Source organism: Vicugna pacos, chromosome 34, assembly GCF_048564905.1.
Source record: "Vicugna pacos chromosome 34, VicPac4, whole genome shotgun sequence".
Lineage (NCBI taxonomy): Eukaryota > Metazoa > Chordata > Mammalia > Artiodactyla > Camelidae > Vicugna > Vicugna pacos.
The window spans coordinates 14,283,168-14,521,672 of NC_133020.1; the positions used below are offsets into that span (position 1 = coordinate 14,283,168).

Sequence of the window (238,505 nt, forward strand, 5' to 3'; positions counted from 1 at the left end):
TGGTCTGTGCATCCGAGTGACAGGTTGTTATTTCTGGAGACTAGGCAAGGGGGAGGAACGTAATGTGTTCTGTAGAATTCAGGGCTCTTGTGGGACTGGATCCAGAAAATGGGTCTGAGTCAAATGCAGAATTTGGAATCCTTACAAGATAAGTGTTGATTAACTATATGAATTTAACTGAGTCACCCATGCAGAGTACAGAGATAAAATGAAGAGGGAATCAAGGGAAAAAAAAAAAAAACCAAAAAGAGTATTCACTGGGCTAGGGAATCTAAAGTGACTGTTGATCTTTAGGAGAGCCTTCGCTTTGGAGTGGGGAGGGCAGAAGCAGATGGGCTGGAGGGAGGCTGGACAATAGTGAGTGAGGAGTAAGGCTGTGAAACCACTGCCCTGAGACCTGGTGAGAGGGCCTTCCCGAGGCCTGTGCTTTACAGCTCTGCTCTGACCCTCCTCCAGCCACACCCCTACAAGGATAAGAAGTCCTTGGGCTTGGAGCCAAAGGAGCATGCCCAGTGGAGCCCACACTCTCCTTCCAGATTATATTCTGATTATCCAGGACCCCACATTCCCTGCCCAAACATCCCCAACCTCATTTCTAGGCCACCTTCCCCTGAGCCTCCTCTCAGGTCCCGTCCACTCAGAGGTCAGACCATGCCACGGGTGGTCTGGGATGGCTGAGGGGCAGCCATTTGCAGGAGGGGGAAGCGGTGAGGGCTGGTCTTGGATGTGTGGGCAGGGGTCTCCACCTGCAGGCACTCAAGGTCCCTCGTGATGACGGATGGGCCCAGAAGTGCACAGTAAGGAAGGCAGGCTGGGAGCCAGGGGCCCAGCACCAAGCCTCCCCTGCAGAACCACGACGCAATCTCCTCTTAATTTTCACAGGCCTTCTTTGAAAGCCTTTCTGAAATTTTTTTCTGTGTCTGAAACTGTGAAGTTTTGCACAGGGATTGTAATAGTTGAGTCCAAAGCAGAGTGGCGTAGCTGCCTGTGAACCGTTGGTACCTCAGGTTTATCACCTTGAATAAGGGGGCCCATTCTTAAGTGGGCGCGGAGGGCTCTGTAGTTTATTTTCCCTAAACTTACAAGTTGGACCCATTTCACCTACGAGTATTTACTTAACCACTTCAATTCAGTTTGACTCTACCTAAGACATTAAGTTCAACATTAAGCTCCTCCTTTTAAAAGAACTCTGACAATTTTCTGTCTTCATAGGACAGCCAACATCACCCTGCAAGTTAACTCCCATGTGTCACTATTTTGCTACTTAAAAGAGCTACGTGTCAGCTGTAAACATAAAGATTTCCACTGTTTAAGCTTCTTTTAAATCACTTCTGAAAATGCTTAATAAGCTAGACCCCCACCAATGATGGTTAATTTTAAGTGTCAGCCTGACTGGGCCACAGTGCCCACATTATCCTGGATGTTTCTGCGAAGGTGTTTTGGATAAGATCAACATTTAAGTCAGTAGAATTTAAGGAAAGCAGGTCACCTGCCATAATGTGGGTGGGCCTCATCTAATCAGTTGAAGGTCTCAATAGAACAAAAGACTGACCTCCGCTAAACAAGGGAAAATTCTGCCAGCAGACAAGTCTTTGGACTTGAACTACAGTATTGGTTTCTTCCCTGACTCTCCAACCAGTCAGCCCTCCCTGCACATTATGGACTTGCCTGCATTCATAATCACATGAGCCAATTCATCAAAATATATTTCTCTCCATAGATAGATAGATAGATAGATAGATAGAGATATAGAGATCCATATATCCATCCTATTGGTTCTGTGTCTCCCCATTCACCATCCAGGGCTTTGAGGTGGAAGATTCCATCTTAGCAGGGCTGGGAGTTCGTTGGAGATTCTAACTAAAGACCCATAGGCAGAGAGGAAGAAGGGGATGCTTTGGAAGTCTAATCCTGACTGGGCATATGATGTGGGGGAGGAGTCGCCTCCTACACTAGTATCCCAGAAGCAATCTAAGGAATCATGTGGGTCCCTGAGAGGCTATCAATAGTCAATGCAATGTGACTAATTTAATTTAAGAATATGCTGAGGTTTTATTTTCAGGCTCCATTGTGTCTTCTTTTGTGCATTGCTCTGTGCAGTTATTTCATCCAAGACCACAGGGGACTGAAAGATTACCCAGTCCACATTAAAACCATTCTTATCATATTGGTGTTGACAGGATGCTGGGGTTCACAGCACCTACCCTGCTTTCCACCCTTGATTCCAGCCTTTACTGAGCCCAGAAAGCATTAAAGCTTTCCTTCTCTCCTAGAGCCCATATGCCCCAGTTTATGCAACAAATGGGCTCCTGCCAATGTATGTGATGTATGCCTCTGTGAATTGCTTTATATGTTGAAGACACATTAGAGGAGTTGATTATTTCAAAGAAAATTTACAAGTATTTCATTTCTTAATGTCACAAGCCATTCTGATTCAAGATCATAGCCTCTCTCTAATGGATCAGCTTATGAAGTTCCATTTTTTGCTGAAGAGGTTTAATTAAAGATAAAACTATACTTAGTAACATTCAGTTGTCTGAAAGAGTTATTGTAGAAATGCCTAATGTATTACCAGAAAGTAGCTTCATGTCTCAGATAAATGCCAAGTTGTCCAAATCAAACTGATTGACAACTCGATTTGGAATAAACACAGTTATTAGCCATATTGTTCTTACATTTTTTTGAAAGAAAACATTCACATGGTGAAGGGAATCAGAATCTGTTTTTATATACCTAGAGTTATAAACATTTGTATCAAAATATTTACAATTATAGTATATGAAATATCGATCTATTAAAGAAGAAGCCAAATACAGTACTAGAACAACCCACCAACGTAATGCAAATTACATGAAACATAAATGTCACAGAAACAAAGTAAAAGACAAGGGAATACATAGTTCACTCCAGCATTGTTTGACTTTTTAACACAAAGCTAGTATCTCTTTTGGATATATCTGATATGTAAGCCCGTTTCTGCACATAAGACAACCTTCTATAATCACGTGATCATTAAATCATAATTTTAAAGTTCACCATCTGACAAGTTTTGCTTGCCAACCGCTTAACCCGAGCCCAAACAATTTGGTGGTCTTCCCTCAACATTCCCTTAACCAGAACGAACATAAAGAAAGATACTTAGTAATAGTCCTTTTACATAAATACCAGCAACCGTGGCAGAAGGAAAAGTATATAAGAAACGGGAGGAGAAGGGAGCTAGGAGAAACAAAGTAGGCAAGATGTCTCAGGTTCTCCCTAGGGTAGATCTTCTCAGACTGAGAAGGGAAATGTCTTCCCCCCCAAAATAAAACCCTCCAGGCAGAATCTGAGATGGCTTAAGATAGCTGCACCAGGCCAGAGCCTTCTTGACCAGGAAAACCACACTACATTCTTCTAAGTCCTGTATAGAAACACTCTTGCGGAAACAGACAAGCTCAATTACCATCCGACTGGGCACCACAAGAGTTAGGGGGTAATTTTTTTTTCTTAAAGAAAATATCTTCCCATCACCTGTGTTTTAATTTCTCTCATGGAAATTGTCTTATTTTCCCGGAAGTACACTCTGTTCTTATCGTGACTGAAATCTAGAATGTTTAATACTTGACAATTATATAGCACCTTTCACCCAACGATCTGTTGTTCGGTTTTGGTTTGCATGTGTTTTAAGAAGCTTCCGGAATTGCCCTGCCTCACCTGTGTTGTGCGCTGGGCAGGACCTCTGGAAGATGACCGCTCCAGCTCATGCCAAAGCGACAGCTGTCTCTGAGCCCAGGAGCCCTGATCCCCAACATGGATAATTGGATAAAACTTCCTCAAAAGTGTAGAATTTAGAGGGAGAGTAACAGATTGTGTTGCCAGGAGCTATGTCTCACGTTAGGTACTTAAAACAAACACTGATTGCACGGAGAGGGGATCCTAAAAACATAACCCTAATATAGCCTTGTTGCGAGAGCGCCCCTTGTCCCTGTAACTTGCGTGGTGCTTCCACCACTGAATTGGTCGTTACTGGCTTTACAGAAACTTCAGGGAGCTGCCTTGGCTTTAAGCAAGAGGCCTAGCAAAGTCCACAGCAAGAGGTCTCCACGAGGGACAGCAGTCTGGGCCCTGATCGTGCCCCAGGCCTTCCACTGGGAAAAGCTGTCTTTCTCGGTTTGGCTAACCCACCAACTTGGCCTTAATCAAGACCTCCCTTCCTTCCATTTTGTCACAAATACCGCTGACTTCCACAGAGCTGACTGTCTGTTGTGTGGAGGGATGACGGCTCGCTGGCCCCGGGCCTCCTGCAGCCCCTTCACACTGCGCTGTGATGTTCTGCTTTGGGTCAGAAGGGCAGGGTGGCTCCCAGGTTTAGTATCCTCCGCTCAAAAACATCTGCTCTTGCCGGACCTTGTACCACTAGGTTAACGCGGGCCAGGAGGTCTGAGGACTGCAGGGCAAGACCCGGAACTCACCGTCGGAAGTGGAGCCCGAGACGTGGCCGCTGTGGGGCCCCAGGCAGTGTGTGTAACAGAACAGCCAGGGAGGCCCTCTGGCCCGCATCATGGGAGCATCCGTCCTAGCCCCCGGCTTTCTCCCAGGTCGGGGGCTGGACAGCACAGGCCCCGCTCAGCAACGTTTGGGTTTCCGCCCCTCCCCTCTTTCTTCCCCTCCCCCACCCGCTTCCCTCTCTTGGTTTTTCCTGCTTAGCGACTTCCACTTCCCTCCCAGATTCAACGGCTCCCTCCTCCCCACCCCCCAGATCCCCATTCATGGCTGAGCCTTATTTCTTTCTCAGGACCAGATAGAGAAAGCCAATGATGAGGCTGAAGCAGAAGCAGATCCAGGACAGGATGAAGGAATAGCCATGGTGACTCTCCTGCACTCCGGTTTTAGAACCGTTGGCATAGTGATTCGTGTAGATGGAGGCGCCCACCAGGATGCACAGCCCTGCAGGAGGGGGAGAAAATGGTTAGCTGTTGGTTTGGTTTTTTAACATTAAGACCAAGGAAAAGATTTTATAATTTTAGAAAGAGCCTATTTCCCTCACAGGCAAGGGGAAAATGAAATCTGGCTGCTCAGCCCCCAACAGTGTGCCCTGAACCAAGCTCGATGGTTGTGTTGCTAAATCAGAGGTACTTGGGTTCTCACATTGGCACTGGTTTTTGTGTCTATAAAGTAAAACCCAGAATCTCAGGTCCACCACCTGGCTTTCCCGACTGAGCCCCAGCGCTCAAGGGCAGACTGCCCCGGGGGTGCAGAACACAGCCTTTCAACAAACTGCGTTCATCGCATGCATCGTGGTAGTGGTTTCATCTAAGGACCCCCACGTTCCCACCCCTTCACGTGTTTGGTATACAAGCTACCGATGGGCAGGGATAGTCGCCCTGGAGCCCCAGCTTTAAACAATGAAGCAGATAAGGGCTGTTATTCCAAGCAACTATCAGGGGTTCTCCAAAAAGAGTACAAAGAACCACAGGAGAAAACTGTGTAAGGCAATTTCGCAGCAGCATGTGCTCAGCTCTTGAAGCTGAACATCCACGCTCAGATCTACGTGGAAGCTTTTTTCAGTGTAAACTGATACTCACAGCACACCAGCATGGTGGCCCCCGAGAGGAAGAAGCGGTTGCCTTTCTCCATGGTGAAGAGCTGGAACACGAAGACCACGAGGGAGATGACGGAGAAGATGATGGACAGGATCATGAAGGCCTGCACTGTCTTGAGGGCGTCTGTAGACACAGGGCGGGAGGGAGGGAGGGTGTTAGGCTAACCAGTCCCCAAGGGGCTGTCTCTCCCTGAGCGCGAACTGCCAGCCCCGAGTACAATATCTTTGTGTATACCTTCACCGCCATATGACAGGTCTCCCTGGCAGCTATTATCGGTAGTACAGTTTTTCCAAAGACCTACTGATACTGTTCCGTTATTTGAAACCATCCAGACCTGAAATCAGAAAGAAACAAAAAGTTGTTTAAAAACAGATCCTCTGCTCTACAAGAAAAAGAAACGACAGATCAGCCTGTGTCAGGACCAATTCTTTTTTTTTAGGGGACAAATTAAATTAATTTGTAGACATAAAATAATCATATTCAAGAATTATTTCAAAACCAAAATCTTCTCCCCAATGTTTATTAAAGCAACATTTAAAAACGTAGTATCTTGCTTAAAAATTAACATAACCTGAATAATTATTCTTGGTACATTTTCACGTACTTTAGTCATGGCTTTGTCAAAATTATCTCTAATACTGTTGCTGGTAGTGTTTTAAATATATATTTTTACCATGGGTTTATTAATTTAAAATTTTTTTTTCAAATACTCTTCAAAAGGACTGAATCTTAAATATGATACCATATGGCTCAGCGGCCCTTCTCTTGGTGGAAATAAGGTCCCACTAAAACTGAAGTCACAAAAGTCCCAAGAGAAAAGTGAGAAAAGAGTGGGTGGAATGGAAAACAAACACCCAGCCTTGTCCACACAGAGTGTCCGTTAAAACACCAGTTATTGGAAAAGCAAGACCCAGGGTGTCAGCTCGCCTGCCTGCTCTTGATTCAGTAAACAGCTGTGTGCCAAGCCCCATATTAGAGGCTGATAATTCAGACATTCAGCCCTTGGTATCCACTAATACAGTTTGAAGTCATTTATCAGAACTGTTACCCTGAGAGACTTGGGGGTTGGCATACAGAATGGCTAAATGAGTCTGGAAGGGGCCACATGGGGGGAAGGTTCTGTCTCATCCTGGTAATGCTTACATTAGCCCTGCTTATAATCACACCCACCCATGTTGGCAAAACTCTTCCACCTGAACTTTAAAACCCGTTTATCCTTCAACTGCAACAGGGACCTAAACAGATTCTGGAGCCATCTTGGTCTGTCTAGTGATGGGCAGCCTTGGTTTTTAGGTCCAAGGAGCTGCCCTGTTTTTTTCCTGAGAGCAGCACAATAAAAGGAAGTTGAACACTGCAAACTACCACTAGAGGTCAGAGTAGCCCAAGGTTCAAAGAGAAGAGACTTGGCACCTTCCTATTTTTTGCTGGCTTTTGTTTGAGTTAATTCAGGGCAACCAGGCTAATCTTGCAAGATTCCACTTTCACATGCTGCTCTCTGCTCAGAACTTGAATCTGCTGGTCAGGCCACCAAAGTCTCTCATCCCCATCTATCCTTTTAATCAAGGTTCCCAGAAGGAAAGGAAGTTCTGCTCCGGCCACACGAATGTCCTCATTATGCCCTGAACATAGTTTGTCCCTGTCACCTGGGCTCCTTGGCTGGCACGCCTGGCTGGGTTGCAGCCCCCTCATCCATTCCCCCCGCATCTTTAGCAGAGAGAAGCCACGCCCGTCTACCCACCCTCCAAGCTCCCCCTCTGCTGAGGAGCCTCACTCCGTTCCCCAGCCTGGCGGGATCACTCCTGTAAACATTTGCTACTTGGTTGTTTGAAGTGCAAGTGTGTGTTTGTTTTTTCCCACGACCAAGCTGTAAGTTCACGAAGGGCAAGGACTGTGGCTTCAACCTCCTTTGTAGCACTTTACATACATATTCAAGTAACTTCTGAATGAACAGATGTGCTAAAGAACACGACTCACGTTGGCAATGGTGGAAACAAATAACATGATGACGGTGGCAATGTGGACCACAAAGATACCAGCCAGTAACACCAACATCTTGGCTTTTTGAGAGCTTGGGAGTGATGAAAGCTCTGAAAAGAAAGCCGAACACAAAAGGGAAAGGAGAGGTTAGTGTCAGACCCAACACGATAATTCCGCTTTCCCACACAGGTGGATGATCTGCTGAAACCAGGAGGAGTTGCCATAAAAAAACCATCATAAACTCCTGAAAACACTTAGGTAGCCCAGTTCCCCGGGTGCCTATTTGTCTATTTACATACATCTAAATGGAAATAATTCTGCCTCTGAGGTATTTATATGCTCATCCCTCTAATGCAGCCTGTTTCAAAACAAGAAAAGTTTATGATAACTGTTATTATTTTAGTTTGTTTGTGTTTTAGGGGCCAAAAGTAGGACTTTGACTTTTAAAAGGCCCTTGAGAGCTATAATTTTCAGGTCTCTGTGCAACAAGGTCACATAAATTTCCATTTTCCACTAGGGAAGTGTCCACGCTGCTGTCAAACTGCTCACCCAGCTATTTCAACAGAAGTGGATGCCTTCCGCAGAATTCCAGCTATTACTCAACACCCATGGACTGAACAGGCTACTAATTTGATCCCGGATGAGATATAAAATGTGAGAGCCACAACATCTATTATAATAATGCTGTTCGGTACTCAATAATGATAACAGCCTAATTCCAATTTAATGGTCTGGTCACCTACTACTGGGGCATTTCACACCTGTATCACTGCACCTGAGCCTGTGGGCTGTGTCGTGTTTGGGACTTTGCTGTTGGTCTGGGGGTAGAGGGTTCTATATCCTACGACTCAGTATGACAGTTCCGGGGGCTTTTTAGAAGGAGGCGGCTTGAGAGACCACCAAACGTGCCTTCTGCTTGTGTGAGACATCGCCCCCAATTCCAGTCCCTCAAGCCTCATTCCCACGGCGGGTGGAAGGATGGGGAACTGATATAGATTAAGAATGTGCATGGACAAACAGAAGCGTTCGGCCATAATCTCAGCAGAGCAGAAGGGAGCCCACTGATCGTAAAGCCTAGAAAATAAAGAGTGAAGGCTGCTGGAGGGGGAGGCGCTTTTGATGTCAGATGCAAGAGGGCTTTGTGATGCCCAAGGCAGGTCAGGTGCAATTGCGGGCTTGCGGGAACTTCAGAAGGAAAGGGCTCCCGCGCTAGGCAGGGCGGATGTGTGGCTGTCCCCGCCCAGGGAGGAGCTGGCTGTGCTCCTCCAGCAACTGTCCCACTTCCCTCTCTCCCTCCACCTAATTTAATTGAAGCTTTGAGTGCACCTGAGTCATTTTCACACTGGACCAGGTTATGTATCGGAGAGCACCGGTACAATCATTCCAACCCTTCCAGAGCTTTTTCTCTCATCTCCCTTTCCTCAGCAGGCACTCAGAATCTAGAATGATCTAGAGTGTGCCTCACTCCTGACAGGCCAGGAAGGAGAGGCAGACCCTGGTCTCCACTGTCCACCCCAGCCCATTCCAACCACCACTACCCTCCTTCCCCATCTGAGCACTTCCCTGCAACCTAGGCTCTTTTTGTAGAAATGTGTCCAATTCAACTGTGGACGACAAAAATGATGAAGTTTATCCTGCCGCTTCAGGGGAGAGCTTGGAGCTCTCACACCTGCCGTGAATAATCTCCCCGCGCATTCAAATTCGTTTTCGCTTCTCTCAGGTAGCTGCACACCTCCAACAATTTTCTGCTTGACTTTCATGCACAGTTAGAAGTTTCTGAATTAGACCAAGGTTGAGTTCAAATCATATAAAGTTGTTCAACCGTTTGGTCTCAGGGTCCTCCGATACGAAGTGGGGGCTGAAATGCTAATTGTGCAGGGAAGTGGGGGGGTCACATTGGATCATGTAGGTGGAGCTTCTAGCGCAGCCCCTGGCACGTGGCAGATACTGCCGAGGTTGCTTTGGTTGTGTTACCAGTACTACGATTATTACCCAACAAAACTGAGTCGCTGTTGCCAACCCAGCCCAGGTGGCGGTCACCAGGCTGCGCCACGCCAAGTACAAGCGGTAGGATGTCTGCTATTCAGTTCACAAGGCTGTGTGTATCAAAACATTTTGGTGCCCTTAGGAATTGTCACTACGCCTAATCCTTGTCCCGTGAGTGGGGGGACCACGGGGAACACACCCTCGGGGGTGAGGAGGAGAAAGCTCACCCTTTTCAGCCCTGTCGTGACCATCCTCTCCACATCTCCAAGATCCATCACTAGGTCCTGACCTCACCCCTCCACGGGGATGGGAACAGGCATGATTTAATTCCCTGAATGCAGGGAATCAATTTATTATATAATGAGTCTTATGTTTAATCCTCCTTGGGCCCTATAAATGACTTTTTTATTCCTTTGCTTCTAATTGACAAACATCCTCTCCCATTCAGGGGTTGAGGGGCCAAGGATGGAATATAAGACACCAAGAGAGGCCTCTTAAATGGCATGGAGGAAAATGTTATGTTTCCTCCCTTACCTGCTGGTAGGGACTCAGCTGCATTTTCTGTCTCCTTGGATTGCTCTGTAACCCTCCAAAGTCCAGCCTAATGCCTCTCGCCCCGGCTCACGCTCTCTCCTTTATGACTTGAACATTATCCCCTTCCATATGCCCTGAACCTCCACCTTGGCGCATGCACCGTGCCCCGAGGGCACGGAGTTCCTGGCCACTGGATCACACTTCTGATCTAAACCACAGCCCCTCTGGTCATCATCCCCCCGGGGAGCACAGGCCGGGGGCGCGGGTTGGGGAATCAAGCGAGGAAGCGACTCCTTTTCAGGGCAGTTAGATTTTTGTAATCATATGCCACATCTTTTCACCAAAGAAAGGAGCAAAACATCTTGGATGAACAAGTTCTTCTGCGTACGGCACACACCGTTCTCTCTGCTTTGGCCTGCTGTGTTGAGCCAGAAGTCGGAGCTGTTTGGCTGCAGCTGTAGTGTAACACATAGAGGAACTGCTCCATCTTTTCATTGCCCCCAGTTTGTCAAGTTTTAATTAGTATCATCCATTATCAGCTTAGAGAGGCTTCCTTTCATTTCAGGGGCCCTCCCCAACACATCTGGAAACAGAATCAACTGTCTTCTTAACTACCTGGCCTAGATCGTCCCAAGGTACCCGGTCCCTCTACTAGAGGACCCCCCCCCACCTCCCGAGCAGAGAAACCCTGATCCAGAGGGAGGTGGGAGGGGGAGAGGCAATCCTTGAGCTCTGTAGGGACCATCCTGAGTGGTACCTAAGAGGTGAGTGGGGACCTATCAAACAGTTTGGGTATAAAGAAGATCCTGTGCTCCTGAGACTTCCATCCGCCCGTTACAAGCAGTGCGGGCTTCAGAGAGCCTCATTCCCTGCCCTGCTGTGTGCCTCACTCCACAGAAAAGCACTGAAAAGAGACCACTTCTGAGCATTTATGTCTTTGGAAGTATCGGCTGCTACAACTTTCCTTCCTGGCAGCATATTTCACTAACACAATAACTGGGTTCTCTCCAAAAGGCTATGGATGGTTCTCTCCAGTGGAAAGCATGCCCCTAGTCCTAGCCAGGCAACTCAAACCGGGGAGTAAAGATCAACAGAACGGCGCTGCAGCTCTGAAGGGCTGGGCGCAGCACCCGCCTCTCAGAGCACCAGCGCACAAGGCAGTCCTCAAGTTTGTCACGTGGTGGTTGGGGACTTCCATAACCACGTTATCTGTGGTGCTTGGAGTTGGCCCCAGGCCACCAGAGCCAGTGAATTCACGGCGTTCTCAAAGGATAGGATGTCCACTGACTGTCCTGCGGTGGGTGCCAAGGACATGTTTCTCCACTTGTCACTCTAAGCAAAGCAGGATTGTTCCCTTTACCCTCAGCTACCCAACAGGTTTGGGACAGGGGTGGTCAGGGCTCCATGGGGCTGGGTGGAAAACTGAGAAACGTATAGGAGGCATGACTGCTGACTCTGGAGAGAAATAATGGTTAAGAGAAACGGAGGTTAGAGACGTAGAGCCACACACGGGCTCTCTGCTACCCTTCTCCTGTTCTCCCTTCTGCCCTAACGACAGTCCTGCCACTTCCCTTCCCACCACCGCCAGCTTCGTTTCTGACCACATTTCTCCTTTTCTTCCCTCATCACCTGGACCACATTAGAGCCGCGGTCTCTCTATGTTCCGGTCCCTGATGCGAGCCTCACAACCACCGACCATTCTAGATCTGGACGAAGTTCTTTGCTCACAGGGTATCTATTATAGGTGGTGAAAATGGCCCTGCCCATTTCAGCTGCTGGTGATTGGAGCTGGAAATGCCTAACTAATGTGGGGGATGGGGAGAACTGTCCTCTCTAGTTGGCTGCATCCACTTGAATCTTTATTAGTTTTGCGCCTCCTTTCACTACCCACTCCCTCCAGAATGAAAGAATCAAAGGAACACAGCCCTGAGACTGCCTTCCATAGCCCCTTTGCCTTTTTCAGGTAGCCTGACACTTTCAGGGCACTCTGACCATGAGAAATCAATCAGGCCTCTGTGGACACCCCCCCTTTTTTTTTTCTGTTGGGTAACTAAGACTACAGAGATTTTGAGAATCATTAACTTCCAAAGGGACAGTAGGGGAGTTGAGATGTTGGTCATTTGGCTCCATGACTGCCAAGCTAGGGGTCAGATAACTTCTTCCTGCCCTGTAGTCTGTGTGTTTACTGAACGGCCACCAGAGTCTGGGGGAAGCAGTGCTGTGGGGTGGTCTAAGGAACAATCATCGGGAGCTAGACAACAAAATAGCGCACCAAAAACCTACTCCTCCAGCAAAGAAGTGATGGAAATCCTGAGCTTGAGTCACTGAAGAACTAGTCTGAGCCTGCGGGTGTCACATAATCAGAAACGGGGAGCTGGGAGCTGTGTGAGTAATGGGGGACTCCCACAGAGCTCAAATGTCCATGATTCACCAGAGTGGGTGGGAGTCCCCCAGACAAAGGCAAAGTGGAGGCATCCTCTACCAGATGGCGCAGGAGAGCTTTCTGAGAAGCCAGAAGACAGCACGGTCATTTCCCTGACAGCTTAAGACAGCCCAGGCTTTTCCAGGGAGACAGGAGCAAGGATGACCCGCTGCCAAAGTACCTACCGCCCCTTCCCCTCACAGCAGTTTTATTGCCAAAAACATGACAGTCAGGTCCTGCATTCTTCCTCAGTATTATCTCCTGTGCGTTCCTTTCTTTCCACTCCCATTGTCATTGTCCAGCTCAGGACCATCAGCCTCTCCCATGATCCTCTCTCTCAACTCCTCGCTCTTTTAGCACAACCTCTGCGCCACTGGGTTATCTGACCTTGTCCCTCCTCCGCTCAGAATCCTCCAGAAACCCCACCATCAATCAGGAAAGAGGATCCAAACATCTCATGCTGGACTGGGAATCCTAGAAATTGTTTCCCCAAAAAAGGTCTGTTTTTGCATCCATCCTCCAGTAACTACCTATCAATTTCTTTTCAAAGAAGCTCAAATTCTGCCTCCTCTAGGAAGCCTTCCCAGATACATAGGACAGAAGTAGTCATTTTCCTCCTGTCATTAAAACCACGAGTGGTAGCCCGCCTAGTAACAGTTATTAATGAAAATGTTTGGCTTCCCCACCCCTAAGATTCTAAGTTCCTGAAAAGAGAATCTTGTCTATGACAGGCACCAAATATCTGTTTAGTGAGCAAATAAATGAATCAAGGAAGACAATATTTTCTTCTCCACAGAAAAATAATCAATGTCAAAGTGACTGAAGTCTTCATAATAAACAGCAGAATTCCAGACAGAAAATGATTCCCCTTCTTTATATATGTGAACTTTAGTCCTGGATTATTTTTAGAAATTATTTATGTGTTACCATAACTATGTATTAAGCATCTTACTGTAACACACTGTGAATATTCCCTAGTATCTCTGACATTTAAATATGCAAGGATATATACTTGTTTGTTGCCTTTTATTCAAGTGGAAACAAGGGAATGCAAAGAAAATATCTTAAACTCCTAAACCCTATTTTGTGTACAGATTTAACTTTCCAATCTACCTCTTTAAATTATAGAGTCTCTGGACTGAAATGGGGCTTTAAAATTCCTTCCCAATACATGAAACTCACCTACAACTCTACACCGAGGAACTACCTAAATCATGCTTAAATTCCTCCAGTCACGGGGAGCTCACTACCTACCAAGACCCCCCACTTCCATTAGAAAAGTCCTGACCATGAGTCAGAGCCTGCTCTTGGCAGCAGCTACCCTGATCTTAGTTCTGCCCTTTGTCTAATGCTTCCTCTTTAGCATTTTTCTGAAATGGCCACTCTACAGCAGACCTTCCAGGTTATCAGGGAATTAGCCAGAGGACGTCACCTGAGATCCCCCCGATCTCCAGCAAGTCATAACACAGTCCTGAGATGCCTCGGCCACCTCCAGACGCGACTCTGTCTTTTCACTGATTGATGTTTTCCCCATAGTGAAATCTGCATCTCTTTCTGGATAACCGTGAACTTTGAAGAAAGTTTTCTCATCCCATCCAACCCAGATGCCTCCTCCCAGGCACCAAGAAAGCTGAAAGGCAAAGCCACGCCTGGTCGTCTGCCCGTTGCGTCCTCCACAGCGTCACACCCAAAACTGGGGCTGTGCTTCTGCGGACACTGTGCAGGGCGTTGGCGCCGACGCCTCTCTGTTGTCTCCCCGTCCGCATCACTTTGCTTTTGCTGGTTTGTTTTGATGTGTCTGTTTCCCACTGAGGACCATTTGGGCTGGCAGAATGGATGTCCATTTACCACAAAAGCAGAAAAGGAAACACTCTCTTTGGGGAGCAGCCGTAGAGGATGTATCCGGAGGCGGAAAAGGCTGGGATTAAAGGCAGGCAGAGTGGATGAGACCTTGGATGACCATTGTTATTGTTGTTTTATGTGAAGTGTACTTTTCCATTCTAAATATTGTTTTTACGGAGGGGGTGGGAGGGGAGGGGCCTTCGCGTCTCCGTGGGAAACATGTGGAGAAAAAGAATCCTAAAGGGCCATTTCCTCCTGCTTCTGGATGTCTGATGTTTGGGTGTGGAAGGAAAGCGCGTCATCTTGTGCCTCGCCGTGTACACACCATGCCAGGGCCTGATGTGTTGGAGCACATGGCAGTTTTTTACCACCAGGAGAAACATCAATCAAGCAGCGAAAGTAACAGGGATCCACAGGCTCCCAAGAAAATGACTATTTTTTCATGGTCCTGGGATCAAGGGGACGGCATCTCCCAAACGTGGGCTCTCATAAGTGGGGGCTGTTATTGAAAGAGTGGTGTTTGTTTATCTGGCCCTGGTACAGACCAGCATGATTCTCACGTTGTTAGCGATGAAGAACGGGGTGGGGTCAGGGGGCAGGTAGGAAGACAAGCATGTTGTTTAAGGGCAAAAAGAGAGAAAGAAAGAAAGAAAGAAAGAAAGCACCTATTAGACAATCAGATTGTCATAAAAATTCTGCCTCGGACTAACTGCTGACTTTGGGGAAGGGACATGACCTCTCTGGCCAGTGGGTCCTCGAGAGACACAGGATTGAGCGGTAAAGAGCATGGATTCCGGGTTCAGCTCCTGCCTGCACCACTTTTTTTTTTTTTAATTTCAGTTTTCGCGAGGTCTAGCTGGCGTGTAGAATTATAGGATGCTGGAGGCATACATCGCGGTGACGCCAGCACGTTCTACCTGTGATCTGCAGACCTCATAGCATTAGTGCGAGGACTGAAGGGCCCGGGCCTGACAAGGAGCAAAGGCTGTTTGGTTGTTGGTTATTCTTTCTGTTCTTTTATGAAGAATGAGGGCCTAGGCCCGGCGGGATGGGCTCAAAGCTTCTCTGGCAGAATCTGAGGGCCAAGAACTCTGCTAAAAGCAAACCAGCAGCATGAATCTTGTTTTTGCAAATGTTCCCAAGGAGAATAACCTCTCTCTCTCTCTCATTTCCCCTTGTCTTCTTTTGTGTCCAGGGCGGGGGTGGATCTGGGCAGCATCTGCAAAGGCTCGGGCCAGACCTGGGCGGGGAGTCTGGGCCCAGCCCACGCCCCCAGGCCGCAGCTGGTCCGACCATCAGGCCATGTCCCCTGGGCGAGGACGGAAGCTCCGTTGTCTTCTGCTTCTGACGAAAGAGGAGTGTTCTGGCGGCCAGAATGTCTCGGAGGGAGAGGCTACCAAGATAATAACTAGGGTTTGGGAAGAAGATCAAGGTGTGGCCGAGCCCCATCGGCGCTTGGGCGGGCCCGACAATAGGTGGCGGCAGCAGGCTTCAACCAGCAGGGCTGGGGAGGCGGCGGGGCTGGGAGGGATGCGGGCGCCTTGGGGGCACCCTCAGTGCGCGGGGTGGGCTGTGGGCTTCGTTTCTCTGGGGGCCATTGGTTGTTTCTAGGCTCAGCCGGGCTGAGGCTATTAAGTCCAATTCCTTGACAAAGGAGGGAAGGCAGGTCCCCAGAGTGAAAGCGGAATCAGGGTGAAGCCCACCACTGTCTCTGAAGTCAGTGCACACACAGGGCTGGTTTCATGAAACTACACTTCTCTCCAAGTCCCCAGCTCCAGCCCCAATTATTTGAAAGAAGTCAAAGTGTCAGAGACCTCATTCTGCACTCAGCCCTGATCTGATCCTTCTGAAAAGGGAAGGAATGTCCAGCGGGGAGGGGGAAGATCACCCCCCCACCACCACCCCCATTGACATAAATACTCGATAGAAACTCAGATGTTGCCAAGCAACAAAGATTCTTCACAGTGTCGGGAGCACAGAATACTTGGCCCTAAGGACAGTCCTGAGATGTTGAGGATGGGGGTCCTCAGACCAGAGGAGAGGGAGTCGGGTGTGCAGCATCCTCACACATCTGCCTTGTTCTTTCTCCTCCTTGGCCGTCTCTTTCCACTTGCTCTTTCTCCCTTTTACGCCTTTCCATCCATCCCCCTCTTTCCCGCAACGCACAGGCCTAAGGAAACACACGCAGCCCCCCTTACTCCCCGCCCTCTGCCTCCTTGTACCTTCTCTTTCCTCCTCTAAGGCTATTCCCTGACCAGCCACTCTCAACCACACCCTTAGGGCCACACCCTCCTTGACAAGAGGGTGGGGCTCCTTTCCCAGGACCAGCTCCAGGCCTTGCTGAGCCTGGTTTGGTTCCTGGCGAATCCCTTGCTGTTGTCAGTGTCTTAACGAGGCTTCGAGAGCCTAGCCCTTCTCCTCTGAGCTGGCGCCCTTTAAATTTCATAAATCAAACCTCTTCCACTTCTTCGGGGAGCTGGGTGAATGCTCACTGCTCCCTGACGGTAAAGCCCTTGGGCCACACGCCTAAGGAATCTGGGCGTGTGTGGAGCAGAGGAGGCCACCTGCGTCCTCCGACCTCCCTAAGGAGCCTGTTCCCATGCAGCGTGCTGCTTCATGTCACTTCTCTACCAATTTTTATGGATTAAACTTGCTGTTAGCCTGAGCCAAGGGATTTCTTTCTCAGAACAAGAATGGTAGGATCTTAGAACAAAAGTCTCAGAGCCACAAGGGGCAGAGACCCCCAGCTCAGTGCCCTCCAGCCAGAAGACCTGCGTCCTGCCCACGACACTTAGCAGAGTCGGGACAAGACCACGGTCCCTCTGTCTTCCTATTCACCCGTCTTGCACCTACCCCAGGATGCTTACCACCAGTTTCAACATGTGCCTCATGAGTTCTCAACATTAATTATTCCCATTTGAAGGGAGAATTCATGAAACAGGCTCGGGAAATATGAAAACTGCCACAGGCCACTGGCACAAAGAACAGAGGAGTCCGTTTTAGTCCCCGAGAAATGCCATTTCCACAGCAGGGAGCAGAATGTGGAGCCAAATGCTTTGCTAAAAAGGAAGAGAGAGAAGCAGCAAGCCTCACAAGGGCCTCTACTTGTATCTTTGGGCTTCCGTATTAGTGGGTCTCCAGCTTAAATTGAGAGAAATGACTTGTAACCGGAGTGTTCCAAACAGTGATCTTAAGACGTGTGTGTTTGGGGCTGGGGTCTTAGGAATTCAAGCAAACTCCTAATTGGAAGCGTATCTGGGCTCCCTTAATTACTGAAGAGAAATCCAGGGTCCTCTGGGCACAACTGGGAAGAGTGTCGGCAAAGGCAACTTGATGGTGAGAAAGTTCCAGTTGCTCACTAGTTAACTGTCATGAGCTCCTTTCAGGGGATGGGCATCCAGACTGCCCGCCAGCAATAGGACCGAGGTTACAGCTTGGCAGTCTGTTCCTGTACTTACGATGACAGGAGGGAACACTGTAGAGGCGTGAGCGCCATGGACTATGGACCAAGCTGAGGGACCAGCCCCACAAGGCCAAGTGAGAAGCTGTTTCTGGTATTGGATTGATTTAACCATGACCTTGTGGGAGTAACTGGGTGTGTCGCTCTGAGCAGGTATATCTGAAAGTCCCACGTGTCTCTGAGCTTCTGTCCAGGGCAGCTCCATATACACACGTGTCAGCTAAAGAGGGAGCCGTATGCACGTGTTGAGAAAATGAAAGACATCAGGATCCAGTCACTTGAGTGTGGACACCTAATGTGCAGAGTTTCAAAGCTTCAAAGCTTTCTGAGTCTTAGGTATTAATAACAACAATAATACAGATTCATCAACTTTTATCCGTTAAATATTAAATGAGGGTCAAGTGCTTAAAAGATAAAGAACATTGAGTGGGTCGAGGACAACAAGAATGGAACAGGTATTTTTAGGATCGCGAAACTAGGAACGAAGTGCAGAAGTTACAGAGAAGTCAATTTTGCTGGAGCTAAGAAACTCTCATAATTAGAGCTGTCCTGCAAAGGGGGTGAGCATGGAGGTGCACTCGGAGGTAGCAAGCCGCTTCTCTGGAAACTTTAGGGAAATGTAAAACGCCCATCTGTCCAAGGTGGAATGAAAGTAAGATTTCTGCATATAGTAGGAGAATGAACGAGCTGACCGCCAAGATTCCTCCCAAGCTCAACGCCCACAATCCAGGATGAAATGTAACTAAATTTGCCGTGTGCCCTTCTCTGGGGCCACTTTTTAGGTATATCCCCTATCAGGCTCTGAGGAGTCTTCATCCCTAAGCCCTCTTGGTCTCTGACTGCTTTCTCTCCTCTGGTCGCAGTGGGTCTGGAGTGAGCCAAAACCCCCAGAGGCACCCACAGCCCGCCAGGAGGGTCTGCATCCCCAGCGTGGCCTCTGTAGGGCTCATTCCCTGGGCCCCCTGGAGTCTGGATGCCCCTGGGAACTGGATGGGCCACACCTGGCCTCGGACGGAAGCAGAAAGAGTTGAGGAAGCCGCAGTCTTTTCCGCGGTCTGGGGAAGGGACGTCTTTCCTCTGCTCAGAGACTGCCCTGTACTCCTGGGAGGCAGCCAGCCTCTGTTCTGGGATGCGATCTGCCCTGGGCTGGTCCTTGATGGCCTTCTGCCAACTCCTGGGACAGTGTCGTATCCTCAAACAATGTAAAATCTGGGGGGGTCCTCGGGCCAGGACGCCAGACCGGACATCCTGCAGCCCTCCAGACAGCCCTCCACCCCCTCCCCGTTCTTCCGAGTCTGGGGTGGAATTCGATCCACCTCTGAGGGTGGGAGGCAGCAGGGAAAAACAACCCTCCCATTTCAGGATCCTCAAAGTTTTAGAGCTGAAATCCAGAAAAACTCCCACAGCCAAGGCACTCTCACTACTCCTGGGAGGAAGGGGGGAAAGCAGGAATCAGAGACGCATTTTCAGAAAATTGCCCTCAAACTCCAGGAAGTAACAGGCAGCACACTTTCTCATTTATATAACAACTGTGTAACGTGAAATGCCACGCAAATAATGAGATCCATGACGGTTTATGCCCCCAGAGCGTCAGTACTTTCTGTTTGCCGACGGGTTAAACCTGGCCTTCTCATTTGAACCTACACAGACTCAGAGATTTGTACTAGCTTCACAGAATATCATTACGATCCCCTTAATAATGGCTTCCCTAATCCACATCCATGTAATCCTGGACAAAATAAACATCTCAAGCAAATGCGGGAGCTCCTTGCACTTGTTTAATCATCCCGTTGAGGGCAGTTTTACCAGGAGCCGTGCCTGTGCCAGGTACACAGGCTGATTACATTTAAATCTTCTCTTTCCAAAGAACTGCACTTCTCAAGGAAATGCCTAATTCCGTCAGACAAGCTGAGTCCTGTCATTCTCCTCGCCTTGTTTACGTGTGTGTGTGGTGGGGGGGGGATACACCAGTAACTATGCTGAAATGGGCCACACCTCAACCAAAATGCTAGCCAAAAAAAAAAAAAAAAGGAAATAGAAATCCCTCTTCTTTCTTTCTCCAGATTCCCCTCGTGATTAGCACGAGTGTTTGCATTTGTACAACCATGTTTTGGAAAGAGCAAGAAGACAAATATTCCAAAACAATCACTACCTTCCATGCAGAAAAATCCCACATCCACCTAAAAAAACAGAAATTATTTTAACATTTCTGATATGCCATCTTTTCACTCAGCACTAAAATTCAGGGGTTTCTGGGGTGAAAGCACAGAACGATTCAACTTTTTTTTTTTTTAACAGGAACAGATAAAGTTCCGCTGCCCCACCCTCTCCTCCAAACCCAGTTTCCACATCTGGCCGAGGGGAGAAAGGACTCTGGAATCCACATCAGGCTCCTGACTCCACCAGAGGAACCCTTCCCGCATTTTATTTGAAACCCCGCTCGGTTCCCTCTCCCTCTCTAACGGTTTTCTTTAAAACAAATCCACCCCCTCCTCCTATCCTGTGGAAAGGAAAAAAACATTGAAATTTAAACAAAAGTGAACCAGCAAGGCAAAGGACCACTGTAAAAGCAACCACACAAATAAACTGAAAAGCAGGTATCTCTCCACCATCACCCGCAGAAGACTAGCGGACAGAGAAACAATTCAAGTCCTGAAGCACTTTGAATCAAAACAGAGGAACTGACAAGTCTGCCAAGTGCAGAACGTCATCTCCCAAATGCACCGTGTTTCCTCCATAAGGAATACCTTGTCCCGGTGAGCTCCAAAGTCCCCCTGCTGTCACACCTTCAGGGCAAGTGCCCAGGTCCCGCAAGACATAATGACAGCCCGGCCCTGCTGATCTCCCTGAACTGCACCCCCCCACCTTCAAACTGTATTTTACTGAACCTTAAGGAAAAAGTTGTCTCTGTGTCCACTTGCAGCCAAAAGCTTGAAGGACACAGTTCAAGGAGTCATAGAAAAAATAGCAAAGGGAAAGAGGAAAAGCAAAGCTTTGATGAGGTCAGAAGGAGGAGAGCCGTGGGGAGGAAAGAAAGTTTGCTGGGCGCCCCCGCAGCGCGGGGAGCCGTCCTACCTGAGGGTCCAGCGGGCGGCGGGAGCTGGTGGCAGGTGTCTGCTCTCCTGGAAGTCTGTGCCTGCAGTGAGGGGAGGGCCGGCCTCCCGAGGTTATAAGTTTCCTGCGCTGCTGTGCAGGGTGTGTGATGGGCGGTTTCTTTTCACTGTGTTTTAAAGGAGTTTCTATGAATCAGTCTGGCTTAAAAAAAAAAAAGTGCTGGTAAGCTACGCCCTGCTAAGTTGGCAGTCAGTCAAGGGAGCTGGGAGTGAGCCATCAATTCAGAGAAGCCCGCTGAGGCGCCCTCTGACTCAGACGCACAGACCACAGTGGAAAAAGGAGTGACACGGCTTCGAATGAGTAACAGGAGTCACACAAATAGATCTGTTTACCGAAGCCCATTCCTCCTCACCAGAAAGGAGACTTGGTTGCCATGGATATAAGGCGGGTTATCGGCCCACACTTTCCTCTGGGGGGCAGGACGGGGAGGGAGGCAGCGCCCTGCCCCTGACATCCCAGCTAATCATCACACGACATTCCCATTCGTCCTCCCCCACTGGACGCATCACGGCTGCTCACGGTCTGGAATGTGGGGATCTACCTCTTAGCTGCTGCCCTGCCTGACCCCGGGCACCATCCTGTGGGTGGCTGGAAGAGCCGGCTCTGGAAGAAGAGGAGCCCTCGTAACCCTGCCCCCAGATGATGGAGGGCTGGTTGGATGGCCACTGGTCTTTAATTACGCTCAGTGGATGCCCATTTGGACTCCTCACATTCACGCTTAGGAGGAAGCCCTCTCGTTAAGAACTTTGCTCTCTGATCTCCAGGTAATAATCATCTGGACCTTGCTCCACAATTGAGCTTCCAGGCATAATCATTGCCACCACCTCCCTGCCCCACTCCTCTCTCACTCAGCGCTGGAGCCAGGAGGGGCCGTAGAAGTCATGTCACCCCACGGCCAGGCATCCCCTGAAGGTGAGACCAGCTGCTCTCCACTTAGCTGTGTGACTGAGGGCAGACCCCAGACCCACCTCGGCATGCCTCTGTTTCCTCGTGCATAAGTGGGGGCAGACGCTACCACCCACAGAGTCATGGAGAGAAATTCCCATAGAAAGCTTATAACAGCGCTTGGCATAGAGTCAGCTCTTGATAAATATGAACCAGTGTGTGTTTGATTGAAGAAGGAACTCAGGCCCAGAGAAGTGAAGTGATTGACCCAAGGAGAACAGCAAATTAGCAAGAGCAGCTTGATTTCAAGGCAGCCACACCCAAGCACCTCTCTTCCTGCTGTTCTCTGCTGCATCAAGACAACGTGTTTCGATTCAAATTATTCTTATGTGGTGATTTATTGATCCATCCAACCAAGACATCTGCACGTAGCCACACCCTGGGCGCTGTTCAGAACACCGAGCCACAGATGTCAGTGACAGCCCTGCCCTCTTGGCATTTATATTCCATAACATAATAGAAAAGGGACTGGCAGCTATACAACCAAATGATGATAAAATTAGGTGGTAAAATCAGGATCACATTTGTAAATGTTCCAAATCTTCTGCCATGAACCTACATTACTTCGGTTTTTAGGAAAAAATACTTTTTAATGGATAGGAGGGAACATTATCTGAAGTAGATTATCTGAAGCACCACACACACACACACACACACACACACACACTCTCCCCATCACTCATTTGATAATAAAAATGCCTGTTTGAGAGAAGCCGCTGCCAGCAGTGGGTTAAGAATCCCATGACCTCTGAGCAGCCTAGGCCCTCCTGGGGGGACGGTGTCTGGTAGAGGGACCTGGAAACCCTCTCAGGCTGTCGGGGCAGAAGGCAGGCACGTCCTCCCCGAGCTGCAAGCTGCCACCCCACTCCACCCCCAGGCCTTCTCCCATCCTTTTTTGGATTGCCTTTCACCTCTGAGGCCTCCTGTCAGTCTCGAACTCTCTCTTCTCCCAGCAGCATGAAGTGGGGCTGGGTCCAGGGGCAGAGTCCAAGGATGCTGAGGAGTATGTGGTCTGGTTGCATTTTTTAAAGAGAGTTCTGGGGCCAGGGAACGGCAGAGGGGAAGCAATCTTCCTTCTACCTCCCTCTCAAGGTAAACCAAGGGAAAAAGCAGACACATCTCTTACGGTGCTGGAGCAGGGGAGTCATTTGGTCCTTCTGGATCCTTGGATTCCCACACTGGGTCTGAAAGGGAGAGGCAGTGGATTGAGAAAGGGGTTCTGAAGGCAAGAGTCAGGAAACAATTCTAGTTTTTCTCTCCCATCACCTGGCAGGGTGGTCAGTGAGTGGTCTGCCCTCCTGCAATTCAACCATAAAGTGAAATGTTATAGGCTTCCAGACAGACTTAATCAATCTCACATTCCTTTGTACTTTTGGAGATGTTTAGGGTTTGGAAAGAAAATATTAAATGCTTTGAGCTTGTAGCACACACACAGTGGAGCCATGTAGATCTAAGTTGTGTAAATACAATGGTCTCTTGATATCCACTGCAGGGAGTGGTCCCAGGACCCCAAGGATATCAAAACCCACAGATGCTCAAGTCCCTTATATAAAATGGCATAGTATTGGAACATAACCTACACACATCTTCCCATATATTTCAAATCGTCTTTAGATTATTTATAATACCTTCTGCAATGAAAATGCTAAGTAAATCATTGTAAATACAAGGAAATGCTATGTAAACAGTTGCCAGTGCTCAGTAAACTCAAGTTTTGCTTTTTAGAACCTTCTAGAATTACTTTCTTTTCCTGAATAGTTTCAATCTGTGGTTGGTTGAAGCCATGGATGCAGAAGCCTTGGATACAGAGGACCTACTGCATTTCTTAAAAGATAAAAGCCAGTCCAGGACTTCAACAGGCTTATAATTAACCCGTGAAATGTCACTGAGCTCTCTTTAAAATAAAGTTACCAAGTCCGGGAAGGAAACTGGATCTGTTCTGGCTGAAGCTTCAGCTTACTCTGCCTCTGGATGTGATTAAAATATTACGCCTGTTTCTCTTCATGGCTGTGAGCCAGATGATTTTGAGACTGCGGATGGTGAAGGGTTCCGGGCACTAAAACCACTGGGGCTGGAGAACGCAGCTCTCTGGCATCCACCTGGTCTTTTCAAACAATTGCGGGAGATCTGCCTTTCTGCTCTCTGCTCTCCTATTTCTCCCACTTGGAAAGTGGATGAGACACATTCGTTTTCCTCATGGGTAGAGAACTAGGCAAAGCTTCATCTGACCTCGGTAAAGCCCTGGGAAGGAATGTCCCCTTTTGCCCAGTGCCACAGTGTTCTACTCACCCACAGGGATACGCCTCCCTCCCTCTGAAGCAAGAAGAATCAACATCTGGCGCGATGCCACTTGGGGCAGATTTTCAAGTCTGAACTGGCGTAAACACTTTAAAATGGATGTGTGAAGCCAGGGCTTTTCACAAGGAGATACAAGGAGAAATCTTCTAAGGTAGGTCTGGCCCCTCTGGCCCCAAGAAAAGAAAATGAGTAACAGCCTGAACTTGGTTTTGCTCAGTTAGCCACCAAGAACCTCCAACACGTTCCCCAAAGCTAGCCTATGTGCATAGGGTGTCAATGTTAGTTTTAGCCAATGCTGCTTGAAAGGTAAACAGATTGAAATGGAAGTTATACAGTATCTTCCAAAGTCAAATAAATGGACGCTTGTTCCTCACCACTGCTGTTTGAAATCCGAGGATTTATCAGAAATGTCATATTCCTCCCTCTTTTCCTTCTTTCTGTTACGCTCCTGTCTTTATTTCTCCCACAAGCTGTTTCCTACTTTTATTGTTTACTTTCTTAATTTCCTCTCAGTGAGATGTCATTTTAATATAATTTCATAAAATGAGAAGTTGCTAACCCCCCCCACCGCACCCCCGCCCCCTGCCTGAGTCTCTCCCTTTCTTGTCTCTGGGAGAGCTTGTCCTGAAACTGAAAATTGATGGAACTCCAAGAGCTTCCAAGACGATGGGCCCTTGGCTGAGTATTTCCCAGCTGAGTGGAAAGTCTCACTGGCAAAGCGGAGCGGGGTGTGCAGTAATAGAAGAGAGAGGGCTGTGTGGACAAGGACACCTGAACTTGGCAGGGGAAGTGAGCCCTTGGACAGTTGCCAGAGGGGTGCAACCGCTGTGATCAGTTCTCAGGCAGCTGGATGTGTAAGGGATGGGGGGAAAGCCTCCAAGTCACACCTGATCCTGCTCCACACAGTTACAGCTTCGTACTCCGAGAAGAATCGCAAGCAAATAAGCAGTTGTGACCCAAACAAAACGCGAAAAGATCCTGCCTTTCTCCAACTAATGCCCATGGCGGTTCGTTCTGGAAAGCAGATGTTAAAGGTGTGTTGCCTTCTCCACCTGGCGCCTTGGTTACTGAACACATTATTCCTGCTGCTTCATGGACCGTTTCAGGTACAGGACTGAATATTCATAAGGAATTAAAGAGTGGCTATCCCTCCCTTTGCCTACAAGTTCTCGTACATAGATGCTGACTGCGTAGCAGGTGTTCAGTTAAAGTCAACCAAGTGTCAATCCCCAAGTAAAATAATCTCATGACCCCCTTCAAGAATTCTCCCTTGAACTCGGATGCTGGTCAGAGCACTCAACTCGCTAAACCCCCACAGCTATGAGAAAAGCAGTTAGCACGTATCTTTAAATTTGCCTGAGGAAAATTATCAGGAAAGGGGACACGAAGCTGGACAGCCCAGCCCGGCAGTCCTAGAATGTATTTCCCACTGGGACTGTGTGGTCAGCAGATCCCACAAGACGTAGTGACACTCTAAGAAGAGTGTGCTTTGGGCGGGGGGGGGGAGGAGGCAAGGCATTTAAGTTTATTTATTGAATTTTTTTTAATGGAGGCACGGGGGATTGAACCCAGGACCTCGTGTGTGCTGAGCATGCACTCTACCACTTGAGCTATGATCTCTGAGACCAAGTTACAACACTTTCAGAGACACACAATGTTTATTGATGGTAACAAGCAAACACTAAGTAGGGTGACTCAATAATTCAACCTCATTGGAAATTCTTTGTGGTTAAATTTTAGGATAAAAATTGGTTGAATATTTTTAAGTCTTGCAGGACTAAATACACCTCTTTCAAACTGTTAAGACTCGCACATGCGCGCGCACACACATACACAATATGATTTGCTATTTCAAACACACAACGCCAGGTCCACCCTACCCAGTGTGGGTGTAATGCAGGGAGGTGTCTCAAGGTTCTGGAACCAGGCAGAGCTTGTAGCCACAGGATTCATGGACGTTCTTCCCTACCAGGACTGGGGTGGATGCTGGTGAACACACAAGACTCCTTCTCCAGACCCTATCAACGATCATCCGCCTTTGGTTTGAAATATGCCTTCAGCCAAAGTACAGTGCTAGCCAGGGCAATGCCTTCAGTTTCATCTTTCTGCTTACAAATTCACTTCAGCCATGCTTGCCTGTGATGAAACCCAGCATCTTAATTACAACTAGGGGGCCCTACATCTCCTCTGCCACCCACTGGCAAGTATTTTTAGAAGGGTCACATCCACAGAGGCTCAAGCCAACCACCTCATTCTTCCTAATTTTTACTCTTAAATGGAAATTCATCTTGATGTTCTGAGAACATCTGAATCTACCACTTGTGGCAGCAGCTTCTATTTGACAATCCAAGGTGTCACGCCCGCTGTAACATCCTTCCTTCTAGATGGCATGCTGGGACGCACTCGCCTGGTTTTGAGGAGAAAGCAACTCTAAACCAGTCGTATGTGGGAAAACTCACTCCCAGCATCTGGCAATCGTCTGAAACTACACATGGGATCCATGACAAAAGAGAGGCTGTCCTGTTACTGTTGGCTTTCTGATGACAAAAAAAAATAAAAGTGACATGCTTTCTGAACAAAATTCCAACAGTATGTGAAAATGCAACAAAGAAAGTTAAAAATCATCCAAAACCTCAACTCTCAGACAATTCTTTCATAGCTGTGTATACACATACATATATAAAACTTCACCCAGGGTGACGTAAGTGTTGCACTGACATCTGCTATTGTCACACAACAGAAGGTCAACAGAAGTGTCCCACTGGCTAAGCCCCACAGCTCCCCGTGTCAATAAATGTAGATCCACATTGTTATTTGTATTGGTGACAAAGTGTTCCATCACGTGCACCTATCATAAAGTATATAAACAAATCCCTATTTTAAGGGGTAATGGATACTTACCTTGCTTTGATTTTTTTGTCACTATAAACACCACCATGGTGAAACTCTTTGTACATAACATCTGAGTATGTAATGGCATATTTGCTGTCTTATTAAATATTCTGTCCCCCATTCACTGGACTGGCACGTGGTACTGATTTCATCACTCAGAGGTGTGTGATCTTAGAGCACGTCCCTAAGCACTCTGGGTTCTTGTCCTCACAATTTTGAGGGTCTTTTCTAGCATTAACATGTTATGGTCAATTTTCCAACTCTAAAAGTTCACGCGAAGGCTGTATGAATGGATGTCAACCAGCTCTCTCTGGCCTCTTCCTTCTCTTTTCGTCTCATAAACAGTGACTGACACTTCATATTGTTGTTCTGATCTCTCATCTAAGAGCATGGTGCCAAATGAGATGCCCAGCCCTGAAGACATAGGGCTGGGTGCTTGCCAGGCGTTTGAGATTTAAAAGATTCTTTGGTTCTGGCCAAATCTCCGTGGACGGCTCCATCAGTGTTCTCAGCTAGAGCACACCCATGTCCTCAGATGCCAGGCTCATGGCATCATGTCACCCATTTTATGCCTTATTGCCATGGCTCAGGATGTGATCCTAGTCTGTCCCCTGGGCTAGAACCCACACAGAACTCAGAGGGGCCCCAGGAGGCGCGCCAGTGACCTGTCTCTGACGGGCTCCCAGCTCCTCGTCTCCTGGTCCTCAGCAAACTGGGGGCAGTGAAACAGACCAGTCTGTGCCGTGGAAGCTTTTGCCAAGGAATTTCCAGTCTTAGCTCAGAAGTAGTAAAAGAGATCCGGGCTAGCTTGTGGCAAGGTGACAGCCGCAGATTCCTCAGCCCAGTGCTGGCCGGCTGATGAGCAAGGCGGGGACGGGTTCACTGGGCACTGGCTGCTGGGCTGTCATTGGGCTGCTGAGGAAAAGCCCTGGTGCAACCAAGAGGACTCAAGTTCAGAACAGGGTGGACTCCAGAAGGGAGGCCTGCTGAAAATGGTAACGACCCCGACAACAAAAACTCACATTCACACTGCACCTTGTGGACACATCCTCCTTGCCTTTAACATCTTTCGTTTTTTTTTTTTAATTTGATTTTTTTTTGAAATGGGAGGTAATTAGGTTTATTTATTTACTTAATGGAGGTACTGGGGATTGAACTCAGGACCTCATGCATGCTAAGCACACACTCTACCACTGAGCTATATACCCTTCCTCCTTGACATTTTTCTTTTTTCACATTATTGGAAAGGTAAACTTGAGGCTCAGAGAGGCCTAATTGCTTGACTAAGGCCACAGAACTGTTAAGGAATAGCATTTAAGTTTCTTGGGGGGGGGTGTGTGTTTTAACTCTTTACTTGCTCTTATTCTTCTCTTTCTTCTATGTTGCTTACTTTCTGTGGCTCATGGAAGCTATAAAGGGTCTGCTATAGATCCAGGATGGTCCAAAAAGGTGGAGGACTTCCAGAGATGAGAGATGGTTTTGAGCTCCTCCAGTTGGGTGCTGTCCATATCAGAGCTTCCTAGACACCACAGAGCAGCCACGACTCCAGGAGATCCCTGAGCCCGTGCTCTCTGAATGGGGAACTCCCTCAGTGCGAATGATCCCTGCAGGTTTATCTTGATGATCCCGGCTTATCTTTTATGCCCTGAGATCTGGTGAGAACCAGGGACGTTGGCTTGAGTATCCCGCTCACAAACTCACCAAACTCACATCGGTGGGTGAACCAGCTCAAGCTTGGGTTCCAGGCACTCTTTGAACTCTCTGGAGACTTTCCCCCTGAAAAGACTCGTAGTTGTAGTTGAAGAATTAAAGATTATAAAGACGTTATGACAGAAGTCCTTATGACAGACTTTAAGATACAGTCAACTTATCGTCTCAAAAGAAAGCATAAACTGTTTTCAGAGCATGTGGAGGAGCTGTCTTCTGTGGGATTTAAAATGAAGTTATGGTCAGAGAAGAGGCAGTAACCACGATATTTAAAACTTAGAGAAAGCGCTTAAGGTTCTTTTGGGGACGGTGGCGCTCCAACTGCCGGCGGGAGGAGCTGCCACGCTGTGGACAACCCACAGGAGGAGAACGGAGAGTCCCAGGTGACGGTGCACACAGGCCCACTTGGGAGAGGGCTGGAGGGGAGATTCTCCTGGCTGGGAGGCGGCCATCCATCCGTGCACATGCCCCGAGAGCAACAGAGAAGTCAACAAGAGCTAAATTATTTAGGCTGCAGGGAAGTCAGACCGCGTGAAAGTAGGAGCCCTTTACTCACCAGTGCATCCCAGGAACCTTGAACAGTTCCTGGAATGTAGTAAGTGCCCCAAATTACTTGCTGAATAAATGAAGCAAAACCTTGCCTGTGTTTGAAAAAGAATGTGGGGGTGCTGTCAGGAAGGAGGTAGAGTGATTAAACAGCACCGAGAACTTCCCCCAAAACAATCCACCATTCAATAATAATAATACCTGAAAGAAACCAGATTTTTCACAACAGCAATGAGTAAACTAGAACAACCACCCCAGATTCATTTTACAAACATTGCAACACCTAAGATGAAGAGCTGGTGGGAAGGGAGCTGGGGAAGGCGTGGACGATGGGGGTCACGCCAGCATCTTTCAGCCATGTACCCACTGATGCTGACCATTTTAACAGAGGCCAAAAGGAAAACATGATGCAAGAAAGGAATGTGTCAGATGACTGAGCAAGTTGTCTGGACTTTTAACTGTCACAAAACTAAAAACAACAGAGGGAGGGTCAGATCACAGAGGAGCTGGACTGAAGATAAGGTTCAGCTCAACACATTCCAAAGTAGATCCTGTGATCTTCTCTCTCATACATGCACTGTCTCCCTTATCAGCAGAGCAGTCCCAACCCCTCACTTCCTAAGACTGGGAGGGGTGCTCCCGTGTGTCCCCAAAGCCCTCTGCACTTACCGTCCAACCAACCTCCTCACCAACCAACCTCCTCACTAAATTCTCAGCTCCTTCTCAGCAAGGTCTTGTGTCCTCCTCTTCTCTGTATCTCAGCTCCTAACACAATATCTTGCATCTAGCAGATATTCAATATATAATTGGCCCCAGGGCAGTGGGAGGGTATAGCTCAAGTGGTAGAGCGTATGCTAAGCATACACAAGGTCCTGGGTTCAGTCCCTAGTACCTCCTCAAAAAATAAATAAGTAAACGTATTTACCTCCTCCCCCCAAAATTTAAAAAAAAAAATATATATATATATATATATAATTTGTCCCCAAATTAAATGAATTAATGGTTCCATCATCCACTCAGTCAACCTGGACTCTCCCTTCCTCTACCCCCCATGACTGAAGTCACCAGGTCCTGTTTAACCCATTTGAAAGTATTTCAGATCTGTCCCCTCTTCTTCACATCCACCACCACGGCCTTTGCTCTGGCCTCCACTTCTGTCTACACCATTACAGTGGCTTCCCGATCCTGGTCCCTTGCTTCTGCGCCCTCTCTGTTCAAGACACCCTCCATACCAGAGGTGGCAAACTGGCCGCCTCAACACACAAAATTTGGCCCTGAAATTGTTCTAAAAGTAATCTGAGTTCATTTCCTACATTTTACAACCAGGAAATGCCTAATAAAATTTCCATTTTCCAAAGTTTCTTTAAAATTCCCAGGGATGGGCAGGAAAGGGACTTCGTACCCCCGTGGCCTAGATGAGCTGGGAAGAGCTGGAGGTGTGGAGCCGGCACCCCCCTTCCCCTCACTGGGCCTGATCCCTTGGTTTTAGGGGGCTGGTCCCCTGGAGGCATGGACGTTTACGTCTCCTGCTCTGGCCTGCCACCAGACTGTCTGTGGGACACACAAATCTGAACAAATCGGATCATGCAACTGCTATCCAAATCACCATGTGCAAGGCCCACCGCGCGCTGGCCCCACCCACCTCCCAAGCCTAGGCGCCCCCGCCTTGCACCCACCCCACACCTTGAGGGTCTCATCTCTGAGAGTTTGCTCAGGCTCTGTCCTCCAGCTTGAGTGCCTGGCCCTGAGCTGCAGTGGTCGAGAGAATGTACTAGGATCGGGCTACTTAGGTGCAAATCCTCCCCAAGCCCTCACTTCCTCATCTGTAAAGTGAGGATAATACTAGATGACACCTCATGGGGTTACTGGGAGGAGCAAGTAAACAATACCTCTCGAGCTCTTAGCACAGGGCCGGGTGCATAGCAAGGGCTTAGCAAGTGATACCCATATTGGTGGTTACCTGCCCTCCTCTCCCTGAAATGCTGTCTTACCTCCATCGCCAGCGCAAATCTCAACTTCTCCACAAAGCCTTCCTCTTCCCTCCATCCCACCCTAAGCAGTATGAGCAATCCCCGCCCAGAGCTTTCTGCACGTACTTTGAGGATGCACGTGCCGTATCATCTCACCTTTAGCTGCTCTGTGTCCACCCTGTCTGTGTACCACTCCCTTCCTAAGGACCAAGATGAACACCCAGTGCCTGGACACTGTAGGTGCTCAGTGTTTCTCGAATGAGTTCGGTTGGATAGGAACAAAGAAACAGCCAGAGGGTCAACATCTTTCCCAGAGTTCTGTACCCCAAAGGTCACCATGTGATGCTACTCGCCACCTAAATGCAGGCAATAAAAGACAATAAAAAGGAAAAGGATAAATTCAGAGCATTAACAGCAAGCTGTGCCACTTAACTGTATGACGTTTGCTTTGCTGAACCTCAATTTTCTCATCTGTAAGATGGAGATAACAATGACTTTCCCACCTCACTGGAACAGATGAGGAGCTAAGAAAGGTAACCTAGATGAAGACATTTTTCAGACTACAGATCCTTTGTTCTAGTGTCTGACACAATGTCTGTACCCTTATTTAATTACAAGAATTGGAAGGTACAAAAATGAATTTTGTAAAGGACCTGGATTATTAACCAACAGTTATAAAGTGTGGATGGAGAAGGAAAGAATTAGCCCCCAAAACAAATACCAAAAATCCACAATGGCTCATACAGCTTAATATCAAAAAAAGAACAGCATGGAGGTTCCCTAAAAAACTAAAAATAGAGTTACTGTATGGGATCAATTGGGAGTTTGGGATTAACATACACACACTACTATATATAAAATAGATAAACAACAAGGATCTACTGTCTAGCACAGAGAACTATATTCAATATCCTATAATGGAAAAGAATCTAAAAAAGAATATACATACATATGTATATGTACAACTGAATCACTTCGCTGTGTGCCTAAAACTAACACAACATTGTAAATCAACTCTACTTCAATCAAAATAAATATATATAAAAATAATTTTTTAAAAATCCATGATGGGACTTCACCAAGAATGCCGGGCTTGCTTTAAAGCCCAGCATTGTCACTCTGAAGGACTCTGAGCAAGTTCTTAATCTTTCTGAGCCTCAACTTCTTCATCTCCACATTGAAGAGAATCAAAACCATCCCAGAAGGTTGAGAGGAGGATGAAGTGACATGACATATGTGGAAAGTCTGAGCAGAACCTGCCACTAAGACTCTCAGTGATGTCTGCAGATTCTACTGGTGATGATCAAAGGACACAACGGACATCAGAGAGAAGAAAGCTAGAAATACCGACTTGAGAGGGGAGAGTATAGCTCAGGTGGCAGAGCGCCTGCTTCGCATGCATGAGGTCCAGGGTTCAATCCCCGGTACCTCCTCTAAAAATAGATAAAATAAATAGACCTAATTACCTACCACACACAAATAATAATAAAAAGAAATGCCAATTTGAATTTAAGTAGGACATTAATAACATTAGGATGAAGGCATAATATGTATTTTCTGATCTGGGACAGAGCGGAATTGAGTGTTGAAAGCCCTCTGCTACAATCAAAGTCCTCTGCCACCCTGGTCCTGATCACTCACCTGGCCTTTGCCATCACTCCTCATCTTCTCTCCCCATGAAAGTGCACTGTTCTGATTCTTCTCTGCCCTTCTCAGGGTGACTCCAACTTCCATGTCTGTCCTCTATGGAAATGCCATTCAATGGTACCCCATTGTTGTTAGCCAGCACACGAGGCCCCTCATGGTCTGATCATACCCGTCTCATAGTCCCACCTCTCACCCCCCATCACCTCACCCCTCAAGTCTCATATCCTGGCCACACAGTTTAGCACACTCCAAGCCTTCACTGCCCGGCCTGGATGAAATGCCCTTTCCTTCTGGGAGACTCAACACGGGCACCAACTTCCCCAGGAAGAGCCCCTCTGCCCCAGTGTGGAACTGGTGCCCCTCCTGGGAGCTTCCACAGCCTCTAAGCACATCTGTCTGAACACCCATCACAAAGAAACACGACATTCATTTCCTGGTCTCTCTTCCCCTTTCCCAGTGGCACGATCCTGGACGGCAAGAGTGGTCTTTGTGTCCGAATCCTCACTAATGATCAACCATGCCTAAGCATAGTTGGTACTCTATTACTTTAATTGAACAAAACATATTTATAAGTGAATGAAAGATGGAAAATGTCCTATAAATTGATTAATCTCCCTGCCCCTTCCAAAAACAAAATCACTCATCTCGTGTCTTTAGGAACTCACTTTTACAGGCATAAAGAAGTCAAAACTTAAAGTGATGGTACCTAGCCAGGGTATAGCATCATAGTGAAAACCTGCAGACACTGGTGCCTGAGGCTGAGCTTGAATTTTGGCCCTGCTACCTACTAACTCTGAGGCCTACACATGTTGTGTAACCTCTCTACAGCTCAGTCTCCTTCTCTGCAAAACCAGTATAATAAGGGTACATGCTTCATAAAGTTTCTATGAGACTAAAACGAGACAGTGCAGGGAAAGCCCAGTGTCTAGCATGTAATAAGTGTTCAATGAATGTTAAAAAGAAATTAAGGATTAACAAGTGCTAATAACTGCCTTGAATCAATCAGTTAGTAAGCACTGAGGGCCTGTCTGATCGACCTATGGGAAGCAAAGAGAAGCCCGGTCACCATCACGATACGGAATCCAGATCTTGCGTGGGAGGAACAGAGTACAAAGCTGCAACAATGCTTGTTCCCGAGGCTAAAAGGGAGATGTGGGTTGGGTGGTAAGCCTGCCCGTTGGCAAAGCGGCTTAAATACTCAGGAAGCTCTATCTGGGGGGTCTTCCTACCACCCAGACTGTTGGCCTCCATCACACCCCACGGGCCTTTAATTTGCTCTGAAACACTCAGCTGTCTCAGGCCGGAGCTTTGTGTTCCAACCTTCCAAGTGCCTTCTGCCCTTCTTGACTCATTATCGAATCCCTTGGGCTCTCTCCAGGCCAGCTCTAAGTGCCAGAAACTTCTCAGAGGGCCCAAGCTGGGTTTCTCAGGTTTTATCATAAAGCTTTCGAATGCTCACATGCGTGAACGGTCCAGGTCAGTAAAAGAGAGGAAGAGACCATGCGTGGGGAGCGCGGAGGTCCCTTGGAAGGCCAGCTCTCCCCAGGTCCAATCCCCAGCGACCCAGCTCTGGAAGGACTGACAGGCCATCATCAACCCTGAGACGCTGGTGAACTAGCAACTTCTGGTGGGAAGGCTTCCAAGAGCTCAGGGCCCCTTGGCTGATGCCCAATTTAGCCCTGCTCCTTGGTCAGCCCGTCTGCCTCCTCCCTGCCTTTTCTGCACTCCCCTTTCCCAGGAGCAGCCCCAAGGCCCTCAAAGTGCTCTCTGCCCTGAAGGCCAGGGTCAGAGCACGCATCCAACCACACCTGCAGCGTCTAGTCTAGTGACAACAGTGCATCACTTAACCTCTCTCTGTCCCCCACTGAGTCACTTACCCCCAGGCTGAGAGCTCTACAGTGAAATACGAGTGTGACTGCTGCTAGCATCCCACAGACTTAGGACAAGAGTCCACAACAACCCTAAGGTGCCTATCACTTCACTTCAGTAGTCACTCGATCTCAGGATAACAATTATGGGTATGACTTTCAGAGTGCTTTTTATCTTACAACAATCCTATTTAAAAAAAAAAATTAGCATTTCCAGTTTAGAGATGAGGAAATTGAGACTCAGAGAAGGAAGTATCACAAGATGACAAGATTAGGAAGTGGCCAAGCAAGACTTGAACCCGTGTCCCTCTGGCTGAGAAAGCCCTTGCTCTTCTGCCCAGGCCACCTCCCCAGGGAACACCGCTGGCATGAACACCCCACCCATGTTCTGCCTCCCGGTCCCAGATGCAGTGATGGGCACCCCTAGACATCCCTGGTAAATGTCTAGATTCTGATGTATCTTCCCATTAGGCAATCATTTTTCTTTAAAGTGTGTAACATAGGAGACAGATAAATCATTTATTGTAGTTCACAGAATTTCAGTATAATGATATCGATTTTGTCCTCTCATTCCTCCTTCTGATTAGATAAAGCTATTCCAGCTTTCAAAGGTGTAGATGTGGCCTCACCCCTGCATGAATTTCCTCCCACTACTTATGGATCTGCCCCTCTACTCAGGTACTCAGCCAGCCAGGATCATGCAATTTCAGTACCTACGTCTTTCCTGTTTTTATTCAAATGTCATCTTCTCAGTAAGAACTTTTCTGGTCACCTATTCTAAAACTGCAGTCCTTCCCCAACACTTCCTAGCCCCTTTTGCTGCTTTATTTTTCTCCAAAGCACTTCCACTATCCAGCATGCTGCATATCCTTAATTCTCTCTCCTCGTTATTTCCTGCTTCCTCAGTAGAGCAGAAACCCCCTGCGGGCAGGCGTTTATTTATGATTTTTTTCACCGCTGCATTCCCCGGGGCAGTGTCTGGTAGGTGCTCAACACTCACTGGTTGAATGCTTGGCATGTTTGGTTTACTTCAGGTGAGTTAGTTCTTTTTCTTTCAATACCTATAAAGTACTCAGACAGCAAATGTCTTAAAAGTCTTCTGAGCGCCCACAACACCTTGGGAGGTGCCAGGCACACAGAAGTTTTTCTAAAACCCACTTGACTGATTGGCAAATTAGGCAAAAGAGAGGGTCATAATATAAGGATCTTTTCATCTTTGTGAATTTACCTCTGTTTAGAGGATTTTAATTCGCATGGCAGCGGGTAGAAGCCAGGTGATTTACGGTAAAAACTGATTTCTCCTTTATTCCTCAAGAGTAACCGCTAGAGACCCTCTCTTCCTTCTCCGACTAAGTTTTCTCTCCACCCAGCCTTGGAAATCCCTTGGGTCCTTTCTGCACCTGTGACTCGGACAGCTCCCTAATGGTAAGAGTTGAATTCAATACGTTGTACAAATTCTCGTGCCTGGCAGGTCCGGGTAGGATGTACTTTCCCCCCTGATCATAGCAGGAGGGACTGGCTCAGACAGCAGGGAGGTTTTGCCCCCGCCTTGCCTTCACAAGCCAGGGGTTCTGCACACGCACGGGCTGTGTCCAGGGGAGTTGGTGGGTTTCCGTGGTCGTCTTGCCCGCAGTGGGTCTGTGTGTGCGCACATGCGCGGCCAGCCGGCTCTGCCTGGTACACTGCCCTCCCGCCCGAGATGGGCTGGCTCCCAGGGGAGCACCCAGGTGTTGAAACCGTGTTAGGCAGGGACCAGCCCTGACCCTAAGAGAATTCTTAAGGTGCTGTGTCGGAGGACAGGCTCCATCTGCCACCACCCAAATCAGGCCCCCAGCTGTCATGGACAGACAATGAAATCACCTTTTCTCCTGGTTTTGGTGGTTACTATTTTTAACTGTGTTGATCGGCCAGGAAGAACCTGAGGGGAATGTAGCCAGAGCAGCAGAGCCCAAGCCCAGGCATAGTTTCCTGTTTGCCAGAGGGGAGCTGTGTTTGTGTGCGAGGGAAGGGCTGCTTTGCCCTCACAGTGTTAAGGTTCTGCAACACTTTAAGGACGGGAATGAAGAAATCCTCAGGTCTGCCCAGACTCAGACCCTCAGACTAATTATTTCTTCTGTTGAGAGCCGGAGGTTAAGAGCAGGAGGGAGCAAAAGAAAGAGGGAGAGAGCAGGATGGGAAAAAAGTAAGCTTTAGTGGAACAGGATGTACTTAAAATTCTCCCCGTCTGTTACCCGTCCAAAAACTGGCCTCTCCATGGGTGTGAGAGGCCACTGCGACTTCATACATATTTATAGTATTTGGCAGATTTGTGGAACACCAGTCTAACAATGTATTTTAAATGAAGCTAAATGGAATGCATTCCAAGTCCATGGGAAAGTTCTTAAATTTTTTTTTTCAGATGTAACATGGTGTGGAGAGATGGCGCGGGCTGAAGTGTCACGGAGGATCACAGTGTGTAAAGCTGACGTGAGTCTGGATGGGAGCCGGGTGACCCAGACCAGAGTGGGGCTCCCTGGAAAAGCTCGGTCACTCAGACTAGCCTGACTGTCCCTATATCTTGGAGCCCCCAGGAGCAGGGTGTGGCTCCAGGATCCTCCATTCTCTGCCTACCACATTTCCCAATGGTTTTTTGATGGCCTGAATCTCTCTATCCAGATTAGCCTCAATGCAAAGGGGTTCTCTGTCCATCAAAGGTCCTGAGGATTGAGGTTTATTTGGGGTCACGTTTTCTGGAGTCAGAATGCAGAAGTCATGAGCCCAAACCCAATATTCTGTTGCCTCTTATCTCCCAATTATTTTTAATTTCTGTGTCTGAACCCCCCCAAATTTTTATGTTATTTCCTAAATAAAATAAGGGCCTTGTTGAACTTCACTGGCCCACTTGAATTCTGTACAGACGGCTTCTTTACTGACCAGACTGGGCCTTGGTTTCCTCGTTTGTAAAATAGAGATATTGAACTAAGGATTCTTCCAGCTCAAAAATTCCAGAATTCAAGCTAAACACATTCAATATCGCTCCTCCAACCCCATAGCTTTTTTTTTTTTTTTTTTCCTGAGTGCTGCTAATTGCTCCTCTGCCTTACTTCCTGGTTTGAGGTCTTTTCCTCTGTTCCAAAGGCATCAACATGAGCTCATCCGTTAAGCATCTCATGGCTAGACTACTAGAGTTGTCTTCTTAGGGATTTCTTTGGTTTCGATTGGTTTTTCACGTTAAGTAGTACCACATGGAGCTGCTCAGAATCCCCAGCTTCAAAGACCATTTCGGATCTGATTCAGGCCCTGCCTGTGGCTCCTGACTCCACCACCCCCACCCACATGCCCTCCTTCAGCCCATCACCACTTGTTTGAGCACAACATGGCCTGATGGGTCCAGTCTTGCTTGTTTCCTTTCTAGCCCTCCATTCACCTCAGAGACTCCTTTCCCTTTGCCTTGACAATAATGTTCCCACATGGCTTCCCCTTCTCTCTGAACCAGCTCTTGTCCATCCTTTCTTCCAGCCTTGGCCTGGCTCCACCACCAGGAGACTAACACCCATTCATTCCCTTTAGTGCTCCTTTTACACTCTTTTCGTCGCCATTTTGATATCATGCTCCACGTCATGCTTTTTCTGGCTTCATGTTTATTTATTGACCTTCTCTCGACAGAAAAGCACAAGGTTGTGCCTGCTTTTTCTTCAGTATGAATTAGATGTTGAAATGTCCCAGCCCCCACTTCCTCTCCTTGGTGCCCAGGGCAGTACGGGGCGTACAGATACTCAGTGTTGCTGTTGGATGGTCGTTACTCACAAAAGAACCCAGCTGACCGCGAATCTGCAGCTAACTCAACAGCAACCGGACCTGCTCCCTCCCACTGACTCCAGGTGCCCCACTGCGGTGAGGGCACTTATCCGGGACTGGGAGTGCAGAAGGGGCTCACGTGCTGAGCCCAGGCTTGGCTGCGCAGGCCAGGGGGAGAAGGCTGAGCTTCTGGCATGTTCTTCTGATGGCTAATTCCTCAACCTGTGACCTCTCTTGGTTTTTATTCTCATCTCTGCAAATTAGGGGTAAGATGACTAAACCAAGAAATCCAATGAAGAAAGGCTCTCTATGCAGTCTCATTTCATTTTGGTAAATATGACAATCTCTGTCGAGTCACCCAGTAAAGCAGTTTATGTGGGACAATAAGGATTCCAAGCTGCTTGCTCATATTTCCTGAGCAAATTGCACATATAACCTAAAGAACCAGAGACTCCAGTCTCTCTCTCCCAATACCATCACTGGGAGAAATGCCCAAGAAGGGGATCCCGGGAGGGAACAGCCCTCTCTCCTTTATTTGCAGTTAATAAAGGATGAAAAGGCACCTTCCTAAAAGTTTGTTTCTAGGGCTCAGAAATCAGACCCTTTCCTCTGCCATCTTTTTGGACGCAACAGTCTCCATGATGCCATGAGAGAGAGGTTCCCTGTGCATCCTTTACAAACAGCCCTGCTCAGGACGAGCCTGCAGAATCAGACGGGGACTTTCAGCTTCGGGACTTCTGTCAGAGGACTGTGTGACCCCCTAGGACTGTCAGCAGAGCTCCAGGAGCCCAGCAAACGTATCCACCATCACCCCGGGAAAGCCTGTCTCTGCTGGCGCCTCCCGCTCTGGTTTGCACCGCCACAAGGACTCCGTGGAAGGAGGCAGGATGAGAAAATGAGAGTGTAAATCTACACTCGACTGACCCTGCTTCTTCTCTAGACCTGCACAGGCTCATCCTCTGGTGGCCGAGAGAGGCTGTTGAAGGTGTCGCGGGGTAGGCACAAGAAAATAACCCTGGGAGGACACGGTTGTATTGTCTTATCGTAGAAACGCTATCTTGTTACAAGTTCTAGAAAGAACACCTGTGCTTTCGATTATCTGATACAATGAGCTTCAAGCCCTGGATCCTGTCTCTCCCCCTCTGATACCTCCAGCTCTCTGTCCCAACGCTGGGGGCCCGCCAGCTCAAGGCTCTGCACCCCAAGAGCAGGGTCATGAACCTGGAAGGAATCTCCTCAGTCAGGTTCAGCGGCAGCGTTAAGTCCATGCACCAAATGAAAGGGCGTGGCGGCCTCACACGCCTGTGGCCAAAGCCACCCTGCAGGGGACGTCTAACTTGTCACCCAAAGCCTTCCTGCCGATGAAGGCGGGGGTGATTTCCAGCCTTTCGTGCTACAACACTCTTCTCCTTCCTTTCACTCTACTACCCGGCCTGTGAGACCACAGACATTATTATTTTTATTAATAAAATGAATTAAAATAAATTAGTCTGGGTATCTGAGAAATTCTTGGAATCACAGAGGGCCTGGTGGGGTAACCTGAACCAGAACTAGAAGTCTTTGGAAAAGAAGCTCTGGTGTCAGACGGACCAGGTTCCATCTGACTTCCAGCTGCAGGGCCTTGGGAAAGGCATTCAGGCTCTCGAGCCTCAGTTTCCTCATCAGTAAAGTGGGGATAACACCATCTAGCTGATTGTTATTTGTCAGTAACAACAAACGTGATAAATGTAAGTCAACTGCTTGGCATACAATCAATGGCAGATTTAACCCGAGGCGTTAATATCAGAGAACCAGGTGCTGGGGCCGAAGGCAAAGAACTCAGAGAGGAGAACAGTTTAGTCCTGAGGCAGTTTCTCTGGCTTAGGTCACTGAGGGATTAGAAGGAACGTGTGCAGGAGGGTAGAGCTCAGCATAACAGACAGGTGAGAAGACAGGAGAACGAGTAAACAAAGAGGAGTATTCCAAACAAAATGACACCCGTGGCACCTGAAGACGAGGGCTGGGCTTTTGCGCCTTAGTCATGCTGGGCGGTGACGAGCTCTCTCCAGCTGGGCCGGGAGTTCTAATCGCAGAAAGGCCATTTCCCTTCTCTCTGGACAGGCCTGCTCCGACCAGGGGAGCAAATGAACCGAAACACCATCTCTGCTGGAGCGGACGTGACTCCGCGCTGGGCGGTGTGGGAAAAGCCTAGAAATAGAAAGCGAAGAACCTTTAGAATCCTGAAGCTTGAGCAGAATGCAATGATTAAAGGCCAACAGTGCAAGCACTTGGGGGCAAGGTAGGCTCTCACATCAGGCTCTATGGAATCGTCTAAAAATAACAATGAATACAACCAACGTACAAGAACAAAATAACCTTTGCCACCAAAAATGCCAAACAGAAATCTAGCCAGTTCAGAAGCATGAAATACATCCAGTTTGGAGCTAAAAGCCAGAATGATGTATAGACATTTTCGGACCCACGCATTGAACTTAGCCTAACTGTTTATTTTCTGAAGCCTGAAGCCAATCCTTAAATGTCAAAATTTAAAGATGGACATTCTAGTGAGCCAGGACAGAATCGATTTTATAAAGCTGATTCAGGTACTAAGTGGAATATCAAAATATGTTTAGACTCAAACATAAAACAAAAAGTAGCTTGAGAATTCAACATCAGTTAGATTAAAACGAAGGAAATCAAGAATTCACAATTCGCCAATAGTGATGATGATGATGGTGGTGGTGACGATTGTGGACTGCCTGGTACTTGACTCCCAGAGCAAGGACATACATCTCTGTACCCAGGATGCACTGATCCTGAGTTCACCCTCTAACTGGACAATCTACCCTCTTACTGGAGTGGGCTTTGAAAAACGTGTTGAGCTGCAGATCACAGGGGAAGATTAGGTCCCACATAGGAAAATCAGAAGATGACTGATTAACTTTTTCAACTGAGTATTCATTGTGTTATTAGCATATTGGCCAGAGATTATGCCTGTGTCTGTGTGTGTGTGTGTTTGTGTGTGTGTGTATGAGAGAGAGATCAGTCTGTAGCCGTTGTTACATGAGCACATGTTTTAATAATTAGCAACTTAAATTTACTCACTTCGTTGGAATATGTTCTTCAGATTCTGAGAATGCTTCAAGGGAAATAGAAATATGGAGCCACCAGTGGGGCCAGCACAGAGTGAATTGGTTTACGTTGCTGAAAAATATTGGAAGAGGGAATTCAAATCACATGTCCAGAGTGACATGGACATGGGGGCTCAGGGACAGTCTTCACCTCGAAGGAGAGGAAGGCTTGGGACGGTGGGGAGGTCGGGAGACGTGCAGCAGGAGCAGTGATGGGGCAGGTCTTCCCAGAGAAGGGGAAGATGCCGGCAGAGGGAAATAAAGGGGTTTTATTCAAGGCACCAGGAATTGGACAACGGCTCCCATTTTCAGAGATGTGACAAACCATGATGACTCAGCCACAAGGCATCCGTTTTCATCTATTCATCTGAGAAACAGGGGAGGTCCGAGCCCTGGTGAAGGAACAAACTGGGCAAGGCCCTGAGAGAGTGAGTTACTGATTCAGAAGCTGAAGGCAGGAAGGATTGTGAAGTTTCTGGCTCCCTCTTCCGCGTTCCGGCCTCAGTTCCCTTCTGCCCTGAGTCAGACTCGAGGATGCCCAGCCTACCCTGCCGCCCTGCCTGGGAAACTCCTCTGTGGGCGGGATCAGATCTGCTTGGAGACCTGCAGGCACGATGCCTTCTGAGTTTTCTCTCCAGCAGCACAGTCCAAGGTGTGGTCTGCACATGGACCACGTGTTTTAAATATCAGCCCACGTGGGGATGAGTGCCTCAAGATCGTCCAGCCCCACACTGAAGAGCTCAGCTTGGACTCCGTTTCCCCGTCTCATGCCTCTTCCCCTGCCCTACTTTCCCCCGTGGCTACGAGCGGTTTTTCCATTTCATTTTGCAGACATGTGAGGCATCTAGTCCCCCACCCCGCTCTTCCACACATCTGGAAGAGCCATGTTCACATCTGGAGGCCATTCTCTTCTGGAAGAGTTCTTTCCACATTCTTTTCTTTGAAACTCAAGCCATGTAACCCTTTTGTTCAAAAGGGCCTCTAAACTACTGGGATTGTTTGCAGAGGCTCAGGAAGAGCCTTTGTTTTCAGCCCTACGTGGTGGAATTTATGACTCAAACCAAACCCAACATTATGCTTCTTATTGCTCCCCCTCCACCCCATAATAATTACTTTCCTGAGGTTTGTGTTGAAAAAGACAAAGTCTAGCCTCGGTCACATACAAAAGGAAGGTGGGAAGGGAGATGGTACATCCAGTTCATTGCTCTTAATCAAGATAGTCGTTTCCTCATCAATAAAACTATGGCTCATTGTTGAAAATGAGACTAATAACACCCGCTTTGTTCTCCCACAGAATTGTGGGAGGAGGAGGAGATCATGTATCCGAACATGGCTCATGGTGTGACCCTGGGCGAGATAAGGACGGATGGAGAAGTGGGGGACTCCTGGCAGGAGAGGGTCTGTACATTTGCACACCCCCTTCTCCAGCAATCCATGGAGGCCCCCAAGGCAACGGCTCTGCGATGCACCAGGGAAAGGCAGAATCCTCTGGAACACGAGCCCCACTGTGAGCCATGTGCTCTCATTCTAATCAAATTGACAGTGAAGTATTTAATCAGTGGCTTTCAACATGCATGAATACAAATGACCTGGCCTTTCTGAAAAAATGAAGATTCTGGTTCAGCAGGTCTGTTTTTCTTTTCAACCTTTTTTTGAGTTTTTTTTTTCCCTCCAATGGAGGTACTGGGGATTGAACCCAGGACCTCATGCACACACTCTACCACTGAGCCATACCCTCCTCTGAGGCTTGCACTCTGACAAGCTCCCTATGCTGCCAGTCCCCAGATCATATTTTGAGTGGCACGGTACTTAGGAAGATGGATCCCTAACCCCCAAATTCAACCTCTGCTAACAAAGGAATGTGTCATTTTGGCAGTCAAGCAGTCCGTGGCGGGAGAGGCCTGGAGGGAAATGAACTCCACATTCCTGAAATACACAAAGACCTGTTCAGCTCCACTTTGATCCTCTCCTGCCGGAAGGCAAGAGCCATGTGGCCTCTTGGGTGTGAAGGGAAAACTACTTCACCCCTTCGAGTATTTCCCCTCCTGAGTCAGGGTCACGCCTAGTGGAGAGAATGGCACAGCTATGGATGGCTGCCTTTGACCTTCAGTAAGCTGCCCAACTGCCGGCCAGGATGCTACAGGGAGGAGAAACACCAGTGTTCTTTTAGCTGGGCATTTCCAGCCAGACTCCCTTGCCCCTGAGCTATGTTGCCCGGCAACCAGAGGGCAGGAGGGGCAGGGATGGAAGTAAGAAAGAAGGCAAGGAGGAGATAATGGTAACAGGAGACACGGAGCTGAGGCCATCCGAGGCCTCCTGGTCACACAGGCACCCACGCCCAGCACATGGAACGTGAATTAGCCTCAGAGGGAGGGCGCCGGAGGGTGTGAACCTAGAAGGCAGGAGGCCAGAAGTTCACACACACTCGATTTTTCCATTTCATTATTTTAAAAATATTAATAATAAAAGGAGGAGGGGAAAAAATCCCAGTTCTTAGATGTGTTGGCAAGGCAGGAGGAAAAAACTGAAAAACTGCTTATAAAAACCAAGGGAACCATTAAAGGGTGTAGAAGGGTTTGGGGACAAGTTGGTAAAAATCCTGTACTAAAACCTAAACCATGTCTTTAAAAGTGGCCAAAAAAATAGTTTATAGGAAGGTCTAAAAAGCTGCAATGAGACGCCACCCGACGTGGGGTGGGGGCTGCAGTCCCATGCAGCCCACCCGCGGCCTCCCACCTAAGCATCCCTGGACGAGGCCACCCGGCTAGCCGGAGGGCGCTGGACGGCGGACCGCAGGCCAGAGGGACAGCTACCACAGAGGGAGGGTTTTGGGTCCCAGTCACAGGTATGGCGCTTCAGTGTCCTTCCAGGTTGAAAGCCTTCGTCCAGACCCACAAGCCATAGATGGTCGTAACCGCCTGTGCTCCACTCCTCTGGCTTCCTGCCCTCCCACCCTGCAGAGCCTGCCTCACACTGCAGTTAGGCTGAGCCTTCTAGAACACAGATGGAATCATGCTGCTCAAAACGTTTCATCGTTCCCGTTGCCAACAAAGGAAATTCCAATCTTAGCATGGCATTCGATGCTTTCCACAGGCTTGCCCTGGTCTGCTTTTCCAGAGTCATCCCAGCTACTGAACCAAGCCCCAGCCACCCCACAGTCACTGAAACCCTACCTTTCTCCACCGAGCCCTGAATGTTTTACTCCTCTGTGCCTTTGCTCATTACTACAATTCCCCATTTGGCTTACATTCAAATAAGCCCTATTTGCCCTTTTAAAAATACACAGAAATAAAATATAAATTTTTCAAAGGACTATGTGTAAGTGATTTAATTTTTTTAAGGTGCAGAAGACACAGAAAAATCTCTCGCCTTCCTCGTCCCCTTGCTCACTCCCTCTCCCTCAACTAAATCATCTTTCACTCTTTTAAAAATTTTCTCTCCTGGCGGGTACCTTCATTTCTCCAGAAACTATTTCTTGATTTCTATAAAGTTAGTTCTTAACTCAGCAACTTTACATAGCCTTTTTATTTCTCACATTCTGACTCTAATAAATTGTATTTAGCACGCATGAAACATACCAAAATTTTTATTTTCCTGGTGGAAACCATTTATCACTTTAAGTTACAAGAAGAAGCAATGCAAGATAAAAAGTAAAAGTTTAGTTTAGGCTCTGAAGTCAGACTAATTGAGTCCAGACCACTAACTTCAGCTGACTTAACCTTTCTGTGCGGGTGATGTCTTCATAAATGGCAGAGGATACAAATCAGTGTTTCCTTCAGCTGGAAAATCTGTACTGATCACTCATTAGACCCACAGCAAAACTGTCATTTGCGTGTCCCCTCACTCCTGTCCGAGGTTGCAGGTATGGCTTCCAGAATCCTACATCTCTTTCTGGCTTGCCTGACTCCCTCATTTTGCAGGAGTGTGTCCTCAAATGACTTCCTGCAAAAGATGTGTGGAGTTGAAGCCTGTTCAACACTTCATCTGTCTGAAAAAAATCTCTCTTCTTCTGCCTTCAAAATTCACAATTAGCTTTGCCTGACTTAGAATTCTAGTTAAAAGCAGTTTTCCTCCGTAATTTGAAGCATTTTTTTTGCAGTCCAGCATCTCGTGTGGCTCTTTCAAGTCTTTGGTGCCCATTTATTTGCAGGTTGTCATTATTTTTTCTTCATTTCTCATTCTCTCTGGAAACATTTAAGGTCTCTTTTTTATTATTAGTGCTCTGAATTTTTAAATGTTGCATTTTCTGTCTTTCATTCATTATAGTGGGGAGTAGGTAAACACTTCTTTCTTAACTTCTGTATCCTTCAACTCTGGGAAATCCTCTTGTGCTATTTCTTTGTAATTCCTTCTTTTAAATTTCCTGGTAGCTGGATGTTGATCCCCTAGGTTATTCTAAATGGTTTTTATTCTTGTTGTTGATTATTTTATACTTTTTCTTTTATTTTTTCTCTATTTTACCTTCCAACTTCTCAATTAGCATTTTCATAGCATCTTCTTGTTTAATTGATGTAGTATTTTCCTATATGTCTCTGAGGATATAAATTAGTTTCTGTCAAGCTCCTTATTTACCCTGAATTATTTATTTTCCTATGGAATTATTTTCCTATTTCACAATGTTTCTTTTTCGTGTGTCATAATAGTCACTGGTGGGGCTATTAAAGCTGTGAACTCAGCATGACATTGTTGGCTACTGGGCTCCATTTCAGGGTGAGCAGAAACGGAATCCAGAAGTGGCATGAGCTCCCACATGCAGAACAGGTTGTCCAGTTTCTTTAGACAGGAACCATCCTATTTTCGAACACAACACCCAGTGTTGTCTGACGCACAGTGAAGCCAAACCAACCAACCAAATTGGTGGAGTTTGGAGCAAAGAAAGGTTTATTCCAAGGGCCAAGCAAGGAGAACGGGCAGCTCGTGCTCAAAAAACCGAGCCTCCACAGTGGTTTTCAGGGGGAGAGTTTCTAAAGGCAAAATCTGGGGTGAAGGCTGAGAGGTGTGCGACTCGCTTCCGACTGGTTGGTTGGGGTGGTGTTCCATGAATCTTGTGCTCAGCTTGAAGTTATCAGCCTCCACCTGGCTGGGGGTCTTAGTTCCTACAGAAGAATTCAAAGATTCGTATCAGATTGGTATGTATACCTTTGAGGAGGAGCTAGCACACTCTGCTTTATTGTCATGCTATTGTTTTCTGAGCGCATTCCACCCCACCTCTTCCCAGATTAGGAACTGCTTAAATCTGCCTGCTCTTTGGAACTCAGGGAAGGTCTAGGAGGCTGAAACCTTTTTCCTACAAACAGGAAACTGGGGACAAGGAATGTCTTTTTTACAGCAGGATCCTACTCAGTTTCACTCCTTCCCCATGACTACAGGGTGGAGAAGTTGGGGGTTTCTCAGCCTATGTCTTCTTTTTACCCACTATCAAATCTAGAACTTTTGAAATTTGACACAACATTGTAAAATGATTATAAATCAATAAAAAATGTTAAAAAAAATCTCCAAAAAAAAAAAATCTAGAACTTTTGAGTCCTGGCCCTTCCAGGATTCTGCAAAAAAAAAAATCAACCCTTTGCCAAGGAGAGTGCTATCTGCACTGTGTATGTTCTTCACGGCATCTCTGTCTACCTCACCCATTAGCCCCCAGCCCTCCTCCTGAAACCAAGTCCCAGTAAAACCAAGTTCCTCTGCAGAGTTTATTACTAACTTCTCCAACCCAAACTTTATTCCCTTTCTTTTTTTCGATTGAAGTATAGTTGATTTACAATGTTGTGTTAGTTTCTGGTGTATAGTAAAGTGACTTAGTTGTATATATCCTTTTTCAGATTCTTTTCCATTATAGGTTATTACAAGATACTGAATATAGTTCCCTGTGCTATAGACAGTAGGTCCTTGTTGTTTATTTTATATATGGTAGTTTGTGTCTGCTAATCCCATCCCAAACTCCTAGTTTATTTTCCTCCCCAGTCTTTCCCCTTTGATAACCGTAAGTCTGTTTTCTATGTCTGTAAGTCTATTTCTGTTTCATAAATAAGTTCATCTGTATCATTTTTTTAGATTCCACATATAAGTGATATTATATGATATTTGTCTTTCTCTGTCTGACTTATTTCACTTTGTTTGATGATCTCTAGGTCCATCCATGTTGCTGCAAATGGCATTATTTCATTCTTTTTGTGGCTGAGTAATATTCCATTGTATATCTATATCTATAGATAGATATCTGTATCTATAGATAGATAGATATCAATATCACATCTTGTTTATCTGATCATCTATCTGTGGACATTTAGGTTGCTTCCAAGTCTTGGCTATTGTAAACAGTGCTGCTGTGAACACTGGGAAGCACGTATCTGTTTGAATTAGAGTTTTCTCTGAATATATGCCCAGTAGTGGGATTGCTGGACCATATGGTAGCTCTATTTTTAGTTTTTTAAGGACTCTTCATACTGTTTTCCATAGTCGCTGCACCAATTTACATTCCCACCACTACTTTATTCCCTTTCTTGTCCCACTCCTGTTCTTCTCCAGACTGAGAAGTATCAAAGAAAAGGAGAGACTGAAATTGAGCAGGACCCCATAGGGCCCTCCTGGGTCCATATCCTGAGTCCCCTGTTTCTTGCTTATAGAAAAAGGCTTTAGTCTCCTAGGCCTTCTCTGAGTTCCAAAGAGCAGATTCAAGCAGCTAACTAGAGAAGCGAGGGGATGCAGAAACAAAGGGAAAGCAGTCAAGCAAGAAAAGTAACAATGGCTTAAACAGCAGTTCAGTGATGAGAGTCCCAGTCCCTCCTTAAGGGATGTACAGAGCAATCTGATGCGTACCTCTGCAGAAATGAAGACCCCTCACCCAGGTGGGGGATAGTGACAGCAGGCTGACCACAAGCATACAGACCCCAGACTGGCTGGAACCAGAAGGCTGATGATTAAGATTCCTGAAACACCATCATTACCTCACCACCAACCAATCAGAAGAAAGTCATGCATCCTGCAACCCTCACCCCAATATTGCCTTTAAAACGCTTCCATGAAAGGCATTTGGGGAGTTCACATGTCTTTTGAGCATGAGCTGCCCATTCTCCTCGCTTGGTGCCCTGTAATAAAAGCTCTTCTCTCCTTCACCACGACCCTGTGTCAGTAGGTTGGCTCTGCTGCACATCAGATGAATGGACCCAAATTCATTCAGTAACATTCCTATGGTCTTTCATCCGCACATCACACAATTGCTTATCCTCTGAAGACCCTCTTCAAATTCTCTTCATTGTTAAAAGTTATGCCAGTTTTTATTCCTTAGCTGTCATGTCATGGGCTCAGAAGGTAAAGAAGATAAATGTGTTTCAGGAAACCAAAAACAAAAATGATGATTCTAAAAGTTTCCAGAGAGAAGGTTTATGCCCTGAAAAAAAAAAAACAAACCCAGGAATTCTTAACATCTACAATAGATGCTGACCAAGAGAATAATTTTTTCAGGGTTAAAAGCCAAGAAACTTCAACATAGCATTTTAACACCAATTAAACTGTTTAAAATTTGGGAAAAAATTAATGATGTATCCGGCACCTGTAAAACTTCTCTTGGAAGAAGTACTCCACTAAGAAGAGAAATAAATACAGTAGAACACTATGAGACTTACGTTAATTAAGAATAAATAAATAGGCACCAGACACATTTTTACTTTTTTTCTAAAAAAGAAACAAAAATATGAAAGTTAAGACATGGAGTAGAAAATTAGAATTGCAAAAGAACTTAGGGAGTGTCATACCACATAGATGAATAAGCTGGGGGATCCACACCTACATATACTAGAGTGAATTCATAAAGTGCCAAATTGGCAAAGAACAGATTTAAATCTTGCACAGATAAATAACTATTATAGAAGTTAAAATGTCAATCATTTTATGAGGCTAATAAATATAACCTTGATTCTAAAACTTGATAAGAACAGCATAAGAAAAATTATAGTATCTACATACATAGATAATTGTATGTCTAATGTATACAAGAAACTCCTGCAAATCAACATGAAAATGACTGGAAACCCAAAAGGAAAATGAGCAAAGCACGTAATACACAATTTAGAGAATGGATACAAGTATGAGATGACATACTTATTTCTTAGAAGACCTAGAAATCAGAGAAACACAAATTTCTAAACCATGATATACTACTTCACACATATATATGATATACAAAGATTAGAGAGCTGGGTAATATCAAGTGATGGAGAAGATTCAGGGAAACAGACTCATTTCTGTATTTCTGAAGCAGCATTAAACTGGCACCACCTTTCTAGAAAGCAACCAAGCAGTACTTAGTGAAAATTAAGTATTCAGATACCTTACACCCAGCAGTCCCCATGCTGGGTGTGTGCCCCGGGAGCCCTTGCAGAAGTCATAAGAGCAAGTGTCCAAGGGTACTTGTCCTTTCATTGGAGACTGTCATGTGTGAGTCAGTGACTGGCAGCTGGGGGGAGTGGGAAATGAGGGAGGGGGTGGAAGAGAAACGGAAGTGAAGATCAAGGACAACAGGGCAAAACAAATAACCAGAGAAGACCAGAACGTGACCTTGCACAGCCTGTTACTGAACTTGGAATGCGTTCCACTCTGCATCTGAGGATCCTATCATGGGTCAGGGCACTCGCGGCAGGAAAGTAAATGAGCAGCTGCTGCCTGACGGCTTCATTTGCTTTGACCAAAGGGGGAAGCTGTGGAGTGACTTGACCTATCCTTTCCGTGACCTTCCAACAGTCTCCCTCCATTCACCTGGCCTCACAGGAAAAGAAAAAAGAGAGAGAGAGAGAGAGAGAGACGGCCTCACCCTCTATAAACAAACCCCTCACTGATCTTTAATAATCTCCAGGCTTAGGGTTTCCCACCCAAATCTCATTTCCTTCCCTAGAACACTTGTGGAGTGGGTTGCTCAACCCCTGAGTCACCCTGCCCACTTCACTGGTAGCCACATCAGAGCAGTGTCCACAATTGTCCCCTGCACTCCCCAGAGCACTGGCGCAGCCATGCCCTGGGGTCTCAGACCCCTTGTGCAGATGAAGCACTAAGGAAACAGTTACAGGCAAGATCCTGCAAGTTCTGGGGAAAATAAACTACTTTTGCAGCAATGATGTCTGCACCTTCCTCGGTAGACAAACTGCGCACCCGGGCAAAGCGGCCCCGCCCCCACAGATAAGGAGCAGAATGGACTTGTTGAAGTCACACAGTAACACCCAGAAGGCCCCACAAAGGTGAACTCTGAGCACTGGAGGAGTTACAAGAGACAGAGATTTTTCATGGGAACATTTCCTGCCCAGATGCCGGCACCAGACTTCTCGCTTTTCAGACCAAATCCTCGGTTCCATTTCCCCCAGATGCCTAGTCCATGGAGCTTGCCTCAGCTGGTGGCCCGCCTCAGACATGCACTGCCCCGTCCTCCCGAGCCCCCCAACTCCTTTCCGGCTTGTGTGTCCTCAGCTACCAAATCGTCAGCTGTGCTCACGCACCTTCTCCGGTGGGCAAAGCCGCGCCCGGAGGCTTTACCGAGGAAAACTATAGAAATAGAGGTTACAGGCGCTGCCCTTAAAGAATGTGAATTAGCGTCTGCAGGTTGCCTGTTAAGTGTGAGCCTTTATCCTCAGCACTTTCATACATTTTCCATCATTTACCTTCACAAGGATCCGAGCAGTTAAAGCCCCATTTGCCCTGTTTTCCAGATGAGCAAACTGAACCTCTCAGAGGTTGAAGAATGTGTCTCAAGTAACAGCTGGTGAGTGACAAGTCCAGGACTTCTGATGCCAAGCCCGGGCATTTTTCACGACACCAGAGTTGCCTTAAAGAGAATCCATCCTGCTTGGAACTACAGAGCGCTGTGACCTGAAATAGACTCAGAATATTTGCAAAAGAGCATGTCAGTGAGAACTGAGGCATGAAAAAATAAACTCTGAGCTGGTGTGTTCTGGTCTCGTCTGTGGAAGGGAGGGGTTCAGCAGTGAAAGATTCTGAAAGGGGGAGTTCAACCTTGGAAATCTAGTTTGAAAGGACAGAGGGCTATAGACTGGCAGGGGCGAGAAAATAAATTTGGAATAAGTACCTTCCCTTAAGGTTACTTAGACAATCCTACTGCCGTGAAATGAATTTTCCAGGCTGTCTCCCAGAGTCAGACGAATCATGCTGAAACGTGGCAGGGTGAATTCAGGTTAAGAGCACAGAAGTATTTCTGGTGATGAGGTGGTTAAATGCCAAGCGACTTCATTAAAGGAAGTGGTGAAATGCAGATTCCATCCCCCCCCCCCCGCCGCCCGCCGTTGGCTGATTTTGGCCGGCTCCTGTTGGGAGACAGCAGCTGGCATACATGAGCTCTGGAAACCTCATCTGAAAATGGTAATTGTGCAGTTATACGATAACTTTATTATGCCCACATAAAAAGGGGCTCAGGGCAAGCCTTATAACAACACACGATTACTCAAGCCCGGACCCTCCCAGAGAGCCGGTGCAGAAGCTCTTTACCTCTCCTCCCTGGTTCCCATACTCCAACAAGCATGAACCAGAAAGGGCCTGAGTCACCGGTCACGTGACTGAAAGTGCACACAGGGCCTCTCCACACTTGGCAGGGCCTCATGAAACCAAAATCGCCTGTGCCCGGCGAGCTAGGGAGCACCAGGTACTCACAGGTCTGTGTCAGGAAACACCCCGGGGCTGCCGTCCAGCCGTAGGAGCTTTAGGGAAAATCTATACTTGGAAAAGCTTCGTTCCAAGGCATGCTGGCCTGGCTGCAAGACCGGGCCAGCAGGCCACGTACATTACGGTCGTTCACACCTGGGGTCTGCTGGACGCTGTGGGCCCAGGGTTGCTGGGGAGAGCTCAGCCTCGCGCCCTGTTTTAGCTCCGTCTCTGCTTCCCACAGAAGAGGACGTCTGAACGACTCCATCTCTGCCCTCTGGCTGCTGTTTGGTTATGAGTCAGTCAGTCAGTCGATTTGTTGGCTAGTTCGTTGGTTTTGGAGGGTGAGTTAGTTGGTTTTGTAAATAGCACAAGGGCACATTCCACCTCCAAGAAGATGATATTGTTTCACAGACTCATTAAGGATTTCACTGCTCCTTCAGGAAACCAGAAAAGGCCTTGAACAGGAAGTCCACCAGAAGGAAATTTTCTCCTCCTGCAATCCAGTTTCCGGTTTCCTAAGAATCAAGGACTCAGAGACAACTTAGGTAATTTAGTTGGATCTTAGGAAAGGAAGCCCAAGGTCAGAGAGATGGAGCAACTCACCGGGTCACATGTCTGGTCAGTGCCCCTCACCAGTCCACGTCCTGACCACCGCCATCGTCACCAAACACACACCAAATTTGCCTGCCCTACCACCTCTGCAAACTCACTAAGCCCTTTATTCTCAGGAGATTTTAAATGCATAGGCACCATGCATTCAGTCCAGCAGAAATGGGAACGGATTCCTGACCACAGAGGGAGGTGCCACCCTCGGCAGGCTCCGGTGGGGTGGCAGGCTTTGTGCCATCAGTTTCGTCACCCGCCTTTTTCTTTTCTCCCCTTCTTGCCTCCCAATTACCAGAACCCACCTCCCCAGCACTCACGTGGGTCAGTCGGGTGTAGACAATGTAGATGGCTGGTTGACAGAGCCAGGGTTCTCAAGTCAAAATGCCTAGATAACTAGTATCAGCCGCATGGCCTCACTCAAGACGTTAATGACTGACATCCTTAAACTGGGGACAGTAATGCCATGGTCCATGACAATGAAATGACATCACATTCTGGGAAAGGCCTCTTGAAACTGTTAGGAGAGGAAACGTAAGGGTTTTCATCACTGCTCCCGAGCTGCCCCAGGCCTGAGCACACGAGTAGAGTTCATAGTCCAAGGGAAGGGTGTCGGCGGCTGGGCTGGGCCAGGGAGCTTAGGAGTGGGGTCTGCCCGATGGGTGTCCACAGGAAAGAGCTGCCTCACACAGTCCTCAGAGGGGGCATGGCTGGGCCACCAGAGAGCTGCTGTGTGTGTGTTCCCTACAGCTTCTGCAGCACTTTAAGGAGGCTGTGTCACCACTGGCCTGGCAGACAGGCTGCTTGCTCGAGGGTGACAACTCATTTTCTTTCCGCAGCCTGAGCTTGTGCAAGTGGAGACTACTGGGGATGTGCACACTGATTCCCTCTTCCTCCACGTCCTTCAAGCACTCGGTTCCCCCCACCCCCGCTCTGTCATCAGCTGTCTTGACAAGAAATGATAATCTCCTATCTGAATAAGATGAATGTCTCACCTTCCTTCTCCATCCCCAGAGCTGTTCCTTCCAGAAAGAGCATCCTTTTTTTTTTTCAATTTGGAAGCAATGATACAGATTTATCCATGACAACCGTGGGGGTAAAGAGCATCCTCTTTTACTCACGTGAACCACACCACCTGTTCCGTCCCTTCTCCCTGACCCCTCCTCCCTCAGCAAGCACGGCAGCCCCACTTTCCATTTCTCCTCTCCGCAGACTTTTTTCCCTCTGCCTCCGAGCACGTTCAGACTTCTAATGACTTCAGAAATGTTCCTCGATGTTTCCTTCACTATTCATCGTCCTATTTTTATTTTCTTTCCATTGCCACTCTTCTTAAATCAGCAATCTATACAAGCAGTCTCTTCCTGAAATTTTGCCCCATCTCATGCTCTTTAGCAACTTTCCTCCCAAAGGTCACCAAGGAATAGTCTGAAGGTCAATGACTAATTTTCGGGCCTCATTCTTCCTCTGCAGTACTGACATTCCACTCAGTGGGATTCACCTCCCTTCCCTACCCCGCCACGCTCCTGTGGCACAGCCATCATCGCTCTGTTTCTCTGCCTGCTCCCATGTCCCCTCTGTCACGAAGACATGACAAACTCCTATTCCTTTTATCGCCTCCTTAACGTGGACATTTGTCAAGAATCCATTCCCAGGGCCTCTGCTATTCTGTTTGTTCTCTTTCCCTTATTAACTTCATTCACTTTCCTGGATGGATGTTTGTTTCATTCTGATGTGTTCAAACCTCCACTGGGGGACCAGGGCAGGGGGCGGGGAGGGTTGGAAGAATAGGAAGATAGCTAAAAGATGCGGGGCTTCCTCCTCCGTAAAGAAAACCTCCTAAAACTGACTGTTGTGATAGTTGCACATGTCTTTGACTATTCTAAAAAACATTAACTTTTACACTTTAAATGGATGAATTGTATGACATGTGAATTACATCTCAGTAAAGCTGCTAAAAAGTCAATAGATGTCTGTAAATACATAATAAACAATTAGAAAACTTAATGGAAAAAAATGTCACTCACAAATCCACAAAATCTAGAAAGCTAATAAATCTTGTGCAAAATCTTTATCTAGAAGATTACGGAGACACAGGGGTAGGTAGGATATAGCTCAAATGGTAGAGCACATGCTTAGCATACACAAGGTCCTGGGTTCAATTCCCACCACCTCCTCTAAAAATAAATAAATAAGTAAACCTAGTCATCTTCCCCCTAAATAAATAAATAGATAAATAAATAAATAAAATAAGTGCAATACATTTAAAACAGAAAGAAAGAAAATTACAATATTGAAGTACATAAGAAAAGAGCTGAATGCAGAAACAAAACTTGTGCACGAATGGAAGATTCACTATTGAAAAGACATTAATTCTCCCTAAATAAATCAATAAAAGAAATATGACTCCATCTGAGTATTTATTTGACCATAAAATTCACATGTAAGGGAAAGGAGTTACAAATATCTAAGACAGTCCTGAACTAGATAAAGTGAGAGGCAAGGTTCACCTACCAGAGATCAAGACTTATTATAAAGTCGAATATGGAGAGTGAACTCGTGGGGGATGGACAAACACGCCAACAGAAGAGAGTAGAGAGCTCAGAAATAGACTCTCGCATAACTTAAAACTTGACATATGAGAGAAATGACCTTAAAAATACCCGTGAAGATTTTTTAAGAGAAGACAGGATATTTAATAAATGATTCTGATACGGCTGATTACCCACAAACTCTCTCTCTCCGACCAACCACAGACATAAATTCCAAGTGGATTAAAACATACATTTGAAAAGAAATCGTCACAACTTTTAGAATAAACTGGGAGAAGGTCTTCACGACCTGAGTAGAGATTTTCTTAAACAAGACAAAAAAGCATTAACTTTATATTAAAAGTGTATTAATTTGATTAAATTGGTTTTCCTAAAACTCTGAACTATTACAAACCTGAAAGCAAAGTGAAAAGGCAAGTCACAGCCTGAGAGACTATGTTTTCAATGTGTGCAGTCAAGGAAAGATTAATGTCCAGAAAATATGAAATGCTTATATAATTCAACATGAAAGAACAAATAACCCAATAGAAAAACGGTCAAAAGATACAAATAGGAAATATACAGAAGGAAAAACCCGACAGCCTAATGTACTTATGAAAAATATGTTCAACTTCACTAGAACCAGGAAAACAGAAGTTTAAAAAAAAAAATTAAAGCTTGTCAAGACCCAAACTTCTAAGGACACAGAGAAATAGGAACTCTCATAAACTGCTAGGGGAAATGTAAATTGTAAATCACCATGGATTAAAATATGGCAATATGTGGTAAAACTGAGGACATGCATTCTCTAAGACCCAGCAATTTTCCTTCCAGGTACATGTGCCTTAGGATAACTGAAGCACAAGCGCACGTGGAAGTATTACCTACAATAGCAAAAAAAAAAAAAAAAAAAACTAAATAGAAGAATGAATAACTATGATTAAATACCTATAGCAGTTAAAGCGTATTAACATGGATAAATCACCCAAAATTACTTTGGAGCAAAAAAGAAAAAGAAAAGCAGAAGCCACCTCCTGGATAACACACGCAGTATGATACCATTTATATACATTTTCAAAACAGGAAAAACAATACTGTGTATAATTTATGGACACATAAATGTGTAGTGAGTACGCAAACATGCACAGGGATGACAGATACACACAGAAGCAGCTCCTGGAGGAGGGGGAGCATCACAGAGCATGGTAACAAGAGGTGTGGTCCACGGGGCTGTCAATTATTTCTGCACCGTTTTGCCAGATACGGCCAATTTCAAGATTTTAAAACTCTTGGCGAGTATAAAGAATTCTTTAAAATACTCTCTGTTCATTTTTATAGGTTTCAACCATTTAATAAAAAGAAGTAGAAAAAAGGTAGAAAAGTCTATGTGTTCACAAATATACTAGGCAAAAGGTTAAAATATTTAATATATAAAATCTCTTGCAAATAAAGTACAAAAACATCCAGCATGGAGAAAAGAAAAAAACAACATGAACAGAGAATTTGCAGCAAATAAAATATAAATCGTTCATAAACGTCTTAAAACCCATTATCAAAGAAATTCAAATAAACAGTACATAGGTAAGATTTTCACATATTAGATTATCAAAATTATTTTTCTTAGTAATACTCAGTATTGGCAAAGCTATGAGTCTATGAACACTCACATGCTACTGGTAAGAGTATACATTATGGCTAATCATCAGAAAAACTATTTGGCAATTTGGATAAAAATATCATTGTTTTACCTTGTAATTACACTTCTAGATATCTATCAGGAGCAAAAACAGGAATGTAATAAAGATTTGTGTTCCAAGATGTTATTTATTGCGGTATTTTAAATTTTTTATTTTGGGGGAGAAGATAATTAGGTTCACTTATTTATTTTATTTTTAGAGGAGGTACTGGGGATTGAGCCCAGGACCTTGTGTATGCTAAGCATGCGCTCTACCACTTGACCTATCCCCTCCCCCTATTGCGTTATTTTTAATAGCAAAAAAAGAAGAAAGAAAGAAAGAGCATAAATATCCAAAATAAGGGAATGAATTAATAAATTATAGATAATGATTTATCTATAGAATAGCCTTTGTAGCCATTCACTTATTATAATGATGTTTATAAAGAATTCTTAAAGATATTGTGGAATAACTGTGATGTAGGGTTAAGTGGAAATACAGGGTATAGACCTGTATTACAGTATTAGCTCTGCTATGTAAATACACACAGGGGTCCCCATTATCCACATAGTCATTATCCAAGTCCCTAGAGCTACATGATTTAATGAAATGAGAGGGAGTTTGGAAAGCTGCACAAATCGCATGCAAAACCACTAGCAAATAAGAACCAGAGAGTTAGACCAATAAAAAAAAAAAAGTTTGCAAGGATAATGACAAGATGGGCCATGCAAAAGACAATAATCTGGCTAGTAAAATGTTCTGAGAGGCCACTGAGGAAACTGATGAACTCTAAACATTTTTGCAAAATGGGTCCTCTCTGTGTGTTACAAAATAACCCAGTGTGGAGCCAGACATGTAGTATTAAACTCTCTTTCATTTTCTTTGGAAAAATTATCCCCCAATCCCCTCCCCCATCATTTTATTTATTGATATTTTCTTCTAAGAACTGGTGTATAATTGAAAGTATAAGCTAAGCTTCATTTTAAGAAGACTTAAAATTATTTGTACGTTTTTAGATTGTCAAGATAAAAAGTGTAAGGATTCTTTTTGAGAACTGTTAAGAGATAAACGGGGTGTATTAAAAATTGTAAGTGTTTGAGCAAAAATTGACTGGGGTCAGGCAGCACCGGACTGGAAGTGGCTGGGAGAGCCCTACAAGGCCAGGAGCCAGGGGAAAGGCTGACAGAACCTACGAACGCAAAGATAGGAAATCATTTGATTGGCTATAACTAATGTAAGCCTAGTTGGCTGTCTGTGATCGCTTTTTCCTTAGCATTTCAATTTGGTAACCTTAGGGCATTTACAGGCTGAGAACATTACTTCCTTATGTAAGTCATCTCCGCATTAGAGCCAGCTCAGTCTAATATTCTCCTTATTTAATTAATTTAACGCTACTTAGGCAATTTTGATCCTCATTTAAATTGATTAGCTTCAGGTGATTCCAGGTTATTAACAAAGACTTCCTGACTGTTACACGTATGGAAAATAAAAAGTAGATGGCACCATCCAATCAAAATAGTGTCACCCACTTGTGTAATTTAGGTGAAATTAATTTAATAATATATTGTGTTTAACACAATTATCCAAAATATAATCATTTCAATACTTGATCAATATAAAAACCATGAAAGGGATTTTTTTAAACTAAATCTTCCAAATCCAGTGTGTATTTGACACAAAGCACATCTTAGTTTGAACCAACCATATTTCAGGTATAATATAGGCTCAGGCCTAGAAACAAATGCACACAAAAAGGGTATGTATAAATGGAGGGATTCAATGTAAGAAAGTACTTTCATAATTAAAATTTTTGTAACTTTGACTTTAAGTATCTACTTTTTTTGCTTTCTTTTTTCATTGACAAAGGGTAACATTTTTCTATATCTCTCATTTATGGCTTAAGTATTTAAATAGTACTTTTTTCCTGTTTCTCTTTATGTTCTTTGAGAGCCGTATTTCGTTTCCTGCTTTGGCTTTTCTGGTTTTCTCAGCAAATTATTTCCACTTTTTTTTTCCATTCTTTTCTCTGGTAGCCTGGCGAACTTCCACTTCTGAGATCATTTTAAAGCAACCCTTGGCCCTGCCAAGTTAATTTCTTTCTACCCTTCCCTGCTTTCTCATGGGTCGAGATAGTTTTTTCATATGTTATTGAAACCATATTGCTTTCTTGTGAAACAAGCCTTTGTCTTTAAAAACAATCTTCCCAGGAGACTTCTTAAGCTACTGGAATTCACTTGGTTGATTTTCATCCTTTTTCTCCTGCAGGTTTCCTCTCTCTGTCCTTTAGAATCATACATTTTAGAATGTACAATTACCAGGTTGCTAAATTTAAAATCTTAAATACTTTTTCCCTGAGACAAGTATCATCAAGAGTTCTGTTTTTAATCCAGTGATTGATTGGATTTCTCCATCTCTTGCCATAAGGGCTGTTTCTCCTTAAATGAGCCTGAGTACATTTTCCATCACTTCCATGCCCTCCCCTTTCATGGAGAGATATGCAGAAATTGTGGGGCTACAAGACTGCATTCTGTATTGACAAACTGAGGGTAAGTTGTTCAAAGAAAAGTGGAGCTTGGTTGAGAGATGGTGTATCATTTTCCTGAGGGCAACTGTTAAATTTCACTTTTCAGATGTCCTTAAAGTCCCTGAGTTGGGTGAGAAAAGAATTGCCGATATATGCATGAGCTAAAAAATGTTAAATTTACCTTGTATATTAAGATAAATATATTTACATAATATATATAATAGATTATATATTAGGAATGATATATTCCTTATTGTATCATTACTGTAAGACACCACACACTCAGAAAATAGAAGAGTCCGTTTTAATAATAGAAATGAACAGAAAGGAGAAAAGTTAACAGAGGTGCTGTGGAAGGTACTCAGGCAGCAGCTTATCGAATACTAACAGCTTACCAAAGCGATTCAGACAGACTTACAGATGCTGAAATCTGATTCCCTGAACATCTGTACAGGAACCCTCACATGCCACCCACAGAAAACAAGAGGATCCTTTTTTCTCCCCTCAGGGGTGGGAGTGGCAGACGATGAATAATAGCTTCTTAATGCAGGAAATGGAAAAATAAAATAGAACAAACACTTGTATTTGGGGTGGAGTGAATTCATGGGGTAATTTACATTTAATATGCATTGTGGGTAAAAGTGATGAAACAGATCAAACGAGATTATCTGGGAGAAGGCCCATTATTTGTTTGTATTCCACCCTTCTCTGTGTAGGGCTTGAGAAGACTGGAAGTCACTCTAAAAACGGTTAACATTCTATGAGAATGAATGTACAGAAGGAGGTAAGAAAGAAAAGCAAGAAGAAAGAGGGAGGAGGCTGGAAGGAAGACAGAAGGAATTTCAGTTAAGTGTATTTCATTTGTAGAATCGGTTTCCTGGAAGGGGGAAAAAAAAAACAAGAAAAATATTGGTTAGCATTTGATTAAATTAAAAACCCATTTATTGAGTGCTGGCTCTGTGCTAACTCGTGCTGGGTGCTGAAAAGCATCACAAGATAACCGCAGTGAGGAGATCTCTGCATAAAGCATAACCATGTCCTTCTCACCATCACATGCCCACAGAGGATGGTCCAGCTTTTACCCCATCACAAGGCAGGAAACCACACCAGGACAGAGCCCAAACCAATGGCAGCTCCCTCCGAGCAAGACCAATCTGGGGGAGCCTCAGAAGGTAGGGATGATTCCAGAATTCACCTGGGGCTTGCAGGGCTGAACTTAATCTTGAGTTATTGTCAGCTCATCTGTAAGTGGTCTCTGACCATTTCCAGGATTTGCTGTGTCTTCTCATGAACTTCTAAACCTGCTATATAGGATGCGGGAATGACCCAAACCAGAACAGAGTGTTTAGGGAGAATGAATGAAGCATTATTAATGCCTAGGTGGGTTACTTGTAGCAGGTCACTCTCTTCCCCAAGAGCAGAAATGCTGTAAGTTAAGGGAACTAGTAGTATCTGGGGCTGAAGAAAAGAAGGATAGGTCTGCGGAAAGCCAGGGAACCCGGGTTTGGGAGCCAGTCACTAGCAGTGCACTACTAAACCAATTACTCAACTTTTCACGTCTCTGTTCTCTCAAAGTTCGAATGATGACAATATTAGCTATGCCCCAGGGTCCCGTTGATGATTAAATGAGATATGAGACCTGAACATTCTGGAGACATCTAACACAGATGTTAATTAATATTTCCAAAATTATGAAAGATATCTAGAGAGGTGAAAGAATCCATTTCTTAACAGCTGAGGGAGCGAGCTTGAGCAACGAGACTTTAAAGAGAGGCTCTGGCTACAGTAGACTCAGGAAGTTGCAAGGAAACATCCAGCCAATGACAGAAACTATCCAAATAATCAGACTTTGCTCTTTAATTTGTGAACCTGGGATTATATTTTTATAATCGTATTGAGCCTAAATTCTCCATGCTGTCTGTGACAGAATCAGAACCAAAGAACACCAGAAGACAGCCTAAAATCCACTGCTGACAAGGGCTTTGAAAGAGGGGAGTGTTGTGTTCCTGAAGTCGTAAACATGGGCGGGAGGGAGCTGGCTGCTGACAGTTATCTGGCTACAATCCCACCACACCCTCATCTCCATCCGGTCTGAAACTGCACTCCCGGGGCCAGCCTGAAGCTGGACCAGATTCCACGTCAGTTAGGATACCAAGTGCCTTTCCCTGGACAATCCAGGGGGACTCGGTGTTTCTTCTTGGGTCTCAGTCCTGAGTTTCTTTCCCCCTTGTCTTTGTTTAATTTTGCTGTTCACCCTGTTGCATCTTTTCAGCCCACACAATAATGTTGTGAGAAAACCAGTGCTGAATCGGCAAGCAGGCTGCAGAGTTGAGCTAAAATGGTCCTTTGGACCTCACTCCTGGTAAATCCTAGAACTACCAAGTTTTCCCTCACATCTGTTTCCTCCGGTCAACTAAATGCCAACAAAGACTCAACATGGTCTCAAACACTTACTTCTATTTTGCAGACAGCTGCAGAATTCCAGGACATGGAATTTTGAACTACAGCAGGAGTCGGTAATAAGCAAACTGCAGTTAGCTTTGGACAATGAATCCAGGTCAAGAATAAAATAATGTTCAATGTTTAAATAGCAGGTTAAAGTTTACAAAATGTTTTACACCCGTTACCCTATTTGATGGAAGCTCCATGGTGAGGCATGTGTCACTGGTAGGTGGCACCCAGGATGGCTCCAAGTGATTCTGGACTGCAGGTCCTCCTGCCTTTTGGTAGCCATTCCCACATGGAACAGGGCTGACCTGTACAGCCACTAGAATATTGCAGAAATGATGGAGTGTGACCTCCACAGGCAGGTCACACTCCATCAAGACATTGCAGCTTTCACCCTACTCTACTCTTGGTTCACTCTCTCTGGGAGAAGCCACCTGCCATCTCGTGAGGACACTCAATAGCTCTGGTGGCTAATTTTATGTTGCTAACTTGATGGGACTAAGGGATGCCCTGATGGCTGTTGTGGGCTTTTGTGCCTAGCTTCCTTCACTTAGCATAATGTTTTCAAGGTTCATCCATGTTGTAGCATGTATCATTACTTCATTCATTTTTATGGATGAATGATATTACATTGTGGTATATCCATACCACACTTGTTCATCCATGTGTCATCAGTTCATGGACATTTGGGTTGTTTTCAACTTTTGTCTACTACAAACAGTGCTGCTACAAATACTCATATACAGCTTTTTGTGTGGGCATATGTTTTCATTTCTATTTGGTATATACCTAGGAGTGGAATTCGTGGGTCATATGGTAGCTTTGTATTTGACCATTTGGAGAACTGCCAGACTGTTTTTCAAAGTGACCAAACCATTTATATCCCCCATAGGAAGGTTCTGATTTCTCCACACACTCATCAACATTTGTTATATCTGACTTTTTGATTCTAGCTACCCTAATGAGTGTGAAGTGACATCTCATTATGGTTTTGATTCGCATTTCCCTGATGACCAATAATGCTGAGCATCATTTCATGACCTAAGTGGCCATTTATATATCGTTGAAGAAATGTTTGTCTGTCTAGTTACTTTGCCCTTTTTTAAACTGGGTTATTTGTCTTTGTACTATTGAGTTGTAAGTCTTTACATATTCTAGACACAAGTCTCTTAACAAACATCATTTGCAAATATTTTCTTTCATTCTGTGGGTTGTCCTTTTACTTTCTTAATCATGTTTCTGGATGCACAGGATATTTTAATTTTGGTGAAGTGCAATTTCTTTCTTTCTTTCTTTTATGGCTTGTGCTTTTGACGTCACATTTAGGAATCCATTGGCAAATTCAAGATCATGAAGATCTACCCCTGTGTTTTCTTCTAAAGGTTTTATAGTTTTAACCCTTACAATTAAGTCTTTGATCTATTTTGAGTTCATTTTTGTATGTAGTAGGAGATAAATCCAATTTCTTTATTTTGCATGTAGATATTTAGTTGTCTCGTTGGAACTGGAAAGACTATTCTTTTCTCCACTGAAGGGTCTTGGCACCCTTGTCAAAAATCAGTTGGCCAGAGACACATGGACTTATTTCTGGACTCTCAATTCTATTCCATTTATGTATGTGTCTATCATTATGCCAGCACCATGTCTTGATTACTATTGCTTTATAATAAGTTTTGAAATTGAGAAGTATGAGTGCTCCAACTTTGTTCTTCTTTCTTCAGGATTGTTTTTCATTCTGAGTTCCTTGTAATTTCACATGAATCTTACTGTCAGCTTGTCTAAGAAGCCAGCTGGTATTGTAATGCGGAAGAACAAATCTGACTCCGTATTAGATCTACTCCTTTAGCTCTAACCCTGTGCTCTGTTTCCTGTGCTTAGTCATTCTGGTTTTGTCTCTTTTGTAAAAGAATGTTGTTATAACCTAAAATATATGAGAGTAGGACAGCCCACCGTCAAGGCTTTGACCTTTAAGGGTATGACACTTCTGCATTCATGTAGAGATAAAAAGCAGCAGGACAGAAAATAACATTTGTCTTGTTGGAGGTTTACAGGAACATCATGACCTGACCCACGTGGACAGCTGTAAGAACAAAGGATTCCTGCACCAAGATGTTTGCAACAACTAACCACACCCCCTCCCCTTTTAGTATAAAGGAAGCCTGAAATCTGACTTGGGTCAGATGGTTCTCTAGAACATTAGACCCAACCTTCTTGGTCTGCCAGCTTTCCAAATAAAGTCGTTATTCCTTGCCCCAACACCTTGTCTCCTGATTTACTGGCCTGCCATGCAGCAAGTAGAACAAGCTTGGACTCAGTAAGTGTTCTAAATAGGGATTACATTTAGTCTGTAGAAAAACTGGAGCAATATTGCTATCTGAACAGTCTTAAGTTTTCTGATCCATGAACATAGAATGATTCCTATTTATTTGGCTCCTACTTAATTTATCTTAATTTACAGTTTTCAGAGTATTGACTTTGCACTTCTTTTGTCAAATGTATTCATAATTATTTTATTTTTTGACACTATTGTAAGTAGAATTGATTTCTTAATTTCATTTTCATTGCAAATGTATCCTGCAATGAGGCTGAACTCATTTATTAGTTTTTTTTTAAACTCTAAGAATTTATTTGAATTACATTGTGTGGGATTTTCCAACTAAGCTTTGCTTTCCTAAAAGAAAACCCACATGAAGAAAAATGGTCATTTGGGTGAAAATAGTTGCAGCTCTCTAGTAGCTGGGGAATCTTTCCTAAATAGTTTTTGTGAATTCTTTGGGGTTATCTATATATAAGATGCTGTCATTTAGAAATGCAGATGGCTTTACTTCTTCCTTTTTAATCTGGGTGATTTTTTTATTTCTTCGTCTGCCTAATTGCCCTGGTTATGGCCTCTAATACAATGTTGAATAGAAGCAGTGAGAGTGACATCCTTATCTTGTTCCTGATTTTCAGGGAAAAGCATCTAGTCTTTCAGCATTAAGTGGATGTTAGCTGTAAGTTTTCCAAAGATTTCTTTTACCAAGTTGAGGAAGTCCCATTCTATTTCTACTTTATTGAGTGTTTTTATCATGACAGGACGTTACACTTGTCAAATGTCTTTTCTGTGTCTATAAAAATGATCATGTGGGTTTTGTTTTTCATTCTGTTGATACAGTGTATTATTTTGATGGATCCACCAAAATCTTGACTGAGACCTCACAAGAGATCCTAGGCAAGAACCAGCTAATCTGCTCCTGAATTCCTGACACACAGAAACCTTGTGAGATAATAAATGTTAATTCTTTCTTAAGCGGCAAAATGGTGGGATAATTTGTCATGGGGCAATAGGTAACTAGTACAGTATTAGTACAACTATTTTATAAATGAAGAAACTGAGGTTCAGAGTGTTTGCTTGCTTCATAATTCTGCCCTAGGTTACAGAGTTGGAAGTAGAAGTGATTTGAACAAAGCCTTCTGCTTCAAATAATAGGTTTTCCTCCACTGTTGTCTCTGATTGGCAAGCCCATGTCATATGGTTGGGCAGGTGGTTCACTGCAAAGGGACAACTGGCTGAGGGGGCAGATGGGGACTGGTACCTGGACTGTGCCTCTTCTGCCAAGATGTGCACACTGGCTCAGGGCTGCATCTGCCCAGAGGAAATGGCTCCTTTTCAAGCGTGTCCAAGAGGCATAGTATGATTGTCTAGCCTCACACCCAGAGGGTTGATACCCTCATATTGATACCTTTTCTGATTTGTGCAGAGGCACTGTATAAGCCTGTTAGGTTGTTCCAATAAAATTACATAACTGGGAAAAGTTTCCTATTTCTCTGTTTACTGGTTTTGCATGCCAATTGGGCAATATTAGTCAATGGGACAAGTCCCAGACAAAATTTTAAATCTGGGACAAGAATTGTACTCACCATTCTCTCTTACCCCTCCTCACCAACACCGCTTCCCTAGGACCTTGCTTTTGGGAAGGAGAAGAGCAGGAAAAATACCTCCTATTATTTGAGTGCCTTCTACGTGCCAACATGTAGCTGGTCCCCTTCCATACTCAATATTACTAAATGTTCTTAATTATGAGAGAAAGATACTATTATCCCCATTTTACAGATAAGAAAACCCACTGAGAGAGGTCAAATAATTTATTCAAGTCCCACAGATGGCAAGTGGTGGAACTGAAGTTAGAACTCAGGCTCATCTGATGCCAGAACTCACGTTCCACCCACCACACCTTGCTGTTAAAGGGAGTATCCTGCCAGGAACACTCATATTCTCATAGAGAACTCCCGCTGAGCCAATAACACTCAAGACACAAATAAATCAATCTAAAATGGTAGACAGTTGTGCCTTGAAATATGGGATGGTTTTGGGTATTAAGAACTTCCAACACTCTTCAAAACATACCACGTAAGTGACCTCCTTGACTTAAAGGTTGCCCTACTGACCTGGTCTCCACAGATACAGACAATCTGCTGGAGTCCATATCCTGGATCTCAGAGACAAGTGTATTTTTAGCTCTGAAACAGAAGAGAAGATCTACTGATACAGGAAAACAGATGTTCATTCATTCCTTCAATCAATATATATTGATTGAATGTATATTGATCGATTTGCAAAAGAATATATAGGAAAGATATATACATACATACATATATATATATATATATATATATATATATAAAATGTGTGTGTGTGTGTGTGTGTATATATATATGTATATATATATCACTATGCTATACACCAGAAACTAACACAACACTACAAATCAACTATACTTCAATAAAATTTAAAAATTTTAAAAATAAACAAATAAATAAAAGATGCAGTATTAACCAAGGCGGAAATGTTCCCTGACCTCGTGGAGCTATGAGCTTAGAAGATTATGAAGCTCCTTAAATGTGCCCTTTCCCCTTCTCACTGAAACACACACACGGCTATCTGAGTAGTAGAGAAACTGCACTTAACTCTCATTAAAGTCCTTGGAGTAGAAAGCTCAATTCACTAAGGCAGACATAGATGGTTTAAAAATAAGCAATAGTTGATAAAACTAAGATAATGGGGCCCAAAAATCTTCCTCTTACTGCTCAAGTGAACAACTAGGGCATCCGCACAGATGCCTCCACGCAGCCCTTCAGGGGCCAGCGGGAGAGGCTCCGACTACACTCCCCATTGACCTTAAGGTAAAAAGGGTTGTATGGTTGAGAGATGGGCCACCAAGGAGAAATGGCCTTTAGGACAACTTGGCCTCAGATTTAGGAATGTCAGTTTCTTCTTGCCATGATCTGACCCGGGGAAGAAGGTGGCGGAGTTTGGGTTCTTCTCAGAACATGTAGAAAGAACTGACTGGCCACCCAAAACCTTATCTGAACCTAAAATGTCTGCAAAATTGGGCAACAAAGGTCAAAGAAACAGCCTTTTCCTTGCAGGCTTTTAGTGCCAAGACTCCCGGTCCAGTTGTAACTCAGTGAATATAGAAGCCAAGAGAATTAAATGGAATGTTGGAACTCGATCCTGGGTGTGCTGCAAGTTGAGGACAGAAATATTTGGGTTGATGAAAGTGGGGTGTAGGCTTGTTTTCTTTAGGGTCCTTCCCATCCTCTACAACCTTGGCCTATGTTACCGAGTCAGGCTGGCTTCCAGGATCCTTGCAAAGTTCATGGTAATCTGCCCCAAACTTCTCTATTTACAATATATGACATGGAGAGTACTAGCTGACAACCGCCTTTTAAGACAGAATAGGTTCAAAAATTCCATATACTGGAAATACTGGTTAGAAAAGATGGAATCTGACACCATGTCATAGGAAGAGATGGACAAGTACTGATAAGGGAGTGCTGCGGGCAGTCTCGGGGGCTGCGGCAGAAGGCAAAGCGACGGCCAGTGTGCAGGTCCTGGTGCGGCTTCTCCCTTCAGCCAGAGCACCCAGCTTCCCTCCTCATAACCCAGGGCTCAGGAAAAGATTAAATTTGACGTAAAAAGATTCAGATACATAAAATGGATGGATGGATGGATAGACAGACAGATAGATAGATAGATAGATAGATAGATAGATAGATAGATAGATAGATAGATAGATAGATAGATTTTATCTATAAAACATGGAAAACCCTGGTGGTGTAGAAAGGATGCTGCACTGGGAGTTGAGATCAGGCTTCTAGCCCAAGCTGCCACTAGGTCCCAGTGTGACCTTCAGCAAGAGATCATAACTTCTAAGTCTCATTTTTTTTCCAACTGATAAATGCCCAGTGTGGGCTATAGGTTCTTAAGGACCTTTAGCTCTGACATGAGTTGATTCTCTGATTGCAAGGAAGCTCTAGAAGAAGCTGACGGCTGTCTTTAATGACCAGAGCTTGAACGCTACCCTAGTCTCCCTATGCTGAGAAGACAGAGTTTCACATGAAGATAAGCCTGAGAACTGTTAAGTCATCTCTTTGCTTAGAAGACCCCTGTAACTGAGCGCAGAACTCGGTTTATAGATGGAATCAGCACACTGTATTCTAAAGAGAACCAGACGGTGCCCTGGGCCACAAGAATAACCCCAACCACGGTAATAATAAAAGCCTCCTGTTTTGAGAATTCATAATGGGTCAGACATGGGGCCTAGCATTTTATACATATTGACTCATTTAATCACCATAACAGTCCTACAAAATTAGAACATGAGCATTCCCATTTTACAGATGAGGAAACTAAGGCTCAAAGTGGTTAAGTGACTTATCCAAGATCACATTGCCACTAAAAGCAGGAGCAGACTTCAGTGCCACTCTGACTTCAGTGCTCTTAACCACACTGCTGTTCAAAGTGGAGACCAAGATGGCGACTCTGTTGACATTTGAAGACTCTTCAGAGAAGGGAGGAGAAGTTGTAAAAGCAATGAAATACATTGTCTAGCAAACAGGTAGCTACTCAATAAAAATTGGAATCCAGGGGAATGCCTCAAAGATACTTCAAAGTAGGCTGGCCAGACATACTGAGTTATCCAGGAGCAGTGGCTCCAAGGGACAGAGGAGAGACAGACTGAGTAGTTCTCCAGAGAAATGATGAAATCAGCTCACAGACAATGGGCAGAATGAGGGAAGATTAACAGGCAGGTCCCTGCTGACAGGGTAGGGGAGGCATATCGGTGGAGGGGGTTGGCCAGAAATTCACACCAAGCATCCCAGAGTCTGTCTGCATTGCTTAATGGTTCTAGAACTATTTGAATGGAACTTGCACACTACTGAATTCCTAGTTTAGATCTTAAAAAGGGTCAGGCGAGCTGAGAGAGGGCTCTGCCTTCATCTGCTGCGGTAGCTTTTCCTCCATATTTGTGCTGATTTCTTGTGGAAGAGGAGACAGGGAAGGGACGTGAGCTAGCATTTAAAGACAGTCCTCCTACAACACTGGCCTGAATCTCTAAGATATTCCCTGCCCTGTTGCCCCAAGGCCTTCACCTTCCAGTCCAGAATTTCCAGAATCCCAGTCTTTCCTCTGCCTGCACTTGAGCTTAAATATGTATTCCACATGGCTTACTCCTTTTGAAAAACATCACTTCTTGCCTCTTTCCAACCTAAGCAGCAATGAAAGCATCACTGTCCCTCAAAAAGGGTCTGGAAAAGCTGGTCACAGGATACAGAGAAAGGGCCAGTGGTAACAAAGAGCCACCCCAGGGCTGAAACAAGCCAGAGGCAGGTGGCAGTCTTGGTGCCTGTCACATGCAAAGGACTCAAGGCATTTGCCAGATGGAAGGAAGGAAGGAAGGAAGGAAGGAAGAAGGAAGGAAGGAAGGAAGGAGGGAAGGAGGGAAGGAAGGAAGGAAGGAAAGTTTACTCTGATATTTACAGTCAGTCTGAGGATTTGAGGATCTCAGACCATACTAAGGGACTGAGAGAAGCCACTGAAAATTTTTTTATGAAATGAGTCAGATAATACATTCTATGAATGACCTTGATGGCTACTCTGTACTGTTTTGTTTCTTCAACCCTAAGTCTAGAAATTCCCCACTGAGTGGTCCTAAAAACAATCTAAATTTATCTCCCTAGCCTCTTCCCCAGCAAAGTCACCTGGTTGGGTCTTCTATTGTCTTATTAGAATTATGTGCACACCAGTCTCCTGCACTAAACTATAAGCTTCTAGAGGCTAATGTGCTAAAACATTTTCTACTTGCCCCTCCAGGTCCACTTTCCACCCTTCTCCACCCTGCCTTTGAGAGGGTGAACTCTTCAGACTATTATCCAGATTCCCTTGCACCTTTGGTTTCCAGTGGGTTTGGCCAACAGAAGGCACCGATGAAAGATTGGAGGGTGGGAAGAGAGACAAGTCTGGGGATTTATCCATCCTACCAAGCCATGTTCAGGCAGTGGCTGTGGCCTTCTACTCAATGCCACAACTCCTGGCAAATGGCCCCACTCTGAAAACCTTGGTTCTCTCCCAGGCTGATAGCCACTCTTTCCCCTGCACCTTCAAACTGAGATGTTGCATGGGTTTTCCACCACGTTCATCCCACACATTGTATCATCCCTTCCTAGTTCTCTCAATCTCACCCCAGAGCTTTGCAAACTGCCCATTCATTAAGACTCCACAAACGTTTTTCACATTTTGGATTGGCCACAGTATGGAACTGATGCTATGCGAGGCACACCCCAGTTTGGTGCTGGAAGTGAGCCCTGATTTACCTCTCCCTCCTCCCTGCTAGGACCCCGGCCATAGTCCTACAGGGGCATCTCCTACCTAATTCTTTTCCCTCTCCTGGGATTCTTTTGAAGGTGCTTAATGCATCTTTGAGTTTATGGTTAGAAATCTCTCCTACAATGTAAATATGGCTTCCGGGAGGAGCACGTTCTTATCTCAATACATTCTAAAGGTGAACAAGCTTATCAGATTGATAGGAGAGTGTGTGTAAATAAAACCTACTTTGATAAACAAGTTTACAGTGGATAGCACAGGGAACCATATTCAATATCTTGTAGTAACCTATGGAAAGAAGAATATGAGAACGAATGTATGTTCCTCTGTGACTGAAGAAGTATCATGCTGTACCCCAGAAACTGACACAACATCGTAAACTAATTGTACTTCAATAAAAATATATTTTAAAAAAAAACCTACTTGGAGAGCCTGTGATTTATTAACCATTATTTGAGTGCTATCGCTTAAGTGAATCCCCAAAGACGTAGTACAGCAGATGTTGCTTTGGATTGGAACAAAGAGCGGGAGACGTGGGCCCTAGCAGAGCTAAGGAGGACCTGAGGGTGGGGGACTAGCAGGGTGTGAGGATATGGAGAACAAGTCAAAGGAATCGTGCCCAAAGACAGAGAAGGCCCCTGGAAAGAAACTGGGTCCATTCAGATATTTGTACAGGGCTGGGCTGGCCCCACCCTTTCCTTCCTCCTCCCCACCCATCATTACTTCTCTGCTTGAACCGCTACTTCCTCCTCCTCCCCCCTTTTCCCTCCTGTGTCCTTGGTCACCATTCATGTATGTATTGTCTAGGTTACAGGGGAAATTCATTTTCACGATTGCTAAAAATGATGCCAGGTACCTCTTGTGTAGCATTCAAACAGCTGAGGGTCTGGGGGAAAGTTCGGGACATCCATGTTGATACTCTTCGGAAAACTGGAGGACTAGGGTGATAGCAACTGGGGTGACCTTGCCTTTCCCTGGCATTTAAATGAGGTCAGTGGTAATCATATCATGCAGCTACGAGGGTTAACGACTCTCTGGAGGGCCCCTACAGCTGTTACATGATTCTCTGTGGCACAGGCTTTTTTGTTAAGAAGGAGAGGAGTGAGGTGAGGCTGTGTTGGCTCTCTGATGACATGCACAGTGCTGGGCTCTTGCTTGTGGGATTTGTGGCAGACACTGCGAGTTGCCTACTGCAGTATCTATTCTCACCTTGTCACCTAGAGAAATGACAGCATTTCCCAGCCTCCACTAAGTTCTGGCCAATGTGTTACAAGCAGAAGTGATGTGTGGCAGCTTTTAGGACATCTCTTTGTAGTACAGTTGTCAGGCGCCATATTCCCCCCTTCTTAATTATCCCTTTCTTCTTTATGCTGTTGGGAGTACGGATGTGATGGCTGGAGCATGAGCAGCCACCCAGGGCCATGAGATGGAAGCCACATGCAGACAGTAACAGAGCATTAAGACGGAAGTCTGAATCCTTGACATTGTGCATGTTTGTACCAACCTTAGACTGCTTACCTCTAGACTTCTTATATCTGAAAGGAAAATAAACTTCTATTTTGTTTATTTTGGTTTATTTGTTATATGTGGTCTGATCTGATTCTAATTGATAAAGTCCCTCTCTAGGCTTTAGCTAAAACACCTTTATCTTGAATAAATTCTAGTCCAGGAATTTCACTGTCATTTCCTTAATTTCTCCAGAGTTCTAAATATGAAATTCACTTCCCCTTCTTTCCAGGGAAGTGAAGAAGGCAATAAGTCCATGGTCCCAGAAGATGCCTATCTCACAGTCTGAATGACAAAGCGGAAAGTGGTACATCATCTAGGTTCCCATCCAGGCCAAACTCTGGTCCAGGGGTTCCCCCAGAGCAGCTGTGTCACAGTCTAATATTAAATAGGCATAAGAAACCCACCTACATTTAGGGCCATGAGTGAGCTTAGTAGTGATTCAAAATCTCCAGATGACTTAGTGATCCTTAGACAAAAAGAGGCTTAGGAAATAGAAATGCATCCTATTCAGCTAGAAAACAACACTCTGTGAGTCAGAACTGGCACAGCAGGACTGAGGCAGAGAATGGTCTCCCTGGCCATTTCAGGAAGTAGTTAACAGTGGAAGGAAGTAGCCACTGACGAGAAGGAAGTGGGGAGGATGGCGGGCTGCTGGGGAGTGAACACAATGTTCCTAATCGCTCTTTCCTCCGGCTATGCCAGCCACGTGGTGTGTTCTGGTCCCTTCACGATCTTGCCCTAATGAACCTCTCTTTTCCCATCGCTCCCATCTTCTCCAGTACCATCCTCCTTGCCCTAAACATAAACTCTAGATCATTCTGTGAAGAAATCCTGTTCTCCCATAGCTACAGATTTCTGTTCATGCTATTCTCTGTGTTTAGAATGCTCTTAATCCTCCACCAGTTTGACTAACACCTCCTCAGTACAGCCTTCCTGGATTTCCTAGGGCAAAGTTAGAACATTTTTCCTCCGTGCTTTCAGAGCACTTTGTACATTTATACAAACTTCCATCTTGAGGATAACGAAGGGCCGTCTCATAGGCACACTGAACTTGCATGGATTTAACTGCACATGCTCAGTAAACAGAAAGTGAGGAAAGAAGAGAAAACGAAGAGAAAGAAAAAGGCATCTTTTTATTCTCTACTCCCTGCAAAACAGACCTTAGCTTCATAAAATAAAAAAAAATTTTTAAAGGGAGTTCTAGCTGAAATGCAAAGAAAAATGAAGGAAGTTTCTTTGAGTTGACTGGAGGAATTTTTGAGGGGGCGATTTCTCTTTGTCATTTCACTTTATATGCTGACTTTGGACTAAATCTCTGAATAAGATATGACTCTCCTGCACAGCATCATGTGGTGACTTCTCTGACTGTCCCCAGACAGATGGCTCCAGGCTGAGAGCTTCTGAAGAGTGATAACTTGTGTGATTGATTTGGGGGTCTCCCAGGATGGTATAGACAGTTGGTGCTCAATAAATGTTTGCTGAAAGAAAAGTTGCAAGATGCCAGTGTTCCCTACCAGCTCCACCAGAGTTAGGATCTGAGGGAAACTGTCTCACCCCACTCAGCTCCCATCACCCTTTTCAAACTATCATCTGATCCCTTCTTTGAAGATCCAACTATGAGCAATTCACCTTCCCCAGCAGCACACGTCCCCACTTTGTTAGAAATGTCTGCCCAGAGGGGACGGTATAGCTCAAGTGGTAGAGTGCATACTTAGCATGCACAAGGTCCTGGGTTCAATTCCCAGTGCCTCCTCTAAACATAAATAACAAGTAAACCTAATTACCTCCCCCTAAAAATAAATAAGTAGATTTTTTTTAAGTCTTAAAAAAAAAAAAGAAATGTATGTCTGCCCAGGTCCGGTTGTTAGAAAACCAGGACTGTCCAGAATGCTCATCGTGGGGCCACAAGCAACAGGAGCTGAATTAAATGCATCCTGCAGCTGCCACCACTGCCGGTGAGATTCACAGCAGGAATCAGAAGCCTTGCATTACGAACTCATAACACTGGCTTCCAGCTTTCAGGATTTGAGAAGTTAAGGGTCTTTTCCATTCTCGACAGTGATCTGAGATCTGCCTTTAACAGCTCAGTTAGCCAGAGATCGGCCTTTTGGAATCCTTTGGATGGCTCTGATCCTCAAAGTGATGAGACTTCAGGGTGGCAAAATCAACTCTTGATCACCTATCACGGTAATGGAGCTCCGGAGATGGGGACCTGAAGGTGACAGCTGACGTCTGCTTGGCTGAACCAAGAAGCAAATGAGCTCCAGTTGGTGGTGCAGACGACACGGTGTCTTTGGTAAGGAGAAAAAGAAGGCTTTCTCCTCTCGTCCTCTCCTTCTTCTTCATCGTATAGGGGATTGAAAACTGTGCTTTGTCAAGAAATGTCTTTTGAATATCTGCTCTGTGTCAGGCACTATGCTGCTTACTGGGTTCAATACAGGAAAAGCCCACAGTCTCAGGGAGACAAGTAAAGGTGAGACAAGCTGGTGTGGTGAGTGCTGGGAGAAGGCAACAATCAGTATAACAGAAGCATGTATGGGAGCCACCTAACCCCACGCCGGAAGAGAAAATAAAAATGACGGTGACAATTACAGCAACTAAAGCACAGTCAGCAATAATGGGGTAACCTATTCACACCTCACAACTTTACAAAGTAGGTAAAATTATTATTATCTCCATTATCACAAAAAAAAAAGAGAGAGAGAGAGAGAGAGACTGAGCCCCAGAGAAGGTGCATAGCTTTTACAAGTTCATGCAGCAAGGAAATAGTAAAGCTGGCAGTCTGACTTGGGAGCCTGTGCGTCAATCAGCCACCCCATTCTGCCCCCTAGAGAGGAGGGGAAGGTCATTTATGGGAGGTGACTCCAACCTGGGACCTGGAGAACAAGTGGGCAAGGGCACAGGCAAAAGCAAGGTAAGTGTGGGGAGCGGCTGGGGAGCAGTGAGTGGTGAGTCTGGGAAGGGAGCCAGGGGGCAGACTGGGAATGGATCAGAAATCTGGCCGTTAACCTAAAAAAAATGGATAACCACTGAAAGGTCAGGTCTGCACTGTTGAAAGGTCCCTCTGGCCGCTGTGGAGATTATAGACTACTTGGGTTCAAACTGGAGGCAAGAAGACCAGACAGAAGAGAGTTGTTACAGTAATCCAACCAAGGGCTGATGGCCACCTGAACTAAAGTGGCAGCGGGAGGAAAGGAAGTAGGCATTAAAGCCGACAATGACAGGGCTCGATGATGGAAGCAAGCATGTGAGGGAGAGAAGGTCATCGGGGGACACCTGGGTTTCTGGCGCGAGTGATGGGTGGAAGGTGACGCCAGTCACTGACAAGCAATCCCACGCAGGAGTTTATGCTCCATCCAGAGCATACCACCATTAGAAGGAGAAGGGCAGAAGACAGTCTCCCTCCCCCTCTCCTACCTATGTCTCTGCCACGGTCAGGTGCATGACACTGTTCTACTGATATCTGCAATCCAGCCTTTCTGGGGGATTCCTGTAGGACCTGCAAGAATCCAGGAGGCAGACTGACACCCTAGACGCCATATTTAAAAGATACGTGTGTTCAGAAGCCAAAGAACAGAGGCCCTGCCCAGAGGTTATTTTGATGAGAGAAGCACTCATGTGCCTCTATGCTTGTTTGTCTTCATTATAATTAGACTGCTAGCTCCTCAGGGTAAAACTTATCTAACCATAAGCTTCTGAGGGTACCCTTCATTACTAAGGATAAATAAGGAAATAACAGGAAACCATCAAACTCTTTACTAGGAAACAAAAAATATTTATTTTTATTCTATGGAAACTTTCATAAAGTAATGGGCAATGATAATATGGGGACAATTTGCCCAATTTCTCCCAATTTTAGCACTGGATTAACTTCTTGGATTTGACTGTGTGAAAAGAACAGGTGGGGTGTTGTTTGCTTTGTTTCTTGGTATGTGTGTGTGTGTTTTAAATCACAAATGGCAAGTCGTTCCAGAAATACAGTTTATTATATGGTGAGAGGGCAGGAAAGACATTTCCTAAATCCATTCATTCGTTCATCCCACGCCACTGAGCACTTACTTTGGGCCAGGAGCTCTGCTAGGTAGTAAGGGTACAATGATGGGGAAAGTACACAGAAAAAAAATTGCCATTAAAGTGAGTTTGGTGAGGAGAGGCCTCTTCCATGGGCTGAGGCCGTCTGATTCTAACTGGGGCCCCACAGCTGTTCAACCCTCTTCAGCCTGCTGGGCCAACAGGGCTCCCTGACACAGACACGACCCCGCCGGAACGCAGTCCCATTCTGAACTGATCCCTCTGCCGGGTCAGACTCATGTCACCGCCCAGACACCCTGGTGGGCCTGACTCACTCCCCGAGCTGGGCTGCAGTGGGGAGTGGATGCCCCCAGGTGCCCTCTCACAGCCACACCTCCTCCAGCCCTTCCAGAAAGGCCCCTCAAGGTTTCCAGCGTTCCAGCAACCAGACCTTCCAGTTGGGCAGAAATTTCCTGCCGTGGCAACCGAGAGGCATTATGTTTTGTTTTATTTTAATTGCTCTGTTCATCCTCAGGCAGCCCCACCCACTGTTCTAATTCCATTCAAGCTGTTCTTTTTGGACCTTTATTTTTGTGTCTGAGAAAGGGGAACTAACTGGGAGAGAGGTAGAGAGAAGCTGGAAAATGAGATGAAAATTGAGGGTGAGTCCCTCGTATCCCTGTTCTGACTACTTTCTCTCTCAAATGTGTCACCTCCACACATCCAACAGCCAAGTTTGTCCCCAGGCTCCTCACCTCAAGGAGGAGTAGGCTGCCTTAACTGAGCCAGAATACATGTCACAGGAGTTGGCAATAATTAAAGGATAAAGCAGACATCTGTGTCTTCAGAAAATAACACACATGCACACTGCTCTTAATTTAAAATTAATAACAATGTCAGGCTAATGTAATTAATGCCTCATTTATTAGGTCCAGTGGGAAACAAACTAGTGTTCTATGTAATTGATTCTCCCAGATTCCTGCAGTCTACAATTTGGGGAATCAAAATCGTTTCAACATTTTTCATCGGTGTGGAACTCTTTGTAAATATATTATATCATTTTCTATTTGTTCAAACAGAACCCACCCAACATAATTTATTTACCCTCCATAAGGACAGAACCATTTCTGTCATTATACACCCATGACCTGGTGGAGTCCTCAGGCTCCCAATAAACGTTTGGAGACCAAATAAGTAATTATAACCCCCGATATTGAACTTTGATGTAGAAAAATCATGAACTCTTGGGCCTTGGAATTATAGACAGCTGTTTGCCTTTACCTTGTATTATATTTCTTGCATTTTTATTTGTGTTTTTATAATTCTTCTGTCTCCTCCCTCACCATAAAGCTGCCAGCTTCTTGCTTCTGTTTCTAAAAGTTCCTCCCTGCCCCACTAACACACTGATTCTAATCTGCTGTAGATCAGAATTAAGCTTATTAGGTCATGCCTGAAATAGAAGGAAATAGTCTCTAAGAGAGGAGGAGTAGCCCTGAGGATTTGGGGGTCCATGCTGGCCCCCCAAAGACCTTTTTGGCTGCCTTCTGGTTTCTCAGCTGTGTTTCAGATGGCTGCGCCTGCCGTGTGAGTAACTCCCAGGCAAGTCAAGCGTTACGGTAAGAGGTACTATAGAAACTCATAATAAATGAGTCTTACACGGGTTGGAACCTCTCATCATATGTCACCCAGGAAAAGATCGCTTCTGATCATAGGATCTGACATCTAAATTAACTGGTTCCTCCACATTTGTGAGCCAAAGCCAAGAGAAGTCACACTCCAGACAAGGAAGGGGCCCTGACAGGCAACAAAATTCCTCAAAATTCAGGAGTAAACCAAATCTTCCATTTGCTGGTGCTTTGGGTCCACCAGACCTTCCCTCCCTGGGTCCTAGGGACTCCAAATTTATCACGCAATCAATCCAGCACGATTGAGCGTTTCCTAGAGTTCCCAAGAAACTGAGAGCTTCTCTCCTTTGTGCTAAAACACAAAGTAGATGAAAAGCAAAAGAGTGAAAATCTTGATTTTGAGTTTACTAAGAAATCATTCGGCCTTCTATAATACATTCTTTCACTCACGAAGAGTTCAATGAAGACAGAAAAGAACTGGTCCAAAATAGCGATGAAGGAAGTGAGGAAATAAGATTAGCATCAGACCCATCAGATCTCACCCTTGGTGGGCCGCTAATACCATCTCTGTTCCAAAGCAAACTGGTTAAGATCTGAGTCTTCCTCCCACTTCGTGGTCTGGTTTAGGGCCAGAGGGTTCTTTGTTGGTTGGGGTAAGTAAGAGAAGGGCCAGGAGGAGGCAGAACTCAAGGCTTCTCCCTGTCAGCAGCTGCCCCACCAGGTGACCCTGGGCAGGCTGTCTTAGCACTTTTGGAGCCCAGTTCTCAGTCTGTAAAGGGAGTGATGATTGTATCCCTCTGCTCCCAGGATGGTAGGAGACCTTGCTAATTGGTTTTTGGAAAATTTTGTATTATTGGATGAAAGCATTTATAAGGTTTGAGCTCTGTTTTTAGCCAAGTTTCTGTACAGTTGGATTTTCTTGACTATGGGAATGGGGCTTTTATGAGTGTCATGATGAACAGATGCCTTTATAAACCTCTTATGTTTCCCTCTGACTCATTTTTCATCTCATAGGCAATCAACACAAACTCCTTCAACTCTAAGAAAAATTCTTTGGTGGGGAGGGTATAGCTCAGTGGTAGGACACATGCTTAGCATGTACGAGGTCCTGGATTCAATCCCCAGTACCTCCATTTGGGGGAAAAAAAAGTTTAAAAAAAGATAAATAAATAACAATTTTTTAAAGAAAAATTCTTTGAAAATTTTAAATTCTAAAAATATGTGGTATAAACTAAATTTTTCTAAATCGAATTATGGATTCATTGCAGTAATAAACTGTGCTTGCTTAAAATTTTAAATTTTGAATGTTTTAGAAATGATTATGTTTTTCAAAGTGAATAGCTACCTTCTGATATTATCTTTTTTAACTGCTATATTGAGGTATAACTGACATACAATACACTGTTTAAATTGTACAATTTGAAAAGTTTTGACATACATATACATCCATGAAGCCATTACCCCAATCAAAATAATGAACTTACAATTAAAAACCTCCCTACAAATAAAAGTCCAGGACCGGATGGCTTCACCGGGGAATTCTACCAAACATACAAAGAAGAACTCATACCAGTCCTTCTCAAACTCTTCCAGACGATTGAAAAGGAGGGAACACTCCCAAACTCATTCTATGAAGCCACCATCACCCTGATACCAAAACCAGGCAAAGACACTACAAAAAAAGAGAATTATAGGCCAATATCACTGATGAACATAGACGCCAAAATCCTCACCAAAATTTTAGCAGATAGAATCCAACAACACATAAAAAAGATTATACATCATGACCAAGTGGGGTTCATGCCAGGGACACAAGGCTGGTTCAACATACGCAAATCAATCAATGTAATACATCACATCAACAAGAGAAAGGACAAAAACCACATGATCATCTCAATCGATGCAGAAAAAGCATTTGATAAAATTCAACACCCATTTATGATAAAAACTCTCGCCAAAGTGGGTATAGAGGGAACATATCTCAACATAATAAAAGCTATATATGACAAACCTATAGCCAGCATAGTTCTCAACGGTGAAAAACTCAAAAGCTTCCCACTAAAATCTGGGACAAGACAAGGATGCCCACTATCACCACTCCTATTCAATATAGTCCTGGAAGTCCTAGCCACAGCAATCAGGCAAGAGAAAGAAATAAAAGGGATCCAAATTGGAAAAGAAGAGGTAAAAGTGTCATTATATGCTGACGACATGTTACTATATATAGAAAACCCTAAAAGGTCCACAAAAAAGCTACTAGAGCTGATCGAAGAATTCAGCAAGGTAGCAGGTTACAAAATTAATGTTCAAAAATCAGTTGCCTTTCTTTACACTAAACTATAAATCAACAGAAAAAGAAAGTAAAGAAACAATCCCCTTTAAAATAGCACCCAAAGTAATAAAATATCTGGGAATAAATCTAACCAAGGAGGCGAAAGAATTATACACAGAAAACTATAAACCATTGATGAAGGAAATTAAAGAAGACTTTAAAAAATGGAAAGATATTCCATGCTCTTGGATTGGAAGAATCAATATTGTTAAAATGGTCACACTGCCCAAGGCAATCTATAGATTTAATGCAATCCCTATCCAATTACCCAGGACATATTTCACAGAACTAGAACAAATCATAATAAAATTTATATGGAACCATCAAAGACCTAGAATTGCTAAAGCATTACTGAAGAGAAAGAAAGAGGCTGGAGGAATAAAAAAAAATTAAAAAAAAATAATGAACTTACTTATCACTCCTCAAACTTTGCCCTTTTGGAATCCCTCACTGTCTCCCCTTCCCCCATAGTCTGCATTTTCTAGAATTTGGTATTAATAGAATCAAAAAACTTGTGCTCTCTTTTGCCTGGATTCTTTCATTCAGTGTAATTATTTTGAGATTTATTCCATGTTGTTGGGTGTACTATACTTCATTCCTTTTTATTGCTTAATGGTATTCCATTTCCTTTTTATTGCTTAATGGTATTCCATTGTGTGGATATACCACATTTGTTTATCTCTTCACTTACTGATGGACGTTTGGGTTGTTTCCAATTTGGGGCTATTATGACTTAAGCTGCTATGGACATTCATGTACACGTCTTTGCATGAATATGTCCTTTTATTTATCTTGGGCAAATACCTAGGAGGAGAATGGCTAAGTCATATGATACAATATTATCTTCTGAGTAGATCCTAAATAAATAGATACTGTGTTCACAAGCATGATGCATGTGAACCCCTACATATACTTCTCTTGATGCCTCCAAGTGTTTATCATGTTTATCATGAAAAAAAAGAACAAAAAAATTAAACTTTTTTTCTTTCCTTATGATAATAGAAAAAATATACTTTTGTGTTACATGTGCAATTTACAAAATGCCTTTGCATATATGTTCTTAACATATCCTCACAAATAAGTTCTTCCTCTATTTCTATGATTCACTCCAATTGATTCTCTCTGCATAGCAGTAACATCTCCAAGACTAGAGGTGTTCTCAAAAGAACTGCACATCCAAATTGCTTTTGCTCCCTTGTTTCTCAAACCCTAGGTCATACTCTCTAGCCAAAAGTCTACACTGTCCCAACCTCAGAAGAAAATCTGCAAGGTGTGGACCAGATCCTTCACTTGCCTGCTCTTGGCTGTGTCCCCTTTCTCTCTCTCATTTCCATGGATACAGACTCATTACTCACTAATGCTGACATTTTTATCTTACAAACTTCATATCTGGACTTCAACTCATTCACAGATATCTCCACTAAAAAGATACGGAAATTATAAATTCCAAAGCTCTGAATCCTCTTGCCATGCTGTTTAAGTTAGGAAATAATATTATTTCAGAGATATTTTTGAAAACTAACCTTGCATGTTCACTGTTTTCTGCCAGAAATCATTCCATTCAATTGTTGCAGAAAATTTTAGTGAGACCCTTAGAATCTTCACTCCAAAATCTCATCTACTCTCTCTCCATCCCCTTCTGCACTATCTTCTGCTTTCTTACTGCCTTTTCTTTCTTCACTCTTTCACTTTCTTCTAAGGTTTGGAGAAAACTCAGTCAAAGACTACAGGAGAGAATTCTAAAAAGAGTAGCTTTGGGACAACTGGTATCCTCATTGTAGAAGCTAGATTATATCCCTCCTTATGCAAAACTACAATTTAATGTGGATTTTAAAATTTTAAAATAGAACTACCAAAGCACTGAAAAATATGAGATTTAAAAAATATTATTAGGATGGGAGAAGTCTTCCTAAGTAAATGTAAAACTTAGAAGAATAAAGAAAATTATTGATAGAGTGATTATGTAAATTTTCCATTTCTGTATGTGAAAGACATCATAACAAAGTTTAAGAAGCAGATTGGGAGAAAATACTTGCAGTATTCATATAAGGGGAAAGGTTACTACTCAATATATAAAAAGTTCCTCAAGATTTGTGTATTTTACTGTACATAAATTTTACTTCAAAAAATAAAAAGGACTGTAAACAAATACTAAAGTTGCTGATAAGCATTTGGAGGACTTCGTGTACTGATATTAACAGCTGACTTTGAAATGTACAAAAATAAGGTGGATTGATAAATGAATAAAGGGATGGACAGATAGAAAGATACGTGATAAAAATAAATATGGTAAAATGCTAATTATCAGTTCTAGATGGTGGATGTTTATCGATGTCTACTGCATAGTTCTTTTAACTCTTCTATATGTTGGAAATTTTTCATAATAAACTGCTGGGGGAAAGCCCCTGAAAATGAATTAAAAAATACATATAACTCCTAAGAACAGTAAACAAAGCAAATGAGTAGACACTTTGAAATAAAGAAAAACAAATGGACCAAAAATTAAAAAAAGGATGTTCAATCTCACATGGAATCAGCCACAATTTATAAAGCTTGATAACATTCAACAGAAATGCACACAGACGGGGAAAAAATACACCTGTAAGAATATTTATTGATTTTTTGTTGTTGTTGAAAATAGAAAAGAGAAAAGAAAGAAAGAAAGAAAAGGGGAAAAAAAAGAAAAGAAACAGCCCAAATACCCATCCCTGGGGAAATGTTTGAATGACTGACAGTGAGTCTATGGTACAGAACCCTGGGTAGCAGTGGAGAAGAGTGAGGTAGTTCTGGGTGCCCTGACGTGAGATCTCCAAGGTCTACTGCTCATCAAAAAAACGAATGTTGCAAAGTGAATTGTATAAAATGAACACTTTCATAAAAAATAATACTAGAACTATGAATGTATGCAAATGCACAGAAAAAATGTCCAAAAGGATACATAATCAATCTGTTATTCAACCTAGGAAAAGAGTGAAAATGGAGGGAGGGAAGAAGACACTAAAAAGACATTTAATCTACCCTATAGACTCCCATGTCATTGGGACTTCTTATGACGAGCATGCAATACTTTTTGTAACTTTTTTAATTACCTAAATTGGTCCATGATGCTAATAAAGACTATTATCTGAATATCCTTAAAACACCCTGTGAAAGTTGCAAAATTCAGTCAAGAATCCACATATTTTTCCTTACGTCAAAAGCCTGAAGTCTTGCAGACCAAACATCTGGTGATCTTTTACAGGATTTTTCTTTACTTTTTCTCTGAATGTCTCAGCATTCATGTCTATTAAGCCAAATGGTCACAAGCCTATAAACCATGTGAAAGTTCTTTCTTCTCCCAAGCACTGCCCCTAGGGCTTAACCCAACCCTGGATGCGAAGCCTGGTCCCATTAGAAGCTCCATTGAGAGGAAAGTGTCCTTAAACATAATGGAACATATTCTGAGCTAAATGCCAAAGAGTAGATGGGTCAGGGAGAGGAGAGTTTTACAAAAACACTGCAAGCCAAAGGAAAGAGAGACGTACTTGGGCGTACAGCTCCAGTCAGCAAGCCGGAAGAGACTGCCTGGAGGCAGACAGAATGGTAGATCATTCTTTCAAAGTGAAGGTTCTAGCTCTGCAGAGACACGCAGACGTGGACAGAGGAGCAGAAGAGCTGAGTTGGGATACACTCTCTGAAAGATTATGTGCCCACGACGAACAGGCCCCATTCCCACGAAGAGCCTCAGAGCATTTCACAAACATTCTTGTCACGAGTGGGGAGGGCACTCAGCTTCTTGCCCACCTGTGGCTCTGTTACCTGCAAACTGGGTTCGTCTCTTGCTGGGTGTCGAGCCAAGACACAACCAAGCCAAAGCCCAGGAGAAGGAAGGTTATTACTCACAGCAAGCAAGGAGAATACTGGGGATCTTTTCTAAAGGAGTATCTCCCCAAACAGCAAAACTGGGGAAGTTTTAAGCTAAGAATATGCATACTCATGAAGGGGTTTGAGCAGAGGAGAATTCAGCACAGCATTAGGGCAAAGGTCAACAGAGTCCAAGCTTCAGTTGATTGAAGTCAGGAGGGTCAACATCATCCCTCCATCCTCCACCTGAACAGGGGCCTTAGTTCTAGCAGAACTCAATGATATATTATTATGTGTAGCCCTTGAGGAGGACTCTGCTGTAGCATGCACTATTGACCAACTGCCTTTTCTCCGTTCCTGCATTCCTTTGTTCCCTTAGGATCATTAATTACTGAGACCTGCTCAAGGGCAAGCATTGAGGCCAGGCTAGACCACTAATGGCTTAGACCAAAAGGGGTTCTCTTATGTCAAGAAAGCCAATCCTGGTTCTCTTCCTCCAGGGACACCCTAACCTATCTGCTTACAGCTTCTCTGGCAGGGATTGGATGGCTTGCATCTGGACTCTGGCAAAAACACCTGTGTCCAGGTGAGGATGTCACATAGCCAGTACCAGGATGCCATTCCCAGAGCACGTGTCTTGCTGCCTCTGCTGAAGGAAAAATCCCCCCGTGCTTTTGAGGGAGGCAGCGGTGCCCTGGTCACATTTGCCCTTATTTTACACTTCAGTTCACTCAACTCACATGTATGGGGTACTTAATTAATGCCAGACACTAAGCTTTGCTCTGGAAATACAAAAATGAGTGGTATGACCCTCTCCCCAAGAATCTCACAGTCTGCTGGGTAAATATTTATAATACGATGGATGTTTGTGAAAGGTACTGTGACAACACAAAGTCAACAGAGATCAACCGCTGGGGAAGGGAAAAGACGGGCCCAATGTCACGGAAGGTGAGCTCTGAGCTGTGCTTTAAAAATGAGTAGGAACTCAAGGGAATGAGGAGATTAGCCAAAGCCTTGGAGAAAATATTTGCAGAAGACCTATCTGATAAAGGACTTATCTAAAATATACAAAGAATTCTTAAAACTCAACAATAAGAAAACAACAACCTGATTAAAAAATTGGCAAAACATCTGATTGGACACCTCCTCAAAGAAGATACACAGATGGTAAATAAGCATATGAAAAGACACTCCACATCATATGTCACTGGGGAAATGCAAGTTAAAACAGCAACGAGATACCACTACACACCTGTTAGAATGGTGCAAATCAAAAACAGTGATAACACCAAATGCTGGAGAGGATGTGGAGCAAAAAGAAGTCTCCTTCATTGCTGGTGGGAATGCAAAATGGTACAGCCACTTTGGATGACAGTTTGGCAGTTCCTTGTAAAACTAAACATATTTGACCAAATAATCCAGCAATCACAGTCCTTGGTATTCACCCAAAGGAGCTGAATTGATGTCCACCCGGCACCTGCACACAGATGTTTGTAGCAGCTTTATTCCTAATTGCCAAAACTTGGAGACAATCAAGATGTCCCTCAGGAGGTAAATGGATAAACCAACTGTGGTACGTCCAGAAAACAGAATATTACGCAGTGCTAAAAAGAAATGAGCTATCAAGCTATGAAAAGACATAGAAGAACTTTAAATGCATATTACTAAATGAAAGAAGCCAACCTGAAAATCCTACATGTTGTATGATACGATATGATATACTGGATATGATGTGTATGATATGATATGATACTGGATATGATATGTATGATATATGATATACTGGATATGGTATATAGAGACAGTAAAAAGATTGCCAGAGGTTGGTCGCAGGGAAGGATGAATAGGCAGAACACAGAGGATCTTTTAGGGCAGTGAAACTATACTGTGTGATTCCACAGTAGTGGATACATGTCATTGTACATGTGTCAAAACTCAGAGTGCACATCACCAAGAATGAACCCTACTGTAAAGTATGGACTCCAGGTGATATATACCCAGGTTGGTTTATCAATTATAATACATGTCCCATTCTGGTGTGGGCCACTGATAGTGGGGGAGACTGTAAAGGGGAAGCAGGAATATATGGGAACTCTCTGTCCCTTCCACTCAATTTTGCTATAAACCTAAAATTGCTCTAAAAAATAAAGTCTATTTAAAAGGCAAAAAAGTGAGTAGGAGGTTCCACACTGGCTACCACACATGCTCCTCCTGTAGGTAAGAGAACCCGGCAAAGTCAAGCCCTCTGGATGACACAGGAAGCACTCATGTGAATAAATACAAAGATACTTTTAAAATTATCATAATTATATTTGATGGGTAGGGGAAAGGCAGACAGTGAATGTAAAGCACTGAGCACTGAGGATGGCACTGTAAATTCCCAGGATGTGGAGGCTGTTATTCTTCTTACCCTCTTCCTCTGCTTCGTCCCCCTCCTCCTCCTCATTAGCATTCCAGAAAGGGGGAACGTGTTTAAGGCTCAGAGATAGAAAATCCCACTAGGCTGTTGAGCGTGCACAGAGGGGGTCGTGTCTCTGGGACACAGGAACAGGGGTAGGAGCAGGAAGAGACAGGCCAGGTCCTGCAGAGCCATAATTAGTCCCAAAGAACTTTGGGTTTTATCTCACATGTAAACAGAGATGGTCTTAAGCAAGAATCCCTGAGCTCAGATTTGCACTTCTGAAAGATTGGGGATGGGATTCAGCCTGGTGGCCGCTGCCATCACCTAAGAGAGGAATTATGCTGTCCTGGGCCAAGCAGCAGGAGGAAGAGCAGTGCGAATGGAGACTGAGTCGGCAGGACTGACAGACTTTCTTAGATGGTAGAGGTGAGGTGGGAAGAGAGAGGTTGCTAGGATGGTATCTGGGTTTCTGGTTTTAGCGAACAAGAATGATGGGGACATCAAGGGGTGGCAGGGGTTGGGAGAAGGCAGTGAGGTAGAGAGAAGAGAGCAAAGACAATGAGAGTTCTCTGTCCCCAAGCACTTCCTGGACGGCCCCACCGATGATCGCGGAGGCAGCATTTAGGGGGCACGAGACACGGCCCTGCCACTCTGCTGAGCCTTCTGCCTGCACTGTCTCATTTAATCCTCCTAACAACCTCATGAAATAGACATTGTCATTATCCTTATTTTACAGATAAGGAAACTGAGGCTTACAAACCTGCCTAAAGTCACAAAGTGGTGGAGCAGAGCTCTACCCCCATGTCTCCCTGACTGCAAAGCCCACATCCCTGAAACCAAGACACTCCATGGACCCACTGACTCACCATCACCTCCAGCCTTTCACCTCTGTGTGATGTACAAACACGTGGCCTTGTCTCCCTAGCAGAGCCAGGCCCCATCTGGATGCATGGCTTGGTCCCTCAGCTGGGGATCCCTGGCAGGGGGCAGCTGGCACCACTGGACATGGTGTCCCTGTGGCCCATTTGCTAAGCACACTTTCCTTGTTCTCACCTTGGGGCAGGATCAGGCCCATGTGAGGACACCACAAATCCAGGAAGAGATTTCAGCTGCTAGAAGGGCATGTTCTCTTCTGGTTGAATGACACTTCCCAGAGGAGGGGCCCTTTTCTGCACCTGCTGCTACCTCCCGTCTGGACAGGGTGCACGGCCCCAGGAACTAAATAAGCCACCGTGTCAAGGTGGGGTTTTCATTAAGAAAAAGGAAAAGTAGAATTAGGGGTGAACACTGGACCAGGAGGAAATAAAAGATGGATGTATACTTGGTACACTGGTCATGAAAACCATTGGGACTGTGAAATTTGCTTTCCTCAGCAATGTGGAGCAATGAAAATTGCTACAGTTAATTAATGGCTGTGACTTTTAGCACAGCAGTTTGTAAATGCCAGTCCTCGGGCCAAGTAAGTCCATGATGAAGTGTCACTGCAAGATGAAATGGGAAAAGTAATGGCAATGCAATGTGCTTGTGTGTGTGTACATATAATACATATCACTATCACTTTTCCAACCGCCTTTCTTGGGAAAAACTCTCCCTTATTCTAAGACTATTATCTTCTCATCATTAGAGTAGTTTTTACATTCCAAGCAGCAACTCCAAAATTCTAGAACAATGACTGCCGTTAGCAAACTTTATTTCATCATTTAACCAACATTCAGTAAATATCTACTCTCCGCCAAGATGTCCCAGAAAACAAGACCAACCAACTCCTGCACTTACAGAGATTACCCAGCAGGAACGGTGGGTGCTGGGGACATCATACGGAACGTGAACCCCGTGTTCTCCTCCACGGGAGCATGTGACAGGTCACCTCTCCTCACTGGGGCATCCGGAAAGGCTTCATGGAGAAAATGGTGCCTAAGCTGAGCCCTATAAAATGAGTAGGGGTTAGCTGGATGAAGTGGCTCTAAGTGGTGGCAGTTTTGAGCAATGGGAGGGAGGTGGTGAGACTCAAGTGTCAGGAGGCTGGCTATGTCACAGGAGCACGCTACTGGTTTACATCTAGATCGTCTACAGCCAAGGAAGGAAAGTTCCCCAGCACAGGGTGAGCCAGAATCAAACCCACAGGCTGTGTTTCCAGAAGACGCTCCTAGCTGCTTGCAGCACAGACACCGAGTGATAGATGTCAGACTGCACACTCTCCGGCTCTGGTGATGAATAATAAGTGTCCAGTGAGTAAGATGCTGTCACTAGCTGGCAAGGCAGGGCAAACAGGTCACTGTTCTGAGCGCTCTACGCTTCATTTTTTCCTGTGTCTAAAATAAGAGGGTTAGATCATACAAAATACTATAATTAAAATAGATCCCCAGCAGGGATATACTGTAGAGCACAGGGAATTATACCCATTACCTTGTAATAATAGAATATAATCTGCAAAAATACTGAGTCACTATACACCTGAAACTAACACATTATAGTAAATCAACTACACTTCAGTTTAATCAATTAATTAATTAAAATAAAATAAGAGGATTAGATTAAATAAGCTCTAAGTTGTATCTCGGGTAAATATTCCATAATGATAGATGTATAGCAGCTGCCATTTGTTGAGCATTTGCAAACTGAAGTCACGGTGTTAGGTGTTGTACGTATGTTATCAACAACTCTCATCACAGCCCCATGACGTAGGTGTTACAGATGAGAAACTCAGACACAGAGCAAAAGTTCCAAGGTCATGCTCTAGTACATAGCAGATCCAGGATTCAAACCCAGGTCTGTTAGATCCCCAAATCCATGCTCTCTCCATCAGTCTGTACACGGTACCGTGAAGTTTCGTGACGCTTTATGATTTCACTGGTGTTCCTCAGCCTGGCATCCAGAGTCTCTTCTGTGCCACTCTCCCCCTTGGCTCTATCAGACTGGCCTCTGGGCTAGCCCAGTACCACCATCCCCCTGCAGCACTCTGCTCATGCTGTTCATCCTTGATCTCCCCAACACCTCCTCCCTCCCACTGGAATGAAATCAAGCAAGCAACTGGATGATGACCCAGAAACAAAACACACTGAGCAGGGTCATACACTGAACACACACACATGAGAGATGTTATAGGAGAGGATATTTGAGGTCCAACTGGGTCTTCAGAGTAGCCTTAGTAGAGAGAGTGACAGGATAAAGGTCTTGGCAGGAGCTCTTGCAACTGTGACAACTGGACCAAGTACAGCGGGATAGAAGGCACAGAAGTCCAGACATGATGCTGGCCAAGAGTGGCCCAGGAAGTGGCAGTGGAATTCCTGGGGCTGTGGAACTGGGTGGAGTTCCAGAGCAGGCGCTTCAGCCATGAGGAACAAGGCAAGAAACACCACCACAGTGGAGCCCAAGTCGGGGACTTGGCTCCGACGGACAAAGAAGAAGCTCAGTCACTGATGAGGGAGCCTTATGTGAGCTAGACCAGCAACAAAACTCTCCAAATAGGATGAGCACCAGGTGTTGGGACAAATCTGAGTCTGGTACCTTGGACAGGGAACAAGTGAGGTCACTACAAGGATCTTGGCGGCTTTGCTTCTAATCCTCGCCATGACGCCCACCAGCTGGGTACCCTTGAGACGCTTCTGGGAGACAACTCTCCCTGGGCCTCTCCTGAGTTTGCGTGTCTCGTGAGAGGCACTGATTACTGCTTGTTCCAGATTTATCTTTTCAAAGACAATGGTACGAAAAACAGCCTTGGAAGATAGAGTCTCCCTTTGGAACAAAAATCAAGAAGGCTTTCCCCCTATTATAAAAGATTTGGGTTCCCTAAACTCAAGATTCTTTTTCTGAAAAAACAGACTCACAGATAGATGTAGAGAAAGAACTAGCGGTTACCAGTGGGGAGAAGGAAGGGGGAGGGGCAAGATGGAGGTGGAGGATTAAGAGGGACAAACTATCAGGTATAAAATCAGCTGCAAGGATGTACTGTACAACATGGGGAATGTAGCCAATATTTTATAATAACTATAAACTGAGTATAACCTTTAAACCTGTATGAATCACTATACTGTATACCTATAACATATAATATTCAATTTATATTCAATAATATTTCAATTTAAAATATATGATACTATAAAATAAATAAATATAATTTTTTTAAAGATTCTTTTTCTGTAATGAAATCCACATCACGTGCAGGTGTCATCTGGTCCACTTAGCATATTTACTCAACAAATTCTATTCCTCCCTTCAACCTCCTCTCAGAGAGGTGGTACAGGGATCATAAAAAGAACTCATTGCAAATGCTAATATGAGCCATTAAAGTTATTATTCCTAATGCAAATTCTACAACTTTTTCAAATCCCAGCTCATTTTCTTCACCTCCGTGATGACCTTTCCATGTACTCCAGGACAGAGGTTACTCATACAATGTATACACACTGTCAAACATTTTCACACTTACTTCTTGAGTGTTATTTTTCACTCCCAGACTTGATTATTCATGTTGGAGGGTGGGGATGATATCTCCCACCTCTTCTGGATCACGTATCTACACTTAGCTTTAATGATAAGATGCCCAGTAAACACCTGTAAATTGATGAGTCTCATATGTCATCATTCTACCTACCTATTACCAGGAGAAGCTTAAGAAAAGTCAATAGGAAAGAATGTTAATTGTTTTTAATCAGTTTTACTGTCTCTGTGATACAGGCTTTCTAGCCTTGAGAGAGGGCAGGCTGATAAAAACTGTCTGTGGGATGGCAAGCCCATTGAACTTATCTGAAAGGCTCATTCAGTTCATGTGTTCACTGCACATTTGCATCAAATGTATTATTAAGCACAGACTTACGAATTTATAGATGCGAAGCAGAATGCGGTAATTCATAGCAGTTCTTTCAAGCAGCGCATCATGTGGAACAGGCCATCCGCCCACCCACAGGAAACAGGCTGGGTCGAATTTCAGAAGCCGCATCTTTACCCTGTTCCTGGGATCTCTGAGCCACAAAGCATGTCATCTATTCAAAAAAGATGTTAATTAATGGAATTGAGTTCTGAACTATCATGGTCAGCAAGCAATAACTCTTAGGAGTAAAAGCAAGACTAAAGCAACAAAAACCAAAATTAAGCTGATAGTACAAATAGTTATTATGCTACTGTCATCATTATATATGTTCAGGGTATCCAGGCAGTTTATTTTCTCCAAGATACTTGTCCTGCAAGGTGGGCAGAGGTGCCTTGGTCATGACTTCAAACTCTAAGAGCCATGCATCTCAAACACATGGTTTACCAAGTGCTGAAAATGTTATCTCAATGAGTTATGCTAAGATGCTGCACTGTTTCTACAGAGCCACCTGTACAAATCCAAAATTCTACTGTCATTGGGTACAAAAGACCACAAAGTAATATGAATCTATCATTTCACAAATCTGCAAATGAGGATTTGCCCTCCCCAAAAGGGCCCAAATGTGGAAATCTATCAGAGTTAGAATCTGACATGTCCACATTTTCATCACCTGTGAGTAGAAAGAATTGAAGAGGTTACAAAGAGAATCTTCCTGTCTCCTGATCTCCTATGTTCTAGTCTAAAACACGTATCGCCCACCATGTTCTTTAACTTGGATTTAAAAACAAAACACAAAACAAAATCAAAAGACAATATTCTCAGGTAACTTTACAACCTGTGAAATTAAGTGAAACCATGTGTATAGTGTGTCTGATTCATGATAAGCATTCACTGAATGTTAGTTCACTTCTCTCTTTCCTTTTCCCTAAATAAACCGGAAATTAGGGATAAGAATATGCCACCAAACCTAAGAGGGCAGGGACAGAGACAACAGACCACTCATCAAATGTTAACTCCATCCCACCAGCCATGTGTAGGGGAGGGAGCAAGAGGGACCCAGGTATCTGTTGCCACTGGAGATGAGGACACAGGTCTTTGAAAGTCTGTGCAGCAATGAGATCCACCAGATTAATAGATCCTAATCTTTTGGGTAGGTTCAGGTATCCCTAGGCAGGTGACACACAGACTATTCACATGGGCCATCAGGAAATGGAATTTTACCATCTCTTTCTTTCACCAGAGCATGAGGGGTTTGCAATGTGAAGACTAGTGAATGGACTGAAAGGCAGCCTTACACAGCTGTGCCTGTGACAAATTACTCACTATGCTGCAAGGTAGCAAAATGTGCCACACAAAAATGTGCCTCGTTGGCCTGAGGACTAATTTAGGCTGATTATTTTTAGGAAACCGAAGACTTGGGAACATTGACCTTCCCCTTAACTGCCTAAGAGAATTTAGATAGAGGGCTTGTTTCTGGAGGAGAGCTATTACCAGAGGTATCTGCAAAGACTGTGGGATTAGGTATTTATCAACTATACTTCAATAAAAAGAAATAAAAAATAAAAATAATTTAAATAATTTTAAAAAAGAATATGGGCTAGGTGTGGCAGGGAAAACTTAGCAGGACCTGAGATCAGAGTTCACTCTGTGTCCCACTGTCTCTGCAAAGCCCAGCGAGCATTCATTTACCAAACATTTGTTTTTCTAATTCCATGTGAATTGCTTCTCTCCCCTTGGAAATCCCAAACCACTACCTCCAACGTTCTCTTTTGTCTTCAGCTGGAGATGGTGTTTAAGGAGAGGGCTTCAGCTAACATTTTGGTGAGTTACTCAGTTTTCCTGGGTCTCTCCCATGGACACATGTATTCGACTTTTGTTTCATTTTCTCCTGTTTATCTGTTTCATGTCAATTTCATTCTCAGCCCAACCAGAAGAGCCTAGAAGGGTAAAGAAAAATTTCTTCTCCTCAACAATGCAGCCACTCCCATGCAGGCAGCCAGGCCGACCATGTTGCCCAGAGCCAAGACCAGAGCAGATCTCCAGCACATCCTTGACTGAAGAGGACTGCAGAGTTAATTAAAAATCCAAAACAAAGGGATCAATCTCACAAACCAATATATCATTGTTGTTGATGCATAAGAGGTGAAACTCTAACCTTGGGCAAGTCAAAATACTCTCTCTATAAGTTAAGTACAATTGTGTCTGGCAGCAGATATCAGATCAGGTGTAAATAACTGTGAGACCTGGAGATGAAAGCTCCAGTCCTCTTTGCATTTTGTGATGCTATTTTGCAGGAATCTGGTGTTACTGCCTTTTTTCCCTTTTGTTCTGTGCCATCCTCTTCTCTCAAGTGAGGAAACATTGCTGGGAGGAGTGCTCAGAGCCCTTGTCTCTGGTTTGCCAGAAGGCAAGGGAAGAAAGAATGGAGATTCTGGGTTGAGTTTTGGAATGTAAAGATTACTCAGAATAAGCTCTTAAAGCCGAAACCTCAGATAACAATTTTAGATAAGAAGAGCAAAACTTCAGATAGCAATTTTAGGTTCTTGCACCTGCCATACAAATGTCCACATTTTAATGAGTGTTTTTGCTTCTTTTATTCAAGGGCCTTGGAATTCTTTAGGATGAAAGGCCCCAGGAGCCTGAAAGGGATTAATGACAGGCTTTCTGCGTTATTATCCTCCCACAGACACCTGCAATCTGGGGGCAAAGGTGAACCTCCTGCCTGAAGCATGGCTGGATGGGGGGGGGGGGTGCTGCAGTTTTTGTTGCTTCAGAAAAGCTCTCCAGGGGTGACCATCAGCACCAAGAAAAGAGGGGAAGGAGTGATAACACTCGTAACAACAACAGCACGAGTGAGATGTCACGAGGCGCCGTCCTCAGCACCTTGAATTTCAGCCTGACAGCAGTAGTATGCATTTCCATTTTCCAGGTGAGGAAACTGAGGCACAGAGAGATTAAGTAACTTGCTCAAGCTTAAACATCTTATAAACACCAGAAACTGACATTGTACATCAAAAAATTTAAAAATCACAATTAAAAAAACTTATAAGTCAGACAAGACAGGATTTGAATCCAAGTGGTCTGAGTCTGGTAACTAAGCCCTTGACAGAAAGTCAGTCAAAGCTTTTTCATCCTGTCCATTTCGTAAAAGACTTGACCGGCTCAGGTGGGCTTGGAGCCCCCATATCCTGCCCTTGCTCCTCCTTCTGTACCTCTGGTCTCATCACTGATGCATGCCTACCCACTGTGTCCAAGAAAGCCATTGAAGGACGCTCAAGGACGCAACAGGGTACCCGCTGAGCGTCCAATCCTCGGGTCTGTCTAAGAAGCTGCCGCGTCAGGCCAGGTTGAGCGGCCTAACAGCTACAGGCGGGAGAGTGGAGGGCTGCCTGCAAATACAAAGTAGAGCTCTTTCCGCAGAGCAGCCCGGGAGCCGGAAGACCAGGCAACCGACACCAAATGAGGAATTGCTGAAGGAACTAGAGAGACTTAGCCTGGGGAAGAAAAGACTCAGAAGGCAGGAGCACTATCCTCCAATATCAGATCCGTTCTTTTGGGAAAAAGGATGCAGTCCTGCTGGAAAGTCCCAGTGCCGAGAATCCACACAAAGACAAGGAAGCTCATTTCAGCTAGAGCTGTCCAGAGACCAACGCTCACTGGAACCAAGAGCGTCCCTATGGGGCCCTCCCAGGTTCAAAAGTCTCTCCATGTCCCTTTTCTTATTTGCAGAGAAAAGGCTTCAGCCTCCTAGACCTTCCCTGAGTTCCAAAGGGCAGATTCAAACAGTTACTAATCTGGGAAGGGAGGGGATGCAGAAACAAGGGAGGAACAGTCAAGACACAATAGTGCAGGGATGGGGCAGGGTCCAGTTTCATCCCCATGGGACGTACATAACAATACCTTAAAGTTCTTCTACAAGAACTAAGGCCCCCACCCAGGTGGAGGATGATAACTTCAGGCTGAGCACAAGATTCCTGGAACACCATCCTATTACCTCACCACTAACCAATCAGAAGAAAGTCACACATCCTGCAGCCCTCATCCCCAATTTTGCCTATAAAAACTGTTCTGTGAAAACCATCAGGGAGTTTGGAGCTTTTTAGAGCATGAGCTGCCTCTCCTCCTTGCTTGGCCCTGCAATAAACTTTTCTCTGCCCCAAACTCTGATGCTTCAGTTTGGCCTCCTGATGTGTTAGACATACGAACTTGTTCTGGTAACACTTAAAAGTCTCCAAAAGAGTCACGGTTTCAGTCTGAATGACTGGTCACCAAAAGGAGGGAACACAGCCCCTTGGCTCCCGGATAACTCGGGTAGGTTTCAAAACATTTCCAAGCATGTAACTTTTAAATTTACACATCCCAGATTTTTGTAGATAATCCTATGATCGATCTGTAACTACAAGGATTACACTTTGTTTCAACATTTCCATCACTTCCACTATGGTAATTGAGCCTGTGCCTTCACGGGCTTCTCCGCCTTCCTCTATTTGTGAGCTCCCTGCCAGCAGAGGAAACAACCCAGGAATGTTGTGTTGAATGGAAAAGGCAGGAAAGCACTGTTTGACTTGGAATCCAATGACATGTGGCCCGCAGGCGGAGGACACACCGGGCTTACTGAACAGGGTGTTCTTTTGGGGTCTAGGGAACTCGGTGAAAGAATCTAAGTTCGCAACAAATGAGAGGAAAGAGAAGGGAAGAGCAGGGACCAGTGTGGTGTCCATACATGTATGATGGAAAACAGTTTTCTAGAGGCAATCATCTTGCTGCAGTGTGGTTTGTTTTGCTTTATGCTTTTTTTTTTTAAGAAAATACATCACAAGCCTAGGGACTAAGATAGTAATTTTTAACTACAGTTTATAGGGAGGGAGGAATTAAGAAAAAAAAAGCAAGGAGAGAGAGCGAGCGAGAGAGAGAGAGAGAGAGACTTCCAAAAGACCTCAGGAAGGAAGTAAACAGATTCCATACAGTCGGGGTGCCAGGACAATGCGGCTTCAATCAGAGGGCTAGAGCAGAAGCTCTCTCAGGTTTCCGCCTAGTTTATGATGCTTTGATTATTGCAAGAGGAATGTCAGCCCCATGCAGTGGGAGAGGACAGGAAGCACGTGACGGGGAGTCACCTCGTCCCTGGCTTGGCTGTGGGACTTTAACTAAATCACCGCATCTCTTTGAGCCTCAGGGTCACATGTGTGTCCACATGAAACTTTTAGGACAGATGTCTCCAAGACCCCTTCTAACTCTGAAGTTCAGTGATTCCAGGATTAAATTCTAAAAGAGCTTGTAATTGCCCTGGAAGTGTCTTCCTCCAGGTAAAACTGAGGAAATGGAGAGAATAGCAGAAAGGGAATTTGTCCATGAGCATTTTGAAGAGTTTGTAAAAAGGAACAGAGCTGGGGGAGGGTGTAGCTCAGTGATGGAGCACGTGCTTGGCATGCATAAGGTCCTGGGTTCAATCCCCAGTATCTCCATTAAATAGATAAATAAACCTAATTACCCCCCCTAAAACAAAGACAACAAAAAAATTTTAAAAACAACAAAAAAAGGAACAGAACCAATGAGAAATGTACGCAGGGAAACTAGACTTTTCCTGGGGGTCAAATACCTCTGTTCCTACTCGTGTCTTATGATTACCAACGGGAGGGCAAAAGCAACCTCAGGTCGCCCCCTCCCTTCTGGAAATCTCCTCAAAAAATAAGGTGATGCATGGTAACCTGAAGAGATGTAGATAGATCTATGAGGCATCAGCAACTGATCTTTGTCATTAGCCAGGTCAGGCCTCACGCTCTGTGGACCACGTGTACAAGTGGGTCACCCAACACCCAGAATTAAAGCAAAGAATCTGGAAGGATAAGTCCGGCAAAATGTGGAATGGCCTGGGGAGGTGTCAGGATAGAAATTTTCATAGAAAACTCTGGAAGCACCAAGAAGCCAGAACAGTTGGGGACTGGTTACCTTCTCACAAGGAGATCCTGTTCCGGAGTCCTCAAAAGCAACCTCCAAAATAGCCAACTGCTGCCTAAATGCCTGCCCTCAGTCACAGGCGACTCCCGGCAGAACCGTGAGGAGTCAGTGCCGACACGTGAGTGCTGGAGCTGGGGGAACATATTCGTGCACATCTCCTCCTGCTGCCAGAGAGCCAGGTTTGGGTCCAGGTTGCTCTGGAGAAACTGACAGCACTGTCTGTGAGCTGGAGGACGAGGGCCTCCGAGGGGGCACGGCCCCTGAGGTGCTCAGTACAGCGATCCCTCCTGAAAGCCAGTGAAGTACTTGATGCTTCATATGTAACTGATTGTCATCTCCGGGCAAGAAGCCACCAATAAAGACCCATGCCCGCGGTGGGGTGACGTCATAATAGTACGTGTGTGTACGCAGTTCTGCATAACAGGCCTTTCATGTACGCCTCCTCTTCGGTGCTCAGGACAACCCTGTGAAGCAAACAGAACTGATATTATCACCCCGCTTCAAAAATAAAAATCCCAAGGCTCAAAGTGACTTAATGACATACTCCAGGTTCCATGGCTAGGGAGTGTCAGAGCCTCGATTTTAGTGTTCACGTTGATAAAAGGCAGTACTTCAGAAAAGAGGAGACATAACCAATCCTCTGGGCTTTGCTTCAGAATTTACTTTCATTCATCTGCTGTGGATGTAAGCCTCAGCAAGCCAAGCGTGTGCGCTTTCCTGGGTGAGAGGCTCCCAATCCCTGCAAATCATTAGTTTCTCCCAGCTGATTCCCCCCACACACCGCCCCAGAATCACACTGGGTGCTCACGTGAACCCTTCCTGCTGCGCTCCAGCACCAGCGAGTACTTAATATACTGAACGTCCATGCAGTCCTCACCAAGCCCCACCGGGCTCTGTGGCCACAAGAAAATGCTACTTTTATTCTCCAGGAATTTACAGTCTTAGGAAGTAAGAGAAGATGGTATCAAGTTACACGTGGAACAAACTGCTTCACAAAATGCCACGATTCGTAGGAGAACATGAAATCTGAATATAGGCAGACAATGTCTCGACTGGGGAAAAATCACTGGGTTTGGCTGTACTTCTATGTCTAAAGCTAACTGCTTGAACAGCACATTTGCCTTGTTCACGGTCGTTAGTAAATAAAAACGTGTTTGCGTATTACAAAGGCAGGCTTAGATTTTGCAAGCCTTACACTTACCACTACTACTACTACTAAGATACTGGACAGTTCCTTTTAACCTTGTAAATTCCTTGAGTGTCAATTACGACTCAGTAATAACAACTTCCATTAATGATATGCTTACCTGTGCCTGGCATTTTAATAGTGCTTTATACTTGTTACCTCATGTAATTGCCTCCAAGACCCTATGAAGTACCTGTTATTATTTCCACTCTTCAGACACAGAACCTGAGGACTAGACTAGAAAGATTCTGAATAAACTAGCTCCCAGTTCTGTAACCGGAAAAAGTAGATTTGAACCAAGATCTGCTTAAATCCAAAGCTCTTGAAAAGATCACATTTCCTCATTTTAGCTATATGACATCCTCATGAAGTAGGAAAGGTTTTATTAACCCCATTTTGAAGATGAGGAAATGGATTTATTTAAAGTTTCAATGACTTACATAAGAGTTTTAGCCCTAACCCGACAATTGCATGCTACCTACAAGCCATTCTATGATCTTTATACAGTATCAGCAACTACTTAAATCAAGAAGGAAAGCCAGAATATTGCAATTAGCTTTGAGACTGAAGTATCAGCTGCATTTTTAACCACTCATTTTTAACTGTTCTTTGCTACATGGGCAGTATTGCCTCTAAACGTTAAAATTCTACCCTTTTACCCAATAGAGAATGCAGAAGGTCTGGAATCTTCAAAGCCAAGCTAGAAATGAACTACATTTAAGAAAACTCCTATTCTGGACACTCTCAAAGCCACATGATGCCAGAAATGGTTGGAACCTTGAGCAGACTTTCTTGAGCACTTATCCACTTAAAACTAGCAGTTATGATGGAATCACTGATGACTCAGCCAACTCCAAATTCCACTGGGATTCCTCTCCGCAAGCCCTGTCCATTTTCAGTTTCCCTCCATAAAGATTCCATCTCTGAACTTCTGCCATACTCGTTAATCACCCCAGCAGCAAAATGTGTGTCCAGGCCGTGGCACTCCTGCTTGCACAGAACTTCCCTTAGAACTGTATTCCTGCCGTAACTTATCAGAAAGTCATGGGTCATCATCTGTAAAGTCATATCCTCAAGGTCATCCTCATCAGTAAAATAATATTAATAAACCGACCTGGCTGCATTATGGGGATTAAGTGAGACAATGAACAAAATTAATGATGATGAGGAGTTTAAGTCTGTTAAATTTTATTAAGGAGAGTATGAGTAATCAGGACATGCAATTCGATTTTTTTTTTAAACTCTGAATTAGATCTTTTCTCAGTCAAACACTGATTTAAGAAAGAAATAGACAAGAGGTAGGGTTATTCAAATAGTCGATTTGGATCATGTTGTGCCTGTGATGTCTGGATGGATCAGGGAGAGAAGGCAAGGTTGGGAACCATCTACTTTTACATATTAGAGGGAGGAAAGGCTTGCATGAAGAGGTTGTATTTTTAGGCCTTTGCTCCCTTACTCCCACTATGCCTACATATTCTATTTTTCTATGTTATAAATTAAAAGCAATAAGGCTCAGTGAGGGCACACCTTACTGAAAGGAAGTGTATGAGCTAGAAGTGAGGACGGAAGTGGAAGTAATTTCAGTTTCTAACACTGTGTTAGTTTCCTAAGGCTCCTGGAACAAATTGACACAAAACCTGATAGCTTAAAGCAACAGAAATTTACTTTCTCGCATTTCTGGAGGCCAAAAGTCTTGAAGTTGTTTCACTGGGCAAAAATTAAGATGTCAGCGGGGCCACGCTTCTTCTGGAGGCTCAGGGGAGACGCCTTCCCTGCCTCTTCCAGCATTCCTTGGCCTGTGGGACTTCACTCCAGCCTCTGCCTCCATGGCCACGTTGCTATCCCCTCTTCTGTGTGTCTAAGCTCCCTCTGCTCCCCCTTACAAGGATACACGTGACTGCATTTAGGGCTTACCCTGAGGATCCATGGTTATCTCCTGATCTCAAGATCCTCAATGTTATCATATCTACAAACTCCTTTTTTGGCATATTAGGTAACATTCACAGGTTCCAAAAATTAGGAGGTGAATATCCTCTTTTGGGGGGGGGGTGGATTTTTGAGCCTACCACAACCACTTTATCTGCTAGACACCAGGTCCACAAAGAGAGATCTTGGAGATGCCACTGACTAGACTATTGCCCTTGACTTTGAAGAGGTTTTCCTCCAGACCATCACACAAAAGTTTTATTTACTAGAACAAGTTGGGCTCATTCAATCCATTTCAAGTCAGCAAAGGATAACCGAGCAAGTACCCGTGCCTCGGGCACCATGGGGATTTCTGAGATGAGTAAGGTTTCTTCTTTGCCCCTTGGGAACAAACCAGGTGAACTAGAGGAAACCTCAGTTCCACTTTCCTTTATATACAATAACAGAATAAACAAGAGATCAGTAAGAATGAAGACCAGGAGCCACATGGGGACAAAAGCCCTGGTCCCAAGAGGATCCAATGCCAGCTCCGATGCCCATGAGGTCAAATCTATTCCCTGAACATAGTCACTAAATGACATAAAGTCTCTAGACACTTTTTAGTATTTGGGGTAGGGGGAGCAGAAATAAGTTAAAATTCATGGGAAAACTGCAAAAATAAGAATAATACAAAGAATAGTCATCTATCCTTTCCCCAAATTTAGCTATTGTTACAATTTTACCTCACTTGCTTTATCAGGTGTGTTCTAGCCCATTCTTTCTCTCTGTCTCATAAATAAATGTTTCTAAACCTTCTGATAATAAATTGCTTACGCAGGGCCTTTTGCTCCTAAATACTTTTATTATTTTGTACGATTAAGGATATTTTCTTACAAAACCTTAGTGCAGTTATCAATTTTAGTAAATTTAGCACTGAACATTACTTTTATTTAATCAATTATCAGATTTCCAATTATATCAATTGACTCAATAAAGTCCTTTATTTTTAGTTTTTTTTGCCTCCTTCAGTACAAAATCCAGCCTAGGATCAGGTACTGCATTTAGTTGTCATGTCTCCTTAATTCCCTTAAGCTTTTCTCTACCTTTTGACATTGACATTGCCAATGACATTGACATTTTTGAAGAATACAGTCCAACTTTTTAAATAGAATGTTATGTATTTGTTTATTTGTTTATCTACTGCCTATATATTTCTCAGTAGGGCTTATTAATTTCTGTTTTTTCCAATCATTTATCATTCAATGCCATACTTAATTGTCTTGGTATTCAAATTGTATGATTTAACCAGTAGAAATCCCTTCAAGGTGGTCCTTGTGAATGCCCCTCATCATTTTTTTTTTTCCAAGCATTTCTTTTCTTTCTGGCAAAATGTTCCAAGTTTATCATGTACCTACAGGATCCTTCCTTTGGAATTGGCCATTTCTTTGAAAAGCTCTTGGAATTAGAGGCCAAGATTTGAGTGCTAGGTGCTCATTGCTACTGGGGAGACTTTGCTTCTAGGATCTTTCAATAGACAAAACTAGAACAAAATACACGTACTTACACATGTAAATACAAATATAATACACATATAAACACAAATATAATACACATGTATACATACTTATGTGCACATGTGTATGTATATATGTATACATATGCATGCAAATGTGTGTATATGTATCCGTACGGAAACATATATATAAAATCACGAGTTCACACTGATGCCTTTAATTTAATCCACCCTTACAGGCTTCCTTCTTGCCTTCCCCATTCCATAGTTTGATGTCCTTTTCCCATATGGGAATTCTCACTCCCAATAGCATGAACACATTTCTTCATTTGCCCATTGACACGATACATCTAAAATAGTTTCAAAATTGCTTGACACATCTACCACCAGACAAATAAGAATATATAGAAAGAGTTCAGGAGTTGGTTGCAATTCTCTGCCACTCAATCTCAGCCAAGAAAGAAAGTAAACGGGCAAACAATGTGTTCAAGAGTTATTTAGATTTGTCCTTCCTTTTGCTTTTTCCCCTTCAGTGGGGTTGAAATACAACTGGATTCATTTGGCTTCCCATCTTGTTTTAATTTTATTTTTCAATATGGAGAAGATTAACATGCCTCCAAAAGTCAAACTATACAGAAAATATTATTCTCAGAGAAGTGTCACTCCCTCCTGAATCACATCCATCCCCTCCCTCGAGTAAGTCATCAAGTTTATTGTTCTCTGATTTACCTTTCCTGTGTGACCTATAGTAACAATAAGATACATTGTTTTTACACAAAACATGCCATACTATATACCCTCTACTGTACTTCCCATTTTTTCAGTGAGTATTTCTTGGAAAGCATTTGATATTAGCTCAGAGAAATCTCTCTTATTTTGTTTTTTAAGGGAAAGGAGAGAAATAAGGGCCCGAATAGCAAGGGAAGACTTTTGGCTGAACTGAGGCTGGAATCACGTGCCCTGAGGGTTGTACAGAATTTAGGTGGGGTAACAAGGAAGAAGAAGGACTCCCAGTGAGAAGCACCCTGGTAAAAGCTCAGAGATGGATTATGATCTAGCAGCTCCACTCCTGGGCATATATCCAGAAGACACTCTAATTCAAAAAGACACATGCACCCCGAAATTCATAGCAGCACTATTTACAATAGCCAAGACATGGAAGTAACCTAAATGTCCATCGACAGATGACTGGATAAAGAAGATGTGGTGTGTATATATGTATATATATATGAATATTACTCAGCCATAAAAAAGAACGAAATAATGCCTTTGCAGCATCATGGATGGACCTAATTATACTAAGTGAAGTAAGTCAGACAGAGAAAGACAAATATCATATGATATCATTTACATATGGAATCTAAAAAAATGAGACAAATGAACTTATTTACAAAACAGAACAGACTTACAGACATAGAAAACAAACTTATGGTTACCAAAGGAGAAACAGGTGGAGGACAGGGATAAGTTAGGAGTTCGGGATTAACAGATACACACTACTATATATAACATGGACAAACAACAAGGACCTGCTGTCTAGCACGGGGAACTATAATATATTCAGTAGCTTGTAATAACTTATAATGAAAATTATCTGAAAAAGAATATATATATAACTGAATAATGAATCACTTTGCTGTACACCTGAAACTAACACAACCTTGTAAATCAACTATACTTTAATAAAAATAAATTAAAAAAAAAAAACTTACAGGTGGGCTGAGCGTGCTGTTTCATGGGGCAGAAAGCCCCCAGCTAGACCCTCAGTTGGAAAACTCTTTTCAAGCCTCAGAGTTATGTCTTAGTGTTAACAGCCCCCAAAGCCTCTTAAGTGCTTATTGAAATAATATTAGCGAACATCTACTATGTTGCCAGATGCAGGCCTCTGGAGTGGCAATTTCTGCAGATCACTCCCTTTTCTGGGAATGGTCTAGAGCTGTGCTGTCCAGCAGCCACATGCGGCTCCTGGGCCCTCTAAGATGGCGAGTGCAGCTGAGGCATTGAATCTCTAATTTTATTTCATTTTCATTTAAAATTTTAAAATGGAAGCAGGGTAAATTATTCTTCCATTGAACCCAACTTTATTGTCTGGGGGAGGGACTGTATTTTACCTTAACGATGGATAGCACTGCATAAGATATCATTGTTGTATTACAGCGTGTCCATTTTACTTTTTCTAATGTGGCTTCTAGAAAATTTTAAATTATGTCTGTGGTTCATGTCACATTTCTCTTTGACAGCACTGGTCTAGGGTCTTACAACCCTGCGTGGTCTGGTCAGCAGGTCTGGTCAGCATCACATGGGAGCTATCCCTGACCTTCAGGATCTGATGGTTTACCACGATGCTCAGGTAATTTCTATGCACAGTAATAGAGGCACTGATCCGGATGATGCAGAAGACATCCAGGTCTCCAGGAGGTACCTTCTGAGGGTGGGGGGAGGAGACTGGGGGAGCATCAGGGAGTCCCCAGCCTGCCACTGTGATGTCACAGAGGCAGCCTCCTGTGTCAGCCAGACCCACCTACACAGGTGTCCGAGCAGCAAGACATCCTCTCCATCCTCTCCAGCCCACCTTACACCACCTGACCCCTCTGCTGGCAAGAGGGGCCCTGACTCGTCTTTACAACAGACACCCATTCCATGCAACTGATTAAGACAGAGCAGAAGAGACACTGAAACACCTTTGCCTGAGAACTTCAAAAGTGAATGAGCAATTCCTATCAACTAGCTCAAAATGTTTGTCTCACCCAGAAGGTAGGTACCTTGGTTTTTGAAATCTCATGACTATCTCAGGTGCATTTGGATTTGTAATACGGGTTATACAAATTCATCAATTTATTTCATATACCAAAGGTAAGGAGCTTGAGAACATACCATAGGATTATCTGAAATGGAACAAAAATGTGTTACTCAAGCCCAGTTCTGACTGATAAACCCGGTGATGTTCCTACCTTGGCTTCTTGTTTTTTCATCATCTTCCATTAAAACTTCCATTTCTTCCTCCTTTGCCTCATCTTACTTTTCCTCTCTGCTCTCAGGTCCTCTAGCAGCTTAGTGTCCTCTAGATCTTCTTTTGTCCTCTCCATCTGTATGATTCCTGTTACAAAGTCTGGCTCCTGGTAGAAAGCCCAGTGGTGGTGGCAGCAATGAGGACATGTATCACTCTAGTGAACTGAGAGTGGCTGAGGCAGCCCCATGGTCCTCCTGAAAGCCAGCTCCAATTGGAAATCTGCTGGAACTAAGGCCAGCATAACCCTAGGCTCTTTCTGGTCTCAGAGAATCTGGGAGCATCTGTAGAGATCCTTCCAGACTCAGGAAGATCCTCACAGCCAGCAAAGATGTCTTGGCTTGTTTAGGGTAGAACCCACGTCTGGAAGTGACTTGCCTCCTGTTTTGAGAAAGTTGGGAACTATCAACTTTCAGCTCAAAGGGTTACTAAAAAAAAAAAAAAATCAAATATTGTTCATTCTTTATCTTGCCTTTCTCAGGAGGGAAAAGTGAAGCTTTACAACTAGCCAGAGAAATCACACACACACACACAGCAACGTGGTGTGCTGTTCAGTGGCTGGACACTAGGGATTACAGAAGGAACAATAAGACAGGTTCTCAGAAAGGGACACTTCTGGGGCTACAGAGAAAAGCTGGTGGTTCTGAAGAGCCACCAAGAGCATGGGCTCAGCCTGCTTCCCTAGTGCAGAAGCTGCCCAAAGGAAACAGATCATAAACAGGAGAACCTTGAGTAGTGGGTAGGGATACGACAGGAAGGGCAGCCACAATTACATCTCTTGTAAGTATTGGTTTATGAGGAGCGATACAGAGGAAATGTGGGAGAGTCCGTTTATCAGTATATCCCCGTGAAGTGTAAAGTGCGCAAGCACTTCCTCATTCCGCGTGCGCTTCCACGACCGGGCCTGCAATCTGTGCGATGGTTAAGGTGACCCTGCCTCCCCTTTACTGGCCATGACTCAGGAGGTTCCCAGTACTGACCCCACGTTTACGAGCCTGGTGACCCTGAGCAAGTCAGACACTGGGATCTGATTCCTCCCGGCGGGAGCGCAGCGGCCGCCCCTCCTTCGGGCTGCCGGCGGGGTTAAGGTCTGTGGAGAGAATGGCGAGCTGTCGGGGACTCGCGCGGGTTCCTTCCCCTTCCTCTCCCGGTTCACGCCACCCCTATTCGATCTTCACAGCAGAACCGTGAGGGACAAACTCTTTCTAATGCGCCTCTGAGAAAACAGTCGCTCGGGGAGGTTAGGGAACTCGGCCAAAATCTTTCAGTCCCGTCGTGGGTGGAGTAGTGACGAGCCCCCCGACCTGCTGAGGGCTCGTCGCCCCGAAGTTTCGCCTCTAAGACCCACGAAATGAGGCAAAGGCGCGGCCTTACGTCAGAGCAGGAGCCGGGGACCCGTACCTTCATGGGGGGCGGGGAAACGCCGGGCGCCACGGCGCCCCGCACCGCCTGACCCTCGGCCCACCGGCCCGGGGGTGAGGAATTTGTGGGATAGACCGGGTCTCCGGACTCCCTCCGTCCAGCCTGGCCGGGGCCACGGCCCGGGGCGCCCCGCCATCCCCACCTGGGAGGGCCCCCGATACGCCGTCCCCGCCCCAGCAGGAAGACAGGGCAGCACACGGGCTCCAACCCCGGCCCCACCCGCTGGGGACGTCCTGGCGCCCGGCCGCTGGGCGGGGCGTCGCCAAACAATTCAAAACACGCTCCGGCGCGTCGCCATGGCAACGCGCGCCCGCTGCTAGGCGACCGGGCGCCGTAGTAAACCGCCGGCTGGAGTGTTACTCGCGCAGCGAGGGGGGCCGCGGGGGGGCTGCGGGGGGGCCGCGTGGACTCACTGCGCTCGGGCACCGCTGGCAGGACTGGAACGGACGAAGGGGGCGCACGCGGGATAGAAACGGCCCAGCTCCGCCCGCCAGCCCGCCTGCCCGCGGCCCTAAGGCCCCTCTAGAGGCCACTTCTGTAGGCCCCGGCCCGCCCGTCGGTCCCCGAGAGTCCTCACCCACCCCCAGTCCCGGGGCGAGGGCTCCGTCACCCCCGCGTGAGCGATTGCCCCACAGGATGTGCAGATGTGGCTGTCCCCTCTGATTCACTCCAGCTGCTTGGGGCATGGAAGAAAGGCGGCTTCCTCTCCTGGAAATGACTGCATTAGCAAAAGCCCTCAAACAATTCCATTAAAAAGCGGAAAGGGAAAAGCCACAGAGAGGAGAGGTCCCCAAATTCTTTTCTTTGGTCCTTCCCACTGCGCAGAAGTAGGACTGTTCCCAGAACTCCAGAACTTGAGACCCATGTTAGGAAGACAGGAGTCATTTCTATTCTGCGAGCATCTGGGGTCGTGTGAACGAAAAACATGGTTACATGTGAAATTAAACTGAAGCCAGGAAATCCCAGAGCTCAGTGTTCTATAGTGGTAATGTTTGCACACTCAGCACGGTCATTTTAGAGCTGAGGGGCAGATGTCAAAATAGCCTATGTGAAGCTTGGTTATCTTCATTAGTGAATGAGTCAAATGTGGAGCACTGCAGTAAAAATTGAAATTAAAGCTGCAAAATCTTGGATGGTTCAAGATACGTCAACCAAAAGGGCTCGAGCCAGTAGGGAACCACAGAGTTTGGGAAAGGACATAACATTTCCAATCTGTCACTGGCTTGTGAGCAAACTTATTGTACCCTGGTCTCTGTGAACTGAAGATAATCCTCGTTCATGAGATCATTGCTGTTTTCTGGGCTTTGCTCGTCAAACAGCAGGAATGTTTCCACAGGTGGGAGGAAATGTACTGGCAGAGAATCTGTTTGATGGAACTCTGGGTACATCTGTGCAAAAAGGCATAGGGTGGGTCTGTAGACCTACAGACCCTCTTTTTAGTTTCTCACTGCCTTTACGTATGTGAATTAGGAGGACTGTATCTCCTTTACAGTTGAAGGCTATTTAGAGACTTTTCTTCCTTCACATCTTATCTTCACCCATAGGCTTCCTAATTGTATTCATGAGCCTGGTTTCCGTCACAGACTTCATTCATTCATTCCATTCATTCTTTCATGGATGATAGGCCAGGCTAGGCTCTGAGGATCAACAATGAATAAAACACAGTTGCTACTGTATCTAGACACTTGAAGTCAAGAGAGCACAACAACCAGGTAAACCATGTGATGAGTTACATGAGAGAGACATAGTAGAACTTGCAGGAATGGAGAACAGGGCGGTGTGGATCAGAGCCAGTGACAACCGAAGCATTTCCACTCATTCCAGCCTTTTGTCTACTAAGTAACAGAGAGGAGTTAGTTAATCCAGCTAGGGTCAGAAATCTGACTCTTGGGAGAAGGACAGAGATACTGCTATCAGGGAGGGCAAACAAACCTCTCCTGGGAGAAGATGCCAGAAAAGATACATGAAAAAACCCCACTGGATTTCGTAGCCCTGGGCGTGGGCCTGAGGGAAGTGGTATGTCGCAGTCTTCTCTGGCTCCGCATCCCAGCCTTCCTACCCACTGTTGTAATCACCTCTAATCTACAGGGTAGTCATAAAACAAATGGAATTCCTATTTACAAAGTATGTGTGGGTGTCCGAAGCTCAGTTTCTCTTTATTCATACCTGGTAAGTGTGGTTTTGTACAGTGCAGGGCGCTGGGACTGAGGACTTTAGCAAGTATAAGTTAGTCCCAGCCCTTGGCTCTGTGATGTCATAAGTGTTGCTTCCTGTGGGGGACATCCAGCCCAACACACCAAAGTTAAATATTGCTTTGAGATGTGGAATCTTCCCATCTGTGTTGAATCAGGAGCTTCAGAGCCTAACCAAATTATATTTATGTGGCATTGACTAGCAATTACTTTTTCTGTTCTAAGAGAGGAAAGAGAAGGAAAAACAAATATTAACATGTCCAAATTACAATGAAAGGAAGTGAGTGGGATGCTGGGTTCCCAATTTTTGTGGCCAGGCAGAGAAACTCATGTTTTATCAAAAAGAGGAAATTAGACATTGTGGCCCAGGGTCCTTAGGGAGGGGAGGGTAGCGAGGGGGGTCTCAAAACTGATCACAGCGAGGAGCCAGCCTGCCAAGCATGCATACAAAATGCATAGCATCTTAAGGGGTAGATTCAGGCTTTGGGAAAGCCTGAAAGAATATAATGCAGAGGCCCTCTTTCAGAAAGATAATATAAAGTGACAAGTACAAATTAGGTAACAGGGACTTGGAAGGGGCCAGAGTAAGTAGGGGACCAATTCACTCTAAGTCCGGCTCTAGGCCTGCTCATACAGCCCAACTGAGACTTTGCCCCTCTTATCCTTTCTCCGGAGAAGGCATATTTTGGCCATTCAGGCATAGGGGGCGCGGTTTATAAGCACAGGCCATAAAAACCAAAGGCAGAGGACGGTGCCAAAGAGTGACTCAGGCGGGATGTGAGAAGTGTCTCCAAGTATTTGAAGGGTGGAAGCAGAGAGAAGGGAAAAGAATTGTTCACTGTTCTGGGGTGGAAAGGGAATGAGGAGGACACGATGAAGTCCTGAAAAATGTGCACGGAACTCATCAGGAAACACTGGCTAACTATTTTCGGGTACTGCGGAGTTGTATTTCCCATGGGAAGTATTTGGGGATCGATTGAGTCACTGAAAACTAAAACTGGCCACAAAATATGTGCCACAGGAAACAATCTTACAAGATGTCCTCAAGGGAAAAGCTGGATGGCCCCAAAGTTCACTCTGAGCCCTGAATTCCATCAGGCTGACGCAGGTCGGTTCTATAGATGAATGTGTGGGGCAGAGGCCGAGGGAAGGAGAAAGCGCTCCATCATGCAGGGCGGAGTAGCCACCTCCACCCACCTTTGCTGACCGATGGGGGAAGCCTGTGGCTGAAGAGAAAACATATGACAAGATAGTGCCACCTAGCGTTGAGATGAAGACTGCAGCCTCGAAACCGACAGCCAATTCAAAGGCGAAGAGTGACCGCAAAATTCCTTCTTTCTCCCAAAGGAGAGGGAATTCTGTCACCATGAATACAGGATTGTTTGGGTGATACAGAAATCACACCTTAAATGAATCACTATTCTGTACACCAGAAATTTACACAACATTGTAAATCGACTAACTTCAAATATATATATCCTTAAAAAAAGAAAGAAGTCAAGCCTGGACATAAACCACATGTGTCAAATGTGCTGTTAAGAGGAGAGAACATACTGGGTGAGAGAAGCAAGATACAAAGAGACTCATTTGGCTGGAATGTGGGCTAATTCATCTGGTCTGAGGGGTCCTGCCTTTGATTCCCTAAATCAGCTGCACAAATGCAAGGGAAAGACCACGACCTGGTTGGTGGGAAATCTGGAAAAGGTTGGGGAAAGCCAGGGCAGGCTAGAGAGGCTTCCATTCAAAGTAAGCCGGAGGGAGTCAAACAGGTGTTACTTTATGGTATGTTAATTCCCTGGCTCTATATTTCTCGGTCCATTCAGCTTTTTACTTGTTGCTAGGGCGGAGTGGCAATTTCCAAGTGACTTACACGCAGAACCAGAAGCCAAAAGTCTCTCCCTGGGTGTATGCTGAACGCTTTCTAAAATTACAGATTCCTGCCCCCAACTCCCACCGCAGAACTACTATGGCAGCTCAGGATGGAGCCCAGGAATTGCACATCTTCCAAAGCTGCAGATTGTTCTCCTGCTCAATCAGATTTTTGAACTACAGCTCTCAAATAAAGGAGAGGTCTCTGAGGACTTTACAATCTAGACAAATAATTAGAATGGAATATAGAACACGTCGCGAGGTATGGTGTGACAAGGACAGGGAGGAGGGAACTCTTCCTAGGGAGAAAAAGAAACATTTCCTAAGAAAAGAGACTGAAGACATTCCTGGAAGCAGGAAGAGCATCTGCGGAGGATGAGGTCCACAGGTGTTCAGGGAATCAAAACAGCTGCAGAATTGTCTCCCTCCTCGTCATCTTGGTACAATTTTTGAGAACAGAAAGCACAATTTGTACTTCTAGGGGACTGGAGGCAAGAAAACATGCAATCAAACCCTTGTTGATTTGCCAGATTAGGGTTTGTTTTTCTTTTTAAGTTTTAGAAATGCTTTTTAAAACAATTATTATATTATTTTTTAATAGAGGTATTGGGGCTTGCCCCCAGGACCTCGTGCATGCTAAGCACCCACTCTACCACTGAGATATGCCCTCCCTACCTAGAAATGCTTTTTTAAAAACAAAATTTTTATTCCAAAGATTGGGAGAGAAATGGTATCTCGCCATAGCACTGCTGACCCCGGGATTTATTTCCCTGATCCTCCTCCATCCGCATTCTCACCTTCATCCCTACCTAACACTCTCTGATGGCCTCAGGACATTGTCATCATCCTTACTCATGACACTAACTAGAGGGTGGAGACCGCCCATGGCACCAGGAAGCTTTTTCACATCCATGGCTTTCTGAGGCCTGGACATTGCAGATTAAAGAGTTTATTAAAGGGAATGAGACCATTTGGAGCAATGGTGACTCTGTAATATTTTGCCTGCTGTAAAATCAAGCCCAGTCCATTCTCACCAGTTACCTAGGGAATGGCAGTGAGATGGAAACGAAATCATCAGGTACTTTCTAAAGAAACTTCCCTCTGCGTATGCAGGTCCTTGCTTCTTTGTGCTTAATCCCAGATCCCCACTGGCAAGTGCTCCAGTGTAATCTTCCAAAACAGCTGGGCCATGACTGCGCTGTGAATTATTAAATGCCCAAGTTCCCTGCAAGGCAGCATTTAATCATGAGGCACTCCAAAAAATACAAGATAGAAGGGGAGGGGTGGAAGGGAGGGAGAAGGGTGGAAAGGCAGTTTTCCTTCTTTCAACATTGAACCAAAGGGATTTAAGGCGCAGATGCCAACGGCAGTCCTCCCAGACAAGACGCTGCAAGACGCTGACCATGGCCAAGGTAACCGGCTTCCCTCTCTTATTGCTCAGAACATACAGTCCGCAGCTATTGTGCACCTGATTCTTTTAGGAGCTGGGGTAATCTCATTGATGCGTTGTCCTTATTAGCCTACGTTAATTCTGAGTTTTTCGGTTAACGTATGTTGATGGACAAATTACTGACATTTCGGCACCTATGGACTTCCCAGTGACCTGAGCCTGTGTCAGGGAAGCCACACTCTGTCCGTTTTCTAGACGGTAGAGTCACATTGGCTTGGGGCTTGTCAGCACGTGCAAAGATAGAGCTTTTCTTGTGGCTGCCACTTCTTTGTGATCACCTTCAGGAAACCATTGCCTGATTAGATTGTTCTTCAATTCAGGAAGTACCTGAATCCTGGGGAGAAAAGGCGTTTTGTGGGGGAGGAGTAATACATGTGCGGAAGGGCACGGCACTGTGGGTGTTGGAGATAGTTCTTGAAAAGGCTCTTGAATTAATTCTCATTCAATTATCAAGGTGATTCTTTTCTTTAAAATAATTTTTATAGTGTTTTAATTTTTTTAATGGAAATACTGGGGATTGAACCCAGGACCACCTGCATGCTAAGCATGTGCTCTACCGCTGAGCTATCCCCACGCCCCTCAAGATGAATCTTGAATGAGTTTCCTGAGATCTGTCCTTAGTGGACGCTCCTTCTGGAAACAGCCTCTGTGCCTCATTCCAAGCGCCTTTTCATTCTTGGCTTCTCAAATCACCTCTTCAACAGGTTATCACCTTAGGGCTGCTACAAAGTGGCTGTGCCATGGTGTGGGAGTTCATCATTCTTATTTCTGAGTAACCTGAAGAATAACTTACACATACGTCTAACTTGAAATGGCTTGAGGGCGACCCTGACGTGATGTGATAGTAGACAAATTTCCAAGTCATATGTGATTGAAAAAAAAAGTTGCTGGAAATGTAGAATTGCCTAAATCCTTAGTTCAATCTTTGTGCAGAATGATTGATGAAGATATTTTACCCGCAAGTCCATTTCCTATTCAAGCAATGAATATAAAAATAAAGGATAACTAACTCACAGAACAGAACAATGACAAAAACCAATAGGATTTTCATAACTAAAAACAGGATGAAAACATTCTTTTTGCAGGGGAAGGGCAACACATGACTCCCATATCTGGCAGTAGATAGATGCTTCCAGATAGGTGCCTTGGCTTTTGCATCCTTACTGAGGTCACCCAGAGTCTTACATGAACTGACAATTCTTGTTGGTCTTAATTTGTTGAAGGCTTAAAAAAAAATCATGTTAGCAAATTGCTTTTCAGAAGCTGTTTTATCATATGTTTTGTTTATTGGCTTCTATATACATATGAATCTGCTATTTTTTTTATTGCCATTAAAAAAATAACCTTGCACTTTGTGGTATGCATTGTTTTAGTCCCTGGAAATTCTGAAGAACAAACCGTTATGTTTCTAAGATAAAGTCCCTATTTAACGTGGAGAACGTTAAGCTGGGGATGATGAGAGAGGCGGATTTATGGGCCTGCCTCATTTAGCTATGGTCTTATTTCCATCTCTTAAGCTAAGCAGATTTGGGTCTGATTAATTCTGATACAAGGGATCCCCTGGAAGGCTCAAGATGTTTTACTTAAAGAAGTGTCTGTCAGCAACTAAGTGCGGGCTGCTTCTTCGTTCAGTGTCTATTAACGTAACGGCACAAACTGCTCTGTAATGCACAGCATGAGATCTGTCAGATTTCTTTATTTTTCAAATCAGATTAAATCTGGCTCCAAGCCACCACTCACCGAAGTTGAAACATCTAATATTGAACATTTTCAGTTTGCCCTCCTCTTAGGCTAAAAATGATGAGGTCAGGAGCTGCAGCCAGAGCCACACCGATCACGTTCATCTGCTGCCACACACTGTGTCCCCCCTCCTCATCCCCCAGGAGTCAGGCATCGCCGCTACATCAGGCTCTGGGGCCACCCCTCCAGGTTCCCTCTCCACCTGCCAAGGGCACCCTCCCTGTGACTTCATGACCACAGCACTCAGTGTCCAGGCCCCATGGGCACCATGCAGCCTCCTCATATTTTAGATTCTATCATCTCAGGGGCAGGGGATGGAAGCTGGACCAGATCACCACCTCTCTTAGAACCCACAGCTCCACCTCCTCTCCAAGGGTTGCAGCATCCCTGCACCCAAGTTGGTCCACTGCCCTCTTGTATCCTCAAGGCCCCAGTGCCTCTATCTGCTCCACCCAGGGTGACCCACTTAACATTCGTTGATAGGATATATTCCCCTTCACTCCTCTCTGAAGAATCAGTAATGCAGGGAGGGGGACACCAAATCTTTACATTGTTCCAGTAACAAATACCTCTGTAGGTCAGTGCTGCTACCTTCCAATGAAGAACAAAGCAAAAACTAGCAGTAGGAGCATTTGGAATGCTCCCAATTCTTCTCAACCAGATCCAGACTAGCTCAGTGGCTTACTAACATTCCGACTGAGGTTAGTATCTGATGCTTATCAAGATTATCCTCGATAAGCGTTTTAATATAATAAGGTCCAGCTTAAATCAACATCATCGCTGAGGTGCCTATTCTGGGCCACTCCTGGAGCCGAGCTTCCCCACGGCTACTTGGAGGAAACTCCCAGGGCTGGTTGTGCTCATCACATTGGAGGAAAGTGGCCCAGAGCTTAGGGGCTCGTGGAAGGGCGTCGGGATCTCCAAGGAGGCTCCGAATTCAGGCGCTCTGCTTGTGTTCGTCTGTTACAGATGGAACTCCCGAAGGGCTTCTCTGACCAACGGACATGCCTATCTGCCCTCCTCAGCATGCTATCACTCAGCCTCTCCACAGCATCCCTGCTCAGCAGCTACTGGTTTGTGGGCACACAGAAGGTGCCCAAGCCCCTGTGCGGGAAAGGTCTGGCAGCCAAGTGCTTTGACATGCCACTGCCCTTGGATGGGGGCAGCACCAACTCATCACCCCAGGAGGTGGTGCAATACAGCTGGGAGGCTGGGGATGACCGCTTCACCTTCCATGCCTTCCGCAGCGGCATGTGGCTATCCTGTGAGGAAACTGTGGAAGAACCAGGTAACCGCCTCACCCCAGATGCCTGATTTCTTACCCCCACCCCCAACCCCCCACCCTTGGGATCTCATGTAGGCAAAAAACATAGTGGGACGTGTATAGCACTCACTCTCACCCCCTGGACCTCACCCCAGCCTCAGCATCCCCCTCCCCCTGCACTGTGTCCCTTCCCCATCAGACTCCCTCATAATAAGGTCCAAAGTCCATCTGACATTTCACCTCCTGATCGTCTAATAGACTCGCTGGTTTAAAATACCATTACCCTGAAAGGGTTTCATTTAGACTTCTAACAGGACTTTCCATTCCTGCTAGCTCAAGTTGCCGTTTAGAGACAAAGCAAGGAGAATTTTATAGAAAGAGCCCGGGCTTTGCCCAGCTGTGACCTTATAGGAACAACTTCATTCCTTCGGGCTTCGATTTTCTCATTTGCTAGAGGAAAGAATCAGAGCAGATCGCCTTTAAAGCCCCCCAGAGTGTTTTCTCTTTCTGAATATTACTGTTACCATTGAAAATGTAGGAGAGCTCAGAGGGGACAACTAGGTGGTGAAGTTCGGCCTGGAGGAGCTGCAGACAGACCCTCCCAGGTCTGCGGCCGCTCACAAAGCAGACACTGTGTGGGCACATCAGTTCAGGGTCATCCTTGAGCAGGCGGCGGTCGGGCTGAGGACACCTCCTCCTCCCTGCTCAAAGCATCATGAAGTTTCTCTAAAGCCCAGAAACACGTACAATTTGCAACTTGCTGCTTCTCCCGATTTGGGCTAAGGAGATGGGAGAGGATTATAAATTCGAGGGTATTTACATTTTTAAGTCATTATCGTGCAACTTAGCACTGCTCCAACTCCAGACCCAGAAGCAATTCAGAACCACTCGGGCCAGTGGTACAGCAGCCGCCAAAGGTGCTGGTGAATTCTAGGGACATCCCCAGGTATAACTCTCAGGGAAATGTCCTCTTCATCATCAGGACCTGAGAGAGAATTCATCTTGGGTGACTTGCCATTTTGTTCATCCATACACGCATTCTTCCCTGCTTGCGAAGAGACGTGGGTCGCCGGCCTCCCATCTGCTGGGCAGGCCTGGGTGGGGCAGATGGAGAGGCACCTGCGATGGGATCTGGGGAGGTCTTCATCCTTCATCCCAAGTAGCACCTCGTGACCTTGCCCTTTGTCTGTTTCAGGGGAGAGGTGTCGAAGCTTCCTTGAACTCACACCACCAACCGAGAGAGGTGAGAAAGGACTACTGGAATTTGCCACGTTGCAAGGCTCACGTCACCCCCCTCTCCGATTTGGAGGGAAGCGGTTGATGGAGAAGGCTTTCCTCTCCCACCCTCCCTTGGGGCTTTTGGCAAGTATGTGGGTTTGATAACGAATTTAGTTGCCGTTGAGTTGGGATCTAAGCTGTACTGGGGATCTCCTGCTTTCCTCTTCTTCTGAGCCTCACAGAGGGACACAGACTCCTTCTAGGCTGACTCTCATTCATATGCAGGGATGCAAAAAAGGAACTGCAGGGACAAATAACGTTCACAAACAGAAATCCACCAACAGCTCCAACCTTGTCCTGTTGCTAAGTAACCCTGGGAAAAGCTCGGGTTTTTCCTTTTTTCTTCCCCCTCAATAATTTTTTTGGTAACATAGAAGGAAGCAAGTCAAGGGGAGAGGGAAGGACGGAGAAAGAAAAGAAAATGGACTGTTCCAAAATTCAATTAAAAAACAAAAGCAAAAATGACAAATAGCAAAGTGATGTTCCCTGCAAGATTGTGTGAACATTGGATGATTTCTTCTCCAATCTCCCTAAGAGTATTCACAGGCAATCACGTGCCTTGACTACGTCTCCAGGTACTGGGCAAAGTGAGAGCTGTTGTGGGGTGATGATAGCCAAGAGCCCCAGTTCAAGGGCTGTCCCAGCTGCTTTCCCTTTGTCTCCTTCTCTGGTGCTACGAGGCTCTCCACTTCTCACGGGCATCATCTGTTCACTGCTGGTTCAGTCATCTAACTGTCAGGGTGAGGGTTCATCTTCCTCTGGTTTCCGACAGAGATTCTCTGGTTATCACTGGGAGCCCAGTTCGCCTACATCGGACTTGAACTCATCAGCTTCCTCCTGCTACTGACGGACTTGCTATTCACGGGGAACCCGGGCTGCGGGCTCAAGCTGAGCGCCTTTGCAGCTGTATCCTCTGTCTTGTCAGGTGAGCATCTCCAGGGCTGGATGAGGGGTGTCCTCTGCTGCCTTTGAAGCACGAGCCATGAGGCTGGAGTCTCTGTCCTAAGGGGAGGAAGGAGGAGCCCAAAGAAGGGCACCAGGAGATACATCACAGGTGTTGTCTATTTTAAATGGAAATAACCTGTGAAATTTTATATTCGATCGTCACAGAACTTGCAAACTGATTTCTCTCTAGGTTCTTTTTATTTGCAAGTTTTCTCATTACAGTTTGGTTTTACTTTTTGGTCATGATGTACACACAGCTTCTGCAGACTCTGGTGGATAAACTGAGAGATGCACGTAGACGCTGAAGAAAGGTCATGTTAGGGGTGTGAGTGGGAACAAGGAAAGTGAGCAGGAGCCCTGGGTGCAGCACTGACTCAGAAACTTTCCCACAGATTGCAACCTAACGTCTGGGGAACCTATTGCAAACCCACCTTCAGGGAGAAGCCCCCCCATTGCAGAGTTGTCCCCCTGGAGATGTGGGGTCATATGGGTAATGGAACATCTTGACATAGGTTGTACCTGATGCCAAATGAGGAGGTTGCTCTGAGATCATTTTCCCTATAGATGCCAATGCCAGCCTTTCTCTAAGGATGCTGCCTTCCTGTTTCCTTTGTAGGCCTCCTGGGGATGGTGGGCCATATGATGTACTCACAAGTCTTCCAGGCAACAGCCAACTTGGGTCCAGAAGACTGGAGGCCCCATGCTTGGAAGTATGGCTGGGCCTTCTAGTAAGTGCTCACCATCTCCTCAGCTTTTCTCCCCTTTCCCAGTCCACCTTCATGCAACTGGCTACCTGCAACAGGATGCTTGCTCTGTGTCCTTGTGCCTTCTCTTCCTCCCTCATCCCAGAAGCCTGTCAGCCACACAGAGGGCAGGACCATCAGGCCACACTCATTCTTTCCCCACCTTCTGAGGAGGTAGAGTGGATTCCTCTGGCTTCTTTTGTGAGGGCTTTGTGCAGCGTTTCTGCTGATAAAGCCCATCACAACTGCTTCTCCACCTGATACGTGTGCTGCCCTTGGGAAATGATTTTGTCTGGCTTATGGAAGTGATGCTCTCCATTTTATAGATTTTATGTTCCCAGGTATTGGGAGGCAGAGAAATGAAGAACGAGCCTTGAAATGTGGATTGAATTCCATTCCTGGGAATGGCTCACTCCTCCTGTAACAAAGAGTAGCTTCTTCCTTCCTCCCTTCTCACTCCACCAGACTGTGTTAGAAATGAAACTTAAAGAACCACGGGGTCAGTTAGTTTCGATTTCTTATAGAAAGAGGGAAGCAGCAACCGTGACACACACTCAAGGGAAACATCTTAGTCTGAGCTCCTCACCTGCTCCCCTGGGGAACACTCCGTGCATGGCACAGAGGCTGACGTGGACTTCCAGGAGCTGTCCGGGCTAAGTGCCGAGCACCTGGCGTGCCGGGAAGACAGCCCTGGGCTCGAAGAGGCAATCGGAAACCTACCATATGTCTGGCACGAGATCCCATCTCCTTTCCTCATGGTATAAGATGTGCTGTTTGATTCAGGGGTCTTGGATCACTCCACCAGCCACCACATCAGTTCGTCTCATTTTCCAGACCCATTCTTTCCTACCCTTTGTCCATTTTCAAGCCATTCCTGGCATTACAACTGCAGAGCTCAGACTTCAGCACTCCCATCAGAGGCATCCTGTCTATCAGAGGCAGCAGATGGGAACATGCAGCAGCAGCTCGTGGCCTTAACCATCATTGGCATGAAATTCCTCCCCAACCTCCACAGCTCCTGGTCTCCCGGGCTTCCCGCAATCGTGGGAGACTTAGGGGGTTGACCTTCCAAGTTTTTAGGAGTGTGACTGATACAGTTGCCTGGTGACTTGTGTTTTTTTGTTGAATCCATCCAACTTCTCTTCATCTCCAGCATCTCTTCCATCCTTTATAAACCCCCTAGAGCCAAGAACCACATTGTTTCCATGTGCAAATTCCACTAGCACAACCAATAATAATACCTCCAGGTGTGTAGTAAAGGTTTTCTGAATGACCTTCAACCTTGTAGACCCTAAGACTGCTAAGCTCAAAACAAAGGAAGATGGAAGAGGCATCTGAGTGGAGCAAAATCTTTGGCAGGGAGGGGGTGTGTGTGTGTGTGTCCGGGGAAGCAGGGAAGCAGTGCACTGGGCTATGTCCACTGTGTACAGTGGAGCTACGGGTCTGTGGATCCTTGGAGATTATGTGAGGGTTAGGGTAAGGGTAACTGCAGCTTCGGAAACAAGTAGCCGAAAAAACTGTATACACACACATACACACACACACGCACACGCACAAAATAGGCACACCAGGTATAAAAGAACACGGCACAACCACAATTCAGTGAAAACGAAGCTGTTCAATGCCTAGTCTGGCCTGAACACTCTATGAGTCCTTGTCTTTTACTACAGAACATTCAGAACTTGCCCTAAGACAGACCAAATGAGGTCTTCTTGCCCGCAGCTCTCTACCTGCAACGTGGTGGAAGGCAGTGCCCTCGGGTCCCCAAATCCCTGAGAGGCATCAGCCTAGCTGATGACTAGGAAGGAATCAGTGTTTTTCTTTCAAACCCCTAAGAATGTCAGTCTCACGTTCCATCGTCTGTCTGTCTGTCCCTAGCACAGCCTGGGTTTCCTTCACCTGCTGCATGGCATCAGCGGTCAACACCTTCAACACTTACACCAGGCTGGTGCTGGAGTTCAAGTCCAAGCACAGTAAGGGCTTCAAGGGCCCCCCGCGCTGCCTGCCGCACCACCACCAGTGCTTCCTGCAGCAGCCGGCGGGTGCAGCCCAGCCGGGGGGCCCTGTGACCGGCTGCCCCCCGCACCACCCCCAGCCCATCCGCTCCGTCTCCGAGGGAGTTGACTTCTACTCAGAGCTACGCGACACAGGATTTCAACCGGGGACCGGCCGGGGGCCCGGGGAAGAGGCGGCAGGGGCATCTGTTGAGGAAGAACCGTGTTAGGAGTCAGTGGGCTGGGAGAGCAGGCTGAGCCCTACCTTACATGCTGCTTTGGTATCAACACATGCTTAAGCCAAAGGCTGTTTCTGGAGTGTGGTTTTCAGAGGTTAAGAACCAGGGTATTTAAAGTCCGAGTCCGAGGGGTCACGCCCCTGGGTGCTGGGCATCCTTGCTCCCTTTTCCGTCACAGTTTGGTCCGCGCCACTCGCCACCTCTCACTCGAGCAGGAGTCCCTTCTCGCCTTTACTGGTTGTTTGTTCTGTGCTGGGTTCTGGGAGGTAAAAGAGGAGTGAGATACAGTTCCTGTCCTTTAGGGGCCGATCAACCCAGTCATCTGTCTGAGGTTCGAAAGAATGGAGGTGGGGAGCTGACGGTGCGTCCACTTCCGTGGCGCACTTGAACCTTCCTGGAAGTCACCCAGTGGAAGACGAAGGCACTGCTGGGAGCCTGACATGTAGAACAGGTGTCGTCCACCCCGCCTGCTACGGGGTCCTGCATCCCCACAGTGGTACCCATACGACAGTACACTAATTACATATCGTCCTCAGAGCCATCTGGAGAGCAGTACCCACGAGAAGGGTCCTGCAGCACGCCACCCCCAGAAACGGCCCACTGAGGCCACGCAGACAGGATGACGGCTCCGCAGTGGGAACCCAAGGGAGGCCTCCCCAGGGAGCAGGCTGCGGCATACCCACCTCTCTGGACCCCATCCTCTTGCCCTTTCTCTTTTCCATCAGGGGAAACAAGCCGTCTTTGATGACTGGAAGAATGAGAATGGCACACAAGTAGGTTCCTATACACGGTGTTTATTTGTTCCACAACAATTCACATTTTAAATAATGCTTCCTGACAACATACCAGCTGGCTCTCCCCTAATGTGGGCAGTAAGGACAGCGATCCACATTCAAGAGGGTGGGACCACCAGACCACACTAGAAGGGGAGCAGAGACCCTCTGGGGGGTGGGGAGGATGTGGTCCAGGGCAGAGGGTTTGGAAGGGAAGGGAAGGGAAGAGGACAGACTGGGAGAAGGAACACCCTTGCCCTTGCACAAGCCATGACTCTAAGCGGTGGTCCTGCTGGCTTTGCTGGCAACCCGCGCGGGGAGTGCGGGCAGGAGGGACACGTCCTATCTCACATGTCTGGCTAGGAGGCTGCCTGCAAGGAGAAGGAAGTTTAGAAACGCATTTGACAAGAGACCAGCATATACGCCAATCAGATGAAGATTTCACAGTCTTCGGCCACCATTTACACCCTCTGAATCGGCTGCAAGGAGAGGAAACCTACAGCCTGTGTCCTACGTTTAGCTATGAGAGATTCAAACTTACCACAGTCCAAATAATCTATGTCAGTTTGCAAACACACCACAGAGAATTGAGGGACATTGTTTTTTGAGCTTCTCATGTATTTCTGGGACTCACCCAACATAAATACAGTCCTACCCCAAACAATCCCCCTCAGACCAAATCCTCAGGAAATAGCTTTGCATTTGACTCCTGTCTAAAGGGGCTGGCTTTCCAGAAAGCCTCCACATGGTAGAGAGCCAGGTGGCCCACCCAGGCTGCAGGACCACCGCCCAAGTTTCAGGCATTCATCAATTGTAAGTGAGTCCTCAGAATTCTCTATTAGACCAGATGCCCTTCTACTCAGGCAGATCCTAGACGTGAATCTGGAATCAGTCCCGTGCTTTTTGGGTGTCTCCTAACTGCTCCTCCAAGTTCACAATAAGCTGGACCCACACGTGCCTCCCAAAGTGTTGAAACCAAGTTTGCTTTCAGGGGCTTAAGGCAGGGAGGGGTGCCCAGGAACCCGGCACGACCACGCTGCAGGCTGGGCACCAGGCCTGCTTGGAGCGCGGACTACCAACCTCCCGTTACGTCACAATGCCTCCTGGTGACCAATTCACACGTCTCCCTTTAAATTGGGGGTCCCAATTTTCTGGAATCTCTAAATTTTCTGGTATCTATTAACACAAGCTCAAAAGATACAGGCTCGAGTAAAGAGAGACCCCAAGCACACTCGGGGATGATCTAGCAAAATTATTCGAGAAGAGAAGTGGTTCTCCCCAGGTTCACATGGGACTTTTTTCTGCATTATAAACAATGACCTAGAAGTTTAAAGAAGAACTTGATAAAGCAGCATACTCACATAGGGGAAGGGAGACGTCAGCACTGGAGACAATTCAAAAGGACTTAACCACTTATAAAAGTTACAGTATTTACAGAGCCATTTTCTCAAAATACTCTGCCGCAAAGGCCCTACAAGGGAGGAGGGGAGCAGGGCAGAAGGGCTGCGTGCCGGACCCAAGGAGCCTGAGACAGAAGTCCAGAAACAGCTTTGCTCTCGTTCCAGCAAATCACAATTATCCCTGAATAAAAGAGAGCAAAGTGCGGGGTGGGAAGGAGGACGCCCGACAGGAGAAGATGCTGAGAAAGCAGACTGGAGATGAAGGGGGCCGAGGGTGTCGACCTCAGCGTTCCTGACTTGAGTTTTCCTCTAAGTTGAGGACGGCATGTACACAAGTGCTGGCAGCATAATCCAGACCACATCGTCACACAGGGACCTTGTCAGAGGTGAGTCGTTTAGATTTCTCTTGCTCCCCTTCTGATAGGAACAGGGTTAATTCTTACAGTCACTAAGTACTAGAGACGGAACATGAGGAGACAGGAGACGCAAGGTGAGGACGGCTCACTCCATCCCCCACTGTCCATCTCTCTCACAGCTGCTACGGTCGGGGTGGGGGAAGCCAAGGTACAGGTTGGGGAGCATAGGGGAGAAATGCTGGGGGGCCCTCCAAGTCAGAGGTAGGCTGTCTGGGAGTCTCAAGAGGACCAAACCAACCAGATGCATATCAGACGGACAAGAAACGAGGTCCCTGGAGCTCAGGACATGCTAATCTAGAAAGGATTTCACCACTACACTAAAAAGTACACACGCAGGGCAAAACGAACCACAACATGTTCCAAGGAAGAACCTCACTGGAATTTCCCAGCAAGGGTTTATAAATTAGACCGACAAAAAAAAAACAAAACACACTTAATAAGATTTACGTTTCCGAACTATCCACAGGGCGTGCCCAGAGGGAGTTAATGCGGGGATGGGAAAGGCAGGTCAGATGCCCCAGCCAAACGGATCATGCTCTCATCAAAGGACCCCCAGTGCCTTCCAAAGCGGGGCCCGTCACACAGAGGCGGTGGAGTGAGGTGGCAGGAGTCCTCCTTCTCCCCAGAGAACTGAGTTTACACCAGCTTCTCAAACTGAAGAGTCCGCCAGGCTAGATCTAGGGGAAAGGTGCAGGCATCAGTGACTTTCATTTTTTTCTGGGAGAGACGGGGAGGAGCCCTAGAGGTCAGACCACCCCTCTATTTTCCTGTCCTTTTTTGGTCCAGCCCCAGCAGTTCGTAAGTGTCCCTCCAGAAAGGCCCAGAGACCCTTTTCCATGATAAGCTCTTGAACAGTGAACTTAACCAGAGTACTGGGGGTGGGGGGAGGTTGCATTTTGAGTAAGATAGTTCTTCACGGTATGTAACTCCCACAAGTCCTGCACGAGGCCAGCGTCACCAGCCCCCACCCAGAAAAGGCCAGGAGGAACAATAAAAGCCATGACCCCAACTTCCAAATGTCCCCAGAGGGAGATGGTACCATTTCCAGCTGAAAACAGCTGAGTGCCGTCCCTTAATGATCGTGAGGCTCCCTGACAACCTGACACTGACCCAAGACAACTGTCTCCCAGTACCCGGCTACTCAGGAAGGCTCCCGTCCCACTCCCTCCTAAAGAGCCAACTTGGAGTCAGGAGTATTTGTCCTAAACCCTCAACACTAACCAAACATTGCTTTCACAAGCTGTTCACCTGGAAGGGAGAATCGACGAACTTTATCCTAGAGAGGAATCTTCGCAGCTCCCCGCGGCCAGTTTTGGGGGTGGTCTCCTTTAGCTGGACCACCTGGCCCTCCATCAGCGCCCGGCGCAGACTAAGCTTGCTGACCGCCAGGGGTGCCGGACGGCCTTCAGAGCTTGGCCCTGTTGTCCTGGTCACATAAAAGGCATCTTTCCAGAGGTCGTTGATTCCAACTGAGGATGGACAAAAATGAGCAGCTAATGGGGACCGAAAACTTCACTCACAGGGGAGTGGTCTGATTTGGCACCTGGATTGCTTCAGTCATTCACTCCTTCGCTAACTCATACAAGAAGTTTATTGAGCATCTAATCAATGCCAGGCACTGACTAGACAGTGCATGGGGGTGAGTGGCTAGGTGCCAGCAGAGGAGCAAAGTCTCATTCTCTGTACCCGTGCTTCTCCAAAGCCATTTCTAAGGAAGTGAGGAGACAAGCTAACTATGGTGACAGTGACAGTTCGGTGGAAAAGTGAGAAATTCTGAGAATCCCTGTAGTGTCAGTACCTGGTCAGAGAAGCTATGTTCCTAGCCACTGTTTATTTTGCCTCATGTAAACCAGGTGTTGTAATAAGAAGGTCTCAATTCTTAATTACCACGATGTAATGTTCCCTGAATAATAATGTATGGTAAAATGGAAAAAGAGCTCATTTAGATCAATCTCAAGGTTTTGCGAGTTGACCTCCCCCACCCCGGCCCCCGCCACACACAAAGCCAGGGGGCGGCAGTGCCGGCAAGTTCCAGATTAGCGCTTCTTCCAGTCCCGTGACCCCGGAGTCACAGGCACCATCTTCAACTTCAAGGTAACCGACTTTGCAAGGAGAGAGCAGGTCTTTGACTGGCAAGTGAATGTGGAAAAGAAGTCAAGAAAGGAAATGTGGCCAGCCTGGTCCCCCCACCCCAGCAGGAAAAGCAGATTCCCTGGGGCCAACGTGAGGCGGGGAACCTCCGAGGAGGAGCCCTCGGACCATCCCAGACCAGCCGCAGGCGCCGAGTTTCCAGGGCTCTGCGTTTTAGGTCCTTACTGTGTAATCCCAGTTCTGCTCTGTGATGTTATTCAGATGCATATGTAAAGCAGAATGCTTCCAGCATGCTAACTGGGGGTATACGAGGTCAGATTATAGGCAATTTTTCTTTCTCCCTTTTCCTCCTGGCTCCAGTCTCTATACCACGGGCACGTGGACTTAGACCAAAGAAAGTTTGTACTGAGCCTAAAAGAACACCCTGAGGAAACACACTGCCTCTGTTACGTCCCCAGCTGTGGATTCCAGGTCCAAAGCTCCCGCAGGGTCAAGAAACCAGTCTAGTTGGTATTCCCAGCAGTGGATGCGGTGCCTGGCGTGGGGCTGATGCTCAGACAATCGCTGCTGAATCACTGGCACCTCAAGCCATTGGGAATGGGACCACCCTGTCCCTTGGTTTTCAGCACACTCACAGACCGCCCCTCCACACACACACCGTCCCTGGGACTCACCCTCCATAGACCCCCTGCACCGCCACCACCGTCCCTGGGGCTCACCCTGTGAAGTCGTCACCGTGCCGGTGGCGTTGGCCAGATCCAGAAGAATGGAGGGAAAAGCCGGGTGGAGGAGGTAAAGGTGGTGAAGGCTGGGTGGCTCAGTTCCTAGGATGCCATCCTGACAACGAGAAACAGTGAGAGCAAATGTCAGCCCGCCCTCCACGTACGATGTCGCTCAGGTGAAAGGGCGGCGGAGAGAGCTGTGATGACTCGTTCCCTCCGACGCGAAGGCCTGGCTACAAGGGTGTGTTTGAGAGAGGCTCGCATGGACGAGAGACATATTATTTCAAAAAGGCTCAAAACACTGACTAAGCACCAACTTCTTCAAACCCCTAGAGCTAGGCAATGCTTTCCCTCTTATAAGAAAAAAAGAAAGGAAGAAAGGAAAGGGGCTTGTCCCAGGAGAGAAACTGGATGGGGAGTCCTCCCAGTCTGGCGTCTACAAAAGCATCAGAAACTGGTTCTTCAAAATCTGGGCAGAAAACAGAGTGTGCCAAGGACATTTGCTTTCACTGGATATTAGAGCCAATTGCAAGTAGCAAGCCAAACATCACAAAAATCTTATCAGTTCCTGAAATAAACAGGATGTTGACCAGACAAAAGTCATTAATTATAAAACAAAAATTCCAAGGTCTGCGTGTCAGCCTCCCAACTCCCGACAGCAGAAGAAACACACATGGGAACTTCCTTTACCGTGCGACTCCTGTGCAGGGATGATGTTCGGCAGACACGCACGGCATTAAAGCTCAGGAGTTTCACACACAGGTGTGTAAGTGGCGGCTCCGCTCAGGACCATCCTAAGCTTCCTCTAGTGGACTGAGTATCAGCCCTGCTCCCGTACTGTCAGCATGGGAGGAGGTCCGCTGAGTGAGGGGACACGTGGGTGGGAAGCTGGCAGCCCCATTCCCACCACGTGGCCACAAAGCAGAAGAGAGCTTTCCCATACACCTTAGGATCCCAGGCACGACCGGCAGATTTCCGGATCAGCCAGCATGACAAACAAAACAGCCAAATTCCTTCCTCACTGCCTACAGAATGGAGCCCAAACCCCCTAGCACAAAAGCCAAGGTCTTAAGCCATTTCACCCAAATCTTCCCTTCCCAGCCGCCTCCTATGATGATTTGCCTGAGCACCCCAGGCTTCAAGAACGTCTGTGGTTACCCATGCACATGCTTCGCTCAGCCCCATCTGACCTTTGCCAATCTGACTGCCCCTTAACCATCTGACCATCCCCCGGAGCCTATTGCCCCCTATTCAAACACTTCTCGTCCGGAGGTCCCCCACTTGATTTGATGCCACCTCTTTCGTGAAAAGCTCCCCAACTGCCCCCGACAAAATGAATACCCCCTCCTGCTGTGTTTCCACCTACACTTCTTATTAAATTTATCACTATCAGAGCATTTGTAACACACCTTCGCTTTGTGGTTATTTATAGCCACTTACACTTGAGAGTCACCTGGTCTGATCCTCTCAGTTTATTAAGTGAGGAAACCAGGATGTTAAATGTTGGGTAGCTCGCCCACGGTCACATGGCAGGGAACTGCAGAGTTAGGACAATCATTTGTGTCAATCTGACCCTAAAACGAAGGACTACATCAGCATCTTCATTAACAGAGAAAGAGCACGAGGCTCAGGAAAGTTAAGTGGCAGGTCCCAGAGAACGTGGTCGATGAAGTCAGGACTCTCCCTCGGGCTCCCCCATCATCCGGCACCGGCTGTCTGCTCCTCTAGAGGGCAGCACTGCTCCCAGCTTATCCTGAGGCCCCTGGCACCAGGGAGGTGCTGGTCAACATGTGCTTAACTGAACTAAATCAGGGTGGGTCTTACTCAAAGCTCCCAGGCACCTACCATAGGCAGCATCCTGATTCATCAACCCCGTTAAAACACCGCAGGACAGCACTGAAGACGGTCTCAGATCTGCCTTCTATGCACCAGACCCTCCCTCCATCATCCTCCAGGTGAACTCTCATCTTCAGCCCAGTGTCCCCAAAACCTCCACTGCTTTGCCACCCTGCCCCCACACCTATTCCTGAAATCTTAGTTTATTCGTCTCAAAGCCTAGCCTCAGCCTCCATGAAACTTCGCCCCCTGCTCCTCGCCCATCCCAGACCAGGCACAGTTATTTCTCTTCAACACCTGCCGCACAGATGAATCATCTTTAAAATTTGGACTTGGACATTCTATCCTTTATCTATGCCTCCCACTGTCGGGAGCCAGTAGCTGGGGGCTGCTGTCAGCTTTCACTGCTTGGCTAAAAGGCAAAGTTGGGGAATCACAGCTCAGGAGGAAGCATGGTCCTGCCCACGAGGGCCGTTTTGTCTCCACACAAAACCATTCAGAAGTGCGGCTGGTCTAAACCACCAGCCCAACCCCTGGGCCCAGGCAGCTCCGCAGGGCAGTGACAAAGGGACCCTCCCAGGCTCACTCACGGAACTGGGAGACGCAGCTGACAGCCCTTCAGCCCAGAAGAGGAAGACCGACTTCTGGTCCACAGTAGCGGCTGAGGTGGTCGGTGTTTCCTTCCCGTGGCACAGAACGCTGTAACTCCACGTGACCAGGCCGGAGTCCCCATCCACCACCATCACCTGCAAAGAGAAGACAGGGGTCTCCCACCCTCAGAAAGGCAGCGGGCTGAGAAAACACATGCACAAAAACAAAAAAGACCCCCGGACATTCACGTAACATGTATGTTAACCGGTGTTAACACTAACTTATTAGAAGTGAACAACTGGGTGTTCAGATAGCATTACGTAACAGCCGGGGTCCTGGAGTTTAAAGGACTGCAGAATTCTCCAGTGGGAAGGGACGCTGCAAACCATCTAGGCCCCCTCTCATCTTACAGATGAGGAACTGGAGGCTCAGGGACAGGAAGTGACTGTGATAGTTTCAGGTTTAGGACCGTCCTGGGCAGGGCAGCCACTCTCAGCCAAGGTCCTAAAAGCAGCACCTCACTCCTGCTCCCTCCCCCAGGCGACACACCACTCAGGGACCCAAGCAGGTGACAGCCCTGTCCTGTCCCCTGTGCTAAAAGCATTCCATGTTTGACTCTGTCACATGTCACGGCATGTGGACCTCGGCTCCACGGTAGCCTCGAAGTTAAAAGAATGTAAAAACCTCAGGAGATTCACTCCTGAGTCACATCTCTGAAGGGATGGTTAAGGAGGCTGAATTCATAATCCCTGGCAGCACTTATACCTCCTTTTCACCCCGAAGAACTCACACCTCAGAGTTCGAGAGCCTCTCATTTGCACAGATCCCAAGAAAACTCCCCTGCCACCTCCAGCCCTGGTGTCTTTACTGCATCCCTCCCTTGCTCTGTCATTATTGCGCCTCTGTTGCGTCTCTGTCCTGCAGGGAGGAGGAGACCCGCAGCTCCTTAACGGTACCCCCGCCACCATCCTCCGGAAGCCTGCCCTTCTCCGCCTGAGATCAGACTCTGTCTCACCAAGAGACAAACTCCTCTGAGCGAACAAAGGGAGAAGCAGGCAGCAGGTCAAGAGTCCCTTTGTTAGTCTCGGGGAGAAAAGAAGTCTGGAGACACTGCACTAAAACATCCTACCCACTCACGCGTATGATTCCATTTAACTGTCACAACGACCCTGGGAAGGTAGGGCCTCATTACTCTGCCTGATTGTAAGTTGAGGATCCAGAAGGAGCCCCTGCACAGGAAGGAGGGTGGCTACAAAAACTTCCGATGCTGTCAGTTTTAGCCCGGCACTGTGACTTTTCCTTTCATAGACAATTCGGCTAGACTTGGAGTTCTTTAAAGGAAGGGACCATATTTTCTGTTCTTTCTACTTCTCACAATGCCAAGCACTGGGCAGGACACAAAGTACATCCCTGATATGTGTTTTGATGGATTTTGAGCCCCCAAGTTTTACCTTTTTCATCCCAACTCCGTTTGGTATCTGCAGAAGGAAGTCTAGCGTCTCATCGTCCGTGAAGTACCCCGGAGTAGGCTGGCTGCAAATGAGAACACGTGAGAGACTGCAGGTAGATGAGAGAAAGAGGGAACCAGGCACTCCTCCCCGCCCCTCTCCTGCACTGGCCCCGGATATCAAGCAGCCATGCTGGGCCGGCTTTAAACATGGGCAAGCTGAAAAACAAAGCCACAAACGTGAGAGGGGCCACCGCCAACCTGCGCAGGCCTTGGAGGCTCAAGGTCCAGGAAGGTGTAAGATTTTGCCCCCGAAGCAGAACGAGGCCTTGTCTGGTTGTAATCAGGAGGTTGCTGCAGTTGGAACCTGGGGCCTTCACCATCTGGAGGAGCTCGACGCCGTCACTGAGGTAAACAAGATGCCAGCATTTAGTCCCAGGCTTGGATGAGACGCCACCCTGCTGATGCCGGCCTCTCCTCTCGGTGCTCGTGTTTGTGCGGAACACCTTGCGTTCACCCCCCACCAGTGTCTCGTCAAGGGCGTCACGCTGTTGTTTCAGCTGAATGTTGATTTCTTTGTTTCTCTAGAAACCAAGGAGCCCTGAAAAGGTCATGAAAGTTCCAAAGGAATCGACAGAAAAATTCTTCTCGAACTGGACGCTCCGGGAAAGATAACAGAGGCAAGGATCACGGCAGGGAAGGAGACGGAGGTCGGGACAGGAGGCTCGAAACTGTCGCTAGGCTCGGACAGCAGCTCCTGCCGCAGACTCCATCAGATTAGCCCCTCCTCTGCACACCTGGGACCACTCCACTGACATCTGTCAAATGCACTGACACAATACGAGACTGCCTAAGAAAATGCTAGCAAATGCTCTCAAGCTTTGGTAGAAAAGAACGAAGACAATTAGTACCCCCGCCTGGGGTTCAATGGGGAAAATCCACAGCATCTGACAAACAGCATCCCACTTTTAGTTAAGAAATAAACAAGGGGAAAAAAAAAGATTTCACGGGTGCCACCCTTGCAGCCGCCAAAACGATTCTTCAATTAAGAGAAAAATATAAGCAGAGAGTAGGGCAGAAACAAACAAAAAAAAAAAAGAGTAGGGCAGAGCCTTGAGCACGGTTTTACAAGCAGTAATGTTAAATAAATCTACCTCCCTACCCGAGGTTCCCCAGTCTCACCTGCCCTGCTCCGACTCTCACGCTAAACAAATATCCTTACTGGCCACCTCCGTGCAGAGTTGACCACACGTCATGGGCACCCACATGTAGATGTCAACAAATTCTGTTAGCAAGAGAAGAGCATTTCTTTTTTTTTTTCTTTTTTTAATGCTTCTTTTAGGGGAGGAGGTAATTAGGTTTACTGACTTAATTTTTTAATGGAGGGACTAGGGATTGAACCCAGGACATCACGCATGTGAAGCACACACTCTACCACTGAGCTATATCCTCCCTCAAGAGAAGAGCATCTCTAACTCCCCTTAACCAGATAGGCAGGTGTTCTCTCCCCCAACACTGTTCTCCTCCCAAGCCTCCACCCACATGCTTACCAGCCCCATCAAACACTAAGACTCCCGTCACACCGGGACAGGGCCACACGGCTGCCCTACCTGAAAACATCAATGAGCTCAGATAGGTTGACGGATCTTCGCTTCTCCCATTCGGGTTCCTCGATATGCAGAGAAGGCGGTGAGCTGTCTCGATTTTGGGCCTGAATAAAAATGTCCCGCAGGGCGACAGCCTGGATATTTCCTAGGGTGCAGGAAGAACCAAGAGTGAGAAGTTGAACTGGACAGAACACTCCCCAGGGGGAGGATGTGAGGGAGAGACACAGAGTCTGAGCGGACGGACACAGCCTGCCTGGGGTGGCCCAGCCCGGAGCCAGTGCGGAAGTGATTAAGTGGATGCTGGACAGACTCTTCTCTTTGCAGAAGGCAGGTGGGGACAGGAGAGTTAGCGCCCTGCAGCAGGGCGCATGGGGGAGAGGAGGTGACAGAGGGCAGGTGTCAGCGACTTTCTCTGACGCACAGGGAGGCCTCACCACACACACCGATGAGGACAGAGGAAAAAATGAGCCTTGCTTCTTACCAAAGCCAAACAGGATGTAGATGGCCCCGTTTGTGGTGATGTAAACCTGAGGACCGATCAGGTTCCCCACTCCCACGATGTTATACTTCACAGGGCGGCCCACGGGCCTCCCTGTCCGGCCGGACACCAGCAGAAAGCACAGATCTGGCTGACGAAGTGAAAGAAGGGGGTTGAGTTCATTGGAGCCCTATTGTTGCCTAGTCACATCGTTTCTCCTCCTAATCACATCACTGCTTCCTCGTTAGCTGAGAGTTCAGAAACACCTCCCAAAGTTGGACAGCATCAAGCCGAGCCCGCTTCACTCAGTTTCCCTGGAAGTGAGGCGAATGTCCCATCCCTTGTCAATACGTGCAAAGAGCATCGGGATGGCAGCTGGGGCAATGTCTCCGAAGCTGCTGCTGAAGAGCAGTGTCCGAGGCCCAGAATTCTAGCCTAGAGCTAAACAGAGGACAACCGACCCCTCACCCTGGTCATCACTCTCAAACCCCCTACTGGCCCCAGCAGGAAGCAGCGCAGGCAGTGTGCTTCCACCATAACACACGCGTCTGCCCTGGCCACGATCAACCTTACCCTCAAGCAGAGATCAGCAAACCTTTTCGGTGATGGGCCAGGCGGTGACTATTTAACATTTTCCCAGCCAGAGGGCTTCCATACGGACTACACTACTCTGCCGCCCTAGTGTGAAAGCAACCACAGCGTATATACATAAATGAATAGGCGTGATTGTGTCCCAGTAAAACTTTATTTACAAAAACAAGCAGTGGGCCAAATCTGACCTGCAGACCATAGCTTGGCAACCCCTGCTCTAGAGGATTTTCTTTTGGGAACAGAGTCACTGGTTGAGAAATATAAGGACTCTATCAATAACTTAACTTCAGTAAAGCTTTTGACAGAGTTTATCACCCCCTAATTCTTACAGACAAGATAAAGAGATGTGGTTTTCCGTGTACCCTGCAAAAGGGCCAGTGCCAAACCAGAAGGAGGTTCTGAGTGGAATGTCACAGCACCCTGCCACTGTCTTATTCCTAGTAATCATTCTTATCAAAGACCTGAATAAACAGAATTTGAGCTTATTACAAAGCTGACAGAGACAGCTAATCTGCTGTATGACAAACTCAAAATTCAAAAACTCTAAGGCTGGAAGATGGGTAAAAAATCTGGAAGAAGGAATTGAGCCATTAATTAAAAGACGTGGGTATTTTATGCTAACTAGACTTTTCATGGAGATCATTTTGAAATGTATAGAAATATCAAATTAGTATGCTGTGGACCAGGAATTGACACGGTCTTATAGGTCAATTATACTTCAAAAACAAACTCATAGAAAAAGAGATCAGGTTTGTGGTTACCAGAGGCGGGGGTGGGGAGAAGGGGCATTGGAAGGCAATCAAAAAGTACAAACTTCCAGTTATGAGATAAATGAGTACTAGAGATGTAATGCACATCATGATAAACATAATTAACGCTGCTGTATGTCATTTAAGAGAGTAAATCCTAAGTGTTCTCATCACAACGAAAAAATATTTTCTATTTCTTTAATTTTGTATCAGTATGAAATAACGCATGTTCACTAAACTTACTGTGGTAACCATTCCATGACATGTGTTAAGTCAAACCATTATGCTGTAACCTTAAACTCATACAGTGCTGTATGTCAATTATAGCTCAATAAAACTGGAAGGAAAAAAATGAAAGAAGTAGAAAAAAAAAGATGTGGGTATTTTAACTGATTAGAAACAAAACTTGAATCTTAGAAAGGTTATCACAATCCTTGGCTGCATCTGTCGAAGTACAGTCTATGTCAAAAGAAGTAACAATTTCCTTAAGCTGATATAACTGGTTGTATTAGAAACAGAACACTGTTTTCATTTATGGGTACCGTATTAGAAAAGAAATACAGACCCACTGAGTGAAAAGAGAAAGAAATCAAGAAAGAGAGGGGTCTGAATCATGCTGCATGCGGAACAGGAGGAGAAACTGGGGCCTTGAGAGTAGCAGGTGCAGAGGGCTGAGGCTTACAGCCAAAGGCCTTTCACACGGAAAGAGGATTAGATTCATTCAGAATAGTTCTACGGGGCTGAAGCTGGCCAGTGAATGGAAGCTCTGAGAAAGCAGATTTCTCAACAATAACATAGAATTTTCTAGAGCAGATCAAAAGCAAAACGGACTGTGCAACAAATTAGTGACTCTCCCATCAGCCTGAGTACTGGGGGAATGAGTGCCGATGTATCTGGAACAACCTATCAGAGACTGTAGGAAGGTGCGAGAGGCTCAACCACGTGGCTTTTAAGGTCCCTTCCCACTGATGTTCAGACCAGATTCATTCTCTAACCCAACCAGGTGTTCTCAGCCCACCTCACTCCAAACCCAGATCTAAGAACACTGTCACTCCACGTCACAGCCCTAATATGTCTCATTCCTTGTGAAGAGAGAGTCTTCCATCTCTGCAGCTCAGAGCAAACACATCCCTCAGTTCCTTCGTTGCTGCTTGAGGTCAAAAGGGTGAGTGTAAAGAGGAAGCTATTGCTCTAAACCCACCACTTTTCCAAGATTTTCCTAGTACTGTCTATCACTTTCCAGGCACAGTAGACACTAGTCCATCTCCCCTCCCCACCCCGAAAAAGGCAGACAGTAGGAGCAGGTGAGAAGTCATTCCTCTAACAGAGCCCCCTCGCCATGGAGGGTCCCTGAATCACAACTGAACCATTATCCTGTCCACCAACGCTGCCTAGTTAAGAAGCCAGATGGGGTGTCAAGGCCGAGGTTTTTCAGGACACATACACGTGTTCAACGTCTTGCTGTGCCTCTGCTCACCATAATTCCTTTAAAAAGAAACTCCCCATACTTTCCACTTTGGGACTTTCTGCGAATCACCTGCTGATGGAGGTAATCCTTAAAATGTTCCCTGGAGCCGGAGCTCTTTATTCACAGTGACTGCAACTAACAAAGAATCTGTAAATAATTCTGGAAGTTTTGGTTCCATCTACCTTGAGACCATCCGGCCAGTTGAAGAAAAACCGCCAGAAAGAACTTCTAAAAGTGACTAATCTCCAGAAACTGACTCCGTGATCCATCTTCTCTTCCCACATCTCACAAACATAAAGTATCTCATGAGGTACCAAAGCCAGGCTCCTCCAACTTATGGCCTGTGGAGCTCTTTGAGTTCATTTATGCTGTTCTTGGCAGGAAAACCAAAAAATACTGACAGATCTAATTCTGCTCTAAATAATTTTACTTGTAGATTTTGTAACTCTGCTCCACCCATGCATCATAAAAATCACCACGGGAAACACAAGGTCTAGTGAAATTAAAATAAGCTACCCAGTGAGGCAAAATGATCTGTATCCACATGTTTCCACAAATATTCTTGGCCAATTGTTCAATTCTTTTGTCCACATGCCTTTCTGGGCAGATTCACCCTAGGAAGTCTGAGAGAAAACGGCTAAGAGAAAGTTTGACAGAAGCTCCGAGAAAAGCTTCAGGAATGAAAACTTAAAGTTGAGATCGTTCTGTTCATTAACATAGTCTTTTCTGTGATTGAGGGCGGGGGAGGGGAGCTACTGTAATTTTATTTGGGCAGAGAATTACTAGTTCCAGGAACTGGAGTTCCAGCAGGGCAAACTGGGGCACATCATTTAGGGACCACTGTCTTAGAACTGAAGTCTGCAGTCAGCTACAACTCTTTCTTTGGTCACCATTGTTATTACTTGTTTGACTTATCATTCTTTCTGTGTCTATTTGATGAACTTTCTGTCAGCCTGTCTCATTGCTTTAGCACTGCAGGAAAAGTTAAATATATGGAGGGCGTGTATAGCTCAGTGGTAGAGCGCGTGCTTGGCACGCACAAGGTCCCGGGTATAAACCCCAGTACCTCCATCTAAAAAAGAAAAAGAGAAAAAAAAGTTAAATATATACAGTAAAATTATGTGCACACTTGGTGCAAAACAGGCACTAGGCACTTCAAATCCGTTAGCTCTCATTTTTCATAATTTGTTTCCTGCAACTGGGACAAGAGCCCCACAATACGAAGTAGCCAGGGCGGAGGCAGGCTCTGCAGCTGGCCCAAGGCCACAAGGCAGTACAGCAGAAATTCAAATGCAGACCTCTCTGGCTCCAAAGTGCCACCGTGCCAGTCAAAGGAACCAGGAAAATGGATTCATAATGGTAATTGATTCACCTCATCTCTCAAAGAGAATTTATTTCAATCTAAGCCCTTACAATAAGAAGGTTTCAAGCAGCCTTTCTAATAATGATATTAGGAACGGACTAAAGTTGAAGCATTCGTGTACGAAACAAGGACCATGTAACGTGGATCATACCTGCAGTTCCCCAATGGCCAGGACCACAAGATCTCTAACGCCATCTTCATCCACGTCCGGCAGCACCACGCCAGGGGCAGCCAGGGTCCCATTGGACAAGTCGTTTGGGTTTAAAGTCCAAATGGCTTTCCCTAGGGAAGGACAGAGAGGCTGATCACAATCAGGGTTTTCTACCTCTGGAGGGGGCCGATGTAATGTTCCCAGGCCAGAAAAGAGACTCAGTGGGCAGAATGACAGACAGTGGGCAGAACTCCTACTCACTTTTTCCTTCACTTTTTATCTGACTGTGGGGGAAGGGCACAGGGCGTGCGAGCGGAAGTCCTCAAGCACCTGGCCAACAAGCCCATGTAACAACTTCACACCTAGGGTTTTTTTAGATAAAACAGACATGCCGATGTCTAACCAAGAGAGAAGAGCCCACTTGTCTGGGATGGATGGAGGAACTGATTTGTTAGCTATTAAGGAAACTTTCTGGGGCACCAAACAGAAGACTAACGCTCCCCTTCTACCATGCGTTCACAGAAGTGGGGAGACCATGAAAGGTCTTCAAGATGACTTCAGTTCTAGAGTTAACACACGTGTAAATTTTTTTTTCCCACTCAGAAGAACCCCACTACCAAACTCCAACCTCTACAACTAGGAAGGAGGCCATTTCTGCAGCCTCATCCAAATCCAAGGTCAACAAGCATGTTGGCAGTGTATGCGAGGCTCTGCGAGGAGCCTTCTTGGTATCTGATTCTTTTCTGTTCCTTTTGTTACGTATCTCAATTCAACAAGGTAAGAGGTCAAATCAGCATGCCTGGACAAAACTTAGATTCTTCACTGACATAATCTTAAGTGGTTAAAGCCCAAGTTTACACGTGGACCCACGTGTGTCAACTGGGAAGAGACAAAGCTCAGCTGTCTTTTGTACAAAGAACAGATTAGGGAGACTCTTTGGAAACCAACGGCCTCAGGGTAGTTTGTTTGGATAACTCAGTGCAGCCCCATCCGATCACCAAACAGGTTGAAAGGTGGATTTATTACTCAATCTATTCCAACCCTTTCTCTTATTTCCCTTAATAGCCACCTTCCAGAGCAGTAAATCAGACTTTTCAGCACATGAGAGTGGAGCGGCCCCTTCCCCAGCAGATTATTCTAATCCGAGATTAGGGCTCCTTGAAGCAGGATCTTTACCTGATGTCGCATTGAAAGCACTGAACATCTTGTGTGTCCCTGTCACGAGGCAGATGGTTCCGGCCACGCTTCCTGGCATCAGATCCAAGCAGGTGATATCTCGGGCCTCCTCGGGGAGGGGACTAGACCAGAGTGTGCTGCCGTTCATCCCCGAAAGGCACACAAGGACAGCAGGTGGCCTTGAGACACCTAAAAGCACACGAGAGACAAGCAAGGGGAGGGGGAGACAAGAGGGAGAGATAAGGAGGCCAGGAAACCAAAAGGAAATGGACATAAGGCAGCAACTCAGATCTGTGGGCTGAGCTCCCTCCTATATTTCTGGCAACAAGGTCTGCAAACAGAGTACCTGTCATATCTGCGCAAAGCGCCTCTCACGGAAGATGAGATGCTGTGACCTCCTCAAGGCGGCCTCGCAAGCTCCATCCCCCTCACACCTCTGCCAACATGTCTGCTTGCATGCCTGTCACTTTAGCCCCCACTAAACAGGGATATCCTTAAGGCTAGAGCCTGTCACATTCATTCCTGCCTCCTCAGTGCTTTGCGAAGCCTTGACCACATATAGCAGCCAATTGTTCTCTGAATAAAAGGAGCAAACTCAAGAATATGGAAAAGTCATCGCTAAGAAGAAAAAAAATACCAGGACGGAAAGGTATGCTCAGGAAATTGAGACTGATCTAGAACGTGTGTAGAGCAGGGGGCAAAATACCTGAATTCTGATCATTGTGGCAAATGCTCCCCGAGAGCAGGAAAAAAATCTTTAAAAAAAAAAAAAAAAAAAGGAAACCTGAAGATGACACTGAGCAATGATCGGTAGGTCTCCCTGGTCTAGAATTCCATGGAACGCGCTGATCTGGCCTCAGTCGGGGAAGAACACTTGGGCAAACTTAATAGCCAGGCCCAAGGATAGCTGGTGAAGGATGAGAGTAGCTCACCTCTTAAGCAAATAATCCCCTTAAGTCACTCAACTAACACCTAAGAGTAATAAGCTTCTCTCCTGCCGCTTTTACACTCACTTCCAGGATAGGGCCGTGGCCCATCTCACACACCTCCACGTTCCGCTCCCAGCGACGACTCACAAGGACAAGGGAATGCGGGTGTTACAGCGTCACTGTACCTATTCCTCAGAAATACTAATTAAACATACAACCTAAGACGAGTGGCAACCTGGCTCGCTCTTCCAGACCTTGTTATCAGAAGCAGTGATGTACATGAAAAGTCTATGCCTTCCCAGGGATGCTCTGCTAAATATACTGTGCTGTCCCTTCCTCCTTAATGACCCTACTGACTCTTCAGACATGCAGAGAATCTGCAGACATGATGCATACAGGTCAGCCTCCCGTCCCGCCGGGAGCAGGACAGAGGGCAGGGATGGAGGAGTCAACAGACAGGATACAAGGCAAACCCCAAGCCAAGACGTACACGTGTAAAGATGTGTTGGAACATGAGCAGACGCTTCCTGCCGGGGATGGGAAGGTGGCATAGTCTACACTGACTACAATCGAAGAGGCCAGGGAAAACTGACAGGGAGAAAACTCAAGAAACCTAAGTGCCAGCGCTGGTCAGTGCAGGAGTGCGGGCAAAAACTTCTCCCCGGTCTCAGGCTGTCACTGCCCTGGGGTGGCCACTATCAGTGTCGCCCAGCTCTCGCTCTCTATGACTTCTTGAGATGGGTGTGAGGCACCTGCAGGAGCTTCCTGATGAGGTTCAGCGTACAGGAGAGGTCCACGAAGGTTTTCTCTGCCCTGCAGGCCCTCCAGCAGGCAACCCTGACATGTTCTCTTGGCTCACACCCTTCCATCGAGGAGCCTCTCCAGCAGTGGCCTCCGAGAGACGCGTCCCTTACCGGCTGCGCTCCGGTTCCTCGACGTGACGAAGGAGAGAAGCACGTCCCGCAGGCCATCTCCGTTCACGTCGGCCAGTTCCAGTGGGGACAGGTCCCCGCCTGAGACACAGAGGAAACACAACGTCCTCAGAAGGTTACCACCAGCCAGTCCTCTGCTCCAGGCTGGAGAGAGCATGTTCCCAAAACACCAGGCAGGCTTCCAGCTCCCAGATGAAACCGATAGACCCAGTTCTGTCTCTGCCTCTAAGTACAGCTAGAATCCTGGGCATTAAAAGTAAAACAAACAGAAGAAGACTCCGGAAGGTGGAGAGAAGGCAGACCGGCTAGGGACAGTGAGACCCGAGGAAGGGCAAGCCGATGACCCCCCTGGGTGTTCTCGGGCTTCGCATTTCCCAGACAGGGTGCTGCAGAAGCCGGCCCCCCGGGAATGCCAACTGGGACGTACAGAGGCCCCAGAGAAGCTGGTTCCCCAGCCAGACGACAGGAAAGGTGCAGCCTAGCAAGACAGAAGAGTTTTCGATAATAACTGCTCTACTCCAACGAGACACCACAGATAAAGCGGTGGCCCGGCCCCGCCCCACCCTCACAGCAAAGGCCAGGTGGAAACCCTCGTCCGGCTGTAACAGGGCACCCCTCACCCCACCAGCATCATGTCAGAGAAGGTCAGGCAGGGATCCTGGACTTCCATCTCCACCTTGCAGTGACAAGGTAGGGACTGTCACGCCCCCCCGACACACACACCCAAACCGTGTGGAGTCAGAAGATGCTTGCCAGATTTGGAGAGAACTCATACATGGCTAATGGAAATGTAAACTGGTACAACCACCATGGCAGATGATTTAATATAAACTACTAGGATTGAACATGCACATGGCGTACAACCCAGCAGTTTCAATCCCAGGTTTATGCCCCAGAGAAATTCTTACACACTCCATCAGGAAATAGGTACAAGAATCTTCTTAGCAGCATTATGGGTTTTTTTATTTTTGTTTCTTTTTTAATGGAAGCCACCTAAAGACTCATCAACAGTAAAATGGATCCATAAATCATGGGATATTCACACCACAGAAAACGAGACAGTGGTGAAACCCAGTAAACCCCAGTGATGGTACCTTAATACATATAAACTTTACGCTAAACAAAAGAGCAAGTCACATGGACCTAGAGATGACCATACTAAGTGAAGTGAGTCAGAAAGAGAAAGACAAATATCATATGACAGCACTTACATGCAGAATCTAAAAAAATGACACAAATGAACTTATTTACAAAACAGAAAGAGACTCACAGACATAGGAAACAAACTTACGGTTACCAGGGAGGAAAGGCGGGGAGGGATTAATAGGGAGTTTGAGATTAGCAGACACAAACTATTATATACAGAATAGAGAAACAAGGACCTACTGTAGAGCACAGGGAACTATATTCAATAGCTTGTAATAACTATAATGAAAAAGAATATGAAAAAAGAATATATGTATGTATATGTATGACTGATACATTATGCTATATACCAGAAATTGACACAACATTGTAAGCTGGCTATCCTTCAATTAAAAAGAGGTTAAAAAATCTTTTTAATTAAAAACTTTAAGCATTTTTTAAAAAAACAAAAAGAGTGGTGACTGTGGAAAAGTAACTAAAGTCTATGAGGGAACTACAGGAAGATGAGAGTTATTCTAACAAGGTCTGTTTGTACAGATTTCTCTCGGCCTCAAGCCCTCATCTCTGGTGATAAGCGTGTTCTTTTCTCCTGGTGTAAAGAAGGCAGCTTTCACCTGAGGGTTTCATCTCCTGCTTTCAGGAAGAATCGAAGGTCAGAGTGGCTCTCTTGCACCTGCTGTTGTTGAAATACCTTTAACTCAGAATAGCCAAAGCACCGTATTTGGGACCAGTGCAGTTTACAAGGGACAGGACCACTCAGCGCTGACAGTTTGGATGTGATCCCCATTCCTGACCCAGAGCAAGTTGTTTTAAAGAAACCTGCTCTGCAACCAAAATGTCCCTTAACAGGTGACTAGATAAAGAGGATGTGAGATATATATATAACACACACAATGGAATAAAAAAGGATGAAAATTTGCCATTTGCAGCAACGTGGATGGACTTCAAGGACATTATATGCTGAGTGAAACACGTCAGACAGAGAAAGGCAAATACTGTATGATGTCACTTATATGTGGACTCTAAAAAATACAACAAGCTAGAAAGAAGTTGACTCACAGATAAAGAGAACAAACTGGTGGCTACCAGTGGGGGGGGGGCACAATAGGGGCAGGGGATTAAAAAAAAGGGGGATGATGGGATTATGTGAAATCATGTGCGTGAAACTTTTGAAAATTGTAAAGCACTGTAAAACTTAAAGACTCTTTCACTCAGTTAAAAATAAAAATAAGAATAAAGCAATGTCCTCCAAAATGAGACAAAACAGCTAGAATTACTTAGGTAGCACCATCCCAGCCATTAGAAGCAAGAAAGAAAAGCTCCTGCAAGGAAGCAACTCTTTTTTTCCTTGAAAAGAAATTAGTTGAAAATTCAATTTAAAGTCAGGCTTCTACAATCAACAAACACCGGAGGGCCGGACAGGAGCCCTAGCCTCTGGCCTGGCCAGGACTCGAGCCTTGCTTCTCTCAGGTGACAGCCTTTCCCTCAGCTTTGCTCTCCACTGACACAGCGTTGCCTGCTCCACAGGAGCCCAGCCAACGATGTTCTGTCCTCTCTGCCTCTAATTAAGAACTTTGCCAGGAGAAATCCCACGCAGTCCCCGTCCCAAGTTTTCGGAGCTGTCCCAATCCTTTTTTTTTTTTTTGTCCTATTTCAAATCTTAACTTCCTAACCACCTCCATGCCCAGGGGGAGAAATGCTAGATGACACCCATTAATTTGTAAAGACTTTTCTGTGTAATTGGAAGCTTTAGGGAATCACACGTGGGCAATCATGAAGTTTTACAGACTGGGAGTTGAAAATCCCGCTGCTCACCTCCCTGGGGGCCCAGGTGGCGGCTCCACGTGCTGTGCAGATCTCGAGGGGGACAGGGGATCAGGAAAGCACACACGAGCACCAGCACCATGGAGATCACCAGCATCAGCAGGAAGACAGACGTGCGCACGTAGGACACGAGGGAGGAGGCCGCCTTCTGCTCCAGGCCCCCCAGGGGTTCCAAGGGGTACCCCTCTGTGGTGACCTCTGACAGGTGCGGCTTTGCAGCCCCTGCGACCTCGGTGTCTGAGTCAGGCTCTGGGACTTCACCCAGAGGACTCTTCCCGTTCTTGACCCCTCCGTTCTTCTGCTGCAGATTAAGCACAAGGTCATCTTCACTCTCATCACTGTCAGCCTGTGTGAGGGGGTCATACTCCCCCAGGTCTGGGCTCTTCTTCCCTGAAAAGACAGAAAGACAGATAGTCAAGGAGTACTTGGAGAAGGAACCTTCAGCAGACACACACCAGCTGTCCGCACCTAGGAGAACACACAGAACAGAACAGAAAGGCAAATCTAGGTTGACGAGCTTGGACCTTGGTAGCCATCTATAAGATAGATACCAGGGAAAGGGTGGGGGAAAGAATGGGGGAAAAAAAGAAAATCATAGTGTTTGAGAACTGTTGCTTTCTGAGTTGAAGAAAATTGGAAAAGAAACAGAGAAGGTGGCAAATTTCAAATAGCTTCTTAGTTAAAAGAAAAAAAAAAACCTCTCTTAATTTAAATCTCACAAATGAAAAAGACCATGGCTCTTCCATCAGCCTTCATGTGTCTATTTCCTTTGATTTTCTTAGATCGGTGATGTTCCAGTCTTTCCTGGGACGTCTCTAAATTTTTAGGACAACTGTTCTCTGTACACTGCTCCTCACGGTCCAATATTTGTGGCTTCCCAGCTGTTTCTATGGAAACCACTTAGAAGGTCAAATGCTGAATGTCACCTGGAGATGTCTTACTGAAAACTTCTGAGAACCTTCCTGTGAGTCAAATGCCCTTTTAGGATGTGTTTCTGTAAACAGTGGTTACCTTGAAAATTGCTATTCTGAGCCTGCATTCCGGGAGGTGGGGCCCAGCAGGAATGTGGAGGTGGACGGCTGTCTTGAGGCTGGTTTACATAACAAGCACCCTGGTTTAACTTAGACCGCATCTTTGCTTGGGGTGGCAAGAGGCAGATGTTACAGCGGGAGGTTGGGCACATCTAGTCCCAAGCCACCCTTGGCCCTCACTGCCAGCGACTGGATGACTTTATGCCTTTATTTCAGGCTATAGCCAAGTAAAAACCGAGAAGAAAGTTCCTGTTTTTGGAAATTACCTGGTAAGCTATTGCTAGTGTAGAGTTTACATCAGCAATAGCTTACCAGGTAAACAATAGTTTATTGTTAAATCTTTTGTTAAGAAGAAATATAAAAAAAGGAAATACAACTCAGCTAACTAAAAGGGTGAAAAGAAATGTCAAATTTCACATTTATTATCTGTAGTTTTTTTTATGTATGTATTTATTTATTTTATTGAAGTATAGTTAGTTACAATGTGTCCATTTCTGGTGTACAGCGCGTACTGTCCCAGTCATGCCTATACGTACATACGCATGACTATTTGTAGACTTTTAAATGATGGCCATTCTGACCACCGTGAGGTGAACTACCTCACTGCAGTTTTGATTTGCATTTCTCTAATAGTTAGCAATGTGGAAAAAACATATGAGCAATGTTGAGCATCTTATCATGTCAAGCCAGCTTTCTTGGTAGCCACATCACATAACTGATTCAACTAAACCTCACAAGCACTTTCTCCACACACTAAAGCCACCCCATAATTGTACAGTGTTTAGCATCAAGTGGAAAATTTAGCTTGGACCGTTTATGGAATTCAGTCTTGCTAGTCAGTTTCCACCTTGCAACAACGTAGCCGAAAACAGCACCTTTGTCAACCTGAAATCATTACTGAAATACTGACTAGCCAAACAGTTAGAGGAAAGACATTTTTATTATATGATATACTATCACAGGAGGAAGAAAACTTGACTGCATATGCTAAAGAAACTTGTAAAATCTTTAACAAATCTATACAAATAAATCGCAAGCATTCTTTGAAAAGCAAAGCTGCTGCTGAATTGGTCCCTCTGAAATGATTATGTGCTTTCGTAGTTAAAGATGGCAAAGGAAGGCCTTTCTGTCAGTCTCTTCCTAAAACCAGGAAGGGCGAAAAAGAAATAAAAGTAGGGGGGAAAAAAAAGGAAACAGCCACACTCCTAAACTACAATATATGAAAAATTGTTGCCAAATGCAGTGAAACTTGAACCCAGTTGGGGAAGCACAGCAAGAACAGGCACTTACATCCCAGGTCGTCAGCGATGAGCCGAATTCACAGAACTAATAGTGATGCTGACGATGATAACTGGGAATACACCGAGACCCTACTGTACAGGCACTGGTCCAAGCACTCATACGTATTAACTCATTTAATCTTCATAACAACCCCAGGAGGTAGGTATTATTATTAGCCCCATTTCATCCACCAGAAGATGAAATTACAGAGAGGTAAGTTGCCTGAGATCACAAAACTAACCAGAAGAGCCAGGATTCAACCTCAGGCAATATGATTAGGGTCCACGTCTTAATCCATCAGTTAAGCTACCTCTCTTGTTCCACGGATATAGAGCCAAACCAGTAATCTCTTGCGTGGAAAGACAAAGACTGGGGTCCCAGAAGCACCCATGAACCCCATTCAGCATTCAGAGAGTCAACAGCGAGGTTAAGACTGACGGAGAGCTAGCACAAGCTTCTCTCTGCACAAGAAGCAGGCTTTGCGGCCCTGTCGGTTCCCAAAGGGAGGAGCTTTGGGACAGCGCGGATTCTGCCAAGAGACAGAAGCGAGACAGCTTCAGTGAGGACAGTTTAACATAAAAAGAATTATTAAACAGTGACAGGAGAGTAAATATGAATCTGGGAAATCTAAATGGTACCCTAGGATGGAGCAATTGTATCCGAGGAAGGGTAACTTGGTATTGAGAGGATCCAGGTCCACTTTCACAGATCAGGCAACGAAAGTAAATCTGGAGCTCAGGGGCAATAAGCTGATAACCAGCACAAGAAACAAAGAGAAGGAAACGCTAAATCGGCACTCTCAGGCCCTGTGACAAAGGCCAGCCAGGAAAGTAGCACCCCCGGGGAAGAGCACCAGTGGGAACAGATCTGAGCTGGCAGACCTAGGGCAGATTCCAGATCCCAGCTGCCCAAGCTCACCCAGCCTCTGCCCAGAGGTCAGCCAGCAGCCGGCTGTAAGACGACCTCCCATTTAAACAGGAATAATAATCAGAAAGGAGCCATCATTAGTACTCAGTCCAGAAGATACTACAAAGTTCTACAAATATTCAAGAAAGAAGTTACAACAAAACACAGCAAGCAAAATCAGCTACAGAACAAACGCTGGACAAATTACACCACAAAGTGGAAGAAACAAGGAACAGATGCTTCCTCATGGGGTCCAAGAAATGCAAGAAATAGCCTTCTCTGAAATAAGTGCTCATAGGAAAAAATACAATATTTCTAAGAAGAGATGACAATCCATTGGCGAGGATGAAAAGCAGACAAGGAGGGCTGAGGAAAACAATGGAAGAAAATAATAAAACAGTATCAGAAAGGCAACCCTTATTGGGATCAGCACAAGGGACCCAAACGGCTGAAAACAGCGTCACAGACAGACGAGAAGGACTGACTGTGAAAATCAAGCAGGATGGAATGGAAATAACAATGGCTGGCAGCTTTCAGCACATAACTATGCTCGCTTCCAAGCTCTTCCACCGTCTTATCTCAGTAAATCATCACAGCAACCCTTTGAGGTAGATGCCTTATTAGCTCCCATTTAAAGATGAGGAAACTGAGGTTTGGAAGTTTAAGTAACTGGCCCAGAGTTAAACAGCACGGAAGTGACAGTACAAGGATTCCAACCCAGGCAGTCGGGCTTGAAATCTGCACTGACTATACGTGTGCTACTCACGGAAACCGATCAAGGCTTTTAAGAAGACTAGAAAGAAAGGGATGGATACAGAGAACAAAAGTGATTCAATATCTGCGGGAGGGAAGAAGAGAACAGAAAAGAAAATGGAACCAAAAATATCTAAAAGATAGACCAAGAAAGGTCCCTGCAATAAAGCAAGACCTGAAAGTGCAGAATAGAGGGCACACCGAGTCCCAAGAAAAACTGAGACAGAATAATCGACATTGAAACACATCCTAGGAAAGGCACTGGACTTCCAGGACAAGGCAAACATCAGATGAGCAGCCAGGCCAAGGGAAAGAGAATCAAGTCACTCGTGATGCAGACAAAATTCAGTAACATCCGTTACTAAAGAGCAGTGCAGCAATACGGAAAAATCCTCAGAGAAAGAGCAGGGGCTGCAAAGTCCAAGAACTGGCCCAGACACGACATTTCAGACGTATGGAGCAAGCATGCAAGAACGCAGACACTATCATACCCCTGAGTCTTTCTTTAAATCGCAGAAGACTAGGACCAGTTCCTGCCCAAACGCTTGAGGAAGATAAATATTGACTTTTGCACTATTAATATATATTTTTCCAGATACGGCAAAGACAAACCTCAGCTGAATTACTGCAGACTGCAAGGTTTTTTTTCAATTTATTTTTTACTTTGGGGGGGGTAATTAGGTTTTTATTTATCTGTTTATCTTTAATGGAGGTACTGGGGACTGAACCCAGGACCTTGGGCATGTCAGGTGCGCAATCTACCACTGAGCTATATATACCCTCCCCCTCTACAGACTGCAATTTTTAATTAGAGAAGTCCTATGTATATATTTTGTCCTATCTATTCACAGAAAGAGGGGGGAGTATATAGTGCACCAACTTGGCCTAAAGCTATACTCAGGCTGAGGAACAGACAGCAAATCCGTGCTTCAAAGCTCAGGGAACTTGCACACCCTCTTCTCTGCTGATTTCAGTCACCACCCGCATTTTTAGTCAATGAAAGGTTTTCAGAGAATAAGGAGAGGACACTGGTTTCAGAATACATCAATATAAACAGGCTCTCCATAGCTATCACTTTTCCTTCAAGGAGACCGGGGATGCTGGTTAAACAGCATTCCCAAAACGGCATAGAGGGAAACACCAGTAGGGAGGAGATGCAGCCGTACCGTCCCCACATGCTCTCAGGAAACCAAGCTACGATACACACAACCCTATGACGTGTACTACCCTTCACATAGACTGTCCAGCACACTCTACTGCAACTAAGGGTAAATAGTTCCCACCAGGAATTCGTTTATCCAGGGGCCCAGAATCATTCCAAGTCACACATGATAAAACAAACCATTACAATAATATTATGCTCTGATAGTCCCTTCCGCGTCCGACCTTTAAACTTTTTAATGGACCAAAATATATATTCTTAAGAGATAAGTTGTCCCAGAGGCTGCTTTATGAATGTCACATTGTCTTTCTGTTACTAATTAACCTGACTCTATGCATGTGAGCCAAATATCTTTCCATCTTGAGCTCAGTGCGGGGTACGAGACGGAAATATATTCCCGGCAACCTATCTTTCTTAACCGGGTTGATGAATACCTGTCATGAGCGCACTATGACATCAGGCCTTCCTCCAGGAAGCACATTTGTAAATGATCAGGGTGCTAATGATGATGGCGACAATGGCTAACACTTACTGAGTAACTGACATGCGTCAAAGGTCACCTAAGAACTTCCAACTTCCAAACTTCCTAAGAACATCCATCTCTTTTACTCTGCCAAATAACCCTAGAAGGTAAATATGTAGCAAAGCAGGTGGCATATAATGAATGTCTCATAATAATATTACATATGAAGAAACTAAAGCTTAAAGAGAATAAGTAACTCATCTGATAAAGAGTGGACTTAACCCAAGTGTGTCTCATGCTCTTAGTGACCATTCTATTGTGCTTCTTTACACTTAAAAATAGATGTCATTGTGGTGATCAGTATCTACAAAGATCAACTCGTTAGGTTGTACATCTGGAACTAATACAACGTTATATGTCGGTTATACTTCAACTTAAAAAAAAACAGTGAGGATGTTAACTAAGGTAACAAACAGGACAGCAGCCTGGCAGTCCCCAGTACAAGGTATCCAGAAAGAGCTATCAGAAAGCAACTTCTACCTAATATGAAAGCTAAAAATTGTATTTGGGGTGGAGGAGAGAAAGGGCAAGAGGGAGAAAAGCAAAAGCACAAGTGAGGAAAAAAAACCCACATCACATAAAAGAACATATGGCCTTTGTATCTGGGCCTAAAAGTATCAAGCACACCTGAGTGCTCAGGGCCTCACTGTCGTCCAAACACCGGCCCAGGGACGGTACTGTGCTTCCCCCAACCTGTCAGCTGACCAAGTTACTGCAACTGAATACCCCAGGAGTAATGATGCCAAAGCTTCAGCACGCAAAAGAGCTCAATAGTTTCGAAAGCAGGATTTTTTTTTTCCGTTGCATTCCCAGCCTCTGGGATAACAATTACCTTGCTGGGAAGGTGGGGTGGGGGGAGGGAGCAAGGAATCTAAAAGAAAAAAAAGAAAGCTAAATATGCCTGACATCTCCTTACCCCTTGGGGAAGGCATCACCCTACACTGAAGAGACACAAGGCTACTATCTTCAAAATGAATCCCACAGGTAAAGGAACATGTCCCCCATTTCATTCCAGTGTTACGTGTGCATTCCAAGATAGACATTATCAACATTCCTTCCGATGTTCAAATGAGCCCATGTGGGAATAAAATGTTTGAAGTCATGAAGTCTGGGGGTAGAAATGCAAATTCATATCAAATTCATATCCACCCCAGTGTCAGCCGTGGCACAATGTAGCAGACCAGAAGCTCTTGAGAACAAGGACCCTGTCACCTCCTCCCCTGCAGCCTTATGCCTGAATATCCACTAGTCACCCAACTAGCCCTTTCTAACCATAACCTGAAAGCAACTGCTTTTCCCAGTAACACCTTAAGTTACCAGCAAGCAAATAATTATAGTTTAATGTGTAAAACTTATTTAGGTAAAACCGTAATTTTTTTTTAAAAAGCCTTAACATCTAAAATTTATTTGTGCCAAACAAACATAATTTTATTAAAATACCAAGTTTCTAGCAGCATAGTTCCATTCTGAAGGTTTAAGAGGAAAAAAAAAAAACTTGGAGCTGCTGCCAAAGTACTGAATTAGCTGCCATCTCCACTAGTGCCTCCTTAAAGAATATTCCATCCATTATCTGCAAATTGCAGGTGCCATATCATTTCCCTCATAAATGCTCAGGCTCGAGAGCCAAAGGCTGACCAAGTGGAACCAAAATCCCAGGATCTTAGAGACAGAAAACCCCTGGCATTTAAGTCCAGGATTTTCCAATACTGCTTATGCGACCCTGGAAAAGTCAATCTGCCAAATAACTCATTTTTTTAAGAAGGGGAAATGTCTGTCCCACATACCTCATGGCAACATCAATACTGTCATTAAGTGGCGAGGCTGCTGCAAAGGGTCACTCGCCATCCTGCCGCCCCCTGCCACCACTCAGGTCCAGCCGAAAACAGAAGGAGCTGGAGACCCTGCGGTACCTCCTTCGCGGCGCTAGGGAAAGGATGCTAATCTCATCGCCCTCCCCTGGGGACAGCGGCGACGCGCGCTCTGACATTGGCCGCCGCCGCAGCGCCGGGCCACCATCCCGGCGTGCCTCCAGCGGCCCTTCCCTCCGTGTCTCCCCGGTTCGCCCCGCGCCGGCGACCCCTCAACCCGCCGGGCGCCTCTCCTGTCCCTTGGTGGCGCGTGGACCCCAGCCCGAGGGGCTGCGTCGCCTCGCCTCCGCGCGCCTGCAGCTCCGCCCGGGTTGGGACTAGGCCCGGATCCGCCTCGCCCCGCGGAGCCTCGCCTGCCCAGCTCCCCAGGCCCGGCGGGGGCGGCGTGGTCGCCAGGCTGCGGCTTCTTACCCGGGAGCTTGAGCGCCCTGGACAGCACGGTCGCCATGGTGGAGGCCCGGGTGCGCGTGCGTGCGCTCGTGTCCTGCCGGGAAGTGTAGTTCGGAGTCGGGGTGCGGGGGACTGGGACCTGGAAAGGTGGGAGCGGGGCGGCGAGGCAGGGCGCGCGGGAGGTGCCGGGGCTGCTGCATCATCGCCCACGTGCGCGCTCGTACGGCTCTTCTCCGCCCCCTGGGGACAGACCCCTTACGGCGCGCGGCGCGTCCCCATTCTGAGCCTCACTCTCCGCCTCAGTGAAATGGGGAAATAGTACGCCCCATATAGGCTTGCAGTGAGAATGGAGGGAGGTAACAGATATAAAGGAGGCGAGGGCTGTGAAATGCGCGTGGGCTTTGCAGTGAGACAGACGGGCTCTGAGTCCTGCTTCATCCCTTACTAACTGGGCCATCTTGGGCAAGTCACTTGGTATGATTCTTTTTTTTAAATGGAGACTATACCACCTACTTCACAAGCGAACTGTGAGGATGAAGTTATATAATCTGTTTAAAACGCACAGCACACAGTAAGCACCTAGTGTGTTTCTGTATGTTTCTTAGGTAAAGGTTGAGGTTTCCTGTTACCAGTTCTTTCCAGGTTATCAACTCGACACCCTACCCCGCAGCTTCTAGTTTTGAAGAGTCTAAGGAAGCAAGAATATACCTGCTTCTTCCCCACAGGCACCAAAAGATCGGCATTTTGGTCCAGGAATGCTGAAGGATTATTTATCTTAACACAGGAATAGACCTTAGGGACTCCTTGTTTTACTGAAGAGAAAACTGAGAGCCATGAAAGTGACATGACTTCTTGGTGTCAAACAAAAGCTTCAAGATACTTCGCGCTTGGACCGCCTCATCCCCACGAGAAACTGTCATAGGAATATCCTGTGGGTATAATCCCAGAGATTCTAACAGCCATCCCCACCACCCTTTTCCCCACGCAAAAATGTCGCTTACTTCGGCAGACGCTGGAGCCACGCCACGAGTTCGTATCCGAACCCCACCACTTACTAGCTGCCAGATCTAGGCGCGTTGCTTAATCTCTCTCCGCCTCAATTTCCTCCTCTGCAAATAGGGGGTGAAACAGTTCCTATTCCACAGAGTAGTTCTGAGAATTAAATGGACCCACGCAAAGCACTTAGAACAGTGCCTGACTCCTAGTAAGTGTTTTGTCAGTGTGAGCATTTCTTTTTTATTAATAATTTATTTTTTTCACAATTTAATAACTTAATAACAAATAATAACTAACAATTTAATGGGCTAGTGATGTATTTGTTTATTCTTTCAGCGTTCTACAGTACCTGAAATTTTTACTGTTTGCCACTTCTCTGGAGCTATAATTAAAAACCACCTTTTACATCTATGTGGGTCATCTAAGAGAAGCAGTATTACCGGTCACAATACACCAGTAGAGGCTTGCCTGATACCAGTTTAACTAACTGGAACACATTCTTGAGATACGAAGAATGAGAAAAATAACCTTTAAGGTGAGTTGGATCTGTTTTTTGTTGTAGAAGGAAAGGAACTTGCATTTCTAGGAGGGGGGGCTGGTGGATTGAAACATCCAGGTTACAAAGGAGACAAGGGAAGGAGAAAAATCTGTCCACTTTTCTTAGTGAAAGGGTGTAGGCTAGGAAAGTCCCTTATGTGATGAAAGTAAACTAAAATTGTACGAAGTTTGATTAAATCTTTGCTCCAAACTGCATCATCACCCAAAGCACCCATGTGGGCACACACACTGACGTGTGTGCACATAAACATGTAAAAATGTGTATGCGTTCCATAGATGTGGTATCTGTAGCTCCTCAGCTTTTTTTTTAATTTTGTTTTTTATTGACGTGTAGTTGATTTACAGGGTTAGTTTCAGGTGTGCAGCAAGGCGGTTCAGTTATACACATACATGCGTATATACATACATTTTCAGAGTCTTTTCCATTATAGCTTATTACAAGAAACTGAATATAGTTCCCTGTGCTATACAGTAGGTCCTTGTTGTTTATCTATTTTACATATAGTAGTATGTATCTGTTAACCCCAAGTTCCTGATTTATCCCTCCCCACCCTTTTCCCCTTTAGTTTGTTTTCTATGTCTGTGAGTCTGTTTCTGATTTGTAAATAAAATTTGTATCTTTTTTTAGAGTCCACATATAAGTGGTATCATTTGTCTTTCTTTGACTTTCTTCACTTAATATGGTAATCTCTAGGTCCATCCATGTTGCTGCAAATGGCATTATTTCATTCTTTTTCTATAGCTAAGTAATTTTCCATTGTCTATCCATTCATCCATCAATGGACATTTAGGTTGTTTCCATATTTTGGCTATTGTAAATAGTGCTGCTATGAATATTGGAGTGCATGTGTCTTTTCAGATTATAATTTTCTCCCGATATATGCCCAGAAGTGGGATTGCCCCTCAGCCTTTTTAACGTAATCTTTATGGCTACCCCCCTCCCCATCATCACCCCAGCTTTGCCCAAATGATTTTCAGGGGGAGCAGATGCTGTGGAACCCCTCCCTCCCCGTTCCTTGACCTTTTCCTGCTCTTTGACTCTCTTGCCCCTCAGAAGTCTCTCCTGTCCCTTCCACATTTTGTTTCCATTTTAACACAGGAACCACAGCTTAGAACAGTGTTTCTCACACTTAATGCACTTTTCTTCAATGAAAGGAAAAAATTCAAAGTGACCACCAAACGAATCTGGATCCTTGCCTTTTACCTAGAGAACACCTGCTATTCCTCTCCAGTCACCAGGCCGACTGAGCGCCCCCGCTGCCCAGACACCCGCGGAGGGCACCGGCTCCCTGACCTCCCAACCTGGTTTACCTCCCAGAGGGTGGCCGTGGAGGGAAGCCAGTGGATATCCCCTGCCTGAGGGCTGTACCCACTATGAAGAGAAGAAATACTATTTCTGTGGGTCACAACGGAAGCCAGAAGAGCCCCTTCTGATCTCCCTACATGGACCTGCGGTTAGGGTTAGGGTTAGGGTTAGGAAGTGGTCTTCCCCCACCTTCCGAGGTTCCAGTACCTTGTAGAGGGAACCCATATTTACTAGCTCTTACTACCTTTGTGATATCCCAAGCATTGTTCAAAAATCTCCACGTGTCCTACATGGGCTCATGAGTGAATCTGACTCTAATATTCACCATTCCCTAGACACTGCGTCCACTTCTACTGGTCCTGACCCTCCAACTAGCTTTCACTACTTCCCTTTGGGACCAGTACCACTGTGCTCCCAGCGGCTGCCACCCCTCCCTCTCGGCACCACTGGGACTGCCAAGCCTCACGGCCATCTCTGCCTCCTTACAAAGCCTGCGACTTCTCCCTGTATCTCCTACCAGTCAATGCCACTTCGTGTGTTAGTTGTTGAAATGTCAAAGCTGTTCAGAGTCTGACAACTGAGAAAGGCTGTCTCCCTCTTCCTTTTAGGTTACACTTTATTAGAAAACTAAACACTACGCTGCCTCATCTTTAAGGTCAAATGCAGTATTTTCATTAAACTGAGGTTTTATTTTTACCCAGTGAGGCAGTCGGGGCAAGGTTACTGCTGTAATAAACAACTTCAAAAGTTCAATGGTTTGAAAGAATAAGAGTTCATTTCTGCTCATGTCATGGTCAAGGTGAGGGTGAGGCTAGGCAGCCCTGAGACTCTGTTTCTCCAGGTCCTTCAGGGACCCGGCTCCTCTGCCTAAGGCTTCTTCATCCCTGGGGCCTTGGAGTCCTCCACTTGATCGTCAGCACCTCCTGATCATGCAGTGTATGGAAATGAACTCTTTCCCTCTTCTTTCTTATCATAAATATTCTTTTTTTATTTTAGTCTTCAAGACCTGGAAATTTTATTCTTTTATGTGAGTAATTGCTATTTTTATTCCCTTACCCTAGTCTCAAAGACCACAGGTGGGTGCTTAGAGATGAGATTTTGCATAAAGGTATTTTCTCCTTCCTAACACAACTGTCTCATTTTATTTCTTTGTCTGAGATCATCTTAAAAACCTGAGTTTGGTTCTTCACTTGGAAGATTTTGCATGAGGCTAACCTTTCCTCCACTTCCCCAGTCTTAAAAGCCAGCACTGGTCTTATTTGAGGAGATGTTTTGGAATGGGTTTTTGTTTTGGTTTGGTTTGGTATTTTTTGGCGGAGGGAGGAAGATAATTAGGTTTATTTATTTATTTATCTTTGGAGGAGGTGCTGGGGATTGAACCCAGGATCTCCTGAATACTAAGCATGCACTCTACCACTAGAGCTATACCCTACCCCCCTGGAATGGGTTTTTATATTTTCCCCCATCACTTTTTGGGGAACACTTATTCCCCAGTCCCAGATTTCCATATGGGGGCATTTCCTCTAGAGCATCACGGAAGAAGTGAGTTTTCTGGTTGGTGAGTTCAGAAAAAGGGAGGAGGGAATGTTAATACAGCTGCTTCCCCTTTGGGACTCATTCATTCATTCACTTTTTAAATGATTCATTCATTCAATATTTGAGTGACTGCTACTTCTGGGCCCTTTTCTAGATTCTGGGATGTAAGATTAAACAAAATAGTGGAGCCAGGCAGGAGAGAAGGTAGATAAATACATAGTGTATCAGATGGTAATAAATGTTATGGAGAAAAATAGGATAGGGAAGGGGAAATGAAGTGTGGAAGTTGCTGGCAATGGGGGAGGGGCATCCAATTTTTAATAGGATCGCTAGAGAAGGCAGTAAGAGGGTGACATTTGAACAAAGATTTATGGAGGCAGCGTGAACAGCAAATGAAAAGCCCCTGAGGCAGAAGCCTGCCTGGACTGTTTGAGGACCAGCAAGAATGTGGCTGGAAAGGATGGTTCTAGGCGGGAAACTAGAGTAAAAGATGAGCTCAGATATGACCAGAGTAGAGACGGGTTATGTAGCCTTTGCAGGTGTAAGTAAACACTTGGGCTTTTGGTCTAGGTTAAATAGGAATCCTTTGAAATTTGGGCAGGGGGGCACAGAAGAGTTGATTTTAAAAGATTTATATTTTAAAGGGATCCCTTTAATCAGTTTGGAGACTAGACTGTGGGATGGCAGAGGTGATGACTAGCTCTTGGTCACTGCAGTAATCCAGCTCAAAAGTGATGATGGCTCAGACGAGGGTGGAGGGAGGTGGGGAGAAGTGATGACTCCTCCTTTATTTTGAAGGTAGAGCCCCTTGGGAATTGCTGATGAATGGAATGTGAAGTGTTGGGGAAAGAAGAACAAAGGAGGCTTTGAGGCTTTGGCCTGAGCAATTAGAAAACCGGAGCAGGGGAGACAGAGGAGCAGGCTGGAAAGGGGAGATCAGGGGTTTGGTTGGTTGGGATGTGCTAAATTGGACATCCACTTGGATGTGCATGTGGAAATGGAGACTAGGCAGCTGGATATAAGAGTCTGGAGTTCAGGGAGAAGTCCTAGGTGGAAATGTAAATTTGCGGGGCATTAGCATATAGCCCACATTGGACCGAGATCACTAAAAGAGTGAGGATGAAAGAGGAGGGGAGGGAAGGGGAGGGGAGGGGAGAGTGAGCCCTGCCAGCAACATTCCAGCAGGCACAGTTCCTGAGAACCTGCAGCGGAACCAGGAGGAGTGGCCAGTGAGATCAAAGGATGACCAGGAGAATCTGGTGTCCAGGAAACCAAAAGGAAAAAGTATTTGAGGGTGAGGGGGCCAGTGTTTAATCAATTGTTTAGGTGCTGCAGAGAGATCAAGGAAGGAAATGATTAGGAGTGATCTGTCTGCTTTCAGAGCATGCAGTTTGCTCTACTCTTTGCTGTGGCTTAGGGAGCCTGCAGTTTTCCTGCTATGCCAGGTAGTCTCTCTAATTCAGAGAGAGAATTTGCAAGCCCTTTCAACCGCAGATCTAAGCACTGTCGTTCAGCCTAGCTTTCTTGCAACGGCGAAGCTGATATTTTCATCTCTATCTGTCCATCTCTTCAGTCTATTCTCCGGTCAATCAAGACTATGCAGGGGAGATGGGGATTAATTTACTGGCCCCGCAAAACTTCCACAATCTTTAATATTCCTTTCACGTGTCTTGGCTTGAGAGATTTGTTCCCTTTTATATGGTCTGTTTCCTCAGTGTTATTTTCTCTTCTTTCTGTCCCATCTTAGGGAGATTCTCCCTCAAGCTACTTTCTTCTTCTCTAATCCAGTGTTTAACACCCACCAGAGGAGCTGCAGTTACCTCAGTGTGGAGCCCGAGACCCTACTCCAGCCTCGCGGTGATTCTTTCTTCTCATGGGAAGCAGATGGAATTAACAGACCATCCCTAATTGTTGTTCCTAAACAAGGTACTGCAAGATTCATCAACCTCTTCCCAGAAGCCAGGCTATACATCAGACACAAGGGTCAGGATTTTTTACAACTCCACCATTAAAAGCCCCTCTTTATGGAAAAACCGTATGCTTGTATGTTTTCATGTTTCTAAGAGGACAGAAATAAACTTGGCCCTTGGTGACCCAAATGAAGTAGAGGATATCTCCATGAGCCCACAGTAACTGCTCTGAGCAGAGTAGTGGAGCGAAAAACAATCTAACTCCTTGGAATTGTCACCAGGTCACATATGCACTCAGTTGCTCTCTCTCTCTCGTCCATCTCCTGACCGACAGAGACACACTGAGTGTGGGCCAAAGACCACTGGGAACTTGAAGGAAGACATCCTCAGGCAGAGGACAGGAGCCGCAAAGGTCAGAGAGATGATGGGAAACCCTCTGATGGCCTCTGGCTCTTGGGGTCTGAAATTTCCATCTTAAGATCAAAAGCATCAAGGGGCAGTCTAGCTGAAAAAGGCCACTTGCCCTAATTTTGCAAGAGCCTAAAAATAAAACCAAGGAGGATTTCTTAGAGAGATGATACGGCCTGAGCTTACTCTTCCATGCCAGTAGACAAATTTATTCCTCATTCTCTCTTTTGCCTTAAAGACCTTGGATTTCTGTTGTTTTTTGTTTGGTTTTGGTTTTGTTTTTCGCTTTGTCAGTAGGTTTAAAGATTATTAGTAGGATTCTTGGAGAGATTTACATGAAGCTGTTTTCTTATTACCATCATAAAGACTTCGTTTTCATTTTACTGCCCTCAGAGGTAAGATTTTATTCTTTCATTTGGGAGACTGTACATGAAGCTAATCTCTCATTCCTATGAAAAATGGTTTTTCTGTGTGTGTGTTTCTCTTTGATACCTTGGCCTTAAAGCTCTGAAACTCTGTTGTCTTATTCCAGAGATTTTTATTTCAATCAAACTACTCTCTCCTTCACTAATAAAATCCTTAAGACAAGTAGATTTCTGATAGGACAGTTCATGTAATATTAATTTGTTTTTTCACAATACAGATTTCTTTTTTCCTCAGTCTTCAATCCTTAATGATCAAGTTCTTTTATTGAGAAAAATCTGGGTGCATCTTTTTTCTTTTACCTTGAAACTAGGGCTAAAAATATTAGATGCTGAAGACTTCAATTTCATGACCCTTTGGCTTTATATTATATAATTCTTCCCAAGGGAATAACAATTTAATCTTCGATCTGCCTTGCATTATATAATTATCTAGATTTTAAAATATTAATCTCACTGATGATATAATCATCTCTTCCTGTTTCTGGTACATGGTAAACTACATGTTCTTAAGGTTTTTTCGGGGTTTTTTTGTTTTTTGTTTTTGTAATTTCTTTTGTGGGGGAGGAAGGCAATTAGGTTTATTTATCTATTTATTTTTGGTGGAGGTACTGGGGATTGAACCCAGGACCTCATGCATACTAAACATGCAGTGTACCACTTGAGCTATACACTCCCCTCTTTAAGTTTTAATTTAAATGAAAAAATAAAGGAAAAAAATTGGCAAAAAAATCTAGTTTAAAATGGAATCATAGATTTAAAAAAAATCTTCTTTAATCACACCCAATGTATTTGCCTCAGATTTTCATCTACCAACTCTAATTTCATGACTTCTATGTAAATCTGGACTGACAATTTCAGACTAAAGGGCCTTCACACCAGGGCAAAACGGGCTTCTGTTGGGGGCCTCATGCCTCAAGGCATCCCAGGCTCTGAAGTGTCTTCCTCAACATGCTCCAGGTTCCCTCCAGGATGTGGACCACTCAGGTGGAGTGTGCCCCGCGAGCTCTTGTATCTTTCCTTAGGGGAGCTCTCTGACTCTGCCTCCACCCACATGCTAATGAATTCTGAAAAATCAAAATACATTTGAAATCAAACTGTTTATATTGATGACACCCTGCCAGAAATATTTCCTGAGGTCCTCCCTGCCCCCACCCCACCCCCACCAACCGTCTCCATGGCAACAGAGCCACTCCATCTCACTCCCACATCTGTGTCCTGTCAGCTCTGCTGAAGGGGATTTGAGTGTGTGTGTTTGTTTCCTTTAATAGCACTGGATCTCAATGTTGGAAGGGAATCTCAGAGGTCAGCAAATCTAATCCCCCCTGAGTAGGAATTGCTTCTGTAATCCTCAGTCACTTCATCTCTGCTTGGACATTATCGGCTCCTGAGAGCTCATGGTGTGCAGCAGAAATTCTCGGTTGGGTAATTTTGTGGCTGCTACCCGTGACCACCACCCAGCAATCTAATTTTCCCTCCCAAAGCCACAGTAAACAAGGTCTGATCGCCGTTCCATGCGGCAACCCTTGAAATGTCTGAAGTACTGAGGCAGGGTTCTTAGGAGAGTTCCCTTGAAGTTATTTCCTCCTTTCTATCAAGGACATTTTTCTCTACCCACTCCCTTCTCTTTCCCTTAAGTACATGAAGTTTTGTCTCCCAGTGCAAGAGGTTTCCGTTGACGATAATTTCTCCTTCCGCAACCAAGCCTCACATTCCTTACAGAGAAGGTTTTTTATGGACTTAATTCCTCCTTCCCCTCAGAAATGTGTTCTTGTACTGCTTGGGCTTTGAATCTTTAAAGACCTTAGACACGGACTCTAAAAGCTGAAAATGCCTGTTGAAGAGCAAGAATGGATTCTCTAGAGAAGAGGATATTCCTGGAGCTGCTTCGACCTAGGACATCACAGAACTCCTCGTTTCTTTTTCTGTGTTAAACTTAAAGACCCGAGGTCTTGCTCTCATTTGTAAGAACAGAGCTCCTTTCTTCTTTACTAGGCCAACCTTAAATGAGAGAAAGCACTTGAGAGAAAGGATTTTGGCATGAAGTTTTTCTGCCTGTCCCATAGAATCCTTTACAAATTCTTTCTTTAGCCTTAATTTTAATCTTGCATCTCTATGCTCTGATCTGAAAAATTGTTGACTGTATTTTCCTTCCCAGTCTTGAAGATCGGGGATGCAAGAGTCTATTTGCTTCTGTGACAAAAACGTATTGCTTTCCACACCTTAGCTTTACAGATCTGTGAATTTGTTACCTCTTTTAGTGAACGGACAAAAATTACAAACTGGCAGCTTGGAGAAGAGATACAACTGGGACCAATGAATATGGCGCCACTCACTCAGTTTATATTTATAATGTTTTAATTTTAAATGAATAAGTATGATTCATTTCAATTTGATCTTTTTGTGTGTCATTTCAATGAAATAAAAATGTAATTTATTAATATATGTACAAAACTAAATTTCAGCTACTTAAAACAATGGCATAGATCTAAATGTACTAATAGAGGAACATGCCCACCATAAGCTCCTGAAATAAATCTATAATGATCTGTTGTGTGCACGTGTGTGCACATGTAAAAATGTTTAATGTATATAAAGGGGTGCAACGGACTGAATATTTGGGTTCCCCCAAAATTTATATGTTGAAACCTAATCCCCAATGTGATGGTATTTGGAGGCAAGGACTTGAAAGGCCTTGAGATTAGGGCTCTCATAAAAGAGCCCCACAGAACTCCCTCGCCTCTTTGTTACACGTGGACATGACAAATAGACAGCCGTCACCAGACACAGAATCTGCCTTGATCCTGGACTTTCCAGCCTCCAGAACTGTAAGAAATGAATTTCTTATAACAAGCCACCCAATCTGTAGTATTTTAGTTGTAGCAGTCCAAACGGACTAAGACAGGAAAGATAAACACAAAATCGTCAAGAGTGGTTCTCTCTGGGAGGTGTGTCGTGTTGCATTCATGAAGGGAGAGGACTGTTAGAGAACGTTCACTTTTGACTCCATGTTCACTTGTTCTAGCGGACCAGAAGCATATATTCCTTTTTAAAAAATTTTAAAGCTGTCACCAGAACAGCAACAGAAAAGGAAAAAGAAAATATACTAAGGACATAGAGTCAATCAAGAGAAATTATATAGAATGTCGTTGTTTATTTCCACTGAAATTAGTTTCTAATATCTACTTAATTTTATTAACTTTAAAGTATGTCATAGTTTCATTTTATAATCTACCCCTCCTGGTACTTTAATGGTGATTAATCTAAGGTTTATTATAACTTTCCTATGAAATAGTCTGTGACGAACTTTGATATCTTGCCCACGCATACAACAGACTAGGGAAATATCTCTTAAGGAGACATTACGCATGTTTACCCACAGTAAAACATCAGAGTTCTTATATTATGACGTTTCTTCATAAAGAGTCCATTTTTTATTTCCTCGCCCGTTTTCAGTTCCCAGCTTTGCTGAATTCCTCTTTTCCTCAACTTGACTCTCATCAGGTTCAATCTCTTTGGGATGTTTTCACAGGATATTTGAAAGAGAAGATAAACCCAAGTTCCCCCATATTTTTTCCCTTAAAAAAATAAATATTCCTTTCCCTTGTTTAATTTTAAAACTCAAATAGAATTTCTGGTTCCTGCAAAAATGGAAAACTGGCACAGATTACTGGCTCCCTTCCCCAGAATTGAACAAGGAAAAGCTTCAAGAGAACGTGAATTCCAGGAACTAATGACACCGACAATAAGAAACTTCTGGGGAGGCAGAGGCAGTGCACCTGAAAGGGTTGGCTGTAGCCTGGGGCAGAAGACTGGCTGGGAGAAACAGGTTAGCGAAAATTAGCTTACATTTCCTCTCACCTCTTCCCTACTCCACTTTGAGGCAATGATTGCCTTCTGGACCACCAGGGAAATCAGTGAACTAGGGGTTTGGGGGTAAAATCAGGCAACCCAAATCTCAGCTACAGTTAGAAATTAATGAAAAAGGGGCAAACTGACCAGCCTGGAGCGCTGACTCCTCCACCCCTTCCCATAGTCCCTGGCTATTAAGTTCCAAATGATATGCCCAGCCTGGACCTTGCCCGTGAACTCTGGACTCATCTTTCCAAAACTGTCTACTCATAACTCTCGTTGGATGTCTAATAGGCATCTCAAAGGAAATGTGTCTTCAACCAAACTCTTGATATTCCCCCCCATAACCCATTCCTTTTGCTCTGTTCCCCATTACAGTGAGTGATAATTCTATTCTTCTGGTGACTGATTCCAAACCTGTTGGTGCTGTCTTCCATTTATATCTGGAAAAATTCATGCAATGGAGAACTATGCAGCTGTAGCAAAAAGGAAGATTCATATGTACCACTATGGAGTGAATTCCATGATGCGTAGCTAAGTGAAAAAAGCAAGGTGCAGGATAAGTGTGTCGTATTCTACCTTTACCTAAAAAGGAAGGCAAAAATGAGCAAATGCATATATTTTCAAAAATGGAAGAACAAGTTAAAATGTAATGAGAAATGGTTACCTTTAGGAGGAAGGAAGAAGCAAGCAGGTTAGAGGAAACAGGGTTAGAAGCTAAATGTCTCTGAATATACTTTGTTTTTATAGCTTTTAACTTAGAAACCATGTAGATGGTTTACATAATTATAAAAGTTAACTCAAGCTAGGAAAACATTAATCCCTGAAAACTGAAAACAAAGAATCAAATATATCAAGTTGGTGACTTAACTATGTAGAGAAAAATTGATTCAGTAACTTCAAAATACAACAATTTGTACCTTCTTTGTGGAGTATAGTCTAAAGGAAAAATAGAATCGCAAAGTAATCTTAGATTGTATTCAGGAGTCATATGCTAATAACAGAAGTATAAAACTATTATACACATATATAATAGAGCAAATAAGCAATTTGTTAAGGATGTTTGAAACTATCATGTGTACACATAGAATTAGCTAAAGCAAATTAAGTAATTATGCTAATAAGTAAGAATAAAGAGATACAAATATAAAATCAAAGAACTTAGGTTTTAAGAATGTGCTCTTTTATTTGAATTGAAAATATGAATATTAACTTATGAGGTATTTTTCCTTTTCATACAAGAGTGTATGTTTCTAGCTCTCTGCAGGGAGAAGGCCTGGAAGCAATGACTAACCCAATGGGGACCCCTAGTGCCCAGACAGTATTCTCTACCATTTCCCATGAAAAGGAACCAGGGCTCCTTGAGAGAAGGGATGGATTCCAGCCTGGAGCAGGAATGAGCCTGAGATACCTAGTCACACTAGAAACAAGGAAGCTATTATAGTCCACCAGGGTCATGTTGAAAAGTCCACAGGAACCAGTTTGAAGGAACTCCCAGTGGTCAAAACTGAAACAATTTGAAGGGGCTCCCAGTAGCCAAAGATGAAATTTTATCAATAAGAATAATGACTGCAGTAGAGCGAAACATATAAAATATGTTAATATCCCAAGTTTACAATGATACTTTTAAAAAAATCCTCATTGATCACCTTTAGAGGATACTAACGAACCAAGTAATTTTTCTAAAAACTGGAAATGCAGGAGAGTTAATACCCCATGGAGCAATCCTGGTACAAGAACAGGAGTCAGTGATAAATATTCCTTTCTTTTCTTTCAAGCAGCAACTCTCCATGCACTTACGTGACTTCCTGGGGTGTCCCTAGCAGGATAAGCCTCTAGTTCCCACAGTGGGGTCAACTCAGGGAGGTGCTCTTAGGGTATCTTCTCCTCCTTTCCTGCTTCATTCATTTCCTCTTTTCTGTTCCTTGGAGGATCGTTTTCCAAAACAATGATCATCATGCAAGTCTTTGTCTCAGGCTCTGCCTTTTTGAAGAACCAACACTTAAACAGTTGGTAGCAGAAGGCAGCCCCTCAGAATGAGTCTGGATCTGGGTCACTTCCAGGTCAGACATGGGTAAGGACTCCATTACTGGTGATAAGTAAGAAATACTATGGATTTGGCTGACTTTTGTTCATGGCCTTAAAAGCCTTGAAGAAAAAAAAAAAAAGGAGGGGGCTCAGGTTAACCAGATAGCTCTAGACATACCGTGAAAGTGAGAAAACCTCCATGGTAGTGTTTAAAGACGTTCCTGTAGCCACAGGGGCTGAAAAGTAAGTCCAGGGTTTAACTGCTAGGCTAGCAGAGCCCAAAGAACACTGAACAATACTAAACAGCACTGAACAGGTCTCATGTCCAGGTTAAGAACCCGATATGATGCAGTGAGAATCAGAGACCTAAGATGGGGATATCTGGGTGCATGAGCCTAGCAACTTTGAACCCCGATACCTCTGCATCTTCCAGGCTGGCAAATGCAGCTCCCTCCCCTTGCTAAAGGAGAACAGCCTTTATTCAAATGGAGGCTCCCAAAAGACCACACCTAAGGCAGGTATTTCATAAAACGGTGCTTGTTCTCCTCCAGATCTGATTCCATCTTCCCTCTCTGCCTTGGAGCCGATGACAGGGGACAAGTCACAGCACAACCCAAGTGGGGAATTCCTGCTCTGGAAGCATTCGCACTACGTGAATCTGAACACCTGGCCAACATGTATCAACAGGAACTGGGGCGTGTGTGGGTACGGGACGTAAGCATGCTAGACCGGGAGACAAAGAGAGCTCAAGATGATATTCAGGCGCTGAATACTTAGAATGGGGGAATTAAAACCTTGTTCTTGACAGGATAAGATGGGAGGGAAATTTTTCAAAACAGGGGAGAACCCATCCATGCAGATGTAAATGAGAACTCAATCCTTTTTCCACTTTGTGATTTTAACATAAACTAACGTCATCAGAAAGAAACAGCTGATGTTACAACTAAGTAAGGGACACGCCAATCAAGTTCCTCTCTTTGGATTCCTCTTTTTCCCCAAAATTGCTGATTATGATCAACCTTTAAGTTTCCAATAATAATTATGTACTTTTTCCTTCCCCCTTCTAAAAAAAAGAGTTCTTGGCGTAGGATGGAATGCTAGACACTAAAACACACACACACACATACACACTGGACATTATTCAATCATATCTAGTAAATTGCAAAAGTTAGTAACTAAAATAGATGATTAGATCTAATACCAAGAACAGTTTTGTTAATCATTTAACACAATTATTAAGCAACCCCTGGGTGAGGTAAGTGAGGAAAAGTTAAGGAAAAATAGATCTTTGCCCTTTAAGAGCTTAGTTTTTTATCAAGGCACATGGCTATGAGCAGCAAAAATACTCAGAGCCTCTTACAAAGCAACATAAAATTTCTTATGAATTGTAAACTGCATGCTACTTCACATTTTAATGTCTCTGGATGCTGTAAAATCAATTGAACATCATAGTTTACTTGTTAGCATTTGTTTTCTCTCTATTAACAGCACATAAAGTAACAATGCCTCTTATAATCAATGGCATGTTGGAGTCAAGAAAATATAAAATAATTAAACGGCCATTTATTTTATAGCGATCAACAAATATTTGTCAAAAAGTAAATTTCTATATCCGTAGGTAATGAAGTTAATATGTGTTACTACAAAACTAGAGGTCATCAGCCTCACCGTTATTGATCCACCCTGCCTGGCTCAGGTTCAAGGTCTTCTTTCCCAAGGCGCAAGCACAGCAAGAGGTTCCTCGGTGCAGATTCGGAGCAGCCTGCACAAATTAGGCTAACAATTAGGTTAACAACTGCAGATAGTGTGACCGGTGGGGCAAACCTGCAGAAAGAATTCTCCTGGGGACAGAACATTTGAATAAACAAAAAAGGTATGTGAGTTCAGCCAGAAAGACCACACAGTGTTCCTGGAGACACAGTGAAAGTTGTACTTTCAGACAAGTCCAATTTCAGGGGGTGAGTTAGAAGGGGAGGACATCTTGATGGAGGCATCCGTGTGGCACAGAGGCAGAAGCATCCAGAGGGTGTATGTAGATCTGTAAAAGGTCGGGGTGACAGGGTGCCTGTTGCACAAAATAAAAGCATGATGGACACACCACAGTCACGGATTCAAATCCTGGCCAAGCCGCACCCTGGTTTTTGCCCTTGGGAAAGTCACTATGTTATTTTAAAGTCACTTTACTGGGAAAGGCATAAGTACTTTGAATTTCGGGTTCCTCCTTTGTAAAATGACTATAAAATACTCACGTTTAGTGGTGTGAGGAGAGAGAATGCTTGTAAAATACTCAGCAGGGAGGGAGGGCACTCAGTAAATGGTAATAAAATCGGTTAGAAGGTTTTCACGAGAAGTGAACGAGCAAAGCTGTGATTCAGAAAACTGACGGAGAATCTGTGATTAAAACGGACTGGAGAAAGAAAGTGCTAAGTAGAAAACTAGTTAGGATGCTATCTCACTCTTCCAGTTGGGGGGATGGAGCAAACTAGAACGTCTGTGGGTGGAAATGCGGCAGTCAGGGGTCCCCAGGGGCGGGGGGCTATAAAGACTGTGAGCCCGGCCTGTGCATTACCTTCTGGGGCCAGAGCCTGAAGGTGGAGGCAGGAAAAGCGCGCCAAGAATCCGGAGGCTCTGCAGTTTGGCCCCCATGTCCCTGAGGACGCGGCCGGGAGAGAACGGGGCGGGGGTGTGTTCACCGCTGCCTAAACCCCACACCCCGGAGAATCGTTTCCAGGCTCCCCGACGAACAGGTCAGATTCAGCACCGGAGGCGAGGCAAGCGGAAGACCACCCGCTTCCTCACCAGACACCGCCGCCCGGCGGCTGCGGGCCAGCGCGGCCCCGCCCCGGCCCCGCCCCGGCCCCGCCCCTCCCGCAGCGTCCCGCCGGGCCCGCCTCCCCGAGCGCGTTCCACGGGGGCGGAGCCCAGGAAGCCCCGCCCGCCCGCCCCGCTCGCGCGGTCGCCCTGCTCGCGCCAGCTGCCCCCGCTACCCCGCGTCCGCCCGTGCGTCCGGAGCGCCTCGGCGACACCATGTTGGGCATGATCAGGAACTCGCTGTTCGGGAGCGTAGAGACGTGGCCTTGGCAGGTCCTGAGCAAAGGGGGCAAGGTAGGCCCCCCGGGCTGCCGAGGACCGGAAGAGGCGTGCGCCCACCGCACCCTGATCGCGGCAGGAGCGGGTCCTGGGGGGCAAGTGGGGACAGAAGTGTGCCCCGGACTGTGCGTTCAGGCTTCTGCCTTGGGCTCCGACGCCCAGCACTTGGACCGGGGAAGAGGGACAACCCCAGCTTAGCGAGATGCACCGTGCCTGTTGAATGCAGTTCGTCCATTTAAACATTCCAAACGCGCTGAGTGTTTTTTAGAGAGGCCTTCGGTTGCAGAAAAGCCGGAAAAAGTGCGTGTCTTTAGGACACACCCAGACTTTCCTTAGTGGAGAACTGAGTATACAAGAACGTGATCCGCGCCGTGTACGGATAACTGTGCAAGGCCGGGCGCGCAGGGGAAGGAAGGAGCAGTCCGTTCAGCCAGCGGGTGATGGTGGGGCCTTTACAGACAAAGTGCCTTCGGCTGGGCCGCAGGGATGTGCAGGAGTGCACAGAAACAAGAAAAGCGTGTGCAGAGGCCCAGAGCTGTAAAATGGCTTGCTAGCCAATAGAACGTCCAGAACTTGGTGCCTAGAATACAGAATGCATGAGGAGGGCATGACTGCTGTTTTCTCCCAAATTGACATCTGTGCTAACTCAGGCAAATTGGACAGCCCCCTGAAGACAAGGAATCTCCCCTAGATGCTAACCTCCTTGCGGGCAGGTACTTTGTGCACCTCGTGCTGTATGCCCAGCTCCCTGCCCAGTGCTTCTTTGTTAAAGTACTGTGTTGTCTGGCGGCCAAGTTTTGGGTACCTGTTACAATGACTGTCACACAAAAGCCCTCACCTAGAGTCTGGACTCTTGAGGCAGCTGTAGCCAGAGGCCTGTCACTTCATCTGTCTACATCTCTTCCCTTAGCTGTGTGTAGAATGAGCAGTTTAACCCTGATCAAGGGTGACCTATTTAAATGCCTACAAGCAGCCGGGCACATATTGAAAATGAGTGAAGTTGGCAGTTTAAGACTATAAGGCAAGGTGGGGACTGAGGCACGTTGGAGAGAGAGAACTCAGGTCCCCACCTCCAGAGGGTAACTCCAGGCAGTTGTCATGCTGTAATGTGAACCCAGGTTGCCAGCTTTTTAAGGAAAACCAGCAGTCCAGATTCTTCATGTGAAATCTCTCAATTTAACATTGATTCACTCAGTAAATAACTGTTGAGTGCCAGGTGTGGGCCAGGCACTCTTATAGGCCATGGGGATAAAGCAGGGAACAAAACTAGCAAACATCCCTGTCTTCATGGAGCTTATGTTTTAGCAACTAATGAACACATAAATAAGTCAAAGACATCACATCAGGTGATGATCAGTGTTGTGATTTAAAAAAAAAAAGCAGGGAAGGGGAAGAAGGACTAGAGAGTGTTAGGAGTGAGGTCGTGGTTTTGTGTAGGGCCACTGTGTCAGTTTTAACTGTTGGCAACTGATTCCAGATGTTTGTAGACACTGTGGGCCAGAGGATGTGTCTACGGTGGTACCATTCAGGTGTGCATACCAGTCTGTGGACTTGGCCCAGTGATCTCTAGGGTGTTTGTTGGCCTTGACCCTGGAAGAATCCCCGTGTTACCTACAGCTCACAGAGAATGTTCCTTTCCGTAGCAGAATGGGGCTCACTTCATCATTGGCGTTAACGACCATTTGCAAAGCAGACTGAGGGTCCGGGCTGGTCTGCTGCCCGTGTGCCCCCAGATCCCTTCCTCACTCGTCCCCTGCCCTGCTCTGTGTCTCAGGGTGGAGTGAGGGCCGACTCCTGCTGGCTGTTTCCCAGGCAGAGATGTCAGCGGGCTCCCAGAGAAGTCTGCCCAGTGGGAGGCACCAGTGGGAGATTGGAGGGCAGGAAGAAGGGAGGCCAGGGTATTTGTTCCTTTCCTTCTCGGCCCTATCAGTCCTCTGGAACCAGGAGCTTCTATTTGGCTCCAGTTCTTGATGGACAGGCCACCATGGGTCTGATTTTCACCAAGTGATCCAGGTATCTGAGCTCAGGTAACCGATAACCCTTCTCTACCTCTGTAGTGTCCTTACTAACCTCTGGGTGGCTTCACTGTCCCCTCTTGAGCATCTCAGTTCTTTTATTATCTGTGAAATCAATTCCTTGAATCAAAGTGCCTCTGGGGGGGAGGGGAGGGTACCACTCAGTGGTAGAGCACATGCCTAGCATGCACTGGGTCCTGGGTTCAACCCCCAGTACCTCCATTAAAAAAATTAAATAAACCTAATTACCTCTCCCCTCCCTACCCAAAATCCCCAAAACCAGTTGCCTCTGTTCAAAACTACTCTAGTAGTTTCTGTTTCCAGCTAACCACTTATTAATAGAGTGTCACCTGCCACTGATTTGGTGTCTCTAAGGATAAGTGTAGCTCCCTGATAAGCATCTTCCCTCAACGTTTGATAAGAATATGGGGCCATCTGGGATATTGTTACCGGGCTGAAGCAAAAGCATTTAACCTGAAATGACCTTAGTTCCTGCAGCGGTAGAAGAGGTATGGAAGTCTCTTTCCCACCTACTCCCAGAGTTGCTAGAAACATTAAAATTTTTTTACAAACATGAAAATGCTTTGTAAACTAATACACCCTACAAATGTAGTAATACCGTTAGGTCAGAACTCATCTCAGCTCCACTCTTACTAGCTTCGTGGTCATGGGCAACTTTACCTCTCTGATGCCAATCAGGAGAGAAGATAATGCCACGTCTTATAAGATTGTTTTGGAATTTAAACGAGAGAACCAATTATAAGTTGTTCAACAAAACACCTAACGCTTGACTGTTAGCTTTCCCTTTGTTTTCCAGGTAATTTTGGGTAAGTTACTTATTTAACCTCTCAGCCACTCTGAACCCTGAAATTCCTCAACTGGAAGATGAGAATGGCAGAATGAAATATTCAAAGATGCTTGCAAACCTTTTTAAAAAATATATATAAATTCAGGGTGTTCCTATTTTGAAGAGAGCCTCTTTCAGAAATGCTCTCTCTCACCCTGGAAAGAGTTTGGGTCAGAAACCGTTATCTACATCCCTGGGCAAACGGATAGTGTCCCCTGTGTAGCTCAAATTCAGGCTCACCAGATGTTCAGGGCTGATTGCAGACACCTGGTGGGGAGGCCCAGGCAGCTGCGGACCTTATCAGGTACCTTCGGCATCGCTTGGGGAGGGAGGACGACAGACAGCTCTCTGTGTGGGACTGGGTGGGCCTTGTGGGTGCTCCAAGCAGGGCTGATATTAATAACTGACATCTTTATGGGATTTGTTTTCAGCCCGTACGTGTTGATTAGGACCCCACATGGCCTGGCTTTGAATCCTGGCTCCACCACTTGTTACTGTACCTTGGGTGTGTCACTTAACCTCTCATTCTCCAGTTTCATCCGAAAATGAAGATGAAAACCTTTAATTCTTCACAGGGTTGTTGGAGGGATTGAATGAGTAAATCCATCTTGGTAAATGATTGACAGCCCCTGACCCCATGGGGCTTATGGTTGCAGATGGAGATTAAACACATTATTCCATTATAATCATTCCATTATAATTCCTTTGTAACTATAATTACAATATACTGTGTTGTGAAAGTAGAAGGGCTTATAAAAAAAATACCACGGGAACTTGTTTTATACTGGGATCCTCTGTGAGGAAGTGACTTTTAGGTTGGGACCTTTTGGATGAATAGGGGTTCCTCGGGCAGAGACAGGAAAGGAAGACCCTAGGCAGAGGCAGGAATGACCATGGCATTGAAGGAAATAATGAAAAACCGGGGAAGAGGAGCTCTGGCGTGGCTGTCAAGGAAAGGGGTGCCTGGATCACCTGGGTAAGGTTAAGAAAACGGTAAAATGACTGCTTTTAGACAGATGATTGATTAACATGATGAATTTATGTAGAGTGCTCTGTGTATGTTCCCTGGGCAATCTCAGCCTCATTCATAGCTTTAGTGACCCCTTAGGCTGATGGTCCCAACTGTGCCAGTCCCCGGCTGAGCTCCACACCCGTGTGTCCAGCTGCACACTGGGCAGTTTGCTCACCTACAACAGGGACAGATGAACTGATGGATATGTGAGTGCCCTTCTGGCTCTAGTGTTACCTGTCTTTGAAGTTCAGAGGAAGGAGGGACCATTCAGGAAGAGGAGGTAAAGTTACGCCTTGAAGGATGGTAGACTTATCACAGGGGCCTTAGCTCTCGGAATCAAACTACGTTCTTTTCTTGGCAGCGTTTCCTTCCTGGCTGTGGACTTTCTGCCTAGGGAACCAGCTGGAACACTCCTGCAAGACTGAGACACACTTGCAAACTCCTTTATTTATTTACTTATTTTTTAATTGAAGTATAGTTGATTTATAATCTATAATGTTGTATTAGTTTCTGGTGTACAGCATAGTGATGCAGTTATACATTTGTATATATACACGTATTCTTTTTCACTACAGGTTACTACAAGCCACTGAATATAGTTCCCTGTGCTATACAGTAGGAAACTGTTGTTTATCTATTCTGTACCTACAGGATGCAGAATCCTATACTGAGATCACAAAAGTCAGTTAAACTAATTTGGGGTAAAGGAAACTGACTTGCTGTGGGGTCGTTGGACTAAGGGTTGCAAAATCCATCTCCTTATGACAGCCTTCAGGTCTTTGGAAATCTGGCCCCTGCCAGAGTCTCTGGCCTCCTGGATAGTCCTTGCTGCAGCTACAATGAACCACTTGAGTTTTTCACCATCATCATACTGTTCTTCAGCTCTTTCCTCTTACCCCGGTGGTGCCCGATACCTGGCATCACCCTCCCTAAACCGTCAGAGCTTACTGATAACTATTATATGATGTAGTAAGCTACCAGATGTTTACTGCATCGTATCATAACTGTGTAATTCTTCTCACCACCCAACTGCCCATATCATATTAGTCTCCAAATCTGTAGCACCCAGCAGAGGTTCCCAATAGGTATTTATTCAATGAATCAATGCATCAGTGACTGAATGTCCAGTTGGATGATCTGGAAGCACCTCAAAGTCAGCTTAAACTATCCAAACACGTAAACACATCCCTGTGCCCCGCCAGACTAACCTGGGTAGTCCTCTTCTGTGCTCCTGTGCGGCCCCGGAACTCCTCTCCTTTTAAACATACCGTCAGATTGTAACCTGTTTTCCCGGCCCCCTCCGTTAGACCATGCCTCCCCTGGTGTCGGGGCCGTGTCTTTCATCTCTGTATCATTGCACCTGGCACAGTGCTCTGCACACAGTAGATGCTCCATAGTTGTTGGTTGAATGAATAAAAGAAGGAGATAAAACAAAGAAAAGAGCCAGCGAAGTCTGTCTCCAGGGAGCGTTGGTCATTGGTTTCTCCATCTGTAAGAAAAGAGGCTGCACTGGATGACCTGTGGTGCCCTGAGGGCTGAGTTTGACACGGGCGTACAAATGTCTATCAGAAACAATGACCTCAGTAGCCAAAGGAAGAGGTTAAAAAGCGCTCCCTTCATCCCCATGAGGCGTAGAGCCTCGTGAGAGCGTTAGACCAGAGTTTGGGGGTTGGAATTCTGGCTCCAGTTTCGTCATTCAGCGGCTGTGTGGTCTTGGGCAACTCAGTCTCTCTGGTCCTTCGTTTCCTCTTTGGTAGAGTTAGTTTGGGTGAACTTTAAAACCTCTTTGAGGCTGAAATTCTGTGACTCAGAGAGTGGCATTTCTGAAATTTAAAATATTGTTGGTGGCAAGACTCAGTGGGACCTCAAATGAAGGCTGTCTGATCTCTGCTGTGACAGATGGAGCCAGAAAAAGCAAAATACCCCAAACTTACAGAACACAGTTTGCGGTGGAGGGCTCTTTGGAAGGGTCAGGCTCGCTGAGGGGAGGGCCTTGCAGCAACCCTCAGAATTGGGAGGTGCGGTGCCCCAGAGTCAAGGCCACTCTGCGGCCTCTTGGCTCTTGGTCTGGCGCGGTTTCCCCTGTCCCGTGGGAAGGGAAGCTTATGGAATTGGCACTCAAGCTTTGCTTTCAGATTCCCTTTCTCACTCCTCTCCTTTAATTTTGCATTACAAAAACAACAGATATTTTTGTATTCGAGATATAAAATGATAATATTAAATGTACTTTTTCAGACTCCATAGGCCACTCACAGCCCTGTAGAGATTATGTCCCCTTGGAAGTTGAATATTCAGTCTAAGATGTTACAGGAGGCCTGTTTGACCAGCCTGGGGCAGCCAGCTCCTCTATTATGTGTCTGTTTTTTTATAATCATTAGTAAGAGAGGCAGCTCCTTAATCAATCAATCGATCAATCAACATGATTTATTTAAACCAATACCTTGAGCACCTAACATATAAAGCTTTATGGTGTAGTTCCTGTCCACAAAGACTTTATAGCATATTTTTCAAACTGCCCTAGTGTTCCATGACCAGATAGTAAAATCAATATAGAGCAAGTGTTTTTTTTTTTCTTTTAGTAGACTAGAATAAAATTCACTTGAGTAGAATAGAAAAAACAGGACAGAAAGAAAAGGCAAGTATCAGAATGCGCCCCATCCATAAAGGTAAAATATAACGTTGTGAAACTTTGCTTCAAACGTGTATGTTCAGGATGGGACATGATGTAAAAACATACTTCTTGTTATGGATTGTGATTTTTTTTTTAAGTTTGAAAAGCACTGCCTTATAATATACGTTCAAGAATACAAAATTGTATCCCGTGAGACATCAAATGGCGAGGAGGAGGAAAAGGGGGTGAAGGAGAACTGTGTGGGTCCATAGGGAAAGGATAATGACCTTGGGACAGAGACTTAATGCAGAGAGGGGATCGCTGCCAGGGAGGAAGGATTTGGGGGGCAGTGACGGTGCAGCTGAGTGGTCAGGAGAGTAGGGGGTGTGACTTAGTGGGATGGGTTGGGGAGAGGAATCGCGTCTGGAGGTACAGTGTGAACAGAATGACTCTGATCCGTCTTGAATAAGTCCTGCTACTAGATTGACACTAATCTTGGGGCTTTAGAGTTTTGTGGGATTGTTGCATTTCTTTGTTTCCTCTTTTGCAATTTTTTCTTCTTTTTTTCCTGGATCTCTTATTATTCAGATGTTGGATCCCTTGGCTTGACCCTCTGATTTTCTCCTCTTTTTTGCTTCTCTGCCTTTTTACTCAACTTTGTGGGATATTTTCTTCCACTTTATCTTTCAACCTTTCTGCTGAATTTTTCATTTCTGTTGTATTTTTAATTTCCCAGAGCTCTTTGATCTCAGAACGTTCTATTTTTATAGCATTCTAGGGGTGTTCTGGGTGGTTTGAGATGCAGCGTCTTCTGTGATTTCTCTGAGAATATTGATTATATGAAGTTTTTTCTGCTGTCTCTACATCTGTAAGAAATCCGAGAATCTATTTCTCTTGGTCCTTCATATGCAGTCTGCAGTCTTCTGCTGTCACCATACCCAGGCTTATTATGGAAAGTTCCTTAGAAATTTGTACCTCTTGTAAGTGGACTTCTCCTACCTCTAGAGTCATCACAGGTTGCTGCCTTGCATCTCCTAAGCGCTGTGTATTTGTTGTCTCTAGGAAGATGTCTCCTATGAGGAAAGGGACTGTGAAGGCGGGAAGTTTGCCACAGTGGAGGTGACAGATAAGCCTGTGGATGAGGCTCTACGGGAAGCAATGCCCAAAGTCATGAAGTATGTGGGAGGCACCAACGACAAGGGTGAGTGTCCCTGGAGGGTTGGCTCTGGTCTCGTAGACCAGTGTTGCATCGTCTCACTTCATCAATGGGCCACACAGGGAGAGGCCACAAGGCACCTGTCACTACCTGTTTCAGGGACATGTGAACTTGCCATGCTGTGTGAGCAAGGAGACTCTGGGGAGACCCAGTGACTTCCTGCCAGCCTCCCCCTTTGTGGTATCTGCGCTCAGCAGCACTGCATTCATGCATCTCCCCCAGGTGTGGAGACATGTGCTCTGTCTGTTCATTTGTTTGCTTGTTTGTCTGTTAACCGTACAGTGCTTATTGTGTCTTTGGATTGGTGGACTGGGTCAGGTGTGCCCACGATAAGCCAAGCCACAAAACAAGGCCAGCTTCTGACTTGAGACTTCAGCCCCCAGGCTGGAAATCTCCAGAGTCAGCCCCCCCCCCCGCCCCGGTAGCTCGGATTCTGCAGGATACTGAGGATCAGTGAGTGATGGGTTTGGCGGGTCCCTGGCTCTGTTCTGGCAAATAAGGAGCCTGAGAATCCTTAGGTTGCCCTACTCTTAAAGACGTGGCGGCCAGTGCTGGCTGGCTGCCTCCCTGCTTTTAAGATGAGAGGCCTGAAGTTTCAGTGTACCTGTTAGCATGTAAACCATATTTAAACACGAATTTAACTCTGAAGCTCTCTAATTTGGACTGCACTTTGGAATCAGTGCAAACCCGAAATGGGTCAGAACGCCAGGTGAAAAAAGAGATGACGTGTTTAATTTTTAGGATATTTCTTAAGCTGATACTTGAGAAAGTTAGGAATTGGTGTGAACCTTAGTAATATTTACCAGGACCAAAGTAACCAGGCTTTGGAGGTAAGTCAACCAGTAGAAGGTCAAGAGGAAATCTTTTCTTTCTTAGCACGGTTATAACATTTTCTTTAGCAGAAAATATGCATAAAGATTATAAAACTCATTAAAAAGTTTTGAAAAGAACAAAACAGCACCCCTAATCCGTCTTTTCTGATATAATCATTTGTTGTATCTTTTTAGGGGCTTTTTAATCCATTTTTTTAATGTAACCATAGTATTTACATAATCTATCCTGCTTCTGTTACTTATTTCATAATTATCTGCCACTGTAGCTAAATAGTCAAGCATAATCATTAATAGCTAAATTATGTTGCATAATGTGCCTATACTTTAGACGTATTCCTATTTTGAACATCTATGTTAATCTCAGTTTTTCACAATAATAAATTCTCTTGTAAGGAAATCCTATTACTTATAAATTTTTCCATATTTTGGATTATTTCCTTAAAATTGACAATCAAGTAGAAAGTAATTAGATATTATATATATATATATTATATTATATATGTTACATCACATTAGATATATGTGCAGTCTTGATAGATTACCAAATAATTTCTTCCGGAAGAGTTGAATCCCTGTACTCTTGCCTCTATTATACACACATTATACACAAATCAGAGGTATTTTGTGTGTGCCTGACTGTATAGTTTCATGCTTGAAATGTTGAGTATTAATTTCAAGAACAGAAAAGTATCGTCTTAGAAGAAGAATGAGGCTAACAGACCTTCCACCGGCCTGAGTGGGCTCCGTCTGACACCCACCTCACTCTGTGGGGTTTTGTGCTTTCAGGGATTGGGATGGGGATGACAGTCCCTATTTCCTTCGCCGTGTTCCCCGACAAGGACGGCTCCCTGCAGAAGAAATTAAAAGTCTGGTTCCGGATCCCAAACGCGTTTCAAAGCAGCCCGCCGGTCCCCAGCGACAACAGCATTAAGATTGAAGAGAGGGACAGCATCACCGTCTATTCCATGTAAGGAGACCATTCTTCAGACATCCGAGGGCGGCACTTGGTTTCCGTAACCACTTTTTGAATCATCCGCAGTGAGCATTTGTGTTAAATTTATTTTTTCCAGTTTTGAGAGATAATTGGCCCATAAGATTGTATGAGTTTAATGTGTACAACATAATGCTTTGGTATGTGTATAGATTATGAAATGATTACTGCAATTTAGTTAACATCCTTTATTTAACAAAGTTACAGATTTTTTTCTTGAGATGAGGAATGTTAAGATCCAATCTCTGAATAACTTTCCAGTATACAATACAGTATTGTTCACTGTAGTCACCTTGCTGTACGTTACATCCCCAGAACTAATTAATCTTCTAGCTGGATGTTTCTACCTTTTGCCACCTTCACCCATTTCTCCCACCCCACCACCACCCCACTCTCTGGCAACTACCAACCTGTTCTCTGTATAAGTTCAGTTTTTTTTTAATTCCATGTATAAGTGAAATTATATTATTTCCCTTTCTATGTCTGACTTACTTCATTTAGCATAATGCTCTCAAGGTCTATCCATGTTGTTGCAAATGGCAGTGTTTCCTTCTTTTTGTGGCTGAACAATATTTCATCATATATATACACCATGTCTTTATCCATTCTTCTGTCTGTGGACCCTGAGTTTATTTCTACATCTTGGCTATTGTAAATAATGCTGCAGTGAACATAGGGGTGATGATATCTCTTCAAGCTAGTGATTTCATTTCCTTCGGATATATACCCAGTAGGGGAATTGCTGGATCATGTGATAGTTGTTTTTAGTTTTTTGAGGAACTTCCATACTGTTCCCATAGTGGCTGCCCCAGTTTACATTCTCACCAGCAGTGTACAAGGGTTCCCTTTTCTCCACATCCTCATCAACACGTGTTACTTCTTGTCTTTAAGATAAATAGTCATTCTGACAGGGGTGAGGTGATATCTCATTATGGCTTTGATTTGCATTTCCCTGATGATTAGTGATGTCCAGCACCTCTTCATATATCTGTTGGCCATCTGTGTACCTTCTGTGGAAAAATGTCTATTTAGATCCTCTGCCCATTTTTTGAATCAGATTTTTTGGGTTTTGTTTTTTTTTTAACTCTAGAGTTATATGAGTTTTTTTCTTTTTTTTAGTATGTATATTTTGGATATTAACCCATTACAGATACATGATTTACAAACATTTTCTCCCATTTGGTAGGTCGCCTTTTGATTTTGTTGATTGTTTCCTTTGCTGTGCAGAAGCTTTTTAGTTTGATGTAGTCCCACTTAATTTGTTTTTGCTTTTATTGCCTGTGTTTTTGGTGTCAAATACAAAAACTCATTGCCAAGACCAATGTCAGGGAGGTTACCCTCTATGGTTTCTTCTAGGAACTTTATAGTTTCAGGTCTTATGTTCAACTGTTTAATCCATTTTGAGTTGATTTTTGTGTGTGGTGTAAGATCGTGGTCCAGTTTCAGGCTTTTGCGTGTGGCCGTCTAGTTTTCTCAACACCGTTTATTGAAGAGACTACTCTTTTCCCACTGTACATTCTTTGCTTCTTTGTTGTAAATTAGTTGACCATACACGCATGGATTTATTTCTGAGCTTTCTATTCTGGTCCATTGATCTATGTATCTGTTTTTATTCCATTACCATAGTGTTTTGATTATGATAGCTTTGTAATAAAGTTTGAAAGCAGGAAATGTGATGCTTTCAGCTTTGTTCTTCTTTCTCCAGATTGCTTTGGCTATTCAGGGTCTTTCGTAGTTCCATACAAAATTTAGGTTTGTTTTTCTATTTCTGTAAAAAAAATTCTATTGGAATTTTGATAGAGATTGCATTAAATCTATAGATTGCTTTGGGTAGTATGGACATTTGAACAAAATTAATTCTTCCAATCTATGAGCATGGAATATCTTTTCATTTCTTCTTCAGATTTCCCATTAATGTCTTAGAGTTTTCAGTGTATCAATTTTTCAGCTCCTTGGTTAAATTTCTTCCTAGGTATTTTGTTCTTCTTGATGCAATTGTAAATGGAATTTTTTTAAAATTTCTCTTTCTAAATTCATATTGTTGATGAATTAAGTAAGAAATACTGAGTCCTGACAGTTTCTTGCTTCAATTTCTTCTGCCTACAGCACACAAACATTTGCACTGTTTCTGAATAAATGCCTTAGCCAGTTGCCGAACTGACTTAGATACAGAGGGTATCCCCTCAGCTTAAGCTGAACACCTGCATTAACAGCAGGGTTCTGGGAGGCAGCGAATATTCAGGTCAAGCCCTGTAGTTGGGGGTCATAAATATACAGGAAGCATAAAGAGCTGGAGGTACCTCATTTTTACCCCATGCTCCCCTTGAATGCCAGAAGGGCAGGGAGCGTTTGCCAGAGCTGGACTGCCACCCTCTTAGTGGCTCATGGTCTGTGGTCCTCAGAGCAGAGCACACATGCATCCTATTATTCTAGTCCTGTTTCCAGGGCCTCATTTGGGGTCAGGTTCCCTTGACTAGAGAGTAACAGGTGCAAATGGTTGCAAACTTCTATTCTTTGGGCCCCAATCTCCCCTCAGAAGCCAAGTCCCTTCTAGATAATCAGTAACTCCCTGTTTGTTAAAATCCTCCCGTGTGACAGGCACAGGACCACGGACGGGCGGAGACCAGGATCTTCACCAGGAGGAGCCGTAGGTTGGGGTTTGGTTCTGCTCTAAAACAACCTCATGAAAAATATAAATATGAACAATCTCACACTGGACAGATTTTGTCCACTCTTAGGGGCCTCCAAACTTGATTACTGTTTGGCTGCCTCGCTCCAGCTCTGCACCCAAGGGTGCAGCTTTCTCTAGAGTTAACACTGATGCTGAGAGTGCCAGCTTGGCTGCTCCAGGCAAGTCCTAGGCCAGGTGGTGCAGAGCCCCCCAGAGGACAGTGCGTGTACTGCAGCTGGGCAGCTAGAGCTGGAGCCTCCAGCTCTTCTACTCTGTTCTCACACAGCCTTTCCAGCCTTCACCGCAGAGGCTGCAGAGAAAGCAGGTTCTACCTAAAGACCGTCAAGACTGTCTTTTCCCAGGGCAGGGACTAGGGTGGGGAAGTGGGACGCCCGTTGTGCAAAATTTAAGGAGGCACTCACTCTCACAGTTGTCCAAGTATATGCAACGTTGGCCCTGAGAGTGAGCGCCTCCTTAAATCTTGCGCCAGGTGTCTCAGCTGTGTCATCCTAGTTCTGCTCTGTCCTGTCCTTTCCACCCTCTCTCCTGTGTCTTGGGAGGCACCCTGGTGTTATACAGTGAACAAGTATATTTGAGTTTGAATCCCGGAGGACACTTTGGGAAGTTACTCAGCTGCTTTGAGACTTAGTTTCCCCATCTGTTAAGTGATGATAATACAACCTACCTCACAGGATTATTGCTAGAGCGTAACTTTCAGTATTTACTAAGATACTATTTATAAAGTACTTAATGTCTGTGACCTGTAGTAAATTTCAGTCATTATTCTTTCCCTTTGTTCCTTCTTATTTCGTAAGAAAGGAGCTTGACGTGATTAAACCAGTTTGCATAAGACTTCAAGCAGAAGGGACTAGTTTGTAGTCATTTCTTTTTCCAAACCCAGGATAATAACTTGGTACAATTTTTCTCTCTGACCTTTAACTTTTTAGTATGGAAATCTTCAAACATATAAAATGACAGAATAAGATAATGAGACCCTGTGTACCCATCCCTCACCTTCAGTGATAATTAACTCCAGGTGAATTTTGTGTCATGTGTACCCTCACAACTTCCACCCAGTCCCTACCCTGAATTATTTTTAGGTGAATTCCAGACATTGTATTTCATTCCTAAATATTTCAATGTGACTACCAAAGACTTTCTAAAAATATAATCATACTACTTTATTATTCCTAAACTTTTAACAGCAATTCATTAATGTCATAATAATTTAAAATATCCAGTGTTCAGTGTTCTCTGATTCTCCAATAATTTGTTCTTACAGTTTGTTTAAATCTGGATCCAAATAAGATCCATCTATTGCAATTGGTTGGTACATCTCTGAAGCTTTTATTAATCGGTAGACTTCCTCACCACCATGCTTTTTCCCTTTTTCCTTGCAGTTTGTGGATCATTTGTCTTAGTGTTCCCCACAGTCTGAATTTTGCTGATTATCTTTCTGTGGCATTTAAACATGTTTCTCTGCCCTCCCCCCCCACCCCCCATACTGCCTGAAATTAGTAGTTGGAACTAGAGGCGTGATCAGATTCAAGTTTGAGTCTGGGGCAAAGATATTTCACAGACAGTTTTGCCCATCAGGGACTCATAACATCTGCCTGCCTCTGTTTCTGTGATGTTGGTGGCCGCGGAATACCATTACCCGGATGCCTTGTTTCCTTAGCGGTTGTCAAATGATAGTATTCTCTGTTTTTCCTTTTTCATTTATTAGCTGCAAATCCTTTGGTAAAGTTCCCTTGTCTACTATTTGGTTTCCCTGAGAGAGAGTCGTAGAGGAAAAGCCGGATACCTTCTCTTTAGCTGGAAACCTTCTCTTTATCCATTTTCAGAATAATGACTCCATTGCTTAACATCCTCCAGGGGGAAGAAGCATTGATCTCTGTTTTTTTGAGTATCAATATAAACGTATGAATTCAGACATAATTGATGTGTTTCAGTTCTTTCCAGTTATTATTCTTATTGATGCTCAAATTGTCCCATCTTTGGCCTGTGGGAACCTCTTCAAGTTGGTTTCTTGGTCCTTTTGACATGACCTCCAGTAACCTCCTTATGGTGGGAAAGGGGATCTCTTTAAAAGGTACTATTCCAGCCAGGTCTGCAGAAGTTTTCTTTGCTGCAGCCTAAGCAGAGGAAAGTGATAAATACGCCATCTAGCCAGGCTCATGAGTTGTTCTTTTTTAACCTGTTAACATCTGATCATTCCTCAACTAGCCACTTGGTGTCACTGCACAGTCAAGTGTGTATTTAAAAGTACCTTTCTGTGGAAGGCAGAGTTAATGAGGAGGCAGAAGGCAGAAGTACTGTTTCAAGGATGCAGTAAGTGCAGTCAATGACAGAATTCACTGTAAGATGGAAGTCTGCCATCCTTCATTCAGTCTTCCTTTTTTATGACCTCGTGAAGGGATGTCCACGGAGGGTTTATACACTGATTAACAGTATGTAGTACTTTTTAAATGAATAGAAGGCCGACATGACCAGAATTCTGTCAGTATTCACAAGAGGTGTTAGAATTATCTTCACCCTTCAAGGAGTGGCTCCATTCCAGTCACCAGCCTCCCTCTGTGTGCTCCAAAGGCCACTTAGGTTACAGCTTGGACTCCTCCGTGCCATTCACCAGAGACCAACAGCAGGAGGTTGGATGGTTTTAACAAAACCTGATTCATTACCATTCATCCCCCTACCAACCAACTGCTCGCTTATCCCTCCCATCTTTCATAGACTGATACTTGGAAGGGGCTTCCGTCATCACTTTTGGGTGGATGAGCCCAAGTCAGCACAGCTAGTGCTGCTGCCTTTTCCCCCAGGCTCCCCAGGAGGCATCGCTCGTAAACCTCCTCGGGGTGTCTCCCAGATCATCGTGCCTGAATGGAACTCAGATTCCCTCCCACATCTGATCCCCAGGGTTCCATCTTCCTAAAGGTCCCCGCCTTCCTACCCGTCCCGTTCAGATGCCATCCTGACTTCATCTTCCACATCCATGTGGGCCGAGTCCTCGTCCCCTCCTGGCTGTGCCTTCCTCTCCATCCACACGGCTGTGGTCTTCATCACCTCTTACCTGAACCGTTGCCATGGCCTCCTCCTGAGTGTTTCTAATTCTTCCACCTCTGCCCCTTCTCAGTCGTCCTTTCATCACCACCAGCCCTAAAGCACAGGACCGATCCCACCACTTCCTCCTGCTGTTCTGCTCTGGTTGTGGGCCTCGGCCTGCGTCTGCCCTGGGCACATGTGGAGCTTGGGACCAAGCCCGAGCTAGTATTAAAATGGGTAGACTTTAGTTTGGGTCCCCAAATATTTGACCAGGCAGTGGAGCCTACTAAAGTGCCCTATGACATTTACTGCCCTCCACAACATAGCCCCGCTCCAGGGGGTCCACCTGGACCCAGAGCAGCCCACCTCCACCTCCCAAAGCCCCCCTCAAACACACACATGTACAGTATCCACTCCCAGACCTTCACTCACACTCACCTGGCTCCTCTCAACCCCTCCCCAGTCTCTGCTACTTGGAAGCTCCGTGCGGGCAGGAATTTTCATCATGGTGATCAGCACCGGCATCAAGAAGAGATGCTCAGTAGGTAACTGCTTGATACAACATCCTCCGTAGCATCCTTCCCTTCGCGTTCTAAGTCAGAACCAATCATCCCTGATTCCCCGCCCCCAGAGCATTCCATCTGTGCCTCCGTTCTAGTGTTTTCTTCTGCCCTGATAGTCCTCATGTGTGTTCCATCCCGACCACCGCAGTTAGCCCTCGCCGGGGTAGAAGGGTTTCCCTGTCACCTTCACGGCTCAGTGCTGCCCAGCGTGTGTTTCCTGCGCAGTGATGCTCAACTCAGTAAGCCTGGTTCAGTCTGATTGAATGAAATGACATATGGCGTTAAGCTTCTTCCCTATTGACGTGGAACTATCAGCTCTTCTTCTGCTCCTCTTGCCAAGCGCAGAGCTGCATGCATAGCAGACTTGCCACAAATCTGTGTTAAAGTTTTAGGCCAAGTTGGATGGTCCGGCTCACAGTCAGCCCATTTCTTTTCTTCCTTACCACGTGCCTGTTCCAGACACTCCCTGAAAGATAACATGTTATGATTATTTTGGACCTTGGACCAAAGTCTCCATCTGTTAGCCTGCCTCATCCCACTCCCCCCAACCCAACTCTTCCAGACGCATTTAGTCAGTTCCTTTCTTATTTCTGGAATCCGGGGCATGTGAGTCCTTCCTTGGTTCCCATGGTAACCAAATTCTTGGCTGGGAATACTGCGCTGGCTCTGACGTTGGGTGAGAGATAATGCGATGCCCCCCCGCCCCCCCCCCAGAGCTGCTTTGAAGATGGAGACTAGAGACTTGTTAACAGACTTACGAAAATAGTGTATAGACGTCTCTTTTTCCTCTGAGGAGCTCAGAGCGCTTTATGAGCAATCCTTAACTCACACTCAGACGTGCTCACGGGTTCTGAGAGCTGTGGGCACCGCGTTGGTATCCTCCATGTACAGGGAGGAGCCTGAGGCTGGGGAGACGAGACAGCTTGTCCATGAGCACCAGCCGGGGGGGGGCAGCCAGAGCTGAGCTTCCTTCACATCTTGGGGCTCTGGGCCTGGAAGGGTCTGGGTTTCTGGCTTGTTCATGCTGTTCTGTGATGGAAGTTAGGGTGAGCTGGTTCGACTGGCAGCCGGGGAACACATCTATCTGTCCCCTAGCTCACCGAGCTTTGCTTGTTTTCCGGTAGAAGGCTTCCTTAATGAAGCAATAGGAACATTTTTATCCTCATTCCGAGCATCTCAGGCAGCCTGGGAATAAATATAAAAAGTCAAGGAGTTTTTTTTTCCTTTTGATGATGATAAATTTAAGAATCCCTGAATGGTGATGTTCTCCGTCTCACTCTCTGCCAGGTCTCCTTGTCCTCAGACAACTCCTTCTTTGCTGAATCCTCTTCCTCCACCCACAGCCTGGGGACTCGGATCCCCGAGCACAGCCTGCTGACCCCTGTGTGCTCACTGCCTCGGCCACATCTCCCTCCTGGCCGTGACCAGAGCCAGCACCTACCCACAGGTGGCTCCCAAGTCTCTGTTGCGGGGCCCGTCTCTTTCCTCAGTCATATTTCTGAGTCCAGTTGCCTCCCAAGTCTAAGGAGATTTCACAGTGCCTGGCACACACTTAGGGGCACAGTAATTGATGCATGAGTGTACTTCACAGAAGCACCTTCATGTCAACATGCCCCCAAACCAGATGATGGACTCACCCCACCCCTCCTCTCCAAAGTGACTCTTCAGCCTAGAATCCCCATTCTGATTGGCGGCGTCAGTTTCCATTCAGAGACTTAACTGGAAGCCCTGGAGAACCCTCGACTCCCCGTCTATCCCCTACACCCCCGGCACGGCTTCCCGTCCACACCCACCCACCTCTCAAACTTACCTCTGTCCAGGCCTTCATTGTCTCATACTCAGCATTTCCTGGCCTCCTGTGACTCCATTTCCCCCATCCCTCCACTGCCACCAGAGGAGTATCTCCAAAAACCAGTCTGATCGCGTCAGTCCACCTTTCTAGGGTCAGACTCAGAGTCCTTACTTGGCATGGCCTTCAAGGCCCTTCCCAACGTGGCCCCAGTCAGCCCACTTTTCCCGTTTGAATTTCCACCACTGTGCCCTTAGTAGGTGCTTCAGATTTTATCATATGAGTGAGTGATTATGGAGCCACTAATGAAGCTAGAACTCAACTTTCTCCATCTGCCTTAGACTCTTTCTTTGATAGCCTTGAAGAACCAAGCCTCCTGCATCCCAGATTGGTCTCAGCTCTGTCCATGTTCTGTAGCTTTTGTCTAGACATTAGAATTATCAATCCCTTCAAGATGAAATCCTGGGGATTTTTGAGTCAATAGCCCTGTAATCAACATGCTGAATGCTTAATGAGCATGACTAATCACTTATGAAAGAGCTAAGCATGAGTCAGAGAACCCCACCAAAAATAATGCATCTGGCCTGATCTTCGCTTGATGCAGATTCAGACCGTTGAGTCATAAAGCTCATTAGAAATGGGGCTGTATTTGACTCTAATAAAGATTTTAGTACAACCCAGATTTAGAGTGATACATTTAGGGTAGGTCACAGGATGAATTTTGGAGCCTAGGCAGATGACGTAAGGAGAGAATAATCTTGAAAAGACAAGCTTTATTGCATCTCAGTCCCCCACCTTCTGTCATCAAGAGAAAAGGCTGATTTAGGAAAAATCTCTTTACTTACTAGAAAAAGAAGTCTTTCGCAACTTGAGCAGGAGAAGGGATTTATTAGAAGTGATGTCTTTATTCGGGGCATGCTTAAAGTTTGCCCAGGGGCCCTCCCAAGACTTCCTTGGGTCGCTGCCTTTGGTAGCTCTGTTTTTTAACAAAGCTTCTGCTTGTCGCTGCTGGGACTGGCTCACGCCTTAGAACTGCTCTGCTGTGGGAGAAACGTTAGCTACAGCTCTGCCCTAACTCCCCAGATCCTCCTCCTTCCCCAGCTGGAGGCAGGGAAGACGAGCAGCCAGGGCAGCAGGGGGAGCTAGAGAAAAGGGTGAAGGCATGGCCTTGGGGAAAGTCAGCCTACCGTCTCTTTGGGAAATGTCAGAAAAGGAAGGGAAGCTCACCTGGTTCCAGACTGGTTCCAGGACCCCCCGCAGAAACCAAAATCCAAGGATGCGCATGTCTCTTACATAAAATGGCATGATATTTGCATATAATTTACATACCTCCTTCTGCGAACTTCAGATCATCTCTAGATTACTTATAATCCCTATTGCTATAAAAGCCCTGCAAATAGTTGATGGTGCGTGGCAAATTTAAGTTTTGCTTTCTGGAACTTTCTTGAATTTTTTTTTCCCAGATGTTTTCCATCTGCAGTTGGTTGACTGTGCGGGTGCAGAGCCCAGGCTCTGCGTCAGAGCTTTTTACATCCGTGATCGTCTTCAATGCCCCCAGCCACCTTAAAGGAAAAAGAAAGTGTATCCCAGTTTTACCAACGAGGCCCTGAAGCTCAGTGAGGTTCAGTGCCCCCTGTAGGAAGGGAATCGTCCCACTGTAGCATGCTCGTCATAACAAGAGTGGGGAGTGGCTTCTTTTTTGAAAGCTGCCCCTTCTCTCAGAGACCGCGTCCTTTCTTCCCCTTGCTCTGTGCCCGCAGGCAGTTCGGTGGTTATGCCAAGGAAGCGGACTACATAGCGCGCGCCGCCCAGCTGCGCACGGCCCTGGAGGGCACAGCCAGCTACAAGAGTGACATCTACTTCTGCACCGGGTATGACCCTCCCATGAAGCCCTACGGTCGTCGCAACGAGGTCTGGCTGGTGAAGACATGAGGAATTCACTGAGCCGGAGCTTCCTGGATGCCTGCTTCTGTGACCACGTATCCCAGGAGGGAGCAGACCTTCCCGTGCAGCTCCGTCGTAACCGACTTTCCTTCAGAGCCAACCGACCACTGCCAATTTTCCAAAATCAATATATTCCAGATACTGAGGCTCTTTTTCTCATGATGGGAAATAATACACCCAAAATAGACATGCGTCCTTCTAAATGACAGAAAATTCTGTGGTAGACCAGAAAAACCCAGCAGTATTTCCTTAGCCCTCTGGATCACTAAAAACTGATTTTTAAGAATCACTGAAACTACCATTTTGTTATCAGGGGGGAAATGTGATTTATGCGTGATCTCTCATCTGTGATTCTTATAAAAGATTTCTTTAAAAAGAAACTGAAAATAAAGATCTTTGACTTAAACAGCTGAGACAATTCCCTAAGTATAATTATTTCCAGGATTCCCGCAGTCGTCTAGATACGATTGATGGTGTTCACTGCTGCTGGAATCCTACGTTTAGAGTTCCAAAGTCCTTCAGAATACAAACCCGAAGATCCTGGGATAGGAGGACATACACCACATTTATGGAGACTGTGTCATGGTGATTCCATGATCAGAAGATGGCGGGGAGGGTACAGCTCAGGGGTAGAGCACATGCCTCGCATGCACGAGGTCCTGGGTTCAGTCCCCGGCACCTCCACTAAAAGGAGCAATAAAAAAATTTTACCTAATTACCCTCCCAGCCCACCCCTCAAAAAAAGAAGATGGGGAACCTATCTGCAGCTGTGGGCCACGAAAGTTTCCAGAGATCACAAAAATAGACCAAGAAGAAAAGTCACAGCACCCTGATGCACTACCCTGGCGGCTGCAGGATCCCAGAGGGTTTATTCAGGGTGATGAGATGAGATTAGAAAAAGCTGGGGTCCAGTTTCATTAAGTGAAGAGGACAGAAGTGAAAGAATCAATGTGCATTTTGGCTGAAGTTTCCACCATTTGTAATTTTGGGGCTTCCTCATTTCCTTTTTTTTTTCATCTCTCATAAAATGATAAGTTTGATAGGAAAGAGGCCCAGACCTGCTTTGTTCTCCATTATGTCCCCAGCACCCAGTTCAGGGTCACATTATCATTAAGAATGAACTAAGCTGCCACAGAAAACTAAACCAACAATAGCTTAAACTAATAAAATTCTATTTTCTCATGGAGTAGGACAGCTGGAGATAGGTTCAGTGGCTTAATGCTTATGTCTCTGCACTTGCCTTGCTCTTTCCCTCATGGTGGCAAGATGGCTGCAAGCACCTGCCATCTCATCCACGTTCAGGACAGGAAAAGAGGAGAGAAAAAGCTGTATAAGTTCTAACTGTCCCATTTTATGAGGAAGCAGAAGCTTTCCCAGAAGTTGCCCCAGCAGATTTCCACTTACATCTAAGGGGCCAGAACTAAACACTAGGAGCCACCCATACTTGCAGTGGTGATAGGGAAAGCGTGTGTATTTGGCTTTCCAGCCTCTATCATGGGGAGCAGCAGAGGAGACTAATTTTTCAGGATGGCTTTTGGGTAGCTGATCTCCAGGGGTTTCTGCAAAGGGATGATGATGAGGTGTGTACACCTGGAGTCAAGGACTTGGGAAGGTAAGAAGTGAGAGGCAGCTGGAGAGACGGGTGGAAGCCAGATTGCAGAGAATCTTAAAGGTCCTAGTTCTACATTCTCACTTCTGAGCCAATGCAAATGACTCGGGAGCACTTTGCTGCCTCTCTTCCCAGTGTCTCCTGCTTCCACCCCCTCCCCTCTCTCCCCTTTAATAACCCCCAACAGTGGAGCATCGTCAGATGGACAAGGGTGTGCTTTCAGTCTCCTGTCTCCTCCCCACTGTCAGGATGTCAGAGATGACAGGATGGTGTCGATACAGTGAAATAAGAAAGGGTCTAAAGCCAGGGAAGTAAGTTGTTTATCCTCACTCTGGATTAAATAATGAAAAATAGAACAACAGAGACCAAGGTCACTAATAGCCAGTCTATGGACTATTAAAGCAATCTTTTTATCTAATTCCAGCCCACTTTCTTGTCAATCTCTTTCCCAGAATAGAAGTTGAAGAAAAGATCCTCTGGTCCTACCCCAAACCTCCTCTCCCTAGGGTCTAGAGTAGAACATATGGCTAATATTTTAGACGGTTGTATAATTAAGTTGGAAAACAGTAAACAGTAGAGTAGACACATTGGCAAATATTCAAACTATGTTCTACGTGTAACGCTTGGGATGACAGCCTTTTAAGGCTGCAGCCTCTCTGGAACTGCGTACATCAGGATGCTCTACCTCCCACCGCAAGCCATCTTCCGGTGCCATGAATATCTTTCTATGTTTTGTGAGCACCACCCAATAAACTTTGTCCTGCACGTACCACAGCTCAATTCCACACACTCCTGCGTACGGGGGTGCTGACGGGCCATCGGGTGATTGTGTATAAACACAATGGAACACTGGGCTGGGCTCAAGGAGTTGGTCATCGCCTGTTTCAGGAAGACTGCCTTCATTTGTATCTGGCTTCTCCACCCTTGAGTAATGTTACTTTGATCTTGAGCAACAGTCATTAAAGCTTCGTCGGATGCCACATTGCTGGGTATTTATTTGGTTGAGTGCCACGGATTTTGCCTTTAAATCTATGTTCTTGACTAGCTCTAGGTTTTTCCTGTAGAAATATTTGGTTTCTATAGCAACCATCATTCTCTAGGAATTAAGAGACTGACCCAAGCAATATGCACACATGCAGAATCATGAGTTCCTCATCCTCCAGCAGCACAAGCAAGAATAGATGTCGGTTCCCCGAAGATGCTCCCCACTCACCTGCTCCAGGCGTTTGCTCACACTGCCCCACACCACGAATACCCACCTCCCCAGCCTCCCTGCCCATCCTCTACCCATCCCGAACCCCAGCTCAGGAGTCTGGCTTCTTCCCTGATCCCTGCAGTTGCACCCATCTGCCTTTGTGATTTGTAGTCCCCACGTCACCCCCACAGCATAAGGGTATGTGTACAGCAGGTGCTAGCTCTAATGGATGTGGACTAGTTTGAATTTTTTTAAATAAGAGCTAATATGTATTAAGCATTCACCGTGTCCCAGGCACTATGCAAACTCATGAAACGAATGACCTTCCTTATTAGATGCAACAATCCCACGAGGCCATCACAGGCACGGCCATCGCTACCCAATTTACAGATGAACTGGGGCCGCCCAGGGAAGTTCATGAACACACTCCTGGCTCCACAGATGGTACCTGACAGAGCCAGAATCTGAATCCGGGCAGTTTCACTCCCAGACCCAATACTACTAAACACTCTGTTCAACATCTGTTTTCCTTGTCTGGCAAGAAAGGAAATGAGGCAGAATGTGACTCTACAAGTGAGTGCACTGGGTGGATGCTCCCTCCTTCCTGGATAATTTATAATAAGGCTCAACCAAAGTGGCAGTGACATAATCCCTGTGTCTGTGGGGCATATGCCGCTGCCAGCAATGAAGATGAACAAACCCCATGAATTTAAAACTCCAGAAACAGCACGGAAACCCAGCCGCAACCTGTGTGCCACCCGCCACACCAGCATCCCTGTCCGTCTTCTCTCCCTCTAGAGACTAAAATTCAGCTAAAAGAAGTTCTTCTGCCACCAAAACAAACACAAGGATGACTGTCCCTCCTGAAATAATGTCTACGATATACGTACTTTTTTCCCTCTAGTTTCAGTGAGAAATAATTGACACACAGCACTGTGTAAGATGTGCAGCACCGTGATCTGACTTAAGCGCAGCATGACAAGATCGCCACAGTAAATTTAGTGAACAACCATCATCTCATATGGAAACAACACTGAAGAAAGAGAAGAAAATGTTTTTCCCTCTGATAACTTAGGATTTACTCTCTTACCAGCTTTCATATATAACAGGCATCAGTGTTAATTATATCCCGTTGTGCATTACGTCCCTAGCACTTATTTATCTTGTAACTGGAAGTTTGCGCATTTTGGCTGCCTTTACCCAATACCCCTCCCCCTCCCACCACCTCCAACATATGTGCTTCTGAATATGTCATGCATGTTTGTAACCCTCAGAGCGCTTTCTTACAGGCTGCCAGACTGCGGGCTCACGCAGAGCGTTTGTGGTGTAAGCAGAGTGGGTTCTATGAACAGAGGCACCCAAACCACAGGCAAAGCCCAGTGGAGCCTCAGCCATTCTAAGAATCAAGAGGACTCTCTAGCTCTCGGATGTACCTGCAGGGCTCCATGGAGGAAGGAGGGCTTGGGGTTCGGTTTTATTCTTAGGAGAAGCAGCTTGGTGGGCAGTGGTGAACACCATCCTTGCCTCCTTACCTCTCTGGGAGGATGAGGTATCCCACCTCCCATCCAAGGTCAGTCCTCTCACCTGTGCCGGAGGCTAGGTCTCTCACTTCCTTCAGAATTCCAGTCTCATTCACTCTGTCCTCATGACTTCAGTCTTTCCCTCTTCCCTGGCACTTGCCTCTTACTGTATAATCATGCTCACTCACACTCTCCAATTTAAACAAACAAAAAACCTTTCCTCGGTCCCATCTTGCTTTCCACCTCCATTCTCTCATTTCCTCCACAAATTGCCCTACCAATTCCTTTCCCCACGAAGCGTCCAGTTTTTTTCCTCTCCATCACTCCACTCACAGGCAGGTAATTTCTCTGAAGTTGATCTTCATCCGCCAACTCTAGCAGGCACACGTTGGTCCTCACCAGATTGGATGCTCCCCTGTACCTGTTGACACTCACACCTTTCCTTCCCACTTGAGTTCCTCCTTTGGCACCTGTGACCTGTCAATCTCCAGGTGCGGTTACCTGAGACCACTCCCCTACTTCCTTCATTGGCTTCTGTCTCCCTCCCAGCCCTTAAATGTCAGTGTTCTCTGAGTGGGTGTGGGGGGGGGACATATTCTGTCCTCTTATTACTGCATCTCATTGCTCTGCACACTCTCCCAAGATGAGCCCATCCATGTCAGTTCAGATGATGCCCACGGATTCAGTGACCATCCATGTCCTGGTGACTCCCAAGGATTCACTTCCAATCCATCTCTCTTCCTGACTTAATTTTTCTGTGTGTCCCATCTCTTTTCAAAATGTGACCCTCATGCATGTGAAAGTAAGAAATGGGTTCGTTGCTGAGACATACACTGAACTCTCCCTCTCACAGTGACACAAAAACACAAAAGCTTCAGGGGGGTGGGGAGGGATAAGTTGGGAGTTCGAGATTTGCAGATACTATTATATATAAAATAGATAAACAACAAGTTTATCCTGTGTAGCACAGAGAACTATGTTCAATATCTTACAATAACCTATAATGAGAAAGAAGAAAAGGAATATATGTATGTATATGTATGACTGAAGCATTATGCTGTACATCAAAAGTTGACACAACATTGTAAACTGACTATACTTCAACAAAAAAGAATGCAAAATAAATAGAAGCTTTGAAATAATCACTTGAAAGGGCTCATAAAAGAATTGATAAGATCTAGTCTCTTTCGGGGGCCTCTTTCTGGTAGGAAGGGAGGGAGAAGTATTAACTTGTTCTTCAAGTTACACATACCTCAGAGCACATAAATCTCAAGTATTGGTCAGCATGTCTCACCAATTAAATGTGACTTTCCTGAGTCCTGATATTTAGAGTTACTCATTTTTGTACTCAGCTCCCAGCAGAATACCAGAACACAGCAAAAGCTCAGTGGATGGTTGTGGGGTAAATAAAGGAATGAATGTGTTCTCCAACTCATGCAACTGCTGAAAGCAGGCTGGGAAATGAGGATGGAGGGGGCTGGCCTGTCTGCCTGTTTGCCATCCAGCTTGGTACACATCTACGAGGCCAGCAGGAAGTTGGGCATACAAGGTTTATTTATTTATTTCAGTGGAGGCACTGGGGATTGAACCCAGGACCTCGTGCATGCTAGGCATGCACTCTACCACCGAGCTGTACCCTCCGCCTAAAATAAAATTACTCTTAGAATAACATCTGTACTCCTTAAAATATGAGGCCTGGGGTTCTCCCACCCCCCGCAACCATTGCTGCTCCCTCTACACTCACCTACTCGCCGTGGTCACGCTGGCCATTGTGCAGGCTCCTTCCTCTATCTAGAGCTCTCTTACCCCTCATTTCACAAAGCTTCACTCAGCTTTAATATCTCTTTCTCTGAAAGGTCTTCTCTGACCCCCTTGCTAGTGTACGCACAGAATATTTACTGTTTTCGTTACCTGCTTACCCTCTACCCACCCCAGACTGTAAGCAACTTGAGACTTGTAACCAAGTCTCGCGTGATGTGATATTATAATAGGGAAGAAACTTTGTATTCTATTGTAGGTTAATCACTAAAGGGATGTTGCTGATAAGCTTAAATTATACCCATCTCTGAGAACCCTGCCTGCCAGGTAATGAGCATTAAACTAAAATATCTTTGTTTAGCTCACAGGAAGCATCCTGACCAGGCTCACCTGGGAATGGCTGCAGGAAGGAAGAAATTAACACATCCCCCCCAGAGTCCGGCCTGAACCAGGACTTTACTCCCTCCCCTTTTAGTATAAGAGAAGCCTGCATTCTACCTCAGGGAAAATGGTTCTTTGGGACACAAATCCACGACTTTCTCAGTCTGCTGGCTTTCCAAATAACGTCGCTATTCCTTGCCCGAATAACTCATCTCTCGATTTATTGGCCTGTTGTGCAGCAAGCAGTACGAACTTGGACTCGGTAACGTCTCAAGTGCAGGCATGGTGGCTGGCACAAAATAGGTGCTCAAAAAGAGTCATTAGAAGAATAAATGAGCTAATGAATGAATTCATGCCAACAATATAATTCTCAGGAGAGGCTCTAGGAGTAAATAAATTGCCTACTTTAATATGTAAAACTAACATTTGAATTTAATGTAATACTTTGTATGTTGATAATTAAGATATAAAAATCCTTTAAAATTCATAGTATTGTTAGATTAAGCAGTCTTTCTCACTTAACATTTGGTTTGGTTTATACCATCATTTTGCTTTCAAAACTCTTTAACTCAGCCCAGGCCAAATTATCACAAAAATTGTTTTTCCTTTATGTAAATATACCCACAGGGAAGAGGAAATAATTATCATTCAGAGGGATCAAGACAAGGAGCAAGTTCAAGGCAAATATCCAGACCCAAGTCAGAGTGCGAGCCAGCGCTCACTTGCGAAGACTGATTTTTTTTAAACCTTTTTTTTTTACGCCAACCCACAATCAGAAATACATTTTACCTCTGAACCCAGTACAAGCATTTGCATGCGTGCACACACACATGTGTAAAAATGTTTTATGAAATTATATTTCCCATTAATACAATGGTAAAATAAAAGCATAGCAGAGATAGTATTGCATAGTATTTTATTGATGTCTATAGAATATGAAAATTCAAAATAAACAATACAGAAACAAAAATTTAGACATGATATGTATTTAGCTTACCTGTGTGTAAATTCATCCCCATGGACTGAGAACAAAGCAGAAGGTACATCTGGTAAATCATCAGACCTGGTTCTTAAATCTAACCAAAACTGAACCCTAAAAATTCACCCAAATAGGTTGTTGTGATTGGTAACATAGAAATACTCTCTATTTAGCACTGGAAGTTTTTCTTTAATATTAATCCAGATGATAAACATTATGTCTTTTAATCATTCTTCAGTCTATGAATTAAATGCAGTCCTATATCCTCTTCATTGTTCATCAAGTTTAATTCAGTTATTGATTCAGAGTTTGAAAAGCAAATAGATCTTTTATTCAAATGTTTTTCTTTCAAGCTTCATGTTCCTCTAAAAAGCAATGATTGTGACTTTGAGAGAAAAGTGAGATGGAACAATAGATATCTCTAACTTTATGTCATTCAAACTGATTTCATAATTTTCCCATCTATGTGTTGCAGTCATGTTGGGAATATTCAGCGGCTAGAATAATTCTGCTTGTAAGAAAAATTTAAAGATTTTGGCATGAGCATCCTTTTGACAGAAGGCTGGTGCCTCTGGGATTATCTGATCCTATAGGGATACACACCTTTGGCTTTGACGAGGCTGTTTTAGAACTCTGGAAATTAACTTGAAGGAAACTCATAGCAATGCAAGTAAGCCTTGCATTTGACATGTACATAAATTCTGTTTAGCGAAGGTTCAGCTGAACTGCTGGAAAAAGAGGATCCACTTCCCAGCTGGCTTTTCCATTCCCACGTCTGGTGCTGTGGCCACGACGGCGGGAAGGCCGGTGCTGTTCAGAGGACCTACATGTGGTCTCTTGTGTGACTTGGGATTCTCAGAACAAGGCAGCTGTGTCTCAGGAGACAGCATCCAGAGACCGAGTGTTCCAAGGAACCAAAGCTGACGCTGCAAGTCCTCTTTTGACCTAGCCTCAGCAGAATTCACACATCATCACCCCCACCCCATTTTATTGGTTACAAGAGAATCACTAAGGGCAGCTGAGATTCAGGCAGAAGGGAATTCGATTCCATCTCTTGATGAATTACAGCCATCTCATAAAACTGCCACGTCCTTTGGAATCCTTGATAGTGTCTGACATGGTAAAATATATCATGATTTTCTTCCAAAACTGTAGTTAAGATTGTCCAAAAATCAGTTAAACGTGCATTTTTATTATCCAAATATCATGTCCCAAAATAGTTGCCAAGTGAGGTGGTACCAAAGTTTCATGATGAATAAACTATGGTTGTTAGTCATTTCAAACAATTTTTACTAACTCAGTCATATTTTCTGGTCATATTTATTGTCTAAGCTTATAATTCCTTTACAATTCTTCCGGTTTAAATAATAGTGAATTAACAATATATATTTCTGGCAGGGAGGGTATAGCTCAGTGGTAGAGCACGTGCTTAGCATGCATGAGGTCCTGGTTCGATTCCCCAGTACCTCCATTAAAAAAATAATAAATAAATAAACCTAATTACCTCCCCCCTAAAAAAAAATTTTTTTTTAGAAAAAAACAATACTTTCCAACTTGGAGATCATATCTAATCCAGTTGTGGTGTAATTAAATTTAAACAGCACAAGAAATCCTCTATAAAAATCATTTTGTCACTCATACCAGATCTAACAAAAAGTGTTGGCAATTTATATTAGTGTTTTTATCAAGCTGAATCACAACCCCTAGATCATACTATAATTGCATTAAAACATTGCTTCTTTATGTTCTGCAGTAGTATGGATATGATGAGATATTATGGGATATTAAGAGGTATAATTTTTAATTTGTCAGCTGATTTATCATTTTATCATCAAAACTCATATGTACTATTCCATACATCCAGGAAGAATAATTTTTAGCAGCTGTGACCCATTTTCTTTTTTGCCTCCTAATATATTGCTAAATAGATGATTATAAGGCTCTTTCATTAATAGTAGATAACAACTTAGAAATAATTGATAAATTTACATATTTTTCCTTCATAAACATGTGAAGGACTTATCAACAGAATAGCCTGTTATTTTCTGGGTGTGTTTTTAATTTTGAAGATTTTCAGTTTTCATTTGTAAAAATTTCATTACAAATTATATATCAAGTTTCTCATTTTTGTTAAGCTTTGCATGTTTTATTAAATCATATTTAAACAATCTTCATTATAAGGTCTTGCATCTACTTCTTTTTCAGAAAGCAGCTCAAATAAAATAAAAGTTTTTATTAGTCAACATTTTTCTCAATATTGTGTTTACATTTCCAGATCCAGCAGCTGAACTTGAACATATTTCTGTATTTTTCCCATCATCTGTTCTCTTCTAATAATGATAAAAAAAATCCATATAAGAGCAATGTATATTATTAGTTCAATTAAAATGATATAATAACAACAAGGTCCTACTATATAGCACAGGGAACTATACTCAATAGCTTATAAGAACCTATAATGACAAAGAATATATATATCTGTATAACTGAATCACTACGCTGTACACCAAAAACTAACAAAACCTTGTAAATCAATTCTACTTCAATAATAAATAAATAAATGTTTTAAAATGGAAAAAAATGTTAAGGTTATAATAGTCACAAACTGGAAAATAGTCAGATAACTTCCTTTCCATGAGCCGAGGCTCCAAGCCCCCAGTACCTGAATATTCATAAATCATCCTCATTTGAGAATCTTGACAATTTGCTAACCCAAATAAAACATTGCGGTTCTTCACAACTAGCTACACATGGTAATAATATACAATTAAACTGCACAATCTTAACATCCTGATAGGAAATTGATCAAGTTAGCTATCACATAACAGAAAATTGAAGGAGATGCCCAGAGCCAGCTGCATAATGAAAACGCAGGACCCTGATGGACATAAGTCAATCCTCCCTTTCCAAGGGCCCACCACCCCAACCCATGTCAGACAGGGGAGCCCAGGTGGCACAGGGGCAGAAATGAGGAAAGCAGGTGACCCGGGGCACCAAAGGGTGGTATGGAGGGAGTGCCTGAGAACCTGTCCCAGGAAGACAGGGAGGCCATGAGACACAGAGACAATGGACGGAAGGCAGGGTCGTGCATGAGCCGAGGCTCCAAGCCCCCGGTACCTGCTCCACTGTCCCATCTGACTTCACTTAGAAAACACAGATTCAAAGATTAAATTATTAAGAACTTCCAGATGGTGACGGCAGCGCATTAGACCCCAAGCACAGGACGCTTCTGCATGTTGGGCCCTGACCCACCGCACTCGTGGCTCCCGCATGAAGCCAGCCCTGGAGAGGCCAATGAGCAAGAGAGCCAATGACGTTCCTGGCCAACACACCCCATCTCATAGAGCCGGTCCTCATATAGTTGCCAGCACAGCTGCAGGATGAAGGGTATGTGATGTGCTCTTCTAGTCCATCCTTTTTCATTTCTGGTCATGACCCACGTGTCTTGTCTAAGGGCTTGTCTCTCTTCGGGTCTGTCCCCATGAGTTGGGAAGTGTCAGGAAAGCAGCAAGAATGGGATCAGGAGTCAGGCAACGCAGGCCCTTGCCCTTAACATCCCACACCTGGGGTACATCCCTTCATCTCTCTGGTCCTCTGCTTCCTTATTGCTAACTTCCTCATCTTATAATGCTGGCTTCCTTATTATTAATCATTAATAAAAGGGTCAGACTAGGTCACCTCTAACATTCTCTCCGGCTCTGTTTCTGGGAGAAGAAAACAACTCAAATACATGTTTGGCAAAAGACATTTGGCCTCTTGACTGTTTTATCTCCACTTTTAATGGATTTGTCAGAATTAACATACTTTGATTCATCAAAGTATCTGACCTGTTTGGTGTGATGTTGTCGCCACACAAAAGACAAAAGGCAGGAGGTGTGAGTAATTTGGATGTGTGCGGGCAATGGGAGCTCGCATTTCCTTAAGGCCTAGAGCAGACAGGCTCATTCTATAACCACAGGTTTTAAAATAACAATAATTAGTACCTGAGACAGTTCTTTTATCTAAGGTGCTCAAAGGGCCTTGTGGTCATTAACCCATTAATTCACCTGCCTCAAGCCATCAGGGGGTCAGGAGGAATCTCCTTAGAAGACCAGCACGCCAGGAACTAAAACCTCACAACAGTGAAGAATGACCATGACTAAAGGTCATCAGAAGGGGTGGGAGGAGGGACGGGGTCACCAAAATAGTCCTCTTGGAAGAATTAAATGGGAAATTCCTCCTGTTCGTCAACTAACAGCAGTTTCACCACTCACTAGGGTCTCTGAGTGAATTCTCCAGGATGTCACATTTCATCATCTGGAAAATCTCTCTACCCTTCATGTAAACTTCAGATGAGCTTTTACAGCTCCAGACAGATGGTGATTATGCCCAAAGCAAGGAAAGGGGAGGACTCATCTCCCTAGAACAATCTTATCTAGAAGAAAAAAAAATGGCTTTTCAAAGTTCTGGAGTCTCTAATGACAGAACACCACTTCAGAATGCATTTGCCCAGGGTTTGTTAAGATTCTGATTTCTTTGCAGGTGGTTTCCATTAAAAAGCATTTGTTGGAAAACCATGCTGCTAAAAGCACCTTCACATGGCTTGGAATTCTATTATTAGAATCCTTCAATTAATCAGCCCATCCATCACCTAGCAGGTGCTCCACTCAGGTCCAGGTGCTATGGGGACCAAAAAGGTGGACCCTGACCCCCAACCAACTACAAATCTAATCAAGGGGTAAGACAATCACAAATAAAATTATTGATACACCTATTATTTATTATTTTACATCCATGTGTTGCTTATATTCATGAATAAACTGAGCAATGCAAATAAAATGGCAGAAAATAGTATTTCCATCATTTGTGTGGAACAGTGCAGACCCTAGGAGTGGTAGATTTCCCGGGAGGAGTGGTCAGTGGGAGCCAGAGGGATCAGAGAAGGCAGGAAGCTCACAGAGGAGATAAGGTGAATTCAACCACAGAGGGAGGGCAAGTACTTGGGTAAGAAACAGGATCCGTGGGAATAAAACAAAAAACTCAGGGCCGAGGCCACATCTAAGAGAAGGCGAGCAGATGGGAGCTCGTCTCCACATGAGGCAGCAGGAAAACCAACCTAAATAAAACACAGGGCCAGGAGACCTGAAAGAAGCGTGGCTGGATGTGGAAGGGAGGCTAGATCACAGAGGGACCTGGAACCAGGCCAGCAGGTATTGATTAGGGGTCTTCAGAAGTCCTCTGTCCAAATGCCAATATCCAGGAAGAGGACCAAGGGGTAAGTTTGAAGGGGGCTGGGGGCAGCCTGCGGCCGGTATAGACGGGCTACTGCTGCGTGCTCCGGCAGTGCCACCGCTGGAAGAGGGGGCTGTGTTATCCCATTACCAGCGGGAACTTTGCATTGCCAGTTCTTCCATCTTCGGCGCTGGGAATGCCTCGATGCAGCAGGACCCAGAAAAAGTGCATTCTGATGGAGGGGCAAGGAGAGCAGGAAATTATACCAGAGGCTTCAGCACCTTGAGGAAGAACTGGTCCAGGTGGGGGTTCACACCTGATGGGTGGCCAAAGTCTGAGGAGGACTTCCAAAGGAGACAAAAAGAAAGTGGCAGAGGAAAGAGACGGATTTCCCCTTACTCACCATGCTGCCAACCCCTGGCCCTTTAAATGCATATAACCCTTCCTTATGGCCCAGGAAAGCCCTCATTCCTTTGGAATGGAGGCTCTTTTGGATCTTATGATCCAAACCAAGTTGTAGGGAAGACTCTGGAGAAGGCTCTTGAGGGAGAAGTTCAGAAGAAGAATGAAGTGTCCTCCCATGAGGCCAGTGGAGGGCCTCCTGCAGCCTCCGGTCACATGGGAGCCTGTGGGAGAGAAGCAGTCTTTCCTAAATTCACCCCCCTTTAGGACCGCCTTGAGGCCAAGGTGCCCCTGGTTAGCAGCAAAATGAAAAATAATTGTTCTCAGCAAAAGAAATGTAGGAAAGCTGTTGGGAAACTGGGGTAGGTGTGTCTTTCTGACCTTCCTGTTCTTTTTATAGGCACCGCAGGAACGTGAGTGAGGGCCTCCATCCTTCCGCCCACCTGGGGAGAGATTAAAGACGCTGAGGTTGTCTCTGTCTTACTCATTGGAGTCACAACCTCGCAGCCACTACAGTCTCAGCTCCCTGCGTGGACACCGAGGAGGTAAGTCGGAATGAAGGGGCCGGGTCCTCAGCTGTCAGCCTCGATCACTCCAGCCAGCCAGCTTGGAAATGACTGAGGGGCATAGAGCTAGGGGCATTCAACTGCAAGGTACTTTTTTCCGAATGGATAGGTGTGATTTTTTTTCTTAGACAACACCAGTCAAGACATAGAGTTTGGTGCTAAACTGTCCAAAAAGTTAATTGAAGGCAGAGACAATTTTGTAAAGTTCTTTGACAGGCCAACAGTGGGTATTTAACAGGAATGGTTCACACTGGATTGACCTGAATTAAAAGAAGGAACAGTCATTAAAATGACTGGGAAAAATCATCTGCCTGTCTCTGCAAGCCACACACCACGTCTTGAATGATCATATGGTCCATTAATGTTGACAACCCTTGTCCGGGAGCTTGATAAACCTAGAGACCCGGCAATCATGCAAACGTCACGAAAAAGATTCAGCCTTAGGATTCAAAAAGCCTTGGTGGAAATTGTAACGAGGAAATGGGTGAATTATCCAGAGTCCTTAAGCGAAGACTGTTCTCATTTGCCTAGCAGGATGGAGCTGGGCTTGTTTTAAGGATTTGATAGTTTTGAGCAATTTCATTCAGTATGTTCAGATGTCTTCAGAAACATTAGAGTGTCCTGCACAGGACTACCCAGCAGGCATCCTTGTGGGTGGATGTAAAGTCATATTGGTCTTACCTTTTTTTTTTTTTTTTTTGCGGGCGAACAGAGGACCATTCCTGTGAGGTCCACCTACAAGTCACCATGTATGAGGAGTGCCAGGAGTCCACAGGGGACTATTACTTCCTCTGTGACACCGAGGGAGCGTGGGTCACTGTTCTGCAGTCCCTGGCAGCAATTGGCATAGTGGTTACAATCATCCTACTCTTGACATTTCTCCTCCTCATGCGAAGGGTTCAAGACTGCAGCCAATGGAATGTCCTCCCCACCCAGTTCCTCTTCCTCCTGGGTGTGCTGGGGCTCTTTAGCCTTGCTTTTGCCTTCATCATCCAGTTCAATCATCAGACGGCCCCCGTACGCTTTCTCCTCTTCGGGGTCCTCTTTGCAGTCTGTTTCTCGTGCCTCTTGGCTCATGCCTCCAACCTGGTGAAGCTGGTCCGGTGTGGAGTCTCCTTCTCTTGGACCACAATTCTGTGCATTGCCATTGGTGTCAGCCTGTTGCAGACAATCATTGCCACTGAGTATGTGACTCTCATCATGACCAGAAGTATGGGGTTTCTGCATATGACACCCTATCAGCTCAACGTGGACTTTGTGGTCCTCCTGATTTACGTCCTCTTCCTGATGGCCCTCACGTTCTCTGTCTCCAAGGCCACCTTCTGTGGCCCCTGTGAGAACTGGAAGCAGCACGGACGGCTCATCTTCATCACTGTGCTCATCTCCATTATTATCTGGGTGGTGTGGATCTCCATGCTCATAAGAGGCAACCCGCAGCTCCAGCGGCAGCCCCAGTGGGACGACCCCGTCGTCTGCATTGCCCTGGTCACCAACGCGTGGGTGTTCCTGCTGCTGTATGTCATCCCGGAGCTGGGCATCCTCTACAGATCGCGTAAGCAGGACTGCCCTCTGCAAGGCGATGCCTGCCCGGTGCCAGCTTACCAACACAGCTTCAGAGTGGAGAACCAGGAACTCTCAAGAGGTACTTCCCGGGGGATGCAGGGAGGCTCTCCAGTGAGAGAAACAGGAGCAAAATCAGGGCAAGAGGATGAACAAAGAGGGGGAAAAAGGGGGGTGGTCAGAACTTAGGTGAGTGAAGAGATACTCAAGTATGGAGATGAAGACACTCAAAGTCAAGGTTAAACTTTCTTTAAAAATCAGCTCTTCCAAATCACAGAGATTTGTGGGGAGAGGCCAAGACAGAAAGGAGTCAAAGGCCCTAAATAAAGAGGGTGTGTCTCTGAGTGCTCCTGCTGGATAAAGAAAGGCACCCACTATAAAATGCGTTCACCAGCACCAAAGTAGGCTTGGACTCCGCCATTGCATGGCACGTCATGCTAAGTCCAGATGTCTTGGCCATCAAGTGCAAAGTCAACCCTGGCGACAGTGACTGGCATTTTGAAAATTTAAGTCTCAAAGCTAATTTGCCCAAACACCACTCTAAACTGATTCGTAGGATTCGTCACCTCATTAAAATCACAAAGCCCAGTAACATCTGGATTTCCACTTCTCTAGCTATTCAGTCCTTGAAAGCCTTCAAGTTCACAAAAAGTGACAGGAAGAGCCATTAAGTCAGAATCCTGAGCAAAGGCTTGGATGGCTAATCATTAACAGAAATAAAGAACTTGCTTATGTGACATTTTCATAATAAGTTCTGGGTCAGATTTGTATCCTTATGTAAGGCCAAGCCACCTGCCTATACATTGTTAAGGAATAAAATAGATTACGCATGGGAACAAGGCGGCTTGGACCCCAATAACCCGGGGGAATTAGTTGCTAATTCCAATTACCTGGAAATATGCCAAAACTCATTAATTCCTTTCTGAAACAGCTGGCCTATTATTCATAACCCAACATCATAGTTTTACATCAATTTTTGTGTCTTTATAGGCATCTGATTTCCCACAATTTATTTCTAATGTACAAAGACGATGTTATTTTATATATTGTATAGCACACATTATGTTCACCAGGCTCAAAAAAATTAATAGAAGCTTTCCTTTTAAGTCATACACTTTTCTGAGCTGTAATCTATGGCTCATTACACATTCAAATCAAATCCTGTTCAGAGAGGGGCAGCCATTAATTCAACTGACACTGTGCATCCTTTGTATAAGAGTTTTTCATTGCTTTTAATGATACATCATCAGATCACTGAGGTTCATGGCAGAATTGCAGAGTCAATCTTTCTTGAAACTACTTCTCATAGTTCTCACCAAAAGATAGGATAAGATTTCTTCTGTTTGCTTTATTGCTGTTATATGTTACCAGGAAACAAAAGTCAGAGAGAGCGAGAGAGAGAGACATTCTTAGAGTTTCATAAAACCCGGAACACGCTGGGACTTACAATGATCAATATCCCATACCCTAAAAAGATTAGGCCACTGATTTTTCTTTTTTTTTTTTTTTACAGTTTGATAATTTGTATCTTTATTTTTAGGGTTTTCGGGGGGTTTTGTTTTTTGACAAGTGTTTAAAATGTGCTAAGGAGTGTCTTAGCAGAAGAGCAAGGGCTTTCAAGAACCCAGTATTTCCTTTTTCCTATCCTTATTACTGGAGCCTGGTTAGAAAATCTACTTCTTTTATTTTTTTAACCCGCTTTCCCCTAAATAATTCAAGTTCTCTGGAGGTAAGAACTACCAAAATCCAATTAGCAGCCTTCTGTGAACAGGAAGTGATGACACTTTCAGAAAACAATTAGAAAACCCATTTCTGAGCAGGAAAGTTCATTTCTGACAGTGATAGTCATTGTCAATATAGTCTGATATTTTGTAGGGGGAAAAAAATCGATAGTGTAGTAAAGAGCATAGAGATTGCTCTCCAAAACCAGGCAGAATAACCAGAAATGTAAGCTTTAGAGCATGGAATCAGAATTTAGTTCACCTGGAAAAAATACAAAGGTCAAAATTTTTTTAAATGATTAAAACTCAAGAAAAAGTACAGGAGTACACCTAGCTAGGAAAGACGTATCAAGAGAAACAAAATAGATAAGAGCCACACAAGTACAGTATAATAACCAAAACCTGGAAAATCCTCAGCGTTCCTGCAGGTCATGAGCCGACAGTGGGACAGCAGCTCACCGCTGTCTCTTTTTGTTTGCTCAAGAAACACTCACAGTACTGCGTCAACAGACGTGTGGTCAGCGAGAGCAATCTGGCCGTGGTACTCAGCACCGGTCAGGCTCCCGCAAGAATACCCACTCCAGCTCTGCGATCCACTGATGAGAGGTGTGAGAACTTGGACAGGCTCCGTGGAAACCCACAAAGATGATTACGGGGTCATAACAGCGGACCCACGTGGGAAGGTTAAGACGATGAAACTGAGATGGTGTTCCATAAGCTTCCTGTGCCTTTCTCATAGACATTCAGGCTTTCTCTAAATTCCATACTAAAGACAGCATTTTGTTCTGGTCCATGAGACGTAGCTTTGTCACGTGACTCTTCCGATTTATAGCTATGACTCCAGTCACGTAATTGTTTGATTTACCACTGGGTTGTGAGATCAGAAGTATTCAGCTGAAATAAGAGTAAGACAAGAGGGGATTAGCAGGGAATTTCTCAAGTATGAAGACCTCTCTCCAAGAGGCTGTGGTCCTGCTGTTTTCTGTTTCCAACTAAAGACGTGCCAAAGCATGAAGGATTTAGATTAAATATGAAAATAAGAGTTGATACACACAGAAATAGATCAGCAAAGGGGATCAAGGACTCCATTTCCTGGGAAGTCTTTTGAAAGGTTAGGCTTTATCTCTCCAAAGTTGGCTTATGGACTTAGTTCCAAGATATAAAAACATCTTGATGGAGAAAGAAAATGCAGTCAGGTATGTGCCTACAAGACACCAAACAAAAGAGTATAAATATTCTTTGCCGTGTGTTATAAACATGTTCCTAAAAAAAACTGTGGATTGATTGAACTTTTAAAATCAGTTGCTCTGTTAACTGAGAATTTTGAATGTGACATAATTTGCAAAGATCTTAAGTACAGGCTGGCCAACATGAATCTTTTTTCTATGAAGGGAAAGCTCCTGTTCTAATTATTGCCTACTTTACCTCTTTTAGGTTAATTAGAATGTTGTGATATCAGGTTTGCTGAGTGCAAAACCCATGTATATTTTAAACTACCATGTTATTGTGGGCATTTTTTCCATCCAGCATTTAAATGGGTATAGACAAACCTAGCATGATTCTTTTTGAAGGAACTAAGACAGAAATAATGAGACTATGCAATGGCAAGTGGGTCAATGACTATAAAATGATGTGAAACAAGAGAAAAAATTCTTGCAAACACAGGCCCTTCAGACCGTTTTCCTTACAGTAAATACCAACTTTTGCCAAACATAGCCCTTTTTGACAATTCTCAGCGTTTTTTTTTCTTCAGGGTGCCCACCTGACTGGGAGAAACCCAATTTAAAAGGTTCCAGGCAGTGTCATTTTTTGTTGTTGTTGTTCTTTCACAAGGACAAGCCACAAAATCTCTCTTTTGTCACCCTGAAGAGCTACAGGTCACAGAGGGAGAACTGGCATAAAGTGGAGAGGAAGACAGTGAGTCAAGGCAGGATGTGCTGGGTGTGAGGACAGATAAGGCCGGGATAATGCCATCCATCAACGTGCAGGATCAGGAGATCCCTGGGCAGCGCAGGGAAGCAGAAAGGTTGCAAGACCCATCCCGACACACCCTGGCTTTGAGGCTCAGCTCCGCTTCTTCCCAACCTTGAGATCAAACCAAGTCCTCCTCCTCTAGGAGCTCAGGCTCCTTGTATTTAAATGATGGTTGTAATGGCCCTGCCTCTGCCGTGGATACATGTAAGGTCTTACTCAACTCAGATTTCATACCAGGAGGTGGTGGCAGGATTAATGCGGGGGGGGGGGCGGGGAACACTCAGCTTTTTGGTAAATTCATGAACAATAACTCAAGCTGGAGATTTAGGCTTCTCTAATTTGTGATCTGGTCTGATGAGAATGTTGGAGGAACGTTAGTTACCAAGAGGCTATGTGTGAAGGAGTCATGTGCCACAAGGAACAAAGCTAAAAAAAGATTTAGCTCATTCTGCTAGGAAGTCAAGATTTTATTTTCACAAAATCCAGTCCCTCTAAAAAATCCCACTAGGAAGAGGATGTCAAAGCATCGATGGTAACTACACCGCTGACTCCACCACCAGTAATAATAGACGAAGGACAGCTCTGTAGTGTTTTCTATACATCGTGCCCAATTCCAAGGGCGTTAAAGATATTAATAGATTTAATCTTCAAAGCAACCCAATGGCATAGATTGACTCATGAGCATCACCATCCCTCTTTCATTCTCATGAGGAAACAAAGGCAACAAAAGATTAAGGACTTGGCCCCAGGTCACAGAGGTAACAAGCAAGCGGGCAGAGCAGCGCGGCCCCCTCTTCCCGGCGCTCACCACCGCGGCCCCCAAGACCAGCAAATCACAAATTTGTATCAAACAAGGGCCTTAGAGACAGACAGCTCTTGTCTTCACAGAGCTTACAGTCTTCTTGAGGAGACAGACAGTAAACAACCACATGGCATTATTCTACGACAGTATAAAACGGTCTTTAGGGATTTTTAAATTATGTCCGGTTTTACAATTGAACCAAAGCTTGCGGAGTATCAAGGCTAAAGGGACTTTAGAGATGATCTAATTAACACCTTTTATTTTACTGTTAAAGACAGTGCAGTGCCTGAGGTCCTGTAGGAGCAAAGGCCTTGATGCTTTTTCTCTAGAAAGTGATGGTGAACCTTCAGCTTCTTCAGTTACTAAAACAGATGTGCTTCTCCTGAACACACATGCTATCCGTATGCAACCTTCCTCAGAAGCTTTCAAAAGACTCTTTTTCAAACCGTAGATTTTTTTTTTAAGCAGCCTTAGTGGAAAATTTCTTTTTAAAGGGTCGGGAGTCTCTTTGCAAGCCACTGAGTCACGTATTCCTCACGTGCCGTTTCCAGCTGAATCTCCGACACTAACCCAGCCCCTCCCTCCTTTGGCTTTCAGCCCGAGACAGTGATGGAGCTGAGGAGGATGTAGCATTAACTCCATATGGTACCCCCACTCAGCTGCAGGTAAACGTGCTCGTTTCTGCACTCCAGGGAGGGGCACACCAAGAGCTCCTTCCTTTGGAGAACTGCCAGGCTTCATTTCCAATGGCTTTCCTGACCTCAGAGAGGAGAGGCAGGGTCATCCCTACGGACACGTGGAGCTTGAGCCATCCAGATTCCATCTAGCCTGGGGCAGTGCGATAAAGGGAACTCCTGCCTTTTGCCTCTATCCGAGCCCCTCCCAGTCCCCCTTGGCACCAACAATATATTCTGATGCAGGTCGAAGTCCCTGAAAGAAAAGACAGCTTGAAGGGTCTGTGTAGGGTGAAGAGGAGCAAGCTCACCACTTTTTGCCTTGGGGACAACGGGGAACTGAAAACACGTGTGTGTCTCGGATCTGTTTTTAGTCTCAGTTGTCTAAATGTTATCCCCTGGGCCATGCTGGCTGCCTCTCTGAGTCACTGTCTAGCTCAGGCAATCCAGGCTGCCTCCAGAACAGGGCGAGGTCTGTCACCATCATCTAGACACCCAGATGGGTGTACCAGTTTTAATCCTTGCTGGCAAAAACAGAGGGACGCTGCCGAGGAGAACTAGAGGTGACTTGCATTTGTGCCCTACTGGCTTAAAGACCCACAAATCTGGAGGTGGGGATAGAGCTCAGTGATAGAGCATATGCTTAACATGAGCGAAGTCCTGGGTTCAATTCCCAGTAACTCCATTTAAAAAAAATTTTGTTTTAATTTTATTAAGTTACTAAGACCCAAGAGGGAAAGCCATGCTCAGATCCTTTGTTTACTGAACGTGCTAGGCAACTTGAACTAGGTGAAGCCCTCTGGTCTGTTATCTGAGACTTTGCCTGTTCCTGGAATGGCACACAGACCAAGACTTACCTAGATCATCTGCTGTAATTAATCCTCCAGAAGGCATTTGCACAATGAGAAAATCTTTACTCTCCCTGCCAAGAATTTCTTGGATTACTTTCAATTTCCAGTAATCTTGCAAAAGGATTCTTGCCAATGGCTAAGAGGGAAGATAGTAATGTAGTTCCATTATGGGTAGGCTCAACTTTCTTTTTTTCCTTAACAAAGGATTAAATGATGGTGAAACGATAATATCTCAGACATAGTTCTAGGAAGTGTCAGCCCCTCTGTTGGCTCAGAAAGTTGACGATGACGTTTCTTCCTTTCCAGACTGTTGATCCCCCCCAGGAGCATTTCATCCCGCGGGCTAAACTAAGCTCCCAGCAAGATGCGGAATTATACAGTCCACAGGAAACATGAGCAGTGAAAACCCAGAAGACCATCCTGATGCGGCCCTGGGGAGCCCACCTGCCAACAAAGCATCATCTCAGCCTTCCTTCCCTGCTTCCTGGTCCTCTCCATCCACCTGGACCCTTCATCAGGAGACCACCCTTTTAAGCATAATTACATTCTTGCTGACCACCCTATCGTGACTATGTGTCTCTTTCTTCATTCACATAACTGAAAGATTCCCTTCCCTAACAATGCTAGGACAAGTTGGCACCTCTTACCAACAGGACCTGAAGACCTTGGTTTGATGAAATTAGGGTCATGCTAATATGACGAAGTAGAAGTCTCAGTGGCACCTTACTACTGGATTACTCCTCTAGTCATTTTTCCTTAAGGGCCCCTAAATATCATGGACCCAGAACTTGCAATAAAATGTATAACAGAACCCTCAGGACCCCCACAATTGGGCATTTCAGGGACCTGCAGTCTTGGCAGCTTTCTCCCACAGGGTTAGCACCCTCATGACAGCCAGCAGGCAGCAGATGTGACTGAGGTCGGGGCTCTGCTTTGATGAACCAATAACACCAAAGAAAGAGCCACCCAAGGTGATGCTCACAAAGGGTGGTACACATGGAAGGCAGAGTCCACCTGTCTTGTTACTTCTAATGTACTGATGCCTCGGCCCTAATTACTTTGCCCTCATCCCTCATGCAGCCCCACATCCTTTCCAACAGATTCGTCTGTCCGTAAGACCCAGGGTCTGTAAGACCCTGGCATACAGGACCAGAGTCAGAGGTGTATCACCTGAAGGGCTCTAAGGGTCTAATTCAGCCTTCCACCTCGCAGAGCAGAAAAGGGAAGCTTGGAGAAATGGAATGACTTGCCCCAAGTCGCACAGTAGTTAGCAGTGGGGCAAGTCTTCAGACTCGCAGGCCACTCCTCTCCACACCTCTGTTTCTGTATTAACAAGTAAGGCGTGCACCCCTGAGAACCAAATGTGGTAATTCAGACCAGTGAGTGTTGGGCGCCTGCTATGCGAAAGCACTTTTGCCAAGACTCCATACATTGAAAAAACACCTTTTCAGTGACCAGTGTACAGCATGGATGGGACTCTCCTGAGCACCTGCAAGGTACCAGGAACTGTTCTCCGACTCAGCAGTAGGCAGACAAGGCAACACAGCCCTGCTTTGATGGAGCTTTTGTGTCTTGTGGGGGAGATAACACACCGCAGAGAATTTCAGGAACACTGCTCCCTCTGTTACCAAGTCCAAGCTCATACACCTCACCACACGACAGGCCAGTAAGTCCAGAGACAAAGTGTTGAGGCAAGGAAGGGTGACTTTATTCAGAAAGCCAGCAAGCCGAGAAGAGAGGACTAATGTTGTAAAGAACCATCTTAACTCGGAGTAAGAATTCAGACTTCTTTTATGCTCAGGGAAAAAGGGAAGCAGGAGGGTTCTAGATTAAAGGATGAAGGCAGATGGCAGGCTTCTCGGAGCCACATGGCCTTCAAGGGAAGAGCAGCATTTCTTTGTTCCTCTGCTTGCTCGCAGGGGCCAGATCACAAGGCTCTTGTAAAACTTCAAATCGTTAGCAGTTATTTTTACTTTGCCATCCTATCTCTGCTTATTGGCAAGGTTTCTAGGCTGAAGGTGAACTTACACACAAGCAGTAACAGCCATCATTAACCCAGTCCCGTGGGAGGGGAACTTTCTTCAGGGAACTTAATGAGCTGTTTGGGCAAAAGCAACATTTCTCTAACATTTAACTCTCGACATATGGGGCTAATGAGATGGCAAACCCAGGCTGAAGGGTGAGGGAGGCAGTTTCAACACGGTGTTAATTCTCTTCTTCCTCTGCGACATCTCCTTTTACAGAAGAGGAAAGCGACTTAATTGCCCAGGATCATATGGCTTGTCAGGGGCAGAACTGACTAGAATCCATTCTCCAGCTGCCGTTCAAGGGCTCACCCCCTACACAACATTCCAACATTTCCCTGTATTTTTCTGCCTCACTCAGATGAGCAGCTCCTTTTTGAAATCTGTACCCTGAGCAATGTTCTCAGCACAAACCAACACCAAGGTAAGTGATCCAAGAGTTTGACCTCCTGCCCTTATTGGTCATAAAAAATGGACAGAAAATGTTTAAACATTAAAACTCTGACCTATCGATTAGGTGGCAAACTATTCAATCAACCACATGAAAAAACTTCATTTGGGTTCTGTATAGTTCTAATAAAGAACTATATTCAATACTTTGTAATGGCCTATAATGAAAAAATATGAAAAGGAATATATATATGTATAAATGAATCACTATGCTGTACACTAGAAATTAACACAACATCGTAAATCAACTATACTTCAATTTTAAAAAAATAATAAAAATAAAAAAGAACCTAATTTGAGAGGGCAGCAAGACGTGCAACCTTACACCTGCTCTGGAAGAAAAGCACTGTTACTGATCCTCCTAGTTTTTATCCCCAAAGTGATACAATGACACTTTCGACATAATTTTGTTTTGTTTAGTTTTGCAGGTGAGAGATGTTTCTGTTGTGTCAGCTGACAAATTTCAATAAACCCGTTAAAGTCACGTAGGATGGCTAATGTTGTTTCCCAGTATGTTTTCCCTAAATAAAGGTAAAATTGAACTTCTTGGCACCAAATTGCCTCTGAGATTTATGGCACAGTTTTACGAAATTTTAGACCGTGTAGTAGTTAGATTTGGGGGGTTGTGAGGTTGCTAGTGTCTCCCTCAGGCTGTTTCAGGAGTGGACTTCATTTGTAAGGTGGCACGTGGCAGAAGGAAGCAAAAACGCCCTCTGGGAACCCAGTACAGCCCCTCGGTCCATTTCATGGAGCTGGAACGTTGTCAGGTACTGGGAGGACCCTGTCGTCTCCTGCCCTCGCCCCACAACCCCCCTTGGCCACGGGGATCCACGAGGAACCGCTTACAAGAATAGATAAAACCCTTTATGATTAGCATGTTGCACTCAATTACTCAATTCAATAAGTACCATTTGAAGATCTAAACTCATTCACTTATACATAATGGGTTACATAATGTGAAATGTGTCTATTCTTTGGAGTAATTTAGATCATCCTCTTCTGATTTTATTTATGTGATTTTATTTATTTACCAAAAGAAAGGGTATCAGTGAAACACTTCATTGTAAAATACCTTCCTGGTGGAGCGTGGCTGGTTTGCTCAGTTAGAACATGGTGCTAATTAAATACCTGTCCAGTTAGAGCGAATATATCCTGCATCTTGATGTTTGGGTTTTTTTTTTTTTTCCTGTTTCAAACAGCATCAAAGGTTTGTTTCCCTCCGCATTAAATTTCATGATCTGCCCATAAGCTTAAAGGGTCTTCTACTTAAGCCTTATTTCAACCTGTGGTCTGGTCAAGCTAAAGTTTCCTCATTGTCTCTACCCATTATTCCTTCTTTCTTCTTTTAAATAAAGGTTCCCTTTTCTGAAGATTATATTGACTTTATATTGGCCAGATGCATGCCTCCTTAGCCTTTTCCTCCTTCTATAATCTGTTCCGAATCTACCTTTTCCCAGAAACTTTCTCTGATGACATAGTGACACAGGGTTGTCACACACCAAGTCTAACTTAACTTATGGCAGAATGAGTCTCTTCAAAATCAGATGGTAAACAAGATGCTTCTATAGCATCTTTCTCAGAATAAGCCAACTCATCTATCTTGAAAGCACATGATTCACGAGAAATAAACTAGAAAATCTTCTTTTGCTTCCGTGTTAAAAAAGCCTCTGTATTTCGCATTTGAAGGAAGTGCTTCTCAATCAACATGAAATGGGAGTGAAGACTTTGACTTCTGAGAAGTCAAGCTTGAGAGCTGAGTAAAGAAAGACTTTTTCTTGGAGTTGTTTAAAATGTGTTAATGGCTTATCCAGTTTTAAACTGCTGGTCTCCTGTGGGAGATCATGTTTGCAACTCTCCAAAGATAAATTAGTTAAATAAAGTTTGCATTTTTTTTAGATTTTTAAAACATTTTTTATTGATTTATAATTATTTTACAATGTGTCAAATTCCAGTGTAGAACACAATTTTTCAGTTTACATGAACATATATATATATTCATTGTCACATTTTTTTTCTCTGTGAGCATTTTAACATATATCAGAATTTATTTAATCAAAGGACTTCAAAGTGATTACCTCAGGAGGCATCAAAGATGCACTGTTGCTTAAAACATTATTAGAATGCCCTTCTCGGACTGCCTTCAGGAATGTCTCAGGGAAAAAAACAATAGAATGTCTCAGGAAAATCAAAGGGGTTGTATGACTAGGATGGTCAAACTGTCAGATCAGAGAGGTGAGTTCAGTAGTGACTCTGGTACTGAACTCATCCATCACTCAAAGAACTCCCAGGTGTGCTTTGATAATACCATTGGCTGTCTTTCTGGATTTTTACAAAGACAGTGGAACTATTAGAACTTGAATCATATTTAGGATGTGGTTAAATCAAGTCTGGGTTTGGGAAAGAATCCTCCAGGCAGACTTTCTTTTTTAATGTGAAAATTAAGAGGATTTTATTGACTTTTGTATGTTCTTGGAGAAACCCATTCACATCTAACTAAATGTTTGACATTTGCTGTGAGATTTATTCACACTATATTTTACACATAATTCTTTCATTGGGGGTCAGACATAATTTTTCATTTCAACAGGAATTTCACATGATTATAGTCACAAGTTCTTGAGTCACAAATTCTGTATCACCATAAGGTTCAAGAAAAACTAAACTGGTAGGAATTTCAACTGCATCTATTATTATCCACTAACTGTTAATGAAATATATGCTTAAAGCAGATACAGAGGAAGCTACCCATTTAAAAAGATGTAAAACACAGATAAAGAAAATATACAAGTTATAGTATTGCAAATATATTTCAATTTATGGAACTGACTTTTTTTTTAACTCAGTAACATGTTCTTTATATGATATAGATGCACCAAAGGGTCACACTGTGCTTTTAAAATTCCTTTTTCATGTGAAATTTACTTCTTATTCTTCTGTTTTTTAAGAGTTTAAGGATTTGCATATATTGGTGGGGGAAGGCAGCTTGGCTTTTTAAAATATATGCTACAAAGGGAGTGTTTTGTTGTAGTTTTCCCTGTACTTTATTTGTATGTAGAAGAAATTGTATAGACTTTGTCTGCAACCCATTTTTAAATTCCTCAACATCTGATTCAATGGCGTCATACCCAGGGCAATTCGTTTCTGGAAAAACTGAGCTTTTCCATTTCTGTTTTGGATATAGAACTGATTCAGATTAAAAGAATTTCCGTGGTTCTGTTCCTATTAGAGGTTTGTTTTAAAAGCAAATGAAAATCTGCAGGAAAGAAATGAGAAGATACCAACAGCAGGAAAAGATCTCAGAACACGAAGACCTTTGGGATGACTGGTCCTTTGGGCCAGTAATAATTTATTTTTAAATAGAACTTACATGTTAGCATTTTACAATTTACAAATGGTTTTCACATCCACTGTCTATTTCATGTCATCTATTGGATGGATTAGGCAATTTATTTTATATATATACACATATGAAATTTTTTTTTCTATTTTTACTAAGATCCTAAGAATTTCATCTAAAACTGCACTGGGGCCACTATCATTCCACTGTTTTTTACAATATAATCTTAACTATGTCTATAAAATAAAATAGACACATACCCCAAAAGAATCCTTATTTATGGGCAGAGATGTCACACTGAAAGATTTCCAGAAAAAGACTATGTTTGGGAGTTTTAGATACAGCTGTCATCGCCACGTTCTGCTGTTGATAACTCATCTTTCTGAACACCAAAAACAACTGGTAGAAGGGGCTATTTAGGGAATAAGAAAAATCAGTCAATTTTATGGAAAGTGTCAAATCTGGTAGTCATAGATGCTATTTGCCAAATGTTTTCAAACCCTCCTGCCTTCTAGGCACATGGCAGGATTGCACTTTCTGTCCCTTTTGAGGTTGGGTGGGACCATGACACTAATTCTGGCCAATAATTTGGAGCAGAAATGATGTCACTTCCAAAGTCGATTCCAGGCAGAAGCAATTAACTGTTGGTGCAAGCCTTTCAGGAGCTTTTTCCCTCCACCATGGTGGCGCGCAGTGCTTCAAGTGGTGGTTACCCAGCCATCTAGGTTCCGTGATGAATACGCTGTGTAAGCAAGAAGCAGAACTTTCCAGATTTGAGGTGGTTACCTCAGCTAGCCCCGCCCAGCCTGACTGACATGGCCACTCAACCGTTTGGTACCCTGAAATAAAACAAGGAAGTAGCCCTCTGAACGTTTAACCTTACCACTCGTTGTTCCTCAAAGGCACCCTTTGATTAAAGAACCACCCTGTTCCTGACTGATGGATGCCAGACTGCTGCGCCTGCCCTGTGGCTCCGCAGTTGATCACATAATTATACTTCACTGAGTTAGCTGCCATCATAAAAGCATGCAAAGGGTGAGCTGGTAACAGAGTCACTCTGTCTGGGAGACTAAGGGCAAGAAAGACTTCACAGCGGGGGTCAAAGCTTGAGCTCGGTCTTGTTTGGGAGGCAGGAATTCATGGGTCAAGTGATGTTGGGAATGATACTCAGAACGGCCACTAACAGGGAATCTTTGTCTAAGTTACAAAAACATGTCTCCTCTGGGCGGATGAACTAGAAAATGTGCCGGCACACCCCCACCCCCACCCCGGGGATGCAGCATCACGCTGAGGGCTCGGGGCTTGGAAGTGGAGCAAGGCTGAATGCCAGCCCCACTCACCGTCTCAGCCTGGCGTCCTCGTGCAGTGCAACAACAACAACTACGCAGCTGACTGCAATGCCCCAGATTTGCAAGGCTGAAAACGCGCCCGTGTGAAGGCGTGGCTGCTGGGGAAACCAGGGGGCACTGAGGAAACACAAGGCACGCGTTATTGCCAGAGCATCAGCGCAAGAAGAGGAAAGAGGAGACGAGGCCGGAGAGCTGGGATTCACACAGGGCCTACATCCCGAAAGGACTCTGGCCGGGGAGGGGGGGGGGGGGTGAAGGGCGCGGAAGCAGCGGCGGGTCACCCGCGCTGCGCCAAGCCGCACTGGGAGCCGAGGCGGCGCCACGGTGTGGACCCCTGTCATGCTCATCACACAGCCTCCCGTGCTTCGAACCCAATGGAAAAAGTTAACAAAAGCTCTCCCGTCAAAAAAAAAAAAAAGTCTACAGCCCTTCCTTGCGCAATCTGTTTACACGCCTCTGTCAACAGTGTAAACCCACGGGAGGGACTTGACAGCCACACCAGCCCGGGAACCGCAGCCTGATTGAAACCAATTGTCCCCCTTGCGAAACCACGCAGGCTCGTAAGACAAACCGCAAGAGCCTGTTTTGATAAAACTTCAATGTGTTGTTTATCATGGACTTTTTTACACTAATTTTGATTTTTTTTAATATTGTAATTTATCTTGATGACGGAGGGTCTTGGCCCTTCCTTGAATTTTGTGCCCAAAGTGAGAGCCTCCCGCTCCTCACCCTGGCACCCCACCTCTGACCCCCTCAGATCAGATTTGCCTTGTGCGGAAGGGTGGAACAGGGGATGGGGAGGGGATGCTGGCTGCATGTTAGAATCAGTTGGGAAGTTTTTAAAGCTCTCCATAGCCTGACCTCACCACAGACCAATTAAATCAGAATTTCTGGGAGTGGCGCCCAGGCATGGGTATGTTTTAAAATCTTTCCAGATGATCCTGTTTTGCAGCCAGGCTTGCAAACCACTGTTTTAAACAGATATTTAGGCTTAGATGTAAGGAGTGAGGAAATGGAAGAAGTCAGGACCCTGGCCTGGGTAACTCAGAGGATGACATTGCTACTTTGTAAAACAGATAAACCCAGATGGGGGGATCAGGAGGAGAAACAGATCTGGAGGTGGAGAGGACAGCAAATGAGTAGTTTCGAACCAGCTGAATTGGAAGTAGAAACACACAGATGAATTTATAAGGCTGTGGAGTTCCAGCAAAGACAGAGAGAGAGATTCGGGAATGAGCTTGGAGGTAGAGGTAGGAGCTGCAGGGAGAGATGTGAGGGTACCAGGGGTATGCGGAGAGGGACCCAAGGATGCCTGGCGGTGGAGAAGGCTGCTGCATCCCTAAGGGTGTTCTCTCCTGCTGCCTTTGCCTCCATATCTAGTTGCACCTTTAATACTTGGACTTCTCCACCAAGATCCCTCCAGAGCGAGAGGACTGTTTGCAGAACCCTACCAGTAGGTCTGGATGAAAAACCCAAGAGGACAGACTGAGATGCCTCCTATGGATTTGAGCTCAAAGGTCGGGAAGGCAGCTGCTGCGGCTGGCCTGGAAGACGGGTGGATTTGAAAATGAGGAACAAATGTGGCCAATGCCTTTCCCAAACCTGCCCAGTCAGAAGAATCGGCTGGGCTAATTGTTCCAATACAGCTTTTCATACCTGGACCCACATCTACTAAATCAGAACCTCCAGGAGAGGGCCCTGGGACTCTGCATTTTTAACAAGTTCCCATGCAACTCCTAAGATAGTGTGAGTTTGGGAAGTGCTGCTCTGTTGATCAGAGAAGGCTTCCTGTTTGCTCTGGTTAATAGCAAAGACTGTCCAGGGTTTTCCAGTTTGGCCCAGGAAGGCAGAAAGTGATTGGCCTGATACGGCATACATACTCAATGGAAAGATTTAATGAGTCAGTCCTGTCCCTGAGAGCATCTCAGCTGCCAATTTGCATCTTCTCGCCCTTTGTCCAGTGTCAAGTTCACCCACCCCTACGCCACGTCTGCTGCATCCCAGTGGACCCTCGCCAGCTCCCACCCAGTCCCAACCCAGGACACACACACCCAGTTTTCCTAAGAGAAAATGTTGCCAGAAGCAGCTTGCTGCCTTGAAATTTAGGAAGATAAATCCTTCCCGGGCCTCTCTGCCAGCGCTCTCATCTATTTCTAGTTTGGTTTAAACAGTCTGAAAGGTCCTTGTTCATCCATTTGGTTCAAGTCAGTTTAGAAAACTAATGTACTTGGAACAAAAAAAGACTGCCATTGATCTTTGGCAGGGGGTGGGGGTCAATCTAAAATGCTTCTCTGATTTTTGCCTTGGGGGATGCCTTTCTCTTTTTTCATATTTGAAGTTTGTTCTTGTGTAGCTCTCCTAGGAAACTGCGCTTTCCCAAGCTTGACAAAGAAAAGCCTCAGGGAGATGAAACTTGGACGTGATGACAGGCACTCAGCTCAAAAAGCAAAGAATTTCCTTTCTTTCCTCCAAGCCTCAGGCTTGGGAATAGCTTTTATCACGTTGGATTTAAGTGCTCTCATATGGAAACACACACACACACACACACAAATCTGATGGTTGATCAGCTGAAATTCATCACAGTTATTTAAAGATACATGGCACTGAAGACGCCAGAGCCACCCAGAGGGAATCTGACAGCGGTGCTCTGGTGCTCGAGATACCACAATCCTGATTAGCCTGGGCCAAACAAAACAATTACCTTTCTCCCCAAAAGTGCAACATGCAACAAATTCTCCTCCTTTGTGTAGGCACTGTGCTAGGCCCTGGGGATACAGGAGGAAACGGAACAATTTTCTGCATTCTTAAAATATTCAGAATAGTGGGAGAAAAACAAATAAAACAAGAAATAAAGGTAATTTCAAGTAACTGCTCTAAAGCAAACAGACTGGCGCTCTGAAGACTAGCAACTAGGGGAAACCAGCATGAAACTGCCTGGCAGTGGGAGGCCTCACTAAGAAAGCACTGGAGCTGAGATGCAAATGCTGAGGGAAAGCTGGGGAGAGTTAGGGGAAGACTCCAGTGAGAGGTGTGTAGGGCTGGGCACTGGAAGGAAGGCTTGATGGAGAACTCCTCTCAGAAGTGGGTGATTGGAACTGTTAAGAACTCTAACTTGAAGGAGCAGAACCAGACCGGAGAGAGGCAGTAAGTGAGATGGATGATGAGGGTGGGGAGATGCTGGTTCCCCGAGCAGGCAGGGTGTGCGAAGACCAGAGCCCCAGACTGGTTATGGCTGGCAGAGCACAGCAGGGCTCGTTTACCCCCATGTGCCCTGAAATACATGTATCACTTTCTAAATATCCCAATAGGTAAAATGATTAGAAGGCCCTGTTAAAGGCTTCAAGGCCAAACCAAACCATTTTGTGAAAACCTACTTGGGATTAACCTCAACTAGGTATCAGATTAAATACTACAATTTCTTCACTCCATGGAGGAAGGGTTTTCAGACTGGCATGCATTTCTGGTTGATGGGACACCTTGAGGAAAAGCTGACCATGGTCATTTTATTTGATTCTTTCCTCAAGCACTTGCTGTGGGAAAAAAAAGTGTCTAAAACTGACCACACAAGTTTTGACAGTAGAAAGAGGACAGAACCAGATATCTGAGCCCAGTTGTATTAAGTTGTTTAGGCCCAAATTCCCTGTGGACACCAAGGAAGGATGCTCTGTGACCTTCTCAAACACGGACATTTTAGGCACTGGAGTGTCCCACTCTGAAGGGTCAAGGAAGTGGTAGCCATCAGGAGGTTGCAGAAATTGGGGTCAGGCACTGATCCACCACCCCGCACGCTCCTCTACATACCTGGAAACCCTAAAGCCAAGGGAGGCAAAGCATAGTCTGCCTCAATGGAAAGGATTCCAGAAAATGACCAAAGGCGGACCATAGAATTTCCAAAGGCAGCAGGCTACCCACTGGAGGCCAAGTTCCCAGATCTGGAACCTCAGCAATCAACACCCGAGGAAGCCTGTTCTGACACTGCCACTTCCAATTCTGAAATAACCCCATGCTTCAGGTTGGGGTGGGACCGCGTAAAACCTGCAAATCCCGTAGCAACAGGAGGAAGTGGACAAGGAAGGAAAGTTCAGCCCGGCGCTGTTCAGTTCTCAGCAGTGATGACAAGTCTAAGAAATGAAGGGAGAAAACCCAGAATGTGTGGGGCGGGACAGGGAATTTACTGCTGTATTTCCGGGGCCAGGCTGCAGTCTTTGTTTTGGCAAACGTTTCCTGACAAAAAGCCAGTGTTCTCAGCACATAAATACTCGTCGACATTAGTAACAACAGCATATGAGACTAATATCTGTAAAGACGCCACATTGCAGGCAAAGGAGCTGGAAATACCTTAGAGAGTCTCACAAAAATAAGATGCAAGGCAATGAAACTCCAGCAAAGGGGATGGGGAGTGAATTCTTTAAAGGTGGTGGGAGGGAGGACACAAACAGCTCACACCTTCATGCCTTTTAAGGTGGGACGCATTTGCCACAAGCTCACCGAGTAAGTGCAGTCCTGCCTCCTGGGCTTGGAGGAGAGCAGCCAGAGATGTTTGCTGAGTCCCTGAGGGTCGATGCCTGAGGCTTCACCGCCACCCAGTGGAATCTGGGGGTATGGCAGCTAAAGTAAGAGGCAGAGACCAGACTAGGTCTATTCCTCATCTGACAGTGAAAGATGATGGTTGAGCTTCGTTTCATTATCACCCATTTGGTTCAAGGGGAATGCCGTTTTGGTTCCCAGCCATCAATCAACCAGCATCACTCAAGGACCAGGCTGCGCTAAGTCTGCACATTCTTTTTCGGCGCAGGTGTAAGAGGGAGACTCACAGGAAGGGCTACAGGAAATCCTTTCTCCAAGAGCACAGTGATTCTCAGATGCCAAAACCTCCAGTCCCTGTTGAGATGTCCCTATTTTAATGAAAGAGTTTAATTAAATTACATGCAGAAATCAGTGACCTGAAGCCAGGTTAACAGTTGGGAGTGAAGGGGGCGGGGATGACAAGTGCTATTTGAATGGGGAACATCCTTTTAACACCTGGTAAGAAAAAGAACTCAGTGAAGTGCTACTCAACTTGTAAAAACCTTTTTTTTTTTTGGTAGGGATAGCACCATTTATTAAGGACAATCAAGACAAAGACCACAGGAGAGTCCCTTCTAGGACACAGCGAATTACTTCTTAGAAACCAGCTTCCAGCAATGGGGGTGCCACTTCCCAGTCCGCTCTTGTTTTTGAAGAAGTTGACTTGAGGATGGTTTTCATGGGGTTACAAGACCTGGCACATTCTTTGCTTAATAAGAAAGCAAATCCAGAGTATTCTGTGGCTTTCACTCAGCCCCTTTTGTTTGGTTGACAGGCCGGAGACCGAGAGGGAGAGAGAAGAGGGAAGGAAAAACATATTTCTTAAGCACCCGCGCTGCCTGTGATGGATGATATACAAGAAAGTGTATTGTTTTCTCCTCACAACAAACCTCATTGGGTTATGGCCTCTTTGGAAAGACTTGAATAGTCTAGAAGGATCTGAATCATTATGTGTAATTCCCCTTTTCAGTATAAAACTAGGCTAATGTTAGTGCAAAGCCATGTGGGAAACAATCTACCAAACCTTCGTGGAATGTAAGTGTCCCTGATTCAGCGTGTCATGGACTCACCTCCAGCCTCAGCCCACCCCTCCCCACACTGGGTTTTCTTTTTGATGAGAAACAGCCCTGAGGTGGTAACTCCCTCACCACCTTGTAAGTGGCATTCAGTCTCTATGTTTGTTTTTTCTTCTTCTTCTTCTTCTTTTTCTTCTTCACCAAAAAAGCAATTTTCTATGGCCCCATCCCACAGAGCTGTTTCTGGGATTAAGCAAATGATAATTGTTAGGTACCATGTCTTTTCCAAGAGAGATCATGAACCAATTCTGTCAAATTAGGGATCTGGATTTGTCCCCTCCTACAATTAAACCTCGGGTGAAACGTGAAACAGGCTTTGAGGTCTCCTCCCTGCTTGACCTGGGCTGCCAAGCCCCATTCCAAGGTGGCCATGCCTCTGTTTTCCTGGAGCAAAACCTCAGGTCTGTGACCCTTCCTGGCTTCCCCCTCAGCCTTACCGCTCACCTCAAAAACTGGGGAAGACACATGTCATCGACATAAGGAGGAGGAGAAACCCATGGAGAAAGGTCAGGTTCACACCCAGTGGCACTGAACCTTGAACTTCAGGTCCCACGTGAAGACAAGAGCCTGAGGCTCCCCACGCATCCAGTGCCCACCCCTCGTCCTGCCGCAGCCACAGTAAAAATAAAGTTGCCTTCACACCTTTATTGCATCTCCTCCAGTGAAGAACGGTGAATAACTTATTTTACAGGGAACACACCCCGGTTTGTAGACAATACCCACTTCCAGGAAGCAGGAGATGAACCTGGGTAAATCTATTTACAGAGGCTGAGGATGGGAGAAGGATCAGTGGCGGGAACTTAGAGCAAGACAGGGCACGTGTCCACCTGGCAGAGACACCGGGCGTGTCCGCGCTGGTGGGGTCTGGAGGGAGAATCCTGGGGGAGCGGTCTGGGGGCTGACACAAGTTTGGGGACGGTGCCGGAAGAGAGAGGTGACCTGTGAATTGGCGCTGGGGACCCTATGTTAGGCTGCACCACAGAGATGAGCAAATTTAGGGTGACTTTTAGCCTCTCCTGTCCAGGCAAGGGAGAGGCCAGTAAGTCGGCTTCCAGTGTAGATGTGGGCAGGGTGGGCTGAGAGACAGGCTTCTGCTGTGTGTGCTCAGATGCGCAGCTCTGCCCTGAGCCAAGCGATCCTCGCAGAACCAGCCTTGAGTTGGACAAGTTGGCTTCTGAGACTGAACGAGCCAGTGTGTGGCCAGATGACCAGAGCCTTGGTCACACATACCATGACAGGGACGGTAGGATAACCCCGAGTGGCCTGAGACTCCCCCTTGAGAGACGTAGCCTAAGTGTGGGGCGAAGGGAAAGACCCACGTGCTGCTGAGAACTGGAGACAGGCAGCCCACTTCCACTCCAGAACAGAAGAATGGTGGCCGGGCCTCCTGTGAGGCCCTGGACAGCTTCCTGAGAAGGCTCGGGACTCAGCCCGCATCCCGTGAACCCCCAGCGGGCTCTGCTGACTTGCTGCACTCGTCCCTCCCTTCAGGACGTGTCATTAACTGACATCTTTCCTTCCTTCGTAGTCACTGTAAGGGCTGGCTCGAGTCTGGGCCCGCGGAATGGAGAAATCCTTTGGGGAGTTTCGATTCTGAAAAGGAAGCATTCAGACTGTGAAACCCGCTCCAATTCCTGGCCATTTCCACCACATTCCAACCGGGGCAGAGTTGTTTTCTTCCCCTTCTCCTAAACCCTCCCCTGCCCTGCACTCCCGTCTCCTGCACTAACCCCCACGAGGCAGATTGCAGGAAAGCAGACACGGAACTCCTAGGGGGCCTCTGGCGGCCATCGGGATGGCATCGGCATCTATTCCCAAAGGACAAATGCTTCTGGGGTGCTAACACTGCTGGCGACAAAGGAGAAGCTCATTTACCTGCAGCTGGAAGTGGGTGGAGTAAGGGGCGTAGAGCATATCGCCTGTCTCTTCAGTGCCTGAAACAGAGAGGAGCAAAAGAGCTTGAGCTCCCCTCCTTCGTGCCCGACCTGTGCTCACCTCCCGCCGACAAGTGGAGTCATTTATGAAAGTGTGACCCATTATCCATTTCATCGTCTGTCTCCCGAGTAGATGGTCAGTTTCACGCAGGAAGAGACTGTGTCCTCAGGCCCAGGAGCAGGCCCAGAGCAAGCGCCACGCTGGTCGAAAGCTTGAATAACTATCCACATAGCATCACTAGGGAAATGCTTTCCAGAACCTCTCCAGAGGCCTCCCCATCCTAGGACCACTCAAAAGCACGTTTGAAACCAGTCTTTTCAGACATAGATCTGGCCAGAGGTACACCTAGGGTGGGTCTAACTGGGGACGTACTCACTTCCTTCACTGCCCAACAGGAGGGGGAAATGTTACTGTTTTCTTTGTGAAGGGACAGAATATGTTTTCTGTGTATTTGGGGGAAATCAGAGGGATTTAAACTCAGGAACAAACAAGTCAACACATACACCCAACGTGAATACAAGTTAAAGCAATCCATTTATAATTTCCCACCAAATGTACCTGTCCAATTTACTCCATAAATACCTAAAATATTGTCTGAATGTAAGATATTGTGAAGAACACAAGGATGAGCCAGAATGACTCCTGCCCAGAGGCTGCCCCTGGAGTACACGGCAGCTACACTTGAGTGCGCAGTGAGACAGACTCTGATCAAAGAGCATCGCAAAGTTCCACAGAAATGCAGGCGGAGCGCGAGGGAGACGGGGGAATATCTGACTCTGGACAAGGGCAAGAATGAGGAATGACATGTCAGGCAGAGGATGGACACTCCTTGAATCCAGACACACTGGCAGGGAAATGTGGGGACTTGGTTTGTTTGGACTGAGAACACGGCCGCAGTGGTGGTGGTGGGGTTCTGGCTGTGAAAACACACCGGGAATAGAGGATTCGGTAAAGGCAGTAGATACCGGGGAGCCAGTGAGGTATGTGAGCAGGAAGGGGTGGTGGCTGGTATTTTAGGGAGAGTAAGCTGACAGTGGCCCATAGAAGGATTAAGGGAAGGAGGACGAGTTAGGGAGTCTGGGCGTGAGGTGATGGAGTGAAGCCGTGGACCGGAGAGGTAGGGGTGAAATATCCCCTCCAGCACCCTCCTTCAGGTTTCCAAGTGCACAGCAGAGGGACCACGGTGGCAGAGACACCAGGAAGTTTCGCGCAGTGGGCTTCAAGAGCAGAGGGACTTGCTAGCTGGAGCCAGGAGCCTGGCCTTGGAGGTCCCTCACTCCTGTCCCAAACCTATTCCCCTCCCCTGATTCGGCCCAGAGACCGATGTAAACCCTAGAGACCAATGAACAGATATGTTTCAGCAAAGGCAGCTTCTGGCTATCGGTTTAGCCCAGTGACCCACAACTCCAGGCAAGAGCAAAATTGCCCCTCCCCGCCCCGTGGGCCGGAGACGTGCAATAAAATGTAGCTCTTCGGGCTAAATCCAAATCTTCAGTACCTTTACGAAGATTCCCGCTGATTAACGATAAAACAGACTTCTCCCTGCTCTGAGCTCCGTGGTCACCGCACAGCTGGGCTTTATGCACTCAGATCTGCAAAGAATCCACACCCCTGGAAGGACTGCCTGGTAGTCTTCTACAGAGAATACAACCTCACCCGCTTGTCTCTAGGAACTTCTCCAACCATTCCTTTTCCTTCCCTTTGCTCCACCTTATTTTGAATCAGAGAAACCTGCATGGTTTTATGTAGAAGGTACTAGATAAAGATTCTCGAGGGCAGCTGCTAGTCCTGCCTGTCGCTGACCAGCTGGATGATCGTAAGAAGACCCGAGCCTCGGGGACGTTATCTGTTCTATGAGGAGTGCGCCCTGGATAATCGTGTGTGCTCCTTACAGTTATAATAATCCTAGGATTCTCCCCCATCTTTCCACAGGGGATTCTCCACCCAGCCAGGCTCTGTACCTTGAGTGATTGCCTCTTGAGAGTAAGCTCTGTTCTCCACACCGTAGCTCTTCTTCATGAACTGAGGTTGACACAAAGCATCCTCCATAGGATAGTCCATGGGGTCCCGTTGCTTTGTGAGCAGCCGGAACTCAGGTAAAATATAAGCCAACAGGAAAACCCAGCCATTGGCAACCAAGGCTGAACTGAGGATGGTGTCATCCCACTGGGGGCCAGGGGTAGGGACCAAGAGCAGGGTGATCCACGCCACCCAGATGGCCATGGAGAGCAGCGTGGTGAGGTAGATGTGGGCCCCGTGCCTCTTCCAGCCACTGAAGGAGCCACTGAAGATGAAAGAGGCTGTGAGGAAGGTCAGCGCCATCAGGAAGAGGACGTAGATGAGCAGCATGACAAAGTCCTCGTTGCGCCGCGGAGCGGGGAGCTCAGCGAAGATGTTGACGTTGGTCCTGTTCATGGTGAGGACCACATACTCGACAGCAATGACGTCCTGCACCAGGCTGAAGCCCACGGCCAGGCCCAGCATCACCAGCAGGGAGAGGGGCTTCCTCCCCCGGACCAGCTGCGTCAGGCTGAAGGCATGAACCAGGAGGCAGGAGAAGCAGAGGGAAAAGAAGACACCGAAGAGGAAGAAGCGCGTGGGCCCAGTGCCGCCGTCGAGTCGGATGATGAAGGCGAAGGTGAGGCCAAAGATGCCCAGCACGCCCAGGAGGAAGAGGAGCTGGGTGGGGAGCACCTTGCGCCTGCTGGGGTCCTGCACCTTGCAGATGAGGACCAGGAGGGTGATCACGAAGGCCACCGAGGTCACAGCCCCGACCCCGGCCAGCGCCTCCAGGACGATGCCCCAGGCTGCATTTTTATCACAGAGCCTGTGGTACCTGGACTCCAGGCTCGAACGGCAACCATCAGGGGTTGTGGCCATTCTGGTCCTGCAAGAAAGCAAGGTTGGGGGTGCAGGTGAGTCTCCCAACGCAGGCACAGAGGACCAAGAACGATTCAGAACCAACTCTGTATATTTAGCCAGGGTTTTGCCCCTGAACTTACAACATGAGATCAAGATATGAACTTTTCCTCCAACTCTCATGGCAAATGCTAAAGGCTGATGAAGGAAAGGCGCATCTCAGACCTCCAGACCTCCCTCCCCACACTGAACTACATTAACATTTACCCTGAAGCTGGAGAGCCTAGGGCTCTGATGAGGTGTTTCAGAGTCTCATCTCAAAAACTAGCTCACAAACAACTTGCTAGGGTTCCTGGTATTTGGGGCTGGTGTCTTCTTAGGAATTGGTGACAGTGGTCATATCTAACCTTGACATTAGCCCTTAAATCATCATTTATCGTCCCAAGTTCTTTCCCACATTTGGCCCTGTCTCAGACATTATTTGTAAGCTTCTCATTCTTGTGGACGAGAGAAGTTATCTGATCTGTAGATTTCTCTGCAGAAGCCAGCCTTCCCTTCTCAGCCACTGGGTCCTCTTCTTCAACTCTGTTGTCACATATTAGAAGGTTTCCCCTCCTTGATTAAGGTTTATAAGAATGGCTCTACTAACCCAAAAGCAAGTGGATGGAGTCTTCCCTGGCTTGGCGAGCTCTTAATTAGCTGCCTAGAGAGAGGATGTAGTTCAGCAACAGAGCGTGTGCTTATCATGCAGAAGGTCCTGGGTTCAATCCCCAGTACCTCCACTAAAAAATTAAATTAAGTTAAAAATTAATTTAAAAAATACATAAAGAAACCTAATTACCTACCCCCCCACACACACAAAAAACAAAAGATAAAAAAAGGAGGAGGGAGGGTATAGCTCAAGTGGTAAAGTGCATGCTTAGCATACACAAGGTCCTGGGTTCAATCCTCAGTACAACCTCTAAAAATAAATAAATAAACCTAATTACCTTCCAAGAAAGAAAAGAAGGAAGGAAGGAAGGAAGAAAGAAAGAACTCCCTATCTAGCTGTCCTTAAGCTCCCAGGTCTGCTGCCTTCTTTCCGCAACCTCCATGTCAATTTTAGACCCAGCTGATTTCCCAAACCCCATGAAACCGAATTCCTAGAGATGCAGGGCACACGTGGGAAGGTAAGTTGAGAAACAGGAAGAGAAAGGACTTTGAACATTTCCTCAAAAGAGATGGTTCTCAAATTCCAAAGTCAACGTCAGATAAGATGTCGAAATTCAGGATGGCTGTGGTTTTAACAGCTTCTCAACAAAACCATAATTTTTTTTCTGAATTTTTTTTTTTACTGTTTATAAGTTTCTATGACATGATTCTTTTTGTTTTATTGTGAGCTATTTGTGCATGGACTTTTTATTTTTTTATTTTTTGCTTTAGTTTTTCTTTTCCTGATAGGCTTGCTCACTCAACAGGGAAAAGTTCTGAATTGACAACAATACGGTGGGGTGGGGGTTAGAAGATGGGAAGTCTCACTGAGATCCCCTCCATAGAGAAGCATCAGTGAAAGCTTTCAGCTGCTTCTAGTGCCAAACTGGGAGGGAATGTGCAGAAAGAAGTCAGCAAGAAGAGCAGCTGGGACTGAGGAGCAGGAAAAAGCACAAAATATCCAGAGTCTTGCCTCTTCCCTTATAGCAGAAAAAACAGCTACAAGATCAAACCACAAGGCAAGCACAGCACGGGGGGACACAGAATAAATCATCGCCGGCTGACTGTCCAGGGCAAATGAGCGTCCTCCTCCACATGGACAGAATTTAAACACCTGCTTCCCTTAAAGATGCAAAATCATCATTTCAGTTCAATGAGATTGTCACATCCCAACAGTTTTATTCAATAGCAATCAGGAAAAAATTATATACATATACATACATATATACATATATATGTATATATACACACACACACATGCATTATAACACATACATATACATACAGGAATTTTTGGTAGATGTTAGAATATTATATGTGTGGTGTATTCAGATAAAATAACTTAAATCATACAAGTTTAACTTAAATCACTGATAGCTTAAATCTATCTTCCTAACATAATGAGATTTGCCTCTCCAAGCTTGACTCTGTATCACAGAGTCATTCATTCAACCAATATTTACTGAGCACTTCTGCGTGTCAATCACTATTCTAGATGCTCAGCGGTAAAGGGGGAAACAGACGTCAGACTTGTTCCCTGCTGTGGTAGAAGAGACAGACAGACGGACCTCCTCTGCCACCACTGCCACAGCCTTCCCGTGGCCTTTCCTCACCCAAGGGACTGACACCTGCACTCCAGCCCATGCAAGTGACACCCTGGGCATCCTTACCGCATGCAGAGCACAGTGAAAAGAATGCTTAAGTCCCATCTCCGCAGGGCAGGACGAGACACAGGAGCAAAAAGAGAGGCAGATGCGACTCAAGTACAGGCAACGCCTGAAATCCAGGGACACAAAGTCTGATGGCCTTGCCCTCAGTAGTGTGGGACAGGGAGGGGGGGCCCCTAGTGATGCGGAAGATGCAGAAAGGTTAGAGCCCGGTCAGGGAAAGGAACAGGCTCCTGGGCTCTCTTCACTCCCTACCTCACGCCCTCTCAGATTAACCACAAGGGCGGTGTCCTGCTGGAAAGGTATTTCTCTCACCGTCCCTGCCCCTTCCTGCGCCTTCCCCACCCCTCAAGTCAGTGCTGTTTGTGACAAGTAGTTGTTGTAAATTCCCTGATTATCATAAAGGAACCTGATGACTCTAAATCTTGAGAGACTGAGGAGGTTTTCACCTAAAGGATGGTTCTCGCGCTGCCCAGAGGGACAGTAAGGCAGAGACCTCCTGCCCCCAACTGGGACCTCTGGGCCCCTCACTTCCGTGCAGCAGTGCAGCCAGGGCTTGTGTCCTGGGGGCTCCTGGCGCCCGCTGACCAGGGTCTCACACTGTGGGCAGATAAGGTAGGGGTCTCCAGAGAAAGAGAAGCAGGCGTGGCTTTCTTGACATAAGAGAAGCCATTTTTGGCCTGAGCCATTTTGCTTTTTTGTTGTCTGTGTGTGAGTGCTTTTATTGAAGTGTAGTTGATTTACAATGCTGTGTTAGTTTCTGGTGTACAGCATAGTGATCCAGCTATACATATATATATTCTTTTTCATTATAGGTTCTCACAAGCTATTGAACACAGTTCTCAGTGCTGTACAGTAGGACCCTGTTGTTTATCAATTCTCCTCATACATGGTAGTTTGTATCTGCTAATCCCAAACTCCTAATTTATCCCTCCTCCCCCCCAGGGCCTAAACCTTACTTGTCCTTGAACAGGTATCAGTAATTAATGTTCTTAAGGGAACAAAAGAATGCAGGAACAGTCTTGTCTGTTATCAGACAAGAGAAGTAACAATCACAAAGATAATACATCAGTTATAAAGATTCCCAGGTCTGCTTCAGTGGGATGGGTTAGCCTGAAGCACTCAACCACCGGTTCAACTGGACCCTAAGGGAGGAAGATGACCTTTCCCAAAGCTCATGACCTCAATTGACTAAAGCCTGGACTCTGTCAACCACCCAAGCCCCTTCATGAATATGCATGTACCTTCGCTTAAAAGGCCCCAGTTTTGGGGGGAAGGTATAGCCCAGTGGTAGAGCAGATGCTTAGCATGCATGAGGCCCTGGGTCCAATCCCCAGCACCTCTGTTTAAATAAATGAATAAATAAATCTGTAAAAATAAACAACAACAACAACAACAACAAAATAAAAGGAAAAAATTGAAAGGAACAAAAAAGAAAACTTCTCATTTTGTCCTTTGGGGAGATAACACTTGGGAAAAATGCCTGGTGTTCCCCTTTCTTGCTGCGCGAAATAAATCTTTCTCCCACTCTTTGGCCTGGTTGCGCCTTTTGGCTCAATATCCACCAAGAGGCGAACCCAGTTTTTCAGGTAAAAACGCAAGCAACAGGCAGTGAGGATGGAGAGGAGAGAAAGCCCATTTCCCCCAATTTCACTTCCACCTCTTGCCCCTAACCATGCCGGGGAGATGGAGAAGCAGCCCCTGAAGTATCTTTAAAACACTTTTTTCTAATGCTCAAGTTTTTATTACAGAAATTTTCAAGTATACTGAAAAATAAAGAGACGAGAATAGTAGGGGCCCACGTACTCATCATTTGGTTTCAAAAATGACGTGGCCACTTTTGCTTCATCTATGTCCCCACCCTATTCACTGGACTTTTTTTTTTTTTTTTTTTTTTTTTTTTTTACAGAGGTGCTGGGGATTGAACCCAGGACCTTGTGCATGCCAAGCACGTGCTCTACCACTGAGCTATATACCCTCCCACGACTAGATATTTTGTAAGCAAATTCCAGACATCATATCATTCTATGCATAAATACTAAAAGATAAAATTTTCTTTTAACTTAATCCCACTTTAAAAATTAACAATAACCCTTTAATAGCAAATATCCAGTTAGGGTTCCTCTTCCTCAAATCTCTCACTAACATCTTTTTTTAAAACTGCTTAGTAAATATTTTTTTCCCTGAGTGACTAATTTTTTGGAATAATCCTTTTAAATTCACCTCTCTTAGCCTTCCCCCACCCTTTCCCCAGCACGACAGGGACTGCGCAACGGGCCTGCAAGGTCCAAAACCTTTGCATTTTGTCAGATGAAAAGATAACTCACCCAACTCCCTAACAAGCAGGTCTGCCCTGAGAAGCTGCGAGGTCACCCAGGGGGTGGCCCAGATGGGCCGCCAGGAAGGTGGCCAGGTCCTGAGCAGCTGAGAACTTCTAGAAAGCAGAGTTGGAAGACGAAAAGGGAAGAAATCAACATTTGGGAATACAAACTGCCAGGAACTAGAGCGACAGCCTCAGAGAAGAACGGAAGGGCTGGAGCAGGAGAAAATGGCACGAGGCCAGCGGTCATGTGGACGTCATTCGTAGCCAGAGTCAAGGGTGGAGAGACCTGGGGTCCAGCCCAGAAGGAACTTGCCCCTACAAAGAGTCAGCAGGGAGGAAAGCAACAGTGGACGCTCAGACTTGCTCTGAAGGGGCAGGAACGTCTCATAACTCACTCTCACCAGCATCAGGCCTGGTTGTGCGCACTTGCTTGTCTAACCCTCACGACCACCTCAACCTGCAGCTCAGTTTATCACTCTCCCTGTCCTATAATCACAGCAAGGTAGCGGACGCCCCAGGGTCACACTGCTAGTAAGAGGAAGGGCCAGGATTCAAACCCAGATTCTAACTCTATCATAGGTCTTAACACAACACAGTACAACCCCTTTAAAGCTGGGGGGGACCTGCCAATTAGAAATGGGGGTGAATACACAGGCACTTGGGCTGCTTTAGGTGTTGAGCTTGGGTTAAATCCGCTGAGAAGCACAGCCTGCCCTGTGAGCTGCTCCCACTCTTCAGAGTTACGCATACCCTCAGATTCCTACCTGGTAAAGAAATGACTGTATTTACAGACTGGCTGTGTGTGCCCTTCTGCCGTAGACGGGGCAGGAAAGGAGGGTGTGTGGAGAAGATGAGGAAGTGGGGCAGGAGGCATCCCAGGGTCTCCCCGTTTGTGAACCCAAGGCAGTGGCATAAAAGCCAACTTAAGAGCTAAGATCTATGGAAAGTGGCCCATCACCCAGGTCCTATCAACTCCACACGTGCAGTGTCTCCTGAGGACGTCCACTTCTCCCAGCCCTAAGTCAGCCCATCATCATCTCTGCCTGGACCAGTTCAGAAGCTCCAGCGCTCCATCCCCAGGTTTGCCCTCTTCGAGTCATTCTATTTGCAGCCAGAGAAAGAGCCATCACCTGCACAAGGTGTAAGGCTCTGCACCCCCAGCCCCTGCCCGCCTCTCCAGCATCATGCCTCCCCACGCCCTCCTCCTGGTCCAGTATACGTGCTTCTTAGTATCCTCCAGACAAGCCCCACCATCTCACTTCAAACATGCTGTCCCATCTGCATGGACTTTCTCCCCCACGACCCCCAGGATCCATCCCCTTAGAGGTCCCTTCTTCCAGGATGCTTCCCGGGCTGCCCTAGTCTAGTGAGAGACGCATCCCACGAACTCCCTGAGAGCCTCCACGCTTCCTGCCATAGCACTGATCACGCAGCCCTGCAGTGCCTGTTGGTGAATCTGTTCCCCGCTAGATTCAAAGGCTCAGTGAAGGTGGACACTGAGCTGTTAAATGTCTCTCCCCAGCCTCTAGCTCAGCGCCTGAGGCCGGTGAGCGCCTTGCCAGGATGCAAGAGTGAGCCTGCGGACAGAAGTGGACTCTAGTCCGGTAGAATAGGGGCTGCTCCCAAGACAGGTGAGGTGAGTGGTACCAGGCTTCCTCACGATCCCTGTCTGCATCCTCAGTTCCAACCCCGTTGCTCCTGTCCTCTTCATGTGGGTCTGAGGTAGGAGCTCTGGCCACGTCTGGCCTCCTATCTGAGGAACTCCAGGTGTCTCCTGGCAGAGCATGGATCCTGAGGTGTTCCCAGTAAGCTGGGCGACTGCAACCCAGTCATTTGCTCCCACCCAATTCCCGGATGACTAAACCCTGTGCTCTGGAGGGAGATGATGGGGTTTCAGTGTGTGTAGCCTCTGGCTTGGGACCTGAGAATGGACTTTGAGTCATAAGGGTGAGAACTCCTTCACTTATTACAGCTGCTGACCCACACACCCTGTACAGTAATCCACTCACACCCACAACAGAGACCCCAAAATCCCTTGGCAATGTCTTAAACCCTTTTCGGATGAGTCAGGGCCTGACCAAAAGGTTAAAACAACGAAACAGGGAGGAAAGGGAGAGGGAAGGAAAAAGAAGAACCAGAAGTGGGAGTAAGAGGTAGAGGAGAGGGAGGCAGGGAGGGAGGGAGGGAGTCACTGGGCTCAATTCCAAGCCCTCTCTGACTCCACGTCTTTAGGAAAGAGGGGTTTCAGCAGCCTCTGTGTGCAGCACCATCTCCTGGAGCCTCCATCCTCTCCTCCGTAAAAGGGGGCCGGGTGCTGAGCCAGGCAGTCCGAGCCCATTTCCAGCTCCAAGGTTCATCCCACTGGGGAGCTCCTTGTAGACAATTTCCAAATCTCTTTCTCCCTCCCCTTCATCCTCCTTCTCACCCCATCTCCTGTCATTAAAAGAATATGTCCCACAGACTCCTCACCAAACCCCAAACCAGGGCTGGAAGTGAGGTGAAAGGGTCTGAAAGGGACACTCATCCGCAGGACAGAGCCGCAGGGGTCCGGGAGCAGGACTGGCCCTAGAGTGACCTTGACCCGACACAGGCATTGACTGATGCGCAAGGACACACGCCAGCTTGGAAGGGTCTCCCAGCTTCTCCTTTCCAGCCTCGGAGACCCCTCTTTTCCCAGAGAGGTGGGGAAGGTGTCGCGTTACCTATGCCCAGACCTAGAAGGTTGCCCAGCTGGCTGTGTGCAGCCCTCCCTCCCTAGGTGATCTGAGCGTGAATTACCTGCCACCCTGGACCTGGCCCAATGCTAACCTTACCTTCCTCCTTAAGAGATTTATCTCCTGTCGTCTGAAAAGCAGAGGGCTTTACTGACCTCTCAGCACGACTGCCAGGGAATGATATTTAGTAACTCAAGTGCTAGTTGAAGCTAAGCCTTCCCACCAGCCCAGCCAGGCAAATCTGTGAGTAGCATTTTAATTTTCTCTCTACTCTGGAATTGCCACATTCAATCAGTAGTAATAACAATAGTCACAATATAAGTGTAACTAAAACTAATAGCGACTGTTACCACGTACAGAGCCCTCTTGTGAGCCAGGCTTGATGCTGCATGTTTATGTTTTTATATGTATTCTCTCGTTTACTTGTTTTGACATCTATTACCTCATTTAATGTTCCTACAACCCATTTTGTAGGTGAGAAGGCTGACTCTCGGAGAGATGAAGTTACACAGCCAATATAACATAGTTAGAAAGCATACCCCTTTAAGAGTAGTCCTAGTTAGAATTTAATCGTTTGTTTCATCTCTAAATCACTCTAACACGCGCTGAAGCTTTTCTCCGACCCCAGCCTCTCTCTATTTAAACTATCTCTGAGAAATCTCCGAAGCAAGCAATCCTGCATGCGTGCAATCTTCCTGTCAATCAACAAACATTTGCCTACTTTGTGCCAGGTACTATATTAAGTGTACAAACCTCGCAGACCAAAAGTGTGGCTTCTGCCCCTGGGAGGACCAGCAGAGTCACAGTGACACGCAAGTAAGGTTACAGAGTGTGCAGGAGATGCTGAGGGCATGCGGAGAACAGTGGCCCACTTTACCTAATGGGGTTTTTTAAAAAGGCTTCAGAAGGGAGACCAGGCAGATAAGGCTAGAAAGATAGGCAGGGAGAGGTGGGAGATTCTTAGGCAGGTAGCAGCAAATGGGGTTTAGAAATACAGGCTTGTGAGAGATGCCCAGCTTGGCTTCGCTGAATCTAAGATGAATATAGGCCATGCTCACAGAGGAACCCAGGATTGACAAGCGCTAAGTCTCCTGGGAGTTTACTCTGGACCACACACAGTATCATTTAATCCTCACAAAAGCCCTCTGGTTATGCCCCCTTTTCACAGTGGAGGAAACAGAGGCACAGACATTAAATAACTTACCAAGACCACATGGCTCTTAAAAGCCAGGTTCCATGACACCAGCTTGTGCTGACTCCTCTGCACGTGGACGTGGATGTGCTGAGCCTCAGGCTCAGGAGGGGTCTGGGCTGTGAGCACAGGCTGGGGGTCATGGGCCCATAGCAGGGACCCCAAGGCTTTGGAGGAGACCAGATCACACGGGCAGCTCACACAGGAGCAAGAGGGCCAAGGACAGAACCCTGGGAACACCGTCTCATCCCAGCAGGAGTCAGAAAAGGATGTTAAAAAGAAATTGCTGGGCTTAGTCCAAGAAATAAGCCCGGGGTGGGGGAAGGGCATAGCTCAGTGGTAGGGTATGTGCTTGGCCTGCATGAGGTCCTGGGTTCAATCCCCAGGACCTCCATTAAAAATAAATAAATAAACCTAATCACTCCCCCCTAAAACAAGTAAATAAATAAAATAAAATAAAATAAAATAAAATAAAATAAAATAAAAACAAAACCAGAAATAAGCTTGGCTGGTTTCCCAGACGCCAAGGAGCAAATTCCACCCCACCTCCAAAAAAAAGAGTGCTCAATAGAGTTAAATGCTATAAGGAGAGCAAAAAGAGAAGCCCTGGGAAGGGATCTTTGAGTTAAAAAGCGTATCAGCTCCTTTCTGTCTATCAAAACAGATGCGACCTCAGTTTGAGTTTCCAGGCTTTTCTCCAAATGGTCCTCCCACCCACCCACTTCTTCCTGCCTTCCTAACTCCCCTCCCCACATCTATGCAAGGCAAACAAATCTGCCGAGAGTATTTTCTATCTGGAAGGATACTGGAGCCTAAGACCATCTCTCACCACGTCACTCCTGCTCACGCATTATTCTCTTTGCCAGGAAGACCCTCCTGCCCCTAGCCACAACCCATTTATCATATTTCTTCAAAACCTTGGTCCAAAACTTACCTCTCTCTTGAGGGTTTTTTAAATTATTAGTCCCATCTCATTCTAAATTTGTAGTTCTCCTCATAGCTTTTACAATTATTTATCCACGCTCAAGTTATTCCATATGTATGTTACATGTTCTAGATTGACACCAGTGCTGACTGATAACATCAGTGCCTATCAGATAACAAGTTTTCGAGGAAATAGAGCCAATCTTCCATTTGTTGGTGTCTTTTTCACGATGTGCTCTGCACAGAGGTTGCTGAGCAAACATTTTGGATGAAGACTGACTACTGAATATAACTCAAAACAATGTATTTATTAGCAAGTGTGAGTAATGGGGAGGAAGAATTTTTGGAGATGAATATGAGCTGATGCTAATCCTCGTATTTTTATACAGGCCAAGTTAAAGACGAGGGTGGGGTCGCACAGAAGCCTCTGCCCTAAGTGAGGGATTAGTTATAGATGGAAAGTGTCTCCAGGGGAATCTCCAGGATCCCCTCTTCTGGATAAGCCATCTGAATTCTGATGACCTAAACGTGATACATCCAGGCAACTGCTTATGAATAACATCTGAATAATATCACTGAGTTGAGTTTCTATGTAGTAACTGGGAGAAAATAAATGGTTCTCCCACCACGGGCAGATCTGAACAGACATAACCACACTCTTCATCCCACTTGTGGGTAGCTCTGCTTTGAGGGATACTAGCATCTTCCTCTATTCTAAACAAACAAAGAAAGTGAACTTTAAATTAATATAAAATAAATTACTGAAATAGAAAAATAAAATACTGGAAATCACTTTTCTTTTTTTAACTTAAAGAGTTTGAACAAAACTTCCAAATCTCTTAGGCCCGGAATTTTAAGAAATGAAATTTCCAGAAAATAGGTGGATAAAGTGAAGTCCTCTCCTGGTGCACCATCTCAAAGTCTCAAAGGCACCTTTTAAGTATTTTATTTCAACATATAAAGGTACCATATTGATGTTCCCAGGCTAAACTTGTCATTTCTCCTTACGAGCCTGTATTTCCAAACCCTAAGAATTGTACTACCCTATGCTCAAGGGTACCTAAAAATACAACATAGACTATCTAATGTGGGAGAAGATGGAGAAAGGAGACTGCATGGCCAAAAATTAGATGACAACAGCAAGCAACTATTCTTAAAATAAATGTAATGGAAATTTTTTATTATGAAAAGACTAAATTTGAACCATACTATACCTATTAGAACCTCACCTAAAACAACAAGAGTCAAAAAGTTGAAAGGAAAAGATGAAAATAAATGAAAAAAAAAAAAAAAGCCATACTAACAGATGATGTTTATTTAGCAAGGATTAGGTTTCAGGTACAAATGTAAATACTTGCTCAAGGGAAGAAACTTAAGTAAGAGTTGAAGTATTAAAATCACACAAAGTTTAGTCAAGGCAAAAAGCTATTATAGTGACCAAAAAGCTCTTTTTTAAAATAATAATTAAGAAAAAAAAAGAATACCCTACATTGAAGACATGACCATCATAAACTTCTATGCACTGAACAACATAGCACCAAAATACACAAAATAAAAACTACTAGAAATACAAGGAAAAATCAAAAGAAATATTATGGTTACAGCAGACTTTAATACTTCTTTATCAGTCCTCAACAGATGAAATAGGAAAAATAAATGGTAATACGGTAAATTTTTATAAGTGTTCTATGAATACTTTAATCAAAATATGCTCTATTTCATATTTTATTAGATCTCTATTATTAATTATGTAATTCAGATCCTCTATATCAGTGATCAGCAAACATTTTCTGTAAAGGGCCAGATAATAAATAGTTTAGGCTGTGTAGGCCATTTGTTTATATCTGAAAGCAGCCATAGACAATACATGGACAATGAGCCTGAGTTCCAATAAAACTTTATTTATAAAAATAGGCTGTGAGATGTTTCTGGCCAGGAATCTAGCTTACCAATCCTTTCTATATGACTTCTTCCATTGATGTGATCATGGAACATTTACAAAAATCATATTTTAGACCACACACAAAAAACTCAAAATCTAAAATAAAAAATGTGCAGACTATATATTCTGACCACAAGGCAATCAAAGTAAGAATGTAAGTCAAAACAAACACACCAAACTACTAAGAAAATTCTAGACTCCTCAAGCAACAATACTATTCAGTTCATTGTTTTTAAAGCCAATACATAATTTCCTGCCCATTTTCTCAGCTCAGTCTGTGGATTTTTAAATAGCAGTGGACGTGAAGACAAACCCCCAGAAGGAGAATAAAATCAGTCAAAACTCTTCTTTACACCCTGTCATCATCAATTCCCAAAGAGGAGTGGAATACAAAGATGCAGATTCCAAAGAGGACTCCCAAAGAGACCCAAGCAGATGGAGAGAGGCTAGAATCTCAGCCCTGGGAGGGAGCTGGGGGCCTTTCCAAGACCCACTAGGAGGGACTCAAGGTCTAGCTCTGGCCCACTCACAGCTACAGGACCTGCAGAGCTGGGATGAGAACTTGGGCTTCCTGACTCAAGGCTGAGAGCACTCCCCAGGAATGTTAGCCCTTCTGAGTTCCGCTCATTCCCATCAGCCCTGGGAGCACCCACCTCTCCACACCCCAGGCGGTGCCTATCTCCTGGAGATACCTCTGCTGACCCTCCCCCGCCCTCCACTCTGCATTCCTTCCCTCTTCCCGTTCCTAGCACACAGACCTAGGGAGCGGAGTTCTGACCCCCATCCCCCACCCTGGGGGGCCCAAGCCCATTGTATCTGAAGCGGCTCAAGTATTCCTTTTCTGGAATGAGCCCATAGCTGAGGCTGATTCAGCCAAACCCTTCAACAGGTGTGGCATTTACACCCTCTGAGGCAAAAATCAGCCTGGAAAGAAGTTGGGCATGGAAAGTCCTTCAAATGCCTTGATTCTGAGCTGTCTTCCCCTTCCCTCCTCCATGGATGTTTAAGGGACCATCTTGGACAGTTTGGGGCCATTCCCTGGGTCCTATCTAGTTGTCGCCTATCTGTTATTGGACATTCAACCCTGGAGTCCAGAGCAACTCAAGGGACATGAGAGGATGACATGCTGTGGAGCTGAGGGCCCACACTCACATCAAGAGAAGAGGTGGATTCTAGAATCTACTTCACAAAATTCAGAAGGGCAGGCTTGTCATGGAAGAACAAAATAAGTGGACACTTTGCAGTACCTCAGTGAAGTAGCAGTGGTCGCCACCTCCCTCCTCCTGCCAAGCCCTCCACCTCCCGCACCCCACCTCAGTCCCTGCCATTCCTCTAGATCTTTCTTTTCTCTTCCCCTCCGCTGACCCCTCAACTCACCTGCCTGGCCAGGATTCCACCTACTCTGAGTTTGTTCGGTGCGTTTGAGCGGAAACTATCCTGATTGTCCTTCTGCTCTCTGCCTCTATCTTAGCTCGGGAAGCCCAGAGCGGGGTAAGTTTGAGTTGAGATAACCTAAAGGAATTCTTTTCTTGGGACTGTTTTTTCTCAGAGCCAGCTGTAGTCCACACCAGGATTTCTCTCTTTATCCCCCCGCCCCTCGGGGGCCCGCTGGCCCCCACGAGGACTTCAGTGCGGAAGCCGGGCGCGCTCGGGGCGCCGCGCGCCTCACTTACCCTGGTGCCTTGGCTCTGGCGCGTGAACTTGGCGCTGCGTCCCACGCGACGCAGGCAGCGCGGGAGCCCCTCGGTGCTGCGGGAGCCCGCGGGCGGCGATCCCGCCCTCGCGGCGCCGAGCAGTTATAAAGGCTGCTGTCGCCGGAGGGAGGGAGCCTGGGAGCGAGGCGGTGAGCAGAGGGACAAGGGGCGGGGGAGGGTCAGGGGGAGAGACACGCCTATTCCAGTTCCACGGCACTGCGTGCTGTTATGAAAATAAAGTCCCCGTGCCAGGGAATGAGCCAAAAGTCGCCTGACGTCAGCAGCACAGTCACCCTCGGAATAGGTGGCGGTGGCGATGGTGGGAGGAGGGGACCCACCCGGCCTGCCCGGCCCATCTGGCTGCTTGGGAAGTCCCCGGACACCGGGTGAAAAAAGCAATCAGAGGGGACCGCTCAGTGTCCGCCTTGCAAGGTGTCACCTCGGGGAGGGAGCCACATCCGCCCTCCCCGCTGGGCGCCCAGGTCGGCCAAGGGCGAGCGCCAGGCCGCTCGAAGCTCCTGTGTCGCTCCCTGGGTCCCAGGGGAAGCCGGGCGCGGGAAAGGAGGAACTGGTCGCCGTCTCGTGTCCCAGTCAAGGCAGAGGCCGAGGAGAACCTCGTCCCGGGGCCCAGGGTCAGCTCCGCTACTCCGCTCCTCGGAACTGTCCCCAGACGAGCGCCATTAGCGCTGCCCCGGGGCGGAGAGATCGTTATCGCTCTGCTTTCCCAACCACCTCTTTCAAAGCCTCGGCAATGCAAGTGGAGGAGAACGCGGACGCCAGATAAAATTATGAAATAAAGGAATTTGCCTTTGGTGTCTGGTTCCCCCTCCCTGGGCTGCCCACACCTCTTCCACGATCAAGCCAACCCACTGAAACCTGCCTTTATTGACTGGCCAAACAATCCGGGGGTGGCTGCCTCAGGCCAGACTCCACCCCGCTGCTTTGGGGGCGGGGCGCTGTGTGCCCCCGAGGTGCTGGTTAGGGCAGCTGGTCAACTAAGTTGGGGTACTCTATATATAAATGGACCTGGGGGTGGGCAGGCCTAGGGCTCCCCAGCTTTCTCCTCAGGTCCCCTCACACCTGAAGTTTCCAGAGTCTAATAGGCTTTTTAAAGGTGACTTTTGGGACACAATGCCTTTACCTTTGTTAGGTTTTTATTTCAGTCCCAGGAAACCACAGCCAATGTCTTGAGTCTTGGAACACATCCCTTGAGGCTTGCAGCCCAGGAGTTTAAGTCTACCTGCTCCCCAGGAGTGTGTATGTGTGTGGCTGTGGGTGTGACTGTTGGGGACTGGAAGTGACAGTGCTTTTCAGTGTGCGCCATCTGCTGAATCGT

General features: G+C 45.5%; 6 protein-coding genes, 2 long non-coding RNA genes and 1 other non-coding gene across 17 annotated transcripts; 4 read left to right on the forward strand and 5 right to left on the reverse strand.

Moving 5' to 3' along the window:
* Positions 1 to 2,703: 2,703 nt before the first annotated feature.
* Positions 2,704 to 21,037, reverse strand: EMP1 (epithelial membrane protein 1). Its single transcript, XM_006199881.4, has 5 exons — positions 20,879 to 21,037; positions 7,557 to 7,669; positions 5,817 to 5,916; positions 5,565 to 5,705; positions 2,704 to 4,926 (listed from the first exon to the last, which is right to left on the reverse strand). Exons 2-5 carry the CDS (start codon positions 7,632 to 7,634, stop codon positions 4,760 to 4,762), a joined length of 486 nt encoding a protein of 161 aa, XP_006199943.1. The 5' UTR covers positions 7,635 to 7,669; positions 20,879 to 21,037; the 3' UTR covers positions 2,704 to 4,759.
* An 11,597-nt stretch (positions 21,038 to 32,634) lies between these two features.
* Positions 32,635 to 32,708, forward strand: TRNAA-CGC (transfer RNA alanine (anticodon CGC)). The gene has a single exon. It is a non-coding gene; the product is annotated as a tRNA-Ala (tRNA).
* Positions 32,709 to 40,385: 7,677 nt separating this feature from the next.
* LOC116276874 (uncharacterized) lies at positions 40,386 to 106,232 on the reverse strand. Of its 4 annotated transcripts, none has more exons than XR_012066924.1 (6): positions 105,825 to 106,232; positions 104,789 to 105,225; positions 97,225 to 97,697; positions 91,282 to 91,447; positions 48,670 to 49,064; positions 45,248 to 46,773 (listed from the first exon to the last, which is right to left on the reverse strand). It is a non-coding gene; the product is annotated as an uncharacterized lncRNA (long non-coding RNA). The 4 variants fall into 4 exon arrangements; XR_012066927.1 differs by having other exon boundaries at positions 48,622 to 49,064; XR_012066926.1 differs by lacking the exons at positions 45,248 to 46,773; positions 48,670 to 49,064 and adding an exon at positions 40,386 to 40,754.
* GSG1 (germ cell associated 1) lies at positions 102,804 to 120,046 on the forward strand. Of its 4 annotated transcripts, none has more exons than XM_072954656.1 (8): positions 102,804 to 103,144; positions 104,078 to 104,187; positions 104,330 to 104,591; positions 114,487 to 114,805; positions 115,977 to 116,147; positions 116,832 to 116,984; positions 117,621 to 117,732; positions 119,626 to 120,046. In XM_072954656.1, exons 3-8 carry the CDS (start codon positions 104,544 to 104,546, stop codon positions 119,969 to 119,971), a joined length of 1,149 nt encoding a protein of 382 aa, XP_072810757.1. In that variant the 5' UTR covers positions 102,804 to 103,144; positions 104,078 to 104,187; positions 104,330 to 104,543; the 3' UTR covers positions 119,972 to 120,046. The 4 variants fall into 4 exon arrangements, with proteins under 4 accessions (XP_072810757.1, XP_031526512.2, XP_031526513.2 ...); XM_031670652.2 differs by having other exon boundaries at positions 104,349 to 104,591; XM_031670653.2 differs by having other exon boundaries at positions 104,349 to 104,591; positions 115,977 to 116,024.
* A 708-nt stretch (positions 120,047 to 120,754) lies between these two features.
* Positions 120,755 to 149,876, reverse strand: FAM234B (family with sequence similarity 234 member B). Its single transcript, XM_072954655.1, has 13 exons — positions 149,606 to 149,876; positions 141,662 to 142,060; positions 138,683 to 138,781; positions 136,840 to 137,028; positions 135,664 to 135,794; positions 131,345 to 131,492; positions 130,867 to 131,008; positions 129,518 to 129,661; positions 129,261 to 129,342; positions 127,809 to 127,964; positions 125,380 to 125,497; positions 123,818 to 124,038; positions 120,755 to 123,246 (listed from the first exon to the last, which is right to left on the reverse strand). Exons 1-13 carry the CDS (start codon positions 149,640 to 149,642, stop codon positions 123,241 to 123,243), a joined length of 1,872 nt encoding a protein of 623 aa, XP_072810756.1. The 5' UTR covers positions 149,643 to 149,876; the 3' UTR covers positions 120,755 to 123,240.
* Positions 149,877 to 165,525: 15,649 nt separating this feature from the next.
* HEBP1 (heme binding protein 1) lies at positions 165,526 to 185,632 on the forward strand. The gene is made up of 4 exons (XM_006199879.4): positions 165,526 to 165,705; positions 173,238 to 173,376; positions 175,011 to 175,191; positions 185,041 to 185,632. The coding sequence occupies exons 1-4, from the start codon at positions 165,628 to 165,630 to the stop codon at positions 185,210 to 185,212; spliced, it is 570 nt and encodes a 189-aa protein (XP_006199941.2). The 5' UTR covers positions 165,526 to 165,627; the 3' UTR covers positions 185,213 to 185,632.
* LOC140691252 (uncharacterized) lies at positions 181,317 to 183,688 on the reverse strand. Of its 2 annotated transcripts, none has more exons than XR_012066822.1 (3): positions 183,302 to 183,688; positions 182,250 to 182,676; positions 181,317 to 181,957 (listed from the first exon to the last, which is right to left on the reverse strand). It is a non-coding gene; the product is annotated as an uncharacterized lncRNA (long non-coding RNA). The 2 variants fall into 2 exon arrangements; XR_012066821.1 differs by lacking the exon at positions 183,302 to 183,688 and adding an exon at positions 182,933 to 183,281.
* A 13,047-nt stretch (positions 185,633 to 198,679) lies between the features above and the next one.
* On the forward strand, positions 198,680 to 206,990 carry GPRC5D (G protein-coupled receptor class C group 5 member D). 2 transcript variants are annotated; one of them, XM_006200005.4, is made up of 4 exons: positions 198,680 to 198,824; positions 199,558 to 200,487; positions 205,500 to 205,567; positions 206,734 to 206,990. In XM_006200005.4, the coding sequence occupies exons 2-4, from the start codon at positions 199,593 to 199,595 to the stop codon at positions 206,821 to 206,823; spliced, it is 1,053 nt and encodes a 350-aa protein (XP_006200067.1). In that variant the 5' UTR covers positions 198,680 to 198,824; positions 199,558 to 199,592; the 3' UTR covers positions 206,824 to 206,990. The 2 variants fall into 2 exon arrangements, with proteins under 2 accessions (XP_006200067.1, XP_015091139.1); XM_015235653.3 differs by lacking the exon at positions 205,500 to 205,567.
* A 12,869-nt stretch (positions 206,991 to 219,859) lies between these two features.
* GPRC5A (G protein-coupled receptor class C group 5 member A) lies at positions 219,860 to 238,009 on the reverse strand. The gene is made up of 4 exons (XM_006199878.4): positions 237,149 to 238,009; positions 223,126 to 224,051; positions 221,105 to 221,163; positions 219,860 to 220,822 (listed from the first exon to the last, which is right to left on the reverse strand). The coding sequence occupies exons 2-4, from the start codon at positions 224,042 to 224,044 to the stop codon at positions 220,730 to 220,732; spliced, it is 1,071 nt and encodes a 356-aa protein (XP_006199940.1). The 5' UTR covers positions 224,045 to 224,051; positions 237,149 to 238,009; the 3' UTR covers positions 219,860 to 220,729.
* Between the last annotated feature and the right edge of the window lie 496 nt (positions 238,010 to 238,505).

Coding starts and splice junctions, on each gene's coding strand:
- EMP1 (XM_006199881.4), bottom strand. CDS start 7,634: ATGTTGGTGTTACTGGCTGGTATCTTTGTGGTCCACATTGCCACCGTC. Junction 5,917..7,556: donor TTGTTTCCACCATTGCCAAC/GTGAGTCGTGTT, acceptor TTCTGATTTCAG/GTCTGGATGGTTTCAAATAA. Junction 4,927..5,564: donor GGCCACCATGCTGGTGTGCT/GTGAGTATCAGT, acceptor CCCCTCCTGCAG/GGCTGTGCATCCTGGTGGGC.
- GSG1 (XM_072954656.1), top strand. CDS start 104,544: ATGAGCAATTCCTATCAACTAGCTCAAAATGTTTGTCTCACCCAGAAG. Junction 116,148..116,831: donor TCCCTTGGGGCTTTTGGCAA/GTATGTGGGTTT, acceptor GGTTTCCGACAG/AGATTCTCTGGTTATCACTG. Junction 116,985..117,620: donor TGTATCCTCTGTCTTGTCAG/GTGAGCATCTCC, acceptor TTTCCTTTGTAG/GCCTCCTGGGGATGGTGGGC.
- FAM234B (XM_072954655.1), bottom strand. CDS start 149,642: ATGGCGACCGTGCTGTCCAGGGCGCTCAAGCTCCCGG. Junction 131,493..135,663: donor TGGCCATTGGGGAACTGCAG/GTATGATCCACG, acceptor TCACTTCGTCAG/CCAGATCTGTGCTTTCTGCT. Junction 131,009..131,344: donor CTACATCCTGTTTGGCTTTG/GTAAGAAGCAAG, acceptor CCTGCACCCTAG/GAAATATCCAGGCTGTCGCC.
- HEBP1 (XM_006199879.4), top strand. CDS start 165,628: ATGTTGGGCATGATCAGGAACTCGCTGTTCGGGAGCGTAGAGACGTGG. Junction 165,706..173,237: donor TCCTGAGCAAAGGGGGCAAG/GTAGGCCCCCCG, acceptor TGTTGTCTCTAG/GAAGATGTCTCCTATGAGGA. Junction 175,192..185,040: donor AGCATCACCGTCTATTCCAT/GTAAGGAGACCA, acceptor CTGTGCCCGCAG/GCAGTTCGGTGGTTATGCCA.
- GPRC5D (XM_006200005.4), top strand. CDS start 199,593: ATGTATGAGGAGTGCCAGGAGTCCACAGGGGACTATTACTTCCTCTGT. Junction 200,488..205,499: donor GAACCAGGAACTCTCAAGAG/GTACTTCCCGGG, acceptor TTTGGCTTTCAG/CCCGAGACAGTGATGGAGCT. Junction 205,568..206,733: donor GTACCCCCACTCAGCTGCAG/GTAAACGTGCTC, acceptor CTTCCTTTCCAG/ACTGTTGATCCCCCCCAGGA.
- GPRC5A (XM_006199878.4), bottom strand. CDS start 224,044: ATGGCCACAACCCCTGATGGTTGCCGTTCGAGCCTGGAGTCCAGGTAC. Junction 221,164..223,125: donor TCAAGAGGCAATCACTCAAG/GTACAGAGCCTG, acceptor TCTCTGTTTCAG/GCACTGAAGAGACAGGCGAT. Junction 220,823..221,104: donor CCACCCACTTCCAGCTGCAG/GTAAATGAGCTT, acceptor CTTCCTTTTCAG/AATCGAAACTCCCCAAAGGA.